Genomic DNA, 288,358 nt, shown 5'->3' with positions numbered 1-288,358 from the left:
ATAGATATACACACACACACACATATTTGTGGGTAATGGGGTTTGAAGTCGGCCTTGGCACTATTCTTGAGCTCTTCAGCTCAAGGCTACCACCCTACCACTGGAGCCACAACCCCATTTCCTGTTTTCTAGTGATTAATTGGAGATAAGAGTCTCACAATCTTTGTGCCTGGGCTGGCTTTGAAGCACGATCCTCAGATCTCAGGCTCCTGAGTAGGTAGGAGTACAGGTGTGAGCCACTGTGCCAAGCAGAGAAATTCTTTTTTTTTGTGGGTCATGGGGCTTGAACTCTGGACCTGGGCACTGTCCTTGAGCTCTTCAGGAATGAGGTTTATTTTTATGTAAATGCAAGACTAAAAGGTAATAATTTAACTTGTTTAGTCCTATACAGTTAATACAAGTTAATAGATAAATATTGCAACTATTACAAGAAATTAGCAGAATGAAATAATCATACAAAAACACTGTAATAAAACATATATTTCAATGATTCAGAGATGGTTTTGCAGCGATTTGAGTATCTATCTCAAATGTAGGGCTTTTGGGAGCATGTGTGCAATTTGAACAAGACAGAGTGGGACTTTTTTTTAATGGGTGATCACAAGGACATTATATGTTTCTTACATTTCTTGCCTAACATTTCTAAGAACAAAGCATCTGTAAATCTGATTCTAATGACTACCTATTTTCTTCAGAGTTGTTTTTTCCTTCTGTTGCACTTTACTCTAATAATGCTCATTATAGAATATGTCCAGTGTTTTGTATACTATCTGGCCTATATTACCTGAAATATGAAATTTTAGTTTCATATTTATGACAGGCTCCAAATGTCATAGTTGTTCAGTTCTTCAACTCTTGTTTCTAAGACTGGTTTTCAAACTGAAACCAAATGTATGTTCATTTCTTCCATTAAGCATATATAATATCAATCACAGCATTTGCGGGGTAGCTTATCTTGAGGTTAAAAAAATACTGGTAAATGAAAATTGTGACTGCTGTTGAACAAAAGAACAAATGCTATGGGATGCTGAAAGTGGAATAATCCATTTTAAAGTAACATTAAATGATTTAAAGAATATAAAGTGAGTAGAACAAGCAAATTCAAATAATGAAATAGCAGCTATCATGATGTCAACATTACAGACCATAGCAATACAATTACTAAGTCCTTGAAGCATTCATGGACAATAATGATGCTTTCATAAAGTATAAGCATAGGTAGATATATATTTAAAGTTATAATTTTGATACATTGCGTTTTATTTCCTCAGAGCTGTGTAGTTTTTTAATTTCTGTATAAATTCCAGTTGACGCTATGACTTAAGGCAAAAGGATGATTGATTTCTTCATGTATATCCACTTGTATGGAAAATCAGAGATACTGTGGTGTAAAAAAATACCCCCCATTAAATTACATGACTAGTCTCATAATTTACTTAATGTCTTATAATGGAAAAGCATTTATGCATAGGAAAATAGGATGAGACATCTTGCATCTATAGCTGTGGAGCTAAAATTACTTATAATTGCCAACTTCTTTTTTAATACACCTGATAATTATAATGTTTGAATTTTCTATACAATAAAATCAATCTTTTTACACAAAATAAAATTATAGAACTAAGCTATAGTGGGAGATGATGATGATTACTTTAAATTTTATCTCTTTTGTGTTATTTATTAAATTACTATTATATTGGTTGATGATAGTTGACAATGAGAACAATATTTAATACATGGAACATCTTTTCCATCAAGAAATACATGCAGCACGCACATATGAACAAGAAATACAAACCAGGGAAATAAATATCTATATATATTAATTATGCCATTAATAGCTTCATAAAAGCTTAAAGTTAGAATTTAATAGAAAGTATGCAAAAAAGTTGGTTATTTTATAGTAACCAACTGGAGAAAAATGTGTGTGCATTTGTATTAGTGTGTACTAACACTATAGAAAACTAGCCATTAGTAAAATGCTTAAAATTAAACAAATAATCAATTTATGTTGTGATTTTCTATAATATTGACCACATGTTACCTCCTACTAAACTGGGTGCTACATCTGGTGTTTACAGTTTCTATATGATTTTTTGTTTTGTTTTGTGTTGGTTGTGGGCTTGATCACAGGGTGTGTGAACTATTCCTAAGCACTTTGACTTAAGGCTTACACTCTACCACTTTGAGACACAGCTCCACTTATGATTTTCTGGTGGCTAACTGGAGATAAGAGTCTCATAGACTTTCATGCCCTGGCTGGCTTTGAACTATTATCCTCAGATCTCAGTTTCCTGAGTAGCTAAGATTACAGGCATAAGGCACCAGTGCTCTGCTGATAAAAATTTTAAGAATTTACAACCTAGTTAAATTATTAATACCTTAAAGTTAATCGTAATGAAGAAATTCAAATAAAAGAAAAAAAATCTCCATTGAGATTTATTCTTATTTTTATATTTCCTCTCAGGTTCTGAGAACTGATGGTCCAGTTCTATTCCTTTCCTTTGCTTCTTTGGATAGATCCACCTCCAGATGGTGGGAGGCTTGTAATCAAGAAGGCAAAAGCCTTATTTAAAATACTATTTTAAATTATTTGTCTCTGTCCTTGCCCACCTCTACACCCACATATGTACACATACATATCCATACCAAATTGTACCTTTTGCATCTTTGGGTTCTATCTGTATAGAATTTAATCAGATAATTTATAACTACATTCTAAATTTTTAAACCTCTTTTTATAGCAAAATATTTCTTTTCCATCTATTTATGCAATAATGCATAAGGGGAGATGTGCAATGTATTATATAACAATATGGGCAATGAAATAAATAATTTCTAAATTATTTTAAATTGTCAATAGAAATAAATCTAAATGCAAGTAGAAAATCAATACTGTGTCTGTACTAAAAGAATGGAGTGTGTCCAATAGAAATAAGTAGTCATCTTAAGCATGAGGATTCAAAGTCAGAGCTAAAATTAAACAGACTGCATTAGAAAATAGCAAGACTCTTCTAAATTTTGCATGCCAGCATCAATAATCTTCAACTTATAAAATGATATGTATAATTCAATTTTAATGTGGTTAGCATCTGTATACATTTTATTATATTCCATATTGCTAAAATTATGATGAATTTATTTTTATGATGAACTTGTCTACTCAGGAAACTTTGAAATATTTCAGGAGACCAACAAGTCTGAAGCCAGTCAGTTATTCACACTTGAAAATATAGTAGCTGATTTTTCTACTTTCTCTGTTTGTCTCTGTTTGATTTCTCTGTTCATTGAGTTGGAGGAGAGAATGTTCCAACTTAGATAATCTGTAATGAGGGCTTTATGTCAAAACCTGATTGGGTCCTGCAGTTGAAGGAAAGGAAAAAATCAGTGATAAGCTTCTAAAGTTATTACCTAAGAAAATCAATTATCTACTGTGAGGTAACAAGAGTGAATGGCTTTTTGGAAGATGAGAGAGCCGAGCAATGGGTGAGGATTAATGGAGCATTTAGTACTATATTGATTAGGCCACAAACTAGCAAATACAAGTCTGGATCTTGCTAAAAAAAGAATTAAAATCAATTCACTCAAATACTAGTTTAATAACCATTTGATGAGAAAAATTTGGGGACACTGTCATGTTATGTACTGCAACATTATATATTCTAGCTTAATCCGACACACAAGGTCATAGTCATGTACACTTTCAAGGAATACAGATAAGAGTTATTTCAATGTGTAATTTCATTTTACAATTTTTTCTTCTGTTAACATGTAATTATTAGTTCAAGTATTAACAATTCACCACTTTTAGTTTTAGTGGGTTAAACAATGTTATCAGAGCATTACATCTCATATACTCTTTTGCAGGTGTTTTTAATATTTAAAGTTTCATATCTTATTCAAGTGTTGTGATTCTGAGACCAGTTAGAGAATATGGTTCCAAGGGAAAGGAAGAAATAGTACAGCATGAAAAAAAAAACCCACAGAAAATTCAGTGTAACTGAACTCAGTGTAACTCAAAAGATTTCAGGCAAAATTCCATTGGAGGCAGTTAGTTACTTGGAAGCTGAAATTTCTTATCCTCAAACAAATTATTGGGAATGATTTTCTGAATAAAATAAAATAGTAATATTTCTGCTTAGTTATTCAAGATACTAAATCAATGAATATAAAGCAGTATAACTGACACAAATGGACATGTCTTTGTGCTTGTATTTAAGGAATATTATTTTCAAAATATATGACAAACAAATATTGTAAAATAACTGTAATAAATATTTGAGTAAATAAAATCGATACAAAAACTACTTGGAATGTTATTTTAACTTCATAAACTATAGTTATGTACTAATATAATTTAATAACAACTAGATGTTATTTCATCTTTTAATTTTTGCATTATTATACTAGTATGTTAAGAATAAATGGGAGTTAATATTATTTCCCACATTGTTTCTTCATATCTCTCTACATACTGGATGGCTTCAAGCTTCTAAAACAGAGCACCTGTCTATCAAGCATTAGAATCTTGATTCCCAATAAGCTTATGAAGCTTGTCCCCAGGGTGGATTAGTCCTGTCCGGCAGGGAGAGCTGCTGCTGCCTGGCCACCTGGGCCTCCCTCCTTGTACAGACTCGGGGCTGCCCTGCCCAGCCTCTCTGGTCACCCAGGTCCTTTTGGTGGGTGGCACCTCCTGAAGGGTGATGACAATCCCCGTGCCTGCTCTGGTGCTGCTCTATGTGTGACACCCAGTCAGAGTGTGTCTCCTCTCTTGGTCCCCTCCCTCTTTGTCTGAGACTCCGGACCTTAACTGCTCCCTTCTGGGGCCTTGCGGTGGCTTTAGCCCAGGGAAGACCTGATTCCTCCCCAGGAAGAGTGCTCTGACCTCGAGGGCTGCTCTCAGCCACCTGACCTCCTCCCGTCCCCTGATTCTGAATTCGTAAGCTGGCATGGCAGGCATTTTCCTGGCTTCTTTATCTGCTTCCCTCCAGTCACATAGGGAAAGTATCTTCAGGGCTGCAGGTGAGGGACACACAGACTCGAAAGGCCTGCTCCCTTCTGGTGTCCCCGGCTCACCACACCGGCTCCTCCTAGATGTCTTCAGTCCCCTAGAAGGACGTCAGCACTGGGACTGGGCAGGCAAGGGTGGCCACATCCGCGAGCCCTTCCAGAGGCACCAGATAGGTTTTTTTTTTTTTTTTCTTCTTCTTCTTCTTCTTCTTCTTCCTTTTCCCATTTTGCTCTAAAAATAAATACTGGCCCTTTTTTGGTCATGAATCCAGCATCTCAACAGAAAACTGCCTGGTGTGAGAAGTCTCAGGAGCACGTTTGCACTCTGGGTCCTGGCTCTTTGTTTTTCTTTCTTGCTTCAAGCGTACTCCATGTGTACCACTGCAAGGTCTGGCCATCTCACAGCGGAGCCCTCGCACTCTGCCCTGTCCTGGGCTGCAGGCAGGCTGGGGACATGACACCACTTCTCCTGCCTCCCTAGCTCCCTGACTCCCTGTGGCCCGAACCTCTGGGGACCCTGCCATAGTGCTCCTGAGTGTGTAGGCCGCTCCCGATCCTCTCCAGGATCCAGTTTCCAATCGGCTCCATTTGCCAAACAAACTGTTTTCATCTGCCCTTTGGCCCACGCCTGACGTGCTCCCATGAACTTGGCTTGGCTGGGATGAGGGGCTTCATGCCCAGAGGCTCCCACAGGACAGTTGGGAAGCTTCTGGCATTATCTCTCTGGGAAGATTTCTGCTGTCTTGGACCAAGCGGCAGCCTAGATTCTCACAGTGTCTAGGCTGCATGTCTCGCCTGCCCCTGGCCCCACCAGTGTGCACACCATACCAGCTGTATCCACCAGCCAGCCCTCCTGCCAGGGTCCTCTTGTCCTTGCTGGCCAGGGATCTTCCTTGCCTGTGAGGCTTCCAGCCAACAGATTTCACTCAGGACCTGTAGAACTTGAGAGCTGGTTAGACTTTAAACCCACTTGTAGCCAACCACTGGTGGCTCAGGCCTGTTGTCCTGGCTACTCAGGAGGCTGAGACCTGAGGGCCTCAGTTTGAAGCCGGCCCAGGCAGGAAAGCCCTGTGAGATACTCTTGTCCAATTAAACCATCAGAAAAGGCTGGAAGTGGAGCTGTGACTCAAGTTGTAGAGAGCTTGAAGCCCCAATACCAGCACAAAACAAAAGTCACTTGTAGTTGGTGCCCTGGCAATATAGCCAAAAAGACAATGGGCAACCATTTGAACTTGCTTCTGTGCAACAGGAGGAGCCACCCCTCCCCACCCCTGGGCTTCGGCCCCAGCCACCAGAGGCCTGGGGGAGCTGGCCAGAGCTCCTCTACTTCCTCCCCTCTACCCCAATATCCTGCCCTCTCACCCTCTTCTCTGCCTCCCCTGGAGAGGGGCTGGGTCGGGTGGAAGAAATCAGTGTTTTTAAATCAGATTTTGCAAGAACATTTTATTTCTTTGTACAATTACCATCCTGTATAAAGATGAAATTTGTGTTGAATTGACAATTGTCATGGAACAAAGATCACACAGTACTTAAGGCCAAATATATATATATATATATATATATATATATATATATATATATATATAATTCATCACATAAACAGGAGCAAAGAATAACATGATTGTCTCAATAGGTGCAGAAAAGGCATTTAAAAAGATCCAACATCCCTTTATGCTAAAAGCTCTGGAGAAACTAGGAATCCATGGAACATTCCTCAGTATAATAAAGGCTGTGTATGACAAACCCACAGCTAGCATTATACTTAATGGTGAAAAGCTAAAGCCATTTCCTCTAAAATCAGGAATGAGACAAGGATGCCCACTCTCTCCACTCCTTTTTAACATAGTATTAGAATTCCTAGCCAGAGCAATAATGTAAGAAGGAAACATAAAGGGGATCCAAATAGGGAATGAGGAAGTAAAACTTTCTCTCTTTGCAGAGGACATGATTCTGTATTTAAAGAACACTAGACTCCACTCCCAAGTTGCTTGAGCTGATTTGAAACTGTAACAAGGTAGCAGGGTATAAAATTAACCTCAAATCAAGAAATTTAATTACAACAGACTCTGGAGGGTATTTGTCCAGGAGGGATCACTCCTACACTGTTGGAAGGGGGACAAACTCTTTCAAATGCTATGGAAAGCAGTATGCTGGTTCCTCAAAAGACTAGATATAAAACTCCCCTATGATCCAGCAATTCCACTATTTCACATTTAACCAATCGTCCAGAAACAAGGACATACTGAACCCACTAGCACAACAATGTTCATTGCAGCATTATTTACCATAGCAAAGATATGGAGCCAACCCAGATGACCCTTAGTTGATGAATGGATCAACAAAATGTGGTATTTATACACAATGGAATTCTATGCAGCTGTCAGAAAGAATGACATTGCCCCCTTTGTAAGGAAATGGAAAACCTTAGGAAAAATCATATTAAGTGAAGTAAGCCAGACTCAAAGAAACATAGGCTCAATGGTTTCCCTCATTTGTCATAATCAGTAGAAACCTTGGGCTCTCACAGCAGGATTTACAATACAACAAAACCTAGATACATAAGGCCAAATAGTATGGCCCTAAATGAAAGGACCTCCAGAATCTAGAAACAAAAACCATGTAACTAGTGATTATTGTCCTTAATATACTATGTTATCTCTCATCTCTTTTGCTCTCCCTTGGTTATCTCATATTGTTACAGTTTTTCATCTGGTTATCTGATATATTGTATATATGCATATTTGATTATTTGAAGTCAGATAGGGAAGGAAGAAAAACAAGATGAGGGGTGGAGTGGGGCTAGGGAAATGGGGACCAAGACAAGTGTGTGAAATAACACATATTCTATCTAGTGAATATAATGTAACTCTTGTATTAATTGAAATAAATGTATATGAAAAAAATTAACCCTCAAAAATCAACTGCTTTTCTATATGCTGAAAATGAGGGGAACAAGGCAACAATCAGAAAAACAAGTCCTTTTGCAATAGCCTCAAAGAAAATAAAGTACTCAGGAATAAACGTAACTAAGAATGTAAAGAACCTTTATGATGAAAATTTTAAAACCCTGAAAATGGAAATTAAAGCAGAACTGAGGAAATGGAAAAACCTCCCATGCTCTTGGATTAAAATAATTAACATTGTAAAACTGGCAACCTTTCCAAGGGCTAACTACAAGTTCAATGCAATACCCATCAATAATCCAATGTTATTCTTTGTAGAAATAGAAGAAGCAATCCAAAATTTCATATGGAATAATAAAAGACCCCATATAACAAAACAAGCTCTTAGCATAAAGAACAACACAGGAGGAATTTCAATACCAAATTTTAGATTCTATTACAGAGCTATAGTAACCAAAATGGCTTGGTACTGGCACAAAAAAAGGCCTGAGGACCAATGGAATATAACAGTAGACCCAGAAATCAACCCACAGACCTATGCTCACCTAATGTTTGATAAGGCAGCCAAAAAATAGAATGGAAGAAAGACAGCCTCTTCAACAGGTGGTTCTGGCAGAACTGGTTAAACACCTGTAGAAAACTAAAGTTGGATGCTTCTGTGTCAACCTGCAACAGGATTAATTAGAAATGGATCAAAGACCTCACCTTAAATGCAGACACCCTAAAACTTTACAAGAAGGAATAGGAAATACACTAAGCCTCCTTGGCACAGGTCAAAAGTTTCTTAATAAAGACCCAGAAACACAACAAATTAAGGAAGTTTGGACAAACTTGACTGCATTAAACTGCAGAGCTTCTTTATGGCAGAAGACATAGCTGGCAAGTTAAACAGAAAGCCGACAGATTGGGAGGAAATATTCACTAACCATGCAACAGAAAAGGCCTCATATTTAAAATATATCTACAGCTCCAAAACAAATTCTCAAAGAAACAACCATCCCATTAAAAGGTTGGCCAAAGACTTAAAGAGAGACTTCTCTGAAGAAGAAATAAGAATGGCCTATAGACATATGAAGATATGCTCGCTGTCGCTGGCCATGAAAGAAATGCAAATCAAAACAACATTGAGATTCCACCTCACTCCCAGATGCCCCTCAGTTTATGAATGGATCAACAAGATGTGGTATTTATAAACAATGGAATTCTGTGCTGCTGTCTGAAATAACGACATTGCCCCATTTGTAAGAAAATGGAAAGACTTAGAAAAAATCATAATAAGTGAAGTAAGCCAGACTCAAAGGTACATAGGCTCAATGGTTTCCCTCATTTTCCATAATCAGTAGAAACCTTGGGATCTCCTACCAGAGATTTCCAATAGAATAAGACCTAGATACATAAGGCCATATAGTATGATGCTAAATGAAAGGACCTCCAGGATATGTAGACAAATGCCATAGAATGAGTAATTGTTGTCCTTAATGTACTATGTTATCTCTCTTCTCTTTTGCTGTCCCTTTGTTATCTCATATTGTTACAGTATTTCACCTTGTTACCTGATATATTATATATATGCATACTTGGTTATTTGAAATGAGATAGGGAAGGGGGAAAAACAAGATGAGGGGCCGGGGTGGGGGGAGGGAAATGTGGACCAAGACATGAGATCCATCGGGTATCAATGTTTGTGAAGTAATGCACCTTTTAGCTGGTGAATATAATGTAACCCTTCTATTAATTACAATAATAAATATATGGGAAAAAATCTAATAACAGCAGATGCTGGAGGGGATGTGGCCAGGAGGGATCACTACTACACTTTTGGTGGGAGTTTAAACTCATTCAACCACTATGGAAAGCAGTATGGCAGTTTCTCAAAAAACTAAACATAGAACTCCCCTATGACTCAGCAATTCCACTACATAGCATTTACCCAATCGTCCAGAAACAAAGGCATACTAAATCCACTAGCACAGTGATGTTCATTGCAGCACTATTTACCATAGCAAAGATATAGAACCAACCAGATGCCCCTCAATAGATGATTGGATCAACAAGATGTGATATTTATACACAATGGAATTCTATGGTCCCTTTGTAAGGAAATGGAAAGACTTAGAAAAAAAATCATATTAAGTGATGTAAGCCAGACTCAAAGGAACATAGGCTCAATGGTTTTCCTCATTTATAATAATTAGTATAAAACTTGAATTCTCCAAGCAGAGGATTACAATAACTCATTCCTCAGATACTTAAGGCCATATAAGATGAGGTCAAATTAATGGACTTCCAAGACCGAGAAACAAGGGCTTAACTGTGAGTGATTCTTATTCTCAATGTACTATGGTTTTTTTTTTCTCTTCTCCTGTTGCTCTTTGGTTAATCTCATATTGTTACAGTATCTGACTTTGTTACCTGGTACATTTTATATATATGTTTATTTGTTTATTTGAAACAGGAGGTAGAAAGTGAGGGTAGATATTGGGGAAGGGAGATGGGGACAAAAGATGTAACTATCCCCCTCTATACATTAAAATAAAAATAAATAAAAAAGAAATACAAAAAAATAGACATTGAAATCCCACCTGAGCCTAGTTATAATGGCCATTATGAAGAACACTAATAACAAATGCTGGAGGGGATGTGGCCCAAATGGAACATTACTATATCTTTGGTGGGAATGTACACTTGTTCAACCACTCTGGAAAACATATGGAAGTTCCTTAAAAGACTAAACGTATACCTTCCTTATGAGGAAGGGAAAGCAATCACAGGAACAGTGGGATTAGTTTTGCCTCATTTGTAAGGAAACGGAAAGAGTTTGAAAAAAATTGTATTAATTGAAGTAAGTCAGACCCAAAGAAACATAGGCTCCATGTTTTCTCTCATTTGTAATAATTAGGATATATCTAAGATTTTCCTAGCAGAGGATCACTACCTCAAAAGCTATGTGCAGAAGGATGAGGCTGAGAAATGAATTCCAGGGTATGGAAACAAGAGGTTTATATTTGTCATTGTTCTTAACGTAAATATGTGAAGCTATTTTTTTTTGCCAGTCCTGGGCATGAGCTCAGGGTCTGAGCACTGTCCTTGGACTTTCTCAAGGCTAGAGCTCTACCACTTGATCCTCAGCACCACTTCCAGCTTTTTTTCTATGTCTGTGGTACCGAGGAATCGAATCTGGGTCATCATGCATGCTAGGCAAACACTCTACCACTAGGCCAAATTCCCAGCCCATGAAGCTATTTCTTTAAACTCTTTTTTACCCCTTAGGTTTATTTCCTGCTGTTACTGCATCTTATTTTGTCATCTTGTATATTGCATATAAATTTATTTGTGTATTTGAACTAGGGAAGGGAAGGGTAAAAACAAGACTATTGGGAGGGGTTTTGGAAGGAAAAATGGGAGAAAAGCATGGGAAAAAGGCATCAGTGTTTAAGAAGTAATGTACCCACTGCCTGATGAATGCAACTGTAACCCCTCTATACATCACTCTGACAATTAAAAAAGAAAAGAAATTTACTCATTACCTTACTTATGTAACTGAAAACCCCCCTTATAATACTTTTACAAAACATACTTTCATTCTTAAAGATGTTAGAAACTAGTTTTCTAATTTCTGTTTCAAAATCTGGTTCCCCAAGTTTATTATTTATAATTTTTTCCTTTTTAGTATTTACCTTCATGTGCTTTGTTACCTACATCACTTTCAAAATTTTATTCCCATGACTGAATATATAAACAAAAATAATTGTCTAGTTTGATTGAAGGCAAAAAGCTCCTCTTCATATTATACCAATGCAGTGCCCAGGTAGATACTATATTTATTTAAAAATAATATATTGCTGCTGATAGTTTAAATAAAATACTGCTACTGACAGTTCTTTGTCAGTTTGATGAATGAGTAGTACAGAACTTCTCTGCCTTCTAGCATTTTACTTTGACTTGTTTTTATTTGGAATTTCTTCTCCAATCAATAATTTTCACTCTAGCACTTAGTTTTACACATTATCAAATAAAAACTAAAGCCTGCTGGACAGATATACTGCAAGGAGTTACCACTCTAATCACATTTATGTTTGAAGAGCTTAAAAGCAAATATCTTTTTAATATTTCAACTCTGACCCCTTCATTGATGAAGTGGTAAAGTTTCCTATAAACCAGGGCTATGATATATTGCCATGCTGAGACATTAGCCTTTGAGAGTTGCTTTTTATATGAACAACCTTGATATTGTCCCGTAAGTATAATGTGATGAAAAATATAGTGAAGGAATACTATCAAAAGAAAGATATGATAGAGATATATTTTAGATTCTTATAATATTTTAATGCTTAACTTAGAGGCTATTGTCTTATAAATTTGAATTCCATCATTAAATTGAAATTTTACAAATGTGCTAATTAAATATTCTAAAAAAATTATTAAGTGGTATGAAAGTTAACCAGGCCTGTTTCTCAGGCATATAATTCTAGCTACTCAAGAACTTGAGATCTGTGAACTGAAAGTTCTAAGCCAGGCTGGGAAGAAAAGTCCTTGAGACTTTTGTCTCCAATTAAGTTCTAAAGGCTACAAGCTACAATTTCAGCTAGGGCTCATGTGATGGAGCACTAACCTTGTTCAAGGGCAGTGCTCAGCCCAACGTTCAAACCCCAGGACTGGGAAAAAACAAAAATAAAATAAAAACAATATTGCTATCAATTCATATTTAGTAGTTGCAAGTTTTCATATGAATAACAATTTGCTGTTTAATCTTAACTATTCTGTTCTTTGATCAGATTTGATCATTAATTATGATGTGACTGACTTTCCTATAAAAATTCAAGAACAGCACTCAGGCTCTGAGTTCAAGCAAGCCTTATAATTGGCACATTCCTAAAACCACCAATCAAACAAAAACAAAAATAGTTGAAATGAAACACTTTCAGTGGCATATTATCTGCATGAGTTTCTCAGGAAGCAGAATCAACATGATATAAGCAAATAGTTCTCTCTCTATGTGTGTGTCTCTCTCTCTCATATTAATGTTAGTCTGGAAAGCTAGTGTTGAATGGAAGCATCCTTTCCAGCTGAATGTATCCCTACACTTCTATCATACACACACACACACACACACACACACACACACACACACACACACACACACACACATATATATATATATATATATATATATATATATATATATATATATAATCCCAGATCCTGTTAATGAAGCTTTGGGCTTATCCTTTTTCTCTTTATATACTTAGTTTCAGCATGTAGTCATGCAATAATCTCCAGACATCTGTAAGATAGGGCTAAATATGTTCCTTTAAGACAGATGGCATGCCAAAATAACCTAATGAATTTCGTGTGTTTGTAGTTATTTCTCCATGTTAGTATCAATATGATTGCATTATGAATGTTTCCTTTATGTTAAAACATTGCTCTTTTGTTTTAACTGAGTGAAATATTTAGAAGAGAATGAGTTACACTTCATTTACTTGTATGGAAAAAAAACTTAATTTTGCCCCAAATTTCCAGAATAACAATATCTTTGACAAATCTCCCTGTATAAAATCATAACCAGATCTTTGCAGATGCCCCATAAATAGAATGGTGATTAGGATCAGACATTCTACATTGGAAAACACAAAAACACAAAATAGTATGTATACACTGTGCAGTGATGGGCTTCAATTAAGTGTCAGGCATGAGCTCTATATTTCTGTGACATTTGGGAATACCTTGAACTACCGTTGAGGACTTCAATTATAGAAGCAAACATCAAATTCACAATTTTTTTCTTTTGGCAGTCCTACAGACTTGAACACTGTCTTTGGGTTTTCCTCAAGGATAGTGCCCTATCACTTGAGCCACAGCACCACTTCCAGCTTTTTTATGTAGATGATACCGAGGAATCAAACCAAGGTCTTTGTGCGTGCTACGCAAGCACTCTACTACTAGGCCAAACTCCTGGCCCCTAAATTCACAATTTTGTAAAAATTATTTCAGCAAGCACAAGTATATTTAACATCAGAAAAGATCTCAGAAAAGCTGTAAATCAAGCTGTATGGGTGATAAATATGGGGTATGTTAACAAACACAAAAATAGCTGCAAAATTATGTGCTATAATTATATGTTCCATATCACTTTTACCTTTCATAGCTCAATGCATAAGTATGACTTTTTAAAAGAAATTGAGCTTTTTAATAAAATTTTAATGAATAAACCTTTGAGGCATTAAAATTGACTACCAATGAGTTGCTTTTATCTCAAATTTAAACATTGTATTAAAGGGATAAAGGCATCCAAATAAAGACTTAAATATAATGTCATTACATAAATGTGATTTGTTAATGCCTTTGAAACTAAAAAGTGTTTTAAGCATTATTTTGTTTTTATAATAATGTTCTCTGTCTCTCTGTCTCTCTTTGTCTCTTTGTCTCTGGCTCTGTCGCTCTGTCACTCTGTCTCTCTGTCTCTGTCTCTGTCTCTGTCTGTCTCTGTCTCTGTCTGTCCCTGTCTCTCTCTCCCTTGCTCCTCTCTCTCTCTCTTTCTCTCTCTCTGTCTCTCTGTCTCTGTCTCTCTGTCTCTCTGTCTCTCTCTGTCTCTATTTCTGTCTCTCTCTTTGTCTCTTTCTCTGTCTCTGTCTCTCTCTGTCTTTCTGTCTCTGTCACTGTCTCTGTCTCTGTCTCTCTTTCTTCCAGTCCTTGGGTTTTCTCAAAACTAGAACTCTACCACTTGAGCCACTCCTGGCTTTTTCTGTGTATGTGGTACTGAGGAATCGAACCTGAGTCTTTGTGCACCACTATTTCACTAGGCCAAACTCTTGTCCCTAAACTAATGTTAGTATTATTGTTGTTCTTTTTTTTTTTTGGTGGGTGGTGGGACTTGAAATCTGGGCCTGGGCACTGTCCCTGAGCTCATCAGGTCAAGGCTATCCACGTATACCTGGAGCCATAGCCCCACTTCCTGTTTTCTGGTGGTTAATTGGAGATAATAGTCTCATGGACTTTACTGCCCAGGCTGGCTTTGAACCTTGATCCTCAAATCTCAACCTCTTGAGCAGCTATAATTACAGGTGTGAGCCACTGTTGCCTGGCTTATTCTTTTTTTTTTCATTAGTTATGAATAGGGTTTTCTATTCAACATGTCAGTTTCTGATTTCAATTTATCCTGATCAGTTTCACTTCTTCTATCATTCTCTCCAAATCATTTATTTTTAATGCAAACATAGCAAGTCTACTGATCAAAATTCTGGTTCTATGTGTTCTTAAACAAGCTCACGCTGGTAATATTATAATAATTTGGTTTATTCACAAGTCTGTGACTCAGTGGTACTTTGTTGAGCTGTGAAGGTCTGTACTATTTAAGTGTCTGTTAAATATCTAAGTGATACAAATGAGAGGGATTTGACTGAGTAATTCTAATTGCTAAAACAAAAATGAAAAGCAGAAGTCTGGAATTATCAATAAGAAAATAAACTCCAGAAGAGCTTTGTCCCAAATGTATTTAAATATTTAAATCAGAAGATTTAAATATTTTGGCAGGAGATTTAAATATTTTAGAAAAAAAAAACATTTATAATTTGTTTTTAGATTCCTAAAGGCTATGTGATAATTTTTTGTGAACCAGGAATTTAAGGAAAAAAAAACAGAAGAAACTTTCAAAAATGAAAGACACATTTCTACAAACAAGATAAATTTCCAAACTTTTTAGTTATATCATGTCCATTTCACTTAAATTTGAGATTTTGCAACAAAATGCAACATATATAAAATGAATCCTCAAGACTAATATCATGTTTAGATTTCTTTAAAATAGATAGTGGAAGGTTTGGTAAAAAGATAACTAATTTAAAATGCTATTATTTTGACTTTAGATGAGGTTAGATATTATTAATGTCTTGGAAGATGTTTGGTACTAAACTTTACAGGTAATAGATAACCAGATTTTTATAACATTTGAAAGATATTGGAATAGATTTCAAAGAAATATACACATCTAGTAAATATGCCATTTTTAGTGCTTGTGTATTTTGTAAGCTGAAATGGTGACTATAAGTATTTTATAAAGTCATATTTGTTCAAAATTATTTTTTAACTGGAAAAAACTACCATTGGAATAATGGAGTAGTTGGGACTAACATAAACCAAAGTAAGAAACCTAAAGACTTAGCATTGATTTAGGCATCACTCTGGTTTGTGAACAACATCCATTTTTTTTCAGTCTTGTCTATGGGACAATTTTGTTGTCTTATATCTTCACTGAATGGATTTATAATTTTGTTTGAAATGCTACTTTCACAGGTCATAAAAATAGAAAGTTAGAATTCTGTCTGCTTTGGGTAGCTATATGAACAATTCCTTAAATTTGTTAAATGTCCTTAGGAATTAGAATTATTAGGTTGGAAAGCAATCTGTCTATCTCAATTCTTTTGTTCCCAATTCCTGGTATACTGCTCATACTAAAGGCATGAAAGCTACTTATTTGATGATTGATTGATTAAAATCAGTTCCAACTAGTTGATTAAAGACAGTTCCAGAGACTTGTTTGGAGAGAAATTCCAATGGAAGAGTCAGAGTCATGCTATTGACAGTATTGTCTGTGAGAGAAAGAATGAGAGTTCCACAGATTCATTGATCTAAAAGCTGTGAAGAGCCAGCTATTACCTGGAGAGCAAGAATGCAGATTTGTGAAGAGCTTAAGAGTAAAGATCGAAGTAGTTCTGCAATAGCTATAAAAATGTTAAATATTTAGATCTTCTAGTAAGTAGTAATGTATAGTAAAAATCAGAATTAAAATTATAATAGTCAATAATTTGTGTGTATAATTCCTTGAGAAAGAAATGTTTAAGCTTTGCTACTTTATTGGTGCAACTCTGTACAGGCTGTCAATATACTCTTTTAAATCTTTAAAATTGAATTAATGAAAAAATACATTTAAATAAAAAATAAAATAACAGGTGGAGTAATTAAAGCATCCCTAGGTGATATAGACTATATATTTGCAAGTAGAGCTACCAGAAGAAGAAAATAGAGCAAAAGAGGGAAGTTAATAAAGTAAATTAGTTTTAATCCTGGACAGTATATCATAACAATGATTTAAATTAACTCCTGTCCCTCTAAACATGGAGTTAATTAGAGCAGTACTTAATCAAAAGAAGAATATAAACACATGCATGACAGTCAGGCACTAACATTACAACTGGAAATCTCACCAGTTTCATGCAACATTAGGTTATATGCTCATGTTTACAGAATTTATAGCATGGGTAACATATGTACCCAACCTAAGCTATAGTGGGCATGCATATCTCTTTATAAATCCAAAATCTATAAAGAGGCAATTCATTAGTTGATGATTCCAGGGAGTTCACGTTTGTCACAACTTAGACCTATCTGTTCCATAAATCTTTTTCTGAATATTGCCTTTGGTAAACCCATAATTTGGCTCTACTAAACCCAGCAAGAGCTTGCAAAAGTCAAAGACCAAGAATGTGGTTTATGTTGTTTCAGTATCACTGTTTAAATCCATGACATGATTCATTTGAGGGTCTGCAACATTTGTCTTCAATAAAAGATTAGCACAATTTTCTGTATTTGAAAAATTATTATTTCACTAAAACTGTAACCTATATTTTAAATTGACATGTGTTTTCTGTTTTTATGCTTTATTTGTTTGGATATAACAAAGTATGTCTCCTTTCAAATCTTCTGTCAGTTATACAAACAAGAGTGTTTGCAAACACATTAAAGTGATTCAGTAATTGATGATTCATAAACAAGGGATCAAGTCATGTCTCACAGGCTGAATGCTGTTTTTATTTAAGTGAATTGCAATTTAGGCTATTTAAAAAAGCCATATTATATGTTATGTGATCCATCTGTCTTTTCTAGCTTCTTAAAAGTAGATGACTAATGCACAGATGATTCCTTCTGTGCATTTATCATACACGTATGCACAACTACTCATATATTTATGCACTACAAATTTTTAAATGGAATATATCCTTCTTTTAATTTTAAATAAAATTTACCATTATCATTAAAATAGTTATCATCATTCATAATATCAGATATAAAAAGAGACATTTATTTGTTAAAGAACTGACTTGGTTGATGCTTAAACTCTTGTTCATAGAAAGGTAATAAACTAACAAAATGAGTAACAGGAAAGGGAAACACACTTGAGGAGGAAAGACAATGAGGAACACAGGAAAGAAAACCATATGCAGTCATATTTAATGTATATTGTATAAATTTTACTACATCACTTAAGGATAGGATTGTGGGAAATGGTGGTAATGATAAAAGAAGTTGTGACAATGATCAACATACATTTTACTTAAAACATGATTCATGAATTACAACATCTTCATACAACTATTCTCTCTCTCTGTATATATATAAAGGGCCAGTTAATCTCATGCAACATCAATTTTTGCAACTTTGAAATTTTGAAAAGTGTTATCAAGAGTGATTCCTCTAAGTCAAATTTAATTCCTATTTTGATATAAGCTATGGTCTGAAATGTATTGCTCCCACTCTCAGGTTGCAATGTTAAAATTCCAGTTTCAAAGAAATGTTATTAGAAGGGTGATTTGGATATGACACAAAGCCTTATGAATGAGATTAGCCCCCAATTAACAAAAATGTCTCAAAGAATTTCTAGCATATTTCCATGTAAGTTCATAAATATAAAAAACCCATATAACACCCAAATTTCTTTGACCTTCAACGTCCCAACTTGCCTAACTATGATAAATACATTTTTGTTGATGGAAAGACACTCAATCTATTTTGTTTTAGGACAGTTCTTTGAAATGATTAAGCAAGTTTTGAATACTAATATATTTTATATATAAATATAAATAATATAGCTTATTATGTGTAAATATAAATAACAAATTGAGGTAAATGTAAATCAAATTTATGGTACTAAACTGGAATTCTGATTTAAGCATCAGACAACTGTTTTATATATAGCAGAATAGGAATTTCCATTTAGATTTACAATATGATGGTACACTAGGATTGAGTTTTAGTTCCTGTGATTAGACTCAGTTTATCCATTCATACATTTCATATATATATTTAAAGTATATATGATGTAATTACATATATGTATATATTTATATTTATACACACATATATTCACAGGGCAGGTATGATATATATTGAATAATTCTCCATATTCTTAATTATTTGTTCTTTAATAGTCATAAGTATGTGTACTTCTTTAAGCACTAAATATTCCTCATCAATTGAAAGTAAGGCATATGTACATATGTATATATATTTTATCCTAGATCATTTGGTACTTAGTAGAAAATTGTAACATATGTAATCCTCAAAAGCATTCACTCAGATCTTATAGAAAACATATACACTAGCAACCATCTTAGTTACAAAAGAATTGTACTAATTGTTCTATAGTCATTCTGGGCTGGGAGTTTGGCCTAGTGGTAGAGTGCTTGCCTAGCATTCACGAAAACCCAGGTTCAATTCCTCGGTACCACATACATAGAAAAAGAAAAAGCCAGAAGTGGTGCTGAGGCTCAAGTGGTAGAGCTCTAGCCTTGAGAAAGTCCAAGCACAGTGCTCAAGCCCTGAGCTCAAGCCCAGGACTAGCAAAAAAACAAAAACAAAAACAAAACTATAGTCATTCTATGTGACCTTGAAAAGCAACTTTGTATGGTTTGATCAAAATAATTGTTCATGACTTAAATTGAAAATAATTAGGCTTATATTTGTCTTCTCTTATCTTAATCTTAGACAGAATGATTTTTAAATTCATTAATAATTAACATTCTTATCATGTTTCAACATAAATATCTGCAGTGAATGTTAAGTTAAAAGTTGTCTTTCAGCAAATCAAAACAACTCTAAGATTCCTCCTCACTCCAGTTAGAATGGCCAGGATCAGGAAAATGAATAACAACAGATGCTGGAGGGGATGTGGCCAGGAGGGATCATTACTACACTGTTGGTGGGAGTGCAAACTCGTTCAACCATTATGGAAAGCAATATGGCTTTAGCAAAAGGCTAAACATAGAGGTAACTTATGACCCAGCAATTCCACTACTTGGCATTTTCTCAACCATCCAGAAACTAGGACATACTAAATCCACTACTACAACCATGTTCATTGCAGCATTATTCACCATAGCAAAAATATGGAACCAACCTAGATGTCCCTCAGTTGATCAGTGGATCAACAAGTTGTGGTATTTGTACACAATGGAATTCTATGCTGCTGTCAGAAAAAATGACATCGCCCCATTTGTTAGGAAATGGAAAGTCTTAGAAAAAATCATATTAAGTGAAGTAAGCCAGACTCAAAGGAACTTAGGCTCAATGGTTCAATCAGTAGAAACCTTGGGCTCTCCTAGCAGAAATCTGCAATAGAGCAAAATCTTGATACATAAGGCCATATAGTATGAAGCTAATTGAAAAGACCTCCAGGATATTGAAACAAAAGCTATACAATGAATGATTGTTGTCCTTAATGTACTATGTTATCTCTCATTTCTTTTGCTGTCACTTGGTTATCTCATATTGTTACATTATCTCACTTTGTTATCTGATATATTGGATTTATTTGTATTTGGTTATTTGAAATTGGATAGGGAAGGGGGGAAAACCAATATGGGGGGGGTGGAGGGGAGGGTAATGGGGACCAAGACATGTGAAAGGGTATCAATATATGTGAATTAATGAACCTTCTATCTGGCAAATATCATGTAACCCTTTTATTAATTACAATAAAAAAACATAAAAAAGTTGTCTTCCAATTGATAGGCTAAAGGACATAAAATGTGACATTTTTCACCTGTTCTTCTCCTTGAAATAAACATAACACTTGTAGCATAAAAAAGTACAGGGAGTCTATAATATGGTACATTAAAATAAATTAAATTATAATGTCTCAGTATTTACCAATCCTTTGGGTAAGAAATGTGCTAATTACAATATATTAATTGGAAAACAATGCTAATAAAATATCAGTTTTATTTACAAGTAAAATTGGCTCTCACTGATTTTATTTTCCCTATGAATTTCTCATTTTTGTCTTATTTTCCTTTATCCATTTAGCTATTTACAATCTTATCATGGATTATTTGAACTTGTTTATCATCTACACAAAGACTGGCTTTCCAATGATATTTCTAACTTTTAGAGAAGATCTGTAGAATATTTATAATGTGATATATACTCACTTTATAATAACTGCAAATATATATCACAAATAAAACTACATAGTGAAAAATCAGAACTGAGTTTGAAGGAACTGCAAAAAAAGAGCTACTCTTATTTTATTTTATGAGTAGAAATGTTTTCTATTCATTTATAATTATATTTATTATTATGTTGCTACCTGGTGAATTCTATATATGTTATTTGAAATAAGGAAGGGAAGGGGGAAAACAAGAGGATTAGGAGGGGGCAAATGGACAAAACATGAGAAGGGGTATCACTGTGTGAGAATGTAACTGTAACCCCTCTATATTATCCTGACAATAAAAAAAGAAGAAATGTAAAATCATGACTGAAGCAATTAATAACATGAATTCTTACTCTCCTGCCTGTTGAACTCACAATTCCAAATTTGTGTTGATAAAGGATAACAAAATTTTTAGCCACCTAAGATTAAACTTAATCTGGGCTGGGAACATGACTTAGTGGTAGAATGCTTGCCTAACATGCCTCAGGCCCTGGTTTCAATTTCTCAGTATCACATAAGAAAAACAAATAATAAAATTTATATGAATAAATATTAGTCTGCATCTGTAATATATATAAATCTTGCTTATGAAATTAGTTATGTTTTATCATGATCATTAAGATCATCTTAAATATGTAGTGAAATTCTTTTTAAAGCATGTGTATGAAAATAGGTGGTTTGTACTACAAGTAGTAGAGTCTAAAGTTTGGTATTAAAATTCCTCCTGTGCTGTTCTTTCTGCTAAGAAGTGTTTTTGCTATACTGGGTCTTTTATTATTCCATATGAAATTTTGGATTGCCTCTTCTATTTCTTTAAAGAATGATATTGGGATATTCATGGGTATTGTGTTGAATTTGTAGATAGCCTTTGGCAAGATTGTCATTTTCACAATATTGAATCTTCCAATCCAGGAGCATGGGAGGTTTTTCCATTTCCTCAGTTCTGCTTTAATTTCCTTTTTTAGGGTTTTAAAGTTTTCATCAGAAACGTTCTTTACATTCTTAGTTAAGGTAATTCCTAGGTACTTTATTTTCTTTGCGGCTATTGCAAAAGGAGTTGCTTTCCTTATTGTTGCCTCATTCCTCTCACTGCTGGCATACATGAAGGCAGTTGATTTTTGAGGGTTAATTTTATACCCTGCTACCCTTCCAAAGTTTGAATCACCTCAAGGAGCTATAATTATCAAAACATCTTGGCACTGGCACAAGAACAGTCCTGAAGACCAATGGAATAGAACTGAGGACCCAGATATTAAACCACAGACCTATGGCCACCTAATCTTTGACAAGACAGCCAAAAAAATAGAATGGAAGAAAGATAGCCTCTTCAACAAGTAGTGCTGGCAGAACTGGTTAAGCACCTGCAGAAAACTAAAGTTGGATCCTTCTTTGTCACTTGTACTAGAATTAACTCCAAATGGATAAAAGACCTGGAGGTAAAAGCCAACACTCTGAAAACTTTACAAGAAGGAATAGGAGATACACTAGACCTCCTTGACACAGGTTGAAACTTTCTTAATAAAGACCAAGAAACACAACAAATCAGAGAAAGGCTGGATAAGTGGGACTGCACTAAATTGCAGAGCTTTTGTTTGGCAAAGGACATATCTCATAAACTAATTAGGAAGCTTACAGAGTGGGAGAAGATCTTCACCAATCATACAACAGACAAAGGCCTCTTATCTAAAATATATCAACAGCTCAAAAAATTGAATCAATCCAAAACTAATCTCCAAAGTAACAACCATCCCCTTAAAAGATGGCCAAAGATTTAAAGAGAGTGTTCTGTGAAGAAGAAATAAGAATGGCCTATAGACACATGAAGAAATGCTCAGCATCTCTGGTCATAACAGAAATGCAATCAAAACAACTCTACGATTCCACCTCACCCCAGTTAGAATGTCCAGGATCAAGAAAACTAATAACAACAGATGCTTGAGCGGATGTGGCCAGGAGGGATCACTACTACACTGTTGGTGGGAGTGCAAATTCATTCAACCACTATGGAAAACAGTATGGCAGTGCTTCAAAAGACTAAACATAGAGCTCCCCTATGACCCAGCAATTCCACTACTTGGAATTTACCCAATCATCCAGAAACAAGGATATGCTAAATCCACCAGCACAACAATGTTCATTGCAGCACTATTTATCATAGCAAAGATATGGAACCAACCTAGATGTCCCTCAGTTGATGAGTGGATCAACAAGTTGTGGTAATTGTACACAATGGAATTCTATGCTGCTCTCAGAAAGAATGACATTGCCCCATTTGTTAGGAAATGGAAAGACTTAGAAAAAACCTTATTAAGTGAGGTAAGCCAGACTCAAAGGAACTTAGGCTCAATGATTTCCCTCATTTGTCATAATCAGTAGAAACCTTGGGCTCTCCTAGCAGAGATTTGCAGTAGAGCAAAACCATGATACAAAAGGCCATATAGTAGGACCCTAAATGAAAGGATCTCTAGGATATAGAAACATAAGCCATATAATGAGTGATTGTTGTTCTTAAGGTACTATGTTATCTCTCATCTCTTTTGCTGTCCCTTGGTTATCTCATATTGTTACAGTATCTCACTTTGTTACCTGATATATCGGATATATTTGTATTTGGTTATTTGAAATTGGATAGGGAAGGGGAGAAAACAAGAGGAGGGGTGGGGGTTGGGGGGAGGGAAATGGAGACAAAGACATGAGAAAGGGTATCAATGTATGTGAAGTAATGCACCTTCTATCTGGCAAATACAATGTATCCCTTCTATTAATTACAATAAAAATACATGAAAAAAATGTTCAAGTAGATTTATATCTTTTAGTATGAAAGTTATCCTGCAGTTTTAGAGACAACATCTGAAATAATCTGTAACAGATAATAAAAACATAAAAAATATGATCCGTTTGTATTTCAGGAGTTAACCATATTTGTACTTTCTAAAAAGGTTTAATTGAAAACTTCTTAATCATTCACCTCTATCAAAAACTTTAATATATTTTTAATGTTTTATTCTGTGGTGGAAAAATGTATTTCCAATCTCTATAATCGTTCCATTCTTTCTGTAATTTTTGTCTTCTTAGAAATTGAAACCACCATTTAACCTTTTGCTCAAGTAAATCGCTTATAATTATTGAGTAATTCTCGATTCCCAAACAATTCCACATGTAATCTCTTCCCTGAATTCTAAAGAGACACTTTGGAATTGAAATATATTCAGTAGGAGACGGGCTCTGAGTTCGCACCATTGTGTCCAATGGTCAGAAATACCATGTGCCTGCTGACTCAACCACTGAAACAAAACTAATGTAAATAAACCCTTTTTTTTTTACTTTATGAAAATTTAAGTTAGATTTAAGATTATGAAATTAAATTGCAAAGCTCCTTATATTTCTTGTAATTGGTTCCTTCAATTTGTGCATGAAACCTCTAGAAGTTTTCTTTTATTGTAATTAATAGAAGGGTTACACTATATTCACCAGATTGAAGGAGCATTACTTTACATACATTGATACCCTTTCTCATGTCTTGGTCCCCATTTCCCGCCCCCCAACCTGGCCCCTCATCTTGTTCTCCCCCCTTCCCTATCCTATTTCAAATAAACAAATATACATATATACAATATATCAGATAACAAGGTAGAATACTATAACAATATGAGATAACCAAGGCACAGCAAAAGAGATGAGAAATAACATGGTACATTAAGGATTAGAAACACACATTATATGGCTCTTGTTTCTATATCTTGGAGGACCTCTAGAAGTTTTGATATTTGTTTTAATTCTGGATTCAGAATATGATTCATTCACTAGTACATGTCTCAAACGACATAGATTATGTTATGACTGAATATATATGCTTCTCCCTATTCAGAAACTTTAGTAATATCAGAAAACAATCTCGAGCCAGGCTCGGTGGCTTACGCCTGTAATCCTTGCTACTCAGAAGGCTGAGATCTGAGGATCGCGGTTCAAAGCCAGCCTGGGCACTCTAAAGCTGTCAGACTCTTTTTTTCTTTTCTTTTTTTTTTTAATTGTAATATATAGAGGGGTCATGGCTATATTCGCCAGGCAGTAGGTGCATTACATCTCACACATTGATAGCCCTCATGTTTTTGTTCCAATTTCCTTCCCCCACCTCCTCCCACTCATCGTGTTTTCCCCCCTTCCTTTTTCTGTTTCAAATAAACAAGTGTATACATTATGCCAATTAACAAAGTCAGATATTGTAATGGCAACAAAAGAGAAGAAAAATAACATAGTACATTAAAAACAACAATCATATTAAGGACTATTATCTCCAATTAACCACTAGAATATGGGAAGTGGGGCTTGGCTCAAGGGTAGGGCAGTAAGTAGCCTTGAGCTGAACAGCTCAGGGACAACACCCAGGCCAAGTTCAAGCCCTATGGTCCACCAAAAAAAAAAAAAGAAAATAAAAAAGAAAAGGGAACAGTGTCTCCGGTGATTGTGAATGACTCCAGGAATCACAATAATAATTTTTAAGTAATAAATTTACAATAATGTGAGTAACAAATTTTGAATATGCTTTTAAATACTGAATTTAAAATAATAAATTTTGAGTAGATTAATTGTTCTAAATTACAATCTTTGCTATTGTCCTTATCCTAATCTTATTATCATATTTCTTTTGAAAAAATTGTCATCTTGACAGATTTTACATACAGAATTGAAAGGCCTCAGGGTAATCAAGTCCATTCCAGTAGAATTTTTTTATTTTATTTGGTGATTATGATTATCACCTTGATAAGCAGCATAACCAGCTCAAAAGTTGAATACCAGACATGCTCTGAAATTCTGATGCGTAACACATTTCAGTTAGAGAGTTGCAAAAGAAAAATAAGACATTGGATGTCACCCAGAGGGACCAAGGAAAGGGAACTTGCAATGCTACTTGAGTCCATTCATCATGAAGTTACAGTAGCAGGACCTGGCCTGTTGAGTGGAATAGACTATTTGCATTAAAATCCTGTCAGTTTAAGATGCAATAAAAGCGCACAAAAATCAATAATACATTTACATTTAAACAACCATCTCAACCCAGCAATCACAGTCAGTCATATTTATTTATCAGAGCCACATATGTAATAATCCTTCTGATCCTTATATAATTACTAGTTTGCCTCTTGAGTTATCAACAGCTCTTGTAGCTTATTGCCTCATGCTAGCTTAATAGGCTTCTGCAATCCATAATCTTGCCATAGAGTAAAAGTCAGCCAGCCAGTCAGGGCCTGGATCTAAATGCTTCCAGAGTGATCATCACATCAGTATGAATGACAAGGAGGTGACTATGCTAATGGGAGATGAATGCAGTGGAGAGGTGATTTAGAAAATCTGCTTCCTGCAATGTGTGTGTCTTAGGATAGCCCTGGTGTCTCAGCTCTGGGGAACTGTCATCCTTGAAAATGCATCTCCAAACGCTTCCCAGGGGTACTGTTATAGTGATAATCTCTCCAGTAGCTGTCTCTGTCTCTTGCCAGCAATGTGGCATATCTAGTTTGCCTGAAATGCTTTCTACCGACCAGAAAAGCAAATAGTTTTATTTTCTTTATTCACTTGGTATAAGATAGGGAAAGACGTGTATGTGAATTTGGGGTATTACTGATAGTTCCACGACAAAAGTTTCAGAAACATTTGAGGTTGTCAAAATACTTTTAAAAAAAACCCTCTATTAATGCCATTCATATAAAAACAACCACAGCAGCAACAACAACAACAAAAAAGACAGTGTGTATAGAAAATAACATATTGCTCATTTTATTTGACTGTTGAAGAGTTCTACATTTTTCTGAAAACACCTTCATCAGAATGATTTCACTTAGATGTTATCCTTTTAAATATTAGCTGCTCATTTTATTGCTAGTATTTTGAAATTATTTTACATTAATATGATATTATCTACCATTGATACATAGTCTAGAAAAAACCCACAGAATACATTGCACACTCATTCTCTATTCTCAATGTAGAAGGTAGTCATTAAAAAATAAAGCCTGGAATTTCATTATTTGTAAATCAGATTATAGGCACACTGGTATACTTTTGTGTGGTTTTAGAACAAGGGAATTGTGATATTATGGGTTGAATTCTATTACCTTATTTTTCCATATTTTGAAAAAAATTCAGAATAACACTTAGGAAATGTTTGGTAGGATACACAAGAGAAACCATTTGTTCTTCAATGTTTCCATTGTGGGAATTTCAATTTGATTATTCATTTAATCTCTTCACGTTTCAGAATTCTTTTCATATATTGTCTTCCTACAGTCAGTTTTGGTTTTGTATATTTTCATGAGAACTCTTCTTTGACATCCAGGTTTTGTAATATGTTTCCATAAAATTATCTAAGCTATTGAATGTAGTGTTAGCTATAACTGATACATGATATAGAGTAGATAAGAAGAACAAGATATTTTTGAAAGGCCCAGACCTCTGTGCACTATTTCCTCCCATTGAAGGTCTATGTTCTGATGCTTGCACCACTTCCCAACATCATGAATTAAGGCCTAAGCCTTCAACGCATAAACCTGCCTATCTGAACTTGTTTTCCAATGTTTGTTAGTTAGGAGGGCAATTGAGAATGTGAAATAAAGTCTCTTTTGTTTTGTTTAATTGTGCTTCAGATGCTAGCAAATGCATTTATTTGTTAAACCTCTCATTCAAATGTCAGTTTTAATATTGTTTGAAATACCAGTTGCAGCAGGTACAGTAAAATATTTGCAAAGTCTATTTCAAGTGTAGCTTCCAGAATTCTACCTTCACAACATTTTTCCAGTTGTTTTTTCTTTCTTTTTGTAGGCAATTTAAATCTATAAAAACCTATATATTCTATTAACAGTACTGCCTCCCATCATTCTGTTATTGTTTTGAAAATTTCTAATCCAGAATAACTTTTAGAACTCTTCCATTGTACCGGTCAGTATATCTATAATCTCTTGATTTGTATATTTATACCAAGTATTTGAAAAGGAATAAAATGTACATACGTAAGTCTTTTTTCAAATTTTTATTTGTTGACATACATTTTTTTCATGTTTCCAAGAATATGGGAGGGGATGAGGACAGGGAAATGGGGAGAAAACATGAGAAGGGGTATCAATGTGTGAGAAGTAATGAAATAATGCACCTACTATATGGCAAATGTAACTATAGCCACCCCATACATTACAAATTTTTTTAAAGAAAAAGAAAAAAGAATTTCTAAACAAATATGAAAATTATGGAAGACTTTTCATTCTGTTCAGCAACTGTAAGTGTATTTGTCTTTTTTTTTTGTTTCCCAGTATCACCATCTTCCATTTCATACTTTTGGGATTTTTATTTTTCATTTTACAAAATTTTCATTTTTCACATTTTCATTTTACTCACTGTGACCTTATGTGTAATTATTGACATGGAATTTGACACATTGCCTCTTACTATCCTTTTCTGTTAGGTTGTTTCCTCCACACTTTTCCTCCTTCCAAATATGGAAATGTGTTTGTACTTCTTCTGTTCTTGCAATTGCTATTATCCAATACCTACAGGTCTTAGTCCTGCTTAGTTAATTAATTTAATCTACATATCATTTCCCCAGCGAAACCGTCTTAATTTTCCTAGAAGACAATTCAGTCCTTCCTTGGACTTTTCATGTCCATTCTGTAGCAAATCTCAGAATCTTCAGTTTGACACTAGTCACTGTCAACAGTGTTGAAGTTTTTATTTCTTTACCATACTTAATATCTTATTGAATCATTAGGACATAAATAGAATGTGTGTAGGGATTTCCTTTGCAGTTCTTTTTTTTTTTTGTCTTGTCAGTTTTCTCCTTCTGTAGCACATAAAGCAAAGGCTAATAGAAATTTAAGACCAATAAATATTCCTTATGTAAATCAAAACAGCCAGCCAATGGTCTAATGTGACATATTCGATTCTTAACAATTAAACACATTCTTTTTTCATATATTTTTATTGTAATTAATAGAAGGGTTACATGATATTTGCCAGATAGATGGTGCATTAATTCCCATTCATTGATACCCTTTCACATGTCTTGGTCCTCATTTCCCTCCCCCCCACCCCTACCCCTCATCTTGTTTTCCCCCATTCCCTATCCAATTTTGAATAACCAAATACAAATATATCCAATATATCAGGTAACAAAGTGAGATACTGTAACAATATGAGATAACCAAGGGACAGCAAAAGAGATGAGAGATAACATAGTACCTTAAGAACAACAATCACTCATTATATGGCTTATGTTTCTATATCCTAGAGATCCTTTCATTTAGGGTCCTACTATATGGCCTTTTGTATCATTGTTTTGCTCTATTGCAAATCTCTGCTAGGAGAGCCCAAGGTTTCTACTGATTATGACACATGAGGAAACCATTGAGCCTAAGTTCCTTTGAGTCTGGCTTACTTCACTTAATATGATCTTTTCTAAGTTTAAAGACATTCTTATAACTATAATAAATGCCCTTTCTTCCTAGTTCTCTATGACAGTCCTTTTTATTTTGACCATTGTGATTATCATTAGTGAGGAAATGACACATAGTTTATTCTTGTACTATATTTTATGCTGAGTGTCAAAAAGTGATCACTTTAGTTTGGAATTAGGTTTTTAGAAAATACAGGTGGTGTTTAACTGATAACTTTTTGTCTTTCCCACAATCAGTTTTGAATATCAAAGAGAGAAATGCATGCTTATTTTTTTTTTACCTCTAAACAGTAAGATACACTAGGAAGTAGATATGGACTGAACTTTTTTGAGCCATAGTATGTCAGGCATCACCAAGCTGTGGCATTAATTTTGAGTACTTTGATCAATTTCAGTCTTGTGTTTTTAGCTGAATGGTTTGTAGCAATTTATATTGAGATTGAATTTTTACCATGCTACATCAAATCTAGGAGCATAAAAGAATAGTTCTGTTAAACCTCCCTAGCTTAAAGTGAACGTGTCTATACATATAAGAGGTTTAAATAAGCAATTTGGGGGAGGCAAAGATTATCTGATATAGAAAGGAGAAGGCTTTCTTACCAGTTAAAATTCATTTCAAAATACAAAGGGATCGCAGGTGCAGGGCCTCTAAGAAGTCATAGATTAGGAAAGTATTTTTAAACTAATTAATTAACATTTTATTTTAATTTTTTGTCATGTTTATGTAAGTACCATATGGCCTACAAAGCATTTACTTGCATAATTTTATGCCAGGGAAAGCTAGGAGTTATTAGAAAACTGATTTAAATTCTGTCTTTCACATAATACTTTAGTGTAGATCTAAAGAGGAAATAGTGAGAAAAATAATTTTATTGCTTCTGAACTTATGTGAAAAAACCCACCACATCTCATTTGTGATCACAAGTATCTCAGAGAGATAATGTGATTTCAGAAAGAGAAAAATTATTGGTTCCTAATTAAAAGTAATGACTAATATCATAAAACAACTTGCTCTTCATGTGAGTTGTACATGATAAAACACAAAGCATGTGTCAAGTCCAAAATTTTCATCCAGTCATCAATTAAAATCTGATGTCAATCTTCAAAAATTCACCTGTACAAATATATTCTGTATTTCTCAAATTTCTTTGAAATTAAGTTTTCTTTACCTATACTTTTCTCTTTTCAAATTTGCTACTATCTAATACAACCTCTGTTGGGAGCCAGCCTTAAAGATAAATGAAAAATTACTGTTCCATATCCTCTTGTATTTCTCTACCTCTATTTCTAGTTGAACATTACCTAGATCAGTGGGAAACAAACAGGGTCAAGTTCTATTTCCCTTCGACTCCAAGATTATAATGCTACCTTTTTCTGATATTTTCTAAGAAATATATGGTTAGCAAAACTAGTCAGTCCGGACTTGTTATCGAGTGAAAAGGGATGGATTTCATAGCAATATAAAAGCAGCCTGGAGGCTGTGGAATGGTGGATGACATGAATATTAATATCAAGTTCCACAAAACTTAAAACTCCTCTAAATAAAAAGCTTTTAATAGGAGAGAGAGGCGGGGGGGAGGGAGAAAATGTACTAAAATCCCAGAATTAAAAACAGAAATGAGAGTTCTCAGACTGAGAACCATTCTTGCCCTTAGCCTGAGATTGTCATGAGGCACTTCTAAATGTGTGCATTGGCATTAACTTGTGTACTACTAGTGATTTCTCATTATGTGGTAGAATAAAAAAAAACGAATATCCGTAATACTACACCTAAATTGCAGCTGTCTCTTATTTACAGGAATGTTTAATGTTACACTTCATTTACATAAAATATATGAATATACATATATACATGCCATCTATTTAGAACATTCAATTTTTTCTTCATAAACATTTTGTTGACAATGCACCTTTCAACTTGATACGTGAACAACGGAGTTTTTCCCTTGAATAATTTTATTATCTTGAAGTAATTGTACAAAAGAGTTGCCATTCATCAAAACAGTTTATGAGTATTAACCAATGTCACCACTTTCAACATTCTTGTCTGGCCCTCCCAACCCACCTCTTCCCTTACTTAATTTCAGGTTGTATGGTAAATGCATTTTGAAATTTAACAAAACAGTTTATGTGTTCAGTGCATAACATATTCAACCTGCTTTGACCCACCGCTTCTCTCATAGTTCTCAATTCTGTGGCATACACAATGACTTCTTACCTGCATGCTCCCTGCTTCCCCCTTCCTTCTTCTACACTCCTCCTCTTGCATGGGTGACAAATGGATTAACTGAAATGTAATTGAAACTATGGAGAGCACAAATAGTATAATTCTTGTTTGTTTTTATTAATTTTTTTTCTTTTGCCAGTCCTGGGCTTGAGCTCAGGGCCTGAGTACTGTCCTTAGGCTTTCTCAAGGGTACAGCTCTACCACTTGAGCCACAACACCATTTCTGGCTTTTTCTATGTAGATGTGGTACTGAGGAATGGAACCCTGGTCTTTATGCATGCTAGGCAAGCATTCTACCACTAGGCCAAACTCCCGGCCCTATAATTCTGTTTTTAAATTAGCATTTTCTTGTTACTGTAGAGGTGATATGCAGAGGGTTACAGTTACAAGAATCAGGAAATAAGTACACTTCTTTTTGAGCCGTGTCTCCCCTCCCCTCACTCTCAAAGATTTTCCCTCCCATCTCCACCCAAAAGATATATAGTTCATTTACCATATAGTGTCTATTGAGTACCACTATTGTATTTGTTCACATTTTGTTCTGTCTTTTTTGTGCCTCTTTACCCTACCAAAGACATACAAACTAGCAAACAAGATAAAAGGTAAGAAACCATCTGTACTTACCTTTACAATAAAAATTAAAATTTAAAAAAGCATCAACAGCAACTAAACTGCATTTCTTCTTTCCTTTACTTGGAGTTCAATTCATAAAATATTATTTTATATGACCAAAATCACACAGCCATGTCAAGTAATATAATGCTTTGAAAACACTTGGTCAAAGCTCAACAAATAAGTACCTGGGCTATGGATTTTATAGATCTTGGACTATCAAGAAGCTGTTTCTCTGAAAATTAAGCTTGAGAACTTCATAGCTATTAAAGTTCTTTAGTGGAAATAGTTCTGTCCAGTTTACATGTTGGTTATTAGGATTTTCTTTTTTACTGTTTAAAGTTTGTAAGAATAATGAATAGACATTATATGCATAAATGTTCTTTTATTAATGATATAAAGTAAAATGGAATTCAACTTCTACTTCTTTTAATGCAAGATTAGAAGTGTTATACTGGTTTATGACTAGAGTTCTTTGATTCAAATTTAGATTCTGACATTAGCATCTCCCGTAAGGATAGTATCTAAAGTTGTTTGTTTGCAAGTTTATTTATATAATTGTTTAATGAATTTAGTAACCTGCTACTTAACTTCCAAGAATTATATCTAAATTTCAGAATTACAATGTGGCATATTTAGTAATGATGATGAAATTAAGTAACATAAAATTGAGATGTGGTAGACAATGAGAAATAAAGAATGATCTCAGAGAAATGTCCTAGTTTTTTTGACACCTTTTAGAGCTACTCAATCTAGCAAATTTAGGAATAAAAGTCATCCAATATGCATTAGTAGAGCCAGACAATTTACAAATCATCCAATTTCATGATTTTTGAATATGTTTGTGCTAACAGCTTACTTTTCTCAAGTATCTCAAACACTAAGAGACATGTTGAAGAACATTTAAGGCAGTACAATACATGTATATATGATTAGACACTGTTTTTATTTAGAATCTTGTCATTTTGAGAAAAACATATTTGTAAAGGTCAGAAGTGTTGAATCTTTATATCTGAGGATGGAAATACAAACAAACTGGACTGAATGGTAGAGCTGGACTATTGCCTTGAGAGAATACTTTTCCTTCCTTCATCAAACTCCAGTATTTAACTTGTTCAAGTTCCAGTATTTAACCTGTTCAAACTCCCAGCCCCAAGCTATATTTCTTTATCTGACAGGAGAAGCTATATCAATGAGCTGCAAGTGCCTTCAAATATCTCTGAAGCATTTTAAATTTTGCATTATGTACATTGAATTCTTGACTGTATACCACCCGCCTTTTCCTTCATTCATTCACACCTCTCCACTTGGCTCTATTTCTCTTCTTGCATGTACCCATCTCCTGGTGCTGATTATATGGGGTTAACTTATTCTTTCTAAAAAATACATGAACAAAAATCTATGGTTTTCCCTCACTTATGGCAGATAAAATATAGCTATAAATCAATAAGCAAATGCATTGATTGGTATGTAGGAGGTTATAAATGAAGTAACTGTGGTATAAATGTATAATAGATGTTATGGTGAGCTCCAATAGTGCCTTCATATTTCAGAGATGTTGATATTCCCTTTTCCTAGGAAGGGAAGAGAAAAATGTAGCATCTTAATAAAGTCCTTGTCAAACTTTGCCTTTAGAATGGCATGGACTCAGTGAAAAGAAAGTTATTATAACTGGTCAAGAGAGACTTGTCACATTACAGAGAATTATTAAGCAGTAAAATACTAACTTATCTTTTTAACATGTACTTTGGCTAGTCTTATTAAGATATATTCAAACATTATAAATCAGAAGTCAATATAGGCAGGCTTATAGCCAGTTGAAAATATTTCTATCTACATTGATTTATAGAAAATCCATTGTTGCTTTCACCAGTTCCTTCACTTGATGAAAAACACTATGGAGTGTAGGGTAGTTATTTACATTTTGCTGAATAACTCTTCTTTGTTCACTTCTGTTAACTTAATTGATGCTACTTCAAATACTCAGTGATACCAGATATCATGTAATGATTGTATACAGAATCATACATACTTAAAACTAGGTTGATTTAACCTAAAATTAAATGATCAAGACAATGAAGCAATTATTCTACTGTGTTTCAACATATGATATGGCTAGCCGAAACTATCTTTTATTGAAAGAGAAATAACCACCTTAAAGTAATATGGACTGCAATTAAATTGATAAAAATGTGAACATTTTAAATAGACATATAAGTTAATTTATATTGTACAATGTTTGTGTGCTTTCTATAAATTATTTAAGGTTTTTAAGGAAAAATAATTGTAGTATCAAGATTCTAATATACTTCCATAGAAACAATATAAAATATAGCTGTAATCTATTTTATGTAACCACATTCATTTGTATTTTTATTTGCATGAAAATATTTTTGCCACACAGGTGATTACATCCAGCGGGCTTTTATTCTCTCTCTGTCTCTTTACACACACACACACACACACACACACACACACACACACACACACAACTCTTTCTGTGTGTTTCCCTCTGTATCTTTGTCTGTCTCAATTTGTATTTGTCTCTGTCACTTTCTTTCTTCCTCCCTGTTTACTGCTTTTGGGGCTTGAATCAGGATCTCATGTTCTCATTCACCGTTTTAGCTCATTGATAGTGGTGCATCCTAGTGCCACATTTTCATTTTCATTTTCTTGCTGGTTACTTGTAGACAAGAGTTTCTTTTGTTATTGTTTTGTTTTTGTTTTTGTTTTTGTTGTTGTTTTTGTTTGTTTGTTTGTTTTTGCAAGGGCTAGCTCTGAAGTGAAATTTTCAGATCTGTCTCCTGATTAACTAGGCCAAAACTGTGAGTCACCAGTATCGAGTGCCATACAAGTTTAATTTACCTTACACAAATTCAGGTTGTCCAGTCATCAAATAATTATACACATATAGTATTAATCTAGAAGATACATCTTAGAATATTTGTTCATTTCAGCAAGCAAATGAAATAGTGAGTCAATATGAAATCTATATTAAAAAAACTAAAGAAAATTAAATAACAAATATACCACACCCATTAATAGAAATGAAAAGATGTCTTTACTAGTTCTGGTTCAAATCTTAACACATTTGTAATGTGAGACGTTTTAGTATAAAAATGAGCCATTATTTACTGTAAACAACTTGTTTATGGAAAGCTTTTAAATTCTAAAAATTGCTTTATATAATATTTTTATTGTATTTTATCATTGGGGTGATGTATACAGGGGTTACAGTTACATTTGTAAGGTGGTGCGTACATTATTTTTTAACTATAATATTTTTATTGTTATTGTAAAGGTGATTTACAGTAGGGTTAGAAATATGTAAGTCAGGTAATGACTACACTTATTTTGTGTGTGTGCAAGTCCTGGGGCTTGAACTCAGGGCCTGAGCATTGTCCTTGGGTTTTCTCAAGACTAGAGCCACAGCACCACTTCTGACTTTTCCTATGTATGTGATACCCGGGAATAGAATCAGGGTATTCATGCATGCTAGTCATGCACTCTACCACTAGGCTACACTCTTGGCCCCACTTCTTTCTTTTAACAGCAACCATCTTCCCATGTTTTCTCCTGATGTTCCCATCTGACCACCAGCACATGTAAGTTCTACAGTCTATTTAAAAATAGCATCTCGCGTGTATCACTGCTGCATTTGTTCACCCTCCAATGCACTTCTGAATCTCTCTGTTTTACAGCTTCCAGATTTACATTCCCTTATAATTCATAGTTTAGCTCATACTTTTCTGTCCAAATCATGAGGATGTACAATTTGCATATTAACATATAAATAAGACAGATAAAATCTTTAAAGAAACCAAATACAAATGTATCCATATTTGGTTACTTGAAATTGGACAGGGAAGGGGGGAAAACCAAGGGGGGGGTGGGGGGGAGGGTAATGGGGACCAAGACATGTGGAAGGGTATCAATGTATGTGAATTAATGCACGTTCTATCTGGCAAATATCATCTAACCCTTTTGTTAAATACAATAAAATATTAAAAAATCTTTAAAGATTTCAAAATAAAACTGTTAATATTCTGAAGTGAAAAATAGCAATTTAAGAAGAATGTAGACATATGAAGTTCTATTAGTGTTAAAGCTATTCTCCTGAGAAATGAAGAAATAAGCCAAAGTGATGCTCATAACCTAGAGATGCAAAGATCTTATTGCAAGGATTTAAATACATTTTAGAAATTTCATCTGGCCGTTTTGTCTTTTATCTTTATCTTCACTTTATCCTTAACATGTGTCTTCTTCACAAGATTAATGTGAAAATTAAACATACAGTTGTAAACTTCAGCTAGCTTACAAAGTAAAGCAACTGTATTTCTATAGTAAAATAATGTGTACATAAACCAATTATATATTTATTGTCATGTATTTATTTTTATTTTTACCCTTGTGTATTTATATGTGTAAATGTAATTTTACTTTGTACATATTTACAGCAAGACTATTGCTTTGCTTTTTTGTCTCTTAGAATTTTCCTTGTACCTTTGCTTTTACTTTCAGCTTCATGTTACTTCAATTGAATATACATATTTTTTGTTTGTTTGTTGTATTGTACTTTTGCTTCATCATCATCAGAAATCATTTACAGCAAATAGCATAATGTTATTTTATTTACATATAGATCTATATTGGATTTATGCAGAGGACAGTAATATAATCCACTATTTTCATTTAGTAACAACACTAATATTTTGTCATTATAAGAACATGTACTACAACAATAGTCTCAGTACAACCTTTTTTATATTTTCTCTTTATTTTATTTTATTATTATTGTTATTATTATTATTATTTTTTTTGTGGATCATGGGGCTTGAACTTGGCCTGGGCGCTGTCCTTGAACTCTTCAGCTCACAGCTATGGCCCTATCCCTGGGCCTGGGTGTCCCTGAGCTCTTTAGTTCAAGGCTGCCCCCTACCCATGAGCCAAGCCCCACTTCCCATTTCCTAGAGGTTAATTGGAGATAAGAGTCTCAGATCCTTTTGTGAGTGGGCTGGCTTTGAACCTTGATCCTTGCATCTCAGCTTCCTGAGTAGCTAGATTACAGGCATGAGCCTCTGTGCCCGGCCTTTTCCTATATTTTCTTATTTGAAAGTGAATTAATTTTCAAGGAGCCAACTGATTAAATTTAAATATGTGCAGTTTTAGGGCCGGGAGTTTGGTCTAGTGGTAGAGTGACTGCCTAGCATGCATGAAGAACTGGGTTCAATTCCTTGGTACCACATACACAGAAAAAAGCCAGAAGTGGTGCTGAGGCTCAAGTGGTAGAGCTCTGGCCTTGAGAAAGTGCAAGGACAGTGCTCAGGCCCTGAGCTCAAGCTCAGGACTGGAAAAAAAATTAAATATGTGTAGTTTTGATTTCGGAAGCTGTTAAATACTTGCTTTATACAATTAACATTTAAGTAATTTTTCCATATTCAAACCTATAGTAGATATAGAAATCTTTGTTTTTTTGTCTTATACTTTATTAAAATTAATAATTTTATATGAATTGTACTTACTGGCAAATCAAACTATAGAAAAATTTAAATATGATCTTATAAAGTTCCTGCTGCTTAAATATTTTATGATTTCTCTCACTAACACTAATACAGTAAATACGTTCATATGTATTCTCAGTATTTTGAGAAAGTATTTATATGGTTTATAACTATTTTAGAACATGAATTTATGTGGAATCACATTATTGTGTTAGAGAGAGAGAAGAAATGATAAGTTACTTGACTTGCTCAAGAATTTCTTTCTTGTTTCTATTAGAGTTCAGATTTGAACTTGCCATTCAGATTGTTGGGTTCATTTGAGTATTATGTTTTTCACATCTTTGGTAATATATTGGCTTTAATTCTGACACACTGTAAATTACATTCAATCCATTAGAATCCTAGAATATATGCCTTCAAATTGATAAAGCCTTTAACCACAAAAGATCAATCTAGTCGAAATTTTATTTTTTTTAAAATGAGTATTGTAAAATTAATCCTGTTAGTTTTTCTGCTTTTGAAACTTCTCTATCTGTTAAGAAACTTATATGAATTTATAATGAAAGTAAGTAGCTAGTCATTTCTTTTGGTTATTAATTCACGTTTGCCCAGATTTTTCAGAAATCTAGAAAATATACGTATAGATTTAATTGACACAATCACTTGACAAATAGTGTTCACAATGTGGAATTGCATGCTAGAAAAATTGTACTTTGTCAATTGCTGCTGATTTTGATTTTTACTGACTCAGAAACACTGTTAGCTTCTGATGAACCATCATGGAGACTTTAAAATTCATTGAACTAACATTAGTGTTAGAATGAGTCATTTTTATTCATGATTTTCTCATGAAATTCATAATTAGATCTGACTCTCAAATGCTCCAGTGATTTTGGAGATTAATTGATTACTGATTGCTGCAACATTACATCTTAAATTGGATTATTTCACTGCAGTAGTGACTTTTACTAAATTTTACAAGTATAAAAATATGAAACCTATTAAAGTTTCCAGAGTGCTCTAAATTGTTTTCAAGTAGTTAATAGAGTGATCATACTGTCCATGAAAACAGTACATATATTTGTGTGTGTGTGTGTGTGTGTGTGTGTGTGTTTATGTCTTTGTCAGTGTCTGTCTCTCTGTGTCTATGTGGGTCTGTCTATGAAAATGGGAGAAGATAGAATTAGTGGTTTCATATTTATACAAAGAATCTAGATATCCTTGCATTTCCTTCATTTTTCATATCTTGATAAAGTAGGCCCAAACTATATATTCACACATATAAACCTCTAAACATGTCTTAGGATAACAAGAGCTGTGAAGGTAACCATCTTTTCACATTTATAAGATAAATGCTATTTAGATGAATTTTATTTTTCTAAAGAATGTTTATTTTAAGTGGAAAAGGAAAATAAAATTCTTAATGATTAAATTAATTTACTTTAATTTACTTAATCAGTAAATCATATTTCAATTTGTTCTGAATATGTTCATTTTTAATAATTATAAGTTATGAATATAAATTATGTTCTTATAAAGACTTCTATTTTATTTAAACATATTTATAATAATAGTTGTATTTTTCCAGATATTTTGTGATTATTTCCTCTCTGAGTTTTTGGGGACAATTTGATTGGCTTTGAAAAGTGACCACCATTTTCTAAGCTTTTCTGTCATTTATAAAAATGTTTTGGTTAGTGTGAACATATCTTGTAAACTAAAAAAAAAATTATTCTCCCAGGCCAAGAGTTTGGCCTAGTGGTAGAGTGCTTGCCTAGCATGCACAAAGACCTGGGTTCAATTCCTAGATACCACATACACAGAAAAAAACTTGGAAGTGGTGCTGTGGCTCAAGTGGTAGGCTCTAGCCTTGAGCAAAAGCCCAAGAACAGGTCCTGAGTTCATGCCCCAGGATTGGCAAAAAAAAAAAATATTCTATGTCATATGCAGAGTTTAATTCTTAATGAATAATTCAAAAAATCTGTTAAATAAAATAATGAATAGACTTTAAAATGTTTATAACCTGTGTGAGGGGCAGCACCTGAAATAGGAGTATTATATCAGGAAGATAACCAAGAACCAGAACGGTGTATAAAATCAGTTTTTAAATATTCTAGGAAGATCCAGTCTCAAGGGACTTGATCAGATTTTGAAAATGAGAGGTCTCACTTCAGTTCCTAGCTTTGCAATTTTCTATTCATTTTTTAGTTATTTAATTATTTTAGTGTTGTACATATTATGTTATTGCCATTGTGAAAAGTAGAAATACCTGTGGAAATAATGAAAGTTTTGACATGGATTAAATGCATTGTACTAACAACCTGGCAAATAAAATTACAAATTCTTTGTACAAGTACATGATAATAAACATTTTAATATGATAGCAACGTATAAGATTGTCTTAGAGTAGATGACTAATTTAGGGATGGATGCACAAGGCACTATATCTTTTTTTTTTTGAGATTCCAATTTTCTTTAATGTAAAGTCATTTGCTTTCTTTAAATTTCTTTTTTCTTTATTTACTTATTTATTTATTTATGGTGGGTTCTGGAGGTTGATCTCGGCCTGGGTCTTGACCCTGAGCTCTTCAGCTCAAGGCTACTACCCTACCCTAGAGCCAAGCCCCACTGCACATTTTCTCCAGGTTAATTGGAGATAAGAGTCTCAGGTCCTTTTGAAGGCACTATATCTTTAAATAACATTATTGTACACAAATTGTTGAAAATAAAGTCAAAATTAAATCTGAAATATAATACCTACTTAAACAATCAGAACAACAACAATATAAAGAATAGCAAAAATGAGTGGTCCATGTAGGACTTAGAATTTCTTCTGATCTTTCAGTCTTTGTTTCCCAAGTGTAGGAAGCATTTGCCCAATGTTTTAATTTGCATTTTCTTGATAATTGTGATATTGAGTATTTTGTTTGACATACTTGCTGACAATTTGTAGTTCTTCTTTTTGGTAAAAGTCTATTCATATCATCACTTATTTTTAATTGTATTGTTGGGTGTGATCTTTAGGATGCATTCCTTTTACATTTCATATATTAACATTTTGTCATATACATAATATACAAATACTTCTTTTCATTGTGTAGATTGTCTCCTCTATGTTTTATATACTTTTAGAGCATTGTGTTCAATATGAGCTCAAGTATTGATATTGCTTTTGTTTTCTGTACATTCGGGTTCATAAGCAAAATAATAGAGTTGTTTTCCAAGAAATTTTCTAGTAATTTTTAATCTTTATCTTTTAGTATTTTATATTTACAAGTTTAACTTGAAGACATTAGTGTATTTTCAGTCTTTTCCATTTGAGTGTCTTGTTTTCACCTGAACTATTTATGAAGATACAGTCCTTTTTCCCCCTCCCCCCACATTGGTTGTTCTTGGCTCAAAAATCAGTTAAGTGTAAATGAGGTATTTATCTTTCCTCCACATTTCTGTCTGTGTATTTAACAAAATTCAAATTACAAGCAATAACATTTTAAAGGAATTTGAGAAGAAAATCTGAAATTGTTTCCTGAATAGACTAATTTGGATCTTTCTTGAAAAAGAAGTTCTTTATTTGGGTGTGAGGATGTGCTCTTTGATTGCTAATAATTCTCTCTCATCTATGCCAATTAGTTCTCAGTTGAAGACAAAGCTTTCTGTGGGAACAGTCAGCTGGCAAAGGCAGCTTTACCATTTAAAACCACAAAAGGAGGAAATTACATGTTTCACCAGGAAAATAGAAACAATGTTCTCAGATGGAAGCATAATTCCCTTCTTGTTTGCTTTCTGTCCAGAGATACTGCATCAAAGACAGGAGGCAAAAGAGTCTAAGTACAATTTGAATAATATGGGTAACTTGAAAGAAAAGGCACTGGAAACAGATTTAATACTGTCATGGTTTGATCATCTCTTGGAGAACACACCCAAAACAAAAAATAATAGAAGAGAGCACAAAGCCAATTTGTTCGATTAGAGAATTAATTTCTGTCTAGAAATATTTATTAATTTTTAATGAATTATAAGGATCTAGATGAAGCCTAAATAGTTCTTAATGTAGCTGCAATTTATCTTTGTAAGTTGTCAAAAGTTCTGAAGTTTATTCTGAGCCTTTTGTCAAATTAAATTATTTTTTGTAAATAACCTGAACTTGTAATGAATTGCTTGAAGTAAGTTGTACCACTTCTATTTATATATTCATTTTTTTCCCAAGATTTGTAAGGGCAAGGGATAATTAAAAGTGAAATCCATGACTGGTGAAGTAGCTCAAGTGGTAGAGGGTCTGCCTCAAAGTATAAGGCCAAGAATGCAAATCCTATACTCACACACCCCCTTCCATAAAAGATAGTTTATTGGTTTGGCCTAGTGGTAGAGTGCTTGCCTAGCATACTCAAAGACCTGAGTTCAATCCTCCCAGAAGTGGAGGTATGTTTCAAGTGATAAGAGTTTTAGCTTTGAGAAAGCCCAAGGCCTGTGCTCAGGCACTGAGTTAAAGGCCTAGGAACAGGGAAAAAAGGATACTTTAGGAAAGCATAACTTGTTCTTTGGATCTTATTGCTTGAGGTACATAAAAATTTTATTTTTTGACATTGAAGAGATAGACTAAGTGGTTTTTACTTAACTGGGAATGAAAATTAAATAACCATAAAGATCATAGCTGTAATTTTTTCTGTCCAGCATATTCATAGATGTAAATTTTGAACATATTGAATAAAATTTTTAAATAAATGGTTTTAAAATTTTTCACAGAAATTTTAAATTTCTCTAAGTCTGATATTCAGTCCCTCATTTGAAATATTATTATAAGCCTAAATGACTTGGAACACTCACAGACACAATCATTAGTAAATATTTGAGGAAAGATTTTGAAGAAAGAAAAGAAAAGTAGTCAGATGCTTGAATCTCATACCTATAATTGTAACTGAAATTTGAAGATCATGATTCAAAGCTATCGTAGCGGAAAATTCAGTAGATTCTTTTCTCGAGTTAACAAAAAAATAAAGGTAGGAAGGAAGGAAGCAAGAAAGGAAGGAAGGAAGAAAGGAAGGAAGGAAGGAAGGAAGGAAGGAAGGAAGGAAGGAAGGAAGGAAGGAAGGAAGGAAGGAAGGAAGGAAGGAAGGAAGGAAGGAAAGAAGGAAAGAAGAAAAGAGGAAGGAAGGAAAGGAGGGAAGAAGGGAGGGAGGGAGAGAAGGAAGGGAGGGGAGGGAGGGAGTGAAGGGAGGGAGGGAAGAAAGAAGAATTGTAGGTGTAGCTCAAATAACAGTGTAGACAGAAAAAGGCAGACGAAAGTATGAAGCTAAGTACTCAAGCCGCAGTATAGGCATGTGCGCATGCGCGCGCACGCACACACACACACACACACACACACACACACACACACACACACACACACACACACACAATGAGAGACATAAACCATCACATGCGAAAAAAATCACAATGTACCATTATACTTCTGTTAGCATTATTAAGAACTGGATTAATTTGGTACCCTGTGTATTGTATATGTGTTTATCTTAATTAGGATAGGGGAACAACAAATCAGTGAAATAAAGGACAAAGAGTGAACCAAGGCAACAGAGATACTCACAAGACAAAGCTTTGGAATGAACTTGACAACTGGGCCAAGGGAGAATTAGGTGAGAGGGACAGTGGGAGCAAAGTGAGTGAGAGGCTAACCGTGTTCCATAAGAAATGTGCTTACTACCTTTCATGAGTAACTGTATCGCCTCGGTACATGTCTTGACAATAAAACTAAAGTCAAAAGAAAGAAATATTTTGCATACTGACCTTAAAAAGTATTGATTAGAGGCCAGGAATTTGAGTTAGTGGTACAGTGCTTGCCTAGCATGCACGAAGACATGGTTCGATTCCTCGGTACCACATATAGATGGAAATGGTGCTGTGGCTCAAGTAGTAGAGCTGTGGCCTTGGGAAAACCCAAGGAGAGTGCTCAGGCTCTGATTAGCAATGGAATTCTATGCTGCTGTCAGAAAGAATGACATCGCCCCATTTGTAAGGAAAAAAGTGTTGATTAGGGAAAGGAGTATCTAGAGCTTAAAATTTTATAGTCTAAAATATATTATATATTTAAATATCTTACATAAAATTAAAATTATTGTTGTTATATGATATAGATCATGGTATATGATAAGTCATTAAAATTTCAAATATCTGTTTTATATATATGCATGCTACATAATTTGACAAAACGACTTTCTGCATAAATATAAAAAAATGAACTCAAGAATTGGATTAATTTTGATACTTATAGCACTGATTGTATCATTTTCTAGGGGCAGTGGTGTAACCATATGGCCCAAATAAAAATCTATCTTATGCTGTCTTTATAAACATGCATTAATAAACTTAAATTTTGAAAATTAAAGAGGAAACTGTTACTTCATAATAGCAGTACTAAAGATGAGTACTTCCTAATACTAATTTTTAAATAAGAGCCATTTTTACAATTTTTTCACACATTTTATTAACACTAACCAGTTATACAAGGGAATTTCACGTTAGCATATCCATATATGCATGCAGTGTACCATTATGACACTCACCTGCAATGCCTCCAGCGATGTAAGAAAGTGTCCTGGAAGATTGACTGTGAGAACACATGTTGTCAGACTATGAGGATTCCATCTCCTGAGATGGTAATTGGCACATTCATTTGTTCATTCACCCTCTTTCTTTAGTAGCCATAACCCCAAATAATAGGTATGCGTTAAGAATAGAAATAGAAGAACATTTAGTCAGAAAATGAAAACATAAAAATCAGTGTAATATCTCTACAACATATCTTTTTCATTCTCATAGTATTTGAGCTCCCGATAAAACTAATTTTCCATTTTAGGGACTGAATTCAGATTTATAGGAATGAATTGAATGTGAAATGAAGTTATCACTCACTTTCAATTCATGCTGCTGGCAGCAGTTCACCAGTAGCTTATTCATTAATTAATGTCATCATTTTATTTTTATGTATCTCTCATAGTTATTACCCTCCCAGGACTACAACTGAAATCAAATAATTTTCTCCATAAATTCCAACTGATGACAGCATGAAACTTGAAATTAGCAAAGGATCAATAGATTTTTCTTTTTAATTTTAAGTATATTAAGGTAAATATCATTGAGAATAAATTCCTGAAAAAAAATAAAAAAGATCAAGTGAAACACTACTTATTAGGTTCAAAGTTTAAAGGAACTAATATGATCATATGGTGCTATCCTCTCTCAAAGTATTAAACAAAACATCCTTCTAACTGATTCTCCAACATCCTTTCTTACCTGTTGTAATTATTCATGAACTTCTAATGCAAACTTAATGATGCCACACCCATAGCTGAACCTGTTGAGTGGCTTGTCTTTGATTTAGGGACAAATTTGCAAATTCTCTTTGCAGCTAGTAAATTGCTGATGTTCTATTCCTTACCATTTTCTCTCCTTATTTTCTGTACATTTATATGCTCATTTTATGTATATGTATATTTTTTTCTGACATAAGCACTGATAAAGCCCTGCACTGGTGGCTCACCCCTGTAATCCTAGCTTCTCAGGAGGCTGAAGTCTGATGATCCTGGTTCAAAGCCAGCCTGGACACGAAAGTCTGAGACTCTTATCTCCAATTAACTACCAGAAATCTGCAGTGGTGCTGTTGCTCAAGGGATAGAGCACTAGCCTTGAACAGAAGACTCAGGGACAGTGCCCAGGCCAAGAGTTCATGCCAAACAACAAAAAAGAAAAAAGAAAAGAAAAAAGAAAGGAAACGGCTGAAAGGTTTCCTTTATGCTACAATACTTTTCTTGGCTCCCAGTTTAACACTCAACTCATAGGCAGCCTGCTAAGTTCTTAGTCAGCATCTGAAACTCTTGTTATGTATCTTCATGTCATGTTTTACTTTTCCTATATAGTATTATTTTCTTTCATACTGAAATTCATTTAATTTCATTACATCTCATTTCCTATTTTTAATATGAACCATGTAGTATAAAATATAACCCATAAATGTTGGTAAGTTTTAAGTGTTACTAAGCACTGTTATTCTTTATAATATTTATACTGTGTTTTAAGGTATTTTATACTATTTGCAACATTTTTATGAGAAAGATTTCTTTGTAAATCATTAATCATCATAACTGAAGTCATCATTAATGTGCGGATGATTAAATTTCAGTCACATATAAATGAATTTGAAGATTTAGTAGGACAAGAGATTTTCAAAGTCCAAAATAGTACAAAATAAAAAGTTATTAAGAAGATGTGAGATAATTTCATTGAAAAATTAATTTCTTATCATTTTATAGAGATGTCTATTGACCTACCGTTATAGTGTATTCTTTACCTTATCCATACCTTGTGTACTCTAAGTTGTAAAAGTAGTAAATGAACCAGTTAGAACATAACACAGGTTCATAATCAATTTCACTTCCTTGTTCTTGTCACAGTTCAGTCAGACATATAATATTTAATGTTTCTGGGAAAGTAAATGAATAATATACTCTAAAAAGATGAAATGGGTGCATTGAAATGAAATCATGATTAATAGCTCCATGGTAGAGTGTGCCGCAAAAGGACAGGACTCTGAGTTCAAATCAGTTCAAGTTTCAGAAGAACACACACACACACACACACACACACACACAGATTCCCATACACACACACAAACTAAACAATGATGGCAGTGGTAGCACATGTCTATAATACTCCCTAATTAGTACTGATGATCATGATTTGAAACTAGTTTCAGCAGAAAAGTTTGTGAGACTCACCTCCAATAACCTGTTAAAACCTGAAGGTGGAGGTATGGCTCAAGTGGTACAGTATCAGAATTGAATGAAGAATACAAGTAAGTACATAACCCTGAGTTTACACCCGCCCATAGTAGCAAAGTAAAATAAAGACTGTACACAACCATAAGCATGGACCAAATATATATGCAGTATGCACACACAAAAAATATAATTAGTCAAGTATTAATTAATGAAAAAGTAACAGTCATTTACATGACAAAATTATAGAACAAAAAATGATTCCTAAAAGGGAAATTTTCCATTGATGAAAATTATTAAATTTAATTAAATACACTCTACTAGTTTTATCCTGGCAAGTGTAGGTTTTCTTCAAATGTTTAGTAAGCTGAGGTATTAGAAAACCTCAAAGGTAGTATTTTTCTGAATTTTGGTAACATGAGTTGCCCTCTTTTTTCCTCAAACAAAAGAATAATAAATGAATTAAAAATTTAAAACTTACCTGGGATATGAAACAGGTGATGTATTATAATGGAAATAAGTTGGAATACAGTTGGTCTTTCAAAGAAAGTTTTGTAGAATAATTTAGGGGAAAAATAATACAATGAAGACTTTCTGAAAATTCAATTTTTAATTTAATTTTTATTGTAATTAAAAGAAGGGTTACATTATATTCACCAGATAGAAGGTGTATTACTTCACAGACATTGATACCCTTTTTCATGTTTTTGCCCCCATTTCCCTCCCTTGCCCCCTCCCCTCATCTTGTTTTTCCCTATACCTATCCAATTTCAAATAATAAACAAATGAACATATATACAATATATCAATTAACAAGATAAGATACTGTAACAATATGACATAACCAAGCTACAGCAAAGGAGAGGAGAAATAACATAGTACATTGAGAATAACAGTCACATCTTATATGGCTCTTGTTTCTGTATCTTGGAGATCCTTTCATTTAGCCTCATCCTATATGGCCTTATGTATCTAGGTTTTGCCCTATTGTAAATCTCTTAGGAGAGTCCAAGGTTTATACTAATTATGACAAATGAGGGAAATCATTGAACCTATGTTCCTGGCTTACTTCACTTAATATGATTTTTTCTAAGTTTTTCTGAAAATTCAATTTTTAATCAACATCTTATTAAGTTCAACCAACAACAGCTGTCATTTTAATTATTTAAATTAACAAAGTAGTGTTTTTCTGTGCCAAATCATCTAAATCTTCTTTAATAAGCAGTAATTTGACCTATATTCTAAGTTTTCTACTCTCTTTGAAAGAAATTTAACTTGGTTATGGCCCAAGACATTTAATATAAAATTTTACTTTCAGAATTTGATCAATTTTCCCTGAAATACACTGCAGTCCCAAGTAGTATCACCTCATTTAACATAATGACATGGAAATCTTTCTCTTCTACCTTCACATAATCATCTCAGAGAAATCATAGCAGCTTTGTTCCGCTTATTTTTATCCTCTTCATTTGATGCAAAGTGATAAGTGCATTTGATATTATAGCTGCCTTTCCCTAGTATGATGCTTCTGCATTCAGTAAAATTTAGAAATTGACAGTATTGTCTATATGAGGCAAATTCTGTATCACTTCAATCACATGAATGAAGCTTTTGTGAGTTAGGAAGGAAAGAGTGTTTATTTTTTGTGAAAAATTGTGTTCATTTAACTTTTGCTTTCAGAAACTTTAAGTTACATCATTTTCTTTGCATAATACTTTGGGCCAGAGTTTATTTCCAGAGGATGATACAGTCCAATAGTCATATTTGTGAAATATTCTCATAAGACTCTCCTTTCTCCGGATGGAAGCTTAAGCTGGCAGTAAGGCATGTTTCTACAGATCAAAGCTCATTCTGCATGATAGCAGGTGAACAGAAGAAGGCTAAGGCAAGGAAATTCACAGTGAAAACACTCTCTTCCTGTGTATGAAGAAATACAAAAATTCATACAAATTTTTATACATAATAATTTTATTGTTTCCTATTTCCCTGTTCTTCATTTTGAGGATTCCCAAAAGTCGAGAATTAAAATAGGTAATTATGGCTTAATATTTTCTTAAGACTTTCATAGTTTTCACTTGCATATTTTGTTTCAAAGTGGATATTCTCCGAGAATAAATTTGTACTGCACATATACACACACACACACACACACACACACACACACACCCCAAAGACACACACAGACACGAACAAACCAAAGACACAGACACACACACACACACACACACACACACACACACACACACACACAGAAACCAAATCAAGCAGCTTAAATAAGTTTCTGCTTTGTGGGTGACTAAAAGTAAAAATTTTTTGATATTTCACTTTCTATATTATTGATTAACTTTTATTATTATAGCTAGTAGAGATGTAAGTAATTTCCTTTGAATAACCACCCTCAGTACTTTGCCACAGGTATTTTTTTGTCTGATTTATAAATAGAAATATAAACAAATTACATATTTTAATGTATAAACAAATTACATATTTTGTTTAGTAATCTGATCAATTTAGTAATCTTCAGGTAAAATTTTTCCTTTTTTCCAACATAGGAAATAGAGAAATAGATAATGAGCAGAAACAATTGGAAACTATTATCTCTGAAAAATTACATTAGATCAACTTTTCCTTCATTGTTTTTCACTTGCTCATCTTTTTCTTTTTCCCCCTTATGGTTTATCACATATTGCTACTATATCTGACTTTGGTACCTGGTGTATTGCTTGTTTGTATATTTAAAATAGAGAAGGGTGCATATTTCTTTATGTGTCTATTCGTCACCCATTTATTAATTGGGTTGATTGAGCTTTTCCAGCGTTATTTTTTAATTATATGCAAACAAGTTAATATTTTGGTTCTTGAATTTAGTTTTTGTTATGCAAAATCAAGGCAGTGTTGACTCTAGTGGTAAAATTGCCTTGATACTGCATCTAGCTGGCTGCCGGTGAATATTTCTTACTATGCCTTTTAATTTGGAAAGTTTTTAATTACAGGTGATGAGAATTGAAAATATTCTCTGATCATTGTGAGCAATGAGTATTTTAACATCTAAATCAATTTCTGTCTCTATCTCTTGCCTGTGGCACTCTGTCTCTGTCTTTCTTTGTTTCTGTCTCAGTATCTCTGTTTCTGTGACTCTCTTGATGTGTGTGTGTGTGTGTGTGTGTGTGTGTGTGTGTGTGTGTGTGTGTTTGTATTTCTCTTTCCTATTCTGCTTCTGGTTCTGGGGGCTCTCAATTAGATTTTCTATTGAAAAGATAGGTGGAAATTTATTCTGGATCATGCAGCAACTTTTTACAGTCTATGTATAATGTGTTAATGTCTCTTCTATCTGTTTTATGATGCTCATATAAAATATTTCCAGGTTTAACACCCAGGAAACAAATGTGTAGGTAGTATTGCAGAATAACTTATAATTAACACTTCCTGAACCCTGACGACTCCAAGGAGCTCAAAATATCTTTCTTGTATTAACTCATATCATTATTTTTAATTAAGTGATAATAAAACAGAGATCTGGAAGGAAATGTTTCAAAGTAAATATGGCTTAATTATTGTAGTTGACTATTCCTTTTTAAGGTTCTGTTTTCCAGACAAGGCAAAGGTATATTAAACATGTTACTTTCAACATGTTTGATATTTTTAAAAACCTAAAGTGTAGATTTTGCTCTATCTTTTCCACATCCTGATAGCTGACACACATTCTCACATAACCCTAGCAGTAAGATACATTTTTTGCTCTTTTTCTGTATCACAAAACATCATTAAATCTTTCTGTGTACACATACTCAAGTCTAATATATGATTTTTTTTCAGTTTTCTACATTTGATAAATTTTATCTCTGCTGATTATATGTTTGGATGATCTTTCATATGTTTGATGCTTTAGACAACTGAATAATGTACTCAAATTTTAAAGAGAAATGATCCAACCAGTATCAATTAAAATCTGGCCAGATTCAACCATTTTCTTTGTGTTCAATTCCTTCTGCTCTAATTATTTGTGTTCAATTTTCATAGACATTTTACAACAAATTCCTACTAATCTCAAGATCTATTTCAAATTATCAGGAGAATACTAGCAGTCAAGAGTGAAATTTCAATTAATAATGTGAATATTCTAGTTTTCATGTTTTTATCCTAGTCTGGATTTTTACTTTTACTTTTGTCTTACCCATGAGAAAACAATCTCTACCTAAACGGAGTTATTCAATTCTGTTCTGGCTGCACTTCATTCATTTGAGCTTTTCAGGTATCATCTCTTTTAATTAAAGTATTATTCTGTCTCAAGCTTGTGATTTCCATGTAGACTTTGTAATCTGCTCTTAGAATCAAGTGCCTGCTCAACTGAAAGTTTCTATTGTTTGCTGTGATTTAGGCATACTGATTTCCCTCTTCCCCATTTTTAAACCATTTCATCTTTTATTTTTCATTGTTTCAAGGGATTACAGTTATGTAAGTCAGGTAATTAGTACATTTTACTTTTTGGTAATACCATCTCTTCCCTTGCTCTCCCCTAGTTTTCCCACCTATTCCCACCTCCAAGTTGTGTGATGTACATTTTTAACATAGTATCTAGTGAGTACCAATGCTGTGTCATTTCTGTTTACTGTCTCACCTCCTAAAGACATATAAAACACACAATACAAAAAAAAAAACAAGGAAACAAGGAAAAAAGCCTCTTTTTCATTTCCTGAAGTTCTTTTACATTAAAAAAAACCTATTTTGTATGGTCAGAACACACAGACATTGTGACTTTGTGTTCCTCTCCCAAGAAAGTGTCCTCTTTTGGTCTCACTCTATGAATGCCTAGAGTCCCATAGAATTTACCATGTACCTATGTATTTTGGATCCCGCTTCCACAGGAAAGGAAATGTGCACAGTTTGTCTGTCTGAGTGTGGCTTACCTAACTTAACATTTGCTCTTGATTCATGTGTGGACAATTCGCTTCGGTATCTACCATTTTTGTGGGGGATTATTTTTCCTACTCCTTTATGTCAGAAAATTACCTATCTAGGATTAAATATCCCAAGTTACAATTCATTCATTTAAAAATATTAGCATTTGATATTGTTCAAAATGCAAGTAAATTATTTTATAGGTCATACCAGCATTTAGTTTATTAGTTATTTACTTACTTTGCACTTGATGAGCAACTCACGGCTTTCCACATAAAAGCCAAGTGTTAGAGTTACACCTACATCTCTTGACATTTTGTGGATGCTACAGTCTGATAATTCAAAATATTTGTATTTTTCTGAATCTAGAGTATATTTTCTTTTAAAAAAAGAATTGCTAGAACAATACTTTTCTAAGAATGATTGTGGAATTTTATATATGGACTTTCTTCCTTTACTTAATTCCTTAAAGTTATATCTTATCATGTTGTTTCTATCTTTCCTTTTGTCTTTACTGATAATATTTCCTTTTTAAAGTATGAAGGGTACAGTAGAAAGTTCCAAAATACATGCCTTGATTACAAAACTTTCACTGTTTGCATATAGAGAGATGAACATACTATTTTTAGCATACCTACTGCTTTGACATTGATAATGACACTATGAATAAATTTTATTTTTCCTCAATTCAGGAAAGACAGTGCAAAGCAAATAATTGAAAATATTTGGCCACACAAGTAGCATAAAGTGTAGAGACATGTAATTTGTTGGCTCATTTCCTTTATACTACATAAATATGCCTTTCAATTCAAAACAGGTGAGTTTTACTTGCTGGAATAAATTGATGCATATTCAGTCTACTTTATAATGTTATTAGAAATGACAATAAATAATCTTGACAATAATGATAAAATATATTCCAGTGAAGGCTAATAGGCAGTCCTTTACTTTCTGAACATTTTATATATGGTCTCCAATATGAATTAATAGATAAAAGAGTGAGACTGAGATGAACGGTGAGTGCCATAATATTCATATTAGTATTACAAGATTTTTACTGTTTTTGTTTTTATATTTTCCATCATGGCTTTCAAATAAAGTTAGTTTTATGAAGCAAGAGAAATAATTGCATTCAGTGGACTGCAGTTTTGCTGTTTTTTCTTAATAAATGTTTCCACAATTACGCCAATTTGGAAAGAACTGCAAAATTACATGGAGCAGTTTTACTATAGGATGTAGTTTGCAGTACACTGTGGCAGTTATATTTGCAATTCTCTCTCATAAAGCAAACAAACATAGAAATACATTGCACTCAGTGATACCTTAGAGATTAGAATAAAAATGCATTCAACCTAGGCCATTAAACATTCAACAGCCTTTGAATCCATAGAAATAAGCAGCATGGATCAGTTCCAAGGGAAAGTTGGGTGAGATTTGAATTGAGAAGAATTTCCTAGTGAATAAGTGAAAAAGCTAATTTCCTTTAAAAGATAGTATGGAAAGAAAGAAAACAAATGAGGTCATCTATTGTTGAAGCAAATAAAATTACTATAAAAGAAAATCACATTCTAAACCATCTAAATTCATGAATTAGTAACTACGGGAAATATTTGCTAAAATATAAAGAATTTACAGGGGTAGCATGCCAATTTTTACCATTATTATATACATTTTTCTTGCATTAATAAATCCACCTTATTTTATATAGAAATGCTCATCCATTTTCATAGAGGTACATTATTTTAAGACATGAATGGTATCTTATACAAGTGGATCTAGCAATTTTTAAAGGTAAGCTTTTGGGAAATGAAAGGTAAAACTAGGATTTTATTTAGGGTGAGTTAAAGTTACATAACTGTCCTGAAGTACATATGTCACATTTCCATATTATTCTTAATTATTATACAATATATTTTTATATTCCCAGTATTTCTTAGGGACATTTTAAATTTATAGTAAGCTTATGATTTTTAAGATTTTACAATTTTAATAAAAAGCCTTTTCTATTAAAACACTAACATTTTAAAAGTTAGCTATAATAATCTTTTGAAGATTTATTTCCATCATTCCCCTCATCAGACTCATGAAAATCATTTTTACTATATTTTATGTCAATATACTTACAATATTCTTGTCTTCTTTGCTTAGATACATAAAAAGAGACCAAAATATTTCATAATTTCATGAACTGAGTGATAATCTGTTTTCTAAGAATCAGTGTCATCTTCACCAGATTTCAAGAAAAGGTTACTATATTCCTTTTGCAAATATTGTGATTTATTTTTTGGTGGGAGGGAGAAGAAAACCACATCTTCATGACACTTTCCTCTTGGTAATCAACAGATACTTACAGGATATGGATTTACTTTATGTAATTATACAAATGTGACATGTTTTAAAGAAGTTCTTAAGAAAAATCTGACAAAAATATAATTACCCTTATAGTAGAGAATGGGTTATATTTATATTTGGGATTATAAACAAATTTAGAGTTGAAATTATAGCTGGTAGCTTCTAAACAGATTCTCACTTTCTAACAAAACCCTGTATATTAGGGCAATGTAAGAACCTCACATAATTACCCTGAACAAAACATACCCTACATTTATCAATAATATGAAGGTAAATAACACGTAACAATGAGTGAATCTAAATTCTGTTTATACAGTTTTACTTCTGAATAATATTTGGGTCTATGGAAAAAATGGACACATCACTACAGTTCTGGACTCCACTTGGGACTCTTACAAGAAGTTTACTATGAAAAGTCACATTATATGCATACTGCTCTGCTTATTTTCAGTATAAACTCAGACTTCATTGGAACCAAGAACTCCTTGGTTATGTAGTGATGAAAATATTTACACTATCATAACAGTGTATGCATTGATGACATTGATAGGGTTTGAAATATTCTGTAATGCTTGGGTGAATAATTGACTATGGATAACAGTATAAACAACAAATAGGATAGTATGACCAAATGACAATGGGGTGGAATTAAGATTTCATATACATAACTTCATTAAAGATAAGTGACAAAGGGAGATGACAACAGTGAAGCAAGTATGGGTACCAAAATATTTCCAGAAAAAATTGTGCTCTTTATTCCTGGAGAACGGGCTAGTCAAGAAGAAATGAATGAATTTCAGAAAAACACTGTGAGGCTTTCACTCATATAAAACATCCAGTTAGTGGTGTCATCAAAACCTCCTGAAAAATATTTCTCCATAAAGCACTTTCAATTAATTTTTTTAATTCCAGTATTCAGCAATGACACCTATTTACTATTTACTGCAAGATATTGACTTTTCTAAAACTAAAAAGCAAATTCATAATAATTTAAATCTTGTGACTGTTAAGGCTTTGGAGAAAAGTAACACATAACATTGTAAACCTAAGGGAATGAATAATCTAATGATCTCCTTACATTTTCATTGGCTTTATGGGTAGCTTTAAACTTTCTCACAGTTTGATACATTTTTTTATTTTTTAAAATAAAAGGTTATTCATTTTTGATACTGCTATCCTTTGTGCTTTGTAAAGAAGCATGATGGGTTTCAGTAGCCATTTGTGTTGGAGAGTCTCTGTGCTTTGTTGCTATCATTATTTAGTGATGACCAGATAATTTAGGGAGGGTAGGGGGAACAACCAATATCCTGAAACATGCATTACAAAAATAGCATTCTCTATGGAAAAGAACGCCTTCCTGGTCTAATTAGTAAATAATTTCTCTAGTTAATGACTTAAAGTTTAGTAAATATATGGAAGTAGAACAAAAATTGGTCCCATTTTTAATGTGTGTGTATGTATGTGTGAATTATGTACTATTTGCCATAGTCCATATATATCTTCATTAACACAGTGTCTGTTATATAGTAATTAATTTTATTTATCTTCACTAGCTACTCTGGGGCCATATGGTAATCTCTAGTTTTCATGTAGATAGATAGATAGATAGATAGATAGATAGATAGATAGAGATAGATAACAATAGATTTTAAGCAATTTTTAATATTCCTTTACTTTCACACATCCAAACAGAATTTTAGTTCATTACATTTGATGGCTTTTTTATTTCTATTTGCTGTCTTAATATTTCATGTAGATATCGTGTTACATTTTGTCTAAATACAGGCTAATACATCTTACATTAAACAACATGTTAATAGCCAGGTTGTGGTGGCTCACGACTGTAATCCTAGCTACTCAGGAGGCTGATATCTGAGGATCACCATTCAAAGCCACTTGGGCACTAAAGAACATGAGGAGACTCTTATCTCAAATTAACTACTAACAAACTGATAGTGGCTCTGTGGCTCTAGGGATAGGGTGGTAGCCTTGAGTTGGAGCGCACCCAGGCCCAGAGTTCAAGGGCCACAACCCACCCCCCCACACACAAAAGTATATATAATCTCTACGATAAGCCTCTGAAGATTTATTTTTCTATCTGTATACCGACTGTAATTACTTTTCCAGTATTTACTGAGCCATTAACTGAAATATCAATATTTGCAAAGCACAGTTACTTAACATCAAAGACTGAGCTCTTTCAGATATGTCTTTCATGTGGAGGGGGTAGCAATAAAATGCAGTAGTTGAATAAGTGTGAGACATGATAGATTAAAGTGTTCCTTAGTGTATTCTGTGGTATATTAATAGTTTCTAAAATGATGATAAAATGATTCTGTGATCAGATGATTTGGGAATAATGGATTAAAGCATATTAAACTATTTCATAGCAAAACTTTCCAGGGACTTTGATACATTTGTGTGTACTTTTGAACTTCTAAGGAAGCAATATAAAATTATATTTAGCAAAACTATCCCAGTACTGAGTGCTTTATGTTTATTTCTTATTTGTTAATAGGTTATGAAGCTTCTTAACAAACAGAATAAGTATTACTGTGCTTGCCAAATGTATCTACTTCTGTTCATTTCTGACTTCCGTAAAAGTTTTGATTAATATAACATTTACAGTTAATAGTATAATTCATTGTTACATTTGTTTTAGATAGTTTAAGATCAGTTAATGAAAATGAATGTTTTCCTTCATTGTGCTCTTCATTACTTTACACAGCACTAACTTTCTGTACAGCATTATTTCCTTTCTTCCTGGTAACTTCTTTTGAAGTACTTGAAATAGAGGTTTCCTGGTGATTGATTCTTTCAACTATTATGCATATTAAAAATTCTTTATTTCATTTCAGTTCATTACTTTTTCAGTTCTTTCTGCAGATTTTGAATGCCTTGTCCATATGACCACCAGACTCATGAATCTTTTACTTCTGCAATATATACATTCCTCTTAAACATATGCAGTAGATTCCTACTTATATTTATAATCCCCAGAGTCTTGATATGACCTTCTTAAATATATCTTCTTTCTATCTGGAATGTCCAATTGTCCATCCACAATGATCAACATATAGAGTTGTGTAGAAATGAGTATCATTTTTTATATTTCTGCATCTGTATTGATTGCATTTTTCCTATGGGTTATAAGATATATTTTCTTGAGAAGGAAGATGGCACCGAGACAATAGGGACGCTGCCTAGCTCTCTCTCACAAAAAGAGAGAACCAGGGAGTCCCACAAGCCAACTACCTTAAGAAATCCACAACAACAAACTCAAAAAGCAAAGGAGAAGGACTCAAACCTGAAAAGAAATCCAGATGAAGCTTACATCCAACTTTCTCAAAGAATTCGGAACACGAGGACCCCTCCCCCACCTCTCTCCACCTCCTCCAAGCCGCGAAAAGCGGCGGCAGTGGAGGGCGCCAGGCAGGGAGCCCAACTGCTGCAGAAACCAGCACAGAACCGGGCCAGTGAACGGCAGAAGCAGTGGAACCCAGATGCGGAACCAGAACAGCAAACAGCGGAAGCCAGACACAGAACACAGGTGGCAACAGAGACCCGAGGGGAGTGAAAGACTCCCCACCACCGTGGAGCACCTGCAGACGGAACACAGACGCGTGAGTAATTCAGCGTGCCCCCAAACACATCGGGAAAGCAGAGCGGTGCCAAGCAATAAAACTTAACTCAGACCCCTCCACCCCGCACGAGAAAGACTAGCGGGAGCAGGGGGGCAAGGAATTTAGAATCCTGTCCCTTCCCTCAACAGCCCCCTCCCTCAGGCCATTGACTGGAGATTGACAGGCGGGCTACTTAAGACCCAGCACCCCACCAAGGGAGGCGGGGCTGTCCCAACTCCCACCCGCCCAACAGGTTCAACCCCCAGCCCTCTGACTGGAGACTGACAAGCGGACAGACCCTAAGACTCAGCACCACACCAGGGGAGGTGGAGCTGTCCCAGCTCCCACCCGCCCACCAGGCTCCTCTCCAAGGCCACTGTATCTGGAGAGTGGAGGGCGCTGGCACCCTGCCTTGCAACAGCAGGTAGGGGGTGCGGGAAAATAGGAGTCAGCATCTGCCCCCTCCTCAATTCTTGAGTGGGGCATCCTCCAGCTGGGAATCCTGAGCAAGACAGCACCGAGGGGCCCCCCACAGTCATAGACTCTGACAAAGCAGTGGAAACACATCAGGGATCTGAAGGGCTGACCAGCAGACAAGCTCCCCTTCTGAGAATCAAAAAGGCACAGCTCCGCCTTGGAGGCCAAGTCCTCAGCTTGGGCACTGCCTCTGGGAAAAGAGGGGTCTCCTCCTGGTCTTGCTGAGAGCCCCTGGAAACTCAATCCCCAGACCCTTGGCTTGGGGCCGCCCCGGGAAGCAGCACAGGAAAACGTCTGCCAACTGCGCTCAGACGGAAGCTCGCAGATCCATCCCATGGTCCACTCTGAGGCCACTGGTTGGGCTAAGAGCTAGTCATGCAGCAACACATAAGTTTTATTCTAATACTTTCCAAACTTTGCACTCAAATACGCTACCTACTTACCAACTTAGGTCAGTTATCCTTACGCTATACATTTTCTTCATTACTACAATATTCTTACACTCCTACGTTAATCCTCTTTTACCTCCCCTGACCTCTCTCATTCTATTTTTCTATCTCTGGACCTCGGTTCATCTTTCAACCCTTATACTTCATGGATCTACACTTGATGGCTGTTGAGCAATACTGTATATCAAGGTGTTTAATTATTCTCTAGGCTCAGAGGGACTTAAAGACAATAGAGATTGGATTGAGAGGCTTATTGTTTTGGGTATAAATCACTTATCAGTGGTTGTATTAGACTGGTCTGTAAGTGCACAAAAAGAAAGAGTGATAACACCAAACAAAACTTGTGTACTTCTAGTGTCTGCAAGCTACAGAGGTCTAGGTTGGTTATATCTGAAAAACTATAATCGTGTTTAGTATTAATCTTGCTCCCACTTTACATTTCGTGTGTGTGTGTGTGTGTGTGTGTGTGTGTGTGTGTTTGTGTGTGTGTGGTAGGGCTTGAATTCGGCCAGGGCACTGTCCCTAGGCTCTGTAGCTCAAGGCTACCACCCTACCTCTGGGCCTGGGTGTTGTCCCTGTGCTCTTTAGCTCAAGGCTACTGCCCTATGCTTGGGCCAAGCCCCACTTCCCATTTTCTAGACATTAACTGGAGATAAGAGTCTCAGGTCCTTTTTTGCCTGGGCTGACTTTGAACCTTGATCCTCAGATCTCAGTCTCCTGAGTAGCTAGGGTTACAGGAATGAGCCACAGGGCCCGGCCACGTGTTTACATTTTTATCGTATTATTCAGTTCTCTAGGTGTTCATACATTGTGAGACCAAAGGAGAATATTCTCAGGAGAAAAACAAACAAATGCACAATATTATGTGCATTTGATCCTGCACAGTATATTATTTATCTAAATGAATACCAGGTAATGGAAACAAGAATTTTTTTCCTTGTTGGTATTTTTTCCTTTTCCTTTTGTTTTCTTTATTCTCCTTTTGTCTTCTTTATTCACTTACCTGTCATTGGGAGAGCTGGGTGAGCACAAGACTGTTGGGATAAGGATGAAAATTTCAGCAATGGTACTCACTAAACAATATGTCAAAAGTGAACTGTTCAGGCTGTGGGTGTGTATGGGAGAACAAGAGAAATAGTAACATTGTTCAAAAATAAATATACTCTTTATGGCTTATGTAACTCTTATCCCTCTATATATCACCTTTATATAATAATATAAAACCATGAAAAAAATAAACCTGAAACAATGAAGATATTGAGGGAAAAAAATTCTAGAACATGATAAAATGTAGATGTACCTTAAAAATGTAAGTCTAAGTAAATTAAAACAATATGTAGAAGTAAAGACTTTGAATGACATCAAGAGAAACAAATTGTACAGAGGATAAAAGATAAGTTTGAAGTTTTGAATTTAGTTAGAGAAAGGGATGAGGAGGCAGAGCAGAGACTTTTTAAAGCACCCTAGATTATGCTGTAATTTTAAACACATCATTATGCACTTGTCCAGCACCGATGCACATTTAGTACCAGCTGTAAATCTTAACATATATTATGAACTGTCCATGATAATGGTGTGAGGGTACCATTTGTAACAAATGGTGTCAGTGGAGATCATGCCTGCATGAGGGTGCAGGAGCTAAGTGCAAACATCTCTGCAACTTTCCCTTAATTTGATTGTTAACCTCAACATGCTTTAAGATGTAAAGGCCATTCAGTCTGAATATGAATGAAAAATCCAGGTTCTTAGTTAGCAAATCTCAGGGCACTATGAAAACATTTCCATTGTACACAGCTCAGTTGGTCAGCCTTGCTATAGACCAACAATCAGCAAACTGAACCAGTAAAGGTCAGATAGTAACTCTACTGAAGTATAGGTCTTTTGCAGTGATTCAACCCTTTGAAACAATAGATAGTGTCTTAGAAAAACAGAACATCTGAAATTTATTAGAACTGTTTATAGAAAGCAGTGCTAGGGTGGATTTGGCATATTGGCTACATAGATTTTAGTCCTCATACAACACTTTTCTGTGATTATTTCCTTAATGCAATAACATGTTCCATTAAAGTTTACCTTACTGAGGGGTTGTACATCAGGCTATCTAAAATATCCTTTTAGGGCTGGGAGGGTGGCCTACTGGTAAAGTGCTTGCCCAGAATGCACGGAGATCTGGGTTCCATTCCTTGATATCACATATACATAGAAAAAGCCAGAAATGGTGCTGTGACTCAAATGGCAGACCATTACCCTTGAGAAAGCCCAAGGACAGTGCTCAGACCATGAGTTCAAGTCCCAGGACTAGCAAAAAATAATATAAAATATACTTCTAAACTTATATATTCCCTAAGTTAAATTTTTAATCACAGAACTCTTTTTATCTTCTTCGTAACATTTCAGTTTATTTTGATTTACTTATTGTTTAAAAATTTGTTGATTGCATTACTTTTCTCCTTTGCTTGATAGTAGCTCCTTGAGAGAGAAGATATAGATTGGCTTTTTGATAACTTTGTCCCTAAGACCCAGAATTCAAACTGACATGCTGACAGTTTTGGTGATTGATATTTAACCCACTAAAAATTCTCAGTAGTAGACTAGTTGGTGCTATGTTTTGTCTTTTTAACCAAAATTGATGGATATTAAGGAACCAAAGAAATTTACAAAGTCTGTTTACACAAGCAAGTCTCCAAATTGACTACTTATAAGATCTGTTTTGAAAAAACAAAAACATGGCATTATTTGGAATTCTGGATATTTTAGTAGGAAGTCCCATAAAGAAAATCTATGGCAGATAGTCCTGATTTCAATTTGGGAACATTTTTCTACAAGATAAAATATTAGTTCATATGGATAAGTGATTACTCAGAACAAATGTGTATTTAATATTGGGTAAAATAAGTAATCACTATTTCCAGATACTTACATGATCTTTGCTTTAAAATTCAGTATTCACCAGGGTATGCATCTAGCCAACATAAAGTGAGTATTTTCAGACTTAAATGACTACACTTTCTAGTTGATCATCAACTGTAATGTCTTATTAAGAAATATATTATCTAGATTATGTTTATTTAGTATTATGATAGTTTGAATCAATTTTTAAGTCACTTCTTAATAATAAAGTCTTCTCTTTTGTTTCCTTGTCAATTCCTGGAATTTTTTTGACTTCCTGATTCTTTCTTTTGGAATTAAAATGTCATTTCTTAATGATGTTAAGAAAAAGAATGTCAGAGAATAAAAAATCACTGCATAAAAATGTGAGTTAAAAATACAAATTATCTTTTGATTTTCACATTAACATCCAATTATAATTTTGTATGTGATGTTAAATGCCTGTAGTTTTCAGCTAGATGACTTAAAGGGGAAGAAGAAAGCATGCTTACTACTAGCACACTGAAGTTCTGCTTTAGGAGTTTATATGTAATTATATAAAAAGAGGACATGGCTGTTAACTTCACCATATGAACAGTGTTTATATATAATTTTATAAAATCTAAACTTTTCTAAAAATTTAGTATAGATATCTATAGATCTCTCTACAGAATGACTCAATTAATGAATATGACTAATAAATTAATTCAGAGATAATTATTATGTTTTCCAGGCAATGCCAATGGTTTAATTAAATCATCATATAATATCCACATTTATGACTATTAGGAAGAGATATTATATTGAGATTTACAGGTAAATGTCAACTTTGCGGATTTTTGTACTAAGATGTTAATCAGATATACTTTTTTCATGTCACTTTTCAGACATAATTGCATATAAATGTAATTCAATAATTTCTAAAATCTGTAGTTGCCAATGTTCACTATACACACACACATATACATGGTACAGACAATATGACTTATGTAATATATACTCTACATGTATATAGTTCAATTACTTATATGATATATTATATATGTATATAACTAAACTCCTTAAGCTGTCAATTCTTTGAAATCTTACTTTTCTATGAGCAATTTTAATGGAAATAAGTGATAAATACATATCAATTAAGATATTTAACGAAGAACAGTTTGAGCAAGGCCTGAGCCCACTGAAACTTCTAAATCTATTAACTCTGAGACAAGAAGCAGTAGGGTCTTTGGCCCCTTTTAAAACACACATTAACAAGAGCCATTCCCTCCAGACCCTTTCTTTACCTAATGAGTTAGAGAAGAAAGGAATGGCCACCAACCCAGTTAATTTAGCCATTGGAAAATGAGTTTCACACCTCTCTTTATAATCCCCACAGTATTTGTTATAAAGATGGTTTAAATGCCCAAAAGCTTAAATGAATTTGTGTTAGCATTGTGATGTCTTCATTTGTCAAATTAATGGACCACCCACTCTGTAATCAGGAGATAGCCTAAGGAAATAGGACCCAGAAGAAACTAGTTTCTTTAGTGGTAAAGGAGGGAAACTGGGAAATAAAAAGACATTTTTGACTTTGGAAACTCACCAGAGTATTGGTGCTTGAGAAGTTAGTAATAAGGTAGCTTTTCTACATGGTAGGAAAGCACCATGGAAGAAATAAAATCCAGGCTGGGTACAGTCGACATGGACCGTATCTGATGCCTAATTTGATAGGAACTGCTTACTCTGCTTCTGCCCAGTGGCCTTGGATAATTTCTACATTTTGTAAAAGCAACACTACTCTAAGACTCTTAAGATTTAGTTATATAATTATATTACAGAAAATGCTAAAAAATTACAGTCTTACACTCAATGAATTTGAAAATACGCTGTACGCATGATGACAAAATAAGTAAATATAATACTTTTTGCTTTTAATATAAGATTTGGAGAAAATGATATATAGGGAGATATGCACATATAAGTTAGAATGAGAGATCACAGTAGACATATCAAGATTATTTATTTACTTTTGTGGCAATTCCAGGACTTGAACACAGGGTTTGGTACTGTTCCTTAATTTTTGCTGTAAGCATTAGTATTCTAGTACATGAGCCACATCTCTACTGCATGCTTTTTGATGATAAATTAGAGATAAGTCTTTTAGACATTCCTATCTGGGCTGGCTTTGAACCTTGATCCTCAGATTTTAGTGTTCTGAATTGGTAGGATTAGAGGAATGTGATACTGCTACCAAGCTTTATGAAATATTTTGAAGAAAACAAAATTACTGTCTATAACACTCTATTTTTAATTTATTTTATTTTATTGTCAGTCATGGGAGTTGAACTCTGGGCCTGGGCATTGTCCCTGAGCTCTTCAGCTCAATGCTACTGCCCTACCCATTGAGCCATAGCACCCCTTTCTATAATATTCTTTGAAGACAGAAGAATTGTGCTATATTTCTATGCCTACTGCAAAAGAATAAATATTGTCATTTTTGCTAAGGGAAAATGCTTAGTAAGTAAAACAAATGAATCCAGAATGAACAAAGTCATTTTTGGTTAACTTTCATTTGATATGCACAATGGATAACTACTGACTCAACTTGTTTACTGAAGGATCTTCTCATAACCCATTCTCTCAAGGACTATCTTGGCTCCAAGTATTTCTGTTCATAATGGAAATAATGAAAAGAGGATTCATAATTACCAATTATCATGTCTAGCTAAATTCATGTGCTTAACAGGAGTATTAGCAATGTAGTAGTAAAGTTAATCATTGTTACATTTTTAGTGAGGATTTGCTTATCACATCTAATTGCTTATAGCTTTCAGGCTATAAACCTATACATCTACATGTGCCCAACTTTATCAGAGTTCTTGCTGTATATGATGTATTAAAGAAGCAAAGGAGGCATTATTTTCTTGATCAAACTTGTAACTGGCCATTTAATATAGATAGATCCTACCCGTTTTTACAGCCTCACTCCTATTTCAGGACCATCTCAGGCTGTTTTAATATTACTGACTTGCAGATATTAATATGTGATTGTCTGCGGAATCGGCAATAATTTGTTTTGCTTAGGACGTTTCCCCCTTGCTTTGTCAGGAAGATTTCATTATGTAGATCTTATTATGTAGCCACACTGCTTTCCTATTTCACCTGAGTTAGTGCTCAGACTAAAGATGTCTACCACCACCATGCCTCCTTTGGAATAGTCTTAAAGCAGGAATTAGTAAGTGATATAAAAATAAAGGTACACAGAGAAATATGTCAATGAATAGATACAATATATTATATAAACGGAACCAATTAACATTAGTTAGGCTTTGATGGATAATAACAATAAAGATGGACATGTATCACAGAAGAACTTTCAGTTCAATTTATGGTTTTCACATATTAAAATATTATATTGAAAGATTAATCCACTAGACAGGAATATGCCCTTGTGGTAGACTGCTTTCCTAGCATGCACGAAACCCTAGGTTCAATTCCTTGGTACCACATACAGAGAAACTGCCAGAAGTGGTGCTGTGGCTCAAGTGGCAACTTGGTAGTCTTGAGAAAATCCAACGACAGTGCCCAAGTCTATGTTCAAGATCCAGGATTGGAAAAAAGAAAATGAAAAATCAATCCCCTTCACACCAGTACCAAATCTTAAGTATATAATGATTAATCTGAGAATGCCTTCCGAATATTTACAGATAGAATATTTTCAGTTTAAAACAATACAAAATTATATTTAATTCAAGTATAGTATACTTGTGCCAACACTTGAAAAAATTAATTATATATATTATTTAGTCAAAGAGTAATGTTTATTATTAGTAAATTGTTTCTTAGTAAATAATTATGTTAAAAATGTTAACTTTAATAACTGAGATTGTGCCCTATAAGGAAATAGGTAAGTTTTATAGAGGAGTGTGCATGCTTTACAAAGAACAATTTAATATTATCTCTTGTTATCTTAAAAGGGAAGAGTACTGAATAATGAAGCTTTTTCATACTATTTTAATGTGTTAATTCTTTTTCATACTTTTTTAATGTCTTAATTCTTGGTAAACAAGAAATTAAAACCTTCAGTGAAAAAGATGTTAGTTTCTTGGGTCTGATTCATTTTCTTTCTCCTGAAAGTATTTTCTGCCCTTTGATGAGGCTTTAGTTCCTAAAATTTGTTTTGCCAGCCAGCTGAGAACAATTTCAGGATTTCCAATATTCTAGATAAAAAAGGTCAGTAAATCAGTGAAAGAACACGATTTAATGGTAAAGGAAAAATTCACAGATGCCATTGTTGTTGAACTAAAATGATTTTCTATAAGAAAGTATACTGCCTTTTCTTAAAATTCTGTTTGCTATGCTGACAGTTGCAATGAAAATGTTCTAAATGAACAGGTGAAATAAGCAGTTCAATTTGAAGTGTGGATAATATGTTACTTTTTTAGTTTTCTCCTTAAAAATTATAAAAAAAATAGATGGTTATTTTGTTTTTGGACATAGTAGTATATTATTTTTATTTAATGCATGCAATCTAACAAAATTATACAGTTCAGGATACCTTCATAGTAATAATACAGATGTGTACTTTAGGAAAATTAAAATAGTCAATTTTTTAGTCTATTTCAATATCTGAGTAGAAGGTTTGTATTAAAAGAGTAAGAATGTGAATTGTGCCATTAAAATATTAGTATGAAATTGAAATAAGACAATGTGACCTATATGCTTCTGTAAATTTTCTAACAACATATTAATGAAGATAAACAATATTAATATTGGAATAATATAACACCTTATGTCTAATTAGTGGTATTTGACAATATATTGTACTATTTTAAATCATGTATAATTGAATACGCTATTATGTATACATCCTGTTTTTATCATGTTAACATATTAAATGATGTATTCCTGTATAATGATAGGTCATACATATTATGTATAAGTATATACAAGCATATATCCTCTATTTCCAGAAAAACTCTACATATTGACTCTTCCATTTTTATCAGTTTTATGCAGTTCAATAAAACTCATGAAATAGATGTTGATCCTCCTCTTTTTATTAGTTTTGAATATTTTTATTATCTTTGAGTACACAAGAGTTGATATTCATCAAAGCAGTTTCTCGGTACAATGCAGCTTGTTGGACATTCTCCCTTTTAATATTCATCGATCCTTCTCTTAAGTAGAAATATTGAGAAGATTTTGACACAGCACATCACAATTTATAGGAAATATTTTATTTTTACTATGGATGCTTGAAAAAAGTACAAAGGCAACAATGTAGTTTAGTTCATTTTTTCAGGAATACGGCATTTGAGATCGCAATAAAAACTTTATGCAGTGGTTCCCTTAACATGTACATTTAGGAATACTATCATATTTTTCAACTACAATTTGAATCACTAATAATAGATAAAAGGTATCTAAGTGTATTTCACTCAAAAATTATTAACTTTAGAATCTTTGCTTTAATCATCCCATATTTGGCATGTAGGGGGGAAGAATAATTGACTATTAGCTGAGATCTGAGGATCAAGATTCAAAGGCAGCCCAGGCACAAAAGGACCTGAGACTCTTATCTCCAATTAATCTCTAGAAAATGAGAAGTGGGGCTTGGCTCCATGGTAAGGCCATAGCAAAACTAATCTCCAAAGAAACAACCAACCCATTAAAAGATGGGCCAAAGACTTACAGAGAGTCTTCTTTGAAGAAGAAATAAGAATGGACTATAGACACATGAAGAAATGCTCGACATCTCTGGCCATAAAAGAAATGCACATCAAAACAATTCTAAGATTCCACCGCACTCCAGTTAGAATGGCCAGGAATAAGAAATCTAATAACAACAGGTGCTGAAGGGTATGTGGCCGGGGGGGGGGGGGATCACTACTATACTGTTGGTTGGAGTGCGAACTCATTTAACCACTATGGAAAGTAATATGGCAGTTCCTCAAAAAACTAAACACAGAACTCCCCTATGACCCAGCAATTCCACTACTTGGCATTTATTTACCCAATTATGCAGAAACAAGGACATACAAAATCCACTAGCACAATAATGTTCATTGCAGCACTATTTACCATAGCAAAGATATGGAACCAACCCAGATATCCCTCAGTTGATGAGTGGATCAACAAGATATGGTATTTATACACAATGGAATTCTATGTTGCAGAAAGAATGACATCAGCCCATTTGTAAGAAATGAATACTTAGAAACAATCATATTAATTGAAGTAAGACAGGCTCAAAGGAACATAGGCTCAATGGTTTCCCTCATTTGTCATAATCAGTAGAAACCTTGGGCTCTCCTAACAGAGATTTACAATAGAACAAAACTTAAGATACTTAAGGCCATTTAGTATGACACTAAATGAAAGGACCTCCAGGATATAGAAACAAAGCCGTGAGTGATTGTTGTCTTTAATGTATGTTATCTCTCATCTCTTTTGCTGTCCCTTGATTATGTCATATTGTTACAGTATTTAACCTGGTTATCTGATATATTGTATATACGCATATTTGGTTATTTGAAGTCGGATAGGAAAGTGAGGAAAACAAGATGAGGGGCAGGGTTGGGGGGAGGGAAATGGGGACCAAGACATGAAAAAGGGTATGTGAAGTAATGCACCGTCTATCTGGTAAATATAATGTAACCCTCTGTTAATTACAATAAAAATATATGAAAAAATGATGAAGAACTCAGGGACAGTGCCCAGGCTTTCTTCACACCCCATGACTCACAAGAAGAAAAAAAGAGAGAAAGAAAGAAAGAAAGAAAGAAAGAAAGAAAGAAAGAAAGAAAGAAAAGAAAAGACAGAAAAAGTAATAATTGGCTCTTTTCAAATAGTATAACAGAATGTGGTTTATCATAGGGAAAATATGTGCATTGAATATCTGATTCATGCCTTCAAAATTTACCTTTCTTAGAAAATATCCAGAAAAGAATACATTATAGTATTTTCACTATATATGTATTATATACACATATTAATTATACTTGATTTGTTTTCTTGATGTTCTTTGTGCGATCAATTTGATATTTTTAACAGAATTTAAAATCAGACAAATAATTGTATCTCTTTGTTCAAAACAATGGAGAATAGAAGGACATATTGAAAAGGGTTTTTCTTTGACTTGGACATTTGCTTTCACTTTATTTTTTACTTAAACATAATAATGTCCTTAATGTATTTAATTTTTATGCTTCTAGGACTAAAAATTATAGAACTAGATACTAGATGCACATCCTAAAGCTGATAAATATTTAAACTTTTGATAACAATTGTCAAGTAATTATTGGGACCTTAGTTTTTAATTCATGTTCTATTTCCAGTTTGCTTGATTTTATTGGGAAATTGACCTCGTGAAGAAAGTTATAACTGAAAGCATTGTAATAAATAGTGTAATTATGGCGATTTCCTAATGTTGGTTTCTCATTTGTTTACACAATCATGTAGAAAGATTTATTATTCTTTTGAGTCTGGCTTACTTCACTTAATATCATTAAATCTTTCCATTTCCTTACAAATGGAAAGCAGCATAGAATTCCATTCTGTGTAAATACCACATCTTGTTGATCCACTCATCAACTGAGGGCATCTGGGTTGATTTCATATAGGCTAATGGTTTCCTTCATTTGTCATAATTAGAATAAACCTGGGACTCTCCTAGCAGAAGTTTACAATAGGGCAAATCCTAGAGACTTAAGGCCATATAGAATGAGGCCAAATGAAAGTATCTCCAGGATATAGAAACAAGAACCATATAAAATGTGACTGTTATTCTCAATATACTATGTTATTTCTCATCTCTTTTGTTGTCCCTTGGTTATTCTCATATGGTTATAGTATCTTACCTTGTTATCTGATATATTGTATATATGTTTATTTGTTTATTTGAAATAGGATAGGGAAGGGGGAAAAACAAGATGAGGGAGGAAGTAGTAGAAGGGAAATGGGGACCAAGACATGAGAAAAGGTAGCAATGTTTGTGAAGTAATGCACCTTCCATCTGGCAAATATCATGTAACCCTTCTTTTAATGACAATTTAAAAAAGGTAAAAAAGAAGACAGAAGGAAAAGTTAAGAAAAGATTATTGCTTCCCATATTTTGTTGGTAGCTTTTAACATCCTCCTCTGTTCAAGAACTCTTAGAGAATCTTTTCTCAGGTTGGCTCACTGGTAATGAAATCTCTAAAATTTTGATATCATGAAAGGTTCTTTTTCCTTCTTAGTTGATGTTAGAAACCTAGCAGTGACTATTTCCTTTCAGGTTTTGAATATTTCAGGTCCTTCATGCTTTTCAAGATACTGTTGGAAAATGTGCTGTTATTCTGGCCATCTGATTTTTACCGGATCTAAAGTTTGTATATCTATTACTCGATGATATAAGCTGACTGAAAGAATGTTTTTCTTATGAAGTGTTATCCATCATACTGGAGGAATTACTGTCTGTTTGAGTAGCCTTTAAGGTCTATGGGCATATTCAGCAGTTATACCTGTCCAGTTTTCCATCCAGACTGCATAGGTCACATGGTGTTGAGGCCTTTCTCAGTCTTCTATACTCCCTTTTCAGAGACAGAAGGAGAGAGTTTTCTACACTGTCTTGCTCACCACACCCCCAAACCCCCCCAGATCCCTAGTTCTGAATATAAAATATCCACTCTACTGAAGAAAAATTCATAGGCTGAACACATTTATGTCTAATAATTTTAGAGGTTGGGCTATGATCAGTGCCAAACTGTAATTTATATTATGGCAATACAGGTTTTTTTTTGTTTGTTTGTTTGTTTTTTTTTGCCATTCCTGGGCTTGGGCTCAGGGCCTGAGCACTATCCTTGGACTTTCTCAAGGCTTAGCACTCTACCACTTGAGCCTCTGCACCACTTCCAGCTTTTTTCTATGTATGTGGTACCGAGGAATCGAACCCAGGTCTTCGTGCATGCTAGGCAAGCACTGTACCACTAGGCCAAACTCCCGGCCCCGCAATACAGTTTTTAACAAAAATCAATAAAGCAAAAGTATTCAAATGGCATTGTAGAACAAATATTTTGAAGGTCAGTGAATTTTGGGGAAAGATGTGCTTAATTTTCTCTATTTTCAGGCAGATAAAACACAGAATTATAGAAATTATCTGAAAGTTTTTCCAGAAGAATTCTTTCCACAAGTGAATATTATCTTAGCTGGCTTCTAGAAGTATTTATTATACAACTCTTGATTCCAAAATAAAAGAATAAGTATTCAATTCTTCTACTTATGACTACTTTTAAGAGTTTCCTTTCAATTCTTATAATAATCAAAATGGAATCTTGAAGTCTATGTTTTAGGAGCTAGATTCTTACGAAAACTTATGTTTTGTGGCCAATGTCAATTGAAATAATGCATTTGAAAAAAGTTCCTTGTGTTTTCATTCTTTTTTTTTTTTTTACTTTTTTTCCCTCATTTGAAATCAAATTTCACGTATAGAATTTGGCAAGAGAAAAAAATATTAAAATCTCTGGTTACAGATGAATGTACATTGAAAACGTTTATGGTTGCTTCACCTGACTTGAAATAGGTAGGTGCTGCAGGCATCTCCAAACCTTCTGGAATTAGTTTTATCCATTAGTGAAATGCTGTCTTGTAAATTTCTGCCAGTGTGTCCCTAGGGACACTTCAATGGATAGTCTCATGAATTCTGTTTCTGAAGCAATAAGTCTATTTTTCTTCTGCTCTCTGTTTATAAGGTTATTTCTTGTCAAAGCCTTACCATACTCAGGAGACTAAACTTTGGTATTTTATGTCTTAAGAGCCAGGTAGTACTGATCATAATGTAAAGAGGGGCCAAGGGGTTGCTTTTCTTATTAAGGGTAATGTTTCCAGGTTTGTGACAATGGTAGTTCTAGCTACTTCTTCTAATCAAGGATTGTATTTATCACAACATGTCCTTAGTTGTGTATGATTTCCATAGTTACATGGATATATTTTATTATAAGAATACTTTGTCCTGAATTGATTGTTTCTGTTTTAGCAATGAAAACATGAAAAGACATGAGCCTGCTTTAAATCATATTTGAGGAAAATGTGAATGCCGTGGATGGCATGTCATTCTGTGGATAAGGGAGAAAAGACTCCTGATGTCAAGATAACATCGAAGAATTTAGTTGACAACATAAAACTATGGAACTTTTTCTAACAAATAAATCAACCAAATCTACTGGTTGATTTTAACATCAAAAATGCTTTGTACAAAACTTCCTAGCTGCTTTTCACTAGTCTATCAGTTGTAAAATGTAACCATGTAATTCAAAAAATATTTATGAGACTCTGGAAATTATTAAGTATCCTTTTGAGCCGTAGTGATTAGGCAATGAACCTAAGCACAGAAATTCTCTGCTGTGGATGAGTCTTAATGAAATGAACTCTAGTTTAATGAAATAAGAGTTTTATCTTTACGATTGCTGTTCTTAATGTACTCTGTGAAGTTATTTCTTTTCTTTTCTTTTCTCTTTTTTCCCACTTATGGTTAATCTCATGACCTTACTATATCTGATTTTCTGTACTGATGTTCTGTATATTCACTTTTTTGTTTATTTGAAATAGGTAAGGGAAGGAGAAAAACAAGATAGCTGGGAGGAGAAGGGGAGAGGGAAAGTGAGATAAAAACAAGAGAAGTGGTATCAAGGTTCAAGAAGTAATGTACCCACTATCTGATAAATGTAGCTGTAATTCCTCCACACATTATCCTGACACTAAAATAATAATAATAATAATAATAATAATAATAATAAAGAAATTATCTACTGTCATGGAAATTAAAAGACAATGACTACCACACAATTTATTAAATGCATAAGTAATACAAAAGAAAAATGAGACCAACTTAAGTGGGCACAGATATATAAGAATGCCTCTTAAAGATGGTTTAGTTACTGAATTTAGGAGTGAGTTAATAATATTTTGAGTAAAAATAAAATGAGGGATCAAGTTCTCTAGAAAATTTGTAAAAAGAATATTCCAGGCAGTGATGTCATACTAGCAATGGCTTTGAGGTAGAATGGCTTTGAGGTAGAATTCCAATTACAGTAAGCTATATTAAATGGAAGGAGAAGCTGGAAAAAGGAAGTCATTACTCAGTGCTTAGTGCCCAAAACTGAAAGAAGTGGGAATCTATCGGAAGACCTAAATCACCATGTCACGAAAAGATATGATTTCAGCTCTACATTGTGCTCAAAAGATTCAAAATTTCAACTTTAGTTTTTGCTTTTACACAATATTTGGACAGATAAAGCAAAACATATTTCACTAGGCTTGATGGGTACTTTACATCACTATTTCTATATTATATTCTAGATTTACGATTTGGTTTCATTATCATTGCTTGAATTCAATAAGACATTAATGAGATTACTATAAACTATAATGTCTACATCTATTTAGTATTGAAGGGAGAGACTATCAGTCTTGTCTATGGAGATTCTCAGAAAACATACAACACAGCATTTCCAGGCCCTTTTATTTGCTATGGTTTAATTTATCTACTGTATTATCAGCAATTTTATACATATTTAAAAATCATTTGCACTGATGATATTACTATATCCTCATTTGTAATCTTTTGGATAAATGCCCAGAAGTGAAACTGCTGGATTATAGGATAGTTCTATGTTTATATTTTGAAGAACTTCCATACTGTATTCCAGAGTAGTTGAACAAGTTTACATTCCCAACAGTGTCTTAGTGTTTCCTTTTGGCCACTGAAATTATGATACCATAAAATGAATCAATGCCAAAAAGCAAAACAGAGACTATCTGAAATGTCTTTATAAATTAATAACAATAATAAAGTCATCTTTTAAAATGTTTTGCTCAAATAAAATGATTAGGAAACCACTTACCAGAATCAATCATGAATTTTAAAGTTATCTCAGCCAGCCAGAAATGTCTGTAATCCCAGCTACTCAGGAGTCAGAGAGCTGAAGGTAGAGGTTCGAAGCCAGTAAGGGTGAAAAAAATCTGTAAGACTCTTATATCCAATAAACTACACTTCAAAACTGTAAGTAACTATGTGACTCAAATGATAGAGTACTAGATTTATCTCACATATTACTGTGAGACAGTATCTCTGTTAGGTACAGGCCATGAAAAAGAATTCAACACATCCTTCAGCACTTCACAAACCTGAATACCACATACTTCAGGACTATGAACACAGAATGGTAACATAAAAGTTCAGTTCTGAATGGTATGGAATGGAAAAATATCAAGCTTTTATATAATTATCAATCAAAAGTCACCAGTTCCTGCATGTCAGAGATCAATTTAAATGCAAGATGAATATTATGATAGAAATTGCTTATTGTCAATGAATGTCTGTCAAAGCTATTTTCACCGAGAAAATACAAATGACAGCACGAATGTCAGCACATGAAGATTCCATTCTCTCCACTCTATAAAATGCTGGGTAAAGTACTTATGGTATATAATTGGGAATACAAAGTTCAAGTTTTAGTTCTAAAAGAGAAATGTTGCCACCATTTCCTTTTATCTAAATGAAGACTGCACATTGTGGATATCACTGACATACTATACCAGGACAACTGTCCCCAGAAGTATGATGGGGTGGTTACACTGAAATAGTTGGTTCTCTCTCACATTATTACATTGCAGTAAAATGAGCATGCATTTTATTTAAGCCCCTCCTGTGTTGGGTCTTCCTTCTGGTAATCTTTATGAAAATGTTAAATTTAAACTAATGAATTTCTAATGTAAAAAACAAACAACCTGCCAGTCATTCATTATTTCAATTCCTTCAAATGAATAAACACACAAATAAAATAAATAAACTACTCCTGGCAGACACTGGTAGTTCATGCCTCTGGGCTGTAGGTCTGGAAGCTGAGATCTGAGGATCTTGATTCATATCTCCAAATAACCACCAAAAAGCAAGAAAAGTAGCTATAACTTAAGTGTTAGACACTAGACCTGAACACAAAGCTCAAAAGTACTGGCCTGGGCTCTGAGTTCAAGCTCCAGGAGCAGCACAGAAACAAAAATAAAAAATCCTACTTACATAGGAAGACAGACTCAATCATGAGATCAGGAGACTATTGCAACTTGAGTGTGCTAGTTAAGGAACCTTCCCCGTTTGGATGATAATACAGAATCACCTTTCCAAGGTAATAAGCCTTCTTAGGTTTCTAACTTAGGTATGTATATATTCCACACATTTCATATATACCTACATTAAATTAAATTCTGTAACATCAAAAATCTATGCTCAATGGATCCAACCACTCATGTAATTTTCTATATTAATCTCAATTTAGAGCTACTTGTTACAGATATTTATTTTTAGTGTCACCCAAACTGTTGAATAAAAGTTGTATTACATTTCTTTGTTCAAAGCAGGATTTTACATTTCCCACTTCTTCCCTCTTAATCTTTTAAATGTAGCTCTGTTTTAACAGAGTACAAAGACTTCTATTTTTTCAAATACGTTTAAACTTTTTAAAGTGATGCTATTATTCCAGTTTACTGGGCATAATTGTTATCTTCCATGGTTGCTATCAGTGAAGACAGCAATATAATGCATCGATCTCTGTCTTCTTCTTTTTTATTTGTTTTTTTTCAGAAATTTATAATATATGATTTTCTTTTCCTAATTAATACTTCTCAATGTGCACACACACACACACACACACACACACACACACACACACATATCCCAACAGCACATTGAGATAAAATAGCTCTGTGTATCTACCTCTGTGTATATGCATGCATGTGTATTTGTACTCTCGATTACAAAAATCCAGAAACTGAACTCAGTGATATGATCTTCTCCTCTCTCTAGCATACATTCTCTATGCAATAGTGACTTCCAAAATAAAAATTACATTTCAACTAAATTATAACCATGCTGAAAAGACTTTAGTGAAACAAAATTATTGTATGATTTTGACTGAATTTCAGAGCATTAGTTAAAAATTATTTCATGTATCAAAATACAATCCTCACACATGAAGTTTTCAAAGGTCAAGGTATATACATATGGACATATATAGAGAGACTTGTAATTTCTCCAATTTACATTTTAAAATCAATATGCATTTAAATATTGAGAATTGCTATGTGCTGATGAGTTTGTCCTAAGGAATAAGATCATTCATATAATAACCATAATGTAATATTGAGCTTCCCTCTGAATTAAATGTCTTCCCTATAAAATATCTGTGCATTCGGACACAATGGAAGGGAAATTGGCACACAAGGGAAGGCTTATTTCTGTTCACATAATTACATAATTATAGTTTCTTAGCATTTTGTAGGCTTAAATTTAGGAGGAGACACTCAACTTTTAATTGTATTAATAAGAAAATTATGGCTTAGAAATGTTGGCTGTCTGTACACAAATACATATGGGAAAAGAAAATCCAGATGTCTTTTAGAGCCTATATCCTCCTTCATAAACAGATTAGACCATTTCTAATGAGACAAATTGCTGTGCGCTTAATAGCAAAGGTTCTGAGAAAGAATGCTTAACCATTAATCCTGACCATTGTTTTGGGTACCTTGGGGCCATTAATTTTTTTCCTCTCAGTTGCCTTCTCTTTAAAGGGTATTTATAGTAGTTTCATACTTCTTTGTTACTCAAAGGAGTGTCACGTGATACATTTGTTTTATTTAGTCTGCCACTCATATTTTCAGCCCTTCATATTCTTCAAACCATGTTTAGTATGGACAAAATAATTACATTTTATTTTGAAAACTAAAATAGAGATATACATAAAATATAGAAATCAATATACATTGGATTTTAACAAAGCAATCACTTAAAAACAAATTTACCTTGAAGCTAACCATAGTAGATTCACCTTAATTCCTAGGGCATGGTCAGGAGGATAATGATTCAAGGCCAGACCCAAGAAAAAGTTGATAAACTCAGTCTCAACCAATAAATTGGATGGAGAATTAAGACTCAAGTCTCTAAGTCCTGCTGCTGCACGAAATATTAAATAGAAGAATGTTGATGCATGTTTTTGTCATGGACAAAAACAGAAATTTGATCTTAAATATAATTAAAATCAAGAGGCATGAAAAATCTTAAAATGCCTAATTCAGAGCTACATCCCTGGTTACAGAAAGAGAAAAAGAGGGACATAATGAGAGAGAGAGAGAGAGAGAGAGAGAGAGAGAGAGAGAGAGAGAGAGAGAGAGAGAGAGAGAGAAGGAGAGAGAGAGGGAGAGAGGTAAGGAGAGAAAGAAGGAGAGAGAGAGAGAGGTAGACAGATAGAGACAGACAGAGGAAGTTTTGTCTTATGGTTTATTTTTATAGTATTGCTAATTTCTTATAATTATTAATGAAAAACACATGAATTTAATAATTCAAGAATAGATGACATGTTAGTCATAATTTTAGATTATTTTAAGGCATACAATGAAACTCTTTAATTTTACTTGCATTTCATTTGATTTAAATACAGGTATGATTTAGAGATAGTTTTATTATGGAAGCAATGGAGTTTAATGTGAATTTTACAACTAAAAGTCCCTCATCAGTAGTAGAATCAATGGTATGAATTAGATTTCAGTGGGATTTGATCATTCATTAAATAATGATACAATTAGAAGTCACATCTTTAGAGTTATTTTAATAAACGAGTAGAAATATAAATGCTCATACTGGAGATACAACATATCAAAACATACTTTTTTTCATATATTTTTATTGTAATTAATAGAAGGGTTACAGTATATTCACCAGATAGAAGGTACATTAGTTCACAAACATTGATACCCTTTCTCATGTCTTGGTCCCCATTTCCCTCCCCCACCCTCACCCCTCATCTTGTTTTCCTCCCTTCCCTATCCAATTTCAAATAAACAAATACGTATATATACAGAATTGAAATTCTTCCTGCACTGTTCTTTCTAAGAATTGTTTTGCTATACGGGTTCCTCTATTAATCCATATGAAATTTTGGATTGCCTCTTCTATTTCTTTAAAGAATGTAATTTCTAATCATCTGATTTTATTATGCTTCATATAGGAGAGGAATAGTCATAGACTTATGTGTCTTTTTTTAATTAATTAATTAATTAATTAATTAATTTTCTATCATGAAGCTTGAACTCTGGACCTGGGTGCTGTCCCTGAGCTCTTCAGCTTAAGGCTAGTGCTCTACCACTTGAACACAGCTTTCCGAATTTCTGGTGGTTAACTGAAGATGAGTCTCAGATTTTAGTGCTTTGAACCATAATCGTCAGATCTCAGCCTCCTGAGTAGTTAGGATTACAGGTGTAAGCCGTCAGAGTTTTCTTTCTTTCCTTTCTTTCTTTCCTCCTTTCTTCCTTCCTTCCTTCTTTCCTTCCTTCTTCTCTTCCCTTCCTTCCTTCCTTCCTTCCTTCCTTCCTTCCTTCCTTCCTTCCTTCCTTCCTTCCTTCCTTCCTTCCTTCCTTCCTTCCTTCCTTCCTTTCTTTCTTTCTTTCTTTCTTTCTTTCTTTCTTTCTTTCTTTCTTTCTTTCTTTCTTCCTTTGCGGGTCATGGGGCTTGAACTCATTCTGGGCCCTGTCCCTGACCTCTTCAGCTCAAGGCTACTGCCCTACCCTGAGCCTAGCCCCACTTCCTGTTTTCTAGAGGTTAACTGGAGGTAAGAGTCTCAGGTCTTTTTGTGCTGGGACTGGCTTTGAACCTTGATCCTCAGATCTCAGCTTCCTGAATAGCCAGGCTTATAGGCATGAACCACCACTCCCAGCTTCTATGTGCCTTTTGAAGAACGTTAATATGTGAACATTTTACATGTCAAACCTTTCTAATTTGGACTGCTTAAAAATATCTAAAGCAAATTTGTATAATGTTCTTTTATTGAATATTGGATATTTGGTGGGAAATAATTTGAGCAATAACTTTTTATGTTATCAAATGTAGATTTTCCTGAGTTTTATTAGTATTAACATAATTATCACAGATTCATGAAAAATTTATTTTTACTTATCTTACTCAACCAGCCTGTTTGTCCATTTAACTCGGTCTGTACCATTTCATAGATCTATCTTGTTATTGCAAACAAAAACATCAAAATAATGACCCATGAATCCAGGGCATTAGTTTCTTAGTCTCTGGAATTTGTAAATATTCTCATGTGGAAAAATATGGTATTCATATGGTATGATTTAATTAAGTACTTTGAAAGGAAAGTGTTTTAAAAAAATATCTGCATGTATTCTGAACTCTATCCCAAGTGTTCACAGGTAAGAAGGGTGGAGGAAGAAATACCAGACATGGAAATGAAAGGCAATGCTGAGAGTAGATGGATGTTGAAGGCATAGGCCAAGGCTCTCCAGTAATACCAAAAGCTACCAATGTTGAAAGCATGTAATACCCCAGATGCTCTAGAGGAATGGGGAACTTCGCTGACTCTTTTTGGTCTAGTGGTGCTAATTTTGGATTTTTACCACAAGAAATGTATTGTCATACATACATTTCTTTTGTTCTGAGGCACTGCAACTACTGTGATGTGTTACAACAGTCATAGTAAATAAGTGTACACACTCACCAATAATTTTGTTTTCCAACATATAGAAAGAGTTTAACTCATTTCATGTGGTTGAGTCATATCTGCCCTATAAGAATTTCCTGTTCTGTTTCTAATATGTCTCAAAAATATTATGATAGCATTATTATCAGTCTTCTCCAGTTTTTATTCCACAAACATCCTATTTTAAGCTTGTGTTTAGTATTTTAGAACAGGCATTAATCCATAGAGCTCATGGATTCTACAGTGTTTAACATGTTGCATCTTCAAGCAAAGGCTTTCCACTTTTCTCTAGTCTCTCTACTCTTCTCTCTATACATATATTTTTCTTCTCATCCTTGTACATTTCTAACACTCTTCCTTATTCTAATCTCTTTTAAATGAAAATTTTGGTTAAGGCTTCTGAGGAAAAATACTTCTGTGGGTTTAGAATTTGAAGAAGTTATGCATAGTTACCAATATATAAAATGGGAATGGAATACATCCTTTTCACTGCTAAAATATAGCTGTCATTTAGGACACTGTAGAAAGTTGTAGCCTCATTGGTATAGAGTGTGTAAGGGGATGTTCAGTTTTGTTCCAAAATCATTTACTTGTGTACAAACGTGGACAGAGAAAAAAGGACCACCTTGAACACTGCTCTGTATATATTTCCTCCCAGGCTAAATTTGTGAGAAAACAGTCCACTCATATGCAGTTTTTAAGATAAGTAGACAAAGAGATATGAAATGTGGGCATTTATGAAATATAAAGCTTCCTCTCAAAGGAAACAAATTCTTTGCAAACTGAATAAATTAATTGATCTTTCAAATGAAAGACCAGAGCCTTTTGAATAAATTTCATTGTTCAAATAGGCCAATTAGTCAGAAAGAAGAAGAAGCTGAATGTACTGCCTGCTATTGCCTTAATAAAAGAAAGTTGACCTCTAAGGACGTTATTGCAAACCCACTTGGCATATTTTCTCCATATCTGGTAATGAGTGTAACTGCATACAGATAAAGTCATAACCAAAAACACTTGAAGATATGATTTCACATATTCGTGACGCCTCACCCAGAATGCACACGGCTAGCATGAAATTTTATAGTTGTAGGAAGACATGGTTTTTCTTTGCTTTTTTTTCTTTTTTTTACATTTTTTTCCAGTCCTGGGCTTGAGCTCAGGGCCTGAGCACTGCCCTGGGACGTTCTCAAAAATAGAGCTCTACCACTTGAGCCTCAGCACCACTTCTGGTTTTTTTCTATGTATGTGATAACAAGGAAATGAAACTGGGTGTTTGTGCATGCTAGGCAAGCATTCTACTATTAGGCCGGCCCTTTTTTCTTTGCATTTTTTAAGTTGTATTCTATTGTCAGGATAATGAATAGAGGGATTACAGAACATTTGTCAAGTAGTGGGTACATTACTTCTCTAACCTTGATACCCCTTCTCATGTTTTTATTCCCCTTTCCCTCCCCTCTCCCCATCCTAGTCATCTTGATTTCCCCCTTCCCTTCCCCATTTTAAATTAACAAATAAGTGTATATAAAGTATATTAGGTAACAAAGTCAGATACAGTAACCACATGAGATTAGCCATAGGTGGAAATAAAAGAGAAAAGAAATAACTTCACATAGTACATTAAGAACAAAAATCATAAATGTAAACCTCTTGGAGGTTTCTTAATAATCTCTTCTTGTTCAATCATTTCTTTCCTTTTTCTGTGAAGTAACATTTCACTGTGGTTTACTTGCTCCCCTAAACTAGTGATCCTTCTGCTTCTATATTAGAGTGATGTGGGTATAATCATTACGAGTGAGATACAGAAGAAGCTGGTAATAGATGCAGGCAGATTCTATAGAAGCACACAATATACACAGACACAGGCAGATGTAGAGTAAAATAAGATAAGAAACTAAAATTTAAAAATATTTTGGTCAAACCTGAATTTTTGAGCTAGAGTCTTGGTGCTTCTGTATGTGGGGATATTTCTATCTTTATCTATCTATCTATCTATCTATCTATCTATCTATCTATCTATCTATCTATCTACTATCTTCTATCATTCATCTATTATCTGTCTGATAATCAGGCTTCCCTTGAAGTTGTAATTCTCCTGCCTCAGTTTTCCATGTGCTGAGATAACAGGCATGAACCAATATACCAATTGTTGTTCGATACTACCAGGAAAACTATTCAAATGCTTATGTACAATAGAAAGGAAAGGAGACTCAAAACCAATTCTATAGAAGTGTCAGAAAAATGTGTGAAACAGAGGTTCCTAAAGAAGGGAGGAATGCCTTGCTTACGAGACAAAAATCTTGAGAAATATCCTCACTTAGAAAAAAATGCATCATAGTAAAAAGAAGAGTGAAGCATTCAGAGAGAAATATGTTCAGACACCACTGTACTGAATAATGGGCTTGCTACAAAATTAATGCTTCTCTTAACAAAGATCTGTTGCTATGTTCTAAGCAAAATACTTTTACCTTATTTTTGTCCTGATTTAGAATATTTCATCCATTCTTTTTGATTTTTGAATCATTTGCAACTTTCTGCTACAACAGCTTTATCTATAATGTTAAAATAAAAATGCATTTGCCAAAAATTTCATATAAATGTGTACACTAGAACTATTGATTTAAATTCATTACACAACCAACAGAAAAGATAATTTAGCACAGTGTGGTGCTCTGATTTCAGGAATAATTTTCCTGTGATTAGTCTCTATCTTTTGCTCTTTATTTTCATCATCGTCCCAAGTGCACACAAACAACTTAAAAATGCATTAAAAGTTGTGACATTATATTGTCCATAGCTGACCCCTATCTGCCACTTTGTGCAATTGAGATCCTCACACTGAGGCCAATCTTTACGCTTTGATGAAAATACTGCTGGGTTTCAGAGAACTTAAGTTCTGTCTGAAAACCCTGCATTTTGCATTTGCTTCTTATAACATTGTCTGGCATGCATCTTATCAGAGAATGAGAAAAAAAAACTATTGTTGAACTAATAGAGAAAAATATTGAGAGAAAAAATGTCACTGAAATGGTAAATTAATACAATTCTCATTTTTAAATGAAATGCATGTGGTTGGTCTTGCTTATAATAAATATTTAAATTGCCACTCTTTATTCATGTAGAATATCCTCCATTTAAGCACCTTTGGTAAAGCTTGGCATTTATAGATATTCTACCTTAGAAGAGGATTTTATGATTTGTGTATTTGAGATGTAAGACTTCATGATATAAACTCTGATGCAGTCAAGCCTAAATCACCATTTTATTTCCACAGACTCTTCATATAGAACAGTGAAGCCATAAGTGAGAGGATGGTGGACTGTCACTTTTTTGTTTTTCGTTTTGTTGAAGCTATGGCAAAACAGAGAAATTTCCTTTTGGTAGGGGGGTCAAGCTCTTGTCTAGTTTTTGAATCAGCGGTAAAGTAGAGTCTGAGGTACCCACTATTTCCATTATTAGGGATGAAGACATAACAGTTATCCATTGGTTTGCTTCATGTTGCACTACAAAGCCCTGTGTACCATGCTAGAGCTCAGGAGTTCTTAGGTCCAGGAATTAATAATCCTTTTCCACCTACAAAAAATACATTTCAAAGGGATTTAATATTTGGTTTCAACTCCACAACTATTTTATTTTCCCATCCATACCAAGTTTGTATTATTGGAGGGAATAAAACAGGATGGTGTGACAAACAGAAGAAAAGACAAATACTAATGTCCAGGATTTCATCACATTGTTCCAAGGATTCCTCTTCTTTTTATTCCTTCCTGGATTTCCTTGTTATATAACCCTTTCAAATTCTGGGGTGCTCATCTCTCTGGAGAATCTTAGAACACTTATCCAACCCCACTATCTCCTCAATAAATTTCAGATTTGTTTTGTGGCTCCAATAGAGTTTATATATTTTTTTGACATTTCTTTACATACAATTTTATTTATAACAACATATTTTTAAATTCATTTTTAGTGTTTATAGATTATGTAATTTTATTTTAAATGATGTAAGAGTTTTGCTCACAGAATTTCTGTATTCGTCAAGTAGAACATGTTTGTTAAGAGAAAAGGGAAATAGAATTTAGGTTATATTCAATTAACATGCGATCTAGAGTAACCGTGGGAATATGATTCACAGAACCTTTGGGGCTTTGTTCTTTCTGTAAGGATAGAGACTTAAGATGCACAAGAAATAAGGTAATGTAACTATGAAAGTAGTTAGCAAAACAGCCCCTGGAAATGTAGATATTTTCTTTTGAGGTATTACTTGTCATTTTTTTCATATATTTTATTGTAATTAATAGAAGGGTTACATTATATTCACCAGATAGAAGGTGCATTACTTCACATACATTGATACCTTTCTCATGTCTTAGTCCCCATTTCCCTCCCCCCTACCTCCACCCCTCATCTTGTTTTCCCCCTTCCCTATCCAATTTCAATTAACCAAATAAATATATATGCAATATATCAGATAACAAGGTAAAATACTGTATTTCCAGAAGAAAAATGTGGAAGAATTGATGATGACAATGATGATGGTGGGGGGTAGTGGTAGTGGTGATGATAATGGTGATGAAATAACCACAACAACAATACATTCACCATAGTCCTGGCCTCATTTCAATTTATACTTCATTTGAGATGTATATGCATAACTTTCATAAAAACTTTCATCATTAGAAAAAAAATCATTAAAGACTCCACAGCTGCATCTTTTAAAAAATGAACCAAAATATACTACTTGTATATTTTTGTTATGAATTATGATGCCTTATATGCTATACACATATACATATGCACACGTGGACATAAACAAATGCTCACATACAAACATCTGTACATAGACACATAAAATACATTCACATATATGCATGAAAACATACACATGAATAGATGGTCACATTTTCCACATCAAAGAAGCATTACAACAATCAATACCTTTAAAACTTTTGCACTTGTAAGGCATCTCACAATTTACATTAAATAGAGTTATTTTTTACACTTTCAGTATTAGAATCATAAAAATTTGTAAGTGAAATCATGAAAAATAAAAAAATAGATCTTCAATATGATTCCCCAGGTAAAATCTTCTTCTCTAACACCACAGAGATATTGTTTATCTAATTCAAAATTAAAAAATAAAATTTCTGTCTATGGAAATCCAAAAGGAAAAATTTCAAGAAAGTCTTTACAGTGGCATTGGTATTTTAATTCAGGAATTATCATGTGTGTACTGGTGCATTGCAATCTCTGGCATTCATCTATATACAAGTTAATTTAAAAATTAAACATAGTATCCAGGTAGGTATAGGGTTTGTAGGAGAATGCAGCTCTCTCTGTAATCCCAGCATATTGTTTTATGTTATTAACATAGTTTGCTTGCCCTGTTTCTCTTTATTCCTTTGTGCTAGTATAGTACTTGGGCTTGAATTTAGGGTCAGGGCTTTGTCCCATACCTTGTTGCTCAAGGCTAACTTTTTATCACTTGAATCACACCTTTAGTTAGTGTTTGTTTGTTGTAATCTCAAGCTTCTCATAGACTGCTTCACTTCACCAGCTAACTAAGAACTGCAATCCTTAGATCTCCTCCTTACTAGTTAGGAATAGTGGCATGAGACACATTTTCTTGGCAGTTTAACATATTTCTATGTCTCTTTGTTTACTGAAGACAGTACATAAAAGAACTCAGGAAACATTGTACTGTCCATCTAGTCTATAATGATTTCATACATAAAGTTGTCTTTTGGCCAATCACATTCTGATTAATCTATTCATGAAAAAGTCTTTCCACGTAGAGACAATTTATTTCAGCTTTTAGGAATTTCTTACTGTCTGAGAAATATCATATTTTTCTATACACTCTTGTATCTCCATATGCAGCTATAAGTAAATGAAGGATCAGTATATCTTAGAGTGCTGGTATTTAATTTTTTGAGTGGATTTGAAAAGTATATTCAATTATTTTCTCCATATTTTCCATCATATGAAAATAATCTTTTCCTAAGTAAAAACGGTTATGTCATTTTTCATCATAGTATTTCCTGAGACTTTTATTATAACTTCATCTTCTAAAAGAGTGAGATAATTAGAATTCTAGTGGTCCTGTCTGTCTCACCAAGATATACACAAAAAACCCTAGCATTAAAATTGAAATAGTATGAACATATGTATGCTTGCAGATGAAATATAGTAAGTGTTTAACACTGTAATAATGTTTAATTGTACAATAAAATAACCTGAAAAAGTTTTGCCTTTTTTGATCAATTATGAAAAATATTTGTATTACTGTTTTAAAAAAAGTATTCAAACATACAGAACAAGATGACTAACTACCCCAAAATTTCTGTTGTAACAATGCCATAAAAGCATCACTGTTTTCTCTGCTAAATCATAGATATAATTTGCCTCACCATTAATTAATTTTACTGCTTTAGAACTTCACATAGTTTGATTTATATATGTGATATTTATTTGTGCTTGGTTCCTGTTGTACCACTGAATATCTTGATACTTAACCATGCTGTGTACCTGTGCTGTCTTTCTCTGTTGACTGCTGAGTAGTTTTCTCTCTTTTGAGCAAATCATATTTGTTTATTCACAACTTGAGGGGTATTTGACTTGTCCCCAAACCCAGGCATTATTAATAATAGTTCTGTGCACATATTCTGTACAACCTTTCTGAATAAGAAATATATATACTTCTAAGACTTCTGAGAATGGAAATTCATGGTGTTAAACAGTATATGGAAATTTATTGTAAGAAACTACTGGGAAAGGAAGTTGGCTTAGTGGTAAAATGCTTGCCTAGCATGCATGAAGTCATGGGTTCGATTCCTTAGTACCAGTCACATAGAAAAATGACAGAAGTGGTGCTGGGGCTCAAGTCGTAAAGCACTAGTCTTGAGAAAGCTCAAAGACAATGTCTAGGCCCTGAGTTCATGCCTCAGGACTGACATAAAAAGAAAGAAAGCAAAAAAGTAACCTACCAACTATTTATCAATATAATTTTTTATCCCATATGAGCTATCACTGTATGTAGAATTCCTTCCTGACTATACCAGTGATTGGTAAGATGTATCCATATAATGGGTGTAAATGATGCTGCATCACAGATCTAGTTTCTAATTAATTACATTAAATAGCAGTACATGTGCCTACTAGCTATCCTTACGCATCCTTCTGTGAAGGGTCTGCTTAAGATTTTTTCCAATTAAAACTGTTAGAGTGATACCTCGTTTCTAAAAATTATTCTTAATGGATACCTTTCCTGATATTCATACTGAATTCTGATAACCCTGTAATTCATTTCAGCCAATGAAGTGTAAGAGAAGTGCTGTTCTACACTCTTTGGGCTTCCACAAAGACAGGGTCTGAAATCTGCTGTGTTGCTCTGGCATGCCAACCACAATGTATGAAGCCAATTATCCTGTTAGAATGAGAGGCCAGGGGAGTGATATGCAACCTGTAGAGAAAAGCCACCTGGAGAAGTAGTAGGGATCAAAATTCAGCCTGAGCTATTTTGGGCATTCCAGCCCAATAGATTTCCATGGTGACTGGAGTTCCTGCTGCTATCCCATGCAGAACTGGCCATCTGATTGCAGTCAACACACAGCTCAGAGAGGTAATAAATGGGCATTGTCTTAAACCACCAGCTTTCAGAATGGGATTTTACCCAGCAAGATAACTTGTTTTCATTTTCATTATATAGTTCTAAAATCTTTTATATATTCTGGAAATAACTCTTTTGTGAAATATAATTATGAACCATTTTACCCAGCAGTAGTTTGATTTTCCATTTTTTAAAACTAGGATCTTTAGATAAAGAAATTTTCAATACAAATAAGGTAAATTCATCATTATCAAGTTGTTGGTACTTTTTAATCTGAGAAACCGTGCCTGATGCATGATGGAAACAGGGGAAATAATCCACATAGATTTTCTTCAGAAAGTTTTGTTTTGTTAAGTTTAATGTTTGAGCTAGGACACTTTATTTTATTTTTATATTCACAATCTTTTTTATTGTAATGAATAGAGAGGTTACAGTTACACTCGCCAGATAGCAGGTGCATTATTTCTCACACATTGATATCCCTTCTCATGTTTTTGTCCCCAATTCCCTCTCATCCCCTCCCAATCATTTTGTTTCCCCCCTCCTTTTCCGATTTCAAGTAATCAAATATAAATGTATATGTAATATATATTCACAATTCTTTCCTCTCTCTTCTATCTTATAAACTAGTAGTCTCAACATCACATATACTACCTGGTACTCACATCTTTCAGATGGACTTTTGGAATTTGATGAGTGGATCAAGTGATAAATGGTCATGAATTTGTCATAGATGTTTCTGAATTGTCACTAATAGGCAGGGCTAGCATTTTGTCTTCCTTCCAATGTTACATGGCAGAATATGTAGCCAAAGCTTTTAAATTTTTGTCAGTCTGAACTAGGACACTTTAATCTGTATATTTATGAGCTATACATGGTTCCATTGTCGTATATAATTCATAGGATAAATTGGTTCTTATTTTTTGCCCGAATATTATTAGCATTTTAGTACTATTTGTTTAAAATTTTTATAGTTTCTTCATTAGATTCACTTGGACATTCACTGAAAGATCATTTTCAATTTTCTAACACCCTATTCAAATGGATGGTTTTAGTGTTCCAGATGTTTTTGAGCTTTGTCACTCCTCAGAGTAATATCTCTAGTCTATAATGTCTATTTTTCATTCATCTTTCATTGGATGAAAACTTTCATAAAACATTTATTATTTTCAATACTGAGAAGACATTCTGTCATTTTCTGTTTTTCTCATTTTTTGAAAGTCAATGTATCGCATATTTTAAAGTAGTCACTATTGTGATGCAAAGTTTAAACTAATATACAAGCTACATCTCAAAAATTTTCTAGAAAGTAAACACAACATATCCACAACTTTTCATTGTTGACTTATGTAAGCTTTTTAATTTCATTATTAGTTCTGGAAACATGTTGTAACCTGGAGTTTTACTCTCAATCAGTAAGTAGCAAACACTCTCTGTGATCTCCATCTTTCTTGTAAGATCACATTCCCCTTGTCATTATAATAGATACTTGTTGGCCAAAAGAGTCAAAGAGCCACACCTAAACCTTACATTCCACTATATCCTTCTATTTCCCTATTCTTTTTTTTTTTTTTTTTTTTTTTTTTGCCAGTCCTGGGCTTGGGCTCAGGGCCTGAGCACTGTCCTTGGATTTTCTCAAGGCTTAGCACTCTACCACTTGAGCCTCAGCACCACTTCCAGCTTTTTTTTTTCTATGTGTGTGGTACCGAGAAATCGAACCCGGGTCTTTGTGCATGTTAGGCAAGCACTCTACCACTAGGCCAAACTCCCGGCCCCTCCCTATTCATTTTTAATAACTGATATACATTTTTTCTTGGAAAAATTAAATATAAACCAACTATATATTGTTACAATGATTCCTAGGGATGTCATTTTATGGTAATTGTTTCCTTATTTGCTCTTCTCCTTATAGCTACCCTTATTCCTACTTCCTACATATTAGCAGCATGTTTCCTAAAATCTAAAAGTCATTTGTCTCCCCCAAGGTGTCATGCTGAAAATGTGCATGTCTCTTGGTTCATCCTTTGTCATAAAGTAACACAGGATCCTTCAACCGTTTCAAATAAAGATGAAGACTACTTAGCCAAACACTCAAATCATCTACAATCTTCACCTTTCTCAAACTCTTGCCACTTCATCCCTTCCTTTACTTTCTCATATCTCTATTGTAGACACATTTGAGAGGTCAAACACCAACAGTGTTTGTTGACCATTGCCTATGATTTTCTTCCTGGATTGAAGGTGCCGGTTCCTGCTTTATGTCTAAGTTCAATACATTCTTGAAAGGATAGACTTTTGACAAAGGTGTTTCATGATCAATTTGGTTGCAACAGACATACTTCCTATGGATTCCCAGATTGGCACTCAGTGGCACTGAGAGTACATAGAAGGTATGACAAAGATTCATACTCCTCTCAGGATCTTACTAAATCCAGGTCCCTTAGAGGTAAGCACAGCCCTGGTAAGTACAATCATTTTGATAAATTAATGAATAAAAATAGTAGCATGGTGGTTTTACATTGACACAGGATCTTTACTGTTTTGTCAGTAACTGGGGTACTTTTCTTTCCATTCCCTAACTTCTCATTATGCTACAGTTACCTTCCTGTGGTGGCTTGTTTCATTTATTTGTCTGCTATCCCTGGAAGATTTCTGCTGTTCACCCTCAGTTCTCCTTAGCATCTGCTAGCTTCCTTTCAGATCCTCATTGAAATAATGTTCCATATGCATTCTTCAAGGTTTATGGATTCTATCCTCTGGAGAGTGCCCTATACTTCAATTGAAGAATTTTAAAAATAAAGGGATCGTTAAATTAAATTTTGTGTCTTGGCAAAAGTTCAGTTATGGTGCTGTAGTTATTTTGTTGCCATTGTTATTGTTCGATTAATTACTTTACAGATTTCAGGCTTGGAGCAACATCATATAATCCTTTTTTTAAATGGAGACATGCTTCTATGCAAACACATAAGAAATTTAGGGGTCTCAATTTTAATCTTCATTTCTCACAAATGAATTGTATTTTAAGTCAAGGTTAAAATACCCAAGCCTTATTTTGAAGCAAAGATAATGAAAATAAAGCTGAATTACAAAAAAAATCAGAATATGGGGAAAGACTTGGACACTGACACTGGGATCTCATTTTGTTTTTGTTTAGTAAGTGCTTCTAACATTCAAAATGTATCTGGTAAGTCTCAGCCAGAGCAAATGTCATTAAAATACAGCAAATAAAATAATAAAAATATGTTTTGTTGGCCAACTTTTCATCTTTCTTTGACTCCTAGAGTGTTTTCCAAAATATATCAATACAATCATACTCTAATATTATACCTGTTTTAAGATCAATTCAAATCCAGGTGATAGTGGTTCATGCCTATAACTTAACAACTCCAGAGCATAGTGGAACAAGGAAAATCGAGAATAAAATTTCTAAAAAAAAAGTCTTTAGCTGCAATTATCTGGTAAAAATAAATACAAGCTAGAGACATGACTCAAGCTGTAGAACATTGTCTGGGAATAAGAACTCTGAATGATAGCAATCGATTTTGCATTCAAGGCCCAGTACTGGAATAACAACCACAAAATGACCATTCAGGCTAAGGCAGTATTCTCTTACAGTATAACTTCCAAATAGGGTATCTTGTTTTCTTGGTCTATCAGTTTTGTATATATCAGTCTGAAATATTCTTCTGAAGGAGAATCAAATAATTTTATTGCTTGCAATAGTTGTCTAAATATTAAAATTTTCCTATTATTCATATAGAAATGTCTGTTAAAATATAAATTGAATAAATATAAATTGGAATATATACACTAGACTTTAAGAAGTTTTAATAAACAGTCAAGTAACAAATGTGAAGAGCAATAATGAAAACAGTAAAATATGCATTGACTGAGCTATCCAAGAGTCGTCTGTCAGTTTTGTTTTTTTTGTATTACTAGAAGCAAGAAGATTTTTTAGTTGTATTTTATTGTTGGGATAAGTTATAGAGGGGTTATAGATACATTCATCAGGTATGAATATATTTTTCCTCAAACCTTGATAATTCTTCTCATGATTTGTTCCACTTCCCCTCACCTCACCCCTCCCAATCATCTTGTTTTCCCTTTTTTCTTCTCTATTTCAAATAACCAAATAATCCTAAACACAATATACCAGGTAACAAAGTCAGATACAGTAACTACATGAGCTTAACCATAAGTGGAAAAAAAGAGAAAAGAAATAACTTTACATAGTACATTAAAAACAACAATCACAAAGATAAACCTCTTGTTTCCACATCATAGAATTCATTTCATTTTTCTCATCCTGTATGACCATATGTACGTAGCCTCTGAGCTATTGTGATCCTCTACTAGGAGAGTCTTAGATGGGGCAATGTCATTCTGTTGGCAGCATAGAATTCCACTGTGTATAAATACCATATCTTGTTGATCCAATTATCAACTGAGGGGCATCTGGGTTAGTTCCATATCTTTGCTGTGATAAATAATGCTACAATGAACATGTTGTGCTAATGGCTTTAGTAGGTCCTTGTTTCTGAACCATTGGGTAAATGCCAAGTAGAGGAATGGCTGGGTCATATGGGAGCTCTATGTTTAGTCTTTTGAGGAACTGCCATACTACTTTCCATAGTGTTTCAATGAGACTATTCTCCCACCAACAGTGTAGTAGTGATCCTTCCTGGCCACATCCCTGCCAGCATTTGTTGATATTAGATTTCTTTTTAATGGCCATTCTAACTGGAGTGAATTGGAGTCTCAAACTTGTTTTGATTTGCATTTCTTTTATGGTCAGAGATGTGGAACATTTTTTCATGTGTCCCTGTAGACAATTTTTATTTCTTCTTCAGAAGATTTTATTTAACATTTTTCTCATACTAGAATTGAACAAAATGTACATTGTTGCAGATAAAACACTCTTAAATACAAAACTTCAAACAGATTGTACCTTTTATGAGGTGAGACATAAATAATGATCATTTTTGTGTAGTCAGTTGTATGCATGAAGTTATAGGGGCACATGAAAATGTTCAAAACAAAATGGGCCAATTGAGGATGTAAATTTAGACAATATTTTAGCCAGTGAACTTAGGCTAAGTAACTATCAGGAGAAATGGCTCCAGTTGGATTTCTGGAAGGGAAGAAATGCAAGCCCTGCACACATTTCTACAAAGAAACTGCAGCCTAACTAAATACAAGACAAAAAGAAGAAAACAAATGTCGTAAAACAACAAAAGAAAATCAGATAGAAACAAGGGGTTTCTTACTTTTCGTCTGAGATTTTTTTGGTTCCTCTTGTTGCTGTTGTTTTTGTTTTTTGCTTTCTGCTTTTGTCACCTTTTAAAATTAAACTTCTATCATAAAAATGATGTACAGAAAGTTTACTGTTATGTAAGACAGGTATTGAGAGTCAAATACTTAGTATCTAGAGTGTCTAGCATCATTACTGAATTATTTCATCCATTATCCCACTATTACTGATGTCATTACCTTTTGTCTTATACATAAGTTTATCTGATTTGGGGAAGGTAAGAGGAAGCCAAGAATGGTAGGAAAAAAGAAGAAATTATTTCAGTGTGGTACTCACCAGTCACTGTTGAAAATGAGCTATACAATGTAAAGAGTGGGGGTGTTAATGGGGAACAATAGGAGAAAATGAGGCAAGGGGTGACACTGTTCAAAAAGAAATGAACTCATTAACTGACCTATGTAACTAAACTCCTCTGCATATCACCTTTATCATAACAATCTTTAAACAAATTTAAAATGAAAAGAAAATCAACTGACCAAATAGAACCCCGAAAAGCCAGGCATAGTGGTCCATGCCTGTAATCTTAGCTACTCAGGAGGCTGAGACTTGAGGGTTGAGGTTCAAAGCCAGCCCAGGCACTAAAGTATGTGAGATGCTTATCTCCAATTAATCATCAGAAAATTGGAAGTGGTGCTGTGGCTCAAGGGATAGGGTAGTAGCCTTGAGCTGAAGAGCTCCGGCACAGCGCCCAGGCTTAGAGTTCAAAGTCCCAAAACACTCTCAACTCCAAACACACATACACACACACACACACACACACACACACACACACACACACACACACACAGAGAGAGAGAGAGAGAGAGAGAGAGAGAGAAAGAATGAACAGAAAGAACACACAGGAAGAACAAAATTTTCCTGAAAATTTCATAGAATTAATGCAATAGCTGTCATTTGATAAATATGTACTGTGGATTATGAAGTAGAGTTAGATCTTCACATGTGCTAACATTTAATCTCAATAGAACATCAAGAACTATTGGCAGCTGTCCTGTTTGCCCCATAATATAAATGAAACACATAGGTTTGAAATACTTCCTCTTTTAATATATGAGTTATAAGATACATATTTAAATTTTGCCATTCTTTTTTTGTAGAACCCACCATGATATTGTCTGTTTCCTTTTATTAACATAATTTCCTATCTATGTGTTATCTAACTATCTATTTAGCTATCTAGCCATCCATCCATTTAATTTAAAATAATAAAGAAATATTTCAGGTAACATGGAAACATGAGGAAGAAATAAAATTATAATGATCCCAAACCTAGGGCTTTTGCAAAGGAGTTGAAATAAAATCAGATTTTAATTGCAAAATGTAATCATCGGTATTATTCATGATAAAACTAGCTAATGGGGCCTGGATTTTGGCCTAGTCGAAGAAGGCTTGTCTAGCATGCATGAAAACCCAGGTTTGATTCCTCCATATCCTTCTATCACATACGTAGAAAAAGCCAGAAGTGGTGCTGTGACACTAGTAGAACTCTAGCCTGGAGAAAGCTCATAGACAGTGTTTAAGCCCTGAGTTAAATCCCCAGGACTGGCAAAGCAACCCAAAATGGCTACATTTGTTTCCTTAATGAAGATACTTTTACTTTACATCTATTTATTTCTTTATTTCTTTATTTTGTTGGTCGTGGGGCTTGGCCTCTGGGCCTGAACACTGTCCTTGAGCTCTTCATCTCAAGACTACCATCTTATCCCTTGAGCTTCTGTGCCATTTCCAGTTTTCTAGTGGTTAATTGGAGATGAGTATCCTGGTCTTTAATGTCTGGGCTGGCTTTGAACCATGATCCTCAGATCTCAGCCTCCTGAGTACCTAGGATTTCAGGTGTGAGCGACTGCTCCCAGATTTTTACTTTTTTTTTTAATGGTTAAGCTGACAAATCTAACACATAGCAATTGTTTGATTTGTATATAATTATATATTCACATGGAGAGTAAGGTATTCATATTCTAATTTGAAATGTAATTGATATTAAAATCTGCTCTGGGTCAAAGGCAATACCTGCTGGCCTCTATTGCCTGGTGTCTTGATGATTCCCAATCTATGATCTGCTTTGTACTCTGTAATTTCTACATGTCTTGCCAGAAAGGTTTTGCTATTTTGTCAGGTTACACAAACGGTGGGACTTAACAACAACAAATAATTCCTTCCTAAGATACATCCTAGAGACTTTGCATGTTTTCTTAATCTTGTCAGGGTAAATTGTATTATGATTATGTGTGGTAGTCTCCTAAAAAATCTAACAAAGGATGGAAGATATAATACTCAGGACTGGGAGTGTGCCCTAGTGGAAGAGTGCTTCCCTAGCATGCAAAAAGCCTGGGTTTGAGTCATAAGTACCACATACACAGAAAAACCAGAAGCAGTGCTGTGGCTCAAGTGGTAGAGAACTAGCCCTAAGAAAGCTCAAGGATGGTGCTCAAACTGAGTTCAAGCCCCAGTAATGATGGGGAAAATGGTAAAAATAGCCGTACACATTTTATGATATTGCAATAAATATATTATATTGTGATATATGTGCTAAACAAACTGTACACAGCAAAATTTCTGGCTAACATTGAACATATAAACTATAATGTTAAGGTAATTTAGATTCACATTTTTAAAAGGTTTTAAAAAAGCAAATCAAACGCACTTGACATAAAATTGGATATTTTTCATGATTTATTTTTTTATTGTAATCAGTAAAAGGGTTACATGATATTTGCCAGATAGAAGGTACATTAATTCACATATATTGATACCCTTTCACATGTCTTGGTACCCATTTCCCTCCCCCCCAAACCCCCCACCCGTCTTGGTTTTCCCCCCTTCCCTATCAAATTTCAAATATCCAAATACAAATAAATTCAATATATCAGATAACAAAGTGAGATACTATACCAATATGAGATAACCAAGGGACAGCAAAGGAGATGAGAGACAACATAGTACATTAAGGACAACAATCATTCATTATATGGCTTTTGTTTCAATATCCTGGAGGTCCTTTCAATTAGCTTCATACTATATGGCCTTATGTATCAAGATTTTGCTCTATTGCAGATCTCTGCTAGTACAGCCCAAGGTTTCTACTGATTATGACAAATGAGGGAAACCATTGAGCCTAATTTCCTTTGAGTCTGGCTTACTTCACTTAATATGATTTTTTCTAAGTCTTTCCATTTCCTAACAAATGGGGCGATGTCATTCTTTCTGACAGCAGCATAGAATTCCATTGTGTACAAATACCACATCTTGTTGATCCACTCATCAACTGAGGGGCATCTAGGTTGGTTCCATATCTTTGCTATGGTGAATAGTGCTGCAATGAACATGGTTGTGCTAGTGGATTTAGTATGTCCTTGTTTCTGGATGGTTGGGTAAATGCCAAGTAGTGGAATTGCTGGGTCATAGGGGAGTTCTATGTTTAGCCTTTTGAGGCACTGCCACACTGCTTTCCATAATGGTTGAACGAGTTTGCACTCCCAACAACAGTGTACTAGTGATCCCTCCTGGCCACATCCCCTCCAGCATCTGTTGTTATTCGTTTTCCTGATCCTGGTCATTCTAACTGGAGTGAGGTGGAATCTTAGAGTTGTTTTGATTTGCATTTCTTTTATGACCAGAGATGTTGAGCATTTCTTCATGTGTCTATAGGCCATTTTTGTTTCTTCTTCAGAGAAGACTCTCTTTAAGTCTTTGGGCCATTTTTTAATGGGATGGTTGTTACTTTGGAGGTTAGTTTTGGAGTGATTCAATTTTTTGAGTTGTTGATATCTTTTAGATATGAGGCCTTTGTCCGTTGTTTGGTTGGTGAAGATCTTCTCCCACCCTATAGGCTTCCTGATTAGTTTACTAGCTATGTCCTTTGCCATACAAAAGCTCCGCAGTTTAATGCAGTCCCACTTATCCAGCCTTTCTCTGATTTGTTGTGATTCTTGGTCCTTATTAAGAAAGTTTTGACCTGTGCCCAGGAGGCCTAGTGTATCTCCTGTTCCTTCCTGTAAAGTTTTCAGTGTGTCAGCTTTTACCTCCAGGTCTTCGATCCATTTGGAGTTAATTCTAGTGCAGGGTGACAAAGAAGGATCCAACTTTAGTTTTCTGCAGGTGCTTAACAAGTTCTGCCAGCACAACTTGTTGAAGAGGCTATCTTTCTTCCATTCTATTTTTTTGGCTGTCTTGTCAAAGATTAGGTGGACATAGGTCTGTGGTTTAATATCTGGGTCCTCAGTTCTATTCCATTGGTCTTCAGGCCTATTCCTGTGCCAGTACCAAGCTGTTTTGATAATTATAGCTCTGTAATAAAGTCTAAAGTTTGGAATTGAAATTCCTCCAGCGCTGTTCTTTCTGCTAAGAAGTGTTTTTGTTATACGGGGTCTTTTAGTATTCCATATGAAATTTTGGATTGCCTCTTCTATTTCTTTAAAGAATGACATTGGGATTTTGATGGGTATTGCATTGAATTTGTAGATAGCTCTTGGCAAGATTGTCATTTTCACAATGTTGATTCTTCCAATCCAGGAGCATGGGAGGTTTTTCCATTTCCTTAGTTCTGCTTTAATTTCCTTTTTTAGGGTTTTAAAGTTTTCTTCAAAAAGGTCCTTTACATTCTTAGTTAAGCTAATTCCTAGGTACTTTATTTTCTTTGAGGCTATTGTGAAAGGAGTTTCTTTCCTGATTTTTGCCTCGTTCCTCTCACTGTTCGTGTAAAGGAAGGCAGTTGATTTTTGAGGGTTGATTTTATAGCCTGCTACTCTTTCAAAGCTTTGAATCAGTCAAGGAGCTTGGGAGTAGAGTCTATAGGATTCTTTAAATACAGAATCATGTCATCTGCAAAGAGGGATAGTTTTATTTCCTCTTTCCCTTCTTGGATCCCCTTTATGCTTGCTTCTTGCCTTATTGCACTGGCTAGGAATTCTAGTACTATGTTAAAGAGGGGTGGAGAGAGTGGGCATCCTTGTCTCGTTCCTGATTTTAGAGGGAATGGCTTTAGATTTTCACCATTAAGTGTAATACTAGCAGTAGGTTTCTCATACACAGCCTTTATTACATTGAGGAATGTTCCATGGATTCCTAGTTTCTCCAGAGCTTTTAACATAAAGGGGTGTTAGATCTTGTCAAATGCCTTTTCCGCATCTATTGAGACAATCATGTGATTTTTGTCCTTGCTCCTGTTGATGTGTTGAATTATATTAATTGATTTGCGTATGTTGAACCAGCTTTGCCTCCCCGTGATGAATCCAGTTGTATCATAGTGTATAATTTTTTTGATGAGTTGTTGTGGACTGTTGGCCAGTATTTTGTTGAGAAGTTTTGCATCGATGTTCATCAAAGATATAGGTCTATAGTTCTCTTTTTTTGATGAATCTCTGTCTGGTTTGGGGGTGAGGGTTATACTGGCTTCATAGAATGAGTTTGGTAAGGAACCTTCATTTTCAATTTTGTTGAAGAGCTTGAGGAGTATTGGTGTGAGCTCTGCTTTGAAGACCTTACAGAATTCAGCTGTGAATCCATCTGGCTCTGGGCTTTTCTTAGGTGGAAGTTCTCTAATTGCCATTTCTATTTCAGAGCTTGAAATAGGCCTGTTGAGTTGGCTTAGTTCTTCTTGGTTCAGTGTGGGTATGTTAATATTGGCTAGGAATTCATCCATTTCATCTAGATTCTCAAATTTGTTGGCATAAAGGTTTGAGAAGTATTCCCTCATGATATTCTGGATCTTGGTAATTTCTGTCGTGATATTACCATTTTCATCTTTGATTTTGTTTATTTCGATATGCTCTCTTCTGTTTTTGGTAAGATTTGCTAAGGGCTTGTCGATTTTGTTAATTCTTTCAAAGAACCAACTCCTTGTTTTCTTGATTCTTTCTATAGTTTTGTTGGATTTCAAATCATTTAATTCTGCTTTGGTTTTAATAATTTGCTTTCTTCTACTGGGATTAGGGTTGGTTTGTTGCTCTTTTTCCAGGATCTTAAGGTGAGACATTAACTTGTTGGTTTGCAATTTTTCCAACTTGTTGTTGTAGGCACTCAACGCCATAAATTTTCCTCTGAGTACTGCCTTTGCTTATTATAGAGGCATAACTATTTTAAAACACTTTGGGTACCCTGAGAGAAAATTGTTTTCATAATTCCATTGGTCAGCAGCAATATTTGAATAACAGTATTCAATAAAAATATTCTGGAAGTCTAATAAACTGGTTGCATTTCTCAGAATATAATCTTAGACATGAATTTTTCCTTAAAAGACAATTAATTTACCATTTTTATTTGTCACCTACAGTATGTACCTTTGGAGATATGGAGCAGGAAAACAGAATAATGATATCTAATGATGTAGAATAAAATAAATTTATTGAATTAGGTTTTATTAAATGTAACTTAAAATGACTGGACTGAGACTTTGAGCAGATACTAATAATATTCCACTAACATATATCTTCTTTTTTTCAAAATTTTTTTATTGAGATTAATAGAAGGATACATTATATTCACCAGATAGAAGATGCGTAACTTCACAAACATTGATACCTTTTCTTATGACGTAGTCCCCATTTCCCTCTCACCCTCCTCCCACTTATCTTGATTTCCTCCCTTCCCCATCCAATTTCAAATAATAAATTAAACACATATAATCTGATATATTTATATATCAGATAACAAGGTGAAAAATTGTAACGGTATGAGATAACCAAGGGATGGCAAAAGAGATGAGCAATAACATAGTACATTAACGACCACAGTCATTCATTGTTTCCTTATTCTGGAGGTCCTTGCATTTAGAGTCATACTGTTGGGCCTAATGTCTCTAGATTTTTGTACTATTGTGGCCATAGGTCTGTGGTTTAATATCTGGGTCCTCAGTTCTATTCCATCGGTCTTCAGGCCTATTCTTGTGCCAGTACCAAGCTTTTTTGATTATTATAGCTTTGTAATAGAAATTCCTCCTGTACTGTTCTTTCTGCTAAGAAGTGTTTTTAACATAGGAAAGTTTGGATTACCTATTCTTTTTTTTTTTTTAAATGACGTTTGGATCGTGATGGGTATTGCATTGAATTTGTAGATAACCCTTCTGAAGATTGTCATTTTCACGAAGTTAATTCTTCCAATCCAGGAACATGGGAGGTTTTTCCATTTCCTCAGTTCTGCTTTAATTTCCTTTTTCAGGGTTTTAAAGTTTTCATCAAAAGGTCTTTACATTCTTAGTTAAGATAATTCCTAGGTACTTTATTTTCTTTGAGGGTATTGCAAAAGGAGTTATTTCCTGATTGTTGCCTCATTCCTCTCATTGCTGGCATAAAAGAAGGCAGTTGATTTTTGAGGGTTAATTTTATAACCTGCTACCCTTCCAAAGTTTTGAATCAGCTCATGCACCTTGGGAGTGGAGTATATAGGGTTCTTTAAATACAGAATCATGTCATCTGCAAAGAGGGGAAAGTTTCATTTCTTCTTTTCCTATTTGGATTGCTTTAATGCTTTCTTCTTGCCTTATTGCTCTGCCTAGGAATTCTAATACTATGTCAAATAGGAGTGGAGAGAGTAGGCATCCTTGTCTCATTCCTGATTTTAGAGGGAATGGCTTTAGCTTTTCTCTATTAAGTTTAATACTAGCTGTGGTTTTGTCATACACAGCCTTTACTATACTGAGGAATATTCCATGTATCCCTAGTTTCTCCAGAGCTTTTAGCATAAATGGGTGTTGGATGTTGTCAAGTGCCTTTTCTGCAACTATTGAGACAATCTTGTGATTTTTGTCCTTGCTCCTGTTCATGGGTTGAATTATAGTAATTGATTTTCATATGTTGAACCAGCTTTGCCTCCCTGTGATGAATCCTGTTTGATCCTAATGTATAATTTTTTGATGAGTTGCTGTAGACGGTTGGCCAGTATTTTGTTGAGAAGTTTTGCATCAATATTCATCAAAGGAATGGGTCTATAGTTCTCTTTCTTTGATAAATTTCTGCCTGGTTTGGGGATGAGGGTTATACAGGCTTCATAGAATGAGTTTGGTAAAGAACCTTCATTTTCAATTTCGTTGAAGAGCTTGAGGAGTATTGGTGTGAGTTCTGCTTTGAAGACCTTATAAAATCCAGCTGTGAATCCTTCTGGCCCTGGGCATTTCTTAGATGGAAGGTCATATATCGCCATTTCTATTTCTGTGCTTGAAATAGGCCCGTTTAGTTGGGTTAGGTCTTCTTCGTTCAGTGTGGGTAGAAATTCATCCATTTCTTCTAGATTCTCAAATTTGTTGGCATAAAGGTGTGAAAAGTATTCCCTCATGTTCTCTGGATCTTGGTAATTTCAGTAGTGATATTAACATTTTCATCTGTAATTTTGTTTATTTCGGTATGCTCCCTTCTTTTTTTGGTAAGATTTGTTAAGGGGCTGTCAATTTTGTTAATTTTTTCAAAGCAACAACTCTTTGTTTTGTTGATTCTTTCTATAGTTTGTTTGGACTCCAATTCATTTAATTCTGCTTTGATTTTAATAATTTGCTCCCTTCTACTGGGGTTAGGCTTGTTTTGTTGCCCTTCTTCCAGGCACTTAAGGTGACAAATTGTTGGTTTGTGATTTTTCCAATTTGTTATTGTAGGCACTCGGAGCTTTAAATTTTCCTCTGAGTACTGCCTTTGCTGTCTTCCAAAGGAGCTCGTATTTTGTGTGCTCCTTTTTGTTAAATTTCATGAACTGATGGATCCAGGTTTGTTTTATGCCCTAAAATGTGATCTATTTTGGAAAATGTTCCATGTGCTCCTGAAGAAAAACTTATATTGTGGTGTTGCTGTTAGAGCTAGTTGGTCTATACAGTTGTTCAATTCTAAGGTTTCTTTATTGAGTTTTTGCCTGGTTGATCTGTCCACAGGTGAGAAGGTGTGTTAAATTCACCAACAATCTCTGTGTTTTGATCTCTGTGTGTTGTGAAAGTAAGGTTTGCTTGATGAAGCATGGTGCTCTGAAATTAGTTGTGTAGATATTTAGGATGGTTATGTACTCCTAGAGGAGAGATCCCTTTATTATTATGTAGTATCCTTCTTTATCTTTACTCACTAATTTTACTTTGAAGTCTATTTTATCTGATATGAGGATAGCAACTCCAGCCTGTTCATGGGGGCCATTAAATTGGTAAACTTTGTTCCACCCTCTCACTTTCAAAAATGTTTGTTTGAGGGGGCAAGATGTGTCTCTTGAAGACAGCACAGTGATGGATCTTGCTTTTTGATCAATCTAGACAGTTCATGCTGCTTATTTGGAGAGTTAAGTCCATTGATATTGAGAGTTAGGATTGAGAAGTATTTATTAGTTCCTGCCATTTTTAAAAGGTTTCATTAGGGCCTGTGTCTTGACAGTCCTTGTGGTACTTAATTGGTTGATTTTTAGTTGCCATTTTTTTCTCTGTATTACATTTTTGTTGGTGTTCTACGTGTAGAACATCTTTGAGAATTTTCTGTAATGTTGCTTTGGTTGCTACATAATGTTGAAGCTTTTCCCTGGAATGGAATGTTTATATTGTTCCCTCAGTTATGAATGAGAGCTTAGTTGGGTACAGTATTCTTGGTTGGTAGTTATTTGACTTCAGGGAATGACATATATCCTTCTAATCTCTTCTTGCTTTCATTGTCTCTGCTGAGAAATCTGGGGTTATTCTGACTGGTTTGCCTTTGTATGTGATTGTTCTCTTCTCCCTGCCTGATTTAGGATCCTTTCTTTGGTCTCTATTGATCCTGTTTTGATTATAATGTGGCGGTGGGATGTCCTTTTCTGGTCAGTTCTCTTTGGGGTTCTAAAAGCTTCTTGTATCTGGATGGGCCTGCCCTTCTGGGTATTTGGGAAGTTCTCTGAGATGATTCCTTGAAGTATATTTCCAATACCATTGACGTCTTTCTCCAGACCCTTTTCAATACCAATTAGCCTTGAATTAAGCTTCCTAATTATATCTTGGACTTCCTGAAGCGTTCTCTCATATTTCTTAGATTTGAATTGACTCATTTTCTGTTCTTTCTCTAAACAACTAAATTATCTTCAACCCAGAAATTCTCTCTTCTGCATTGTCCAACCTGCTATCAAAGCTATCAACTTTATTCTTCATCTCCCTTACTTCTAATTGCTCATTTTTGGTACCTTGCATCTCTTGCTTTAGATCATGTTTGGATTCCTTTAACTCCTTGATTTCCATTGAGTGGTTAGCTCACAAGCTTTATATTCTTTGGACATTTGTTGGAATTTTGTCACCTTTTTGTTTGTGGATTCTATGAATTCGTCCATTTTTTTTGAAAAACCTTTATTATAGCCTTCTTTGTGCTTTCCCCTTTTTCACATGTCTCCTTGTTTATGGTTTCATCTTGTTTAGCTATGGCTTCTTCCCTTATCTCTTTCTTCATATTTTCACACTTTTCATTAATGATGTTTATCAATTGCTTTTGTATTGCACTTGGAAGACTCTCCTCTAGATTTGCCACTGACTGCTCCATTGCCTGTTTATATTGGGTGGGAAATTCTATTCCTTGTTTTGACATTTTTCTTGAGTTTCTTGTTCTGTCCGTTTGAATATAGGAGCAAGATTAATACTAAACAAGATATAATTTTTCAGATATAACCAACCTAGATGTTTTTAGCTGGCTGACAATATATGTTCACAATTTTAGATTGGTATTATCACTCTCTCTTTTTGTGCACTTACAGACAAATCTAATGCAGCCACTGATTACCAATTTATGACCAAAACAATAAGCCCCTCAATCTCTATTGTATTTAAGTCCCTCTGGACCTAGATTTTACAACCATCAGATGTAGATCCATGCATTATAAAAATTGAAGCATGAACGGAGGAAAAGAGATAGAAAAATAGTATGAAAGACAATAGGGAGGTAAGAAAAGAATAATTTAGGAGTGTAAGATTATTATAGTAATGAAGAAAAGGTATAGCGTAAGGATAACTGACCTAAGGTGATAGACAGATAGAATATTTGAGTACAAAGTTTAGAAAAAATTAGATAAAACTTGTGAAAATAAGAAGAGTAATAAGGAGAATATACAGAGAAAAGAGGGAGGTAGATATAGAAGATTTCAATGCTAAACATTTTAAAAAGAAACAAAACAAAACAAAAAACAGAAAAACCAAACAAGAAAAAACAAAAAAGCAATAACAAAAACAAAAAGGTGGGGGGAGATTCCTCACTATTGTGATTTCTTACCCAGGAAATACTAGGGTTGAGAACCAGGAAATTAAGAAGCAAGTGACTGTATCAATATAGATAGCATTTTTATTCAGACTGTACCCAGAGCTATCACTATGTTTCTAGGAACGACCACAGTTACAGAAGGAATGCAGGAAAAGAAAGAGAAAAAAAAAAGAAAAGAATCATAACGTGAAGAAAAAGGTTTATGTAAAATGGCAAAAAAAAAATAAGAACACTTAAGAGTGCTAATGAAAAGGGATAGAAGAAAAAAAATACACAGAAGAACAAAAACCAAACAAACAAAAAACAAAAGCAAAAAAACCCAAAAACAAAAAAAAAAGGGTATTCTTCTGTTTTTTTTGGGGGGGAGGGGCAGGATAGGAAACTTGTGTCTCCACTAAATTTGGGATCCAAACACTTCACAAAGTCTTTTTCTCTTGTGATTTGGCTTTGCAGTTTTTCAGATTAGATTGCCTAATTGGTAAAAAATAATATGAAGGATCTGCGTTTTACTTTGTTTATCAGGTCTGTGGCTGGTGCAGTGGATGGACTTCAGAGTGCTGGGGAAGATTTCCCACTAAGGGATTTCTGGGAAATCCTTTGCCAGTTAGAATGATGGCACTGCCAGCATCACCTCTCAGGTTCCAATTGCTTTGGCCCGGTCTTTGCCAGCAGTCAAGATGGCGCTGCTCTCAGCTGGAGGGGGAGGGGCTCCCTCCCAAAGCCATTCCGCGAGCAGAAGTGGAAACTTCTCCTTGGAGATCCTCATAAATTGCTGGATTCTCCGGTTTCGTGAAGCTGGCAGGTTCGTGCATGGCGGAGTGTCGGCTCTGGGCTCGCACAGGCTCTGTGTGGCTCTGTCTGCAGCCGACAGGTCTGTGCCTCTGAGAAGCGCTGTTGGCTCAGATTCAGAAGAGAAGCTTTGTCTCTGCGGCTGCTCCGTGACTGGCACCGCTCCATGGTGTATTCTTGCAGTGGGTTTTCTGCCTTTCTCCTCTCTGACTGAGATCTCTGTGTCGCTAAAGCTTACTTCGGATCAATTTTTGGTTGAGAAATTTCCCCTACCCAGCCAGAACTGGTATCTTGGCAGAAGCTCAGAAAGACTCACACTGAACCACCACCATCTTCCACTGATCCCATAATATATATCTTCTAAAAAAGTGAATTGGACTATATTATTTATTTCTCCACAAGAGGCTCGATAGTTACTCTATAATAACAGAAACTATAGTAGTTTCCTAATAGTTACAAAATTTAGCTAGCACAGAGTCAGTGTTAAATATTTATAAAATATATATATGCACATGATTACATATACATAGCATTTAACTAATAAATAAATGATCAAATGAAGTGGGCCAAGTGTTATCTTCAGGCCGTTAGCTTATATTCTAATATTTCTAACTTTTTTTAAAAACAGGATATTTCCCACATAATCTCCTACATATACTCAACCTAGCTCAGTCATAAGTAGTTTAAGTTTTCCTGGAATGTCCACGTATCACATGTATTACTTTAGTTATTCATGGACACTTCAAATGATTTGTAGTAAGGGTTTAAGGTTAAAAATAGCCTCATTCTCCATCTCTATAAATGTCTATAATCAGAGAAGAACTAGAAAACTGTTACAAAATTGAAATAATTTTTCTTTTTTTTAACAATAATAGCTTAAACACTTTAGAATGACAGTGATATCATCTTTACCTTTTCTTCCTAATCATATCACATTTACATTACAGTGATTCGTAATTGATAGCCTCTTTAAATGATCTGAAATATTAACCCTAACACTTCATTATTTTCTCTGAATATACTTTTTACTTAACCTTTGTTCTTCCTATACAGAATGTCTATAAGTCTTTTTAATTTACTCTATTCTAAGCCCCAACAATCTTTCTATTATATTCAATCTACACAGGAAAATCTCTTATTTGATAATAATATGTCTATCCACTTAAATTGCTAATTAGACATTTTTTTACTTTTTTTTACTCTGAAGATTAGTTTACTGTTGATTGAAATTTTTGCTTATTGTTTATTGTCTTAAAGATGATGTACAGAGGGTTTACAGTTATGTAAGTCAGTTATTATTTGCCTTTCTTTGGAACAGTGTCACCCTTCCCTCATTTCCTCCCCAGATTTTTCCTTTAATTCCCTTCCCTCTCCTAGGTTTTATAGCTCATTTCAAACATAGTGTCTAGTGAGTGTCCCTGCTGAGTTATTTCACTCTTTTGCCCATTTTTATGCTTCCCCTTATCCTTGTCAAATCAAATAAAGACTTTGGATATCTATGTCCTCTGTGCATGTATCATCCATACCTAACTGCACAGTGATTGGTGTTCAAAGAGCATTGGATAAATGAATGAATAAACAGCTCTCTCTCCAGATTACTTTAAAATGTTGCTGATATAACGATAGTTTGAAAATATTACTTCTTAGCATTGAAGCACAGAGAATATTTTTCCTCTCTTTCATCTAGCTTTATAGTTATCAAGCCATTATTAACTAGAACTTCAGCACTTATTAAAATGATGATCACACGAACACCTTGATATTATCTGACTTGTTCTCCATTAAACTCCAGTCAGTATGATTTTAACAGCACTTCTGATATGTCGTGTTTAGATTTAAGTGATGTGCACAATAGCATTAATCCAAATATTTGATTAACTATAATACCACATTTCCCTGTCATTAATGATAACAGATGATTCATTATACTTGTAGTGATATTAAAATTCTAGCTAAATGAGTCTATTTAAATCTAACATTAAACTCTCACTCTTGCTGATTAATATCCTCTGGTAAATTTTGAGACTGAATTAATATGCTTTAATGAACTATATCCTTATATTCTTTCCTTTTTAAGTGGGTAGAATCTTTATTTTCTTCTTGATATATTTATGAAACAGGAGAATCAGCAACCAATAAACATTCCCATTTTCTACTTGTCCTTGCAAGTATATCATCCTCATAATAGATCCTTCACATACTTTCTCTGAGCTATTTAATACTGTGTTGTCCATGGATGGATTCCAGAAACAGTAAATGTTTCCCTTTGGAGAGGGAAAATGTTGCAGTGATATAATGCCTAATAAGGCATTGTGCTTTCTAATCCTGGAAGCTTGTGGGTAATGAGGAGGTAAAAGCAAATAAAATAAGCAGAAACCATGTTAGATGCAAGGGAAAAAAAGAGGTAATCTGAACTTTGAACATAGAAATTAGCTGGCAAGGGAAACCAGCCTAACAAAAGTTACAGACTAGTCAGCCTTGGCCACTGAATTAATAAGTAATCAGACACCAGCAGATGGAAAAGCCTGTTGATTGGGAGTAATCCACACAATGAAGCACAAGCAAGTTTGAGCCTTGGAAGTATGTAGCTGCTCAATATGGAAAAGATTGAACATGGGTGCTATGGTGCTATTGTAGAACTACCAATAGTCTTAGCTACAGCTAATGAATTTTAGGAAATAATAGACCAAATACATCACACTAATCTTTTCTAGCTCTCATAGAACAAGAGTCCTTTTGGGAGAAGGCTGGTAACATGTTACTTGTACCCCACAAACATTTGAAATAGTTTTATAGACAGACTATGAATGTTGAGAAGGGACATTAATAATTTAATAAACATATTAGTCACAAATGAATTTTAGGTTTGCCCAATGTCTCCTTTTCTTAATCTCGTCTGTCTTTCATGGTGACTACTGAGTTCCATTTAATGAAATGATCAACAGCAATCTTCATAGTACAAATTGTTACTGGATAGCTAAAAGGATATATAAGTAAGTTTGAGGAAAAAAATAAGTTTTATGGTTTGTTGTATTTTCCACTGGGGCAAATGATTGGATGAGGGATGCTTGGCTAGAAAAAATTAAACCTAAAATCCATTTCATTGTTCCTTTCTTTGCTTTGAAGTAATGGTGAAATGAAAGACAAATAATGTAATCTTTACAATATTGATTTCATTCAGTATAACCAACACCAACAAAGAGGCCTATGTTGTCAGTGTTAGCTAGAGGTTCTCCAAATAAAATAAATAAAACAGAGCTCCTGAAAGCCTCAAGAGACATGTCCAAAAATCTTCAAGAACACTTCAATAACTCTCACAAAGAGAATTGTACAATAGCTCATGATTAAATGATGCAAACACAATATAGGAAATAGGTCAAACTTGGGATTGACTTAAATGAAAAAGTCATAATCTAAAAAGAAATGATTACAGTCTTTAATTTTCATGCTTATAAAGGAGATGCTAGTTGTAGATATCACTTATCAGGTTCAGTTAATGATAAATCTACTAATTTAATAAATTGCATTGAATTGTCAAATTCATCACCAATGTGTCTGATATATGAGATGATGTACATAAAGAAAAATTTATATTATGTTTTTCTTCTTTTACTGGCATAATTATGATACTAGAATGGTCTTTTTAGTAATGGGCAATCAGGCCAACAAAATCTTAAAAGAATTTTAGCAACAATTCTGTTGATGCATCTTAAAAATTAAGGTATTAAAATAATTCTTATTGATGAGAATAAAATGAAAATAATAATAAAAATAATTTGAGAGCTTTCCTTAATATTTCCATTTGGTTGTCTTATTCCCATTTTTTACACTATCATTAGCACCAAGAAATAAAAATTAAAAAAAATTACTTTTGTACTGAAAAACCTTTTTAATCCCAAATTTTCTGCTAAATATCTATTTCCCTTCTTCTTGTTTGAATTACACTTTTGACTCCTATGTGATTTGAACTATTATTCTGTGTGGAGTCTCTTATTCTCAATAGCTTTCTTGCAAATATAATTAGACCACTTTTCAAATATATAGGTACCAGTGTCATATTTTGAGTGTCATATAAAATTGCTAAAACAATGTGTCTATGTGTATGGTTTTCCTGTATGAATTATAATTGGAATATAAAAGTATTTGTTTTATAATTTGTGAAATAATCATATATATTTATGTATATATTTTCATGTGTAATAAATTTTAAAAGTGCTAAATGTTAATTTTAACTAATTTGTTAAAGACATTTAATTGAAAAATCAAGTTTGATTGTGATGTATTAATAATCAATGTTTTCTTCTTCACAATATTATGATATCATTTCTATTAAACATTTTACACATGATAACAAACTGGGTTTGTAAAACGTTTTCAGTGCTGAAACATTCACATAAACCAAGGCTGTCTTGATAATCCTTGTTGATAGCACAATTCCTCTTCCAAGCTTTAGTTACTTAAGTATCCATTGTCTGCCTCTGTGTTCAATATTGTATCCTTCTCTGCCTTAGGGACTGAAAACTAACCAGATTAACACATAGCTTTTAACAATATTTTTTCAGTTCATCAAAATGGTAGGGAAAGTTAAACAGAAATGAATATTTGCATTAATTCTCATAGCTTCAAAGTTATAATTGCTGCAATAGAAAATAAACCAATGTACTGTATACTAAGAATACAGCATTTGTAGACATGTTTTATGTAAAAAATTAAACTTTGATTCTAAGATGAATAAATGATTAGGTGAAAAAGAAATTTATATATCATGTTTTGACCTAGATGCGGTTATAAAGAAAATCAAAAAGTCTTGAAGAACATTGTTTTCCTAATTATTGTTTCTAAATTTAAAATGAAGAAAAAAGAAATGAAGAGAAAAGGAATAAAGGAAGGAAGGAGGGAAGGGGGAAAGAGGGAAAAAAGGAAGGAAGAATTTTTAGAGTGTGGACTTTATTGGCATTATAATTATTTTGGTTTTGATTTCAAATACCAAGATGTGTACATATTGAATATTTTTATAAATATTTTTATAAATCGTCTATTAACATGTCATAAACTCACTATGGTTTTCAATGCATTTATCTTTCAAAATTTGACTCAATGTTAAAATTTATGCTGAAATTCAATTTCCAGTATACTAACATGGGATTTAAACCTTTAAGAAGTAATTAAGCCATCAGGAATATGCCTTCATTGGTGAATTTTGTGATGTTTAAAGGAGATATCAGGCACACACTCTATTGCCTTCAACCTTGTAATAATACAGTATAATGTCCTGCTCAAATGTCAGTTGTGATAATAGATTTCTCTGCCTTCTATTTATTTCATATTAATCACCCAGCTTCAATATTTTGTTATACCAACCCAAAACAATGTCTAAGATATCCTGAACACAAAAAAATAAGAAGGAGGAATACTAGTATCTTTACAGCTTGTCATTTTGGAAAGTGATATCAGTAGAAGAACATATTTTTATGCTATAAAATGTTAATTTATTAAATGTAAAAACATAAATGAACAAATAATCAGCCTCAGGATTTAAGGCTACACCAAGTTCAGGAAGGGAATATGGAAAATTAGTAAGTTGATGGAACTAGACATTTGCTAACAAGACCCACTGTTGATGCTGAATCTAGTATTGTCAGAATGTCAGACATTTCTGAACAATCTGCAAAAGCATATTTTACAAGGATTCATCCAGTTTTTAAATGTTGGTTCCAACAGTTTTATGCCAAACAAAATAAATCTACAGGCTAAATCTGTCCTTTAGATCACCAGCATGAATTTCCTGAAATGTTGGCTTTGGTTGGAAACAGACTGTCATCTGTTGTTTAGAAGGCAAAGAAAAAAAAACTGAAATGTTATCAATCAAAGTCCTATTTATAATTCAGTTGTCAAAGCTATCATTTATTTGTTTAGTCTCAGATACTCTGATATGATACTCAATCCATCTTTATCTTCTGGTTGGATTACTGCTTCTTCTGCCAACTTCTCTGTCATTTTTCCCTGGCTCTCTTCTGTCTATTGTTGTCAAGCCAGAAAGTTATCCTATACAGGACATTCCAGTCCTCAGTGGAAAAACTCCAATGAGGTTTCTTTTGTAAATGAAGGCAAAGCCTTCTAAGAGCTCGGTAGACATGCCTTTGTCACTTATCTAATCATTCTGTATACATCTCATCCTCACCTTCTTTACTTCTAACTAATTGGCCTCCCTCTTTATAAATATTTTCAAAGCTCTTCCTTGAGGGAAATTGCTAATTTTACTGTTGTGGTCTTCTCTTTCCACATATATGTACTTAGATGGGTCTCTAATACTTGAAGATATATTTTCAAAAGGCAGCATCTGGCTCCTTTATAAAATATTTCAGTTCTCATTCCTTGGCTTCTAGTATTGTTCTGATTCATTGACTAATCATTTTTCTCCACAATCTAAAGTAAACTCATAGAACAATGGGTTATGCTGCTGCTCCCATTCTAGTTTTATTTAATAGCATCCAATCATTGAATTCAATCAATGACTTTGTTCTAAAACTAAGAATTTATGACTAACTTCACATAGTACATTAAGAACAACAATCCATATCCTGGAGTTCATTTTGCTTAGCCTCATTCTATATGGCTATATGTACATAGCTTTTGAGATATTGTGATCCTCTGCTAGAAAAATTCTAGATGTGTACTAGTTGTTACTTCTTTTCTCTTTGCTTTTCCTCTTATGGTTTATCTCATGTTACTGTATATGACTTTGTTACTTGGTTTATTATATATACATTTAGTTGGCTATTTGAAATAGGGAAAGGAAGAGGAAAAACAAGATGATTGGGAGGGGGTTATGGAAGGGAAAGTAGGAGAAAAACATGAGAAGGTATATCTATGTTCAAGATATAATGTAACTAGTACCTGATAGATGTAACTGTAACCCCTCTATACATTACTATAATAATAAATAAAATTAAAAAAGAATTAATGATTAAATTTTAGAACTAAGAAAATATTAAAATTAACATTTTATGTAACTTACCTATCCTATAATTTGAATAATATTAAGCAAATCGTTTTTTAATATATTTTTATTGTAGTTAATAGAAGAGTTACATTATATTCACCAGTTAGAAGATGCATTACTTCACAAATATTGATATCCTTTCTTATGTCTTGGTCCCCATTTCCCTCTCCCCACCCTACTCCTCATCTTGTTTCCCCCCTTCCCTATCCTATTTCAAATAACCAAATAAGCATATACACACTACATCAGATAACAAGGTAAAATACTGTAACAATATGAGATAACCAAGGGACAGCAAAAAAGATGAGAGATAACATAGTACATTAAGGTCAATAATCACTAATTATATGGCTTTTGTTTCTATATCCTGGAGGTCCTTTCATTTAGCATCATACTATACAGCCTTATGTATCTAGGTTTTTAAGCATATAATCTTATATTCTGTAATTGGTTTAAAAATCTGGGAATAGTATGAAGCACTTTGATGCTTCATAATAACTTACTTTACTAAAATGGTAGAGATTATTGAGTGAAACAAGCTCTTTTTAATAATTAAAAAGAAGCTATCTTTTTCAAAGTTTTAAAGTCTCTAGAAAGCCTTGGTGATTGATTAAATATGTTATAAGTTGCTCAAGGGTATAATCAAATGAGAAAAGGCAAGTTAAATATTGAATTTAGTTGTCCAAAGGGATATTTAAGTTTTCATAGTCATAAACACATTTTTATGAATGAATTTAAACTACTGTAAACAGAACAGCTAATGTGGTAGTGAGTAGCACAAATCAGATCATGTCATTTATCCTTTAATTTATTTTTTTATTTTTTTTGCCAGTCCTGGGACTTGAACTCAAGGCCTGGATACTATCCTTGGGCTTTCTCAAGGCTAGTGTTCTACCACTTGAGCCACAGCACTACTTCTGTCCTTTTCTGTGCATGTGATACCAAGGAATGAAACCCAGGACTTCATGCATTCTAGGCACTACCACTAGATCACACTCCCAGCCAATTTTTTGTCATTTTTTAAGATGTTCTAAATGCTATATCACCTTTCAGTGATGTATTCCTAATTATTCAAATTAATTTTATTTTCTACAACCTCTAAACACCCCCTTGTTTACTTGGTTTGGATAATACCAGTTTATTATAACATATAATCACATCTAGGTAGAGAGACAGAGCTTTTCATTTAAATGTTTTAGTTACTGTATCCTCAGTTCTGATAAAATATTAAAGGAATGAATTTATTTAAGTATAAATGCCTATTTTATATAAATAGCTACAGCACAGATATAATCCACAAGTAAGTAAATAAACTAGTTAAGACACTGACTAAAAGTTAAGCAAGCATTTCATACAGTTAATCATAATTTTTAGTTTTCATTAATTTATAATCATAATAATTTAAATAATAAAAGTTATTTAAAATTGAATTTCCAAAAAATTAAGAGGGATCTTCAGTAGTAAAGAGAGGTTCTGATACTTGAAATAAAATGAAAATTTTAATTTCTACATTGTGTCAACATTTTTTAACTTTGTAGGTCTAAATGACTTCACAAAGTCATTTTTGTTCACTGTACAAGTAATGATAAATTAGATGATGATGTGGTATCAAACATAAAGCTTTAGCAGGTGACACAAAATAGTGTAGTTTTATTTTTAGTCCCTATATACTATGGCTCAAAATTTTATATATGCTTAATTGGTTATTTGAAATTGGATAGGGAAGGGGGGAAATCAAGATAAGTGGGGGGAGGGAAATGAGGACCATGTCATGAGGAAGGGTATCAATGTTTGTGAAGTTATGCCCATTCTATCTGGTGAACATAATGTAACCCTTCTATGAATTACAATAAAAATTATTTTAAAAAATCCTCTATATATCACCTCTATAATAACAATAAAGTGAATTAAATTTTTAAGAATCTTCTGCTTTTGGAATCCTTAGATGTACACTGAAAGTTTCCATTTCCGAAGATGTTTGACAATCAATTAGACAGCTCAAGGGAAGTTAGCATAGTACAATTAAATTTGAATTTTCTGCTCAGAATTCCCATTTGTATTTTACTGACCTGAGCAAATGATAGAGACATACTTAATTTGAGAGGGATATAAGCATATGATTCATTTTTGTGCCTGGGAGGATGAGGATAAGATGGAATGGTATAGAGATTTGTAAATGAATATAAAGAAAAACACTGAAGACAAGGTAAAATCCATATAAAACTTAAAAATCTAAGCTTAGATAACTCCCATGAATCTGGATTCATATACAATAGAGTTAATAATATACATTACATATTTTGACAAATCTTGGTGAAATCTCAGATGAAATACAAGAAATACACAGTTGGACAATAAGGGATAATAATAATATTCATTTAGCTTGTGACATTGAGAGTACAACTGAAATTTCAAGAGGTTAAAAATCATCTCACAGTCAAAACCTTGTGATATATTTTCAGGTTAAGAGATGGGGGCATCTTTATTTCATGCTATCAAGAGTGAGAGGTCTAATCTCATTCTTCACCACTCGAATAATAATCTTCCTCACTTTCCTCCTTTGGTTTGCAGTAATTTTCTGAGAGTGTGAATGTCTCATCTTTAAATTTTTATTGACATGTCTGAAAATGGAATAATGCAGCTTGATAATATTGGTTTTGAAAGGAGAAAGTTGAAGAAAAGAGAGAGTGAAGGAAGGAAGATATTAATCAAGTCATACTGCACGCATATATGGACATCAAAATGGTGCCCGCTTGTACAATTAATTAACACTAATAAAATGATGAAAAGTATATACATGAAGAAAGTCATAAAAATAGTGGAAAAGATTGTGTGATTTTAAGTGATATTTATTTATAATATGCATTGTCTTGTGTGGGACTACAGATGCCATTGCTGGAGGACCAGCCACCCATCTTGGTGGATGTTGTGGCTCTGATGGTTTTGTCTGTGTCACATATCATTCCTGCACTCATTGGAATGCTGGAATTTTGTAAACAATATTTAATAGACGTGATAGGGAACACCATAACTTGGCTTCCCATAGAGCCGTTTCTGCTCTGCATGGAATTAGTTTAGAGTGTATGAAGTTTAAACTATATAAAACCAATTGAAAAAGTATAACTCTTTAATATGTTATCAGTCAGATAACACTGCACAGATGTAATCTTAGATAATGTTTTTTACTGTGTGTTCAGTTGATTACTTGTAACTGATGACAAGGTTGTATAAGTTTGAAGTAGGTGAGTAAAGACTGGTGAAAATGTGCTGACCTGTGTATACAGGAAATGTAGATAGTTATTTTTGAGTGTCAGATTCTTTGGACTGAACTATTCCTAAGAGATTAGAAAGGCAAACATTGTCTCTATCTGTGACTATAGTTCCAGTGATGATTGGATGGTGAAGTCTCCAGGATGGTTTAATAAAGTGATGCATGCAAATTCTAGTTGACTGAAAAGAATGCTCAAATATGGTTCCATTGGTAGAAAGCTGGCCTATCGAGTGCAAGGCCATTGAGTTCAAAAGTCTAGTTTTCTTGAGAAAGAGGAACTGGGGATGATGAGTGCTGGTTGGAAGAAACATGTCACAGGCAGCATCATCTTAGCAACTGTCTCTTGTTTCAGGTCATCTGTTTCTTCTTCACCAGGAGTCAAGCAGCTTCTGCCTTATACTGCATTGCCTTCGAGTGCTGCTTCACCACAGCCCCACAGCCATTTGAGCTAAGAATTTAGGCTGACATATCTAGAGGTGAGTAATTTCTCTCTTCTATTTGTTTATGTCAGGCATTTGGTCATAGCAGTGATAACAATGAAGAACAGAGGGGATGATCATTAATTTATCAGGAAGAATTACACAAACTTAGTAACTTCATTAAATTGCCCTGTAGTTGCTGTAGAAATCTCAACCTTGATCATTGTCTCTATGACAGCACTTAGAATTGAGTGACTATTTTCAAAGAACACAGAAAGTATATTTTTTCTAAATTCAAGTATTTTGCTTTATAGATTTTGTCAAGCCATCTGTTTATATTTAGGCTAAAAAAGCTAACATTACAAATATGTATTTGATAATTCCACTATACCATTCTTAATTAACATTAATGGAAATCTCCATCTAAGACATATTCATTTATGGCAGCAAGGTATTGTCAGTTTTAAAATTTCCCTAATGTGAACATAAACTTTCTTTTGTACAAATTCTGTTGAATGGTTAAAAGTAAATACACACATATACACATACACGCACGTGCAGACTCACACACACACACACACACACACACACTCCCTTAAACTGAAATGCATACATGCAATACCTCCTTGAGAAGATCAGTTATTTACCAAAAAACAGTTATAAAACATAATTAATAAAATGTTGTGAATACTTGCATGAATAACATAAAAAACTATCAGTCATTATCATGCGCAGTATTTTCAAGTGAAATAAAATATATTTACAAAATAAAAGTCCTTTTAATATTTTTATAACTTAAATAATAATATAGTTATAAATAAAAACCTGAATAGACCATAAAGAAAACTACTTTTAATTCAGGGTGCTAAAATCGGTTTTAAATTAATGACAGTCAAAACACGTCAAGGTAAAACAACCTTATTCTTCAAGGAATAGAAAAGGAAACACTCCAAGTGAGGAACTGAAGAGAAACCTGCTTTTGATTTGCTTACAGGTTTGTTGTAGAATTAGGATCAAAATGTGGGGGTTGCTACATTGTCTTAGGCCAAAAAATGCCACTCCTAAGTTAAGCTATTCTAATCCTAGAAATCTAAAATTGTCCCTTTATGAATAAAACAAGTCTTAAGAGTGTAATTCAATTAGTACTTTGAGTTTGGAGACCATTCCATATGATAGAAATGGTTCTTAATTTATAAAATTGATGAAATGTCTTTATCCTTATAATTTAAAAAAAAACAAACTCAGATAATACAGCAAGATACTATATTGGGGGCTGGGAATGTGGCCTAGTGGTAGAGTGATGGCTTCGTATTCTGGAGGCCCTAGGTTTCATTCCTAGGTACAACATATACAGAAAAAGCCAGAAATGGCTCAAGTGGTAGGGCACTAACCTTGAGAAAGCTCAAGGACAGTTCCCAAGGAGTTTAAGCCCTAGGACTGGCAGGAAAAAAAGTTATTACAACAACACATCTGGAAAAAGCTAAGTTAAATTGGTGTGAATCCTTAAAAAATGTGAATCTGCGAGATTCAGATTATTTTTTTGTAAAGTTATCAGTTGATTCTGTTTCTGGAAAAGAAATATTAATTAATGGTTTCTATTTTGTGGAGATATTTATTTTTTTCAAAAGTAAGTACTGAATTGCGGAGCTTTCCTCATCAATCAAAGCCTATAATATTACTTAAAGAAAAAAAACATACTGTGTTACTTAAAAATTATAGTGTTTACCTAGAAAGCTAAAAATATCAATATTACAGTGCTATGTAATGGTTATATTGTCATATTCACCAGAAGGATAGCTTTCAGGATTAAAAAAAAAAGTTTGTGTAGTGGTTCACACATGCAATCCTAGATACTCTGGAGGCTGAGATCTGAGGATCATTCCTAAAAGCCAGCCTGGTCAGCAAAGTAAAAGTGATTATGGAAATAGAGATGGGATTCAAATGATAGATCATTAATGTTGAGTATGTAAAGCTGAGTAACAATGTACAGGTCCTGGGTTCAAAACACAGACCCAGAATAAATATATAAACAAGAGAGGGCTTAGGCTTGGGGATTTATTTCAGTAGAAGAGAATTTATTTGTCAAGTAAAATGCACTGAATTAGTTCCTCAGCTTTGGAATGAAAAAAAAAAATACTTGACAGGTGAATTGATAAGGCTACTATTTAATGATACAGATAGATTTCAAAGTCTTTTTAAAGCATAATAAAATAATCTATTACCTCATAATCTATTCATAATGTTAATTAGACCTTGAAATTCTTTGTATAATACTGACATTATGTAGCACAACTGAACAGTCATTCAAATTATAACGGGAAGACAAAACAGTATAATTTAAAATTCATTTTTAGAGTAAGAAGAGAATGTGTACAGAGAAGAGATGAGAGCATCAAGATGACAAATTGTTATGTCAACATTTAATATTGAAATGTATATATATATATACACACAGAAATTACCTCTTCCTGATGAAAAAAAGAACACTTTTGCATAAAATGTATTAATCCAAAAGAATTTATATTGGGAATATTTAGTATAGATTTAACATCCATAATCTAATTATATACACCAAGAACATTGTGAAAGAAAAAATGAGACAAGACAGCAGAATGCAATGACAATTGAGTAAGGAAAACCAAGGAAGTGGCTTAAGGAGAAATAATATATTTTAATACTGTAAAGTAGAAATGGAGCAGAAAAGACATAATCAATAGCTAGGAAGACAGATCAGCTCCTTGCAGAACAGACTCAAAAAGAAAATCACACCTAATGTGATACTAAAAGGCAAAGAAAGGCATTCTATTAATATAAAGAACATGAAAGGCCAGAAGACTAAGATATCAAATAGTTATACTTTCGTATGTTTACAGGAGATCAAATGAAACAGGAAGTGCTAGAATAAAAAGCAAGACTATTTCAATGAAATAAGGAAAATGTACAGCATTAATGAAATATGTTTGCATTTATTTCAACAAATATGTACTTGATTATTTTGAGGAGTTGCAAATCAATAGATTTCTCAAAAACAATAAAATGGAAAAAAAGGAAATTGGACATAAATCTACCCTATGATCTAATGACTTTGGATTATTTTTTCTAAAGACAGCCTGACAGATACAACAAAGGTAACTGCACATCCGTGTTCATTGCAGCACATTTCATAATAGCCAAGTTATGCACATAGCCCAGATGCCCTAAAAAGGATGAAGAGTCAAAAATGTGAAATCTATCTAGCATGTGTCAGTCCATCAGGAAAAATACAATGATATCTGCTGGGAAATGAATGGAACTTAAAGTATCAACTGAGCGAAATGTCAGGCTCATAAATAAGAAAGATGATCACATATTTTCTCTCTTAAATGTGTGTCATTTTTAATGAAATGGCTTATGTTAATTGTTGCTATTGAGTCCAATCTCCACCCCTTTTTACTCATAATCTTTATTTGTGTGATATTGTCCATCCAACTAGATGTGGAATGCACTTCTCTGCCCTACAGGTAAGGAGTTTAAGCTTGTTACTTGCTTTAGTCATTGATACACATCATGGAAAGACAGTGTACAGCATCCATTTAATTCAGACTTTAAGAAAGGAATCCATTTTTATTTCATTTAGCTTGCATTTCTTCCAGTTCCACTGAATATCCCTCAGTATGCTGCAGTTCACACCTGTGACCCATGTTCTGACCAGTCTTCTGCTTGTGAAAAAAACAGAGAAAATAATGTGTTTGTGTGGAGACCATAGCCCTGCTTAGGCTCACCATTATGCCCAGGTAATACTATACTAGCCTTTTGACCAATCCACTAGCATGTAGTCTCAAGTCAAACCTCATTTAAATCTAACTAATTGAAGTTTACTGGGATCCTAGACAGAAAGGACCAAGACTTTCTATCTCCAGTTATTCACCACCACCACCACCACCACCACCACCAACAACAACAACAAAATGGACCAGAGGTACAGTTTTAATAGTAAAGAACTACCAAGGAACAAAAAAGCCAAGTCAGAGTATGAAATTCTGGAAATCAAACAGAAATAAAGCAAAAGTACAAAAATAAAAACAGAGCAGATGATAGAAGCTAGATGGATGTCTCATGCAATCATTGGCCAAAGCATCTTATTCTCATCAATAGACAGAAGAGGATCAACATAAATACCTGGGAACAAAATAGCGCCCTTAATGAAACGGACTTAACAGAATAGTTTCCGCCCACAGCTTAAGATAACACATTCTTTTCAGCAGCCATAGTCAATCTCAATAGAAAAAGTTAAAAATAATTATGTGGAAACTACAAAATCTATCCAAACACATAAGATCAAATCAACAAACATTTCAAAGATCAAGGGTCCCTGAATAAATTAGAAACTTGCATATAGAGATTCATTGTAATGTATTCTTACCTATATACTATATTATTAAATATAATATTAAATATTTGATTTCTTGCTGTAGAAAACAAGGAAAAAGAGAAAAAGTCATGAGTGAAGTAAAATCATACATACTAACAGCATATTTGTTTGATTTGGAAGGTCATTGAGAGCATTTTAAGCAATTAGCTTGTCTTCTGCTAATTTTTATTGAATGACAGTGCTGGTAAAACATCTAATACATTCTGTATAGTATAGCCATTCGGAGAAGAAGCAAAGCAATCAGAGTGTAGAAATGAAGACAGATGAAAAAAATGTACAGAAGATATTCCTTTTTAATTGAGCAATACATTTCAGAACTGGTAGTTTATTCTTCATTAAGAGTACCAACAATTTAGCTTGTCATTCATAATTTAATAATAATTTGACATAAACTTAAGTTATAGAATAAATATTTTATCTCTTCTTGATAATGATGACAATGACTAATGTTATTGTCTTGATTATACTTATTCCTCTAAAAATGTCACTTACTTTTAGTTTATTTCTGAATGGTCATTTGCGTTTGACCCATACATTTTTACTAGTAATTAATTTCTAAGTTAATTCAAACACTGGTAGTATAATAAAGATATCAGTTCACAAACTCACTACAGTATATATTTTTCAATTCCCCCTCTACTTCCAAATACTTATAACTAACACCATTTCAGTGAACACATGTCAAGATTTCAATATGTTTTATTAGTCTTTCCTGCTTATAAATCTCTTACCAGTAGTTGATATGCTAATAATACTTATAAAGGGAGAGATTCGGGATTCTCTTCAGTTTAGTGTTTTTCCACTCTCCATCAGTTCCAGGTTCTCAGAGAGGATAGTCATAAAACAAATAAACACCACATGGGTCAAGAGGTCACAGTATTCATTTTTCTCTCATGCATACTTAGAATTTCTGGCACACAAAAGCGTTAGTTAAAATTTTTATCAAGGAGCCTGTGGCTCATACCTGTACTCAGAAGGCTTAGATCTGAGGATTGTGGTTTGAAGCCAGCCCAAATAGATAACATTGTGGGACTCTTTTGTCTCCAATAAATGACTTGAAAAAAGCCTGAAATGATATTATGGCTCAAGTGGTAAAATGCTTTCTTTGAGCAAAGGAAAGCTCAGAAACAGAGCCCAGGCCTAGAGTTCAAGCCCCTGGATTCATCCCCCATCCCCTCAAAACAGTATAATAGAGAAAAATATCATTTTTTTCTATTTTACTGCTATTATGCAAAGTACTAGGGGCCTAGGAATGAAAAAATCTGAAATATAATTAAAAAGAAACAATGATGGAAAAGAAATGGCAGGGGAGAAAGAAGAAAGCAAGGAAAGAGAAGAGGGAAGTTTGGAGGGGAGAAAGAAGCAAGGTAAAATTGGGAAGGAGGGAGGAAGAAAAGGAAGGAAGAAGGAAGGAAGGAAGAAAGGAAGGGAGAGAGAGAGAGAGAGAGAGAGAGAGAGAGAGAGAGAGAGAGAGAGAGAGAGAGAGAGAGAGAGAGAGAGAGAGAGAGAGAGAGAGAGAGAGAGAGAGAGAGAGAGAGAGAGAGAGAGAGAGAGAGAGAGAGAGAGAGAGAGAGAGAGAGAGAGAGAGAGAGAATAGGAAGCAAAGCTGTGGCACAAGTGGTAGAGAGCAAGCTTGGGTGAAAGAGCTCACAAAAGCCCTGAGCCCTGTTAGTATGAAAAGAAAGTATCCACTGATAGTTCCATAGGTCAAAATTTCCAACAGGGAAGTCCCTTATGTTGAGGATCTCATAAAAGTAATTCTACATCAAGATTTCTTTGCTAGACGTTTATATCTGCCACATGGAAAATTTGTTCTATTGTCATATAATACGTATAGATTTCCAATTCTGGTTATTTCCTAGTAGTAGAAAGTCCTAACTTAATCACTGGAATGATACTTTTCCTTATTGAGAATTTTCCAAGAGATTCAATTCAAGTGTTGCTGAAAGGCTTTAATCATTAAATGACACTAGAATGTCATCTTTAGATGGAGTACTCTTTCTTTGCCAAGCCAGCAACTTATGCAAACGCAAATATGTAAGTCAATGAAGTTTGAAAAGCAGGCTAGAGATCTTACCTTTTATGCAAAAATTAACAAATCAATTTTAGCACTAATCAGAAAACAAAGAAATGTAACAATAAAAGTTGGACTTCCATGACTGTAATCCTTGCTACTCAGGAGGCTGAGATCTGAGTATCACAGTTCTAAACGAACATAGGAAGGGATATCCAAATCCCTAAGACTCTTATTTCCAATTAACCACCAGAATACCAGAAGTGGCTCTGTGCCTCAAAGTGGTAGAGCACTAATCTTGAGCAAAAAATTTCAGGGATAGTTTCAAGGCCCCAAGTTCAAGCCCACACCTGACAAAATAAAATTTAAAAGTAAGTAAATAAAATAGAATAAAAGTTGGATCTCAACCTAAATAAACCCACCAAAATGATAATACAGACATAGTCAAGATTTTTCTGCTAAAGCAGGGTAGGTTTAATAGAAATATATAATGTTTGATTTTGACAGCAAGCATTTAATAGACCATCAAATACATTATATCAACTTCATTTCCACATAAGCAGTTCAATTTTTATTTCTTCTTTTGTATTAACATATGCTCTTTCTGTGTTACTTTCTAAGGAACATAAGCAGATTAACAATATACTTTACAAATGAATGTAATATAACTTTAAAAGATCTATGATACCAAATGTAGAGAATCATCTAATAATATTGCAATAGTTTCCCAGATTTCTTAGAGAGATTTCATACACTTCATTTAACTTCTGTTCAAATCATTTATCAGCTTTTCTCTCTTCCTATGTTGAAAATTGTTCCTGGGACTGAACTTTAATTCTTACCATCTGTGCATTATCCAGGAATGTCCATTATTCCTTTAATGCATAAATACATTCTGAATGTTTTCATTCTGTTGGTAAGAGCCTGAAAGCACAGCACAGAAAATCTCTCTCTGAGAAAAACCGTGAGGGATCATTTATTGCTCTAGCACTTTGAAAAATCTGTGAAATTCCTTTATGGCTTCTTCATTATATTTCCAATGGAACAATTAGTTGGAGTGGCTACAATCTCTGAATGTTTATGATCACATTAGCCTTTGAAGCCAAAATTATCTCATGTATTATTCTCTATGCAAAATACAGTGGGATGAGCTGAGTTTGAGATTAAAAAGCATAAGTGGCCTTCAACTAGGTGAGAGTTAATTTTCTTACTGCCTATCTGGTCACACTTTAAAAACTAGCAATTTATATAATTTAGAAGATGGTGCCAAGGATATTTTTTGTAAGAGCTGAATGTAGTAACTCTCTTTTGTTATTTCCTTTTTTATATTTAGTAAAGCTTTTATAATGAAGGAAAATATAACCAGTACAAAAGTAGTCCCTTGAAAATCTTAGTTGCAGTTTCTAAAGGCAGTAAGATAACTTCCTGCTCACTGTATAAAATACAATTTTTTTTTATTTTTTGTAAAGGTGATGTACAGAGGGGTCATAGTTACATAAGTAAGGTAATGAGTATATATATATATATTTTTTTTTTTTTGCCAGTCCTGGGCTTGAGCTCACGGCCTGAGCACTGTCCTTGGACTTTCTCAAGGCTAGAGCTCTACTACTTGAGCCTCAGCACCACTTCCGGCTTTTTTCTATGTATGTGGTACCGAGGAATCGAACCCGGGTCTTCATGCATGCTAGGCAAGCACTTTAACCACTAGGCCAAACTCCCGGCCCCATGAGTATAATTTTTATGGAACGTTTTTACTCCCTCCTTGCTTTTTGCTTTTCTCCCACTTTTCTATCATGCTTACCAAAATTGGAAAGTTAATTTCCAAACTAGTGTCTTGTGAGTGTCATTGTCACATCGGTTCTCCCTTTGTCCTTGTTTCACTATTTTGTTATTTCTCTTCCATTCTCCATATCAGGTCAACGTATCTACTTTTTCTCAACACCATTATGTGGAATGATTGAGGCACTACTGTATCCTCAAAATAACATGTGAAGTAGATTATAGCAAAATATCTTCAAATAATGTGGATTTGCAAGGCCTAAAGTATCTTACATCTTCCATGATTTGAAATTCTCTTATGTTTACATAGAGATTTTGACTCCAGATTAGAGACTATCACTCGTTTTTTGTAAACATCAACGTTGCATAATTTTGGTCTTGGAGCCATAATTTTTTTATTATGAGTTATTGAAACTGCATTTACTGTTGGTCAGTTGCTATAGATAATCCTTAAAGTTTTAATACATAAAATAGGCTGTTGATGGAATCTGGCCCCATGATTCTGGCTTTCTAACGTCATTAGATCTTTTTGCATAAATTGCTTCTCCATTCTGTTTTTATTCCTCATTTGAGCTTCAGATTTGTTGTTGTTTTTTTCTAGGCAGGTGCTTTGCCTGCTGGTAGTACTTTGATTTAATGGATCATTCTCACTCATTAGTTTTATTGTTTTTATGTACAATGGCAATGGAAATAAACTGATATGCTTGAGGCTAAAACACTAGCTTCTATCATATCTTACACTAGCCTGTGTAAGACTGCTATCCTGTCATGGAAAATCTTAAGACTTTCACTCAGATTCCTCTTGAATTAATGTTTTTGTTCAGCATTGTTTTCCAGAATAGGATAATTATATCTACACTGAAATTTTCTTTGCCAAGAACTTTTCTCCACAATTTACTGGTTTTGATTTTCCAAACATTTTTAGCTGACCTCCCATTGGTCCATGTGTATTAACCCAGAACTTTCACTTGTGTGTAATGAATGTCACATTGTGCACAAATCATTCAGCTTTGGCAATAAATTCAACAGGATAATTGTGTTTTGCCTTTCATTTCAAAATCACAGTTTGCTCTGGCTATCAGTATCAGCACCAAGAAGGATGTGCTTCAGTTTTCTTGCCTTCAAGGGAGCAGATCTTCTAATAACTTCCTTGTCATTGTCATTCAAGATTGTAAATATGATAGGATGTGGCTGATTGTGAATGTTCCATCATTAAATTTCCATACTTATAGTCTTCAATTTATTATAGTTTTGAAAACAAGTAATAATTTATTAAACTAATTTTAAAAAAGAACTGCATATTAATAGAAAATTCAAACTGACGAAGTAAAGAAAGAATTTATACTTAAAGGAATAATAGACAAATCTATAATAAAGAATATCAGGAGTGCCAAAACAGGATGGTAAGACAGAGTTGTTGGAGAATGTCATGCCATATGGCAATCATTAGTTTGTTACATTTTAACAGTGTTTTCAGGTCAATATGCCCCCCATTTTTCATAGTATTGAGGTTCCAATCCGGGGTTTTTCACCTGTTAGGCAGGCACTCTAGCATGTGAGCAAGACTTCTTTGCTTTAGTTATTTTTCATATTGGATGAACTTAATTTTCTGAAAGGGGTGCCCTCACACTGTTTTCCTTGTATTTATGCCTTTCCTGTATGTGGGAATAAAGACATGTGTTTTCAGACCCAGCCGTGAATGTGACATCTTCACGATAGCATTAGGAATGGATTCTATGTGCTAATGGTCAGAATTAATAAAATGAATGAAACTAAAAGACAAAAATGCAATCAAGAGTCTTGGAATACCTGGTAGGTATGAAGTTTCTGCAAAAAATATAGCATTATATGAATGTAAGAATATGTTGTAGATTAGCAATAAAAGTAAATTACATGAATAAATGAGTAGCAGTTATTTGTTTTAAGTGTCAAGGGTTATGTGTTCCATATAATAATTTATGCTCAACCACGGAGCAAGTGGCAGCACAGCTGTTCTGGTTATACCAGCATCACTACATACACCTTCTTGAGTTACTCAAAAATAATCAGACATGTTCACAGGCAAGTATTCTTTTCAAAATATATTCCGTATTTTTTGTGGCACTCCTACTTTACTCAGGGTCCTGATGATATGTAATTTCATGTGTTAACTTGTTTAGGGCTTGCTACTTAGACATCTGATCAAACACTAGCTTACAGATGGAAGCAATGAGAGTGTTAAAGTAGAATTCATTCATGTATGCCGGATGTGAATTGAAAACCTCTATGAGCTATGAATGTGTAGGTGCATTCAGGAATAAGTCTGTGGGTAGTCATATATTGAGGCAGAAAGTTCATATCAATTGATAAAATGTATAAGAATCAAAAAAGACTTCGAATATACTAATTTATACTCTTTCAAAAATCTGCTTTCTTGTATACAGAAATGGTTTGGCAAGCCAAGACCTCCAGCCACACCTAAATCTGTAATGGATTTTCTTGCATATGCTTTCACCAAGTATGTAATATGGGAAAGATCTTAGTTCTAAGCTACAGAAATATCAGATATTTCTTTGAATTATGGGACTAAAAATACAATGTAATAAACACACAGTTATGGGCCAGGGAATCTGAAAACATGTGACTTGTAAGATTCTTGTCAGTTAAGGTACCTTAAGATCTAGCATAAATACTAGAATAAAATTATTCTGTTTCTGAAAACAAAACTCGTAGGGAAAGAGTCATTTTATTGAGTATATTTCAGTATTAAAAAATGGAAATTGAGAAACACTATGATATATTCAATTTTAAAGAAACTTGAACCAGAATGAACTTGTACTTGTTTGCTCTTGGGAAACATGTGCATGTAAAATTCATAAAGATTCATTTTCTTTGTATACAAGAACCATGTGTACTTCTCTCAAGAATAACATGGAGAAAACAAAGCCTTGAGGAACCTGTCCTCTCTTTACTGGTCCAGTTAAATGAAATAATGATATTTATGAAGCTTCATGTGAGATTCTATCTTATTTGGAATGGTATATTGTGCCATACAGAGGGAAAATGACTTAATTTCCAAGATAAGAGAAGTTTCACCAAATTACATTTCTAACAAAACAATGTGATACATGTATGTATATACATATATGTCAACAGTTTCACTATTTCCCTGGTATATGTCCTCAAGAATCAAGATACCCACCAGAAATCTTTAGTAGATTCTTAAGGAGACTCTTTAACTGGTTAAAGGACAGAATGAAGCCTAGGAAGAAAGATCACCTCTATAGCAAACTACCATGCTCATTTATCTATAAAGAAAATGTCCTGTGGCACTTAGAGGTTTCAAGTGTGTAAGGAATTAATAGGGACAACATTTTTGTTAAAAAATAATTACAGTTAGATGTAGAAAAGTACAGGCAAAAATGAACAGAGTTAAACTCTGGGGTCAAAACTGGATTCTTATATCTACATCAATAAAGAAAGAAATGCTAACAGAAAAAGTATGAACTCTAAAAAGGTTTTTCAATAAAACATTTAAAGATAATGCAGGAATGTTTGGAAAACATTTACATGTAAAAACCATAAAGATTCATGTTCTTTGTATACAAGCATCATGTGTACTTTACTCGAGCATAAGATGGGCAAACAAAGCATTGAGGAATCTGTCCTCTCTTCAAAATGTCAGTATTATTGACCTGATAGAAAATCTATAGCCACATTATCCCCAGTGATATTAAATTAATATATATATAATTGGTTGCAATTTATGATAAAACACTATATTTAATGTTTTCATCCTTTCACAGTTTCTACCATCTTCAATATTTATTTATTAATCCCTATAGAGTAAACCATATATTATATGAGCATGTTGTACAATGTATTAAAGGTAAAAAATTTAAAGAAATTTTAATTATTACATTTGTAGACAATATAGTTGATATTAAATATTAAATAGTTAATTAAATATTAAAATTAACTATAATTAAGAATTTTATTAATTAAATATTAAATGTTAAATTGCAATGTCATTGATTTATTTTTATCATCTTGTTCCTATTTCTAACAAATGTAAATTAAGTTACTATTATTAAATAAAATCAATAGACAATACAGACTGAAACAAGTGAAATATATAAAAAAGGAGTTAGATCATATTTTCTTAAAAATATTAATAATATTCTTTAATTTTTCTAATTTACAAAGTCATCTTTAGAAATAAAAGTAATAGAAAGACATACCTACTTAACTAAATGATTGAACACTGATTAGGAATTTCATATTTCAGTTTATATTCAGAAAAGTAAAAATTTGGAATTAAAACTCTGAGTTATTGTTACATGATATCTTCTTGCATCAACACTTGAATTCGGTACAAATTTCTTAAAAACCTTGATCGTTCTTCCTAGGATTTATTCCTTGTATTCTTTCTTATCTGAGGATTTTGTCCAGTCTGAGTTCCATTCTTTTCTCACCAACTTCCACCCATCCTTAATTATTAGGACTACCAAACAAAATTTTCAGAGAATTGAAAATAAAAACCCTTCTTGCTTTCCATATTGAAAAGTAAATTTAAAAAGAAAGATGAAGGATGAAATCCTCTTTTATTATTTTACCTGTTCTTTTCTTTAAAAAGTAATTTCCAAAATTGCTTTTAAGAATACAGAACACACAATTCTATTAATTATTTTTCTCCTTAGTGAATAAGAATGATTTAGTGATATATTAACTAAAACTCAGGCAATAAATGTATAACTCTGTAGTAGAATTATGTAATATTCTGAATAAAATAACCATTTTCACTGGAAAAGATATGATTTACCATTCTCATAACCTGTAACTTTTTCCCTACTGATGTTACTTATCTCCTCAAATGCTCTACATGTGTCTTGAGCCATTCCTTATTGAGGTATTTGATCTAAACAAAGACCAAAGGAAAACAACATCCTTTTCAGGCAGTCTATTTAGTATGAACAGCAGTGAACATGTGGAAATTCCATCACAGAAAAGATATTTGCATAGGTTCAGAATCACAGAAAAAGAAATAATGCAACAAGATACAATAGACCACAGATGATTAGCAATTTAGCCATTAAATAGTTTATGCTGGACTAACAAATTTATTCTCAATCATTTATTTGTGTATCTTCTAAATTATTTCAAATGAAAACAAAATGTATCAAAAACTCCATGTTGAAAATCCTTTATTAATGCTGTAGAAAGTAAACTGTATACATTACTGTCCAACTCTTATTTATTCAGAAATTGTTAATAAGTGCTACAAAGATGATAAGTTCACCTTATATGTTGCTCATGTTGTTCTCAGACACAGAGGAAACCAGAGGAGAGGAAAGAGATGCATTTTCTAGGAAATCTCTCTACCAGAAACAAATAAAAGCTAGATGCAGTGGCTCATGCCTGTAATCCCTGCTACTCAGGAGGCTGAGATCTGTGGATTAAGGTTTAAAGCCATCCCTGACACTCCACTTAACCACTGGAAAACCAGAGGTGGAACTGTGGTTCTAGGGGTAGGACCGTAGCCTTGAGCTGAAGAGCTCAGGAACAGTCCCCAGGCCCAGAGTTCAAGTACCATGACTGAAAAAAAATACAAATGAAGTGAACAAAGACACAAATAAATACTTTAATGGTGAGCAGCATGTATGTCAGGTTGATTTCTGCAACAGCGTGCTCCTGTTTCATTGTATCCCATAGTGCTCTAAAAAGCATAACAAGAAGACATAAGCACAACTGTGCTTACAGTTTGTGGCCACAAAAGTCAGTTTGCATCAGTTTGTGCTTCAAGTTCTGTCACAGTATTGGTTTATTCCTCCCCTTTGGGAATCCTTAACAGAACAGAAGATGATGATGTTAAGCCATAGACATTGGAAGAAACAGAAGATAGCCATAGACATGGAACATAGATTTACCTTGTTTGACTTCTCTTGACCCATAAATATTAATGTATCATACAAATATAACTTCTGGTACCAAATCAACTTTATATTTTTCTTTTCTTTTTTTAAAAATTTCTGGATGGTCATGTGACTTGAACTCTGGGCCTAGGTGCTGTCCCTGCAATCCTCAGATCTTAGCCTCCTAAGTAGCTGTAATTACAGGCGTGAGCCACCAGCACGTGGCTAACTTATAATTTCTTATAAGAAAAAACAAATACCTTTCTTCTTTGGGAAAATGTGTGTGTGTGTGTGTGTGTGTGTGTGTGTGTGTGTGTGTGTGTGTGTGCTGTTGCCTTATTTTCAACCTATATTTTGATCTAGCAACATCTTTTATGAGAACTGATAGGTACAGAATGAAAAAGTTGATGATAATTATTAGATATGTTATTAAATATTTCATATATATTTTTACTTATTGTCATTCACATTTAATTTTTACTAAAGTTGGTATTAAGTATATCTTTAAGTATTTCATACAAATACACATCTGCTATTTTCCAAAGGTGACAATTATTAATTCAAGGTTATAGCAAGGATGGAATGTGATACTTTTGTTCAGTTGATCTCTTTATAAACCACGTCACCATCATTCTCACAAGTGAAAGAGCACCACAGCCAAGACCTTGTACTTATGGTTGCATAATGTGATGATGAGCATGATTTTGATCTGGTGACATTTACATGGCCTAAATACCAATATTGAGTCAATATTCCTAAAGTTGGCTGAAATTAATTCATGACACTTGAACGATAGATTAATAATGCTGTGACTGGAAAAAAGAAAGAGAAAATATTTTCTGCAATTCCTTTCTTCTCTTTCCTTTATTTGTTGGATTGAGGTACACCCAAATCAGTTACTACCTGGTTATCTGCTCCATGGCAAATCTATTTGCTCTTATTGGGGATAGAATACTCTTGCGATGTGAGAAAGACGCTGAAGTCTCTCAAAGTTCTTGCTACTTGCTTGCAGAAGGACATTTATATTTACCCGTTTAGTCACTGGAACAAAATACACTAACTACTAGGTACTTGATTGACATAAACAGTAACAATGTTTCTCTTTATCTTCACCTAGGTAATATAAAGTTTGCTTTAGAACTCAGGGCCCTGGTTTGAAAACCTTTGTTCCTGATGTTACTTTCAACATCCTATTTTCAATGAGGTTACATTCTAATTTGCACAAAAAAGGTCATGTGATGGAAATTAATCTTAAATGTCATAAATTAAGGATATTTATAGAAGAGATTTGTTTTCCTTTTTAAAAGTTTCATGTTATTTTTTGACATATAAGAAATCTATAAATGTTTGGGATATTCTGTCATGTTTCAATACATGTGCATATTTTACAAACATTAAATCAGGATAATGAGGATATGTACATTTCAAACATTTATCCTTTCTTTGTGGTGAAACATTCAAAATCTTATCTTCTAGCTCTTTGAATTGTTGGAGGCTGAGTTACGCCATGTCTAATAACTTTCTGTTGACACAAGGCAAGGGGCAAGAGACAAGGCAAGGCGAAATAGGCAGGGCCCAAGACTTGATTACCATTGGTTACAGATGTGTTATTGTTTATCATTCTCTGCTGGGACTTAGAATGACGGTATATTAGCTGGAGGGACTTCCTCAGGAGGAGGGTTTTATTGGAGAGAGAGATTTTCCTGCCTTGATGAAGCTGCATGGCATCTCTGTTCTTGCTCGAGGGAAGGAAGGCTGAGTGCAGAAGGACAGTGGGCCCTCTCCTCTTGTGGCGAGTCCTTGTAAGGGCGTGTTTTTCCCCATCCCTCCTACTAGTCTAGAGGGACCAGGAGCGAAGAACCCCCACATTGAATAGATATACATTACACTGTTCTGAACAACACTTACCCTTTTGTGCTACAGAATACTGGGATTTATTCCTCTTAGCTAATTGTAATTTGGTACCCGTTGATCAATTTCTCTCCTTCCTTTCCTATGCACACAGTCTCTTGTAAACCCTATTCTATTAGGGGAGAGTTTTTAAGTCAGGATTATATATGATCATGAAGAAAAGGTGGCCTACAGTAACCTTATTGGTTTTATAAGAAAAGAAAGAGGCTAGAGAGGGGATATGGTGTTGATTCTAGCTCAGGATGTGATACCTTCTTTCATGTTATATTTTAGCAGAAATCCCTTCAAGATGTGTAAGTAGATGCTGGATATGTGCCCTTGAATGTGAAGTTTTAGTAAACTGATTGTTAAACAAACTTCTCTTCCTTAACTATCAAATCTCTGGTGTGTTTTTCACAGCCTCAGAAAGCTTAAGAGACAGTGGGCAAAGTGGACATGGCACTCAGAAAAATGATTCCATCTGTAATGTTCTCAGAGTAAACTCTACAATATTAATATGAAAATTCATGATATTTAAGATTCTGAAGGAAAAACACTAAAATTAAGTAAAATGATAGACTGAACCATGTTGATTCCATACCCATCAACAAAATATTCACTTTTTCATTGACATGTTTTTTCAAAAAATTAAAGTTCCCTGTCACAGGGAAAAAATCCTTCTTCTGTATGTCATCTGTGGCACCTAGCCACTATAATCAGTAATTAGCTTATGGATGAGTTCTGGTTATTTAAATTGTAAAGCAAAGTAGCATTTTCATATCAGAAGCAAACCAGGTAAATACTAAGCAATCCTTCTTTCCTTTCTAATTAGGACATTGGAATGTGGAATGGCTCAATGGTTCTTGTAGCTTTCAAATTAAATGAAATACACCAACATCTTTTAGAGTGAGTTGTTTTGAAAATCCACAAAGTAACAGCATTTGATAGTCACCCCTTGCTATATAATGTCTCAATTCACTTCTTGCTACTTCATGGCTTTTCACCTATCTTTGCAGGCTCTGGAACCTAGCTTCAGTGATTGGTGAAGAGTCATGATTTACATATAAATATAAAAAATAACCAGAATAGTGGAACCACAAGTGAATCTCAATATAGTGAGGAAGACTGTAGTCAAGATCTCTAGTACAGGTGGAATCTTAGAGTTGTTTTGATTTGCATTTCTTTTATGACCAGAGATCCAGTTAGAATGGCCAGGATCAAGAAAAATAACAACAGATGCTGGAGGGGATGTGGCCAGGAGGGATCACTCCTACACTGTTGGTGGGAGAGCAAACTTGTTCAAGCACTATGGAAAGCAGTATGGCAATTCCTCAAAAGACTAAACATAGAGCTCCCCTATGACCCAGCAATTCCACTACTTGGCATTTACCCAATCATCCAGAAACAAAGACATACTAAATCCACCAGCAAAACAATGTTCATTGCAGCACTATTTAGTATAGCAAAGATACGGAACCAACCTAGATGTCCCTCAGTTGATGAATGGATCAACAAGATGTGGTATTTGTACACAATGGAATTCTATGCTGCTGTCAGAAAAAATGGCATTGCCCCATTTGTTAGGAAATGGAAAGACTTAGAAAAAATCATATTAAGTGAAGTAAGCCAGACTCCAAGGAACTTGGGCTCAATGGTTTCTCTCATTTGTCATAATCAGTAGAAACCTTGGACTCTCCTAGCAGAGATCTGCAATACAGCAAAACCTTAACACAAAAGGCCATACAATAGGATGCTAAATGAAAGGATCTCTAGGATATAGAAACATAAGCCATATAATGAATGATTGTTGTTCTTAAGGTACTATGTTATTTCTCATCTTTTTTGCTGTCCCTTGGTTATCTCATATTGTTACAGTATCTTACTTTGTTACCTGATATATCGGATATATTTGTATTTGGTTATTTGAAATTGGATAGGGAATGGGGGAAAACAAGATTAGAGGTGAGGGTAGGGGGCAGGGAAATGGGACCAAGACATGTGAAAGGGTATCAATGTATGGGAATTAATGCTCCATCTATCTGACAAATATCATGTAACCCTTCTATTAATTACAATAAAAAGTATATGAATAAAAAAGATCTCCAGTACAATTTACCTCTAATTAAATGTATTGACCTAGGATACTTTTCTACCACATAGAGAAAATAATCACTCATTATAATGACTGTCAGTATAATATTACATTACATTACATTAATATCTCCTAATTAGCACTCATATCTCATAGCTTATTTGTGTCTCCAAAGACATATTATTTCAATGATTGAAGTGAATAGAGTTGAGAATATTTTCAATATTCCATTGATATATTTAAACAGAGCATTCTTAGAAGCAAATATGTATTGACTATAGCTTTTTGATTAAAGGAGTGGTATGAGAAATAGCAAAAAAAAATAAGTTTAAATGCATAGTGTTGGGAAAAAAGCATTTGCTTTTAGGTAGAAATTCATGCCTCCAAACTGAAACCATTTCAAATAGATATAACTGAATTATATCTAAATTGTCATGGAAGATGAACCAGTCATTGCCAATGGTGAATAAGAGAAATTGAATTTTTAAATGGCTTACCTTCTATCCTCTGAACCAAGACATTTTATTAAAAATAATTTATATCATTTCCTTGCATAAATGCATATAAATAAATTGATAACATTGAACCATAATTGACACAATGTGAATTTAATTATACAAGTTGAGATTTTTCTATGAATGTGATTAATCCTGATTTAAGAGACAGACCAATTTTTACAAGCTTTCATTAGGGCCTGTGTCTTGATAGTTTTTGTGGAACTAATAAATATTTCTCAATCCTGACTCTCAATATCAATGGACTTAACTCTCCAATTAAATGATATAGATTATCTAGTTGGAACAAAATACAAGATCCATCATTCTGCTGTCTTCAAGAGACACATCTTATCCAAAAAAACAAACACCTTTTAAAAATGAGAGGTTGGAATACACTCTATCAAGTTAATGGCCCCCATAAACAGGCTGGAGTTGCCATCCTCATATCAGATGAAATAGACTTCAAACTAAAATTAGTGAGAAAAGACAAAGAAGGTTACTACATACTACTAAAGGGATCTTTCCTCCAGGAGGACATAACCATCCTAAATATCTACACACCAAACCCCGGAGCTCCGAACGTCATCAAGCAAACTTTACTTTCACTGAAACCGTACATAGATTGAAACACACTGATTGTTGGTGACTTTAACACACCACTCTCACCTTTGGATGGATCAACAAGGCAAAAACTCAACAGAGAAACCTTAGAATTGAACAAATATATAGACCAACTAGATCTAACAGACATCTGCAGATTAATCCACCCACAAACAACACAATATACGTTTTACTCAGCAGCACATGGAACATTTTCCAAAATAGACCACATTTTAGGCCATAAAACAAACCTGGACAGATTCAGAAACACTGAAATTATTCCCTGCACTCTCTCAGACCACAAGGGTATCAAATTGGAACTGAACACACATCTTCAACAACGAAAACCTTGTAAATCATGGAGATTGAACAACATATTTTTGAATCACCAATGGGTCATTGAAGAGATCAGAACAAAAATCCAACAGTTTATGAAATTTAACAAAAAGGAGCACACAAAATACCAGCTCCTTTGGGACACGGCAAAGGCAGTACTCAGAGAAAAAATTATAGTTCTGAGTGCCTACAATAACAAATTGGAAAAATCGTAACCAACAATTTAATGTGTCACCTTAAGCTCCTAGAAAAAGAGCAACAAACCAACCCTAATCCCACTACAAGGAAGCAATTTATTAAAATCAAACCAGAATTAAATGATTTGGAATCCAAAAAAACTATAGAATCAACAAAACAAGGAGTTGGTTCTTTGAAAGAATTAATAAAATTGACAAACCCTTAGCAAATCTTACCAAAAAAGAAAGGAGCATACCGAAATAAACAAAATCACAGACAAAAATGGTCATATCATGACAGAAATTACCAAGATCCAGAGTATCGTGAGGGAATACTTCTGAAACCTTTACGCCAACAAATTTGAGAATCTAGAAGAAATGGACAAATTCCTAGCCAATATTAACATACCTACACTGAACCAACAAGAACTAATCCAACTAAACAGGCCTATTTCAAGCCCTGAAACAGAAATGGCAATAAGAGACCTTCCACCTAAGAAAAGCTCTTCAACGAAATTGAAAATGAAGGTTCTTTACCAAACTCATTCTATGAAGCCAGTATAACCCTCATCCCCAAACCAGACAGAGATTCATCAAAGAAAGAGAACTATAGACCTATTTCTTTGATTAGCATTGATGCAAAACTTCTCAACAAAATACTGGCCAACCATCTATAGCAACTCATCAAAACAATTATACATTACAATCAAACAGGTTTCATCACAGGGAGGCAAAGCTGGTTCAACATACGCAAATCAATTAATATAATTCAACACATCAAGAGGAGCAGGGACAAAAATCCCATGATTGTCTCAATAGATGAAGAAAAGGCATTTGACAAGATCCAACACCCTTTATGCTAAAAGCTCTGGCGAAATTAGGAATCCATGGAACATTCCTCAATAAAATAAAGGCTGTGTATGACAAACCCACTGCTAGTATTACACTTAATGGTGAAAGGCTAAAGCCATTCCCTCTAAAATCAGGAACGAAACAAGGATGCCCACTCTCTCCACTCCTCCTTAACATAGTATTAGAATTCCTAGCCAGAGCGATAAGGCAAGAAGCAAGCATAAAGGGGATCCAAATAGGGAAAGAGGAAGCAAAACATTCCCTCTTTGCAGATGACGTGATTCTGTATTTAAAGAATCCTATAGACTCTACTCCCAAGCTCCTTGAGCTGATTCAAAACTTTGGAAGGGTAGCAGGGTATAAAATTAACCCTCAAAAATCAACTGCCTTCCTCTACACCAACAGTGAGAGTAATGAGGCAACAATAGGGAAGGAATTCCTTTCGCAATAGCCTCAAAGAAAATAAAGTACCTAGGAATTACCTTAACTAAAGATGTAAAGGTACTTTTTGATGAAAACTTTAAAACCCTGAAAAAGGAAATTAAAGCAGAACTGAGCAAATGGAAAAACCTCCCATGTTCCTGTATTGGAAGAATCAACATTGTGAAAATGACAATCTTGCCAAGGGCTAGCTACAAATTCAACGCACTACCCATCAATATCCCATGGTCATTCTTCAAAGAAATAGAAGAGGCAATCCAAAATTTCATATGGAATAATAAAAGACCCCGTATAGCAAAACCACTTCTTAGAAGAAAGAACAGTACAGGAGGAATTTCAATCCCAAACTTTAGACTCTATTACAGAGCTATAATTATCAAAATAGCTTGGTATGGGCACAAAAATAGGCCTGACAACCAATGGAGTAGAACTGAGAACCCAGATATTAAACCACAGACCTATGGCCACCTAATCTTTGACAAGGGAGCCAAAAAAATAGAATGGAAGAAAGATAGCCTCTTCAACAAGTGGTGCTGGCAGAAGTGGTTAAGCACCTGCAGAAAACTAAAGTTGGATCCTTCTTTGTCACCCTGCACTAGAATTAACTCCAAATGGATCAAAGACCTGGAGGTAAAAGCTGACACACTGAAAATTTTACAAGAAGTAATAGGAGATACACTAGGCCTCTTTGGCACAGGTCGAAACTTTATTAATAAGGATCAAGAATCACAACAAATCAGAGAAAGGCTGGATAAGTGGGACTGCATTAAACGGCAGAGCTTTTGTATGGCGAAGGACATAGCTAGTAAATTAATTAGGAAGCCTACAGAGTGGGAGAAGACCTTCACCAACCAAATAGCGGACAGAGGCCTCGTATCTAAAATATATCAACAGCTCAAATAATTGAATCACTCTAAAACTAATCTCCAAAGTAACAACCATCCCATTAAAAATGGGCCAAAGGCTTAAAGAGCGTTTTCTGTGAAGAAGAAACAAAAATGGCCTATAGACACATGAAGAAATGATCCACATCTCTGGTCATAAAAGAAAGGCAAATCAAAACCAAACTAGGATTACACCTCACTCCAGTTAGAATGTCCAGGATCAGGAAAACTAATAACAACAGGTACTGGAGGGGATGTGGCTAGGAGGGATCACTATTACACTGTTGTTGGGAGTGCAAACTCGTTCAACCATTATGGAAAGCAGTATGGCAATGCCACACAATGTGAAACATAGAGCTCCCCTATGACCCAGCAATTCCACTACTTGGCATTTACCCAACCATCCAGAAACTAGGGCATACTAAATCCACTAGCACAACAATGTTCATTGCATCACTATTCACCATAGCAAAGATATCGAACCAACCTAGATGTCCCTCAGTTGATGAGTGGATCAACAAGATGTGGTATTTGTACACAATGGAATTCTATGCTGCTGTCAGAAAGAATGACATTGCCCCATTTGTTAGGAAATGGAAAGCCTTACCAAAAATCATATTAAGTGAAATAAGCCAGACTCAAAGGAACTTAGGCTCAATGGTTTCCCTCATGTGTCATAATCAGTAGAAACCTTGGGCTCTCCTAGCAGAGATTTGCTATAGAGCAAAACCTGGATACAAAAGACCATATAGTAGGACGCTAAATGAAAGGATCTCTAGGATATAGAAACATAAGCCATATAATGAATGATTGTTGTTCTTAAGGTACCATGTTATCTCTCATCTCTTTTGCTGTCCCTTGGTCATCTCATATTGTTACAGTATCTCAATTTGTTACCAGATATATCGGATATATTTGTATTTGGTTATTTGAAATTGGATAGGGAATGGGGGAAAACAAGATGAGGGGTGGGGGTGGGGGGGAGGAAATGGGGACCAAAACATGTGAAAGGGTATCAATGTATGGGAATTAATGCACCATCTATCTTGCAAATATCATGGAACCCCTCTATTAATTACAATAATAAACATATGAAAAAAAGAGACAGACCAATCGTTTTCTAGAGGTTGGAAACAGCATTTCCTTTATTATGGTGTGAGTACGTAGATGCTTTTCTTTTAACAATAGACAAAGCTTTTATCTTTTTGTTGAAATATAAAATATAATTAATAATGCATACTATTAGATATGCTGAAATAACAGAATTTAACCTTGTAGAACACATTTTCTATCTTGAAACATTAGATTTCACCATCTATTTATATCACTGTTTATAGAATTTCATTGTTGTTTCAGTAAAATATTGAATATATTAGTAAGATAAATCAACTCCTTTCATAAGTCTTTGCTCTTCTGTTATCTAGTATCTGATTCAATGAATGCAACAGGAAAATACATGTTGATAATTATTTGTTTTCATTTATGCAGAATATCTGAAAGTCTCTCCTGAGTAATAGGGTCACAGTTCTTCTAAAAATTATAGTGTTTGAGTAAAAATGTAAAAAAATGTATTTGAAATATATGTATGCATGTTTACTTATTTTTATTGCCTCATCCTACTATAAATGACAGGTAATAACATACATTTTATATCACTGGTCTAAATATAAGATAGGAAAATAAGAATTATGCATTTAATACAAATTTTGGAGATGAAAGTAAAAAATGTAGCTATTCTTAGCTATGAATTAATATTTAAAGTGGTGGGTATTGCTTCCAAGGCCGTAATTCAAAAGGTTTATACCTGTTGTACTGAGCAGAATTATCTAACCTTTGTTTGCTCTATGATGTAAAAGGTAAAAGTATAATGTCCAATATATTCTTCCTGTCCAATAAATATTGGCAAATTATAGAGCAACATGAATCCTGATGTATACTGGTGAGGTTAAACTAAGCAAATTACAAAGGAAGGATAATGAACTTTAGCATATTCCTTTAAAAATTAACCAATTGTAAATAAAGCCATATAGTCAAACAAAACAAATAACAGGGTCATGCCCAATGTCACCTTGCACAGATGCTATCAAAGAGTGTTTTCTGTTTTGCCACCAAACAATTCAATGCTAATTCCATTATCCTAATTTTAATGTTATATTTTGAGTTTATCTTAAAGTTATAAAACTTACATATGAATAATCATCCATATAGGCAACATTTTTTGAGGGGAGAGGTCAGCCTGGGCACTGTCCCTGAGCTCTTCAGCTCAAGGCTGCACCCTACCTACCCCTCGAGCCACCACAACACTTCTGGTTTTCTAGTAATTAATTCGGGATAAGAGTCTCATGGTCTTAGTGCCCGGGCTGGCTTTGAACCATGATCCTCAAATTTCAGCCTCTTGAGTATCTAGGATTACAGGCATGAGCCACTATGCTTGGCTGACAACTCATTTTAATATATACAATTGTCAGAAGTAGTTTATAATTATTTCATAAGATAGTTCTATAAGATCTTTTAAGAAAAATACCTATAAATTATTATTCCAAAATTAAAACTTTGAAAAGTTTCAGTGAGTATAATAATTTACATAAACCTATCCATTATAGAGTTATAATGACTTCAACGTAAATCTAGCACAGAGTTTATTAACTTTAATAGTTGTGTATAAAACATAGTAATTAAATAATCTGAAGACTCAAGTTCTGTACTTGGATAAAATATTCACACACAATCATTATCTCAACAAGTTTTCTTCTCCTACACTGCAAATGAATTTACCTGTGGCAATAAATTCAATACTAGGTACATGAATAAATACTGCTTGATTTCCAGGGACCATGTTCTACCTTGGGAATCCTTCCTTGTTGGCTAAAAGTATTGTTAGAAAGAAAGTTTATATTAATTAGAAACCCTTGCCCATTTTTTTCTTGCATGTATTATGAGAAATGGAAATATCTTTTACTATTCAAATTTAACAAATATATTTCTGGATATACATATTATATTTCTTAATTACTTGCATTTTTCCTATGTAATAGTCTACACCTAATGTTTACAAATAATAATCGTGAATTACCTTTTTCTATATGAAGAGAGAAGTTCCTATAATTTCTTTAAAATTATTAATGTGCTTCTTGAATTGTAAAAAACTCTTAGTTATACTAACAATATTTACTTTCACAGATTTTGGAGATTATCTCTGGGAAAACATATTATTTGTGACTTCGAACAAAAAAGCTAAAGTGACGGAATTCAATCACCACAAATGCTTTGACTTACATTAGTGACAACTCCTGGGATTATGGAGAGCTACAAAGGCTTCCATCAGTAGAAAGGGGCTGAATATATGACAAATGTCCCCCAAGGGAAAGATGGCAGACCATGGATCCTTGGCTTAGTGAGCAATATTTGGTCTGTGAGGAAGGCTCAGTTTTGATACAGACTCCAGTGCTGAGGGTGCAGATGCTGGGCTTGTTTGCCCACTAAGATCTTAATTAAACACGCCATTTATCCTTGCTTTTTAAATGTTTGTTATCAAAGTGTTCTTTCTTTTCAAGTGAGCTCCTTGACTTAAATCTGTACTGCTTCCTTTTTCCTGCATCAGCCTCCAAATTTATTTATTCTCACAGATATAAATTACTAAAATTCCTGAGACTTTTTTGTTGTGTAAAGCTATTCTTCAGAAAAAGATTAGTCTTAGATAATACTAAGTTGCAAATTCATCAATAGGACCATAAGAAGAATGGCAATGTAAATAATGAAAATAATAATACCACACATTAGGACAATCAGCGCTTTACCACATTTGTAAGCTGATAGCCTCTGGGGAAAGAAAGGACAATAAAGCATCAGATATGCTGTTGATTTGGGTCCTTCAAAATATTCTAATTACAATATTGAAAACTCTTTTTGAAGCTAATCAAAACATTAATTTTCACAAAAGCACTGTGATATGACTATTGCTTGAAACTACACACATGTGCCACTGATTTATAATAATTTTATATGACTCAACGGTCATATAATTTCTAATCTTTAAAAATTTACTCTACTGGTCTTTCATCCACAAATGAGAGTTTTTTTTCTGCCTAGAAACTTATAATGATAGAAAGACTTCCCTGATTTCCAATTCTTTTAATATGTCCTAATGCATTAATTCCCTTTTGATCAAAATTACTCATCATATGAGTGTAATAAATATGAGAATTATTTCTGTTCATTTAAAGTAGGATCAGGTTATGAGATGAATAATTCAGAGTATCTTTTGGAAGAGTACATTGACTCACTCAGATATACCAGTCCAAAAGTTTAAGCTGCCTCTGCTTCTATTACTACATCAGGGCACGGAAGAAATCGTTGTTAATTTCTAGGAGCACATTACCTCTGCAAGCAAGGACTGTTCAGCACACATGCCTGCTTCCTGGCTCCTGACCTGCTAAAGTAACAGACAAATTCTTTATTCAAACCATTCTTACATTATGTGGTTAAGATTTTCTCCATTTCATTTGTAAAGGTCTAAATAACATATAGGAATGGAGTCCAAAATATAATGAACTTTTTGTATTTTGTTTCATGCGTGTAGCAGAAAAAAAATGAAGTGAGTTTGGTGCCTGACATGTTGCCCATTTATCTGACATAGGTACATTGGAGTTTCTAATGGAAAACAAGTCTCTGAATGTTTATGTATATAAGTTCGAACAACAATAGATCAGATAAAATTCAATTCTTTCTTTCCTCTGGACTTTAAAGAATTTGTGTATGTGAAATCCCATGAAGGGAATACTTAACAAGATGTACAACACTGTATTTGAAAGATAAAATAACACCTATAAAAGAATTGTTTATGTTAAAGACTTGGGTGCCAGATGGTGCTTTGTATAGAAAAATGATTAGATCACATAGGTGTTAACTTTGCTATGAATTGATGGTGGGTACACTATAGTCTAGTGAGAGCCTATAGGTCCCAGGGAACATGACTGTTAAGGTAATCTGATCTCTAGATCCTCCTTACTCTCTCTCTCCATCATGACGTTCTTTCTCACTGTATGTCCAAAATAATGGGATCAATGGTAAAACACAAGTTCTGAAACAAAGGACCAAAACAAATCTGTGTAGTGTGTTTTAAAATTAATTTATTTTATCCTAGGCTTGAACTCAGCCATAACAATTTACCATTCGAGACACAGTTGCACCTTCACCTCTTTGATGATTAATTGGAGTTAAGAAACTAAAAAACTTTCCTGCCTAGTCTAGCTATGAATCATTCTGCCTCCTGATTTAGCTAAAATTACAGATATAAGCCATTGTCTCCCAGCTAATATTTCTTCTAAGTTATTTTTCTCTAGTATTTCATCACAAATATCAAAAACTTCTTAGCACAGTATTATATAATATTTGAAATATTCACTCATAAATATTTTATGTAACATTCTTGAGAAATCAGTAGGGCTTAGATATTTCAGTCAGTAGATATTAGGAAACTCTATAGCCTAGTTGGCATCTCCTAAAACAATTACATAAGTTGAATGTACTACTTACATCTTCAAGACAGAAGTAAAGAGTAATGGAAGCTAGAAAGCAATGCACTGAAGTACATAAAAGTTTACAACATTATGTATATAGATAGATGCACATGTAAAAACTATGGAAACATTAAGGCAGAGAAGGAAAAATTACAAAGAATAAAAATATAACCATGATTGGGGTTGGGATTTAGCTCAGTGGAAGAGCACTTGGCTGAAAAGTGTGAAGTCCTGAGTTCAGTCTTCAGCTCTGGGGAAAAGAATGGAGAAATATAACAATAATTATATATATATATATGTTTATTTGATTATTTGAAATAGGAGGAGGAAAAAAGATGAGGGGAAGAGATGAGGGGAGGGAAACAGGGACAAAAACATGAGAAAGGGTATCAATTTGTGAGAAATAATTCACCTTGTATCTGGCAAATATACAGTAACCTCTATGTACATGAAAATAAAAAATTCAAAAAATATAACAATGAAATTGATACTGCATATATATATATAAATAAATACACGAATGTATATAGCCTAACATATCTACTGCCATCTCAAGTAAAACAAAATGAAAAGTCTAAACTGATGAAGCTGCTTAATGCAAGGAAACAGAACAGGAAGAGCTGAATGCAGCTATACCTTTAGCCATTCCAGAGTAAAAGATGAAAACAAAATCAGCAATATAAATATTTGTATTATGAACATTTCCTGGTGTGTTGTATCATAACAGCGTGTTTCTTTGGAAGTGCTGACAATGTAAAAAATATCTATGCCATATAATATTGCATAACCTTAATAATTGTGAAATGTGCTAGAAGCTTTCAGATTAAAAGTAGAATATATAAGCTTTTTTCTAAAAGAAAAAAAGAACAGAATTTATTTCATAGTTTTACAAAACATGCAATGCTCACCTATAAGAAATCTAACTATAGATTTTAGGAGAAACAAAATTTCAAGAATTTATTATGTGCACAATTTTCTTTTCATTTTGAATGTAAATGAAAGTTATTCAGAGAAAAGCAAGTGCTCAGTAAATTTGCCACCTACACGAAATTTTAGAAGTATGTGATTCGCTATTAACTCACTATGAAAAGAATAGAGCTTGAAGTCATTATCAAGTAGGAGGGAAAGCTTCGTGCCTATATCCTGACAAACTCTTTCTTTGGCATTTAAGCTGAGAACTAAATGAGAAGGATCCAGCCATTCAAATTTCTGAAAGAGGATGCAGAGTAAAATATTACTGAGTATTATGAAATATGATAGAGACAAGTAAATAGGACCTCATACCTGTCTGGAAGGTCTTTCAGGGCAGAGGAAGATGCAAAAGTTGTTTATTCTCGCAGCAAAAAACCATGAGATATCTTGACCCAAGCAGTTATTTCATATAATTTGTTTTGCCAAGATCCCTAGGATTGAATCATGAAGGAATTTCTGATAGAAATAGAAAATAGAAGGTCTATTCAGAGGCTGTTACGGAGTTCCAGTGAGACATGATTGTGGCTTAGTTGCCTCTCCAGAAGAAGGAGGCTGTTTTATAAAAATACTTTCATGGAATAAAAAAGACAAAAGCATAGGCAGGGAGTTTGGCCTAGTGGCCTAGCATGCACAAAGGCCCGCATTCGATTCCTTGGTACCACATACATAGAAGTGCCAAAAGCCCAAGTGGAAGACCTCTAGCTTTGAGAAAGCCCAAGGATAGTGCTCAGTGCTCAGGTCCAGAGTTCAAGCCCCAGGACTGGCAAAAAATGAATAAATAAAAGACAGAAGCTTGGATTTTGAAAGGTTGATGTCATTGGATGATGATTCTTTGGACTGCACTGAGGAAAATCAGTAGTTACAGTATCAAAAATCTAAGTATAAATTATTATTATGTTATGAGCCAGAGCAATGGAGAAAAATATGATATTTTTTTTCTTTCTCTTTTTCTTTTTTGGCTGAGGTCAATGTTTCTGGAATGCAACTTTTTATGCTCAAGGTTACTCATCCCAACATTATTTATAATGAGGAGAAATCTTTTAGTAAAATGATAAGACAAATGATCAAGGTGAATCAATGCAATCAAATTACTCACAAGGTATTATCCTGGAAATGAACCTTACAACTTGCAGGATTGAGGAGTAGGGTAGGTGAGGGAAAGAGGGAGAAAACAAAGGAGGGAATAACATTGTTTGGACAAGAAATGTGTGCATTACTTTAATTACATAACTGTAACCCCTCTGTACATCACCTTCACAATACAATAAAACAATTTAAACATGTTTTAAAATAATTTATGTAAAAATAAAAATAAATTTAAAATGATAATGAGCCCAGTGTGGTGGCTCACGCCTATCATCTTAACTACTCAGGACGCTGAGATCTGAGGATCTTGGTTCAAAGCTAGCCAGTCCACTAAAGACCCTGAGACTCTCCATTTAATCACTAGAAAACTGAAGAGCTCAGGGACAGCATCTAGGCCCAGAGTTCATGCCCCATGACACACATTAAAAAAAAAAAAAGCTAATGAAAAATCTGCCATTATCAGAACTGGCTCAACCTCATGTTGCCAGAAGCAGATTGCAAGTGATTTTTGAGAAACTGTAACTGTTGGGATAAACCAAACCTCTAAATACCTGTCTTCCACCTGATCAAGTTTTAAGTTCAGTTAGGATTCAGATTGTGGAGTAGGAACTTCTCTGGGCTCACCAATGTAATCCACAAGAGTTCTCCAACTCTCAGAGTTCAGAGTTCAGCTTGCTTCTCCCAGGAGTATTTTCCACAATACATCACCAAAATAGACACGTAGTTGAATGATTAACATTAAACATATTAGATACTTCATGAAAAAGGTAATGAATTTGGTTGAGATGTTAAAGCAAATCAGTATATAAATTGTACCCAGTATAATAAAATTTGGTCTGACTAATCATAAAGTCCTACCATAGTTGGGCAATACATTAGCAGTATTGCTCCTATGAGTTAGGAGCATCTCCCTTTAAAAAAAAATATTAGCCAAGACCAGGAGTTTGGCCTAGTGGTAGAGTGCTTGCCTAGCATGCACGAAGACTTGGGTTCGATTCCTCAGTACCACATACATTAAAAAAAAAAAAGCCAGAAAAGGTTCTGTGGCTCGACTAGTAAAGCTCTAGCCTTGAGAAAGGCCAATGACAGTACCTAGGCCCTGAGTTCAAGGCCCAGGACTGGCAAAAAGAAAAAGAAAAAAAAATTAGGCGGACGCAGTGGCTCACACCTATAATCCTAGCTATTCAGGAGACTGACATCTGAGGATCTCGGTTCAGTCAGCCTGGGTACTACAAAGCCATGAGATTCTTACCTCTGATTCATAGGAAACAGGAAGTGAGGCTGTGGCTCAAGGGTAGGGCAGTAGTCTTGAGCTGAAGAGCTCAGTGACAACTCCCAGGCCCAGAGTTCAAGCCCTATGACTTAATATATACATATATATATATTATTATGCTTGTTTCCTATTTTTAAATATTTGAACAAATTTTATTTTATTTTTATGAAACAGAGGAAAAGCAAAAATAATTCAATATTGCCTTTGCTGAATAGGAACTGATATATTAACTTCTAGACTCCATTGTTATAACATTCCGCCCAAATATTAAAGTAAATGAGTTGTATAAAGCATAGACTATGTGGAATCAGAACATAATTTATTGCTAGTAAAGCTAACATTTAATATTCCCATGCAGCTTAATTTGGATCTTGTTTGTTTTACATTGTAAATTGACTTGTAAGACTTGGATATCTCTGGGGCAACATGCAATGTCTTTGGCTTTTTCTGCCCTAGCTTGCTTTGAACTTCAAGTCCCTCTTCTTGACTAGCTGGCGGTAAGAGATAATGGCCATCAGCACTCAGTGAAAATACTCCATTTTTGCAAAAAATTGTCCTTCTCCTTAAAAATAAATACTACAAGTGCGCATGAATTAATTTTTAGAAATAAATTAATGATACTTTAATGTTTGACATGTTTAACACCAGTTTACTTTGAGTATTCATTTCTGAAGAAAATAAACTTCAGTCCATTTATGGGATACAAATGCAAACAGTCCTTAAGTAGCCATATCTTAATTTCTCGTGTTATCCTTTCATGTTGGCCAGTTAAATAAAGATGCTCAAAAAGCCAAGAAATTCAAATTTTGGAAAAAGGGTACTTCTTCAGTTATCAGATTATTTCTGTAGAACTAATTAAGAAAAGAGTTTTAGCAAACAATTTTGTCAATTAGACTTTTACTCTTAAAGTCTTAATAGAACAGCATTTGCACTAAACAAAATGATTAGATTGATTGTCAGTTAATTGGAAGTATTGTTTTCTTTATTTAGTTTTACTGTATTTGAATACAATAAAAGTGATTGAAGCAATTTGTAGAATTATCATGCTATTCTAGCAATATTTTCAATCCAGAATAAGACAGGATTATAATATTTAAGAACTTATAATTGTGAAACTATGTTTTTTGATGTGATGTAATTTAAAAGTTTCCAACTGAGAAATTTAATATGCTTTGTTAGATGGAGTATTGCTCCTGATCATATTATCAACAAGGCTACTTGAAAAAGAAGTCCACTATCTTGGAATTCTCAAGTATTCAATTTTATTCAGAAGTTTCATCTTGCCTCAGTCTATTTTATCCACAATTTTCAACGAAGCTGTTTTTGGTATGAACAAAGTTCACATTGTTGTCATGTGATTCTCATTACTCATTTAAAACATTTCTTATCAGAAGTCTGAAATATATCCATGATAATCTGTACAATACCAATAAAAATTTAAATAAGTAAGAAATAGAGAAATAAAATGATATAACAGGTTGGATGAAGATAAATTTCACATACATTATTTTCACTTCCACTGTGGTATCATGGAAATAAGCGTTACCTAGAAATTTGCTTAAAATAGAAAGGCTCACAAGATTTACTTTAAAGCACCTCCAATTTAATATAGTAATAGTATAATGAACTTAAAAAAACTTCTCTATAGGAGTTTGAAACAGAATGTGGTAAAGTTAAAATTCTAGATAAGATGCTGAAACAATAGGTCATAAAGGACACATGTGAATGGTCTGAATAATAGAGAAGGAGGAAGAACTGAAGTGCCTGGCAGATATAAACTTCATCTTGCTCTCTGTTGGGATACTATCTATCCCAGAGGCATTCTAAAATATTTATGATATCCTCTTCCAAAAGCAAGGAAAACAACAACGAAAAATATTTCTGGTGGTCAAGGCACCTGCTGAAACTGTATCATTTTCTATAAAGCTCCTTGAATGTCTTAAGGTTAAGTAAAAAATTAATTGCTATTATTATTATTATTATTATTATTATTAACTACAACCTCTTAGAGTCACATATTTACAATGCCTTCATTTTTTGGTTTATAAAACCACTGGGTATCTGAAACTTACCCAGTCATATCTTACCCAGAGTATCTTACATGGAAAACATCATTCAATAACATTACTAACATCTCCATTGTATTTCTATAAAGATTCCTTTATGTCTTGAAACACGTATGGCTTTCTCCTGAAGACAAGACTCTTACAAACAACAACCAACTTCTTCTATCCAGTGGTGTTTTTATATGTGGCATAAACTGTACATTTCAAGTACACTTTAACTGGTTAATTGGTGAAACACTGAATTGACAGTACTGGATGATGGACATAACAACTGAAGTAGATGCAATTTCTGTTTTCATCAGAATAACAAGGTGAAAACTGAGTGCTGGGCACTCAGCAGTTGTGAAGAGAGGTTCATTAGACTACAGGGACCCACTGCTTAATTTTTCAAGAGACAGGTGCCTTGACCACCAGAAATATTTTTCTGTAGTATCTAGGTTTTGTGCTATTGTAATCCTCTGCTAGGAGAGTCCAAGGTTTATACCAATTATGACAAATGAGGGAAATCATTGAGCCTATGTTCCTTTGAGTCTGGCTTACTTCACTTAATATGATTTTTTCTAAGTCTTTCCATTTCCTAACAAATGGGGCGATGTCATTCTTTTTTATGGCAGCAGAGAATTCCATTATGTATAAATACCACATCTTCTTGATCCAATTATCTACGGAGGGGCATCTGGGTTGGTTCCATATCTTTGCTATGGTAAATAGTGCTACAGTGAACATTGTTGTGCTTGTGGGTTTAGTATGTCCTTGCTTCTGGACCATTGGGTAAATGTCAAGTAGTGGAATTGCTGGGCCATAAATGAGCTCTATGTTTAGTCTTTTGAGGAACTGGCATACTGCTTTTCATAGTGGTTGAATGAGTTCACACTCCCACCAATGGTGTAGTAGAGATCCCTCCTGGCCTCATCCCTACCAGCATCTGTTGTTATTAGATTTTTTGATTATGGCCATTCTAGCTGGAGTGAGGTGGAATCTCAAAGTTGTTTTGATTTGCATTTCTTTCATGGCCAGAGATATCAAGCACTTCTTCATGTGCCTATAGGCCATTCTTTTTTCTTCTTCAAAGAAGTTGCTCTTTTATCTTCCTTTCTCTATGCCCAATCCTTTGTTTACTCAACTGTATTTTTATGAAAATAAACACTGATTTTTAATATAATGGGCTAACTATGCTTATTTTAATTAATTAATTATGTTAAAATAATTTTATAATATAGTTCTAAAAATGTTTAGTATCTCATTATTTAGGATAGACTAGGTAGTCAATAAATTATACTGAAATTGTCTAAATGGCCCATTCATGTCCTTTCACTCAGAAGGTAATGACAACAAATCTGACAATTCGCCCCAGGGATGGTCTCTTAGGAGAAAAATACCATTCTAGGGGAATATATATTTGCTTCAGAGCCTGTCAGTCTTCATTTATGTTTCAAATGGTGTACCAACACAAATAACATTTTTCTTTCATACATCTATACATACACATATATATAACATACACAAACATATAATTTCTAGTTGCATAACCAGCAAGAGCCAATACCATTAGGTAGTGCAAATGCACATTTATTAACTTACACAAGTTCACATGAAAATAGATAAAAGAGAGAAATATGGTTATGTAAGTAAAATCATAAAATGGATTTTATGTATCATTAATTCTGATAACTGATTTCATAGCTCGGGAAAATTATTACAGCCGTCTCCTACCAAATACTTTACTTAATTTAAATCTCAGAATGCAATTTTTGTCAAACCACTAGAAGCAATATTTTTAATCAATGAAGTGTATCTAATTTGGATTTCAAATGCACAAAGAAAGAAGGAAAGAAAAGTTTCCTAAGGTAAGCACTTTGTAGTTCACAGCTGTGTTTTAAGCATTGTTGCAAGGAACAAAATTGAATAATGACTTCCTCAGACTACAAGGAAAACCCACAAAAGATCAAAGTCTAAACTATTTCCTGAGTGGCATGTTTTAATTGATGTGCTTACAAACTCATTAGGAGAGGTGGGACTACTTTATTACCTCCAAGCAGAATGCCAAAAATTGTATGATGAATCTTAGCTGTGGAGCAAATTGTCAGGAATGACACAACAGTAACATTGTTGTCTCTTTATCTACCCAGTAACTTAACCTAAGTGTATTATTCTATTTTTTTAAAGTTTAAGCCAGAAAGATAAATCTCACAGCTAACAAAAGTGTATTCTTTTCAGTTACTCTCAGTTCCTTTGTTGTTATCATTCTTATCAAAAGCAGGGAGCATCAAATATTTATGATACTAATGAGTCTTATACAGATAAAATTATAAAATTGTGGGTAATGTAAGAAAAGACTATGTTTATATTACTTGGTTGAATTCTTTCTATGAATCACAGGCAGTATTCACAGAACCCTGACTGCATTTTCTATTTTATTTCTTCTAGAGCAAACATTCATGATACCAGCAAATAAAAGTATCCCTTATCCTTAACTTACAACCATGAGACCAATGAAAATTTTAATGAGATCAGCAGAACATATACATTCTACTGGATGTAGTTGAGGAATGCTAATTTTTGTTTATGAAAACTCTGTGTGTGTGTGTGTGTGTGTGTGTGTGCATGTGCATTTGTGTGTACTGAAAGAGAAAAAGGTAACAAATTTGGTTGATTTGAGAAAGATCAGTAGCTTTAAAATTAATGTACCATATTTTTTATTATTGTGTATCATACTTTAGTTATGTCAAGCTTTCTATATATGGAAGCAGACACTACTGTCAAAAAATATTCTGTTTGAAATAGGGAGGGAAAGAGAGAAAACAGGATGAAAGGGAGGGGGCGGGGTAGGGATGTGGGAGGAAAACATGAGAAGCGGTATTAATTTTCAAGAAGTAATGTACTCACTACCCATGAATGTAACTGTAACCCCTCTATACATCACCCCGAAAATAAAATACAATAAAAAATCATTGTAGCTATTACCATGTTCCAGCTTTATGTTAAAATATTTTCAGATTTTTAACAAAAATAATAAAAATGGAGCAACAATAAGTATTTAAAAAGTAAATCACACCCTTTCCTCTATTTTTTAACCCAATTTTATGTTTTGCTTTAAATTAGGTAGAAACAGAAAAGAAAACTCAACTCCCCACATATAAGTGCATGGTTATTTAGAGCGAATAATTGGACACTTAAAAATGATATTAGGAACAAATGTACTTCTCAGTAAAGAGAAAGCATTTTGGATGCTTTCTTTCATTTTATTATCATTAAATACTTGTCAAGGAGTGCCTTTTAATAAAACAGTTTATTAGTACAATTCATCTTGATCAATTTTCAACCTTCTCACCCATGCCTTTCAACTTATACCTCCATGATTTTTATTCTATATTTTTAAAATATATTATTATAACTGATGAACAGAGAGATTGTAGTTACTTAATGAATATTGGCTTCTTTTTGAACCATTTATTTTCTTCAGAAATGAATACTCAAAGTAAACTGGTGTTAAACCTTTCAAACATTAAAGTATCATTAATTTATTTCTAAAAATTAATTCATGCACACTTGTAGTGTTTATTTTTAAGGGGAATGACAATTTTTTGCAAAAATGGAGTATTTTCACTGAGTGCTGATGGTCATTATCTCTTACTGCCAGCTAGTCAAGAAGAGGCAGTGTCTAATGGATTTTTTTTTGAATAATTACGTATACCTTCTGAACCTCTCACTCATGTAATTTCAGATTACTTTCATACAATCACAGAGATATATGACATGGAGATATTTATTTCTTTTGAAAAAATGAGTAAAATTTATACCATCAAGGGAGAAAAATCTTAGCCCTCTGGAAATGGAGATACTCCAATTGGGAAATAATTAACTTTTGTGTTTCTCTACATACTTAGGTTTTATGTTTTTAACACTGAGCTCTAGGACCATACTTTATGATATTATTCAGAAAACAAGCTATGTTTTTTTGCTAAGAAATATTAATCAAACCATTTTGAAGTCCTTTTCTTTCATATTTGGGTACAATCGTTTTCATGCATACCAATAGAAATACATTTTTGAATGGTATGAAGTTAAATCCCATCAGCTTTACTTTGTTTGTTTGATTTTTAGTATTTCAGAGAATATTTGATTTCAAATCTACATACTAGCTAGTATTACTAGGCTCACAAAATATTTTTAATTTATTATTACCTGCGCTAATTTTGGATGAGTTTAAAAGCATAAAATAATTATGTATATTTAAGGATAATGTTATATGAGTATTTCAAATTTTCTCCTTAAATTAAAAGTTAACATTTGGCATTTGAGTAATGTTTTTTTACACAATTAGTGGCAGGTATGTTTATACACTTAATTTTATAAGAACATTTTTATGGTCATATGTGATAACAATTTATGACATCTGGATAAGTTATGTATAGTTTTAACATGAGGGAATTAGATAAGTGTATATCATTGTAATATTCATGAAAAAATTAAATTGCCTGAATTACAAAAACTCATAAAATAACTCATTGAAAGAATCATATCCTCTTTCTTACATTCTAATTCAATTCAAAAGACATCCTGTATGTATGATGTCAATTATGAATTCAAATCCACGCATTTGAATGTCTACAGAGGAGTATTATATTTAAGAATTTCCTGAATTACGTTGCTGATGACTAAATGCCTGCATTGAGAAGAAAATCAAATACATTTCACATTTTTGTGCAATTCTTGTGTGGGGTGTGTGTGTGTGTGTGTGTGTGTGTGTGTGTGTGGTGTGCAATGGCAGGCCTGGAATGGCACTATTAGTTGATGTTGCTGGTGAAGATTTCATGCTTACCATGCCTGGTGGCATCCTCCACAAATCAAGATTTCAAGATTACATGTCAGTCGTGATACTCTTGAGACCTCATGGCAGTCAAAGTTCCATGAAATTTAAAATAAGTCATCCATGTAATGACACTGTCCCGATGTTATTAATATTATGCATTTTAGAATGAAATTTTCCACTCAAGCATTTTGTACTGGATTCCACCTGGTAGTACTGTGACCTCTACCAGATATATCTGGTGCAAAGTTAGCTAGAAGATCCTAAGGTCTTTCACATGTACTAGATTAGCAAATCCTGCTACTTTGCCAAAAAAAAACTTTTCTACATCTCAATTCTTCTAAGAGACAGAAGCTCTCAGATGATAAAATGGTGCAACTCAAGAATTACCTGAAACATGAATAGTGAAAAGAATTATTTTACTTTAATATATTTTTAATTTTTAGAGAGGTAAGAATACTCAGCTCACAAATGTGAATAGAATATTTATCTATTCAATTTTGTCAATGTGTTCTATCTTGCCTAAAAATGCTTATGAGTGACCTTCCTTTCACTATTATGCTATCTATTGTTCAATATCTATCTATCTATCTATCTATCTATCTATCTATCTATCTATCTATCTATCTAATGTGTGTGTATAATTTTTCCATTTAGAAAATTACCTTGAATTTTCCTGTCTCATAATTGACAAGCTAAAAGGATGAAGACTCTGGGCTGTTTTTCTAGATGGATCAATTCTTTTGCTTTTCTCCACAGAAAAATTTACATGTGGAAATTTAAGAGAAATCTCAAAAATTTTGGAACACCTTTCACGTGGAAGTGCATAGTTCTCAAATCTCAACATCATTACAATTTTGATTATTACAATAGAATGCAAATTAGATTTACATTTCAACTTTTACGCTTGGTAACTTCCATACATTTTAATGGTATCTCAGTCAACTTTAACTTATCACTTATAAACCTTCATTTCCTGAGGGGTGGGGGGGAGGGAAATGAAAGGATCTCTAGGATATAGAAACATAAGCCATATAATGAATGATTGTTGTTCTTAAGGTACTATGTTATCTCTCATCTCTTTTGCTGTCCCTTGGTTATCTCATATTGTTACAGTATCTCACTTTGTTATCTGATATATCGGATATATTTGTATCTAGTTATTTGAAATTGGATAGGGAACGGGGGAAATCAAGATCAGGGGTGGGGGTGAGGGGGAGGGAAATGGGGACCAAGACATGTGAAAGGGTATCAATGTATGGGAATTAATGCACCATCTATCTGGCAAATATCATGTAACCCTTCTATTAATTACAATAAAAAATATATGAAAAAAATAAACCTTCATTTTCTAATTCTCCTGTAATTTTGAAAAAAAGGAGGAAAATTTAAAAGTTTTTTTTAGTTTTATCAACAACTATATCTTGTACTTGAAAATACTTTATATTATTTGTTTTGCTAATCTCTCCTTATGAATAGAAGGAACATGAATATTTTAATATATTGTTTGTAAAAAATATATTTGAACATGTGTAAGTTTTTGGGCAAAAAGTACCTATTAATCATCCTTGTTTGTTTTTCCTATGACACTTACAAATGGAGTTTTAATACTTTTTAGCTTTTGGAAACATGAATAAAATTATTTGTCCTTTTAAATATATATATATATATATACTAAATTTCTGTTTATGCATTATAACCTTCACTCTTACTATTCGACTTTAATTACTAAATAAAATATTTTCATTTCAATTAAAATACTGAAACTTTCACAACATGTCTATAAACCTAGCTACTCAGGTGGCTAAGATCTGGGGATTAGGAGGTTAACATCTGAGGCTTATAGTGTGAAACTAGCCTGTGAAGAAAAGTCTGTGTAACTCTTATCTCCAATTAACCATGTAAAAACCAGAAATGGAAATGTGGTTAACAGTGGGAGAGAAGTAGCCTTGAGCAAGAAAGTTAGGTGTGTCAGTGCCCAGACCCCAAATTCAAGCCTTATGGTAGATAACAACAGAAGAAAAAAAAAAAAGAGACTTAAAACTGTGCTTTAAAGAAAGCTAAAAAAGACATGTATACATTTTATATGTCAAAAAAATTAAAAATTTAACTAAGTACAAAACTGGCTCCCTATAATTTTGACACAATCCAGATTTATTTAGTGTATAAATTATTATGTGATTATTAATATCAAGACTTTAGATTGAATAATTGAGTACTAATCTCTAAACTTGCACATATCTCCTAGCTGACCCATTCTATTATATCTAGAGAATATTTGGTTATAAGTATAACTAGGGATCTTATATTAGCAAAAGATTTTTATTGATTGGTAAATAATATTCTTAAACATTTAAAATGGAGAACAACAAACTAGGAAAAATATTGTTTGAGTACATACAAACCCTTGACAATTTCTTATTCTAAATTAAAGTAACACTTCAAGCCAGAATAAATTCTAAACACAAAGATAAGTATTAGTAAGTAGATATATTATATGAGCTAATAACTTACAAAAAACTGTAGGAAGTGGGTATTTCTGTGTGTAGTGAAAGAATATAACAGCAATAAGGTTTTAATTTTACTACTATAAAATTTAAAGTATAGAAGTATTGCTGATATACCATTACTAATTAAATTCATAGCTAGCATGGAAAAGTCAAATAAACACCCATAATTTTAATCATTGTATAGTCTGTTCAGATTTTATATGACTATTTGTACCAAACTACAATGTGATTTACTATTTTAGATTTATCCTCTGCCTTCAGGTACAAAATATGTACAAGAAAACTTATAGAAAATTCTTCTTGCAACATTTTTGGTATTGCTTATCAATTAGAAACACGAAGAAGGAATCAAGAGCAACTGTGCTATAGAATTCATGGGGATTTTATAAATATTCCCACAAGATCCCTATGAAGTACACACTGGTAATCCCTTCATTTTAGAATAAAAACTAAAGTTAATTTTGTTGGATTATATAGAAAAGAAAGCATTATTCATAATTACAGAGATAAAATTCATGTGACATTTAGTTTTATTATAGGTAATGCTCATGAATATGTACTTATTTTAGTATATTTTATATATATTGCATAAATGTAAGTCTATAATCAAGTACTTACTCTGCTGTAATGACTATGCAAAGAACTTTTCTAACATATTATAATTGATATGTCCCATGACTTGGGATATGACATCAACTGAGATTTTAATTAATAGATGGGTATATATGCATAGAATTGCATTTGGAAGACTGTATTCTAAAGGTTTTTTTTGTATTTATTCTTCTTTATAGGAATCTGTGCCTTTACTTTATGTCTAGATGGTTTATATGTTTTATAATGACATTAGAATTTGACTTTTGTTTTAGCAAAGTGTTGATAAAATTAACATTAAGCTGAGTGCCAGTGGCTCATGACTGTAATCCTAGCTACTCAGGAGGATGAAATCTAAGGATCGTGGATCAAAGTTAGCCCAGGCTCAAAAGTATATGAGACGCTTGTCTCCAAATAACCACCAGAACACCAGAAGTGTCGCTGAGCCTCAAGTGATAGAGCATCAGCCTTTAGCCGAAGAGCTCAGAGACAGTACCCGGCCCCAGTTCAAGCCCAGTGACCAACCAAAAAATAATTCACATTCAATTTCAATTTCATAATTTCACAAACTATATTGTTGTTAAAATTCAAATATAAATTTTGATGCCCCACTTAATTACCATAACGAAATCTACCTCTCTTTCTCACTATATGTCCTTCTCACCTCGGCTTTATATATTAACACATTAAAATTTCCCAAGAGACATCTATAGTATTTTACATGCCTATTTTAAAGGAATGAAATACTGTTTAGATTATTCTACAACTTGTTTATAAAAATGACTCAGAAAATTGTTATGTGGAGTGTTGCATAGTAAAACTACAGAGCATACTATTTAGATATTCTGTTCTTTGAATTATTATGATCATCTGCTCAGGTACTTATGATAATAAGAAATCTTTATGGGTTATCAATGACCACAAGTTAATACTAGACTAGAAGTATGTATTTTAGATCTAGAGTTTAATAAACCCATGAATCTTCCTATTTTACTTTAAAGAGTTGAGTAGAACCAGAGTTTTAAGGAAAACTTTTTCTTCAAAACCAGCAAAGTTTCACTTGCATTTCTTGCACCAAGAAAAGAAAAAATTGAAAATATTTATGGAGTATAAGATATTCTCTGAAATATTTCAGCAAAAAACAATTAGAAAAAGAAGCATAATTGTTTATTTTTAGGAAATGCTCTTGTAATTTAATATGGGACATGATTTTCAGTAGACTGAGATAGTCAAGGTCTATTTGAATCTCCATGTAAGTTTTCAAGGCAGCCATGCCATCTGTCTTCTCGTTTGTAGCTATCAGTAGGTTCCAAGTAAAGGTTACTACTTTTATATGAATCTTAGCACAAAGACTTTAGGTAATTAAAAATGATATAATTGGGACAGACTGCTAAACATAAATAGTAGGATAAAAAGGCATCTGGCATAATTAACACTGAATAAACCAAGTGTAAGTAGCCTGAAAACAAAGCATATTGGAATGTCTTGAAAAGCTGAGGAGCTTCTGTCAAGAGATAATTCTGCTGATATATAACGTCAAATATTTTTCTTAAAGTGTATTCTTATTAATTGGGACATTTCCATAAACTAGAGTATATTTTACATTTCATGTGCTCATGATTTTTGTTTCTTAGATGAAGCTATAATATATTGTGGGACTGAAAGTGGTGTGTATAGAGATAATTACCATATACAATCATTCAGAGAACTGCAACTTCAGGTGAGATAGAGACAGGCAGAACAGATGAACTCTTAGTAACACAAAGCTATTTTCATGTAAGAATTTCCACAGTGAAAGAAATATGAGCAAAGAAAATTATAGAATACAGCACTTACAAAAATTATTTCATAATATTGAATGCTTTTTATATTCTCTTTTGTAAAAAACCAGTTCAAGGGGTTGTGGAGATATATTCAAATGTCCCTACGTATGCTATGAAGCCAGTTGTCCAAGGGAAATTAAATTGCTTGGTTACATTGACTAAATCAAATGTGCTATCAGCAGCTATTATTTTCAGACAATTTTTGAAAATCAGACAGAAAACAATTTGATAGTTTAAGCATTTGAACCTAGGAAACAGTAATTTAGACAAAATGTAAATTTCATCCATCCTTAGTTTAGTTTAATAATGGGTTTATGTTTGGCTGGTTTTGGGGTGTGTGTGTGTGTGTGTGTGTGTACTGGTTCTATGGCTTTAATTCAGGGCCTGTGCCCTGTCCCTGAGCTTTTTTGAGACACAAATCTACTTCTGTCTTTTTTTGGTGGTGGGGGGAGGGAGGGAGGGAGGTTAGATTACAGTAGTTAATTGTAGATTAGTTACTTGAGCTCTCTTAGCACTGCTGGCTTTGAAATAGAATTCTCACATCCAGGAGTCTGGAGCTTACCTGCAGGAGTTACTGGCAACCAGCATATCTGATGTCTGGCTGGTTTGTACAGAAACAGTTTGCTCTGAAGAAAGAAAACAAATGGAACTACATCCTAACTACATAAAATGTACATGAATTTCAAATGAAAAAGACATTGATATATATTTAAATATATACATATGTATCCAGAGAAATTCACATAATAATAGCTCATTTTTTTTAATTCAAATACTGTCAAATCAGGTATCTTGAATTTGGTTCTGTATAGGTTAAAAGTAATATGAATTTATATAAATGGAATTGAGCAGTTGTTTTAAAAGTTGTGATCACATAGTACATTAAGGACAACAATCACTCATCTCTTTTGCTGTCCCTAGGTTATCTCATATTGTTACAGTATTTCACCTTATCTGATATATTGGATATATGTGTATTTGGTTATTTGAAACTGGATAGGAAATGAAGGAAAACAAGATGAGGAGCAGGGTTGGGGGGAGGGAAATGAGGACCAAGACATGAGAAAGGGTATCCATGTATATGAAGTAATGCACCTTCTATCTGGTGAATATAATGTAACCCTTCTATTAATTACAATAAAAAATATATGGAAAAAAATTATGATCATTATAAAGGACCTAAAACTAGAACTGCCAATGTCATTGTTTTGTTTCATTTATTATTGATTTGTTTTATTCTCCCTAATGTCAAAATTCAGAGACAACTACACACACTAGTTGCCTGCTACAAGTTTGTAAAAATTTGAAGTTTCATGCATAGATGCCGACTTCCCTCTCATTTTCTTCTAATATGTTCTATTGTGTTTCTTTTATCATAGAGGTGGAATAGACTTAAAGTAATATCATCTGTAAACAGTCATTCAGAAGAAGAAAGACTGAGAAACTGTAGACTATGCTTCTCTATATATACTGACAAAAATTTGATGGTCACAGCAAACAACTAGGGAAGTATATGAATGTACTGTTCTGACATGCATGAGTCAGAAGGTATGAACTGAGTTATCAGGAGGACAAGTCATTCTTACATAATAGTTTTTATTTTGCCAGTCCTGGGTCTTGAACTCAGGGCCTGGGCTTTCTCAAGGCTAACACTCTACCACTTGAGCCACAGCACCACTTCAAGCTTTTTTTCTGGGTATGTAGTACTGAGGAATTGAGCATGCTAGGCAAGCCGACTAAACTCCTGGACCTACATAATCGTTTTTTGTGAGATTACTGTTGTTTTTTATTTATGCATTGGTACTCAAAATTTATTTTTGGTAATCATTATGTATAATCTCAATATATACATTTAGCTTTTATATGAATTATTAGAAAAAATCTAGTTTGTTTCTCTATTCAATGCACTGTATACTTGCTAATCTTTATTGAAGAGATTTATCATTGGTACTTTCAAAGCACATTCTGTCTCATAGGATTATGGCATATCCCATAACCTGTAGACTAGCATACAAAGATATGTGGGTACTAGCATAGAATGTTTTTAAAAAAACACAGAAGATTATAAACCTATCAGATAAGTGGGCATGCCACTGTGATGAAGGGAATTAGGAGATAGCTGAGGTAATAGCTCAGAAGGCTTGAATGTGAAGTGAACCAGAGAACTAGGAAGAAAATAGTACAAGAACAAATCTAAGGCTTCCTCTAACGATTTTGTTCTTTTGATGGAAAGAAAAATTCATGCTAAATATATATATATATATACACAAATATATATATATATATAAACAGGCAAGAAGAGGGATTTCTACTTCAAAAATATCTTTTAGTCCAGGGGCAGGGAGTTTGGCCTAGTGGTAGAGTGCCTGCCTAGCATGCAGGAAGATCTGGGTTCGATTCCTCGGTACCACGTGCATAGGAAAAAGCCAGAAGTGGTGCTGAGGCTCAACTGGTAGAGCTCTAGCCTTGAGAAAACCCAAGGACAGAGCTCAGTCCCTGAGCTCAAGCCCAGGACTGGCAAAAAAAAAATAACTTTTAGTTCAATGTGTAGAAATTCTACTGAAGAAACTAATCTATGACATGAGAATTTTGCTAATAACCTAGATAGGAGTTATAATAATAGTTGACTTATTTTCATACACATATGAATATTTAAATAGACATATTGAGTTATATACATTGATCTACATAATGCATTATATTTATCCTCATGTATGTATAACAAATGTGTCTGTATATAACTATCTTGTTATATTTATATATTATTAAATATATTCACATATGTTTATATTTGAAACATGTAAAATAAACACTGAAATATAATTTAACAATATTTTAGATATGCAAGAACATTTATATACTATTAGATATTTAAGATAAATTTCTATTTCTAAATCCTAAAGAACATGATATCCCAATGTGAAGGCAGGTATTTAAATTGAAAACAAAAGAACATTCAAATAGAAATTATGGATGAACATTTGCATGTACGTGTGAATATGAACATTTTAGAATATTGAATGCATCTATTGTTACTTGTGGTCTCAAAAGAGATTGTTGTATATTTTCCATCATGCATAAAATAAAACAAAACGAAGCAGTAAATATCTTAAACCTGATTCATTTCAAAATAAAACAAAACTAAGCAGTAAATATCTTAAATTTGATTCATTTCAAATCACCTCCATTTCATAAATTCAAATATAGTCATTCTCCTTTAAATTTAGATGCAATTTCTTATAGATTTTTTTCATATATTTTTATTGTAATTAATAGAAGGGTTACATGATATTTGCCAGATAGATGGTGCATTAATTCCCATACATTGATACCCTTTCACATGTCTTGGTCCCCATTTCCCTCCCCCTCACCTCCACTCTTCATCTTGTTTTCCCCCATTCCCTATCCAATTTCAAATAACCAGATACAAATATATCCAATATATCAGGTAACAAAGTGAGATACTGTAACAATATGAGATAACCAAGGGACAGCAAAAGAGATGAGAGATAACATAGTACCTTAAGAACAGCAATCATTCATTATATGGCTTATGTTTCTATATCCTAGAGATCCTTTCATTTAACATCCTACTATATGGCCTTTTGTATAAAGGTTTTGCTCTCTTGCAAATCTCTGCTAGGAGAGCCCAAGGTTTCTACTGATTATGACAAATGAGGGAAACCATTGAGCCTAAGTTCCTTTGAGTCTGGCTTACTTCACTTAATATGATCTTTTCTAAGCCTTTCCATTTCCTAACAAATGGGGCAAAGTCATTCTTTCTGACAGCAGCATAGAATTCCATTGTGTACAAATACCACATCTTGTTGATCCACTCATCAACTGAGGGACATCAGGGTTGGTTCCATATCTTTGCTATGGTAAATAGTGCTGCAAAGAACATTGTTGTGCTGGTGGATTTAGTATGTCTTTGTTTCTGGATGACTGGGTAAATGCAAAGTAGTGGAATTGCTGGGTCATAGGGGAGCTCTATGTTTAGTCTTTTGAGGAACTGCCATACTGCTTTCCATAGTGGTTGAACGAGTTTGCACTCCCACCAACAGTGTAGTAGTGATCCCTCCTGGCCATATCCCCTCCAGCATCTGTTGTTATTAGTTTTCTTGATCCTGGACATTCTAACTGGAGTGTGGTGGAATCTTAGAGTTGTTTTGATTTTCATTTCTTTTATGACCAGAGATGTGGAGCATTTCTTCATGTGTCTATAGGCCATTTTTGTTTCTTCTTCAGAGAAGACTCTCTTTAAGTCTTTGGCCCATCTTTTAATGGGATGGTTGTTACTTTGGAGATTGGTTTTGGATTGATTCAATTTTTTTGTGCTGTTGATATATTTTAGATATGAGGTCTTTTTCTGTTGTACGGTTGGTGAAGATCTTCTCCCACTCTGTAGGCTTCCTACTTAGTTTACTAGCTATGTCCTTTGCCATACAAAAGCTCTGCAATTTAGTGCAGTCCCACTTATCTAGCCTTTCTCTTATTTGTTGTGATTCTTGGTCCTTGCTAAGAAAGTTTCAGCCTGGGGGATGTCCCTGAGCTCTTCAGCTCAATTTCCTACCCTTGAGCCTAACCCCACTTTCCATTTTCAAGAGGTCAATTGGAGATAAGAGTCTCAGGTTCCTTTTGTGCCCAGGCTGACTTTGAACCTTGATCCTCAGATCTCAGCCTCCTGAGTAGCTAGGATTACAGGCTTGAGTCACCGTGCCTGGCCCTGAATGTATTTTAAACTAATAGGGCCTTACTTGAAAATGCTTAAATGCTAATAAATGTAAATGAAGAAAGAACAGTAGATTTTGTTCTCTGCTTCAAAATTAATGAACATTTGATCTATTTATTGCAATCAAAACAGAAGTTTGAACTGATTATAATCGCTTTGACTTGGTAGTCTTGGTAGCAAATAACTCTCATTAAGTATCAAGAAGCAAAACAAAATGGCTACATCATATTGAGGTTATAATTTATCTTGTAATAAATAAAGAGGAAATAACAGTTGTTATTTCATGCACTCAATCAGCAATATTACAGAGTATCAAGCTTGCCAGCTAAAAGGAAGTAATTTGAGACTTCCTTGAGGGAAGCTTGGTGATAATTTGATATGTCACATTGGCAGAGCCATGAAGCCAAGATATTTGGTCAAACAATCAAAAGGATGCTATAAAATTACCTTTAGTTGGGAAATGGAGGTGCTTCAAGAGACAGAGATCTTTGGGTTATGTTTGTCTATAAAATTTTAAGAAAAAATATCTGTAACATGAGGGCAATTATGAGTATTTAAAACTGTGGTAGGTGATGACAACAATAATAATGAAATATAACTATAATAAAATAATATTGAATATTGTGATTGTTTTTGTTTTTATTTAAGTATTTCCTTGCTGTAATAGGGTTAAGCAATAATTTTTTTCTGTGCAAATGTCTTTGAGTGTTTTTATTATTTGAAAAGTTCACCAAAATATTAATTTTTATTTTTATTTTTATTTTTTCTAGTCCTGGGGCTTGAACTCAGGGCTTGGGCACCGTGCTTGGGATTTCTCAAGACTAGTGCTGTACCACTTCTGGCTTTTTCTGTGTATGTTATACTGAAGAATCAATTACAGGCTTTTGCGCATGCCAGCAATAGGCCATGCCTTGGCCACTTAGTCTCATTTTTGAAAGCAATGGGACTTCATAATGTTTTACATATATATATGTGTACATATATATATTTATATTTATATCTATAAATATTGATAATAATTGTATTTATATCTATATATAGAAATATATATTTTGGAGGGTTATAGAGCTTGAACTTGGCCTGGGCATTGTTCCTAAGCTCTTCAGCTCAAGGCTACTGTCCTACCCTTGAGCCAAACCCCACTTTCTGTTTACTAGAGGTTAATTGGAGATAAATGTCACAAGTCCTTTTGTGCCTAGGCTGGCTTTGATCCTTGATCCTCAGATCTCAGCCTCTTGAGTAGCTAGAATTACAGGTGTGAGCCATGACACCCAGCTAACATTTTATATTTTTATTGTAACTTCATAATTTGCTGTGGAACTAGTTTCCAAATAACATTACCTCATTAATGGAGAGATTTTCAGGACTAAGGGCCATATTAGCTTTCATGATGGAGATGGAAGATCAATGGTAGGAAACTCACCTGGCTCAATGTGAAAACAGTCTTTTTTCTAAAGAACCAATGATTTCTGAGACCAAAATCAAAAGCTTATGTTAGAGAGAGTGAGATCTCAATTGATACAGTAGGAACAAATATTATAGCAACTCTCCCATGATTATCCACACTTCCCTCAACTGCAGCTAGACCCAAGAGTCACTCGCCCCAATCCAGCTAACAATTTATTCATCACATGTACAAAATAAGACAATAGCAATTTTACAATGCTATTATGCATAGTAAAATTAATATAAAAATAATATAAAATTTACCTGAATGAGTCATATATTATTCACATGAAATTCTAAAAGAATAAAGATCTTTAATTTTGTAGGCAGTTCAAATAAAATAGCTCATATAAGTTTCAGGGGATTTATTACTATTTAATGAATATTAGAGGGCCCTTATAGAAATTCTTCAGTAAACATAATAAGGTATTATGTTCAGGCATCATAAGGTATTATGACAGGTTTTTACACAATTGCTAACTCAGACCAGTTAGTAGGATTCAATCTGGGAACAGTATACACAATTAATGAAAGATGGATAACTTGGACAATTTGAATGGTGAATCTTACCAAATAAATATGTAATTTCCAATCCATTATTTTTAAGAAAGAGGGAAAGAATCAGAGGAAGCAAGAAGAAAAATAGAAAGAAAAGAAAGAAGGAAAGAAAGAGAAGAGAAAGGAAGGAAGGAAGGAAGGAAGGAAGGAAGGAAGGAAGGAAAGAAATGAGTGAGAGGGAGGGAGGAATGGAAACAGAAAAAGAAAGAAAGGAAGGAAGGAAGGAAGGAAGGAAGGAAGGAAGGAAGGAAGGAAGGAAAGAAAGAAAGGAAGAAAGAAAAAAGTCATGGATTGGAATAGACAGATTATGGAAGAAGAGAAATTTATTAAGGCTTTTATGGATGAATTATATTTTTGCCAGTCCTGGGCTTGGGCTCAGGGCCTGGGCTCTGTCCTGGATTTTTCTCAAGGCTTGTGCTCTTTCACTTGAGCCTCAGCACTACTTCAGGCTTTGTTTTATGTATGTGGTTTTGAGGAATCAAACCCACCTTGGTCTTCTTGCATGCTAGGCAAGCATCTACCACCAGGCCAAACTCCCAGCAACAAAGATGAATATTTCTTAGGAAAGAATTATTTTGTTAACAAAAATATTGTAAATGAATTCTGTTCTAGTTGATTAACATTGAATTTTTTTTAAAAATCTAGATAGTTAAGCTCACTGAAAACAATATTCCTTGACATTCTCTCCTAACACAATTGACATTGTATTCTATACTTGAATGAATTTCAAAAAAAAGAAAAAAAATCAAGTTTGTAAAAAAAATATCATGTTTTACTAGTTTTATTTATATGAACAATTTAAAGTCCATTAGATTAATTAGGTCAACAACAATTTTGTTGATCCTTAGAGTGCCTGTCACTCTTCAGAATCTAGCAAATGTACACTTTTGTAATAAATTCAAGCTTTTAAACATATACCTCTAAATATGTTATTTGAGGACTATTTAAGTTTTTACTCAGATTGGCTGTTTTATTTTCCCCGCAGTCTTTGAGACGTCAAAGTTTAGGGACTCATCACCAGAAAGGTGAAAAATAAGCATACAATTCATTTCCTCAGACTTGAAAGGATGTCTGAGCCTGACTTACTTCAGCATGTAAGATTTCAGAGAATCTTATATTCATCAGGGAGCATCTACACAGTTCCTCTAGCATGTTTCCTAACACAAACAAATGATGAAAGAGTAAATAGAATATCTTTGATATCCTTGATTATACTGCTCATTTTGTTTTATTTTTTTCCAATCCTAAGGCTTGAACTCAAGGCCTGAGCACTATCCTTGAGCATTCTCAATGCTAGTGCTCTATCACTTGAGCCACAGCACCACTTCTGTTTTTTTCTGTGTATGTAGTATCAAGGAATCAAACGTAGTGTTTGTGCATGCCAGGCAAGCACTCTTATCACTAGGCCAAACTCTGGAGCCATACTGCTCATATTCTTTTTTTATTTTAATTTTTATGGGTCATGGGGCTTGAACTCAACCTGAGACTGTCCCTGAGCTCTTCATCTCAAGGCTACCACACCGCACACCGGGCCTGGGAGTTGTCTCTGAGATTTTCAGCTCAAGGTTACCGCCCTACCCTTGAGCCAAGCCCCACTTCCCATTTTTTCTAGTGGTTAACTGGAGGTCAAAGGCTCAGGTTCTTTTTAGCAAGGGGCTGATTTTGAACCGTGATCCTCAGATCTCAGCCTCCTGAGTAGCTGAGATTACAGGCATGAGCCACCATGCCCAGCTGCTCATATTCTTAAAGCCCCTCTCACCAGCAAGTTTCCAATAGTCATGTTAATTATATTATGTAACCAAAGCTAGGCCCTGTGTATCTTTATTCCTCAATCCATTGTTAAAAAGTTTTGTAACTGTCAGAAACTCTGAAACAAATCACTATGATTACTGTAGCAAATTATTATTCTAAAAATGTATGATCATACATCTTAGTCTAAGCTTTATGCTTTGAGATGTACAAGATGTATATTTATAAACTAATGTATGTATGTGAATAGTTTATGTTTATATATCTATATACCGCAAATATACTGATGTGAGCTAGTAAATAACATAACCAGTATCTTTATCTGTTATATAACAAATATAACACATAACCTCATATTACTTGAAAGTAAAATTACATACTGAAAAATACATCATTAGAGATTTCATTATTGGGCGGACATCATAAAATGCCTTCAATTAAATGTAGGTGATATATAAGTAGAAATTTACTCTCAAATATAGAGAACAGAGGTAATATATCTAATGCATGATTCAGTAACATACTCATTTGAGACCTTTATCAAGTATTATATATTGTACATAACTGTCTAGACTTGATTTCTCCATGACTTGCAGTGCAATGGGTATGTTTGTACCAGCATCATGCACAAGAGTTATATTGCACTAGATGGTTGTTAAGCTACTCATTAAATATCCTTATGTAACACATTACAATATGCATGATAATCTAGCTTGTTTAAATGTGGCCTAAAGATTTTACTGAAATTTTTCAGAATAATGAATTAATGAAAACTGAGAATGAGACTTAGAACACAAAGAAATTATTTGTATAAACATAGCTTTATTATCATTTAGTTGTATAAAGGAGTTGCCATTCAACAAAGCAGTTTATGAATCCAATGTGTGTTGATCAATCACTCCTTTCATCACTCTCACCTATTCCCTCAGTTCATCTCTTCACTCTTTTTGCTTCATTTTATAGGATAGCTATTGAAGTTTTGTTTGCTTCCTGATAGCATATAGGAAGATGGCTCCTGCAGCTGCATTCATGAGCAATCCACTCCTTCTGGGAGGTGTTTATTTTATGGTCACACCTCCAGTCCCAGATCAGTCCTCCTTCTTCTTGAATAATTATTCCATCACATTCATAGGTGACACTGTTTGATCTAGAACTGAGTCCACCTGCCTAGTTCCCTTTCTTGTTCCATATTACCCTTATATGTTTTCTTTTGCTTCACAGAGTTAACCAGCCTCACTCTGGTTTCCCCAAAGCATGTGCTTTCATCTCTTATTAGTGAATTTTAACGATCATTTTATGAAATTAAAGCACCTTTGAACTTAGTAGCTTAACACAGACACACAAACACATGCAAACAGACCCATTGCCCTAAATGTCAATAAATACAGATAACAAAGATAAGAATAGTTGAATATTTTATCTAGAAAAGAAAATAGTTGAAAGCTTTTTCTGAGCAAGACCAATTCTTTATACCATTGAGATGAAAAAGAATAGGAAATATTTGTGCATATATTTTGTATTTATACTGTAAGATATCATTTATATTATATGTAATAGAATTCATTATTTTATGGCTGCTTTGTAGGTCAGTCATGTGATCGCTAAGGAAATTTAAAATTACCGCATAATAGGCTTACAGTCTTAAGATGTTCAACTGTATTGCATTTACAGCTAAAATAATTTCATTTTCTATCTTTTCTTTAGAGAAAGAATGAGTTAAATGAGATAAACTTTAAACATTTCACAAACAAGAAATATATGTCAGATATTACTCCCACAAAATTTATGTACCGGTTAAAAAATAAAGAGGATTAGATTTTTCCAAAGGAAGATGGAAAATTTCTGAGTGTTTAGTTTATTTGGTCAGACTTATGTGAATGTTTTCTATTATAATCACAATTGAAGATTTGTTACTTTAAGAATATAGAAGAAAACTATAAAAAAAGATGTATAACCCCAAATTACATTAACTGTACATTAAAGGAGATGCACAAATCCCAGGAAATAATGAAATGTCAGGGTTAGAAACATCTCTTCTTAGCTTTAGTGCTGAATCTTCTATGATCTTACATAAAATGCTACAGCTATGCACCTTACTATTAGGAAATACAATTGATTCACTTGCAATATTTATTAGTGCATTACTCACGTACATTAATACCAAACTGGAAACAAACAATCCTTCCACAAGTCTGCCAAGGTACCTCAAGTATAAACGTAGGTGTTGATATAAATACAAGTATGGCTCATACTCCTAAAATATCCTCCCTTTCAAAAATTACCAGAAAAGTTAGATCTATTCCACCCATTTTAATGTTTTATTATCTATAAGATTTCATTTTATCTGGAATTCTTTTACATGTGTATTTGCATCTTGTTCTTTGAGGTTAATGGTGTTATTAGGAAGTCAGAAATCAAAACAAAATTTTTTTCGTAAAACATCATAACATAACTTGGTTTCAAATATTTCCTTCATCAATGAATTCCTTCTGAAATTCCCCATGAGATTTTACTTCTATTTGAATGAGAGACAGATAGAGAATGATATACAAAGTGAGGCTGAGAGATTATTAAACAGAGAGACAGAAATCAACAAAAAAACAGACAATAAAATGTATTTTCAATCAAATAGAAGTTTGAAGTTCAATAAACTTGGCTCCATCATCATGAGCACATCAGAGGTTGAATATTTAAGCCATGTAAAAATCATTTCCTTCATAACTACCAAATTCAATAACTGGATATTTGTGTGGGAAATTATTTCTGGGTTAAAACAAAATTTTAATTTCTAAAAGTAATTTGTTTCTCCGATTCCTATATTCTCAGAATTCTGAATTTCTTCCTTGCCTCTCTATGTTGTCTACTAATGCTTCAACGATTTCCTGGGTGTGTTGACTTCAGTAAATCCAGCTAAACTTTTTCTCCAGATAGATTCAGAGTAGAAAAATATGACTTGATAATGTTGATGAAGAGCAATCTGATCAATGACTGTAATAATATTAATTACATACAGTGGAGATATCATCAAGAAATGGATTGTTTTTATATTGCCTTTATTTGCTTTGACATATTTGCTTCCAAAATTCTTACAAACCCTACCACTATGTGCAATGTCTTACATTCCAGGGACCATAAAACTGTGATGAGTAGAGTACAACTAACTTAGAATGAAAGATGAAGTGATACTTGTGACATTTGAAAGTGACACATGAAGTGACACTTGAAAAAGACATTAAAATCCAGTTGAAAACTGTAACACTGTCTCAAGACAGTGAATCAAAATTTACAATCCCAATGAACATGGTTGTGCTAATACCTTTAGTGTGGCCTTGTTTGTGACATTTTGTGCAAATGCTTAGGAACGAGATTGCTGGATCACACAGGAGGACTATGTTTAGTCTCTTGAGGAACCTTCATACTGCTTTCCAGAGTGGTTGAATCAGTCTACCTTCCCACCAACAGTATCATCCCTGTGAGAATCTATTATTATTTATTTTCTGGATAATGACCATTCTAACTGGGGTGAAGTTGAAGCTCAATGGTTTTGTTGTTGTTGTTATGATTTTTTTTGCCAGTCCTGGGCTTTTAGCTCATGGCCTGAACCCTGTCCTTGGGCTTTCTGAAGGCTAGAGCTCTACCACTTGAGCCACAAAACTACTTCCAGCTTTTCTATGTATGTGATACTGAGAAATTGAACCCAGGTCTTCATGCATGCTAGCTAAGTACTCTACAACTAGGTCAAAGTCCTGGAGCTCAATGAGATTTTGATTTGCATTTTATGACCAGAAATGTTGAACAAGTCTTCATGTATCTATTGTCTAGTCTTATTTCCCCTCTAGAGAAGTCTCTTTTAATTCTTTAGCCACATATTAAGGGGTAGTTGGTTTTTTTAGGGTTTGTTATTGGAAGGGGTAATTTTTTGAAATCTAGGTATATTTTTGATATCATTTCCTTGCCTATTGTATAGTCAGTGAAGATCTTCTTCCAATGTATTGGTATTTATCTTGCTGGGTATGTCCTTTGTAGCTTTATCTACCATAGCTATAATATTGAACTAACCCTCAGTAGATGAATATGTGGGGCACAACGCATCAGGGAAATGGGCTCATTTCCTGGTTTTGGGACCCAATTTGCTTGTCACCTGGTTGGAAGGCTTGGCTGTGGTTTGTGAGGTAAAGTAAGGCTGCCTCTGGGATTGGCCCCAAACACTTCAGCCCTCTCAGACCTGATTCCCTTTCTTTACCTACCTCCCCCTACCCTGTCCACCTTTATGCTGATTGACTCCTGCATCCTATACTAGCTAATTATACTTTCCCAATAAACAAGTTCCTGCCTTGACAGGTCTCCCTGGCGCGTCTGATTGTCCTCCCTCCAGTGAGGGAGGGCTGGGTGCAGGCGGTCAGTTGGCCCTTTCCTTTCTTGTCCTCATCGTTGTGGGGGCATGTTCTCTCTATCCCTCCTGAAGGACGGGAGGGACAAAGGACTAAAAACCCCTACATGAATGGATAAAGAAAATGTGGTATAAATATGCAGTGGAATTCCATCAGAAAGAATGACATTGTCCCAATCATGAAGAAATAAAGAGTTGGAAAAAAAAATCCTAATTAGTGAAGTAAGCCAGACCCAAAGAAAGGAAATTTGGAGAAAAGTAGGGAAGGGGTAAGAGTGTTTAACACAAAATTTACTCATTACGTTACTTATGCATTTAAGTACATTACTATGTACATCACTCTTACAATTAAAAAATGGAAAACAAAAGGAAAACAGAAAAATAAACCTCACTCCCAGTTGATCTGGGAGATGAAACTACCAGGAAATGGATACTTGGGTGGGTGGAGTCAAGGGTAGAAAAATGAAGGAGGAACACCGGATAATGCAGGAGATATTTCATTATATCCATCACAGAATTGAGAAATATAAAGTAAGAGGTCAGGTCAGGTGCTGGTGGTTCATGTGTGTAATCCTAGCTACTCAGGAGTCTGAGATCTGAGCATCCAGGTTCAAAGCCAGCCTGGGCACTAAAGTCTGTGAAACTTGTTATCTCCATTTAACCACTAGAAAAACGGAAGTGGTGATGTGGCTCCAGGAGTATTGTAGTAGCGTTGAGCTGAAGAGCTCAGGAACAACACCCAGGCCCAGAGTTCAAGCTACACTACCAACAACAACAACAACAAAAAAGTGAGGCAATGACGGGTGAAGATGGAGAAGTGGTAACACAGATCAAGAAGTGTTATACATATAATCTGCTTTGATAAATGGTTAAAATTTATTATGTAAAATAAATTAAGGTAACAATGGAAAGAATGAGTTGTGTGGAAGAGTGGGGGGTGAGAATGTTAAAAGGGATGACTATGATCAAGATGCACTGTATTCTTAAACTGCTTTGGCGAATGGCAACTCCTTTGGACAGCTATTGAAAAACATAAAATACTTTTAAAACGAAAGTAAAATTAAATTAAACTAATTACAATCTCACTGCAAGATATATTGACAATATTCTATTGTTTTAAGGTAAGAAAAATAAAACTTAGTCTAGTCCAGAAATTTGGCCAAACATAAAATATAGGAAGTGGTTGAGATAACAATTGAACTATACAATTCATAGCCTAATGTATATCTGGTTTTTATCAAAACACAAAATATTCTCATTTTGTTTGATGTAGTCTTATCTATGGTTGCTTCTTGAGTATCTGAGCTTACAGGAGGTTAACACCATGTGTAGTTATAATCTCATATCCTTGACACTGAAATACAGGCTTTTGATATGCATTTAGAAAGTACTTTTTTCTGAGATGACTGAAATTTTTATATTGCTATGAGAAATACATTTGGCTAACTTAAAGAATACTGTTTTGTGGGCTATAACATATATGTGCTTATAAACAGATGCACTTAATTACAAATTTATTTCAACTATTTTTGAACAAATGACAGTATGAATTCAGAAAAAGTAAGCCATGTCCTTTAAGTAAGTAGAGTGGAAAAGTGTCTTTCTTTTCAAAATAGATTTTGATGCTTACCAAGTATTTTGAATTTCACATGTTTCAGGAGTATTTCAGACAAAAATCATGATTTAATAAAAATAATTTTACATAAATAATTTTACATAAATTATGAATATAAATTACCATTTACATGAAATATCTTATATACAAATAAGTAATTTTATATAAAATCATGACTAATTCATGGTTTTACACAAAGCACATCTTGTCTTTCGATGCTCCTTAAAGAAAACAAGTCAAATAAATAAAGCCTCATAAGTGAACATCCTTAACACTAAATGTCTAAAACAATGATCAGGAAAACTAAATTTAGTGATCCTTGAACTCTGCTTTGGTTTATAAGTAAGCTCATTTGCTGTGACTATGACTTTGCATTCTATGTTTTTGCATTTCAAATCCAGACCAAGGTGCAAATTGTACAAGAGCAATAAAATGCAATGAATAAAACTCTCCTGGTTTGTGTTCATCCTCTTTGTCAAGGTTTTGTGGAACACAAGATATCTAGAAGTTCTTGGGCCTTGAAGACTGCATCAACCATTGGATTACTCTAGATTTTTATTTCATGAAGAGATCACTTCTATAATAATTAAAACTAATTAGAACACTTCTAGTTTCAGTTCATTTTGTTTTAAAAAGGCAGTTCTCAAAGGGAACAGTGGTGCTAGAAATGAAAAAGAATGTGCTGTAACAACACAATCTTTCAAACATTGTGGCTATTTTGATATTTTTAAACTATATTTTTGTTATAACAAGGGAGTTAAATTATTCAATAAATCAGCTTATGAATACAGTCCATCTTGATTAATGCTCCTACTTTCATTACTCTCCTCTATCCTTCCCAAGAGTTAGTTATATGTATATCCTCTTATTTCTCAGGCTATAAATAATGAATAACAGTGGCCTCAAGATATTATTGCAAAAACAGTGAAATAAAGAAGAGTAAGCCTAAAACTATGTAACAATATCATAAATAGCCATTTCCTTCCTACTAATGTCTGTCACTCTCTCTCCAGCTACTAAAATCTATCTGGAATATTTCCCTATTTTTAAAATAAACATTACACAGTAGCACCAAATGTTCCTGCTATTTTTTAAGTAAATCATTCTTACCCTTGTCTTCTTACTAGCTTCACTCCAGTCAATGCAATTCTCTTATTTCATACAGAGTGGAACCTATTCTCTATGTGCAAGCAAGTGGGTTTTGTTGATTTTATTCATTTCCTCCAATTCTAACCATTACAAAGTGAGTGGTACCCCCAGAGACCTATTCTAAGTTACTTTGGTAAATTGACCATGTATAAAAACTGTGTACCAGCTTATAAAGATGGTGAAATTTTTCATAAACAAAAATAATGTTCTACAGAGATGTTGGGACAAGTAGTTCAGAAAGTAAAAGTCAGAAGGAAGCTGTTGTCTTAATTTAGGATTTTAGAAAAAAATATGTACAGATTATTATAATTAACTCAATTATAATCATAATCAAAATAATTGTAGCAGTCAGCTTGTATAAATTTAAATGAAGTACTAGAATTTTAAAACTTTTATTTCTGATTAAGTGCATTTAGTTTTGGTGTAGTCTAAAACATCCCTATTTCCACGCCCTATTTCAAAGGAATATTTAAGCTAAATTTTCTTATGAAAATTTAAAGAGAAACTAGACAAGATCAGGCACGTTCAAGGCGGTATGGCCATACGAAATGGGGGCAAATCCATAAGAAGAGATATCAATGTGTGAGACATAATGCACCCACTATCTGGCAAATGTAACTGTAACCCCTCTATAAATTATCTTGAAAACAAAAAATAAAATAAAAAAATAGAAAAGATACTTTGACAAGTTGACTAAGTATATACTGAATAATCTTACTATTTCTTAAATCCTAAGAGATTTTCATATTCCAATAAAACTATGTCCAAATACTTGCCAGATTAAGAATCATGTGGGTTATCATTACATTTCCAAACCATGGCCCCAAAGGAGGTACATAAATGATAAAAGAGATGGTGCAATTTTTTTTTAATGACAGTGGACTGCTTGTGTGGAGGAATGGCAGGGTGCTTGCCTAGCACTCCTGAAGCCCTGTGTTTGATTACTTGGTAGCACATACACAGAAAAAGCCAGATATGGTGCTATTGCTCAAGTAGTAGAGTGCTAGCCTTGAGAAAGTTCAAGGACAGTGCCCAGGCCCTGAGTTCAAGCCACAGGAACGGCAAATTTTTAAAAAATTTAAAAAAATAGAGCATATGTAGATAATGTCTAATTCATTTACTGGAAAAATAACACAATGTTATGAAGAGGTGATGAAAATCTCTATGAAGATATGTCACCGTGAATGTCAGTAGAAGTAGCTATTCATTTTTAAGTGATGCAACTTTTAGGTCTATACACCTTTCATTACCTGACACAAGATAAAATTCATTGACAGTTATGTAAATATTAATATGAAGTGTATATTCTCTGTAATAAAGACTCTCTATGGGATAACCAGAAATTCATTACAATAGAGGCCTTAGTTATTCCAAAAGACATGTTATTAACCACTTTTTAATTTTATTTTCAAGGTTATATATGGAGACGTTACAGTTGCTATAAGTAAGATAATGAGGACATTGATATCCCCTCACTTGTTTTCTCCCACTTTCTCTTCCTCCACACCGATCCCACCCAAAGTGTACTGTGTATTCCAACATAGTTTTCTGTGTGTATTGCTCTTGCATTGGTTCACACTTTGTCCTGTGTCTCACCATTTTGCTATTCCCTTTCCTCAAATCATTTATATATATATATATATATATATATATATATATATATGACAGAGGGTACTAAAATCATTACATTATTTTACTTTGAAGAATTAAAAAAACTGTCTACTTAATTGACAAAATACCATTCTAGTACAATTTTGATTTGCAACAATTGTTCTCTACTACATTAAACCTTGCATCTTTCCTACATAACAACTTGAAAAATGTAATACATGCCTTGACCAAAAAGTTTTTCAAGTTTTTGATAGTGTATCTACATTTTTGAGCTTCCAAGAAAACTGCCTTGGAAGCTTCTTTTTTTCTTTAATAAGAAAAATAAACTACACAGTGTGCTATGTGCTGATATTATTTCTGCCCTCTTGCTTTTTCTTACAGTTTTATTTAGTGTATATTAGCTGTAAAATATAAGGGTTTTCATTGTGATATTTCTAAACATAAAATATAGATTGATAATTCTCATTCTTCTTTCATAATCATTTTCTTCCCTCCATTTCCAAGTCTCTCTCTCTCTCTCTCTCTCTCTCTCTCTCTCTCTCTCTCTCTCTCTCTCTCTCTCTCTCTGTCTCTCCATATGTGTGTGTGTGTGTGTGTGTGTGTGTATGTGTGTGTGTGTGTGTGTATGTATGTATTTGGAATTTATTTTTATATTCTTATTTTCTGTTTGTCATGCGACTTGAATCAGGTCATTAGTGCTGTCCCTGAGCTCTTTTTTTCAAAGCTATCAAGTTCTCTATCATTTTAAGCCACAACACCACTTACAGTATTTCTGGTAGTTTACTGTAGATAAGGGTCTCAAGGACTTTCCTGCCCAGGCTGGCTTTGGACTGTGATTCACACATCTCAGTATCCTGAGTAGCTAGGATTACATTCATAAACCACCAGAGCCTGGCATTTCTTGCATTTCTTTCTTTTCTTCTTTTTCTTTTCTTTCTTTCTTTCTTTTTTTTTTGTTGCTTGTGCAGCTTGAACTCTGGGGCTGGGTACTGTCCCTGAGCTCTTCAGCTCATGGCTACTGCTCTACCCCATGGAGTCACAGTCCCACTTTCCGTTTTCTAGAAGTTAATTGGAGATACGCATCTCAGGTTCTTTTGTGCCCAGGTTGGCTTTGAACCTTGATCCTCAGACCTCAGCCTCCTGAGCAGGTAGGATTAGAGGTGCAAGCCACTGTGGCAGGCCAATTTCTTGCAATTTTTAATGAGCTTAATGTTTATATATGTATGTATATATATTCAAATATTTATCACACAAATAAGACATACAGCCTTACCGTCCCCAAGAAATTTCTTACATAGTTTGTCCAATTATATCTCTGTGGCAACCCCCAGAATATTACTTTATGTTACAGGAAAATATTCTCAGAACTGTAAAACCAATATGTTTTTAGGCTAGAGTGTAGTGACTCATAAACCATTTCCCCAAATCTGCCTCAGGATCTCTCCTAATCAATTCCTACTGTTATCCCCAGGAAAACATACTGATTCATCATTCTAAATTAGATTTACCTGTATGGTAAAAGAGAAGTAATGCTACAGTAATATATATCCTTCTCTAAAATGAACTGGCTTAGGTGCTTATTGAAAGAGTTTGATCCTTTAGGCTTTCTTTCATATGAGACTATAGACTCACTCCAATTTAGAGTGACAAAGCACCCTGTTGAAGACAGATATCACTCATTATTAGACAATAAAGCCTTCCATGGTCTTAATCTTAGGCTTCCAAATTTCTAGAAATGCATCAACACAAATATCAACACAAATGTAGGTGCTTGGTTGTTGCTGTTTTTTTTTTTTTTTTTTTTTTTTTTTTTAATCAGATGTGGGACTTGAAGTCTTGTCCCCTGGCGCTGTCCCTGAGCTCATCAGCTAATGGCTATGGCTCTACCCCTTGAACCACTTCCGGTTTTCTGTTGATTAATTGGAGATAAAAGTCTAACGGTGTTTGGTGCCCAGGCTAATTTGAACCATGGTCCTCAGATCTCAGACTCATGAGTTGCTATGATTTTAGTCATGAGCCACTGCGCCTGGCTTATAGGTGCTTTTAAATTACAGAACCCCAGATTATTGCTACAGAACGTGATCCTAGACTCCATTTGTAGGTAGGACCTTTAGGAGACATGTAAATGTTTTGTTGTGTTTCTAGGCCCTTAGTAAGACACTGTTGAGCTGTGCCATGGAGCCTTAGTGTTTCTCTTATTCCTTTCTGTAAACTTTTCAGGGTTATTTGCATTAATCTTAAGCTTTCTAATACATTTGGAAATGACTCTGGTGCAGGATGGCATATATATTCAATTTTAGTTTTGTACAGGTGGTTAACCAATTCTGCCAGCACCATTTGTTGAAGAGTCTGTCTTTCTTGAATCATATTTAAAGAAGTTTATATGACCATAGATCTGCGGCTTAATTTCTGGGTCTTCAGTTCTATTCAATAGGTCTCAGGTCTGTTCTTGTGCCAGGAGTGCAAAGCTGTATTTGTTACTATACCTTTGTAATAGAGTGTCAATATTGATATTGATATTCCTCCTGCACTGTTCTTTCTGATAAGGATAGTTTTGCAACTTGGGGTCTTTTATTATTCCATATGAATTTTCTTGAATTGCTTCCTCTATTTCATTAAGGGATGATGTTGGTATATGGTGGGTATTCCATTGAATTTCTAGATAGCTTTTGGCATGAATGACATTTTCATAATGTTAATCCTCTCAATCCAGGAGCATGGGAGGTTTTTCTACTTTCTTACTTCTTTAATTTCTTTTTTTTCAGGTTTTAAAAGGTTTCTTCATAGAGGTCCTTCCCTTTTTTGATTAAGTTAATTCCTAGTTTTTTCTTTTACTCTCCTCATTGTTGGCAAAAAATGAAAGAAAAGTTGGATAAATGGGACTACATTATACTGCAGAGCTTCTATATGACAAAGGACATGGCCAGCAAGATAAATAGAAAACCCATATAATCGAAAAAATCTTCACTTGCCAAACATCAGACAAGGGCCTTATATCTAAAATATACCTACAACTCAAAAAAGTAAATCCCCCAAAAACAAATCTTCAAAGAAATAACCATCCCATTAAAAAGTGAGCTAAATTTTTAGGAGAGACTTCTCTGAAGAGGAAATAAATGGCATAACTTCTCAGTAAAGCTTCCATCATAATGCAGTCTTTCAGATCCTACAGCAAACATTTTGCACTACCAAATTTCTTCACCACTTTGCATTCTTGCTCAGATAAATTACTTTTAATAACTAGATATGACTTAAAGCAAAGTAAATTGTTCCATGTACTTTTCAAGAGATAAATTTAAATACATAAGGTGTAAATTTATTATGATTGTCAGAATGCAGTTAAAACACATTGACATGCCTACACAATGCATTCATGAGCTATCCTGTTTTTCTTATCCATATAATTTTCAAAGAAAATACTCAATTGACTATTTTATTGCATATTTTGATTGATATTTCAATAAACTTCCTTTTCAGTCCTTTGAAGTACAAAGGACATTGGCTGAATATACACAGGAATAAATGTTCAACATCTCTGGTCTTAAAGTAAATGCAAGTGAAAACAACACTGAGATTGAACTTCACCCGAAGAATGCCCAATAACAAGAAAAACAGCAGTTACAGATATTGGCAGGAAGGTGGGAAAAATGAAGCTCTACTACAGTTTTGGATGAAAATAAAACTTGTTCACTCTAAACAGCAGTATGGAAGAATCTCAAAAGACTAATGACTATGACTTAGATATTCCACTCATGGGCATTTATCCAATAGACCACAAACAAGGCCACATTAAAGCTACTAATATAATCATGTTTATTGCAGCATTACTTAACTACAGCCAAAGATATAACATCAATTCAAATGCTCCTCAGTGAGATTGAATTTGAATGGGATGAATGGATCAAGAAAATGTAATAGGTGCTACTTGGCATTTACCCAATCGTCCAGAAACAAGGACATACTAAATCCACTAGCACAACGATGTTCATTGCAGCACTATTTACTATAGCAAAGATATGGAACCAGCCCAGATGCCCTTCAGTTGATGAGTGGATTAACAAAATGTGGTATTTATACGCAATGGAACTCTAGCCTGCAGTCAGAAAGAATGACATTGCCCCTTTTTTAAGGAAATGGAAAGACTTAGAAAAAAATCATATTAAGTGAAGTAAGCCAGACTCAAAGGAACATAGGCTCAATGGTTTCCCTCATTTGCCTAGTAAATAGAAACCTTAGAATCTCCTAGCAGAGATTTACAATAGAAAAAAATGTAGATTCATAAGGCCATATAGAATGATGCTAAATGAAAGGAGCTCCAAGATATAGAAACAAAAGGTATATAATGAGTGATTGTTTTCCTTAATGTACTATGTTATCTCTCATCTCATATTGTTACAGTATTTCTCCTGGTTATCTGATATATTGTATATATGTGTATTTGTTTATTTGAAGTCGGATAAGGAAGGGAGGAAAACAGGATGATGGGCTGGGGTGGAGAGAGGGAAATGGGGACCAAGACATGAGAAAGGGTATCAATGTATGTGAAGTAATGCACCGTCTATCTGGCGAATATTTTGTAACCCTTCTATTAATTACAATAAAAATATGTGAAAAAAGAAAATGTGGTATGTATATACAATGTAATTGTGTGCTTTAATCAGAAATTATGATACCTTACATTTGTAAGGAAACGAAAGTTTTGAAAAAATTACATTATAAGAAGTAAACCAGACCTAACATAACAAAGGTTACCTCATTTCCCTCATTTGTAGTAATTGGGATGTGCCTACATATCTACAGGTAAACACAACAGATGGTAAAAGACAAAAAATACATTTAGACAAGATAAATTATATAGGACTGTAAACATTCACTCAGTGGACCAATCGAGGATATTCTCAGGAGAGAATCACCAAGTTTCAATAGTTATTAGCATATGATTATATAAAATGATATCTATCAAAATCAACTCCAAGAAATAAAAACAAAGTTTTTTGACATTCTACATTTTTAATGGTTTGTTACTGTTTTATATTTCTCTACACTTTTTTTGTAAACATATCTGATTTGGGGAAGGTATGGGAGACATAGAAATAGAGGGACACAGGGTGAACAAATACAGTAATGATACTCAAGAGATGCTATGTTGAAAATGGAACTATACAATATGTCGGAGAGGAAGGTTGGGAGAAAATGAGAGAAGGGATGACACTATTCAAAAAGAAAAGTTCTTGTTTGTTCTTATTGTCAAACATATGTAGCTATCACCCCTCTATATATCACTTTTACAAGAAAAATGAAAACAAGAGATAGAAAAAAGAAAATTTTCAAAATGATATACAGCTTGTAATCTATCTAGATAAATATGTCATGAGTACTTAAGGTAACTTGTGTACTTACTGGTATCCTTCAAAAGACAGCACATTTAGTCACGTTTTTGGTAGGTAGTTTCCTGAAATGTCCTGTCTTCACTTTGTACCAAACACCCCACAGAAATATCACAGGCAATACTGAAAGCCGAGAGGAATTTAATGACATGATTCACAGATTATGTACCACATGTATAACAAAATCATGCTATGAATTTGGAAATTTTTAATAAAAGAAGAATAATACTGAATGTTTACTGATATTAATGTGGCCAATTTTATAAGGTAGCAAATAAGTTATTTTATGAACTAATAACACATAATTTAATAAAGAAAATCTAGTTGCCTCCAAGTATAATGAGTTTAATTTAAATGTTGTTATCATTTCAATGCATTTACATCAGTGGTCATTGAAGAGATAGGGTGATAAAAGTTGTCTTTTAATCATTTACGAGGATTCTGTCACACCAAGGAATAATTTAGCTAAGATTTTGCATAAGAGACAGAAAGAGAAATATCTGAAATTAAAAAAGGATATAGACCTAGACTACAAATATGTTTCACTTTGTTCTTGCCGGGAAAATAATTACTTCATTAAACCTCACTATATATAATTTAATGACAAAATTTAGGAGGTTGACCAAAAAGTTGAATTTGAGAGCAGACTAGGATAAAAATCAAGTTGCAGAATAACTCTCTCTATATACCATACTATATACTTGGATATATAAATAAGTAAAAATAAATAAATACATGAGTATACATTCTTATGTAGACATACATATATGCATATCTTCTATATACACTTTATCTCTCTATCTGTGTATATGTAAATATTTATATACACACAGACATGTCTTAGAGTTTATCTCAGTAAAGAGCTTGAATAATTTTAAAATGTATTGAACTAAAATTGCATTGATAAGGTAAAAATCTACAATAGATATCTCTTTCCTCCTTCTCTCACTTCTTTCTTCCTTCCATCTATCCATGCATCCTCCAATGACCTATTTTCATTACTTATTTTCATTATTTTTTGATATTTTTCATTTTTATCTTACTTGGTGATTACATTTACCAAGTGCTAAATTTACTTTCAATCATAAGAGAAATCTATGTTAAATTAAGATGCATCTAATCCTGAACATATCTAATTTGATAAATCCAGTTGTAAAAGGATCAGTAAAACAGACTGAGGCAGGAAATATGGCTCCTATTCATAATCCCAACGACTCAGGAGACAGAGAAGGAGAAAACAGATCACGATTTAAAGACAGCCCAGGCAAGAAGTCTAATGAAGCCTTAAGAAACAAGCCAGGCATGGTGGTGCAGAGTTGTGATGATCCCAGTTATGTGGGCAATGCAAGTAAGAAATTGAATTCTGAGGCCAACCTGGGGAAAAAACAAAACACTCAAGACTCTATCTGAAAAATAAATCCCAAGACAGAAGACATGGTTCAAGTGGTAGAACAAGTTTTTAGCACATCTGAGTCACATAGTGTAATCTCTCTCTCTCTCTCTCTCTCTCTCTCTCTCTCTCTCTCTCTCTCTCTCTCTCTCTCTCTCTCTCTCTCTCTCTCTCTCTCTCTCACACACACACACACACACACACACAAACATCTTAGCTATGGTTAATCAAGATGCAATGAACATCATTTTGCTAGCACTTTAGTGTATATCCTTGCTTCTAGATATTTGGGCACATATTTAGGCTATGTTTAATCTTTTGAGCAATTGCCATGTTACTTTCGAGAATAGTTGGCCCTCAGTAGACAAATGGATCAAGAAGGTTTGATAATTATTTATTTCCTTTTTTCCTATATACAATCTTCCAATTTATTAATTTATTTTTATTAAAGAATTTATTAGCATTAATTTTACATCATATTTCAAATGATGTATTTAACAAACAAGTATTCAAGAAGGGAATCTATATTTACAATCACTGGCACTTAGATTTTAGAACATAGTTAAAATTAGGCTGAGGATTTGTATATCATAGATACACATTATTCTATGTAATAAAATATTATGTCTATAGAGTCATAGATTTTCATGTCTATGTAGTTGTGTTTATATTTCCAATACCAGTCCATAGCATTGGGTATGCAAATATTAAGTCCTCTCTCATACTGTTTGGAACTAACAGCCACATATTAAGAATACCATGCGCCTTTTCTTCCTTTGGTCTTGACTTGTCTCAACATGATGCACTCTAGATTCATCCACTTCCCTGCAAATGCCATTACTTTATCTTGTCTGTTGGCTATGTAGAATGTCATTGTGTGTGTGTGTGTGTGTGTGTGTGTGTGTGTGTGTGTGTGTGTATCTCTCTCTCTCTCTCTCTCTCTCTCTCTATATATATATATATATATATATATATATATATATATATCACATTTTTATGTATCCATTCATCTTCAGTAGGGAATCTGGATTGTTTCCATCCCTTGGCTATTGTGAATAGTGCAGAGATAAACATTTCTAAGCAATTGTCCTTATCATATCTTGGGTTATGATGTTCAGATAGATTCCCAGGAGTGGTATGGCAGGATCGTAGGGAAAGGTCAATTTTCAGTTCTTTAAGAAACCTCCACACTTCTTTCCAGAGTGGCTGAACTACTTTACAATCAAACCAGCAGTGCTGTAAGGTTCCTTATTCTCCACAACCTTGTCAGCATCTGTCATTGTCTGAGTTCAAAATCTTGGCCATTCTTGTTGGGGTAAGGTGGTATCTTAGGGTTTCATTTTCATATATTTTATTGTAATTAATAGAAGGGTTACATTATAATCACCAGATAGAAGGTGCATTACTTCACATACATTGATACCCATTCTCGTGTCTTGGTCCCCATTTCCCTACCCCCATCCCCCATCTTCTTTCCTCCCTTTCCTATCTGACTTCAAATACCACACACACACACACACACACACACACATAATATATCAGATAACCAGGTGAAATACTGTAACCATATGAGATAACCAAGCAAAAGACAGCAAAAGACATGAGAGATAACATAATGCATTAAGGACAACAATCACCCATTATATGGCTTTTGTTTCTATATCCTGGAGGTCTTTTTATTTAGCATAAGTCTATGTGGCCTTATGTATCTAGGTTTTGTTCTACTGTAAATCTTTGCTAGGAGAGTCCAAGGTTTCTACTGATTAGGACAAATGAGGGAAACCATTGAGCCTATGTTTCTTTGAGTCTGGCTTACTTCACTTAATAAGATTTTTTTCTAACTCTTTCCATTTCCTTAAAAAAGGGGCAATGTCATTCTTTCTGAGAGCAGCATATAATTCCATTCTGTATAAATACCACACCTTGTTGATCCACTCCTCAACCGAGGGGCATCTGGGTTGTTTCCATACTTTTGCTATGGTAAATAATGCTGCAATGAACATCGTTGTGCTAGTGGATATAGTATGTCCTTCTTTCTGGACGATTGGACAAATGCCAAGTAGTGGAATTGTTGGGTCATAGGGCATTTGTACTGGCACAAGAACAGGCCTGAAGACCAATAGAATAGAACTGAGGACCCAGATATTAACACACAGACCTATGGCCACCTAATCTTTGCTAAGGGAGCAAAAAAGATGGCATGGAAGAAACACAGCCTTTTCAACAAGTGGTGCTGGCAGAACTGGTTAAGCACTTACAGAAAACTAAACTTTGATCCTTCTTTGACACCCTGCACCAGGATAAACTCAAAGTGGATCAAAGCAGATACACTGAAAACTTTACAAGAAGGAATAGTAGATACACTAGGTCTCCTTGGCTCAGGTCGAAACTTTCTTAATAAGGACCAAGAAACACAACAAATCAGAGAAAGTCTGGATAAGTGGGATTGCAGAGCTTCTGTATGGCTTCTGTATGGCAAAGGGCATAGCTAGCAAATTAACTAGAAAGCCTACAGAGTGGGAGAAGATCTTCACTAACCATAAAATGAACAAAGGCCTCATATCTAAAATATATCAACAGCTCAAAACATTGAATCACTCCAAAACTAATCTCCAAAGAAACAACCATCCCATTTAAAAGATGTGCCGAAGACTTAAGGAGAGTCTTCTCTGAAGAAGAAATAAGAATGGCCTATAGACACATGAAGAAATGCTTGACATCTCTGGCCATAAAAGAAATGCAAATCAAAACGACTCTAAGATTCCACCTCATGCCAGTTAGTATGACCAGGATCAATAAATCTAATAGCAACAGATGCTGGAGGGGATATTGCTAGGAGGGATCACTACTACACTTTTGGTGGGAGTGCAAACTTGTTCAACCACTATGGAAAGCAGTATGACAGTTCCTCAAAAGGCTAAACATAGAACCCCCCAGATGTGATACATACAACAGAATTGTATGCTGTGAACAGAAGGAATGACATCGCCTCATTTGTAAGGAAAGAGACTTGGAAAAAGTCATATTAAGTGAAGTAAGCCAGACCCAAAGGAACATAGGCTCCATGGCTTCCCTCATTTGTAATAATCAGTTCACATATAGGATTCTCCTAATAGAGGATCACAATAGCTCAAAAACTGTGTGTATATGGTCATATAGGATGAGAGTAGGCAAAATAAATTCTAGGATATGGAAACAAGAGGTTGATCTTTGTGATTGCTGTTCTTAATGTACTATGTGAAGTTATTTCTTTTCTCTTTTTTCCATTACGGTTTATCTCATGTTGTTACTGTATCTGACTTTGTTGCATGGTATATTGTATATACATTTATTTGTGTACAAATTGGAAATAGAGAGAAGGGGAAAATTAAGATAATTGGGAGGGGGTGAGGGGAGTGAAAGTGGTACAAAAATATGGGAAGTGGTATCAATGTTTGAGAAGTAATGTACTGCTGCCTGACCAATATTACTATAACACCTCTATATGTTACCTTGACAATAAAACATAATTAAAACACACACACACACACACACACACACACACAAACACACACACAAGTTAATCTTAAGACTTCAGTGGAAACTAAAATCCATTACTGTTGAAGCCTAATTTATGTGTCTGCATATAAAAACTATTAATTTAATTTATTTTTATGGAATCTAATTTATCCATAGACTGCAAGTAAATATGTAAATGACTGCTGCATTTTGTTATTTGCTGTAAAAACCAAGAAGAATTTTCACATTTCCATTACAAATATAAATAAAAAATGTTACATGCAGCAGAGGGTGAATCAACGGATGTGAAATCGAACATATAGATCAGCAACTACGTATGTATGTGATTGTAAACACGTCCAAACGTATTTATGAACACATTGGACTTCAAATTCTTCTATTAGGTTATATGATATCTCATACAACTACCTATAAGCATTAATTAAGGTAGTATGAACTGTTTTCATCATTCTCTTTTTGTTTGTAAGGTACTAATTTGTCTTGGTTTGCACTTAAATGCTAACACCTATTAGGCACTTTGGATATCATTAAGATTTGAAATCAAATATAAGATATTTATTTCTTTTCCACCTTCAACTCAAATTATAAAATTCAAAAGATATTTTGGCATGAACAATTCATATCTAATTTGGGAGAGTATGGTATGCAATGAATAATGATGAGGTGATATCAGTCTTGATGAATGAAACTCTTCAATCTGTGTGGGAAAATTGTATTATTTTGTGTCTTCTGTATACAGGACAAGAAACACAGACATATTGAGTGAAGAAGACAGTTTAAAATGCCTTCTCTTTACCTGTTTTGTCTAAAGAGAATGGACAGTATTGATCATTAATTTTAGAGGTTGTGCTATCCAATCTGAGATGTCTTTGAAAAGTTTCATCTGAATTTTTTTTCTTTTTTATATTTTTTTATTGTAATTATTAGAAGGGTTACATGATATTCAACAGATAGAAGGTGGATTACTTCAGAAACATTAATACCCTTTCTAATGTCTTGGTCCCCATTTCCCTCCCCCTACCCCCATCTCTCATCTTGTTTTCCACCTTTCCCTATCCTATTTCAAATAAACAAATATACAAATATAAAATATATCAGATAACAAGATAAATACTGTAACAATATGAGATAACCAAGGGATAGCAAAAGAGATGAGAGATAACATAGTACATTAAGGACAACAATCACTCATTATATGGCTTTTGTTTCTATATCCTAGAGGTCCTTTCATTTAGCGTCATACTATATGGCCTTATGTATCTAGATGTTGTTCTATTGTGAATCTCTGCTAGGAAGAGCCTAAGGAATCTACTGATTATGACAAATGAGGGAAACCATTGAGCCTATGTTCCTTTGAGTCTGGCTTACTTCACTTAATATGATTATTTCTAAGTCTTTCCATTTCCTTAAAAAAGGGGCAATGTCATTTTTTCTGAGAGCAGCATAGAATTCCATTGTGTTTAAATACCACAGCTTGCTGATCCATTCACCAACATCTGGGGTATCTGGGTTGGTTCCATTTCTTTGCTATAGTAAATAGTGCTGCAATGAACATTGTTGTGCTAGTCATCTGAAATTTGTATTTGAAATTTCTATTACACTAACCTTAAAAGATTGGTAGCTCTTTTTGGATTCCATATGGAAATTATTTACCCAGAAAGACTTTACAAATATCAACATAATATTTTAAGAAAAATTCTGCAGTCTTGTCCTATAAAAGCAAACTCAACTGCTGGCCATAAACTGTGGTTTAGCAATGTAATGTTCTTAGTTATAGTAACTTGTAATCTTTTCATTTAAAATACAAATAATGTCTTTCAGGGTTTTACACAATACTATTATTTTGCATTATTACCAAGTAATAGTACAAAAGAGGTTGCATTTTCCTAAATCAGATTTTCTGTACAATTCATCTTCATCACTGTGAACCCTTCCATCAATTTTCCCCAGTATTCCCCTGCCATCTGCAAGGTATACAGTTAGATTTTACATGATGTACATGAAATATATTGATTGCATTTTCATACCTTTCCGCCCTTCATTCAAATAAAATAAAGTTGTTATGACTCCGTGTAATAGGGCTTTAAAATTAACACAAATATTGTTTCCTTTCTATACTAAAGTCCTACAAAGAAAATTGCAACAATTGATCAACAAAAAAACTAAAAAGGAAATGGTTACTGCAAGCCTACTGATGAATGACCTTTTGCTTTCTGGCTTCAAAGTTTCATATGCATTGCATTCTGGTAATTAAAAATTCTGCCAAATTTTTAAATTTGTTTTTCTCAAGTCAGTAGTTTGCATGGATCATTAACCATGAGGAAGGTGTGAAATTTGTAGTCAATTATTCCTTTATAGCTTTTATGTTGTAATTGTGTGACTTTATAAAATCTAAATAGCTGTAGTTTTTAAGGCTGTAGTTGTAACAGGACTAACATCTTTTATAGATGAGTGTTATCTTAAATTTAGTACTGAGTAGGTAAACTAAAATATGCTAGAATATATAAGATTTATAAAAGACTTTAGATATCACCTCATCAGCTAAATATTAATGATGTTTATGTAGAACAACAAGAATATTTATTTGGCACATTATTACAAATAATTCAAGGGTTAGTTAACTTCAAATATCTTAATATATTTCTCATTTTTAAAAATTGTATTTTATTGTCAGGGTGATATATAAAGTGATGTTGGAGTTATATTTTTCAGATACTGGCTACATTATTATTATTATTATTATTATTATTTTTGCCAGTCCTGGGTTTGAGCTCAGGGCCTGAGCACTGTCCTCGGACTTTCTCAAAGCTAGAGCTCTACTAATTGAACCTCAGCACAATTTCTGGATTTTTCTATGTAGGTGGTACTGAGGAATCAAACCCGGATCTTCATGCATGATAGGCAAGCACTCTACCACTATGCCAAACTCCCGGCTCTGCTACATTACTTCTTGAACACTGACATCATTTCCCATTTTTTATCCCACTTTCTCTCCCCTACCCTCTCCAAATCATCTTGGTTTTTTTGTTGTTATAAGTGACAGAAAATTTCAGTAAGATGTCAATAATCTAATTCTAATAATACTTGTAATGCCTGTCTATCATCCACACATTTAATAACCTGAGTGACACTTTCAGTAGTACCTGTTCAGTGATATAGGATTTATTCAGAACCATGGAAAATCAACACAGTTTAAACTTTGCTTGTTTGCTCTCTTATCAAAGATGAATTTATAAATCAGAAAACACATTGTGTAAAAATGAAATAAAACTTAATTACTATTGGCCAGCTGGATGTTGTATAGTGAATGGCGCCATTGTTAATCATTTAATAACAAATTGAGTAATTAATTTATTTTGACTATATTTTCATAAATATAAATTTACATGTAGTTGAAATCATATTAATAGTTTTCCCAAAATGCAAACAATTTAAAGATACCTCATGCCCTCAATCCCATTAATAAATTGTACATTAACTTCCTAATTAGTATTCAGAACACTGCATGTATTTATCATGAATTCATTATTTACTTTTGGATAAACCTCCTCTCCCTAGAGAATTTGTGTGATGTATGAACTGATCTTCTACATTGTAAAAAAAAAAGCAAATTCTGGGTGCTGTGGGCTCATGCCAGTAATCCTACTACTAGTGAGGATCACGGTTCAAAGCCAGCCCAGGTATGAAAGCCATACATACACACATATATGTACATATACACATGTATACCCACATACATATATGCATATCTGTGTGCATATACATACTTGATATGTATATGTATGTACATGCATGTATGCATATGTATATATGTAGAAGCACACACTCAGGTATTGTATTCTAAAAATATTGTCTGAATCAACATCCTTAATTGCCCATGAATATCACCAATATCACCAATATCTACTTAGGTTGTTATACCCCAAAAGGTTTATAGCTATATTCTAAAATTCAGTGATCGTTTGCATGTGTTTAAAAGATTTTATGTATATATATTTGGATAAATATGTGTACATATTCCAGTATTCCAATATGTACAAAGAGTGCATATGTGAATAATAACTGAAACATCAATGAAAACAATGAAACTTACTGGAAATAAAATTATCCTCAGATCACATTCTATTCAGTGAAAGCTATTTAAGTTTTAGGATGCTTTCTACTTTCATCTTAGTTTGGACATTTCTCTTGCACAGAACTAAAATATTTTCCCTATACAAGAATGTGCAATATATGGTGCATCGTGATTTATGTGAAGACTGATAAACTGAAGTCATTTTCTTTTCAAACATCTTTTTTGTGTTAAATGGACTCAGGAAATCCTGGAACACTAATGCATTCAAATGAACTGATAGCTTACAAGGAGTTGTGCATAATTGTTAAGTGTATATTCACATGTGCTTGTGTGTTTGAAAGCGAAAATTTCAGTCCAAATTTATTGCTCTATGCAAACATAAATTGCAAGTTTGGGCAGCCTAAAATTATGAGGAATATAAAAGGTATTTAACTACAAGTTTGGTAATGATGTAAAAATGCAGATTAGTGTTTTCAGACATTATTTATATCACCTGCATGTTGAAAGAAATATATTAAGAAATGTTAGGTATCTTCTTAATGGTCTTTTGAAAAGTTCTAATAATGTGTATCAAATCTTGGATATTATACATTGAAAGGCTTCCTTTAATTTCAGTATTTTATTTATAGCTACAAGAAACCCAGTGTATTTTGATTTTTCTATTGTCATACCAAGAACACAAGTGTGCAGACAATTGAGGGAGAATGCAAAATTTCCAGGTATAATTCATTTTAGGGTTAGAATATAAACAGGCTAAAATCAGAGACATATATTTCTAATTATCTTTGGACGTACCACTTGGATAGAGGATAATATGAAGATACACATTTATCCTTCTAAATTTTATAAGGTACCTCATTTCTTTAATGACTATGAAGAAATTATTTCTGAAAATGTTACTATTTTGCAACTTACATGCATAAAAATATCAAGTGAGAAAGAAACTAAAATAACAAGGAACATTTGTAGGCATTCTATAGTTTCTGCAATTGAACACTATAAATTTTATGGTTATATACTGAGAAAAATACATCATACTTATAATGATAACAGAAAATATATAAAAGAATGCATAAATACGTTTCTAAGCAGTAAATCGAGGTTCATTAAATTGAGATTATGAGATCAAATTTTTAAGATTCTGTTTTAATACCATAACTGCAGAAAACACCGAATCAGCCATTAATTGAAAACTAAAATTTTGATAGCACATGTATTTGATATTTGTGATGTTATTAATCAAATTGAGAAAAACATGTGAAGCATGCATTGATGTCTGTATTGGAAAACATAGTTCTTCATATGCCATATATCTGTTACAATACAAATATTATACTTAATATATCAAATACTTACCATATTCAAGATTATGTTTGGTGAATTTTCCATGGCTTATGGCATTTAATCTTCATGATAAACCATGAAGATGAAACATTCCTTTTCTGGTATTTCGTTTCACTTAGTTGCTTCCAGACATTTATCCTCACAGCATTACTAGTTTGAAAGCACATAGTTCTCTATGTCTCCATTCACACTAGAAGTTGAAAGGAATATGAAACGAAGAAAGAGTCAGGTCTACAACTGGTGCACATTATAGGCTTTCTTGCTCCATAATAAAAAACCTTGCCATGTGGTGACAAACATCTGATGGAAAATGGAAAATTTCCATATCAGAGAACAGAACATGAATATTGATGAACAGCTGACAGCTAGTTATTTAGATAGTATATTTTGTCAGTATGATTTTTTCCTTCTGTTTTTCAACGTATTCTATTTTTACATATTAAAGATTTAGTGTACCTCATAGAATCATATTCATATGTTTGAAATCAGTTATTACATTCTGCATAAAAACATTGCAAGGATTACTAAGCCAGGAAAATTTATTATCCTTCAAAACTTGCCTAGGAAATCCAATAATAAACTAATAAAGTAATTGCACATTAGTCATTAAAAGGATTATATACTCAAGTGTATATGGAGATTGGATATCCTTGGTTGAGAAACCTAAATACCTATCTTAAAATAATATTTCATGTCTTTTAATTTGTTTAAAATTCTCAAACCTATATATGCTTTTTTTCCAAAGACTAAAGAAGATTATTTTTTAATCTATAGCTCTCAACTAAGTATGTTGAATGTGCAAAATACTATTTCTTATTTTTTTCAATTCAAAGGTCAACCAAAGAAAAATCCATAAATAACTGAGTTATTTTAGTTCAGATTGGCACATTGGATACTGAAAGGTCACGCTGTGTTTTACTAATGAGCATGAATATTCACTTCTTCCATGTATGTGAGAGGTAATTCAGAGCTACAACTGTTTTACAGATTTCAAGGTTGCTAAATAATTAGCTTCCAGTTATACTATTAAAGAATTATAGTTAATGAATTTATCAAAAGCTAGGTTAAAATAAGTGGTTTTTTTTCTTAGAGATTAGAATTTTGTTTTTTTTAAATTTAATTTTATTGTCAAGGTGATGTACAAAGGAGTTACAGTTTTACATATGTAAGCTAATGAGTACATTTGTCTTTGAACATTGTTATGCACATCCTTTCTCTCACTTTCCCTAGTCCAATTATCCACCCCCAAGTTATAATATCCATTTATAGCATATTATCTCGTGAGTAACAGTGTCGCTCATGTAGCCACATTCATAAGGAAACGGAAATCTTGAAAAAAATCATATTAAGTGATGTAAGTCAGAATCAAAGAACAGGACTCCATGGTTTCTCTCATTTGCAACAATTAGTATGTGTATTTCCTAGAGGAAGATCACAATAGATCAATAATTCTGCACATATGGCCACAGAAGGTGATGCTAAGTGAAATGAACTCTTAAGATATGGAAACAAGAGTAAATATTATTTTTAAAAAGCTTTTTTTTTGCCAGTCCTGGGCTTGAGCTCAGGGTCTGAGCACTGTTCTTGGACTTTCTCAAGGCTAGAGCTCTACCACTTGAGCCTCAGCACCACTTCTGGCTTTTTTCTATGTATATGGTACCAAGGAATCGAACCCGGGTCTTCGTGCATACTAGGCAAGGACTCCACCACTAGGCCAAACTCCTGGCCCCTTTAAAAAAGCTTTTTTGTTACTTATTTGTGATTATATATACTACTTATCTCTACACATTTGTCTTTTCCTGTCTGGTCAATGTCTCATGCCAATTTTTAGTAAAGAGTATAATCTACCATACTTCTCACACCGTTAAAGTGTATAGATTATTTATTATGAATTATAGAGTCAGACTTCTCATTTTAATTCAAATCAGTCACTAAACTTTGAAATACATTTGTAGTATGACATGTGAAGTAGAATATTTATTCTCAAGAATTTTACAAGGCTTGTATCTGGAAACTGGTTTTAACATAATAAATATATGTAATTAATTATGTCCATAGAAAGAAAGATAGGCAGGCAGATAGACAGATACAGAGAAACAGACAGACACAGAGAGACAAATGTTATATAAAAATACATTATATGTGTTTGGTTTATATTCATGTACATATACAATCACATATATCCTAGTTAAAATTGATCATAACTGTTGGACTATATTTAAAAGATGTAAAGGAAGGAAGTAAAAATAAAGAATGACTTAAAATATATGGAAAAAGAATGGCTGAATATTGAAATATTTTGTGTGTATAAATGAAGATGGTATAAGGACATTCACTCTTAATAGGGGATAGAAGACACTGAAAGTTAGAGGTGCTCATCTGAACAAATTACCGTCTTTACATATATGAAATACCACAGGGAATCCCTTCTCTGCAAGTATTATACACTAATAAAAATTGAATCATGACAGTATTAAGGTGTGTCTAGGGGGTATTTCTAGTGAAATGGTTGGAGTGAAAAATACTGAAGTTCATAAACAATTTATTTAAACATTTTAAAATATAGTTTCCAAATCTATGAGATTTAGAAGCATAATTACCTTAAGGAAGCATTGAAAAGCTATAAATCTGTTATGACATTTAAAATATTCATCATAGATTCTCAAACATAGTAAATGTCAATATGCTATTATTAAAAAGTCATGACATGCACATTTTGGAAATAATAAACAGTCAGAGCCTCTGCTTAGTATCTGACAAAAGATTATACAAGAATAAAAATGGAAGAGGGCTTGGAGTAGTAGTAGAGTACTTGACTAGCAAGCACGAAAAACTGGGTTCGATTCCTTGGTATCATATACAAAGAAAAAAGGAGGAAGTGGTACTGAAGCTCAAGTGGTAGAGCTCTGGCCTTGAGAAAGTACAAGAGCTCAGGCCCTGAGCTCAACCACAGGACTGGCATTAAAAAAAAAAGAATAAAAAAATGGAAGAAATGAAAATGCTAGAATATAAAATAGATCATAAAGCATCTTTTACTCTTTCCTCTGTTTATTACTTTTGGACTAAAATGTATAAGTATGCTTTTAAAACATGTAATAGTATAATAGGCTTTAGTTGAATAATCCAGGTGGCAGTGAATTGATAATATATTAGAATAGATAAAAATATTACCAAAGAACTGTGAAATGAAATAATCTTTATGGTACATAAGGAAAGTTGACAAACATCAAAGGTAATGTAGGTTTAAGAGGAACAGATTAATGAAAAAATGATAAAAACTGATCTAAAATCCAGGATGTTCCAACATGGAATGTGGAGAAGGAAGCACGAATTGAAGATAGCTCAACTTTCCCAAGTGAGGAAGTACCAGTAATGCTGATACAATATGCAGGAAAACGCAGGAAGAATTACTTATTCTCTTTTTACATGCCTGATTTTAGTAGCTGTAGGACATATAGGACTTGTTATTAGGGTTTAAAGGACAAGTGTGAAAATAGAATGGAAGAAAGACAGCCTCTTCAACAAGTGGTGCCGGCAGAACTGGTTAAGCACCTGCAGAAAAAACAGCAATTCCACTACTTGGCATTTACCCAATCATCCAGAAACAAGGACATACTAAATCCACTAGCACAACAATATTCATTGCAGCATTATTTACCATAGAAAAGATATGGAACCAACCTAGATGTCCCTCAGTTGATGAATGGATCAACAAGATGTGGTGTTTGTACACAATGGAATTCTATGCTGCTGTCAGAAAGAATGACTTTGCCCCATTTGTTAGGAAATGGAAAGGCTTAGAAAAAATCATATTAAGTGAAGTAAGCCAGACTCAAAGGAACTTAGGCTCAATGTTTTCCCTCATTGGTCATAATCAGTAGAAACCTTGAGCTCTCCTAGCAGAGATTTGCAATAGAGCAAAACATTGATATATAAGGCCATATAGTATGACGCTAAGTGATAGGACCTCTAAGATAAAGAAACAAAAGCCATATAATGAATGATTGTTGTCCTTAAGGTACTATAATATCTCTCATCTCTTTTGCTGTCCCTTGGTTATCTCATATTGTAACAGTATCTCCTTATCTGATATATCAGATGTATTTGTATTTGGTTATTTGAAATTGGATAGGGAAGGGGAAAAACAAGATGAGAGGTGGGGTGTGGGGGGGGAAATGGGGACCAAGACATGTGAAAGGGTGCACCTTCTAACTGGCAAATGTCATGTAACCCTTCTATTAATTACAATAAAAATATATGAAAAGAAAAAAAGAACTAAAGTTGGATCCTTCTTTGTCACACTGCAGCAGGATTAACTCCAAATGGATCAAATACCTGGAGATAAATGCAGGTACTCTGAAAATTTTACAAAAAAAGAATAGGAGTACATTAGGTCTCCTTGGCACAGGTCAAAACTTTCTTAATTAGGACCAAGAAACACAACAAATCAGAGAAAGGCTGAATAAGTGGGACTGCATTAAACAGCAGAGATTCACTATGGCAAAGGACATAGCTAGCAAACTACCTAGAAAGCCTACAGATTGGGAGAAGATCTTCACTAACCATAAAATGAACAAAGGCCTCATATCTAAAATATATCAACAGCTCAAAACATTGAATCACTCCAAAACTAATCTCCAAAGAAACAACCAACCTGTTAAAAGATGGGCCAAGGACTTAGAGAGTCTTCTCTGAAGAAGAAATAATAATGGTCTATAGACACAAGAAGAAGTGCTCGACAACTCTGGCCATAAAAGAAATTCAAAGAAGGTTACTACATACTACTAAAGGGATCTTTTCTCCAGGAGGACATAACCATCCTAAATATTTACACACCCAATCCTGGAACTCCGAACTTCATCAAGCAAAATTTACTTTCACTAAAACCATACATAGATCGAAACACAGTGATGGTTGGTGACTTTAACACACCACTCTCATCTATGGAGAGATCAACAAGGCAAAAACTCAAGAGAAACCTTAGAATTGAATAACTATATAGACCAACTAGATCTAACAGATATCTGCAGAATATTCCACCCAACAACAACACAATATACATTTTTTTCAGCAGTACATGGAACATTTTTCAAAAATAGACCACATCTTAGCCCATAAAACAAGCCTGCACAGATTCAGAAACACTGAAATTATTCCCTGCACTCTCTCAGACCACAGGGCATCAAATTAGAACTGAACACACATCTCCAACAACGGAAACCCTGTAACTCATGGAAATTGAACAACACATTGTTGAATCACCAATGGGTCAACGAAGAGATCAGAACAGAAATCCAACAGTTTATGAAATTTAACAAAAAGGAGCAAACAAAATACCAGCTCCTTTGGGACACGATAAAGGCAGTATTCAGAGGAAAATTTATAGCTCTGAGTGCCTACAATAACAAATAGGAAAAATCGCAAACCAACAAGTTATTGTGTCACCTTAAGCTCCTGGAAAAAGAGCAAATAACCAACTCTAATCCCACTAGAAGGATGCAAATTATTAAAATCAAAGCAGAATTGTAATCCAAAAAAACTATAGAATCAACAAAACAAGGAGTTGGTTCTTAGAAAGAATTAACAAAATTGACAAACTGTTAGCAAATCTTACCAAAAAAAGAAGGGAGCATACCGAAATAAACAAAATCACAGACGAAAATGGTAATATCACGACAGAAATTACCAAGATCCAGAATATCATGAGGGAATACTTCTCAAACCTTTATGCCAACAAATTTGAGAATCTAGAAGAAATGGATGAATTCCTAGCCAATATTAAGCTACCCACACTGAACCAAGAAGAACTAACCTAACTAAACAGGCCTATTACAAGCACTGAAATAGAAATGGCAATAAAAGACCTTCCACCTAAGAAACGCCCAGGGCCAGATGGACTCACAGCTGAATTCCATAAGGTCTTCAAAGCAGAGCTCACACCAATACTCCTCAAGCTCTTCAATGAAAGTGAAAATGAAGGTTCTTTACCAAACTCATTCTATGAAGCCAGTAAAACCCTCACACCCAAACCAGACAGAGATTCATCAAAGAAAGAGAACTATAGACCTATATCTTTGATGAACATCGATGCAAAACCTCTCAACAAAATACTGGTCAAATGTCTACAACAACTCATCAAAAAAATTATACACTATGATCAAACAGGATTCAACACAGGGAGGCAAAGTTAGTTCAACATATGCAAACCAATTAATATAATTCAACACATCAGAAGTAAGTCAGACTCAAAGGAACCTTGGCTCAATGGTTTCCCTCATTTGCATAATCAGTAGAAACCTTGGACTCTCCCAGCAGAGATTTGCAATAGAGCAATACCTTGGTACAAAAGGCCATATAATAGGACGCTAAATGAAACGAACTCTAGGATATGGCAACATAAGCCATATAATGAATGATTGTTGTTCTTAAGATACTATGTTATCTCTTTTGCTGTCCCTTGGCTATCTCATATTGTTACAGTCTCAATTTGTTACCTGTTATATTGGATATATTTGTATTTGGTTATTTGAAATTGGATAGGGAAGGGGGGGAATAAGATGAGGGTTGGTGGTCAGGGGACAGAAATGGGGACCAAGACATGTGAAAGGGTATCAATCTATGGGAATTAATGCACCATCTACCTGGCAAATATCATGTAACCCTTCTATTAATTACAATAAAAATATATGAAAAAAATGATTCAACACACCAACAGGAGCAAGGACAAAAATCACATGATTGTCTCATTAGATGCAGAAAAGGCATTTGACAAGATCCAACACCCCTTTATGCTAAAAGCTCTGGAGAAACTAGGAATCCATGGAACATTCCTCAATATAATAAAGGCTGTGTATGACAAACCCAAAACTAATATTATACTTAATGGCGAAAAGCTCAAGCCATTCCCTCTAAAATCAGGAGAGAGACAAGGATGCCCACTCTCTCCACTCCTCTTTAACATAGTATTAGAATTCCTAGCCAGTGCAATAAGTCAAGAAGCAAGAATAAAGGTGATCCAAGTAGAGAAAGAGGAGGTAAAACTATCCCTTTTTGCAGATGACATGATTCTGTATTTAAAGAAACCTATACACTGTACTCCCAAGCTCCTTGAGCTGATTCAAAACTTTGGAAGGATAGCAGGGTATAAAATTAACCCTCAAAAATCAACTGCCTTCCTCTACGCCAACACTGAGAGTAATGAGGCAACAATCAGGAAAGCAACTCCTTTTTCAATAGTACCTAGGCATTAGCTTAACTAAGAATGTAAAGGACCTTTTTGATGAAAACTTTAATACCCTGAAAAAGGAAATTAGGCAGAACTAAGGAAATGGAAAAACCTCCCATGCTCCTGGATTGGAAGAATCAACATCGTGAAAATGACAAACTTGCCAAGGGCTAGCTACAAATTCAACACAATACCCATCAATATCCCAATGGCATTCTTTAAAGAAATAGAAGAGGCAATACAAAATTTCATATGGAATAATAAAAGACCCCGTATAGCAAAAACACTTCTTAGCAGAAAGAACAGCAAAGGAGGAATTTCAATACCAAACTTTAGATTCTATTACAGAGCTATAATTATCAAAACAGCTTGGTACGGGCACAAGAACAGGCCTGAAGACCAATGGAATAGAACTGAGCACCCAGATATTAAACCACAGACTTCTGGCCACCTAATCTTTGACAAGGGAGCCAAAAAAAATAGAATGGAAGAAAGATAGCCTCTTCAACAAATTGTGCTGGCAGAACTGGTTAAGCACCTGCAGAAAACTAAAGTTGGATCCTTCTTTGTCACCCTGCACTAGAATTAAATCCAAATGGATCAAAGACCTGGAGGTAAAAGCTGACACACTGAGAAGTTTACAAGAAGGAATAGGAGATACACTAGGCCTCCTTGGCACAGGTCGAAACTTTCTTAATAAAGACCAAGAATCCCAACAAATCAGAGAAAGGCTGGATAAGTGGGACTGCATTAAACTGCGGAGCTTTTGTATGGCAAAAGACATAGCTAGTAAATTAATTAGGAAGCCTACAGAGTGGGAGAAGATCTTCACCAACCAAACAGCGGACAGAAGCCTCATATCTAACATACATCAACAGCACAAAAAATTGAATCAATCCAAAACTAATCTCCAAATTAACAACCATCCCTTTAAAAAATGGGCCAAAGTCTTAAAGAGAGTCTTCTCTGAAGAAGAAACAAAAATGGCCTATAGACACATGAAGAAATGCTCAACATCTCTGGTCATAAAAGAAATGCAAATGAAAACAACTCTAAGATTCCACCTCACTCCAGTTAGAATGGCCAGGATCAGGAAAACTAATAACAACAGATGCTGGAGGGGATGTGACCAAGAGGGATCACTACTACACTGTTGGTGGGAGTGTAAATTCGTTCAACCACAATGGAAAACAGTATGGCAGTGCCTCAAAAGGCTAAACATAAAGCTCTCCTATGACCCAGCAATTCCACTACTTTGCATTTACCCAACCACCCAGAAATTAGGGCATACTAAATCCACTAGCACAACAATGTTCATTGCAGCATTATTCACCATAGCAAAGATATGGAGCCAACCTAGGTACCCCTCAGTTGATGAATGGATCAACAAAATGTGGTATTTGTACACAATGGAATTCTATGCTGCTGTCAGAAAAAACAACATTGCCCCATTTTTTAGGAAATGGAAAGACTCAGAAAAATTCATATTAAGTGAAGTTAGCCAGACTCAAAGGAACTTAGGCTCAATGTTTTCCCTCATTTGTCATAATCAGTAGAAACCTTGGGCTCTCCTAGCAGAGATTTGCAATAGAGCAAATCCTTGATACATAAGGCCATATAGTATGAAGCTAATTGAAAGGACCTCTATTGAATCAAAAGCCATATAATGAATTATTGATGTCCTTAATGTACTATGTTATCTCTCATCTCTTTTGCTGTCCCTTGGTTATCTTATATTGTTACAGTATGTCACTTTGTTATTTGATATATCAGATATACTTGTATTTGGTTATTTGAAATTGAATAGGGAAAGGGTTAAAACCAAGATTGGGGGGGTTGGCGGGGACAGTTATGAGGAGCAAGACATGTGAAAGGGTATCAATGTATGTGAATTAATGTTCCTTCTAACTAGAAAATATCATGTAACCCTTTCATTAATTAAAATAAAATATTTAGAAAAGAAATGCAAATCAAAACAACTCTAAGATTCCACCTCACTCCAGTTTAAATGACCAGGATCAATATATCTAATTACAACAGATGCTGGAGGGGATATTGCTTGGAGGGATCACTACTACACTTTTGGTGGGATTGCAAACTCATTCAACCACTATGGAAAGCAGTATGGCAGTTCCTCAAAAGACTAAACATAGAGCTCCCCTATGACCCAGCAATTCCACTACTCAGCATTTACCTAATTGTACTGAAACAAGGACATACAAAAGACACTAGAACAACAATGTTCACTACAGCACTATTTACCATAGCAAAGACATGGAACCAACCCAGGTGTCCCTCAGTTTATTAGTGGATCAGCAAGATATGGTATTTATACACAATGTAATTCTATGCTGCTCTCAGAAAGAATGACTCGCCCCATACTTTAGGAAATGGAAAGACTTAGAAAAAATCATGTTAAATGAAGTAAGCCAGACTCAAAGGAACATAGGCTCAATGGTTTCCCTCATTTGAAATAATCAGTAGAAACCTTGGCTCTCCTAGCAGACATTTAGAATAGAATAAAACCTAGATTCATAAGGCCATATAGAATGATGCTAAATGAAAGGAGATCCAGGATATAGAAACAAAAACCATAAAATGAGTGATTGTTTTCCTTAATGTACTATTTTATGTCTCTTCTCTTTTGGTGTTCCTTGGTAATCTCATATTGTTACATTATTTCACCTGGTTATCTGATATATTGTATATATGGGTTATTTGAAGTCAGTGAGGGTAGGGATAAAAACAAGATGAGGCTTTGGGGTGAGGGGAGGTAAATGCGGACCATGACATGGGAAAGGGTATCAATGTTTGTGAAGTAATACATCATCTATCTGGTGAATATAATGTAACCCTTCTATTAATTACAATAAAAATATATGAAAAAAATAAGTATGTGGATGGGAGGTTGGAAATGGGGACTAAGGCATGAGAAAAGGTATCAATGTATATGATGCAATGCGCCTTCTATCTGGTGAATATAATGTAACCCTTCTATTAATTACAATAAAAATATATGAAAAGACAAGTGTGAAGATTAATATTTTCTTAAATTCCTTTACAGAGAAGAATAACTGTTAAGTCAATATGTTTGAAATACAGCAATAAGTTAGATGGTTGCTAGTAGCACATGACTCTAATCCTGTCTACTTAGGAAGATGAGGTCAGAGGATTGGGTTCAAATTCAAGCAGTAAAGCCCTTGAGGCCTTTATTTACAAAAATCTACTCTAAAAGGCTAGAAGTGACTCTGTGACTCCCCATATCCATACAGTTTGGGTTGTTAGTATTTAAAAATATTTCTTTATTATAAATTACCATGTTTTCCTGACATATGTGTGTGTAACTGAATAATATAGGCATGAGTGAGAATCTACAAGGAGCCACTAAACTATACGGTTCACACAGTGACTGGAATACATAAAACTCACATCAAGTTCTCTGGTTCAGATTCCAGTGCTCTGCACTAATGACATGAATTACAATTGTCCTTGTGGTCTAAAAACTGAGACACAATTATGTGAGATGATATTGATTTTAATCCCAAATTGCCATTTTTCTACTGTTAGTCCACTTCTAGTAAAATAAATTTGGCTATCCTCAGTTACCCATGTCCTAATTCCTGATTGTAGTCATGTTGTACAAATGATAACACCAAAATACAGGAATAGGAAAGGTGGACAGTGTAGCAGGGAATGGGAGGAGTTGAGATACTAGGAGTGTAAAAGGCTACTGTGTGTGTGTGTGTGTGTGTGTGTGTGTGTGTGTGTATGTGTGTGTGTGTTAATGAAACTTCCCAAAGTTTGCAAAAAGGAGAGGAGAAGGTGAAAAGTACCTATGTGATAGAAGACGTAAATATGTTCAAAGTATTCAGAGTACATTTATCATAGCTCCCTCATGTCTTATTGTATATTAACTCCAAAACAATAAAGAAAATTTAATTATAAATAACAATATGTTCCCTTCCTATTTATTTTCAAATATATAGTGCAATGATATTATAGCGGGTCTCTATACTGATTGCTCTTCCTTGTGGTGATGATCAATAAATCATGGGTAAATATGAATGAGAGTCTCCCTGAATTCTTGAATGAGTGCATGCCTACCCATTACCCCTTGTGCTGACACTCATTCTGACTTACAAAAAAGAAAATAAATATTCTCTCTGGAAATAGAGCAAATTTAATTCCAGAAAAATGTTGTTGATGCTTTTTTGTGAAAGACATATTTGAAAATGGAATATAGTATCTTTTGCTATATATGAGTGGGTTGTTTTTACATAGATGAGAGAAAATGACTTCTGCTGGAGGAAATAGAAACGCTTTTATGTGCAAGTTTACGCTTGTTTTGTGTGTATCTCTATAGATGTTTCCATGTCTCTTAATAAACACGTCAGATTTTAATGTAATCATCAACAGAACTATGTTAGGAAGGAAGAGTAGTGTTTAATGCTGACATCATGACACACTAAAGACACGTCAGGGCAAAACATTTTCCTGGGTAAGAGAGATATTAATGGCATCACAAACATATGTCTGTTGTTCACCAAGTAAAAACATTTTATATAAACAAGTGCCTAGTTCACATTTAATATTTGAGATTGAAGCATCTGTGTCTACTCAGTTGAGAGTAGCATGTTATTTCAAGTTGACCAAGTGTCTCCAATTAAGTTTATCCAGAAAAGAGAACAAATCAAACTGACATTTGAAGAAAAGTTTTTCAGATGCCCTTTCTGTCTTCCTCAGCAAGTTTGCTTTACTCCATGACCTCCATATTACAAAAAATAACTGAGCAGAACATTGACTTCCCAGACATCTTCAGGATGGTTCCCTTGTGTGGTGGCTAGGCAGGAAATTTTCATTTCATACACCATTTGAGTCTAGCAGTGGTGATTTCACAAAAGTCAGTAGTCTTCTGAAAGTTAATGGTAGAGAAAAACATTTGTTTTTGTTATTTTGAGAAAGTATTTGAGTGTTTAATACTAGAACCTGTGTAGTTTGGTTAAACCTGGAAGAGTGAAGGCTTTTAAAAATAATATGTAAAAGGAAATACTGAAAAAAATTGAAGAAGTACAAACAGCTTAGATTTGTACAACTGTTTTAAGGAATGGATAATTCTCTTTGAGTTGGTTTATATGTCACATTGAATTGATTGTTGTCAATAATTTACATTAGAAAACCATAGAAAACTGGGAAATAAACTTGGATATTATAACTACATGATATTACAATATCCCTGTCACTGTATTGATCAGACAAAAATCACTTCTATCTAGTCCTTTCCTTCCCACAGCTTCTTCATCTCTGTCTGCTACTTTTTCCTGACTTTCTCTAATGCCAATTTTTTTTGCCAGTCCTGGGCTTGAGCTCAGTGCCTGAGCACTGTCCTTGGGCTTTCTCAAGGCTAGAGCTCTACCACTTGAGCCTCAGCACCACTTCCGGCTTTTTTCTATGTATGTGGTACCGAGGAATCGAACCTGGGTCTTCATGCATGCTAGGCAAGCACTTTAACCACTAGGCCAAACTCCCAGCCCCTCTAATGCCATTTTAAAATGTAATTTTTTAGTGAATACTTTTGTCAGCATCACATTCCCCCTTGAGTGAAGAATAAATATAAAATTCTTTTGTTCTACATTTCCATAGTCCAGCTCTTCAGCTATTTCTTTTCTGTTCTTTGCCTGACACTGTAAATTCTCCACAATAATTCACAAAATGTTCTCAAATATTTTTATAGACTGGAATCAAATTCATGAACTTCTTTTACATGGGACTCACGTTCTTGAACCTCTTGCCTACTGCCTTTGAAAAACAAGGTAGGCGGGCACCAGCACAAAGAGCAATATTCTACTTCTTTTCCCATATCTAAACAATGATTTGCCTCCTCATCATACATTTGACCCTTTTCCCTCACTTATAAAGTCCTCATTCATTGATTAAGATGTTTAGATTGAAGTCCCTCCATGAAATAGCCTCAATTTCCCAACAGGTCTGTCTTTCTAATTTTCATCAATGTATTAGTCTACTTCTAAATTTGTGATGATAGCATGATGCAGTATAATTTATGTAATATTACCCTCCAGATTATTGGTACACGACTATTATGCTTTATTCTACTTTTTCAAATTTGAAACAAGTTCTTTCTATATAGTCAATTTTAGAAGTCATTATTTTCCTTCTTCAGTGATAAGGTTATAATTTACCGATTTATCCTGCCTTATGTCTCCAATCTATACACACAAATCAAATGAAAGGAATGGAAAATTTTCTTATTTTTTATTAAAGAATTTATTAACATCGATTTTTACATCATATTTCAAATGACGTGTTTACAAATGAGTATTCAAGAAGGGAATCTCTATATACAATCACTGGCACAAGAATTATGTTAATTGATTCCTCTCTACTTACAGTATAAAATGAAAAAAATATAAAAAGAGAAATGTTCTACTTCTCAGAAGTTACCTTTTTTTAGGTATCACTGGAAGCATGCACAGAGAATAGCAATCAGTAATTTTTAATTCCTACTACAACATTCATGCAATTTCTAATTGTTGCCTCTTTACTACCTCTTTATTATTTGGTAGGCTTCTGAAAATAATATGAAATAGGAGATATTAAAATAGTTGAAGTACAGAAGTACAAATAGTTTAAATTTGTACAAGAGAGAAAAGCACAAGAAAAATATGTATTAATGAAATAATGTATGGCAGGTGTTATGACAAGGGATAGAGAGGTTGCTATACATTTCTATGTAACTATTATACTCATAGTGACATGATCTGATAAGGAAAATTTGTTGATTTAAAAATTACATCATAGCTTGTGTTGTAGGCTTAGATTTAAATTCTAGCTACTCAATAAGCTGAGATCTGAGGATTATGGTAGTTCAAAGCTATTCCTGACAAGAAAGACTATAAGACTTGTATCTCCAATAAATTTCCAAAAAGTCAGAGGTAGAGCTGTGACTTAAATGGTAGACTTAAGAGTGGGACTCTTGAACAAAAGAAACCTCAGAGACAACATCGAGACCTAGAGTTCAAGCCTGAGGTCTGATATATGCACAGACATACAGAAAAAGAGAGACACAAAGACAGACAGACAAATAGACAGACAGACAGACACACACACACACACACACATACACAACACACAAAACCTACAGCATGTAATAGGTATGAATTACAAAAGGCCATGTATGATGAAGACAACTGACAAAGGTTTAACACATTTGGTAATATTAATATTGTAATATTCAACTTGTTACAGAATGGATGTCTGCACCAACAGATGCATTTTTCATTAATGATGTATAGCACTTTCATTTGTTTTTTTTTTTAATTAAACAGAGTTTTATTCCGCGCCTAGCATCGAGAATCATACTGACCGGTCAGGGCCTCCTCTAAGATGTGAGTGAGAGAGCGACCCCTCCTGATCTTTTTTTTTTTTATTGTAATTAGTAAAAGAGATAAGGGAGGAAGCCATAGCTGAACAAGAGGAAACCATAAACAAGGTGATAAGTGAAAAAGAAGGAGCCATAAAGGAAGCCATAATAAAGGCTGTTCAAAGGAAGATGGATGAATTCATAGAATCCACAAATAAAAAGGTGACTGAACTCCAGCAAATGTTCAACGAAAATAAAGCTACTGAGCTAACCACTCAAATGGAAATCAAGGAGCTAAAGAAATCCATACATGATCTAAAAGAAGAGATGCAAGGCATCAAAAATGAGCAATTAGTAGCAAGGGAGATGAAAAATAAAGTAGATAGCTTTGATAGCAGGTTAGACAATGCAGAGGAGAGAATTTCCGGGGCTGAAGATAATTTAGTTATTATAGAGAAAGAACAGAAAATGAGTCAATCCAAATCTAGGAAAAATGAGGGAGCGCTTCAGGAGGTCCAAGATACAATTAGGAAGCCTAATCTAAGGCTAACTGGTATTGAGGAGGGTCTGGAGAAAGAGGTCAATGGTATTGGAAATATACTTCAGGGAATCATCTCAGAGAATTTCCCAAATATCCAGAAGGGCAGACCCATCCAGATACAAGAAGATTTTGGAACCCCAAACAGACCTGACCAGAAAAGAACATCTCACCGCCACATCGTAATCCGAACTGGATCAATAGAAACCAAAAAAAGGATCCTAAAGGCAGCCAGGGAAAAGGGATCAGTAACCTATATAGGAAAACCAATCAGAATAACCCCAGATTACTCAGCAGAGACCATGCAAGCAAGAAGTGACTGGAAACATATATGTCATGCCCTTAAGTCAAATAACTACCAACCAAGAATACTGTACCCAGCTAAGCTCTCATTCATAACTGAGGGAACAATAAAAACATTCCATTCCAGGGAAAAGCTGCAACAATATGTAGCAGGAAAACCAACACTACAGAGCATTCTGAAAGATGTTCTATACATAGAAAACCAAAATAAATGCAATATAGGGAAAGAAATGGTACCTAAACAGCATACCATCTAAACCACAATAACTGTCAAGACACAGGCCCAAATAAAAGCTTTTAAAAATGGTAGGACCTAATAAATATCTCTCAATCCTAACTCTCAATATCAATGGACTCAACTCTCCAATTAAACGGCATAGGCTGTCTAGTTGGATCACAAATCAAGAGCCAACATTCTGCTGTCTTCAAGAGACACATATTACCCCCCCAGAAAAAACCAATCATCTTTTGAAAGTGAGAGGTTGGAATAAACTCTATCAAGCTAACGGCCCCCATAAACAGGCTGGAGTTGCCATCCTCATATCAGATAAAATAGACTTCAAACCAAAATTAGTAAGAAAAGACAAAGAAGGTTACTACATACTACTAAAGGGATCTTTCCTCCAGGAAGACATAACGATCCGATATATTTACACACCCAATCCCGGAGCTCCAAACTTCATCAAGCAAACTTTAGTTACACTGAAACCATACATAGATCGAAATACAGTGATTGTCGGGGACTTTAACACACCACTCTCACCTATGGACAGATCAACAAGGCAAAAACTCAACAGAGAAACCTTAGAACTGAACAACTATATAGACCAACTAGATCTAACAGACATCTGCAGATTATTCCACCCAGCAACAACACAATATACGTTTTTCTCAGCAGCACATGGAACATTTTCCAAAATAGATCACATGTTAGGCCATAAAACAAACCTGGACAGATTCAGAAACACAGAAATTATTCCATGCACACTCTCAGACCACAAAGGCATCAAACTGAAACTGAACACACATCTCCACCAACGAAAACCCTGTAACTCATGGAGACTGAACAACACATTGTTGAATCACCAATGGGTCATCGAAGAGATCAGAACAGAAATCCAACAGTTTATGAAATTTAACAGTAAGGAGCACACAAAATACCAACTCCTTTGGGACACAGCAAAGGCAGTACTCAGAGGAAAATTTATAGCTCTGAGTGCCTACAACAACAATTTCGAAAAATCACAAACCAACAAGTTAATGTCTCACCTTAAGCTCCTGGAAAAAGAGCAACAAACCAACCCTAATCCCAGTAGAAGAAAGCAAATTATTAAAAATCAAAGCAGAATTAAATGATTTGGAGTCCAAAAAAACTATACAAAGAATCAACAAAACAAGGAGTTGGTTCTTTGAAAGAATTAACAAAATTGACAAACCCTTAGCAAATCTTACCAAAAAAAGAAGAGAGCATATCAAAATAAACAAAATCACAGACGAAAATGGTAATATCACGACAGATATTACTAAGATCCAGAATATCATGAGGGAATACTTCTCAAACCTTTATGCCAACGATTTTGAGAATCTAGAAGAAATGGATGAATTCCGAGACAATATTAACATATCCACACTGAACCGAGAAGAGCTAACCCAACTCAACAGGCCTATTTCAAGCTCTGAAATAGAAATGGCAATTAGAGAACTTCCACCTAAAAAGAGCCCAGGGCCAGATGGATTCACAGCTGAATTCTATAAGGTCTTCAAAGCACAGCTTTGAGAGAGCTAGGCAGTGTCCCTATTGTCTCGGCGCCATCTTCCTTCCTCCGCTATGTATAATTTTACTTCGTCTAGGTTTTCATCTTTAGTAGCTTTCCTTTTTAAAATTATATACTTGGTTGACAATTTTACAGCATATATTAGTTGTACAAAAGATTTTCACTGTGATATTCATATAGAATATACTTTGTTCATATACAGTCCTGTATTCAATATATGAACATCTTGATATCAGTTGTATTCACTACGCCTCATCCCCATACAGGTAGTTTTGCTGCTGCATGACCCCATCTGTAGATTTTCTGCATAACAATGTCAGGTACTTTGTTCATATATTCTATATGCCTAGCTCTCTCTCACAAAAAGAGAGAACCAGGGAGTTTCACGAGCCAATTATCCTAAGAAATCCACAACAACGAAATCAAAAAGCAACGGAGAAGGACTCAAACCGGAAAAGAAATCCAGATAAAACTCACATTCAACTTTCTCAAAGAATTCGGAACGCGAGGACCCCTCCCCCACCTCTCTACACCGGCTCCAAGCCACTAAAAGCAGCAGCGGAGGGCACCTGAGGGAGCCAGGCTGGCCAGCCCAAACGCTGCAGAAACCAGCACAGGACCGGGCCACCAAGCCCTGGAAGCAGCAGAACCCAGACACGAAACCAGAACAGCAAGCAGCGGAACCCAGACGCGGAACACAGGCGGCGGAGGAGACCCGAGGGGAGTGAAAGAGTCCCCACCACCATAGAACACCCACAGACAGAATGCAGAGGCGTGAGTAATACAGCGCATCCCCAAACACACAGGGAAAGCAGAGCGGGTGCCAAGCAATAGAACTTACTTAAATCAGCCCCCTCCACCCCGCCCGAGAAAGACTGGCAGGAGCAGGGGGGCAAGGAATTTAGAATCCTGTCCCTTCCCTCAACAGCCCGATCCCTCAGGCCATTGACTGGAGATTGACAGGTGGGCAACCTAACCCAGCATCCCACCAAGGGAGGCGGAGCTGTCCCAACTCCCACCCACCCAACAGGCTCAACTCCCAGCCCTCTGGCTGGAGACTGACAGGCAGGCAGACCCTAAGACTCAGCACCCCACCAGGGGAGGCGGAGCTGTCCCAGCTCCCACCCGCCCACCAGGCTCCTCTCCCAGGCCACTGGGTCTGGAGAGTGGAGGGCACTGGGACCCTGCCTTATAACAGCGGGTAGGGGGTGCGGGGAAAATAGGAGCCAGCATCTGCCTCCCCTCAATTATTGAGCGGGGCAACCTCCAGCTGGGAATCCTGAGCAAGACAGCACTGAGGGGCCCCCCACAGACACAGACTCTCTGACAAAGCAGTGGAAACATAGAAGGGACCTGAAGGGCCGACCAGCACCCAAGCTCGCCTTCTGAGAATCAAAAAGGTAACGGCTCTGCCCTTGAAGCCCATATCCTCAGCAGGGTCCCGCCCCTGGGACCCGCTCCTGCTGGTCCTGCTGAGAAGCCCTGGAAACTCTCAAATCCCAGACCCCTGGCTGGGGCCGCCCCTGGAAGCAGCACAGGAAAACGTCTGCCCAGCAGGCTCAGACGGTAGCTCGCGGATCCATCCCATGGCCCACTGTGAGGCCACTGGTTGGGCTAAGAGCTAGTCGTGCAACAACACATAAGTTTTATTCTAATACTTTCCAAACTAAACTTAAGCCCCATCATTCTTTTCATGTCACATCACCCCATTCTTTTATATACCTCCATCTGATCATCACCCTGTCCTTTTATCTCCTTCTGATCATAAAAATGGCTTGGTTTTCATACATGTCATTTTTTTTTGTATGCCTAAATGCTACTTTTGAGAGGAAGTGCGATTTTTTTTCAATCTATCTTCTCTCCATCTGGCTTAATGTGAGGATTTCTCATTATTGTCGATTTTTCTGCGAATGATAGGATTTTCACTTCTGTTGTTGACTGAATAATCCTCTGTTGTGTACATAAGCCATATTTTCTTTTCTCCAGTCAGAGAGAATGGTACCTTGGCTGATTTCATAGCCTGAATAATCTAAAAATTGATGCAATAAAAAAGATGTAAATTCATCTCTCCTACAGTTTGATTAAAACTATGTTGGATATGTGTCCAGGAATGTTATTACAAGATCCTATGGGATTTGATATTTTTAGTTCCTTAGAGGAATCTCCATATTGTTTTCCCTAATGAATGTGTTTTTAGCAACAATGTGTAAAAATATCTTTTATCAGCATGCCCATAAGCACTTGTGTTTGTTTCTGTGTGTAATTACGGTGACTGCAGAATTCATATAGAATCTGAAGAACGGATGAATTCAATTTACTTTTGGCAAAGGATGCTGATTGTTTCTTTGTGTATTGATATGTCATAACAACTCACTTGTTCTTTTGGGAACTGTCTGTTCAATTAATTTGTCTATTAAGTTATTGATTATTATTTAGCTGAGTCATATTTTAAAAATATTTCATGTATCTTAGATTATACACCTAGTTTAAAAAATGATTTTCCTTTTTAGTTTCTACCCTTAGCTGTGTCCTTGAATAAAGTCACATTATTGTCATTTTTAACTTATACACCAAAGTTCCTTGTGTACAAGCACGTTTATGCACTGTACTTGTGTTTGTAGTGATATAATGTGCCTTTATTGCATTCATATACAAATGTCCTATCCTGCCATTCATCTCAAAATGCTTGTTCCATTAGTATGATTCTGGCAAGCTTTTCATAAGAATTAATAAATAACAAACAAGGGCACTTTGAGAAGAACATCATTCAGGAAGAGATGGCTAACCTTTCAATGGTCAAAATCATGTTAGTGTTTAATAGCCTAGCTAAAATGAAGGAAAGGCTTTACATGTAAAATTTGGAGGATTGAAAATTTTACATTGAGAGAAACAGTCCAATATTGTTGATGATGATGAAAATAAAGGGAACTTTTTAAAGTGCTCAATATGCAATGCACACATGATAACACATTAGGCAGAGAAAATTACTGCTGTCCATTAAAGAATTAGCTTTCACACAAATGAAAAACTTGATTAGTGCCCTCACAATGACTGGTTTCTAAAATTATAAAATTAATGAATGCATGAAATATTTAATTTCACACATAAATATCTGTGAAGAGAAATTAATTGTTTTATGCAATAAAGTCATTTATTTTACATGCTGGGTCAAATATTAAATCTGAAATTGTTCTATCATTTTTGATAGTGTACATTCATGTCAATTTCTCAGAAAAGATCAAAATATTTCTGGCAATTTTCAAAAATAATTTACATGAAAAAACAATCCCATGATGCAAATGTACATTTCATTGTTGAAATTATTTATATGCCAAGCAAATGCTGAAAATTGTTTATATGTCAAGCAAATGCAGTGCCTCGTGTTTCTGATTTATATAATAGAATTTTAAGGGAGAAGGACAATTAAATATGCTGGTTAGGTTTAACTATTATGGTGGATGAAAGTGGCTCATGTCTATAACCCTCTCTTTACAGAAAACTGAAATCTAGAGGATTAGACTTCAAGACTAGCCTGGGAAGAATATCTTGTAAGACTCCATCAACAAAATAATCAGAGAAAAGCCAGGCTTGAGGATCTGTCAAGTGGTTTGTCCCCAGCCTTGCAAACAAGCCTACAAAGATCAAGCTCTATTGATTGAGAAGAAGAAAGAAATAGGAGAAGGAAGAGGAGGGGAAGGAGGAGGCGGAAGATGAGGTGGAGGAGGAGGAGTGTTAGTGACTTTAGACTTATTAGTTAATTTATAAAATTGTTTAAAGTAATACTTTTTTATTTATATTTAATACATGGCCCATAATATTATCTTATTAAGATCTAGTCTACCAAGTTTATAACATTGCATATTTAAAGTAACTGAACCTTTCAGAAAAATTCCTCCTAAGAGATAAAATGTCTCAAAAATTGTGTGATTCAGAAAAATACATTTATATAAAGACCAAATTTAAATAACAATACATTTATGATCACATACATTTTTCCATACCAAGGTATTTCATGAGAGATGTGATGTGTAAAGCAGCCATCTGCTCTGTTACATTTTGTAATACCCTTGTTTTGTTTATCATAACGTTGACAAAAATTGGGTGTGTTTAACCATGAGATGATTTTCTGGGCACAGTTTCTTTCCAGATGTAACTTTATCCCTAACCACTTTTTGTTTCTTTTGCAGTTTAGTCATTGAGTGGGAATTTACTTTGTATCTTTCATAAAACTTACAATTTAAAAATAAATGTACAATGTGGGTCTTATTTTCTGCAGTGTTCATTGAATATAAGATGGTTCAAAATAATCAGTGGCATAAATATGAACAGATCCAATATAGATCTGTTGGATTTAGGATTAATTTCGAAGGTTATTGGGAACCTGGACTTGAATTAGATTTTGAATGATATGGATATTTTGGCAGTAAGAGAAATTTAGAGTGTTGAAGAATCAGATACTTGGCTTCAATGCAAATTTTAAAAAAAATGTCTGGTCATGTTAAACTGCATTAAAGCCAAAAAGATAGTATAATATTATCTTTAAGAAATATATTTGTATTTAGATATCTTAATGTGTTTATACATGGAACACTCTTGAGGTCTTTATTGTTCAGAAAAGACCATTAGGCCAGGAGCATGGTCATATGGTAGAGTGCTTGCCTAGTATTCACAAGTTTCTGGCTTCAATTGTCTGGTACCACATAAACAGAAAAAGCCAGAAGAGTTGCTGTGGCTCAAGTGGAAGAGCACCTGCCTTGAGAAAGCCCAGGTGCAGTTTCCAGGACCAGCGTCCAAGCCCCAAGATGGCAAAAAGAAATGAAAGAAGGAGAAGAAAAGATTATTATTTCTTTCTTAACAAATCATATTTTCAGATACATGCATATATACATATATGCATACTGAATTTATATAAGGAATGTGTCTAGACCATTGAGAAAACCCATGGATAATAAAATAATTCTCACAATTTACATCATAAGAAAATAGTTCAATACATCATTTATATACTTCTCAATTCAGAACATACTGTGTAAAGGGCTCAGAAAAAGTCATCCAGATATAAAATATAAATTTGATATGCCAATATAAACATTACATGACTTTGTAGAAAATTGAAAGCATCAATCACCAAGCTAAATGTGTGTGTGTGTGTGTGTGTGTGTGTGTGTATGTATGTTTATGTGTATGTGTATGTGGTCTTCTTAAAACAGTAATGAGAAGCCTATGATTATACTGAAGATGTGTTCTGAAAGAGAAAATAGATTTCTAAAGCATTTAAAGGACATAAAATTATGTATAATTGATCTATCATAAAATATTCCTGTTGAGTATTATATTTCATTGCAATAAATGAAAATATAAAACAATGGGATTATTTCTATAATAAGATTGAAATTTGAATGATCAGGGGAATTTGATTTATTATAAAATTACACTAAATGATATTCAATAGATGAGTATCATTTAATGATCCAATTTTTTCTCTTTTTTTTTTCCAGGAGAAGCAGTGGTAGTGGGGCACAGTCTAACACAATATTTGTTGCTTTCCTTGAAATGTTGATGTCTTCTTTTAGGAAACTATTATTTTGACAGGTTAGCACCAAAGGTCATATTCCTGGAAGGTCATTTTACTAAAGTGTTTGAAGGCAGATATAATGGCATTTGTTATACTTTGGAGCTGTTTTAGAGGGAAATATAATAATCCCCAGATGTACTGTTAAAATGAAGGAATTCCAAAGGGAATTTCAAAGGAATAGCTAACTCAATGGCCACTTTGAACTGCTTTATCTTATTGTTGAATTAGAATTCGTACTCTTTACTATTAGATGTACATTTGTACATCTGTATGAATACTTGAGAAGCAGTACTTACAAAGAAGAGATTTCTGTTACTTATTTGCTACTCGAGATACGGAGGACTGTAGTATTTTTAATTATTAGAACTTATACATGTTCGTTGTTTCGAGTTTATACAATAATATCCTAAACTCATCTCTACTAGAACCCATTCTGTTCACTCCAAATATCAAAAGTATCCTCAATTATTTTCAAACTAAATAAAAGATTTAACTTTTCTTTATACTCGTTCCAAGTTTAAGACTGCAATATATCTATAACTACAAAACAATTTGTGAAAGTGTAATTTTATTTTCCAAGTTGAGAAGGTTAAAACTCTATGCAACTTAAGTAGCCCAGATACTCAGTACACAGAGGATGCAGATGAATTAATGAGTAGTGACATATATATTTTGTATATTTCAAATTTTATTAATTTGCATAATGAAGAGAACTTCAGCCTGTTGTAATCCACCAGGAATCAATCATCTCATATACAATGTTCACTTCCAAGCCTTCAGCTACAGTGTCTGGAAGTGACAAATTACTTCCCGAATTTCATTCTCAGTGATAATTACAGTGTAGTACATCACCAGTACATTATCCCATTTGGGGATCAAAAAAAAAAAATAAAAACACCCAAACTAAAACCTCTTTTAGACACCTGTATTACATTGCCAGCAACATTTGAATAAAACAGGATTGCAATTACCCATTTTGATGTTAACTATTTTCCTATTATGCTATATCAAATATATTTATTTGATATTAACATCCTTGTTTTGAATGTAAGATATTGAAATTGCTTTTTAAAATCTCTGTCCATATTATATAAAATATCAAGAATGAGTATGTTCCCAGATTCATAATTCTACAGGACATTACTATCAAACACAAAGCCTTCATTATACTATCATATCTCCCTAACCCGAATGTGTCCTACAGCAAGTTCTTGTTCAGGGGCACACATCAAGATGGAACTCATGTATTTCCGTAAGTGACAATATTGGAAGTCCCATCCCGATTCCAGAGCTCCTCAAACAAACATACAAATAAACCCTGAGGTTTCCATCATGATCATGTTCATGGTCAGTTCCTTCCTCTGATAAATTCTGTATTTTTCTTTTGTTACATTTGTATATTCCTAAACATACTACCACAAAGCCTCTGATTCCATTTCCTATTTAATAGTTTCTTACAGGAAAGCTTTGCAAAGCAGTATGCTGGAAGTGGTCTTATAAAGTCAGCTCTAGGGCACAAATTTTTAGCTAGATCTCTGGCTGAATTAGTGAATATTCATAAGAGCATACAATAAATTTGTATACCATAAACATGTCCTTTCAGGAAACTCTGTGTTGCCTTGAAGAACATGATTTTATGACTGGAGTTCATGAATATTTTAAATCATTTATTCAATATTCTGAATATCAATATCAAAATGAATCTTTCTACTTATATATAAATTCTGTCTATTGTTAGATTCAATCATTCATAATTTCATTCATTCTAAAGTAAGGCAAACCAGTATAAATATAAATCTTCTAAAAAATTCACCTGGGTGCCTTACTTCATGATTACTCACATATGAAAAGTATTATCTTTAATAAAATATTATCTTTCATAAATGAGACTGGAACATCCATTGTTTAACTTTCCTATGCTTCCTTAGCACCAAGGACAGACTTCCTAAAATATCTCTATTAAATTTTTCAAATACATTTTTATATCAGCACATGATTTTCACTTATCAAATCCTGACAAAGAGGTTCCTAACTGGGTGTGGTTCCTCATGCTTGGAATCCTAGCTACTCATCATGCTGAGATCTGAGGATCACGGTTCAAAGCCAGCCCAGGCACTAAAATCCTTGAGACTCTTATCTCCATTTAACTACTAGAAAACAGGAAGTGGCACTGTCACTCAAGTCAAAGGGTGGGTCTGTAGACTCGAGGTGAAGAACTCAGGGACAATTCCCAGGCCCAAAGTTCAAGCCCCACGACTGACCAAAAAACAAAACAAAACAAAAACAAAAGCAAAAGGGCCTAAATTTCTTTCAAAAATTGAGGTGGATTATACATATGTTCATACAGGATGAGACTAAAGGAAATGAACTCTTGGTTAATGAAACAAGAGGTTTATCTTTGTGATTACTGTTCTTTTTTTCATATATTTTTATTGTAATTAATAGAAAGGTGACATGATATTTGCCAGATAGGAGGTTCATTAATTCACATACATTGATACCCTTTCACATGTCTTGATCCCCATTTCCCGCCCCCCACCCCCACCCCTCATCTTGTTTTCCCCCCTTCCCTATCCAATTTCAAATAACCAAATACAAATATATCCGCCATATCAGGTAACAAAGTGGGATACTGTAACAATATGAGATAGCCAAGGGACAGCAAAAGAGATGAGAGATAACAGTACCTTAAGAACAACAATCATTCATTATATGGCTTTTCTTTCTATATCCTCGAGGTCCTTTCATTTAGCTTCATACTATATGGCCTTATGCATCAAAGTTTTGCTCTATTGCAAATCTCTGCTAGAAGAGTCCAAGGTTTCTACTGATTAGGACAAATGAGGGAAATCATTGAGCCTAAGTTCCTTTGAGTCTGGCTTACTTCACTTAATATGATTTTTTCTAAGTCTTTCCATTTCCTAACAAATGGGTCGATGTCATTCTTTCTGACAGCAGCATAGAATTCCATTGTGTACAAATACCACATCTTGTTGATCCATTCATCAACTGAGGGATTGCTGTCCTTAATGTATTATTTGAAGTTATTTCTTGTCTCTTTTTTCCCACTTATGGTTAATCTCATGAAGTTACTCTCTCTGAATTTGTATATTAGTGTACTGGATAAACACTTACTTGTTTATTTGAATAGAGAAGGGAAGGGGAAAACAAGATGACTGGGAGAGGTAGGAAAGGGAAAGTGGGCCAAAATCATGAGCAGGGTATCAAAGTTTGAGAATCATATATGTACCCCTACCTGACAAATGTTACTGTAACCGCTCTATACAATATCCTAACAATAAAATACAATTTAAAAAAGGAATTACAGGGGGAAGTTTTAACAGAAAACTCATTTTAAGAAAGTTTCAATGAATGACAGATGATATAGTTAGGCAAAAAAATGGGTATGCAGGAGAGGAGAGGACTTCAAACCCATGGATTTCTCATGCTACTCAATTTCTTAGAGTACAAAGAAAATGATACTCTGAAACATATTTATCAACCAAAATACATCAGAAAATTTTATATTTACCTTTTGAAGAAGGGATAGAAGAAGGAAGAAGATGGTGGGACAGAATGAAGAGAGAGAAGACATTAAAGCTTAGTATGTCTCCTCTAGTCTATCGAGAATTCATTCACATTCCTATCTACCTTAGCCTGAAGAACTCATGTTCACAAGGAATGTTCTCAATTCCTGAAGAAAATCCTCAAGGATATCAATACTATGATACTAAAGCACTAGGAATATTTCTGCTTCCTTTTTAGTGTTTGCATTTATAGTGTATGAAAATGGATAACATACTGTTTTATGAAATAAAACCTTTGGTCTAGAGAACCTCTCTCTCTTTCTCTCTCTCTCTCTCTCTGTCCTCTCTCTCTCTCTCTCTCTCTCTCTCTCTCTCTCTCTCTCTCTCTCTCTCTCTCTCTCTCTCTCTCTCAGTGGGTCATGGGGTTGAACTCTGAGCCTAGTTGCTGTCCCTGAGCTCTTCAGCTCAAGGCTACCACCCTGCTCATTGAACCACAGCCCCACTTTCCTTTGTCTAGTGATTAATTGGATATGAGTCTCACCATCTTTAGTGCCGGGGCTGGCTTTGAACCACAGTCCTCAGATCTCAGCCTCTTGGGTAGCTAGGATTACAGAAGTGAGCCACTTCTCCTGGCTCTTTATCTTCTCTCTTTATCTACATTTTATTTATCTCCTTTACTTTCTCCTCTTCTTTCCAATAGTTGTGAAGTGACACAAAATGAAATAAAGCATATGAGTTTCCTCTAATTGGATTCATATCTGTTCTCATCCAGTATTATTGCTTTATAACCAATCCTACTTAAATCTAACAGCTTAACAGAAATAATTTACCTACTTCATGAAACTGCATTAGAGGTGAGGCCTAATCTTTACTTCTGTGACCTCCCTTGTTCCCCTCAAAGATAAACTAACAAAGAAGACAAATGGTAAAGAAAAAAACCTCAACAAAGAAAACAAAACCATCATTTCCACTTCTTTGTGTTCACTTTGATCATTATATGATCATTATTATGATCATATGCACATAGCTACTGAACTTTTGAGATCCTCTACTAAGAATATTCTCTTTTGATTTCAGTGTGTGAATATCTGGAAATCTTTATAGTTTATCATTTATTGGCAAATATTATTTCCCAACAATTATACTCTATTATTTCTACTCAGAAATCCCTTGGAAAGTACATGTAAAAGCTTTAAACTGGATTTTTTTATTGAACATTTTTCAGTGCTCCCCTTAATATTTGCAATTAAATTGAAGAGTTCCTTATTTAAGATGGTATGACTTTTTTTTTACAATCATCAATGTCAAATACTTGTCAGGCATGTTCTAATTCTTTTACAATAATAGCAGTCTCTTAACAGCTAAGTTTATCAAAATTCTGGAGCCTTCTTACCTTAACTGTATCCTGAAATTACTGCATATACCATATCTAATTTAATTCAATTATGTCAAAATTGACAAGAACAACACCTTTTCTTAGGTCTTTGTGAAGATTTAACATATTAACTCATGGGGTAAGGAGAAGAAAAGGGAAACAAAAGCATGAGAAGGGGCATCAATGTTCAAGAAGTAATGTACCCATTACCTGACAATTGTAACTGTAACCAGCCTATATTCATTACCCCAATAATAAAACACAAAAAAAGAAATCAAAGACTTTAAAAGCTTTCAGTGGGTCTTAAGTACATTCATGTTTCTCCACAAAAATGCATGCTTTAAATACAGTAAATATAACTTTGGAAAAAAAGAAGAAAAGTGCATTGAATTTAATAAATATCAAATGGAATTTTAGAAGAGGACAAAAAAATTGTGAAAACAAATTCTAAAACCAAGTGCATGGGTCTATGTCATAAATGTGTTATCTGTACATTTGGTACTGCTAAATTTCAAAGTGGTTCAACATTCAACACCTACTAATTGGAGACACGATTCTCACTGTTCTGAAAAATATGGGGGCATTTACCCTTAGCTACATGCTACAGAGGTTAGTGTGGACAATGTTTCTATTAGTGAAAGTAAAATTATTTTCTTCTATCTGCAGTATAATTTGCTTCCTAAAGGAAGATGGAGGTTTGATTTGAAGATATTTCTTTCTTTCATTTTGTTTTACCAGTTCTGGGGCTTAAACTCAGAGCCTGATTATTGCCGTTGGGCTTTCTCAAGGCTAGCGCTCTACCATTTGTGTCACAGCACTACTTCTGCCTTTTTCTATGTATGCAGTACTGAGGAATTGAACCCAGGTCTTCATGCATGCTAGACGAGCACTCTATCACTTAAGCCAAACTCCTGGCCCCACATTTTCTCAATTATGAGAAAACTTCTTTCTTCTTTCTTTCCTTCAAATGTTTAAGAGACTTCTCTGTACTTCTGGCTTCCAATATTTCGTCTTACCCCTTTACATTTTAAGGCAATGATCACTAGCTAATGAAATTAAAAAAGAAAGAAAGAAAGAAAGAGAAAAAGAAAGAAAGAAAGAAAGAAAGAAAGAAAGAAAGAAAGAAAGAAAGAAGTTAAAACTGGAATGATTTCCATTGTATGTGTCATATAGGCATCCAGTAGCAAACTCATAATAGTGTCATAACGCCAACTTCAAACTTCCAAACGCTGTTCAAATTACCTATCCATTTCTTTAGTAATATCAGATCCATGTTTCATTAATATAATAGCTGACTCATTTCCAGAAGAAGGAAAAAAAAGCCCAGGTAGATAGTTGTCCTACTATATTTGTTTCACTTTGTATTATGTTATCAAATATTTCGCATTCATTTTCTCTCACAGTGAATGTGTAGCTCAGATTTTTAGAATATTGTTGCAATGTAATTACAAAGTCAAAAAGTCAAAAATAAATGGCCAAGAGGATATTTTGAACAACTCAGGCAGAATGCTTGTCTGTAAATTACTCTTTCAAAAAAAATTTCTGGGAGGCAAAGTCCTAAACACTTCAGAACTGGGCTGAAGTGCTGCAGATTTTTCAGAAAATTTGCAAACTCACTGTGTGAAAATAGCCTGCCTCTGGTGTTTCGTGGGTGTAAGATGAACTACTGACTTGTTTTTTTCTGAAATAGATCATCATATGTATGCTATGTAATCTATAGCTGCTTTGCCCGACCCACTTTCTGCTCTTAATTTTTCTGTTCTTGTCTTATAGGAAGAAAAAAAATGAGTGCTTCCTTGATTCCTGTGTCATTTCTTAACTTCTTTGTGTTCCTGGAATAATGAAAGTGTAAAGAGCAATAAGTGAAATGGTATGTTGAATATTAACACCACATTTGCTTCATTACCTATAATTTTGAGAAAAAATATCTAGCTGACAGCTGACACAGCTTTTCTTGTCTTTAGTCCCATGGCACAATTCTCACAGTTGCAGTTTCCCCAGATGTCTAGGAATGCTGACTGTGCGGATTGACATGCTGTTCTTAGCAAAATGTAATGTGTTCAATCAAGCTGGTAAAGTCAGAGTCCATAAATTTATCATGCAAATGTTAGTAGTGACAAAACCTCTCAAATGATGCTCATGGTGAAGAGCCTCACTCAGCTACTGCCTGCAAACCAAAAGCATTACCAGAGGCTCCACCAGTCTTGTGCCTAAGTTGCTCAAAACCATTTGAAATCATGTTAAAAGGTGAAATTCATACAAAGGTGATTTATAACAATACATTGAAATATTCTATAGCTAACTTGTAATTGTAACTTGTAACTTCTGGGTAACACATTGTTTGGTGTTGTGTAAGGGCCCAGTGCTCAAATTTAGAAAAACACAATTATTACTTTAGTTTTCTTTATTTACACATTTGTTTCTCCTAAAACATAAACAATATAGCTCTGAAATAGAACTTTTAAAACCAAATTTACAATGTAAAAGTATAGTTAGTTGTATCCACAGAGTTGATGTTTTCGTAATTCTTTTTTTATTAGAGAATTTATTAACATTGATTTTTACATCATATTTCGAATGACATGTTTAACAAACGTGTTCAAGAAGGGAATCTCTATATGCAATCACTGGCACTTAGTTTCTAGAACATAATCAAAATTAGGCTAAGGGTTTGTATATCACAGATACATATTAATTTATGAAATAAAATATTTTGTCTATAGAGTCATAGTTTTTTATGTCTATGTAGTTATGTTTACATTTCCAATATCATGTCCATAGCATTGGGTATGCAAATAATGAGTCCTCGCTCTTGTACTGTTTGGATCTAATAGCTACAATGTTTTGGCAATTCTTAAAACTCTTGTTTTTATCTCTGAGTATTCTTGACCCTTAAGAATTACAAGGATATCCCTTGAGGACAATATGCTATATATTCACAATGGAATTCTACACATCTATCAGAGAGAATGTCATTGTAACATTCTTAAGGAAATGGAAAAAAACTTAGAAAAATTATATTAAGCGAAGTAAACTAGTCCCAGAGAATCACAGTCTGCAGAGTTTCCCTCATTTGTGACAATTACAACGTGTCTATAAATCTACAAGTAAACACAAAGAATGATTAGCACACACCGACACACTCACACACACACAGGTACATGATAAATTATCTAGAACTCTAGACATTCACACACTACGGCCAAAGAAGGCTATGCATATGAGTGGTTAGGAAAGGCCCAATAACTATGTGCATATGATCAGTTAAAATAATATTCATGAACTGCAAGAAGTTTGGTTATTTGAAATAGGATAGGGCACAGGGGAAAACAAGATGAGGGGTGAGGGTGGGGGGAGGGAAATGGGGACTAAAACATGAGAAAGGTTATCAATGTTTGTGAAGTAATGCACCTTCTACTTGGTGAATATAATGTAACTCTTCTATTAATTACATTAAAAAAAGAAACTACTTTGTTTTCTTTAACCTTTGTCTTGTTTGTTAGTTTATATTTGGGAGGATAACAGAGATCACAGAAAATATGGAACAAATAAACATTGATAATTAGTGAAAAGAAATGTTAAAATTTTTGAAAGGCTATCTGATGACCTACTGTGAAGTATTCAAATTACAAGTCTTTAACATATTTTTAAAAGCCTTGCTGGTTTTGATATCATTTATCTGTGTATTGTTCACATTGATAGTTTTTCTACATTTTCTACATTTTACATCATGTTTCATAATAAAATTTTATTCATTTAAAAACTGTGCCTTTGGGCCAACTACTATCAATAATCGCCAATTTTAGATCGTTAAAACCATCACCAACATGGTTGGTCATTTAGGAAGCCCCCATCTAAAGGAAGAGAAACGACCCGGTTCCTTTTCTTCTCCCCAGTGCTGTTAAGTCTGTTCCTATTTAAATTTATTGAGTAAGTGAGAGCTGCCAGGATATCTCCGTTTGGAAATTGGAGATTCTTAATGTTGAGCACATGGCTCAACATTAACATTTTAAACTTGGCATGAGACTTGATCTCATGGAGAAACAGCTGTTTTGCTAAGCACTAGGGGAAAAATGCTCACAGAAAAAAAAGTTGAAAGTAAGTGGAAAATATTCTTCTGCCTGATAATTAGAAAAAAAGTTTTCTGAATGCTTAATGGTTGAGGCTAATTCTACCGCATATCACTAGAGAATACAATGAATGCTTAGAGATATGAAGAAGAAAACACACATATGCAAACAAACACACAGACTCAAGCACACAAGTACACATATTGGTGAGCTTTAGATTAAAGTAGCACTATAGGGTGGAAACACAGTGATCTTTAGTAAGATTTTTTTCTGCACCTATTGAAGACTGTGATTCATACTTGAGGGATAATTAACAGAAGACTCAGTGCTTGTTTTTGGTTGTACTGTGTTGCAGTAGGACTGAAGGTACCATCACATTCAACAGTGGTCTTCTTAGGGCATTTTCTTGGGGGAATTTATTTTTTAATGGTGCTTCTTCATATGGCAAAAATCCAATTTTTAAGTAAAATTAGAATAATAGAAAATATTGAGATGTGAAGTACATTAATTTCTTTTTTTTCTTTTTTTATTTCCGTGTTTTTCTCCCTCTCTCCTTCCCACCCTCTCTTTTTCTTATTTCTTCTTATAGTGGGATGGAATAGAAAAATCAGTCCTATAAAATTCATCTAAACAGAAAGATAAAAAATAAGAGGATAAAATAAATAGAAGCATCATAGGTTGAAAATTATCAGTGGTGCATGCATTTCTTTTGAAGACTTAATTAAACCCAAACACTTCATGTTATTCTCAAGAATTACTAAATATTCAGCAGGTGAAGTGGCTCACTCCTGTAATTCTAGCTACTCAGAAGGCTGAGATCTGAGATCTCAATTCAAAGGTAAGGCAGGAAGGAAAGTCCATGAGACTCTTATATCCAATTAATCGCCAGAAAACCAGAAGTGGTGCTGTGGCTCAAAATGTTAGCGAAATGCCTTGAGCTGAAAACTCAGGGACAGAGCCCAGGCCCAGAGTTCAAGCCCCACAACAACAACAAAGAATTACTAAATACAGACTATTTTCTTTTTCACTTATTTATTTTTATTGTTATTGTAGAGTTGATATGCAGAGGGTTTATGGTTACATGAGTCAGGTAATGAATAATGAGTAAGTTTCTTTTTGAACTATGTTTCCTTGTTACTCTCTCCCACTCTTTCCCTCTATTCCCAATCACAAGATATCCACTTCGTTTTAGTGTATAATGAGTATCACTGCTGTATTTGTCCCTGATTGTTTTGACATTTATATACCATCCCTTACCTTCTTAATAAAGACTAACAAAGAGACAAACAAAACAAAAGGAAAAGAGAAGAAAAACCACAACAATGGCAACTAAAACTATCTCGTGTTTCCTTTTCTTAGAGTTCACTTCATAGGATGTTATTTTATATGATCTTTTGAATATAAATATTGGGGCTTTGTCTATCACTCTTACACATACCCTCTGTTATAATTTATCATGTCCCTGTGTGGGCATTATTGTATGTACAAAAACATATACACATATTTGTTTGTTTATGACTAACATAAGTTTGTCATCCAGTGTGTGTACTTGTAGATGTATAGGCACATTGTAATCACCACAAATAAGGAAAACCATGCGCCCTCTGTTTCTTTGACTCTGGCTTACTTCATTTAATATAATTTTTTTCAAGTCTTTCCATTTCCTAATGAATTCTACAAATCATTCTTTCTGATACATGAGTAGAATTCCATTGTGTCTATATAATATATTTTCATGATCCATTAATCCACTGAGGGATATCTCTGCTGATTTGATATCTTGGCTATAGTAAACACTGACACAATGAACATGGTTGTTCCGGTGGGTTTAGTGTAGCCTGGTTTGTAGTATATACCTTATTTTCTATAATACATTTTTTTAAATTTCTGGGACTAGATATCAGGGCTTTGGCCCAGTCGTTGAGTGTTTTTCCTAAAGGATAGTGCTGTACCACTTGAACTCTTCTTCCAGGGTTTTTGTGTTTAAGTAGAGGTAAGAGTCTCAAAGATGTTTTTCCCCTGGCTGAATTCTAGTCACAATCCTCAGAAATCAGTCTCATGGGTAGCTAAAATTAAAGGCGTTAGCCACAAGATCCAGCATATTTTCTGTATTATTTTAATAGGTAAAGGGATTGCCGGGTAATCTAGACATTAGTAACCATGTTAAATGAGCAGCCAATATTCTGTAGCTTTATGAAACAATTGGTTTATATATTGATGTGTGTATGCACACAAAAATAAACAATTAGACTTGGAAATTGAGGATAGAATTGTGAATCGACTAGGTAGATTTATAAGTGTGATACTAATGCCAGCTTATTTTTTATATTACCTTGATTGGTGACAATATTGTCAATTGTTTGTTTTATATCATTGACAATTGACATGAGTGAGAACTACTCAATTTCAAAACTGGAAGATAAAACATTATTGATGTACTGGGAAGAATAAGAATCTGAATTAGTCATCTACAGCTGGCTCCTGTCACATTCTGATGTCCAGTGTAATTGTCTCTGAGGAGGGGAAATAAAACGAATGGAAGAGGATCAAATTCCATCAAGATTCTTATTTTTTCCATTGCTAAGAATATTACATTTCTAGTTTCATTGGATGAATAAATCCTAGCAATTCATAGGCAATACGGCAAGAAGATTTACCTTGTGAAGACTTAAGTCAGAGTAAAAAGATACGATACATTGAACAAGCAGTGACTTGTTCAAATCACAAGTTCTTTGCAATAATATTGTCGAAATACCAGAGATCGGTTAAATCAACCTTAAAAACAGCAAATGGTGCAATCTAGAAATAACAATATCACTTCCATAAAAATAAAACCTCCATTCACAAATCATAGGAACAATGCCTTATAATCAGGCATTTTATAACAGACTAAAGGCAGCTTGGACTTTTCTGCCATTTCCTCAAATTCACTTTAATGATTGTGTTACTATTTTAAAAATACTGAATTATAAGTTACATATTTCATTACATTATGGGAGATTTTCTCCAAGAAACAATTACAACTTACAATTTTTGTAAATATATCTAAAGAAAAACTTATCTGTTCTACATATTTTGTTGCCCATTTATGTTAGTCCATTTTATGAGATAATAAGTTCTGTTTTTCAACATCTTTCTGAAATTGATATCATTTTGTAATCATTGGTTTCATAGGTTGAATGAAAGTTTAAAAGGTCTTAAATGGTCCAAAAAGATTAAATGGTCTTAAGTTAGTTTCTGCCTGAGTTATGGACTCTCCTTGAATTCTAGTTCCTTTGTGTCTTCTTTTTTTCAATTGTATTTTATTGTTGGGGTAATGTATAGAGGGCTTACATTGATCAAGTAGTAGGTATGTTACTTCTTGCACATTGATACCTCTTTTCATATTTTTGCCCTCGTTTCCCTTCCCTACCCCCTCATAATCATCTTGTTTTCTCCCTTCCCTTCCCTACATCTTTTTTGTTGCAGGGATGGGGGGAATTATGGGGCTTGAATTCTGGCCTGGGTGCTGTCCCTGAGCTCTTCATCTCAAGGCTACCGCCCTACCATTGGGCCTGGGTGCTGTCCCTGAGCTCTTCAACTCAAGGCTATCTTCTTACCCTTGAGCCATAGCCTCACTTCCCATTTTCTAGTGATTAATTGTGGGTATTGAATTCAATAACTAGGTGCTGTTCTTGGGTGTCTATGCTCAAGGCTAGGACTCTACCATTATAGCTACAGTTCTGTTTCCAGTTTCTTATTTTTGATGGTTAATTGGAGATAAGAGTCTAACAGGCTATCCTCCCAGAGATGGCTTTGAACTGTGGTGATCCTCAGATCTGAGCCTCTTAAGCAGCTAGTTTTGTAGTTATGAGCCATTGACACCTATCAGCATTGATTTAAGGTCTTTAATGAGTAATCATATCCTATTATAATGCCTTCAAAATTAAACCTTAAATACAACACTAGGAAATATAACATGAATGCAAAAATGATAGTAAATGGCAATCATAATGCTAATAACAATCATGAAACCAGCTGAATCAAATCCATGAAATGATTCAAGGTTGTTTTATTTTCATTTGCAGATAATAAAAAGTGGCTCTACATTTCGAGATATAAAAATTTTAAATATGCAGATAACAAAATAAAATATATTGCCAATAAGCTTTGAGAATGAATGTAATTTAAAATATAATATTTGGAACCAAACTAACAGTATTCTACACAGCAAAGAGAATTAAAGAGGAGATCAAGTAGACATCCTATAGGATAGGAGAAAACATTTACAAATTGAATCTCTGGATAGCCAGGCTAATATTTAAGATAACATTTCTTATCCGTTTAATGTGATGATTATAAAAAAGAAAAATCTGGTGAACTATTGGCACCTTAGGATAAAGTTTACTAGCAATTTTCCATTAAGTATTACAAAGTAGTTAGAAGAAGGGAATTTGAAGCTGCTCAGTAGAAAGAAATAAAGGTTTCCTACTGATTACTAACCAATATATGAATGAATCCTAATTCACATTGTTTCTCATGAGATTTACGAATGTTATCTTAATTGAAAAACCTGAGCAGTTGTACTACTCACTATTTTATGTATCTATGTATTTATGTATGTACTTATGTATATATATACATATATATGTGTATGTATATATATATATATATATATGAAGGAAATGAAAACTGAGTGCATGATGAAAAAGATATAAGGCACAAAATAGACATAAACAATTTATCTACAGTCAAAGACTTTAGTTTTCTTTTTTTTTATGTTTACTCACATACTTATTTAATTTTCTTCCTGTTACATTTGTGTTGCCACCTGGCAGAATTTCATCTCAGCAGAACCAACTTTTGGACTCTTTTTTAGTTGTTCTAGAAACATATTCTCTTGTTTTTAGCTTCCCTGGGAATGTTTTGATTTCATCGATGTTTCTGTTATCTACATATGTTTATAGTACAAGGGAGATTCTTAGGAAATGGAAAGACTTAGAAAAAATCATATTAAGTGAAGTAAGCCAGACTCAAAGGAACTTAGGCTCAATGGTTTCCCTCATTCGTTATAATCAGTAGAAACCTTGGGCTCTACTAGCAGAGATTTGCAATAGAGCAAAATCTTGATACATAAGGACATATAATGTGAAGCTAATTGAAAGGACCTCCAGGATAGTGAAACAAAAGCCATATAATGAATGATTGTTGTCCTTAATGTACTATGTTGTCTCTCATCTCCTTTGCTGTCCCTTGGTTATCTCATATTGGTATAGTATCTCACTTTGTTATCTGATATATTGAACTTATTTGTATTTGGATATTTGAAATTTGATAGGGAAGGGGGGAAAACCAAGACGGGTGGGGGGTGTGGGGGGGGAGGGAAACGGGTACCAAGACATGTGAAAGGGTATCAATGTATGTGAATTAATGCATCTTCTATCTGGCAAATATCATGTAACCCTTTTACTAATTACAATAAAAAATAATAAAAAAAATAAAAAAATAAAAAGAAGATAAAAAAAAGACTTTAGTTTTCTATTAGGAAATAGGACCATATCTCCCTTTAGGAAATGTCAAAAATGTATTATTATCAAAGTCATAACAAACCAGATCAAAAATCTTCAAATAAATACTTATTAGTTTCAGCATTAGCAAGGGAAAGTAACAAGATCATCTGATGTAAATATTTTCACAGTATTTCACTACATGTCTACAAACCAGAAATATTCACAAGATTACAATTTATAAGTTACAAATTGACACAGTATGTTTAATGCCTATAAACATATAAAAGCTATTTTTATGGGTGAATAAAATCAAATTTAATGTTAATACGGGGTTAAAATAACTAGAAAGAAAAACTACTTAAATGTACATAGGAAACTATTTCTTTGTAAATCAGTAAAACCACTAAAAATCTGCTATTGATTCAATCCAAGCATCTCATGGATACTGACAAACTTACTCAGATATTTATAGTAAACAACTAAAAGTCATAAACTACAGAAATGATAATGCTTAAAAAGATTAATGATATGTTTTAAGATGTAAAATAATTTCTTGTAAATGTTTAAGCATTTAGCTTTATGTATATAAAGTTTTTGACAATATGGGATTTTGTTAGAAATAAAAAGGTAGAATAACAATTTAGGAATGATTCAACGAGTTGCAGATGGCTCATACCTGTAATCCTAGATACTCCGGAGGCTGAGATCTGAGGATTATGGTTCAAAGCCAATTGAATACAAAAGTCCCTGAGACTCTGACCTCCAATTAACTATCAGAAGACCATAAATGGCACCGTGGCTCAAAGTGGTAGAGCCCTAGCCTTGAGTTGAAGAGCTCAGGGACAGTGCTCATGCCTTGAGTTCAAGTCCCATAATCTACAAAAAAAAAAAAAAGAAGAAAAAGAATAGTTTCACATATACATAAAGCTTTGACATTCCATTGGAAATTATAAAATATCAGTAGAGCAAAGATCAACTACAAAGTGCTTCTAGGAAATGGATACTTATAAACAAATAATCACTGGAAGTTTATCTATATCATACTGTATTTACATAATATTTGCATTCCATAAGGAGTTTAAATGCAATTTAACATTTTAGATTGTTTTATTGTAAATGTATATACAAAATGTATAAGAAATAAACAACAATGATTTCTATGGCTCTCAAATTTCATAAGGTTTTTTGAATTAAACATTCCTTAAAGAATATGATGAGCTTGAGCCACACACAGCACCTGTTATCATAAATTCTGTGCAACTTCCCTAAAGGCTGAAAAACACATAATTTGTGGCCTAGTTATTGATTTCACCTTCATTTGTTTTATTCTTTACCTTTTGCAGGAAACGTTTTATGGAGTTTCACAAAATACTTTACATCTATCTTTCGCCCAGGTTGGAGTTCATGGTTGGAAAAGCATTGTATAAGAATCATTAAACCTTGTTTAAAAGGAAGTCAGGGAAGCACATGAGGATTGGGAAAAAGCCTTTGAGGGCAGTAAGTGAAATTACAGAATTGGCTATGTTAATTACGTTTCACAAACAGAGAGTTAAGCACTCAAGTGAGGGAATTCCAGATTCTACAATGCCTTTCATCAGGGACACTAGCGATGTCTACTAAAAAGACTATTTGCATATTCTGGCAGTGTATAATACACACACATAAACACACATGACACACACACACACACACACACACACACACACACACATATATATATATATATATAATGTATTTTGTAATCTTACCATTTGACTATATTTTATAATTGGAGTTAAATACTGAATATTTGTAATTTTGTAATTTGTTTTCTTCCCTCAATACTTTTTCTTTAAAACCACTTCATTAGCTCTAGGCCATTTCTTTACCAAAACTGTTCATTTAATCTGGTGAAAAGTTTCTTGATGTGTCATTAATACTTTGAAAATATAACTGACTCTTTTCTTCACCAGCTACATGACTACATACTTACATTTTTTTTAGTAAATCACTAGTAGTAGTTTAGGTGGAATATCATGTGTATATTTTACCAGATAAAATTATTGAATTTTTCCAAAGTTGTTGAAGCAATTTATATTTCAATCAACAAATAATAAATGTTTTTGTTATTTCAAGTCTTTATCAACATGTGGTGCATGCTTTACCTTTTAATCTGTCCTCAATTTTTTTCAGTGTTGTAGATATGGATCATTTTCCTTTATTTATCTGTGATAAATGTTTGCTTTTATGTGAAATATTTTTCAGATTTTGTATTTTTACCATTGCTTGTTTTTAACGATTAGTAGAAAAGTATTTATGTTCTGATCACAATTATATTTTTACATAAACAATTGAAGTATTCTTTTAAAAAGTTTGCTGACACCACATATCAGAACAGGCAGGTCTGTCTTTTTGTCACTTTTACTGTGTACAATTGTAGGCAGTTCAGAGGCCACTTGTGTGGATTCAGGTGGAATCATCAGGTGTATGCTTCAGTCATTTCAGCCTGATAAATACACAATGAGAACAGGAGAATATAGTGTGGTCCATGGTTTGAAAAGTTGCGTTTGCTTTTTTGCCATACTACCCAAGATAGCACAGATTCTCTGCTTCTCAGTAGTTTTCTCTGACTCTCAGCAAGGGATTAGGGCAACACTGGTCCCAGAAATAAGTGATGGAGATGCTTTCTTTGAGATCAGTGTTCTCGGAGACTGGATGGAACTTACCTAGGAGTAGTTACAGTTTTCCCTATGTTGTTTCTAACCCAATGGTAAAACTTTCCAAATATCTTGGTATGAATCATATTATTGCCTTCATCTGTTTATAGACACCATGAAAAGATATTTTACTCCTTTAAAAAACAGACACTATCAAGAAATACTTCAAGATTGGTTGTTAGTTATAAAAATCTTCAGACTGGCAAGAATGTAAGCAAATAAAGAGCATTACATGAAAATCAATGATCATTTTGTTGCCTATGCTTTACTTAAGGCCACTAGCAAAAAGTACAATACTATATTAAACCAAAATAATTGCTGTGGTTTATTATAAACAGCAATGTGCTTACCTATTTATTATAGCTATGTTTGTGATTTTGAAAAGTTATTAGCAGTTTAAAAAGCGGCACGATTTGTAAGATAATAAATGAAAGTATGACAGTATTTCAATGATGGCAATAAATTTTATCTCTTTAAGAACAAGATTCAAAGGTGAACTCAAACAGTGTAATTCCTTAAAAGTCAAACTTCAACCAAATAGACATCAAGAAGCACTGGGTGAGGTAGCGTCAAGGAAAAAAAAGTAGACAAATAAAAAGGAGCAATGAAGAAGAGAAGAACGAGAATGCATTCAAATTCCCACAAAATTAAGGAGAGTAAGTAGAGGAGTGGGTAAAGGAGGAATGGGTGAAAATGTTGTAAGGGAAGCATTAAAAAGGAGGCATTGTATTCATAGGCTGGTTTGTTAAATGTACAACTTCTTACATAGAATTAAAAACATTTCAAAAAGACTTGAGCATTACAGTTCACACACCTAGAACCCCAGCATTTTTCAGTCTGAAGTAGATGAATTGTGGGTTCAAGACCAGCTTGAGAAGGATTCCAAACAAAAAGAAATAATAATTTTCTCAGGTTACACAATTTAGACAAAGCTCTGAAGATTCTAAACCCTCTATTCTTGGCCACTATACCACCATAATGAACTATGATTTTATGTCCCATAGCCCTGGGGTTGAGATTTTTGAAAAGGGTTATAAAAGGTTCTCACAAAGTATTTCTGTTTGGACTGACCTCAAATCACAATCCACCCAATCTCAAACTTCTAAGTCATAGGATTATATGAGTAATTAACACCCAGCCTTAGCACTTTTCTGCACTTTACAAGTCAGACACTGTGACATTAAGAAATCAAGGGATTCTCTCCCAAAGACATTCTTTACGGAAATTGAAGATATAATCCAAAGATTCATATGGAACAAGAAAAGACCTAGAATAGCCAAAACAATTCTAGGCAAAAAGAGCAATGCTGGTGGTATTACAATACCAGACTTCAAACTCTACTATAGAGCCATAATAACAAAAAGTGCTTGGTTCTGGCACAAAAACAGACTAGAAGACCAGTGGAATAGAATAGAAGACCCAGAAATAGAATCACATACCTATAGGCAACTTGTATTTAACAAAGGAGCCAAAGATAGACAATGGAACAAACACAGTCTATTCAATTATTGGTGCTGGCAAAACTGGGCAGCAAATATGCAGAAAACTAAAAATTAACCCTAGTCTTTCGCCGTGTACAAGCATTAACTCAAAGTGGATCAAAGACCTCAACGTCAGACCGGAAACCATGAAACTGCTACATGATAAAGTAGGAGAGACACTGGAACTCATAGGCACAGGCAAAAGATTCCTGAACAGAATCCCAGGGTCACAACAGATTGGAGAGAGATTCGATAAATGGGACTACCTAAAAATGAAAAGTTTCTGTATAGATAAAAACATAATTGCAAAAGTAGAGAGACAGCCAACCAACTGGGAAAAGATATTCACCAACAATACATCTGACAAATGCTTAATATCTAGTATCTACAGGGAACTCAAGAAATTAATCCCCGAAAACCCAATAAACCATTTACTAAATGGGCAAGGGAACTAAAGAGAGACCTATCAGATGAAGAGATTAAAATGGCAGAAAAACATATGAGAAAATGTTCATCATCTATGGTCACAAAGGAAATGCAAATAAAAACAACCCTAAGATACCACCTTACCCCAACAAGAATGGCCAAGATTTTGAACTCAGACAATGACAGTTGCTGGCGGGGTTGTGGGAAAAAGGAACCATACTACACTGCTGGTGGGAATGTAGACTAGTTCAGCCACTCTGGAAAGCAGTGTGGAGCTTTCTTAAAGAACTGAAAATAGACCTTCCCTATGATCCCGCCATACCACTTCTAGGCATCTATTCTGAACAGCATGACCCAGGATATTATAAAGACACCTGCTCAGCTATGTTCATCTCTGCACTATTCACAATAGCCAGGCGATCGAAACAATCCAGATACCCTACTGCAGATGAATGGATACAGAAAATGTGGTATATATGCACAATGGAATTCTACATAGCCAACAAACAAGATAAAATAATGGCATTCGCAGGGAAGTGGATGAATCTAGAGTGAATCATGTTGAGTGAGACAGGTCAAGACCTAAGGAACAAAAGGCGCATGGTATCCTTAATATGCGGCTATTAAATCCAAAGAGGACTCAATAACTGCATACCCAAAGCTATGGACATGGTAATGGAAATACAGACATAAGTATATAGACATAAAAACCTATGACTCTATAGACATAATGTTTTATTTCATAAATTGATATGTTTCTATGACATACAAACCCTTAGCCTAATTTTGATTAAGTTCTAAATACTAAGTCCCAGAGATTGTAATTAGAGATTCCCTCATTCAACACTTATTTGTTAAACTTGTCATTTAAAATATGATGTAAACATAAGCCATAAAAAAAAGAAATCAAGGGATTCTCTAAAATCTGGAGTAAAGAAATAAACTTATTTTGGTGCAGGATTTAATTTTCAAACCCCATCATGTTCATATATATATATATATATATATATATAACTTAACATGGTCAGCTAGTACTGACTTCAGTATTATATGAGCCCCTTTTCCTGTTTATCTGCTAAAGATTTTTTTATTATGACACAAGAGCATTACATTAGGGCATGATTTAAAAAAAAAATCTCAAAGTATGCCACTTCATCTATCCTTAGACTGGCCCTTGAAAATATATCTTCACTCATCATCAAAGAACAGGATTTTACCCCACATGGATAACCAATAGTACCATCTCAAAATCTGCTCATGGAAACTGCTAGGTCTATGCTATCTACTTCAAAAGGTGCACAGAAGACAGAGACAGAGAGCTAAATTTTTTATTCCACAATAATTTTAGCAATCATTATAACAAGAACTACTTCATGATTTAAGTTAATTTAGCCCTTTATAAGAGTATTAATGAATGGAATAGTTGTCAGAGAAAAATAGGCATCAAAAACTATTCTACACCTTTAGCAACTGTTATAACAGTTTTGATTCCTTACAAGGTCTGACTAAAAGCCAGGGAAATCTTTGGTTCATATTATATTTTTCAGTCAAGAGAAAATGGAACTATCACCAGAAAATAGTATTTCTTATATTTGTGATGAGGGTTGGAATTTCATTTTCTTTATATAAGCTCCAAACCGCTAAGTTAACAACAAAAAAAATATGTTATGTTACTTTGGTATTGTAATACAATTATACTACAGCTGAGCAGAGGAAAGAAATTTTCCCTCAGAAACTCAAAAAAAAAAAAGAAAGAAAAAAAAAGAAAGAAAGGAATAAAGAAATCTGGCATTCCTAGTATTAAGTGATATGAGTGGTTTTAAACAAGATTTATAAGAAATAATGTTTATAAAGTTTATGTGTTTCCTGATCATAAAATACCCCTAATCGGAGCACAAATTTTAATCTCTTCATTTTCACCTATCTGCTGCCAGCTATAAATGTACAAAATACAATTTTTTCTGTCCCTTCCAGGAAAAGTGATGGAAATTTTCACGTGACAGTAATTGAAGGCATTCCATTGAGACTAATATTCAATGTGCTAGTTGAAGCACGAAAGTCTGGATACAATTATCAAAGTAATTTCCCAGAGCACCACAGCCATCATCTAAAAATGGAGCAAAAAGATTTATTTATTGCTCTCATCAAAACTTCAATTTGATAAATAAACCAGTGTGCATCCAGGTGAGGCTCTTGTTGGCATCAGATTCAGCCCTCTACATATTCTGCTGTTTAAAGATAGAAAAGGAATTCTCTTCTTACCTCTGGTCAGCATGACAGTAAACCTTACCATAGTGATTACAGCAGTCCCTTTAGGTACATCTTCATTGATATTTGACATAGCTAAATCACATTAAAAATGATCTTCATACCCTAGCTTGATTAAATAATAAAGTAAAAATTTAGAGTTTAGCAGTAATAATTGAGTTAGCACAGATAAAGCTCTAGCTTGGGATGGGAAGAATATGGGAGTTGTAGATAATAACTTCAGGAAATTAAAATTTAGATGTATCCTATAAAAATAATTGTATTTCATATAAACTGCTGTCACATAAGATAAATATATACATATATAATACAAAAGACATATAAAGATATATTAATCAAAACTTTCATTTGTGGTTCAATTTAAAGTGTAAAAATTAATGGAAAAGTTGTATGTTGTATATTTAAAACAATATATATGTTGCCATTAGGTCATTTTCTTTATGTATAATGAGACTAGCCCACTTTGCATTACTTTTTGCTAGCACATTCTCAATTAAAACCATTCACAGAATAATGTAAAATAAAATCATTCACTAAATACTGTTTTATGGTGCTTACAAAAATGGGGAAGACAATTGACTATCATAAAAAACTACATTCAGATAAATTCTATTCCAGATTCAGTTTCAGCACTGGCTACTGAGAATGACTCTCAACAGGGAATGTTCCAGGTTCAAAGTTCTATATTGTTCCCATTTGTTAAAAAATTCTAAATGTTTTATAAATTTCATAAGTCAAATTTTATTCATGGGTTTATCTTTTTTCTCTGCTTTTATTTCTTTTATTATTTGCATTACTACTTTGACCATAAAACTTTGTTTTTCTATTGTTCTTTTTCAATAGATGAGTATAAATAAGTGTGATTAAAAAAAAACAAAAGCTGATTAGATAAGATATAATCTCTTGGGCCGGGAGTGCTTGCCTAGCATGCACGAAGACCTGGGTTAAATTCCTTTGTACCACATGCATAGAAAAAAGCCAGAAGTGATGCTGTGGCTTAAGTGGTAGAGTTCTAGCCTTGAGAAAGTCAAAGGACAGTGCTCAGGCCCAGAGCTCAAGGCCCAGGAATGGCCAAAAGAAAAAAAAAGAAAAAAAAAGATATAATCTCTCAGGCAAGCAAGTTGTGGCTTTGTTCTTATTGTTTTTATTGTATAAAAATCTATTGCATCTTATTATTATTACTGTTATTATTGGTCCCCATTACCAACAGATCCTTAATTAAAATGTAAGAGATATTCCAAACTGGATTTCTGGCCTCTTATCCGCCCCATATGCAAATATGTGCCTTCCCAATTTTACCTAGAGTTGGAAACATCTCTGTCATTCTTAATATGAATGTATGATAGCTAGAAACAATGGAGAATCATTATCTCCTTGATTGCCACTAACATGCCTAGTTTGTAGTTTTTTCATAGGATTCTACACTGTACTAGGCTATTAGATGTGTGTGTGTGTGTTTGTGTTGGAAGTGAAGTTAGAAATTAGATTAAGTTCTAGACTTTTTAGCTCTTTTTTTTTACTTATAGATGTTGTATTGCTTGAGCCATGTATTGAAATACAGTATTTTGCTGGTTAATTGGCATTGAGTCTAACAAACTCTAATGTCTGGACTCAGTGCTCAGCCTTCTTAGAATTGCTGGTGTGAAGCAATAGATTGTTTTATGCTTCAAAAATGATAATTACCCTCATTATCATCTCTACAGGTCAAAATTCTGTTCTCTTTAGAAATACTTTTTTTCAATGAAGAGCAAGTGTCATCTAGGTTTTGCATTTCTTAAATTTTAATAGATTTTGTGCAATTTTTGAGAAGAAAACATTTTAGGCATAATATTTGACAGGGCAACCGGAATTCATCTTAGATTTCTGAAACTTTATATTCATTTTCCTATTCTCTTTTCTCTAGCTCTTGACAATATCCTTTCTTCTCCAGAAATATAACAGTTTTTGATGGTTCATGAAATGGAATCTGGCAATATTTGTCCTGTGACCAGTCAATAGCATCCATCAGACACTAGATCCCTTAACTAAGCTTGTTTCTGCTAAAATGAAAGCCTCAGGCTTTCCAAAGAAAGATGTATGTCCTTTCTTTCTGTGCAATTTGACACCTTACGGTGCAATTTGACACCTTGCTCATTCTAGAGTTGTTTCTTCTTAGACTTTGGAAGTGATCAAAGTTATATAGAACAACCTGTATCAAAAAGGTTTGCAATGCCTCTTTTTAACATTATCAATTAAAAGAGACATGGGGAAATGAACCTTTTAAATATTTTCAATGTCTCTTGCTTGTTTGTTTTCTGAAAAAGTACCAGTCACTTGTGAATTTCTTCAATATATTCCTGAATTTGATTATATAAACAAATACAATATCCAACACAAGTTTTATTTCTAAACACCATAATCAGGCCTAAACAAAACACGTGTGTGCTTATATCTCGGTAATATGCAAAAGATGATTAATCTGATGTAAAGTAATTTGGTAAAGCTTCAGGCCAGAAGAGAAATAAAATTTGTATTAAACTCTATACATACAACCAATTCATACACTTACATGACACATTCACACACTTACACACCAAATATAGGACAAAATAAATGGGTACCAAATTGCTTTTTAACTTTAAAACATAAGTAGAATCTGTATAAGTCACTAGAATGAGGTACTAGCTCAATCTTTGGTGATTCTTAAATTAGAATGATAGTAATAAGAATATTGTTCATCACAATAGCTCAAAAGCTATGTGCATATGGTCATACAGAATGAGATTTAATGAAATGTACTCTAGGATATATAGACAAGAGGTTAATCTTTGTGATTGTTGTTAATGTACTCTGAGAAGTTATTTCTTTTCTCATTTTTTTTTTACTTATGGGAGGGTTGGGGAGGGAGGGTGGATAAAAACATAAGAAGGGTATCAAGATTTGACAAGTAATGTACCCATTACATGACAAATGTAACTTAACCCCTCTATACATTATCCAGACAATAAAATACAATTACAGGAGCCGGGAGTTTGGCCTAGTGGTAGAGTGCTTGCCTCGCATGCACAAAGACCCGGGTTCAATTCCTTGGTACCACATACACAGAAAAAAGCCGAAAGTGGTGCTGAGGCTCAAGTGGTAGAGCTCAAGCCCAGGACTGGCAAAAAAAATACAATTACAAAACAATATTTTTTTCATAGGCTCCATGATTTCCATCATTTGTAATAATTAGTATATGTCAAAGGATTTTCCTCGTTGAGGATCACAATAGCTCAATAGCTATGTGCATATGACTATATAGGATCGTGCTAAGCAAAATGAACTCCAGGATATGGAAACAAGAGGTTTACCATTGTGATTGTTGTTCTTAATATACTATATGCTCAACATCTCTGTCCATAAAAGAGATGCAAATCAAAATAACTCTAAGATTCCACCTCACTCCAGTTAGAATGGCCAGGATCAAGAAAACTAATAACAACAGATGCTGGAGGGGATGTGGCCAGAAGGGATCACTATTACACTGTTGGTGGGAGTGCAAACTCGTTCAACCACTATGGAAAACATTATGGCAGTTCCTCAAAAGATTAACATAGAGCACCCTATGACCCAGCAATTCCCCTACTAGGCATTTACCCAATTGTCCAGAAACAAGGACATATTAAATCCACTAGCACAACAATGTTCATTGCAGCACTATTTACCATAGCAAAGATATGGAACCAACCCAGGTGTCCCTCAGTTGATGAGTGGATCAACAGGATGTGGTATTTGTACACAATGAAATTCTATGCTGCTGTCAGAAAGAACGACATCGCCCCATTTGTTAGGAAATGGAAAGACTTAGAAAAAATCATATTAAGTGAACTAAGCCAGACTTAAAGGAACATAGGCTGAATGGTTTCCCTCATTTGTCCTAATCAGTAGAAACCTTGGGCTCTCCTTGCAGAGATTTAGAATAGAAGAAATCCTAAATACATAAGGCCATACATTATGATGCTAAATGAAAGGACCTCCAGGATAAGGAAACAAAATGCATATAATGAAAGATTGTTGTCCTTAATGTACTATGTTATCTCTCATCTCTTTTGCTGTCCCTTGGCTATCTCATATTGTAACAGTATTTTACCTTGTTATCTGATATATTGGATATATAGATATTTGTTTATTTGAAATTGGATAGGGAAGAGGGAAAACAAGATGAAGAGCAAAGGTGGGAGAAGGGAAATGGGGACCAAGACATGAGAAAGGGTATCAATGTGTGTGAAGTAATGTACTCTCTGTCTGGTGAATATAATATAACCCTTCTATTAATTACAATAAAATATATGGAAAAATTATCTTTAATATACAGGTAAGTACAGAAGGATTACAGTTACATAAGTCAAGATATAAAAACAAGAGGTTTATCTTTGTGATGTGCAGTTATTTCTTTTCTCTTCCCCTTATGGCTAATCTCATGTGGTTACTATATCTGATTTTGTTGCCTGGTATATTGTATACTTGCTTATTTGTTTATTTGAAACAGGGAAGGGAAGGAGGGAAAACAAGTTGACCCGGAGGGGTGGAAGGAGGGAAAGGAGGACAAAAACATGAGAAGGGATATTGATGTTTGAGAAGTAATGCACCCACTATCTGACCAATGTAACTGTAACCACTTTATACATTACCCTGACAATAAAATGAAAATTAAAAGCTGTAATAAATATTGTTTAGTCACATAATCATGAGTGATTTAAGTTACTTTTCCATGAATTTCATCATTTTAGTTGACTTCTATAGTCCACCTAGTGATTTTTCCAAGGTTTGAAGAAATAATATTCAAATGTTATCTTAAGTTAAAAATATCAGTTCAAACTGCAGAATATAAACTGCTATTATAACCATTAGTAATTTATTATTGCATTCCATTGCTAAGGCTTAGAAAAAAATCTGTCATATTTTAATGAAATGAAACCATGGTTTATATTTCAACAGAACAGTAGCCAAATTTGACAAATTACTAGAAGAATCAAATAAGTTACAGGAGAATTACAATGTATGAAAACTAGAAAAACAAAAACAAAACCACTGAGAATAGAAGCATCTAAGTTCTTAAGAGAATTTTTGATTTATCAGTTGAGAAACAAATAACAAGCATAGTTTTCATATTAGAATACTTGAGAAAAGTTTGGACATTTTTTATTCCTAAGGCAGTTTTCAAAGTACATCAGATGGTGCCCTTGACAAAGATTGACATCTAAAATAGAAAGTTATAGAGCAAGGAGAGTAATTCAAGTCCAATAAATCACCATGACCATATGGTCTGTATCCTAAATTTCTGAAGGAAATAGTGTGAACTTTCAAATATACCAAGGAACAAACTAAAAGAGTATGAAATATAGACTTGATGGTAACATGGTAACATCTGTTTTTTTAATTATGAGATTGCTAATTTAATACAAATAACATGCAAAGAGAAATTTAGAGGGTTGAATCAAGATTTCCTTGTTTTTGACATTGTTAAACTAAGATATTAAATAATTAAATATATATTTCCTCTGTATTCTTTAATGATAAGTATTTTCTGCCATTTCTCCTCCTAATATTCACAACTCTTCATATGACATTGTTTATGAATGTCGTGGCTTATACTCCTGGATTTTGGAACTCATTTTTACTTGTCAAGACAAAAGAAATTAATTAGTTCTGCTGAATGCAGTAGCTCATGCCTGTAATCCTAGCTACTCAGGAAGCTGAGTTCAAAGCCAGCCCAGAGACTCTTTATCTCCAATTTTTCCTACAACACAAAATAGTATAGTGGAAAAATTACAATCACATTTATGTTAAATAATGCTCAGTTTAGTTTCCTCATATATATGACACACTAATAGACACTGTCTCTCCAGAAAAGTGCCACTCCAAATTTCTTGATTTTATATACAGAAATTGAGTAATATTGTGCTTATTAATTACTTTGCAGGACTGGGATGACACTTTAATCTGCATCATCAGAAATGGTCATATGGAATCTTATAGTAAGGAAGAGGCTGGCATACTTCTAATAATGAGAAAATAATTCCAAGATATTAAAACAAATCAAATGGTTAAACAAAGCTGTAGTCTTCTTAAGTTTCAGAAATGCATTTTCAGAGTTACTGGAAACAGAAATGTTCAGCAATAGTTGCAGCTTCCTTGTTGACTATTTAATTGCATCAACGTGTTCTTAGTGATTTCACGCAATAAAGGAAACAGAATTCTCTGACTAGATAGAGGCTAAAATAATAAGAGAGAAATGAACTGCATAGAAACAAAAGCTTAAAAAATAAGAAGAGAGAAATGAACTGCATAGAATTGTGCTGGGAAAAACAGGCAAGTTAAGGCAGGATTTGCTGTGATAATTGAAATAGAGAGTAAAGGAAGGGAAGTATAATTTATGTTTAAGACCTATAGGGATTAATTCCATCCTGCATAGAAAACCAATCAGATGACCATCATCAAAAGAGGATTTTTCTTAAGGGACTGAATAGGCCCATGTTGATAAGAAAGAGAAATCAGAGTGATGAACCATTTAAAGACTGAAGACATTTAGTTTTCCCATTCATTTTAATAATGATTCAACTTGATTTTTAAGAAAGTAACACAAAGTTAATGTTCATGACTAGCAGCAGTTAAAATATAATGTTTTTGTAAATTATTTTAAAATGTATTACAGTTGATAAGTTCATTTTAGCAGTTAATAGGAATGGGGCCAGGGAATTATAAAGCTTATTTAGACTCTATAACATAAAGAATTTGGTAGTAAAGTAATGCCTGTACAACAAAATTTATTTTGTATGGTGAAAAAAGAGACGTTAGCTCATTTGTTCTAATGTGTTTTATTTGCTAAGCAAAATACCCAAGGATGTTGATAAAATGAATAATGGTACCTTCTTGTTCATCTAGAATCTCAAACTGACCTTTTTTATTTTATTTTATTTTATTGTCTGGGTAATAAACAGAAGGACTAATTTCATTCACCATGTAGTGGGCATTGTTGCCCCTTCGCATTTCCTATTCCCCTACTCCCATCCACTTATCTTGTTTTTCCCTTCCCTTCCCTTCTTCAAATAAACAAAAAAAAATGTATGTACAATATACCAGGTTCCAAAGCCAAATACAGTAACATGAGATAAACCATGAAGTGAAAAGAAGAAAAAAAGACATAGCTAAATAAATCACTGAATGAATATTAGTATTTCAACAGAACTCATTCTAATATTGCAATAACACAAATACTGTAATGAATAAGCAAGATATGTGTATATGAAAAATACTGAACAAGCAAGGTATATGTATATGTAAAATATTCATGTTTTACAATGGACACATTACAAATTAATGGTAGAAGAAAACATTTTCAGTGAGAAAAAGAATAGAAATAGAAACCCTCACCCATTATTCCATGACATGGTGATGATTTTCTATGAAATCAGTTTAAATAACCACAGCACCACGGAATATATGGAAAGTCAGTTGAAGAAGCAATGAGAGAGAAAGGCAGCAGAGAGAGAGAGAGAGAGAGAAGGAGGAAGGCAATCACTGACAAAAATATAAAAGGACTAGGAGAAACAGAGACAAAATAAGACAGAGTGACAAAGTAAGAGAGAGAGAGAGAGAGAGAGAGAGAGAGAGAGAGAGAGAGAGAGAGAGAGAGAGAGCTCTAAGTAAATAATATTCTAAATATTTAGTCTGTAAATGAGTTAAATTTTAAATTATACATTTCTTACAATAAAATGATTTTACTGTTTCCTTATTTCTCTGAGCTCATCTGGTACTGTCCTTTTCTGTCATCAGACCAACCACACTTATTCTTTTACTTGCATTCTTTCATTTTGTCCTGAAAATTGAGTTATTCTCTTCATTCAGTTTTCTCTTGAACAGCTAAATTATACTATACTTGTATGTACTGATTTCATTATTTTCCTCTACATCCCAAATAATCACCACTAGCCACGATTAGTGTTTTCAGAAAATTCACAGGATATCCCTTATTTAATAAATATGTTTTTAATCTTTGATTGGTTTGATTTGTTAATTAATACAAATATTGACATATATGAGCATGGGGTTTTTATGTTTCTCAATCCACTTGACAGAAAACAAGCAGTATGTAATTGTGTTGAAGGAGTGATTGGATTGAATAGTGAATGTGATGTTGGAGGTGGTATAAGAAGTCAAAACATTGAGTAGAAGCACATTGTATAGTTTGGGGAGGCGAAAAAAGATTTTTTTAAAAGTTCAGAAACCCAATGTGTTATTTCAAACATAGCTAATTCAAAGATAAGAGAAGCAAATAAAAAAGCATATTTATTGTAAGAATCTTACTCATGTGGATATGATATTAATCTGCTTTACTGAGATATGGTAGACACAATGTATACATTTACTATGCTATATTTATATATATATATATATATATATATATATACATATATATATACACACACACATATCCGAAATGATTACAACCATTAAGTTACTGGAGAGATCAATCCCTTCACATAATTCCTTTCCTGGTACCTAGTCTTACAGATATTCAGTATACTATTATTGGCTAATGATATGTTATAGATTAGCTCTACCAAACTTATTCACATTCTAACAAAGATTTTTTTCCAAAACGTTTTGTTAAGTAATCTCTTTTTCTAATTGCCTTCTAGCTGCCTTCCTTCCTACAGCTGTCCAGCGCATACAGTGCTGGAAAATCTGATACAAAACTGGGGAAGGAAAGATCCAGTATTTCATAGTTCAATACAGCAGTATAGAAACCACAGGTAATATGTCCAGGGCAGCAGGCAGGAAAATGACTTGGAAAACATTATAGGTAGAGGAATCAATCTATGTAATCTCTGAAAAGCTTCTAAGATAAGACATTAAATTTTCTTTCTTCTATACTACTTTAATCTTTTAATACCAGTGCTTCTTTAACAATGCTTAAAGCTGTTCCCCGGCTAGGATGGAAAGATGCCCTAAAGTGCCTCAGGGAAAGCCTCTCCTAATAGCCCAAGGTGAAGGAGAGTTCCTTTCAGCTATTTAGAATCAGAGGTTTGAGCTTAGCAGGAGTCATTCACTCCAAACACTGGCTTTTTCCTGATCCCAATGAGATAAAGGAGCTTCTCTCCCATTAGGAATTCATATTTTTAGCTAGTTTATTCATGGTACAGGACACTCCATTCGAAAGCACAATCCCAGATATATCACAAGACAGTGGAAGATCCAGAATCAGAATATATATAAACAAAAGGAGACATTAAGCTCATTACTTAAACTTTTTTTTACTATTATTTTACCTTTGATGTAATTTATGAGGAGAAATGTGAGGGTTTTTCCCTTCAAATGCAAATTCCCATCTTCTATTGGAATTTTTATTTGTTTTTGCTCTTTTGTTTTATTCAAAAATAATGATTACCCCCACACTATTCTTACTACCTAAAGTTTAAAGTTGTTTTCTGGCCCCTAGTTGAAAGCTTGACAGAAAAAATATAAAAGTATGTGTCGTTAACAAAAAAATCTCTTCATTTCTCTTTCTTTTTTCCTTTTTGCCAGTCCTAGGGCTTGTACTTAAGGTCTGGCACTGTCCCTGAGCTAACACTCTACCACTTGAGTCACAGTTCCAGTTCTGACTTTTTTTTTTTTTTTTGGTGGTTGTTAGAGATAAGCTTCTCCTGTACTTTCAACCATGATTCTCAGATCTGAGTCTCCAGAATAGCTAGGAATGCAGGTGAAGAGCCATCAGCTTCTGGCTCTTCTTCATTGTTAAGAAAATTCTCTGTATTTCTGAATAGCAGCTTCACTTTATTTCTCAAAGTCTGAAGTGTCTTGGCTTGAACATAGATAACTACAGATCTAAAGAAAGCAGATGCATAGTCCTGTGTTTCAGTACTGCAAGGAAATTATACACACATACATATGTGATAATGTATGTGTTATAATATATACAATATAAGTTAGTATGATGAGTGTTATATATTTGAATTTATTCATATATTTATAGGTAGATAGGTAGATTTTTAAAACTTATGATAGACATTACTCGTTTAGAACAACCAAGAGTGGGTTTAAGGCTTGTCAAATTATGTGGAAAGATAAGGACATGTGTAGAAGGCTGGGTTAGTGGCCCGTTATGCCTTATTTTAGCTCTCCTTGAAAACAAAGCCAAATGGTTAATTTAAACTGTCTTCTAAATATCTAAAATAATTTTCATGTTAAACATTTACAGCAGCATGCCATACTGAAAAATGAATGCACTTTTTTCAGTTTGCTTAAAAGTATCACAAACTTGTGTTTGAGTTATACAGAATCTACACTCACATAAACAGAGTAAGTAGGATGGATCTGGCCACTGTTCAAGAGAGTACAAGAAATAGAAAGGAAAGTGAGTTGAAGGGTAAAACTTCTAATTATATATTACATAATATAAAGAATAAATGTAGATATATTATGGGTGAATATAATGTTAAAGAATGCAAAGTAATGATTTCTTCTGAATGGCCCAAGGGTTCTCTTGCTTTGGTCTATTTCTCCATTTGTTTGTTTCATAGCCAGGAATCATCTTTAACCTGTATTCAGTCCATGATGTCTCAGAAAACCCACTCATCCCTCTCTTTATTCTATTTTCTGACTGTAGGAATAAAACCCTGTGCTTAGCCACCCAGCAATGGTGTAGATCTCGTTGGACATATTCATAATTTAAAGATAAGCACATGAAAGAAACCAAACACCTTGAGATCAGTTCTGGCTCTTAAAACAAACAAACAAACAAACAAACAAGCATTCTTTTTAGTATTGAGGCTACAGTCTGAAACTTTCAAGATTCATCCCTTCTGGTAAGAACCTTCTGGAAATAGGAGTGATTCCAGAAGAAAAAATGGGTGGGGGCAGGGGAGGGAGGGAGAAAAGACAGTGAGAGCAAAGAAAAAGAGCAAGGACAAAGAGGTATTCTAATTGAGTTTAATACCTGGAGTCAAAAAGTGCAAACAACCATGGTATTTTTGATATTCACAGAACACTAAAGTATTCCTTTACATTGTTTGAACTCTCCAGTTATTCATTTGGCTAAATCATTTTTCTCCATAACAAAGATTCTAATGATTAATGAAGATGACTAATATTGCAGCAGAAAAAAATAGGATCAGTTGAGCTTTCTGCAAATAGGAAATTTGGAATATAGACTATGCAACAGGTCAATAATAAAACAAAGCAAATGATTCAATGAAACACATGTAAAATAAGGCTCACCCTGAATACAGCATAGGGAAAAACAGATAGTGAAATGGAAAATATACTACTCTGAAGAGTAAGGCACAAAATTGTGCACATTCTTCAATGTCAGAACCAGAAGTTAGAATTTTATTCTACAGGCAAAAATGTGTCATAGACAATTTTAGATAGAGTAAGAGAGTGACATGATCTGCCCTGAAACTCTGGAAGATTGTGCTGACAATATAGTACAAGATAGAGTTAGACGAGAAAATGCTAGACAAAGGGCTGCAGGGTCATATGGTTGACACAAAGGAATGAAGCTATTTTGTGAAGGAGATAGTAGAGAAAAAGCTTTGAAAAAAAGTCTTCAGCTACTTAATTTTTAAGACTTTCCTAATTATGAGACTCTGACCTATTAATGCCAAAGCTTAATAAAAACCTAGGACTAGGAAATGGAGCTGTGGCTCAAGGAGTAGGGCAATAGCCTTGAGCTGCAGAGCTCAGGGACAGTGCCCAAGCCCAGATTTCATGCCTCATGACTGACTAAAAAATAATATATAAAATACAAATACAAATACAAATAAAACATGATTAAATGTCAATGGAAATAGATAATCTAGAATTATGGAGAGTTCATTTAAAATAGCACTATTAAGTTGATTATATAGAGAAATAATGCCCAACACAGACATCTTCTAGAGATACAAAATAAAATCCGGTTTGTTACAGCAAGAAATACTGGGTGTGCATATAAATTACATCTTATAAGTGATTTTAGTATTACACAATATTGTAAATTCCATGTCATGTAGCTTTAAATGTCCTGAACAAAAGGTATCTGTCAGTTCAGCTTTTTGAAAAATAAATAATAAAGTACAATAAATAAAAATAAGTGAAATTATAAAATTTGCATATTAGTTGTATTTTAAAGTACAATAAGAAGTTTATTGAAATATGTTTTAATGAACTGTGAAACTTATTATAGTAAACTGGACAAAATCTTTTCATAGAGAAATGCCTACTAATTTGCCATAATTTTAACTTATTTTATACTCTGATCATTCACTATTTATCAACTATATATTAATGCATAACATATCAAGCTATCTCAAAACAATGGTTCCTCTATAAAATTCTTTTTTTCATATATTTTCATTGTAATTAATAGAAGGGTTCCATTATATTCACCAGATATAAGATGCATTACTTCACATACATTGATACCTTTTCTCATGTCTTGGTCCCCAAACCCCTCTTCCCCCCCGCCTCTCACTTGTTTTCCCCCTTCCCTATCCTATTTCAAATAACCAAATAAGCATATATAAAATATATCATATATCAAGGTGAAATAGTGTAACAATATGAGATAGCCAAGGGACAGCAAAAGAGATGAGACATAATATAGTACATTAAGGACAACAATCACTCATTTTTTTCCATATATTTTTATTGTAATTAGTAGAAGGGTTACATGATATTTGCCAGATAGAAGGTGCATTAATTCACATACATTGATTTCCTTCCACCTGTCTTGGTCCCCATTTCCCTCCCCCCTACTCCCACCCCTCATCTTGTTTTCTCCCCTTCCCTATCCAATTTCAAACAACCAAATACAAATATATCCTAGATATCAGGTAACAAAGTGAGATACTGTAACAATATGAGATAACCAAGGGGCAACAAAAGAGATGAGAGATAACATAGTACCTTAAGGACAACAAGCCATGTAACAATCACTCATTTGATGGCTTTTGTTTCTATAAAATTCTTCGTGAAGAATGTTATGGACAGTTAAGCAAAGGAAATATCATTCAATAATATTTTTTGAAAAAAATGTCTGCCATTCTCTTTATTTTTCATTCTGTTTTAAATTTTGTCACCTTTTCAATAATTCAATGAAATTTCTGCTTTTCTTCTTCTTGTTGTTGTTCATTTGTTTTGGGGCTGATACTATGTCTTGAACTCAGGGCCTGGCTACTGACTCTGGCCTGAGCTCAAGACCAGAACTCTATCTCTTTTAGATTTGCTTATGGCCTCCTGAGAATCTAGTATTACAGGTATGAACTACCACTGCCTGACAAGGTGCCTGCTTTGATATCCACTTTTATGTTATTAAATCTAATACACAAATAATTTACCTTATTTGAGTATGGTAATAAATCACAATCAAGGATTCTACTGATTAGTGATCGGAATCACTATGTCATACTGGCTTTCTGTTTGTATTTCAAGACATTGGGAAGATGAAAACTCATCAATTATCAAAGATACTGGCAGTGTGAAAACAACAAGAAACAAACAATAAACAAGGGTAAGTGCAAGATTACAGTTTTGCTTCTGATTTGCCAATGTAATATTTGTGAATGATTTTTGAAATGAACAAAAACTAATTCCTAGTGACATTCAGTAAGACTCACCAAAGTAAATTCTTATATACTGAATATATGGCAAACAGACCAACATTAACTTGGTGTGGCAAAACACCAGTCCAGGATTTCCTATTACAAATGTAGTGGAGTCACTAGAAATAAAAATAGTTTGATGTGATAAATTGATCCTTGTCAAACCTGATGAGTACATTCATGAAGACCAATATTATATTTTAATTACAATTTAACATATCTCTTTGAGAACATTTTCCCACAACTTAGAAGTTTTGTTTTAGCAGTAGTATTAGATATGTCTAATGTTTTTTGCAAATTCTAGAGTTGAGCAAGTAAAAATATTCATGAAGCAAGAAGAAGAGTTAGCAAACTTCATGGAAGCAGACATTGATGAATCTTGAATCCAAGGGAATGGATGAAACGATGAAATCAGGGAGATCTCATCTATTCTCTTGGATCTTATGAAAGTGAGAAAAGAGAAAGTAAAACTTTGAGTGCTTGTATTTGGAGAGTAATTAATGTATCAAATCTAAATTATAGGCAATGTTTTTCTCTGGTCCATACAGCAGCAGTACTCAGCCCTTGGGAAATATCCTCATCTGTCACTTGGAAAAGATTTTGAAAATTGAGACTTTTGCTAGTAAGCCTTACCACTAATCTTTGTAAGTCTAATGCTAAGGTACAGAGAACTAGAATTTGCTTCTGAATTTACTCTTTCTCATAATTTAGTGGTCAGGTTCAGTATGACTGCACTACAAAATAATATCCAAAGTATAATCCATGGTTCAGGCATTAACAATTATTTTCCATTATTCAAAGTAAATAAATAGAAATCAATCTTAATAAATGTGAAGAAATCATCAAATGCAATGGCAAGATTAAGACCCACACATTTCCACACATATATGTATCTACAATTTCATGTATAATCATACATTTCTCTTTGCAGGAACTTTCACTTAACATTCAACTTAAAGGCCCTTCTAAAGATGACATGAGTCGGGATTCAAACCTGAAACAGTTTAAGAAGGCAAAAAAAACCCAAAACAATGCTACAAATTCTAAAATCTAAAGCAGATAAGAAGTTCAAGTGAAATAGGATGAGTGAAGAAAATAACAATTGACTGAATGAGTCATATGAGGCTATGATTTAGTTAGAACAGCACAGGAGAAGAAAAAATCAAGGAAGAGAATGAGTGCATAGAGAACATTGTGTTAAAATAACCTAAGTTATACTCTCGTTTCTTAAGAGTAGGGCATAAATAAATCACACATAACTAACATATACATACAAGTGGGAATGAGGAGCTTTAGACTTATTTTTAAAGCTGCTATAAATAGGGAGAATGGACATAATGAGATTGATCCTGACTATTATGGAATGGACAGAAAAATGTCCTGTCTCAATAAGTATATCACCCTTTCCATTCAGCAAATGGTAATTAACCATTGGCTGTATGCCACATGTTACATGAGACTCCCAGAAATGGATTGTGCTATGAATATGGCTCCTACTCTAATTTTATGAATAAATTATTTCTAAAGGATGTAAATCCCAAGTCTTTACTGAATGGCAGCTTTACGCAATTTTTAAACATTATCTTGAAGTACTCGTACAAAAGAGCTGCCACTTACCAAAGCAGTTTATAAACATAACATATTTTGACCAGTGAAAACCCTTCTTTATCATTCTCACCCATCTCCCCACCTACCCATCCCTTTCCTCACTTTTCTTAATTTTTTAAAGATATGCATTAGACCTCTTCCTCTTAACCTTTATACTTTTACAGAAGAGACTATTCTTTTTTCCTTATTGCCTTGTCTTCCATGTAGAAGCACATAATTTTAGGTAAAATCAAGTGAGATAGAGTCAATTTATCAATACAGAGCAAATTAAAACTCCACCATATTTTCGCTCTTCTGTCAAAAAGTTAATTCTTACTAATTATTTTGCATCTGTTGATCTGTGGATTCTGCTTGAGTTGCTTTCCTAAGATTTCAAAGGAATTGAAGGCAGAATCTCAGACTTGGAGACACAAAGCAGTCTTCTGTGATATTTTTATTAATACAAAATCTCCCAAGTAATCATCACTTGTTTCTTGTGTTTAACACTTACCTAAAAACATAAGAGGATTAAAGAATATCATGTACAGAATTTCTGTATTTCATTTAAATGATGGAGAGGTGAAATGTAGAATAAATGAAAAATGTCAGTTTTCTCTCTGGACTTTGATCCGTCATGTTCAGAGTGAAATATATGGGATCACTTTAAGAGTTCAAGAATATTTTGATGATGATAAATTAGTTGCAGACAAAAAATTACTGGTTCTAGTTTATCAACTACTCATATTTGACTTATTTTAAATATTTTATGAGAAAATTAGATAATTTAAAATGACATTATCCAATATTTCAGTTGTTACTTTTTGTCCTATTTATAAACAGTCACATTTTTTTTACCTTTTCTTTGAACCCCTTGCCCTCCTAAAGACAAACAAGATAAAAGGAAAAAAAAAAAACAGAAAGAACATCAAGAGGAAAATATTCTTGTGAAAATGGTTATACTGCCCAAATCAATTTACAAATTCAAAGCAATACTCATCAAGATCACAATTTTCTTTAATGAAATAGCAAAAGTAATTCAAACATGCATATGGAATATTTTTAAGACAGCTAGACAGCATACATCATAGGTTGTCAGACACAAAGAATGCTATAAGGATATGTTTAATTATAGTTCAGTATAAGTTTGGATGCCAAAATCAATGGTATCAAGAAATAAGAGCTGAGACTAGATTGCTAAATAACCAAGCAAATTTTAACTATTTCCTTAGGTGTGCTTAAGGTCTAGGAATGATATGGAAAATACTGAGTTATTAAAATGAACCTTATTAAGATAAGATTATAAATAAACCTGATTAACATGAATTTTTCTCACCACTTTTTAATTTTAACATGTTAACACTTCATAATATGCAAACTAATATCTTATAGTATAACATACAAAATTGATGAAGTCTTCAGAATTTCTAAGTAGCGCAAATCTGTTTAGTCTTATAACAAAAGTGAAATAGTTTATTACAGGTTTGAAAGACAGCAGTTTGGGCTTGCAAAAGTATCAAAGTAAAATATTTGGGCTCCAATATATTTTAATTAAAGTATTACTTCCATTTTTAGGAATTTATTTTTTATTTAATGAACTTATTATATGCAAGAGAAAAGCTTTAAAATTGGAATTAAAGTATGGCAAAGAAATGAGGCATGAGAATATCAGTGTATAAGGAATTAAGAAACAGTATGAAGTCAATTATTTCCAAAAAAATTACAAAACTTCTGTTTTACCTATTTTATTTACAGATGATGCAAAAGAATGAAATCTCCAATTTTTCACATATTTATTGAAAGTTTGAATACAGTCCAAGCAACAAATTATAAGCTCTAAGAAGAGTTTAATCAACACCAAAGCTATGGCTGGCACCATTGCTTTGATATTCCAGACTTCACACTGGTGAGCTAAAGTATTTTCTTCATAAACTATGTAGTTTCAAATATTTCATTGTATCAACAGAATGCAGACAGAGATGGGATATTTATGCCATGCTCTCCTGTTTTATAATTTATGTCTCAACTGTTGGCAAAACCTCATAGTGTTTCTGAAACTACAGTGAGTCCTGCAGTAGATTCTCATGACCATGCATCTCTACCTTTTGTCTGTGGTATTTGTATGTAATCCACGAGTCTTCCTGAGGAAAATTCTACAGGTTCAACCTCTTTTTTCTGTGTACTAAAATTATATCTGTAATTATTTCTTCATGAAAAAGTTACATGTCACACCTCTCTATTGTCAGAAAGAAATTATGCTATCATACCTGCCATCATACCTTATTGCAATTGCTTGCCTAACTACACAGCTTTTTTGCGGGGGTGGGGGGTGGGTAGGGGAGGGTCATGAGTGATGAACTTGGCCTGGGTGCTGTCATGAGCTCTTCAGCGCATGGCTACCATCCTACCCTTAAGCCAAGTCCCACTTCCTGTTTTCTATAAGTTAATTGGAGATAAGAATCTCAGGTCTTTTTTGCCCAGGCCGGCTTTGAACCTTGATTCTCAGATCTCAGCCTCCTGAGTAGCTAGGATTAGAAATGTGAGCCACCATGCCTGGATTACAGCTTTTTAAGTACAGTTATTGATTAAAATTTACAGTTGTCAATCATAAGATCAAAAATACAATTGATTGTGGAATTTTGGGGAAAGAAGGCAAATAAAATTCATCAATTTCATAATTAATAGTATATATTTATTAATATTTATACACATGATGATTACAAGTATTTTAAATTCTTCTTCCTTAAAAAACTCAAATGTGTTTGAACAAAATAATGAATGTATGTATTTTACAAGGCATTGGCCAAAGAAATCTATAATTTGCTTTGAAAGGATTAATTCAAGCACAATACCAATTGATCTGGAAAACAAAAGAAACAGTCAATTGAGTGAAAAAGCCCATATACAAGAATTGGCCTGGCAAAAGGATTTATGTTAAGCAAAAATAATTGTTCAGTTTCATTAAAAGAATGACTTCACAAGATTAATGTTTTATTCATCAAATGGTATGCCAAACCCTGATGATTTGGGATACTTTATTCAATTGAGATACTTACAAACAGAATATACAATTGAGCAGCTGACAGGAGGTCTTAATTTACATTATATTTATATTAGTTTACTTAGAAAACATTTTGAGATGTTATGTGCATTTGAGTTGTATTTGAGTACAACATTTGGATGAATTTTTATGTGTCCCCCTGAGGCTCTCTCTCTTTTTGACCAAATCATAAGAAAAGGGGAACTGTTTCAAACAAACATATTTTAAAACCACCACATTCAACCAATGGTAAATTAAAGAAAATTTATGAATAAATAACTCTGAATTCAGTTAAATAACTCTGAATTCAGTTCAGGAAGTGAACCTTTCTCAGCAAGAAGATATATATGTGTGTGTGTGTGTGTGTGTGTGTGTGTGTGTGTGTGTGTGTGTGTGTGTGTGTGTATGGCTAGGGATGTTTTCCTTTTAATGGAAAGCAGTCCCATTATGTGAATTTTGCTTGGCTTTTCTAGCATTGTGACAAAGAGTTTTCCTTGGAATTTCTAGGCAATCGAGGCAATATGTGGAGAATGACTGCTCTAGCTTTCTGCACAATGCATTTAAATTAATCACTTTCTGCAACATTATTCAACATGCAATTTATAGGTTTAGGGAACACAAGTAATCAACATAAGAATCATGTGTTCTCTCCTAAGAGCAGTTTCTTCTTTTATATTTCTATTGATAACATTGCATTAAATACATTTTAGAAAGAAGTCTTTTTTTTTTTTCATGCAGCTCAGCTTTCACTTTGATTACGTGGCTGAAGAAGTAGGCTTTCATTCTTTGGGAAAATACTGACATTTTAAGAGATTATGACTTATTTTTAGTTCCAGAAAATATTTTTTAATAAAATGATAAGATTTCAGCACCCACAGAGATATGACAAACTACCAGATTTGCAATTTCTGTTGCAAACTACTCATGCAATGTTTACAGTTAGCCAGAGTTACAGGTGTTTCTGGCCCTCACTACTTCCTCTCTAGTTAGTTATGCTGGCCTCTTGTTTCTATTTCAATAGTGTAGTATGTAGTTGGAGAGTGTATCTGTCTGGAAAATTTTTGAAGATTTCATTTTTCCGCATCCTTTTCATTAACCACAAGTAAAGGCTGTAGGTAGAAAAGAGGCATAAATGGAGAGGACCTAAATTTCTTAAGTTGTTGGATAACCTCCTCAGCAACTGACATTCATTTTTGTTTCGTCTCTCTAGAAGGAAGGTACTTCTTCAAGTATAAATCAGTGTGTTGTCAGGTTTTGTTGCTTGCTTTGCTGTTGTGATACTTCAGTTGATTCATCCCCCACCCTCGAATATGTGCCAAGGAATAAGCAACAAGATTATCAAACTTTCATTCATGAAGGTGTTTTATGGAAGTTTGTTTCTCAAGCGTAAATTCTATTTTTCCTCCTGTTAGATATATAATGGCAAGACTGTAGTTATTTATGCAACCTTAGAATGACTAATGATTATAAATATCTCCTGAGATTTGGGAAAAGATGAAAGAGAATCTTTGAAGGCTTTGGATCCAAATCGAAATGAGGCACGATTGAAAACACACACACACACACACACACACACACACACACACACACACACACACACACACACACACACTGGCACGTTTGCACCTTAAGGTCCCATGGATTTTATAGTTTTCTTTTTCTCAGCAGATATATCCCCACATTGCATGAAATTCTTTTTGAGGCTAGTTTCTTTATCATATAAACCACTGTGTTTCATCCAGTATTCAATATACTAAGATTCGTTTGCCTGCCAATGAATGAAAATTTTCATATAGGCCAATCTCATACCTTTCAGAATTTACAGGTTACACTAACTCTGTTGTCCTAAAACCTGTCTCAATTATTCTGCTTGCTCATTCAAACTCTGAGTGTAATTTCCTATGTCCCTGAGTGGCAAGTACTCCCTTGTTTCCAAAGATTGTGTGTCGGGGATGAACAATTCACTGCAAGGCTCACCTTTCCAGTGTAGGTGGTATGTGTTATAGTTTTTCATATTATAACTACAGCAGAATTCCTTCTTAACTTATGTAAGAAGATGTGACCAACCAACACACACACACACACACACACACACACACGCAAATACAAGTGTCACCTTTGGAGAAAAGAATGCTGCAGGAAATGCGATAAGGGGATAAAAAAAGTTTACCTGTTATATTCTGTGTATAGTGACTATTTTCAGAAAACACAAAATTCTCTTGAAGAAAAGAAAGTTATGTGAACTCTAAAATCCTTACAGAAAAAGAGAGAAAATGATTATTAGTTGACTTCATAGTCAAGATTTGTTGAAACAAAAAAGGTCACTCAGAATTTTAAAGCCCTTTAAGGCTTGTAATGAGACATAATATGAAGCATTCAGAAATGTATGTCTATTGGGGGAAAAGGATAGTAAATATTTATGTTGTTGATTAGAAATTCAGGGAAGGAGAAAATATTTATAAGACTGCAGACATTATTTATTAAAATGCCAAAATGCATCCTAATTTATATATTTAAAAAGATAAACATCCCATTAAATATTTTGTATGGGTTTTTTAAGTCTTAAAATGTGTTTTCCATGAAAGTCACATAAAATTCACAGTAATTTATTGAATAAAATTTTGGTAAATATAATGAAATAATTTAAAGACAATAGTAACAATTTTGACTTGTGGATAAAAGTGTATAAAATAAAATATAACTAGTATTAAAGATATACTTACATATAAGGACAAACAAAATTAAATTTGTTATGCAATGTAAACTACAATAAAATATTCTTTTTCTTTTTTTCTAACTTGGAGGTTATACTATCATAAAGCATTACTACAGTTGAAGAGTATGTATTTGTGCAGATAACAAAACGAATCTCCTTTTATTTGATTCACTTGTTTGTCTCAACAATGTAAAACCACATTTTGCCTGAAAAATGGGTGAACTGAATGCTGAATAGCCTCTATACTTGCTCTCCTCATATTCTTATACTGAAGTCACTATAAGGTTACAGCTCAATATTTTCTCTTACATTTTTGTGCTAATGAAAGAGAAGTTTTATATATATAATGCATATGATCAGTAGTAAGAAGTAAATTTAAAACATTTTCAGATGGCAATTAACTTTATTGACTCCAGCTTTTGATTCACATATATTTGAGTGGTGACAATGTAAAACTCTACAAAAAAATTACAGTAAGTAGAAAGTGTACTTAGGATAGAAGATGGATCTACTGCCAACCCCTATACCACTGTAGTTCCTTATATTCTGACATAAAACAGGACTAGCCATGTATGTAAGTTTATCTGATTTAAGAAGGGAAGGTAGAGCATAGAAATAGTGGGACAAAGGGCGAAGGGTGAAGTAATTTAGCAGTGATACTCATTAGACACTATGTTAGAAATGAACTACACAACTTGTTAGGGAGAGGAGTGGGGAGGGAAAAAATGAGGGAGAGAATGACACTATTCAAGGAAGAAATGTACTAATTACCTGAATAAAACTCCTCTGTACATCACCTTTAAAATAACAACAACAAAAAAGAAAACAAGTGGGGCCAGGAGTTTGGTTTAGTGGTGGAGTGCTTGCCTAGCATGCATGAAGACCCAGGTTCGATTCCTTGGTGCCCCACACATAGAGAAAAGCTGGACATGGTGCTGTGGCTCAAGTGATAGAGTTCTAGCCTTGAGAAAGTCCAAGGACAGTGTTCAGGCCCTGAGTTCAGTTTCCAGGACTGGCAAAAAAAAAGAAAAAGAAAAAGAAAAGAAAAACACATCCAGTATGCCAGGGAATTATATTTATTTTTAATTAGTTATATTATTAATTTTATTATTATTAGTTGTACAAAGCATTTGCCATTTAACAAAAGAGTTTATGAATACAATGTATCTTAATCAAGACATCCCTTTCAAATGAAACCACAAAAAAATTACAATTTGATTGCTTTTCTATTGTTATTGTTCCAGTCTTCAGGGCCTGGGTAGTATCCCCAAGCTTCTTCAAGGACAATGTTCTTCCACTGGAGCCCTATTTTCACTTCTGCTTTTTTGGTGGTTAATTGCAGATAAGAAAAACATGGACTCTCCTGCCCAGGATGGTTTAGGGTTCTGATCCTCAGATTTGAGACTTATGAGTAGCTAGGATTTATAGATTTTAGCCACTGTAATGTAGACTACTTGATTGCTTTTTAAATATTTTTATAAATCAACTTATTTAGAAAATTGAGCAATTTTGAGATGCATCAGCCATTTATAATCCCTTTATTAACTCTATGATAACAAAGCAAGTACATTTTCCCAAATATTACATATCACAATGGAAGAGTTTTTCAATAATTGATGGATGAAGCTAAATGATAATCGTCAATTACTATTAACATGCAAAAATATTAAACACTTGATATAATATAAAGAAAATATGTCCTATAATATATATAATAAATGAGCATTGTTCATTATTGCATAACTCTTCTATATTCATATAGACACCTATAATTAATATTCAATTTGTATATATCTAGCTATCTACATGTTTATATTATGTAAAAATGTGTATGATTTAATATATAATATTAATCATATATATGATTAATATATACAAACATAATATATTAGTATAATCTGTAATTATGTAAACACATTTTTATGTGATCTGTTTATTGATATTATTTTTCCAATACTATTTAGCTTTTCCAGTATCACATTTAAAAGGCAAAATACAAAGGGGCAAAAGACAATTTGAACTTAAGATTCATTCCCATTTTCCTTGCTGATGCCAAAAGTTTCAGTATGCTCAGGTTTTTTCTTTGTCCAGAATAAATCACATTAACAAACCCTGGTGTGGCAATGGTAACAGTTTACCACTTCAAGTTGTCAGTGTGTTTGCTTTTAGAAAGAAAGTAAAATCCCCAATGTACTGTAGCACCATTTGTGTATTCTGTTGTGCAAGTACAATATTGGTTTTCCTACTAGTGCTGCTAGGCTTCTCATTTAACTTGGTAAATTCCAACTAGACCCAAAGAGTCATCTTCATTATTCTGTATGCCAAATATACTCTAGCATGATGTAAAATAAAGATATATTATAAAGGCATTAAAACACTAAACTAAGAGAATCTTATTAAGACATGCATGCATATATCTAACAAAATAATGAGAGTGCAACCAAAGAAGTAAAATAGAAACATAATCCTTGAAAATACAAGACTAGGTATTCTTTCTATACATGATTAGAAACAGAAAATTTCTTTAAAGCACCTGGAATTGGTCACTGAAATCTTTGATTAGCTTGTCCAATTGGTTCGGTGGTTAAGTGGGGTATATGATTGCTGATTGGGTCATACAGGGTAGTTGCTGAGATGACCTAATAACTAGACCAATCTTTTACAATCCAGTTATATTTGATTACTTCTGTGACTCAAATCGCCCATCTCAAAAATATATTCAGGGCTTAAAGCTCAACTTGTAAGTGATTGAGGTGATCAGACACATAGAAATGATCAAACTATTCAATTTTAGAAAACAAAATTGGTGAATAAAATGAGGAAAGGGAATGATGTTCCAATTTACAACATGAAGGAAGTGGTGTAATGAGTAAAGTTTTTTTTTCCTATACTATAAATCTTGTCAGCCTTATTTTTATTCCTAAATTACAGTCTCAAAAGTCTTTTTGAAACTTTTCTGAGCTGGTCAAAAATCAGAATATTAAGTAAGAGAAAATCAATTTATTTTAGTGAATATGAATGAAGACTGTTATTCAAAATACTTGCATGGTATTATTTAACTGATTATAATTATACAACAAATTAACTATTTGTTTAAATGAAATTTGCCCAAGGAAAACATTTGAAAAGTTTCTTGCAAATCTGGTTACTGCTAAATTTCAATTGCCATGAAATATAAAGCAGCTCACTAAATATTTTACATACTACCATTATGTATTTCCCAAAGGCAGCTTTAAGTCTTTAACACATTTTGGGGGGAGAGCGTTTTAGAGCAAGATGAATACTACCCACAAAGACTGAGTACTAAAGATTATGAAGACACAAATCTATCTTCTGCATATTATTATTTGTATTCCAAAAAGCAAATTATGTTAAATCTCTAGCTGTATTCAAGTTTATTTTAAATTTATAAATCATTCTCCTGCCTAATTCTGATTTGGAGAGCTTTTATTTTATAAGGGGAATCTTCTAGATAGAATCATTTTATCATCTATGCTGAAATATTTTAGTATTTTTACTAGACAACTTCTCATGAAAATTGCTATAAAATAACTTAAACTTAAATATTGTAACCCATATGCATTGGTTAAGTAAATTGGAAATTTGAGAAAGTTCTTATCTTTTGTTTATCTTTTAGGGCATTCTAAGCATCATTTGGAGATTTTAGGAGTGCTTAAATATTTATTATTATTATTATTATTATTATTATTATTATTATTATTATTATTTTGTCAATCCTGGGATTGAGCTTAGGGCCTGAGCATCTCAAGGTTAGAGCTCTACCACTTCTGGCTTTTGTCTAAATATGTGCTACGGAGGAATCAAACCTGGGTCTTCGTGCAAGCACTCTACCACTAGGCCAAACTCTCGGCCCCAAATTAATTAATATTTTTTTGAGAAATAAGCCAATTCATAAGTTGCAGGAAACACTATGAGAAATTTTGTTTTTGTTATGAAAAAGATGTTCTTAACTCTGTGACATTTGGGGAATTTTGTCATTTTTTTATTTGCTTTTTTATTCTTTAATGAAATGACAAAACTATACTTGTAATTTAAGGCCGTCACAAAGTTTGCCTTCTGAAAATTCTTATGCTTTGTGGAGAATTGAAAACCACCAAGACAAGACACAGAGCTCCCCTAGGACCCAGCAATTCCACTCCTTGGCATTTACCTAAATGTCCGAAACAAGGACATACTAAAGCCACTCACACTACATGTTCACTTCAGCATTATTTACCATAGTGAAGATATGGAACCAACCCAGATGCTGCTCAGTAGATGATTGGATCAACAAAATGTGGTATTTATACACAGTGAAATTCTATGCTGCTATCAGAAAGAATGACATGGCCCCAATTTTAAGGAAATGGAAAAACTTGGAGAAAATCATTAAATGAAGTAAGCCAGACCCAAAGGAACATAGGTTCAATGGTTTCCCTCATTTGTAATAATTAGTACAAACCTAGGACTCTCCTAGCAAAGGATCACAATAGCTCAAAACTTAGATACATAAGGTCATATAGGATGAGACTAAATGAAAGGATCTCTAGGATATGGAAACAAGAGCTTTATCTTGTATGATTGTTGTTCTTAATGTACTATATGATTTCTCTTCTCTATTTTTGCCCTTTGGTTATCTCATATTGTTACAGTATCTGACTTTGTTACCTGGCACTTGAGCCTTAACACCACTTCAGGCTTTTGTCTATGTGTGCTGTACCAAGGAATCGAACAAGCCTCTTCGTGCATGCTAGGCAAGCACTGTACCACTAGGCCAAACTCCCGGGCACACAGATTTACTTTTATTCATTAGCTGGGCTCAGTGGCTCATGCCTGTAATCCTAGCTACTAGGGAGGCTGAGATCTGAGGATGATGTTTCAAAGCCAGACCTGCACAAAAGATCTTGAGACACTTATCTCCAATTAACCACTAGAAAACCAGAAGTTGCTCTGTGGCTCAAGGGATAGGGTAGTAGCCTTGACCTGAAGAGCTCAGGGAACCCCCACTCCCCAAGTCCAAAGCCCCACGACAGGGCTAATGTATAGCAGGGTTACAGTTACATTCATCAGGTAGTAAGTACATCTTGAACATTGATACCCCTTCTTATGTTTTTGTCCCTCTTTTCCTCCTCTCACCCCTCCCATTTATCTTGTTTTTCCCCTCCCCTTCCCTACTTCAAATAATAAAACTTACATTAATACATATATATGTTTATTTCTGAGTGTATACATGTATACATATATACACAATATACTAGGTAACAAAGTCAGACACAGTAACCACATAAGATTAACCACAAGGGGGAAAAAAAGAAAAGAAATAACTTCACATAGTACATTAAGAACAATAATCACAAAGATAAACCTCTTGTTTCCATATCCTAGAGTTCATTTCACTTAATCCTAGTCTTTTTATTTTTCCTAGCAGAAAATTATTGCAACTGTGGTAGAGGTGCTATTGTATTGTAGGACTTAGATATTATTTTAATTTATAAATCAGTCATCACACTATGTGCTATGCTGTCCCATTTTTGCTTTTGCAACAAAATACTTGAGAGAAGGACACTTTAACAAACACTTATTGGATCGTAGATTTGGCAGCTGGGATATTTAAGTTCAAATTATCCCGACATTAGGGTTCTTTTTTTTTTTTTTGGCTTGCAAGCAGGTGCCTTGTTTTCAGCATCCTGAAAGGGGAGGAGAATATTGGGTTCCCTCTTGGCAGTAAGGAGGAAGAGTCATGAAAGAGATCCCATTCCTGAGATCCTTCACATAAAGGCATCAAAGCCTCTCACCGTGGTAAAACCCTCATGGTCTAATCACGTTTTGGCTAATCCCCTTAATATTTTAACAATGGAAATTAAATTTCGGATTAAGTTTTGAAACCATAGAAAACCATTATAAATAGTGGTACAAGAGGAATGCAGACCAGGCATTTTAGATAGGTAACATGGCTGTAGTAAAATACATACATACATACATACATACATACATACATACATACATACATTAAATAAATTAAAATGAAATAAAATAAAATTGGTAGGGTTTCAAATGAGGTCTGATAGCCATTATCAAAATCTAGAAAAACATTTTTTCAGTACCATGAAATATATTCTGGGAATGTCAATACACAGTATGTTGTAATGAAAGTTAATAGAAAACAATTTAATGGAAAAACTGTTCTTTTTTGGCTGGACATTTAGCAAATGTTTTAAAGCTAAGTGTTGTAGGATGTAGGTGGATTGATTAAGGGTACATGTTAAATATTTGAAAAATTTTAATTCAATTCTACAACCAGAAATATTTCTTACCATAAGAAATCCTGAGAACAGAAAGTACATCTCAAAACACGTGAAAATAATTTAAATATTTTAAGAATCTAGAAAATTTCTATTGAACAATAAGCTCATTGGGGAGAAAAAATTGATTGTAAAAAGAAAAAAGAAAAAAAAAAGAAAAGAGAGCTGACATGATTCCAAAATCATTTAGTCATAGATATTAAGATAAAATACAAAAATAAAACATCAGTGCTGTGCAAATTTAAAATAACATCTCTTTATAGTCTACATACATATGTATATATACACTTACATATGTTTATATAATAAGTAACAAACCTTCTAAGCCTTCTAACACTATACAATAACTTATTTGATGTGTAGAGATAAAAACCTCAAGTAGAATGCTAAACGGCCATGCAGTATTTCCATTGTTCTGATTTTAAAATCAATTTAACAAAATTGCATTTCAGAAAATATGATAAATTAAAATGTGGTATAGTGCACACTTTTCAAATTAAAATAATGTAAGTCACTCAAAACTTCTATCTATATTTGTAAGTAGGTAAAATTAATATATATGTGGTATATAATCTAGTAAAAGTAACGACTATAACTGATTTTCTAGAACTATTTTAGTTCTCTTACTTTGTTCATTTTTGTACTATATGTTTCACCAGCAAAGCAAAATGTCTTATTCTTTATTGTGTTCATAAAAAATGTTATTTTATCTTCCCTGAAGCAAATAGGGTACAATAAGAGCAGAGGGGAAAGAAAAGAAAAATACAAACACAAAACTCTCTTGCACATTGGCCTGCTATCAGAGAATGAAGTACAATTTTTCTCATAGATATTGGTAAATTCCTTTCCCTTTGTGAGGCCATCTGAAACTTTTTGTGTATGAGAATGAATATCTATTTAACTACATCTTGATGCAGTTACTTTTTAACTATTATGTTCATAAATTGTTTGGGGGGAATTAATGGGTGGAATATAACTACATTTATCAAGATCTTTAAAAAATTAGATAACCTTTGGGGGTGTTCTGTTGAGAGCTCTCAATCATTTTATTTGTTGACTCTAGGTATTTAATATAAAGCATAGTAAAATATAGAGCTTAAATCCATCATTTTACTCAGAGCCAATACAAGGGACCAAGTAAGCTAATGAATCTATCTCTTCTGATTTATTGTCCTGCTAATTTAAACTACCCAGTACTGAGAAGAACTTGCTATGCTCAAGATTCAGAGTATAGAATAACTTCTGGTATGGTATATAATATTTATGACTTTTCAAAATTTATATATTAAAACACAATTACCAATGTTATGGTTTGAGGAGGTGAGATCTTCTAGACTCAGTAAATTTGGTCCTTGATGATCTCATCACTGGGGTTAATGATTTTATAAAGAGAACCCAGGATTCAGGCATTGCAGTGTGGTGTGGGAGTAGATGAGTAGCATGGACAAGACCCTGAGTGCCAAAAACAAATGAATAAACCAACAGCAAATTAGGAAATAGTTTGCCTCTGCAAGAGGATACAGAAGATGCACAACTGTGAGAACAGACTGTTACCAAGTGAATCAGGCAGCAGCCCTTTAATCTTGAACTACTCAGCCTCCAGCACGGTGACAAATTTCTTATGTCTAGAACACAGTCAATGGGTGTTTTATTAGTAAGACATAACTAATCTAATAATATAATAAAGGTTAACCTTTCTTGTTGTGGTGGTGGTGGTTTCCATTTCAGTTATCAGTTTGAATTAATTACAAATTACTTTCCCCCAGCTGCCCCAGTATTTTTGTCTGGTAATATCACAGTACCATTAAAGTCAAAACACACAGTGCTTGGACTTTCCTCTAGAGTAAGTTTATTTCTAACTTATTTTAATTTAGTCATATGTGCGTATAATTTTATGTAGTTTTGTCATATGCTTTTTTAAATGTCACAGCTACAACAAAGTAATGAAATTTCTAATACCATAGATTTCCATACCATTTCATAAGGTTTTAAGTTAATATTTTTCCTGTTTACATTCCCTCTAGAAAATAATTATTTTGCATTAACAACAAGGAAGTTTATAGCTATTCTTTACTAAATAGCTACATTCTCTAATATAATAAAAACATGTGGCTTTATGGTATGCATTCTAATATGATAACTTTATGTGTTTTCTAGGGTATTTTCAAGCCAGATCAATGTAGTTTCTTTCCATTTAAATTATCCCACTATCATTTAGTGTATTTGTTACTGAAGTGAAAAGTATGATAGGATAAATTGTGTAGCTGAGCTTTTCTCAGGGAGTTAATTTATTTCAAAATGGTAGCCAAAGGGCAAAGGAATGATTCTTTATTACTTCATATATTAGCTTTCATATAATTTTATGTTGCTTTGCATCATCAATTCCTTACCATAGCTTAGAAAAGTGATTTTATTAAAGGGGTATGAATACATAATTACATTCCAAACTAAAATACTTTCTGCAAAACAATGCATACAAAGGTATGTACTTGATTTATTCTAATTTTTCTCAGACTTAAAGCTATTTTCATTTCAACTGAATCATCAAATTGGTTCCAACCTTCTTTCCTTTCTGTTCTTCAACTTGAGTACTTTCCCAAACACACATTGCTCATAGGCAATTCATTTCTAGAAAAATAAAACAACACAGAACCTTCCAACCTACACCATGTTTTCTCTAAGTAGTCTATAACTACGTGTCTGAAGACATAATTTCTAGTGGGTAAAAATCTAACTACACAAATGGTTAGAAAAATGATAAAATCTCATGTTCAAGTAGGTTTAATGATAGGCTATATATTTTTAAAGTCCAATGTTAAATTCTAGTCTGTAAGAATGTAGAGTATCAGCACTCATAGCCCTGGTGATGGTTGGGCATGCTTATTATCCTAGCTATTCAGGAGGCTGAGATCTGAGGATCTGGGTTGGAAGCCACTCAGGGCAGGAAAGACTCATTGGAATCTTGTCTCCAGTTAACCACCAGAAGCTGGTAGTGGCTTTTCATGATAGAGCACTAATCTTGAATGAAAAAGCTCAAGGACAGTGCCCAGGCCCTAAGTTTAAAACCTAGAATTGACAAAAAGAAAAAGAAAATCAGCATTAAATCACTATTGAATGGAAGCAGATTACATTCAGTTTTATGATTTTTTTCTAAATAATTTCCTTGTGAATTTATTAATGTAATGCATTAAGTACTTCATCACTTTCTCCTTTTATGAATTCTATTAAATGAGTCAAAGTCCTGATTTGAAATGATAAAGGAAATTCTGTTGTTCTGCTATGGAATAAAGCCTTTCATTTTCAGAGAATATAGTTCAACATTCCAATAAATATACAAAGTTGCCTAAGAGCTTTGAAGGTTAAATACCTGAATAAAGATTGTGTGCATCTGTGGCTCTTGGCCAACTCAACAATATGCTTTCATCTAGTATTCCTTGCTATCACTCACACAAACAGCTTTTCTCAAGTATATTTAGTGTCATTATTAGTGCCTCATAGGCACAACATGCTTTCATCCCCTTGTGAAGTTTTAAATAACAAGTCAAATAGTGTCAGTCTTCTGCAGAAAGTATAATATCCACAATTTCTTTTCTCAGCTATTAAAATAGTTTTTCATCAGATTGGTTTGGATTATTTCCCTCCTATCTCAGTTTGTCAGCTAGCTTATCTTGGAAGATTGTCATTTTCTTCCTATAATTATCATAGTTACCCTTAGGTCTGTCATTATTTGACCTGAGATCTTATTTTCCCTTGCTTTACCACTCTTTCAATTCTTTGAATGTAGGAATAAGGAAACCTTTCCGGTCCCCACTTCTGCAATTATAGCTTGTTGTGAATTTACTCTCTCCCACATAGAGACTAATTCAAATGAGTACACCTTAAAGAGGAAATGTCAGTAGGAATGGTATTTACTTGACTTCTGTTGTCAAAAAATAATAATAATAAAGTGAAAACCAAACATAAGAACTTTCTTTACTGGTGTTGGTCTGTATTGATACAAATAATTCTGGGAATCTGAAACACTGAATGTCTAAACATAGATTCACATAATCACTACCAGCTTTTGTCTCAGCTTTCTTCTGATAGGTTGGGTTGTTAATGACTACATAGTCAATGTATCCAAATATCATCATCAATCTAAAACAATGTAAAGTAGACATAAAACTTGAAATTCATTAGACGAGGGCTATAGATACTGCTCATGTAATTCTCACACACTGCTGGTAAATTTCCCATTACTTTACTTCACATTTGGATTGGATCAACAGAACTCATCATACATCCATGTACCATACGCCAAACTTCATGTCATCTTCACCTCACAGCATTTTTTGTGTTTTTAAATGGCGAATCTTCCTATTTTAAAGAATAAAAGAGTAAATGTTGCCACTGACCTATCTAGAGAAAATGGAAAATAATCACGCCATAGTCTTGGAATCTATGTAGACACATGTTGGGGGTCGAGTAATGCCATGTCTAATAACTTTCTGCTGAGGTTTGTAGTAGGGATAAAACACATGGACCTCTTTTTCCTGTCCATCTTGTATACTGATAGGCTCCCTCACCCAATATAAGGAGGAGGGATTTAGGGAATAAAGAGAGAGATCTTCCTGTGCCTTGAAGAAGCTGCGTGGCGTCTCTGTTCGTGCTCCAGGGTAAGAAGGCTGATTGTTGGAGGACAGTGGGCCCCTTCCTCTTGGGGCTTGGCCTGGTCAGGATGTGTTTTTCCCCATCCCCCCTACTAGTAGAGAGGGACCAGGGATGAAGGATCCCGACAGACACAGAACAAAATTAAGTGTGTATCATCATTGTGTACCTTTGGATTTCATAGGAATTCAATTGTTTCAATGCCCTCAAAAGGAGAAGTCCATTTTGCTGGAGTGCTGATTATTTCACTATTAGTCATGTCTTCAATATACTCATTGATTTAATGGTAATTTTGGAAGAAATTTTATGTAAATGGAACCATGCCAAGTGTTGTGGTCCTCATCTAGGAGGGAGCTAAAATGGCGGTGGAGCCCACAAATAATCCTGGGAACACAGACTCAGGAGACCAGACTGTTGGTGCAGATCTAACTTTATCTTACAAAATGTGCTAGCTAAATACAGATCAAGCGGTGGCTGCCACCTCATCAAATAGGGATGTCCTGAATGAGACCGTCAGCTAATGGTGTCCTGAGACACGCCCCACTTGCTCTAGGCAGGTGGGGCCAGGCACCCTCTGGCTCCTGACTGCTTGTGTCACTGAGTGTGTACATGCTGAAGCACAGGTGGCAAGCAGCAGGGTTCCCAGAGCTACCCCACAGCCAAGTACTAACAGCTAATAATCAGGTGGTAAGACATGTATCCGTGGTTGAAAAGTGAAAAATATATTATAGGATTTTAATTTTTAATATTTTGAATCAAAAATTTGCTTTCCAATCATTTTGTATGCTCATCTTTACAGTATATATGAGGAATATATATGACAAACTATACATGAGGAATAGCTACAATGTCCTTTAAGATAGCCTCTCAAGTACAGGAACATACTCTCTGACTTTGGTATTATTCTTCTAAAAAGCCAGTAATTATTGAATCACTTTAAATGGATGATTCTTTGCAATGTATAGTGCTGTCTCTCTATTTTCTGTTGGTTGTAGGACTTGGCTGCTGTCCTTGACTGTTTTTGCTCTAACCCTTAAAGCCATTTTGAGTGGTCAATGTGATAAGAGTCTCATGGATTTTCTTGCCTGGGCTGCTTTGAACCATGATCCTTGATCTCAGCTTCTTGAGTAGCTAGCACAGGTATTAGCCATCAGTGCCTGGGTAGCACTCTATTTTCATATGGTATAATTTTTTTAATGTGGAAATTCCATTATTCTTTCATAACTGGTATTTAATAAAATGTGATATATGTTTCCACAATCTCAACATAATACCTTGTACTAAAATTGTTTGCCTGCTTACTTGTTTACAAGCATACCATTCTCTTTTCACACATTTATTTAACTTGTTACTAGTTATAAATACATATTTCTTCTTAGATTAGAACTTTGGAAATATCTGAAATTTATGTAAAATATGAAACACTTGCACATATTCAAAGGATGAACAAAATAAAATAATTGGATAATTGGTATGTGCAAAATGAAACATTTTCAAATGCTTCAACAGTTATTTTTTTATTTTAATGAATATCTCTTTAGAATGTAATTTTATTGAATCTTTGGACTTAGGAACACATGCAAAATAACTTAGAATCACTTCTTTAAAATCTTCTAATAAAATACTCCAAAATTAAAACAATAAATAAAAATATAAAATATTAAAGAGGTCATTAGAAGATGTCTGAATTTTTGCTTTCTTGTTAGTTAAAAAAAGCCTTGAGTATGAGTATTTTTGTTGCTTTTAACTGAATAATGAGGTTATTTGAGAAGTAAAGGTAGAATTTTGATTAAATAAATGGAATAAAATGTTAAAGAGAAGATTTTTTAACTTTTTCTACTTTTATTAATCTCAAAATGAGATTTAATTGACAGCTCTAGCAAAAGATGGAAATAATATAGAAAGGAAAGCTACTCCTTTCCTTCCTTTTAGACTTCAGCATTTTTATGATCAGGCTTCAGGCACAGGCATGTCAACATAGGCTCATTTTATATATCTCTGCCTAGTTTCAGCAGTGTTTTAGTAATCATATTTTTCTAAGTAATATCTCAGTTGTCCAATATCTGTTCACAAATACAACTAGAAGTTTCAATCTCCAAGTTCTTCTGAGAAAATAAGTGTGCTAATATAATAAGAAAATATAAACCTCTGTGAACTGGAAAAGCTTCACAGTTCTCTGCTTTAGTATCTGTAATACTGTTTTATAGCAGTCTCCTCCAAGACAGTCATTTGTTAAATATTTCAAGAGCATGATATAATTTAGCTTGTTTTCGTGTTCTTTTTCTTTTGAAGATCAGAAGGAGCACCTAATGGAGAGACTAAAACCTGTAGCTCCTGATATTCTTTCCTTGATTAGAGTAAGGAGATTTAGAAAAGCTGAATATTACTGAAGAATTTCATGTTTGCTTAAGGATTTTTCTGTGCCAAAATCCAAAAAAATAGGTACATCTTACCATTGGTACATTTAATTTTACTTAGAGGAAAGAGTGCATTCCATTTAGAGGTTGGTCTCTCAATATCTAGTTGGCTTCAGAAATAGTAAATTATGAAATTCAGACTAACCTCCCTTATATGTTTCATCTTCCTATAGTCTTCCCCCTCCCTCAAAGTCGTTTAATCCATTACAGAAGCATTAAGTCCTTACCACTTGCAGGTCTTTCTTATATGATGTTAGTCATCATACATTCATTTCATTTACATATCTGAAAACTTGATAAACAATTCACATACTACAGGAACTTTTACTGAGTCTCAAATCTGTGGCAATTCCTGCAAAGTATTAAGTCAACATTCCCACAAAAAGAAAACAACTAAGTGTGTATGGTTGTATACACTTAACAAGACAGTGTGCACCTTTTTAATAGGTTCTTTCAGAAGACATTTTTTTAAAAGGTGAAGTAATAAAGATAATTGTTATGGGAAAAATATTTTCCTGGAGAGTGTGAGGATTCAAGCAGATGTATGTATTTAAACAGAAACATGAAAGATGAAAGGAACTAGCCACTTAAAGAGCTGAAAAAAATAAATGTTACCATAGGTTGGGTGTTGGTGGCTCACATCTATAATTCTAGCTACTCAGGAAGCTCAGATCTGAGGATAACAGTTTGAGCAGGATAACAGCCAAAGGAGGAAATCATAAGACTCTTATCTCCAATAAAGAACTCAGAAAAAGCTGGAAGTAGCATTGTGGCAGAAGTGGTAAAGCACTGTACTCAAAGGGGGAAATAAAAAGAGAGAGAGAATCTCAGAGACAGCACCAGGGCCAGGGCTCAAGCTTCAGGACTGGCAAAAAAAAATTGCAGCAATTTGCAACAATCTTAAATTCAATGAAGGTTTTTGAAGGTTTTTATTTGAAAAGTGAAATTCAGTAAAAGTAAAATTGAAAAGTAAAATTCACTATTTAATGCTTTATTTGCTTCATAAGTGGTTCTCCATGATATGTCTGACTAATGATTTAACAACAAATTAATAGATATAATTAATGGCGATGAACATATCTGAGTGGACAAAAGCTAAGGAATAAGGAAATTATTTTGATAGGGAAGTGCTTACCTGCAATTGAACATTCTTCAGCTGTTTACTCTTAAAGAAGTCGGTTGACTTTACTTTGCTAATGTTCCCAGTCATGTTTCAGATTGCACCAAATGTTTAAAAAGAATTGTCCCTTGAGCAACTGAGTACGTGGTTCTTCTGTCAGTGATAGTGGTTTCCACAAGGTCCTTTTTCTATTTGCTTGGGCTCTGCATTTCTGATGCCTCCGTAGTTACTGTCTTACCTTTAGCAGATTGCAGTGATTGTCAGAGACATTCCTCACTGAGGGTCACAAAGCTCAAGCAATTACCATTATTCCTAACTACATCTGATTGTTCAACAGGGTCTTCTCACTACCTCTGTGGATGACTGTGGGATGCATGGTTCTTATGAATAAAAAAGAAAGACGTACAAAGGAACAGATGGTAGTTGCTTTTCACCTGTATTAGACAGTATATCTACATTATTGATTTTATTTTTTTGGAGAAATTTACATTCTGACACTCTAAAAAATGTGCACTGAGAATCATTATATGTGGTCATAGAACTCCAGAATATGGAAACAACAGGTTTGTATTTGTGGTTATTATTTTCTTTTTTGGAAGAATAGTATGTTTATTATATCAAATACTCAAACTTGTAATGTTAACAACAATAGAGAGTTATTATTTTTTATTAAAGAATTTATTAACAGTGTGGTTGTTATTTTCAATGCACGATGTCAAGTTATTTCTTTCTAATTTTGTTTTTTTATCACCCCTTAGGGTTTATCCCCTGATGTTAGAGTGTCTGGACACCACACAGGTTTTTCCACATGGTTTAGTGTTGTATTTTTAGCTTAAATTATAATATATATTAAATTCCGTAGCAAATCTGCGTACAGATTAAATTATGAGAAAATCATTTCTTGTAAGATATTCATAGATGTGTATATACAAATATACACACAAGTAAATATAACATGCACATATATAAGCATATAACATGTATATGTACATGCATGCATAAAATTATATATCTATATAAATTATATACATTGTGTGTATATGCTTACATACATAGTATACATATAGACATTATATTTATAAACATGTATATACATATATATAATATATACGTTCATATTGCATGTATATAGTCATAAACCATTATCAAGATGTTCAACAATGTGGGTCATAGAATTATATCAGTATAAAGTATAAATTTCTGATTTCAAAAATGACTCAGATTTAACTAAGGTTCACTTGGCTAATGGCCATTTTTCCTTTTAAATTTCTTCAAAATTTTACCTCAAATCTCTTTAAAATGTTTTAAGTTGAACTTCAACTTCCTGATATTTACTCACATGCTATGGAAAAGAACGCATGATTTAAGAGCAAAGAGCACTGATAAGCAGAATGAAATAATTAGTAATAAGCAGAGTAAAATAATTATCCTGAGCAATTTAAATATCATCTGTTTAAAGAGCAATTGGATCAAATGCTAATATATTTTTAAAAATTAATTTTGCATCTCTTTTCTACTTTAAGAAAGAATGTAGACCCATTAACTGTCATTCTGTAATGGAAATGAAAAGGTCAGAAATAAATTGGAGAAAAGCTTTTATCCAGTAATGTGCAGAGAGCAGAAGCACCTGCTCCATCATTGAATGAATCACCAGGAAAAATACCCAGGAGACTGAAATGACAGCACATTCTCAGCTCACATGTTGAGACCCATTCAGAGGTCTAGCTGTTTTATACATGTTAATGTTGAAAATTTGAAAAATAACTGAGATAGCATTTCCAAACCTTCTACTTATCATAATTGTCTCCTCTTAACACTAAGCAAATGATTTTGAGAATTCAATTTCTTCTTAGTCCCTCCTCTTTCTCCCTTATTCCTTCTCTCCTCCCTCTTTCCTCCTTTTCTTTATTCTATAAACAAATACCTCTCTTTCCCTTGTTAAAGTTGCTTATATCTGCTACCAATTAACTACTCTAAATCTTAGTGGTCAAACATAGCAAAAATCATGGGCAGCTTAAGAATTCAACCCAGATTCCTTGATGCTAAGTACATAGGTTCTATGGCAAAAATCTCACTATAATTCGAAGAATCACATCTTTGGAGAAGGGCAGATTTTGCCACTACATGAGTTTCCTTAAATATGTCACACTGAGATCTTCTATTGGTTTCTTAACTTTTTCCCCATGTTCTCTCAAAACTGTCTTTTGTCCCTATTATTAGCAATATTAAATCTAGCAATTGCTCAGAAATCCTAGAATTCTAACTAGCCTATTGTTAAGTTCTGAAGACATTAACATATTTGTCCTCCTTCTTGATATTCTACTTTAACATCTGGCAAATTTATTCGTATGTATTGGTTGGGACATCTTCTACAGGATGACATTATGTCTATTGTCTTAAGATTCTAATGCCCAATATAAGGACTCCAAAACATACTTCTCACTATTTTAATGTTAATTTTTCCTAATGGATTATAAATATGAGTTAAAATTAAGACATAGGGGGCTGGGAGTTTGTCCTAGTGGTAGAGTGCTTGCCTAGCATGCACAAAGATCCAGGTTCGATTCTTTGGTTTCACATACATAGACAAAAGCTGGAAGTGGTCATGTGGCTCAAGAGGTAGAGCTCTAGCCTTGAGAAAAGTCCAAGGACAGTGCTCAGGCCCTGAGCTCAAGCCCCACAACTGGGCAAAAAAATAAGATATAGCATCATAATTAAAATCTACTGTCAGTGATATCAACAATTTCATTGACTCCTCTACCATTTGCTACCCAAGAAACTTAACCAATAGTCAATGATATTTAATTTCCTTTGTAACTACTTTCCTGGTTTACATTCCTCATCACAAATCAATTACTAAAAAAGAGAGACATTTTTATTTACTCAGTGTAAGCACAATATTTCTTGGAACTTATCAATCTGTCTCATACTATTACATAAATAACACTAGCTCATTTTATTCAAACAATTGAAGATTCAAAATATTTTGATTCTAAAATATATGTAATATGCTATGTGACTGAACATCACAGTTTGGCAGCACTGTTGAACACTAGCTATGCAAATATACTCATGACTATTTGGCTCTCTAGTAACTGTGGCAAATTGTCATGGCCCAGAATACATTATAGAGAGGATCCTTAACATCTGGAAGCATCAAAATTTGAAATTCAATGCACAATGTATTTTTTTACACCATGATAAAAAAATAAAATTCTTAAGTCAAATCTTCATAATGTGGAATAGCGTACTTAACATGATTTTGAAAAACAATGAGTTATACTATATCTGTGTAACTTCTTCCTAAAATATTAACAATGTTATTTTGGCCAACTCAAGTAATGTATATTGAATTAAATGGCGATTACAAATTAAGGTAAAATACATCTCTGCATCGTAGAATAAAATGAGTTGATTTGAAAAAGTAGATGTTCCCCTTTTAAAAATAAAATTTCATTCTTACATCATAACAGAAGTATAAATATTTTGAGATCCACAGAAAATTGTGTTATAAAAATAAAATGATAATGCTCTACAAAGAAGGTAAAAGAGAAAAATCTACAATTTCATAAAGAAGGGAAAGGTATTTTATAAACTAAAAAACACTCTCTGAAAAGATTCAAAAATAATAAATTGAACTGTCAAAAGACACCATTAAGAAAATGAAAAGGCATGAATTGACATTTGGGATTCAGGTTTGCTGCCAATGAAGCTAACAAAAGAGTGTTTGGATATAAAAAACACCCTATACAATCATCAAAAACTAAAACCAATAACCCAATAGAGCTACCAAAAAAACACTTGAAGAGATATTTTACCTAGCAGGATTTCATAAGGGGAAGAACTACTTTTTTTGACATTATGTAAAACCTAAAAAGAAACAACTCAAGTTTAGCTGATACAGAACAAATACTGGAATGCAGAAAAAAATATTCAACCACTTCCAGGAAAAATGCCACTATTTTTTTCTTTTATTTATTTTTTATTGTGACTAGTAGAAGGGTTACATTATATTCACCAGATAGAAGGTGCATAACTTCACACACTTTGATACCCTTTCTCATGACATGGTCCAGATTTCCCTCCCACCCTCCCACACTCCTCCTGCTCATGTTAGTTTCCCCCCTTCCCTATCTACTTTCAAATAACCAATTAAGCACATATAAAATATATCAGATAACAAGGTGAAATATTGTAACAGTATGATATAACCAAGGGATGGCCAAAGAGATGAAAGATAACATAGTACATTAAGGACAACAATCACTCATTATATGGCTTTTGTTTCCTTATCCTGGAGGTCCTTACATTTAGTGTCATACTATGTCTCTAGATTTTGTTCTATTGTAAATCACTGCTAGGAGTGCCCAAGGTTTCTACTGATTATGACAAATGAGGGAGACTATTGGACCTATGTTCCTTTGAGTCTGGCTTAATATGATTTTTTTTCTAAGTCTTTCCATTTCCTTACAAATGTGACAATGTCGTTCTTTCTGACAGCAGCATAGAATTGCATTGTATATAAATACCACATCTTGTTGATCGACTCATCAACTGAGGGACATCTGGGTTTGTTCCATATCTTTGGTATGGTAAATAGTTTTGCAATGAACATCTTTGTCCTTGTTTCTGGATGATTGGGTAAAGGCTGAGCAGTGGAATTGCTGGGTCATGGGGAGCTCTATGTTTAGTCTTTTGAGGAACTGCCATACTGCTTTCCTTAGTGGTTGAATGAGTTTGCACTCCCATCAACAGTGTAGTAGTGATCTCTCCTGGCTACTTCCCCTCCAGCATCTGTGGTTAGATTTCTTGATGATGGCCATTCTAACTGGAGTGAGGTGGAATCTTAGAGTTGTTTTGATTTGCATTTCTTTTATGACCACATATGTAGAGCATTCTTCATGTGTCTATAGGCCATTTTTATTTCTTCTTCAGAGAAGACTCTCATTAAGTCTTTGCCCCATCTTTTAAGGGGATGGTTGTTACTTTGGAGATGAGTTTTGGAGTAATTCAATTTTTTGAGCTGTTTATATATTTTAGATATGAGGCCTTTGGCTGTTGTATGGTTAGTGAATAGCATCTCCCATTCTGTAGGATATATGTTATGCCCTTAAGTCAAATAACTATCAACCAATAATACTGTACCCAATTAAGCTCTTATTCATAACTGAGGGAACAAATAAAAGCATTCCATTCCAGGGAAAAGCTGCAACCTTATGTAGCAACCAAACCAACATTACAGAAAATTCTCAAAGATGTTCTACACATTGAAAGCCAATATATTTTTTGAAAAAATATGCCCATGTACAAATACTATGCTAAAGAAAATTTCACTCGTAAGTATATACCAAACAAAAATATTACCAAAAGATTAATATACACATGTTCCTCGAACAACTAAACCATATTTCACAAAACCCCACTTTTGAGGTAAGGCAAACATTCATTAATTGTAAATTTGATAAATTGTAATGTAATCACACAGTTGACTCTTCACCAATGACAGTAGTATATTCTAGTTCTATATATATCAATGTAGATGAATCTAAAATCTGAGTGTTGTTTGCAAGTTATCATGAAAATTCTTTTGATTTGGAAAATATATGAGCAATTTTCAATAACAGAATTAGAAATATTGTGGTGCTGGTGAAGAATGGGGTCAAAGAGCAAATAGAAGTTAGCATGTCAGAGTGGGTATACTTTTGAAAGCAAAATGAATTGCCCTCAGTTTCATCCCTGCAAGAGAGAACAGGAGCATGCCTTTACAGAAATGATGTATCATAAACTAATGGTGAGACACAAGTGTACCTGACTGACATTATGAGATTGTACTGTATTCAATGAAACAGTGTAACAAAACTTTAAGTGACAAAGGCCAGTTGTTGACACTTACATATCATAAGCAAAGTAGAGAAAATATTAGAACAATCAAACATCTCTCAGTATACCAACAGAGTCTATTATAGAAAGACAGAGATAGTTAAAGAACTTTGGAAATCTCTGGAGTCATTTAAAAATTATGTTTATGTAATCTAAACAAATCAAAGTCTCGTGTGTGTGTGTGTGAGAGAGAGAGAGAGAGAGAGAGAGAGATAGTTCTGATATAATATCCTAAAATGTGATAATCATCTCACAATATATACATACTTATACATACTTATCCTACTCTATATCTAAAAAAATATGCAAATTTGTCCTTCATGCTTAAAATAAAACTGGGAAAAATGAAACAAAAAGAAATGAAAAAGCAATAAGTGAACTGAAGAAAACTTGGTAGAAATTAATGCTCCACATGTTTGTATGTGTTTATTTTTTTCCTTTGATCATGAATTGTGGCACTCAATTGTGAACTCAGCACTTCCTCCTTGATATTCTGGTGCTCTTCCACTAAACTAATGCTTCTAGCCCTGCATGTTGTGATTCTTTTTTGGGGGAGATGGGAGGGTGTTTATTGAACTTTTCTGAGGGGACTGTATTCAAACTGTGAAGATCTAAATCTCAGCGTAAGCTATTGCTAGGGTTTTGGACATGGTCCACCAGCGTTGAATTTTCTTTACATGTTTTAATATCTGAATCGGCAGAGACAAGAAAGTCATTGCAAGGAAGGTTTTGAGGAACAGTAAAACAGTTCACTCTAAGGAACGGACATGGTTTCATCAACAGGAATGGCACCAAGGAAGAGGTATTTGTATACCAGGCTGCCATCATAAAAGAGATCATAAAAAGAGAATAACCCCAGGAAGTACCTTTGCAGTATGGGAGATGGAGAAACAGTGGAGTTTGATGTTGTTGAAGGAGGAAAGGGTTCAGGCAGACCAGTGAGACAGAGAAGGTCTCAGGGTTAAAACCCACAATTCTGCAGAGGTCCTCCTCTCTAGAGACAGCCTAGAAGATGATAAGAAAATCAAGGAGAGGAGACACAAGGTCGATGATAAAAATCAAGGAGAGGAAACCCAAGGTCAGCAGCCATCTCAACTTCTTTTACTGACGCAGACGCTCAGAGGACCCTAAACCACAACATGGCAAGGAGACAAAAGCAGCAGATCCACCAGCAGAGAAGTGGTTCGTTCCCGAGACTGAACAGGGCTGGGCTGAGTCAATGCCCACCGACCATCTTTACCATCATCCGATCTAATCATCCAACAAGAAGAAATGGATATGAAATTCCAGCAAGAAAAAAAATCAACGAAAGATTGGAGCTGAAGACCTTCAGTGCTTGCTTTTTGCCTGTTGATCAGATAACTGAAACTATCTGCATTATCTATGCAGCATGGGGGTTTTATTTATTTATTTTTATCCAAAGACGTCTCTTTTTGGTAATGGCAAAAGTGTTGTTGTTGTTGTTTCCATATATTTCTCAATACATCTTTAAAAGTTTTTAAATTGTCTCATATCTGGTCAAGTTGAGATTTTTAAGAACTTCATTTTTAATTTGTAATAAAAGTTTACAATGTGTTTTTTTTTTCAAAAAACGGGGACAGGAGTTTGGCCTAGTGGTAGTGTGCTTGCCTAGAATGCACCAAGACCCGGTTTGATTCCTCGGTACCACATACCTAGGAAAAGCCAGAAGTGGTGTTGTGGCTCAAGTGGCAGAGTGCTAGCTTTGAGGAAGAAGCCCAAGGACAGTGCTCAGGCCCTGAGTTCAAGCCCTAAAATTGGCACACACACACACACACACACACACACACACACACACACACAAAGTCAACAAACTGCAAGCACCTGTTAATAAAGGTCTTAAATAAAATAAGAAGAAAAAAAAAAGAATGGTCTTTCCAGGTAACTTTACATAGGGGAACAAGAGAAGAGAATGATCAGATTTTTTTCAGGAATTTTTTGGTACATAATTATTTGATATTTTTACTGATAACTCACAATGTCCTTTGGGTTATTTTGTAACACATAGAGTTCACTGAGTTTACAGATGCAACCTCTTTTCATTTCCCTAGTCCTATTCATATAATAATAATGGGTATAATTACTACTTAATATGACTTTAAATAAACTTCCTTGGTCTATATTGCAAAACCTTTGTAGATATATCCCACATAAGCCAATTATCATCACTTCTACCCCAGTACTCAGGTGTAAATGAAAAAAATACAGTATGATAACATGGAAGGTAAGGCATCAAGCACCATTCTCAAAGCTTTATGGAATACAATTATGGTAAACTTGTTATATTTATTCATCCATCTAGCACTTATAAATTAAATGAATTAAGGCATATAACATGAAATACTTACAATTTAAGCAGTAGCCCTACTTACAGTTATACTATTGGAAGTAGTGTGATTTTTAGACTAGTTTAACCCAACTTTTGAAACTTGATATGTTACAATTCGTTTGGCAAAAAAATCTCCATTCTTAACTGGAATGAATATAAAGTATTAGTCCACAGAAATGTCACAAAATAACCAAAGGGATGTGGACTGAAATGAAAAATTCAGAGTGTATCACTCTTCTATAAATCAAGCCAGAGAACAAGCATTGACAAACTCACAGGAAGCCTTTGTGTTTCAGATAGTCAGAGAGAAACATTATTGTGAAGAAGATGCAGAGATATTATGGTAGCAAAGGTTTTAGGACAGTGTTGGTTATGATTATGCTTGACACCCCCCTTTTTTTGTGGGTCATGGAGCTTGAACTCGGTCTGATCTGGGCGCTGTCCCTGAGCTCTTCAGCTCAAGGCTACTGCCCTCTCCCGTGCAACCCTTGAGCAAAGCCCCACTTCCAGTTTTCTACAAGTTAATTAGAGAGTTTCAGATCTTTTTGTGCCCGGGCTGGCATTGAACCCTGGTCCTTAGATTTCAGCCTCCTATGTAGCTAGGATTATAGGTGTGAGCTACCACACCCAGCTGAATAATACGTTTTTATCTATTACACTTAAAATGAATCTTAAGGACCTCTTTGTTTCTATTTACTGAATAAATAGGAAATCTTTCAGAAAAAAAAAGAATTTTCTGACTTATAATTCATTATGCTGATGCGTTTCCCAGTATGGATTCTGTGGGGGATTTAAAGAAAGTTAAAACTACATATGAGAACATCTGATATCTTTCTTATACCCAAGAAAAGGGAAATTCCCAAGTCATCTAGGCTCAATGTCTGGTCCAAAATTATCTAGCTGAAGGAAGGCATAGAAATGCTGGATGACAGTAAGAACATGAAAGGAATATAGTAATAGTCATAGACTTCGCTCATGGAGATCTCTCTGCTTAGAACTCCTCTATAAGGATATCATTTCTGCCTTTTTTGTACCATTAAGATACAGATTCCTAAGTTATCTCTTTGTGATAGATATTGTCGGATTTTATATCTAACACTCACTTCCTAGTTACTAACATCAAAGACTAACTTCATAGAGATTTTATAGCATTCAATACTTAAATCCACATTATTATTGAGTCTGCAATATTATTCATGTCTGCTGTTCGGGTAAAAAGTCTATGATTGCCTGCCTCCTTATCATAATCTAAGTAGAGTAAGTGAAAACATTGCTTCTTTTCTTTATATCTTACTTATGAAAAGGATGTTTTGAAACAGAAAAGGATAAACGGGGAACAGCAAAAGGGAAGGGAATAAAAAAGAAAATAATACGAAATGATGAATAAAGAAATAGTAATGAGTTTGGCCAGCCCCTACTCAGTGGAAGATATTACTTATAAACAGGAAAAACAAGACATAAAGAGCTCTGCTTTCAATACATCTACCTAGTTAAATTGTCATCTACAACAAGGCCCAATAAGAATCTCCCAAGACAGCAGAGAAAGAAAAATTGTGGGGCTGTTGAGGAGAGTGAATAACTGCTTTTAGGTTCATGTATTGAACAAAAATGCCTCTCTGATTTACAAGTCTATTGTGATAGTATCGCTATTTAAGGGAAGAGTAAGACTAATCTCAAGATAATGATTTAGCTAGGAAAGCAATCTATGCTGTCCTGAGAAATCAAAGTGTTGTTTCAATTTAGGTTTTTATTGGTAGCTAAAAATTCAGTTCTTATTTTTAAATTATTTGTATCAGGCACCAGTATTCATTTTTTCTATTTATGTTCAGTTAGAAACTCTTAAAGTTACTGTCTTTACTTTTATGTTGATGGGATTTAGAACATGTATTAGGAGTACCTGTCACTCTTTATGTTCTTTAGAGCTGCCTTCATTGTTTACAATACTGTCATTGTCATTCTCACTTTCTCTGTGTATCCTCCTCAGCCTAATACTCTTCAAAGTCATATTTATGCCTTATCACCATGTACTTCTTACCCTCAAATTTTAGATATATAACTTACAAGTACAATTATGTTCTATGCAGACAATTTTCCTTTTTTTATGTTGTGTCCTTTTCTTTTTTTCCATATATTGTTCCATATATTATTTCTTGTAATTAATAGAAGGGTCACATTATATTCATCAGATAGAAGATGCATTACTTTACATACATTGATACCCTTTCTCATGTCTTGGTCCCCATTTCCCATTCCCCATCCCCTGCCCTTTATCTTGTTTCCCCCCTTCCCTATCCAACTTCATATAACCAAATATGCATATATACAATATATCAGATAACAAGGTGAAATAAATTGTCTGGATAGAACAGAATTGTAATTGTGAGTTATAGATCCAAAACTTGGGGGCTAGAAGTACATGGTGATAAGGCATAAATATGACTTTGAAGAATGTTAGGCTGAGACAATTTTCAAGACATTATTTCCATAAGAAAGTAGTATGGGGGTAATATTTACAGAAGCTATAGAATCTTTCCTTAGGGAATATACAATATTTAGGGTTTTTTCAAATAAGTTTTAAAAAGTTTGTCAGTTGTCACATCAGACTATGGTGTGAATAAAATTGATTTACTTGACAAAAGAAGAATGCATTATTTATTACCCACTCAGACTGCTTATATTTCCTTAAATTTTAAAAGTGATCCTTCCTTGTTTGTTAGAAATATGGATGCCTTATATTTGTCATATTTACTGTAGACTCATTTGAATGGCATTATTTGCACAACGTATGAGAAAAAAAGACTACTTTGTTAAATAGCATTCAAAAAAGCTGTTGATTCAAATATTTGCATGATACTAAAATTTATCAGAACTGCATGAATGAAATTTAATGGAATTTCAAGAGTACAATGGAGGAGAAAGCACAATTTTTAATTAGACATGAATTCAGATGTAAATGTTCAGATATAGGTGTTCTATTTACTGAAGAAACAGCTAAATTCTTGGACAGAATTTTAAATCTGCATTACTTTTAATGCCACATAGTAAAAACATATTAAGAATATTCATGTAATGTTTCTTATTCTGGCTTGTTAGAGTGAGACATGCCTTTAATATCAACTATCCAGTAGAAAGAGAAAGGGATGATCATGCTCAAGATCAGCAATACTAAAATTTATCAAGATCTCACTTCACCTAACAAGGCAGCCATCATGGTACAAACCTATAGCCAAGATACATGGAAAGCCCAACTTGGTCTAAGCTAGCCTGTAGCAAATACAAGATCTTATATAACATTAAACTAAAACTATAAGTAGCATAAATCGTGACAAAACACCTGATGAGCAAATTCTTAAATAGGCCTTGAAATAACACCCTGAGCAGTGACAAAATTATTTATATTTCTCAAAGTCATTATAAAATTGTAATTTTAATGAAGAAAAGTATATATTGATTGTTTTTGCTGCTGACAGGTAAATGTAGATGGAATGTCTTTCACAAAAGCTTACAATCTGAAAAGCAATAAATTCTTCATTTTCAATACTTTTGATCATGAAAAAATTTTACTAATTCAAATATGAAGAAATAAATGTCAAATTTTTCATTTCTAGAGAAATTATTTAGTTAAGTACATGGTTGGCAGTTTGAGAATAAATGACCTTGAATTTGTCTTTTCACCCATATATGTTTTTGAAATATGAAATGGATATTTTCCTACATATCCTGTGCCTTTGCATATGATAATTTACTAAGATTGGCCAATATAAATAGTTCATTTATTATTATTATTATTCATTGTTATTATAGAGTTGATATACAGAGGGGTTACAGTTACATGAATTAGGCAATGAGGAATTAGTATACTTCTTTATAACACATTTCTCCCCTTTCCTAGTTATCTCCTGGTTTTTCTCTCCTCACCCCATTCACTAACTATATAGTTTATTTTCCACAGTTTCTAGTGAGTAACACTTTTGCAATTTTCACCCTTGGTTCCACCATTTCTTTGCCAATCTTACCCTCCCAAATACAAACAAGACAAAGAAAAAGAAAACAAAAGCATCAACAGTGGCAACTTAAAAATACGTCTTGTGGATCCTCTTCTTGGGAATCATTTAATAAAATATTACTTTATGTGGTCACATACCACATAGCTATCGAAACTTTGTCAACCAATCTTATGCATATCCTCATTTGGTCTCAGTGTGTGAATGTCTAAAATCCTATATAATTTATCATGTCCGTATGTGTATGTATATACATATGTATATATGTGTATATATATGTATATACATTTTATATACATATGTATACGTTTATATGTTTATTTATTTATTTATTTATTTATTTGTTTATTTCAGTGTGCTTACTTGTAGATTTATAAGCATATTTCTAGTTACCAAGAATGAGGGAAAACATGAAGCCCATGTTTCTTTGGCTGTTGCTTACTTCGTTCAACCTAAACTTTTCTACTTTTTTCTACTTCCTTACAAATGGTACAATATCATTCTTTCTGATGGATGAGTAGAATTCCACTGTGTATGTATATCACATTTTCTTGATCAGTTTGTCCATTGAGGGACATCTGGGTTTATTTTGTATCTAAGCTATGGTAAATAATGATGCAGTAGTTGTGCTAGTGGCTTTAGTTTAGTCTGGTTTGTGATCCATTGGATTAATGCCAAGGTGTGGGACTGCTTGGTCATAGGGAAGCTCTAGGTTTAATTTTTAAGGAATCTCCATATGAACAGTCCATTCTTATCCAAAGTTCAAACTATATGTGTAACAAATTTGGAACTAATCAAGTAATTTAACAATCTGCAACAATGCATGGTGGTCAGAGGCATAGTATTGACATGGGCAAGAAACTAAAGAATATAGTTTTTTAAGACAATTCAGGAGCAAAGGGATTTATGTGATTGTGCCTAGAATTTCACACTGTGCAAGTTCTAAGATAGGCAGTAGTGAGGAGGCAGAAAGGGGTTTTAGCTAATGAGAATGCTTGAAACATTTGAAAACGAATTAAAACAACAATTCATTCAAGTGGCTCACATATTCATAAGATGCATAATTATTAGTATAGTTACTAAGTGGTCATGAATTACGCTTCCATAAGTTAGAATTTTTATGAAGATTTTAATTTAAATTAATAAATAATAATAAAGGACATTTTTATTTTTGTATTATGACATAGAGTAATCTCTAATGATTGTTTTTAACATTACTGTGTCTTTAAGAGTAGATTGAAATAAATATGTACATTGTGATAACAGTAAGTTTTATTTGAAAAAAAACAACAGATATTTATAGCCACTACTAAAATGTATTGACCTATGCATTCAAGGCCTGATAATTATTAAGGAAATCAAATGTGATAGAATGAGACTAATGGATACAGCAAGAATATAACTATTTGAATGAAGCAAGCAGTATGAGGTTTAAGTCACCTGCACATCACTAACTTTGTGGAAGTATACTGCAAATCATTTCATAGTATGACATCAATTAAAAGCTGAGCAACAGAGTCTTTGACAGAAAGTGCCGTAGCCAAGAGAGCCTTGTCAGAATGTTGGGAATAAGCTCAGAGGAAAAATCATAGGCAGCCTTCAAATATTTATAAGGTAGCAAAATTAGGAAAGACGAATTCAGACATGAAATTAGTAGTTCCAAATCTTTAGTTTTACTTTAACCTGTGCCATGAACTTTTTATTTGAATGTTCAAATATTTCTTCCTGGAGGAAAATTTGAACAGGCATATTGGTAGAATTGTGAGACTGTTACTGTATTTGACAAATGACAATATTATACTCTTCTTTCATGGCATTTCCTTGTCTTTATGTAGGGTTTTAATTCTTAAAATGCTATAGTTTGCAAACTTATTAATTTATGGAGATATTGTTAGGAAATCACTTTCAAATTTATATGACTTCTTTTTTAAGGCAGCTATTATAAAAGAGTAGGTAGACTGACATTGAATCTGGTGCATTACAGGAAATCTGAATTTTCTTGGGACGACAACTATGAAACTAGTGGCTCAGGAAGAAGACAATGGTAAAGATAGTAAGAGAGGGAAACACTCAAGAGTGTGCATTAAGAAACCAGAAGATATCTAGTAATATTGGACTGTAAAACACAACAAATCCTAGTATAGATTGCTGAACAAAATGATAAGATGAGAATTCTCCCAAGTAAGATTACATGCTAAAGAGGAAAATTTACAGATATGCATCAAATAAAATTCAAGGCAAGAATCTGATACTTGATGCAACAAGTAGATACAGGTAAAGTAGTCCTTTGAGCCTTCTGTCTTACTTTATAGTTCAGTAGAAAAGGTAGTGATTTGGAAGGAAAAGTCAAACTTTGGAAAGAAGCTCTTCTTTCTTGTCCTATCCTCCCTTCCTTCTTCCCTCCCCCCTCACCCCCCTACACCTACACACTCACACACAACACACACACACTGTCTTTCATTGCTTTGTTTCCTGTTTTATAATTCAAAGAACCAACACATTTTCTCCACAAATAACTGCTGCTGGAAAGTTATCATACCTAATCAATCTGAATCTTTGCATCTTAGGCTACAGAAATGAGCACTAGGTTTAAATAGAGGGACAACAGAACAGAAGACAAAGGTATGCCCAGTTTAGGAATTCCGGTTAGTTATGACCTGGCTTGTTATTGCCTCAGTTCTGGTTTTTCTAGTCTCAGTGATGTTGCTATTACTAATATTATTTGAAGCTAGCAACCTAGGTACAGTGAGATAATTTCTTAGGCTCAGGATTCAAACTAATCAGTATCAATAATTACCCCCATTTAAAGGTGATTTGGCCTGCAAAGCCATGCTGTTGCTAAGCAGATGTTTTAACACTTGCCGTAAAGATGCTTTCAATCAGTCCTTTTTTGGAATCCATGGTGATTGTAAAGGGATGTGGAGAGAATAGTATAGAATAATAACAAATCCAAAATGGAGGCAGAGATGCCTGATTTTTCTCTGGCTTTTGGTTAATATTTGTCCGTTTAAGAACTCATTAGAAGTACACTCTGTGTGTGTGTGTGTGTGTGTGTGTGTGTGTGTGTGTGTGTGTGTGTGTGTGTATCAGGGCCTAAGTACTGTTCTTCAGCCTTTTGCTTAAAGCTAATATTCTACAGCTGAGCCACACCTTGACTTCTGGAATCCCAAAGATAAATGCAATTTTCATTATTCAATAAGACATAAGACAATCAGTTACTGTCTCCAGATTTGTAGACTGCTAATACTGATTGTGATTGATTTTATTGAGGAATTGCTGTTAAAGTAAAGAAAAGGAAGTCATAAAAAGAACATTGTGCCCGGTGTGGTGACTCACTTCTGTTATCCTAGCTACCCTGGAGGCTGAGATCTGAGGATCAAGGTTCAAAGCCAGCTTAGGCATAAAATACCTGAGACTCTCATCTCCAATTAACCCCTACAAAACAGAAAGTGGGACTTTTCTCAAGAGTAGGGCCTTGAGTTTTGAGCTGAAGAGCTTAAGAACAACTCCCAGGCACAGGGGTTGGGCAGTAGCCTTGAACTGAATTGCTCAGAGAAAGGGCCCAGTCCCAGAGTAAAAGCCCCATGATCAATAAAATCAATCAATTAATCAATCAGTGAGTATGAAATATTTTCAAGATGTTTAAATATTTTCACACTTTCTGTGATAGCCAGAATACAGTCCTAGTTAGGCTTTGGCAAAAGAAAAATGTCAATTTACTGAATTTAGTGCTATTTCTGGATGGATAATAAATTATGCTATATGTTACCTGAATTTATGCTATTAGTTTATCTTTACCACAAACACTTTCTTCAAATATACCCTTGGCTTACAAAATACATATTTCCAGGCAATTTTCCCATTTTGTGGCTTATTGGATGAAGAGTTTTGTTCCGACTGAAATGCTCATCACAGAAAACTGGTAACAATGAAGCATATGGGTGAATGAATCTACATATATAATTTGGACTTCCTTTGTCAAAAATATTGATATATAAGGAATCTTAGACTAATACTATATTGTAGTCTAAAGATACATGTTTATTTCTTTTGGATAGTGTATACCTGTGATGTGCTATACATAATTCAAAAATATTTTGTTTAATAAGTAGAATGGTGGGTAATTTGGGGTTATCTGCATGTATGAGTTGATAGAATAGAACATTGTTCAGATAAACTTCTGGGTGTGTCTTTAAGGTGATTCAAGAGATGATTGGCTAGTCAGTCAGTACATTGTGTGGGAAAGGCCACTTTAAACATATTCTGCATAGGTCACTGGGATGCAGTCATGGAGTATCAACAGTAGAAACAAATATATGAACAATAACAAAGCAGATTAACTCTTGCACATGTGTATGGACTTGATTTTTTCATCAGTAGTTTATAGTCTTTATATAGTTTCTCACTAATGACACTTCAATAGAACTTGACTCAGACTGATTAGCACTTGTTCCCTTGTTCTGAGACTTCCTGTTCCTTGGACTGAGCAGACAGTGGTTTCTCTGTCTCTCCAGCTGAGTACAAAGTCAGGCGATTTTTCAGCTTCTTGGCATGTAGGCAAATCTAGTAAATCCTCAGACTTTTATATGCACACTATTGCTTCTTCTATTCAACCCAGATGAAAACAAATGTATAATATTGCTTTTGACATATAGCTTAAGTCATTGATAAAAGGGAATCTGATACAGAAAAATTTAAGAATCACTAAAGAATAATAAAGATTCAAAATATATTTACAATATATGTTGGGTATTAAATTCATTTCAACTGATTCAATAATGTGAATGGGTAACCTGGTAAATATACAATAAGAAATGGTCACATTTATTCTGAGCTTTGAACATGAGATTATTCATATTTAGAAAGGTATTTGTTCTTAAGGTACTATGTTATCTCTCATCTCTTTTGCTGTCCCTTGGTTATCTCATATTGTTACAGTATCTCACTTTGTTACCTGATATATCGGATATATTTGTATTTGGTTATTTGAAATTGGATAGGGAAGGGGGGAAAACAAGATGAGGGGTGGGGGTGGGGGGAGGGAAATAGGGACCAAGACATGTGAAAGGGTATCAATGTATGGGAATTAATGCACCATCTATCTGGCAAATATCATGTAACCATTCTATTAATTACAATAAAAATACACTTAAAAAAGAAAGGTATTTAAAAAAATATAAGCTCTGTTTTTCTCAGAGTTGTACAACAGATATTATTTATGACTAATTCAATAGCCACACTTCCCTGATCTCTATTTCCACATCCAGAAATATGCAGAGTTGCTAACATTTAGCAGAGATAAGACCAAGGGCAATGAGATGATTTTCCTTCCAGGGAGATTCGTTATTTGTCTAAGGCATCCTCACAAAGCCACAGCGAGCAAAGAAAGTTGAACACATTACCCATATTTAACTATATTGATGCAATGGAAAGTCTGCTAGCAGGCAAGTGTTATTTGGGATACATTTGATCCAAATAACCACATAAAGAAATATTTTATGAGCTTGCTCACTAGGTACATTATATCAATCACTGCTTTGGTTCAGATTTATTTCTTGCTCCCATTTCAATTTTGTTTTCTCAGTTCCTTTCTTATTTCAGTCAAGTTCAGCTTTTTCACAGTTGGCAGCAAAAATATTAAAAATTCAAATCTTTTCATTTTGGTACACTCTTGAACTTTGCTTAGTCACTTCCCATTTGCTAGTGAGACAGGTTCCATCTTTGTCTAAAACTATTCTCACTTCTCACATTCTCTTTCTGTTTTCTCAAGTGCTTAAAACATCCACTCTTTCCCCACCAAGGTTTTCATCTTTTATTATAAACATCAAAACAGGAGAATAATAAAAAAGTGAGCATTTTTGCTTTAGAAGTTTGTTTCTATTTTAAGTGCACAGGACAGCAACGTGACATAAAATAATACAATTGCTTTCTACAAAGAAGAATTAATATTACAAGCATAATAAATTGAAGGGGATATTAACTCCAGTTGTTAAGGTTTAAATAAATTTCTGACAAACAGAAAAATGAACCTTAGAGTATATTTTTTTGTCACATTGCCATATCATGCCTGGCTCTACCATGGGAATATAAAGCACCTCAATTTTTGAGACAATTTGATTATCTCCAATCTGACCTATTTTTTATTATCTCAAGTACAAAAGAATCAGGAATCGTTCTTTCTGACAGCAGCATAGAATTCCATTGTGTATAAATACCACATCTTGTTGATCCCCTCATCAACTGAGGGACATCTGGGTTGGTTCCATATCTTTGCTATGGTAAGTAGTGCTGCAATGAACATCTTTGTGCTAGTGGATTTAGTACGTCTTTGTTTCTAGATGATTGGGTAAATGCCAAGTAGTAGAATTGCTGGGTCATAGGGGAGCTCTATGTTTAGTCTTTTGAGTAACTTCTATACTGCTTTCCATAGTGGTTGAACAAGTTTGCACTCCCACCAACAGTGTAGTAGTGATATCTCCTGGCCACATCCCCTCCAGCATCTGTTGTTATTAGATTTCTTGATCACAGCCATTCTGACTGGAGTGAGGTGGGATCTAAGAGTTGTCCTGATTTGCATTTCTTTTATGGCCAGAGATGTCAAGCATTTCTTTGTGTGTCTATAGGCCATTTGTAGTTCTTCTTGAGAGAAAACTCTCTTTAAGTCCTTGGAGAATGGTTTTGGA

Source organism: Megascapheus bottae, chromosome 13, assembly GCF_031878675.1.
Source record: "Megascapheus bottae isolate mThoBot1 chromosome 13, mThoBot2.hap1, whole genome shotgun sequence".
In the NCBI taxonomy this organism is placed as follows: Eukaryota; Metazoa; Chordata; class Mammalia; order Rodentia; family Geomyidae; genus Megascapheus; species Megascapheus bottae.
Note: the sequence above shows the minus strand (reverse complement) of the source record.